At 41.5% G+C, this 288358-nt stretch overlaps 1 protein-coding gene across 6 annotated transcripts; it reads left to right on the forward strand.

Annotated features, from left to right (window-relative positions):
- Nucleotides 1-7423: 7423 nt before the first annotated feature.
- Nucleotides 7424-126924, forward strand: ADAMTS20 (ADAM metallopeptidase with thrombospondin type 1 motif 20). 6 transcript variants are annotated; one of them, XM_084749462.1, is made up of 39 exons: nucleotides 7424-7739; nucleotides 8173-8534; nucleotides 18898-19060; nucleotides 34709-34947; nucleotides 39059-39142; nucleotides 40280-40404; nucleotides 41531-41571; nucleotides 47684-47789; nucleotides 49486-49632; nucleotides 52371-52512; nucleotides 55175-55279; nucleotides 56406-56551; nucleotides 57695-57876; nucleotides 57977-58113; nucleotides 60454-60571; nucleotides 63400-63495; nucleotides 65399-65565; nucleotides 65707-65836; nucleotides 70786-70912; nucleotides 73567-73777; nucleotides 73942-74106; nucleotides 74518-74682; nucleotides 75776-75895; nucleotides 76802-76909; nucleotides 77628-77792; nucleotides 77896-78186; nucleotides 78990-79151; nucleotides 82257-82430; nucleotides 101839-102006; nucleotides 107067-107240; nucleotides 107913-108083; nucleotides 108914-109114; nucleotides 109868-109997; nucleotides 110198-110292; nucleotides 110378-110469; nucleotides 110922-111055; nucleotides 113186-113277; nucleotides 122499-122603; nucleotides 125195-126924. In XM_084749462.1, the coding sequence occupies exons 1-39, from the start codon at nucleotides 7649-7651 to the stop codon at nucleotides 125282-125284; spliced, it is 5721 nt and encodes a 1906-aa protein (XP_084605588.1). In that variant the 5' UTR covers nucleotides 7424-7648; the 3' UTR covers nucleotides 125285-126924. The 6 variants fall into 6 exon arrangements, 2 of the variants coding, with proteins under 2 accessions (XP_084605588.1, XP_084605589.1); XM_084749463.1 differs by lacking the exon at nucleotides 75776-75895; XR_014773077.1 differs by lacking the exons at nucleotides 75776-75895; nucleotides 77628-77792; nucleotides 77896-78186; ... (11 more) ...; nucleotides 122499-122603; nucleotides 125195-126924 and having other exon boundaries at nucleotides 73942-74092.
- Nucleotides 126925-288358: the final 161434 nt, after the last annotated feature.

Genomic DNA, 288358 nt, shown 5'->3' on the forward strand with positions numbered 1-288358 from the left:
TCACATACAATATTCTTGTGGGTCCCACTGGGTCTCTAACTCATGCCCTTTGGTGTGTAATTGGCTCTCACTGATGATTTTCTTGGCATTTCTTTTTTTCTTTCTCATCTACGTGATGCAAAAATTATTTAAGACTGTTTCTGAAAGAACCTTTAATTTTTACGTATGTTATTCTCAGAGAAGGTCATCTGAACTAGTTCTACATTTGGGAATTTGTGCGCATTCTGCAAATTCTCTTGAAGATATGCATTTCCAAGATACAATTACTTTTATTTGTTTTGATATTTGAGGGCTGATATTTTCACTTACATTCTTGTCCCATGTCTGTGTTATAAATGGACAGATATGAATTAAGAATGCCTATGGCCAATTCATTCTGCTGAGATCTAATATTTCCAATGCCTGCCACATGGAAGTGGAAAACACAGTGTGTAGCTTTTTATAACTACAGTATATTTGGCTTGATTTTTTTCATTGACTTGAATATTTGTATTCAGCTCTGCCATTCAAGATTGGCTTTAGTCTTGGCTCTAAGGTTAAAAAAAAATTTCAAAGACTGTCCCTCGCTTTGCTATTTTTTTTTAAAATTTATTTCATGGCTGGCTGCAATTAAGCCTCCAGAGAAATTTTTTTTGAGTTTTAGAATAATCAAAATTGTTTTTTAATGGATTGTGCTTAATGGATAGATTAATGAATAAACTCTGAGTCATATTTCTTTCATCAAATTACCATATTATGAATATCGTCTTGATTTTAATGTCTTCTGGTGTTGTGTGCTGACCGTTTTTTCTTCACAAATAACATTTATCTTACCTAGCTACATAAAGTATACCTTAAAGTTCATGAATGTAACTGAAAATGTCTTTGGCCATTTCTGTCAGTCCCTTTGTTCTCATCCAACATGTTGTTTCTAGTTTTTTTTTTTTTTAATTTCAACAAAAGCACTCTTGGATTTAACTTTAAAATTCATTATCTATGGCTTAGTAGTGGTGGCACATGCCTTTAATCCCTGTACTCAGGAGGCAGAGGCAGGCAGATTTCTGTGAGTTCGAGGCCAGCCTGGTCTACAGAGATAGTTAAGGGACAGACAAGGCCATACAGAGAAACCCTATCTTGAAAACAACAGTTACAACAAAACTTCATTACTCACATTCATTTGCTTGATTGTTTTTCTTTAGAGTCTACACAAAAGGTGTGTGTGTGTGTATCTCCAGTTCATATTTTCTTAATCACTCTTCTTGTTGCTCTGACAAAATGCCTAAGAAAAGCAGTCTCAGGAAGGAGGGTTTATTTTGACTCACGTTTTGATGGTGTGACATGTGAGCCAAATAAACCGTTTCTCTCCAGCTTGCTTTTGGTCATGGTGTTTCATCACACCAACAGTAGCCCTGACTAAGACAGGAGCGTGATGGCCACATTTTTCCCAGAAGGCATGGTCGCATAGGTATGAGGCCGTTGAGCAATTGTGTCTGCTCTCAAGATGTAGAGACAGATGAGTGATGATGTCACAGTGCCTTTGCCTTTCTCTTTTAATTCATCCAAGGCCACAGCCCATTGAGAGGAGCCACCCACGTCTAGGTGAGTCTTCTCTTCTCAGTTAAAACTCCCTCATGGGTACCACAGAAGTGTGCCCCCTAGGGGACTCCACATACAGCCATGCTGGCAATTAAGGTTGCCATCACATATGTGTCTGCCTAATTTTTCTTTCTTGCTTCTTTTATTTCAATGTAGTCACTCCTCATTTTATCCACATTTCTTACTAATGTTTTTTATATTTTTAAATATACTTTTTGTTATGATACTTGCATCCCTCTAATTCTCATGAATTATTTAAGATTATATTTTATTTCTCTTAGTTTTCTTCTATACCTGCTTTGAATTTTCATATTTATGAATTGAAGACTTATTTTAAAAATTATGAGCTGGTGTTTTAAAGTTCTAGGCATAATATTTGTATATATACAGTTGCTCTACAGCAACAATTTTCTACTTGCATCCTTTATCTGTAGGTCCCAGCTCAAATGTTAAAAAAAAAAATCCAATACAACAGAAACAATGATGTCCGAGATTATGTAACATGAAAGGTTAAGTGTCTGGGACAGAGAAAATAAATTAGTATACAATTGAAGGTAGAGAGATACACACTAGGGAAGGTAGAGAGAAATGTAACCAAAAATCCCAAAGCAACCATATAAATCACAAAACAAAGAGTTCAGTTAAAGCAAACTCAGTGGCTAACGTGCTTTCTCCGAAGCTGGGTGACCTGAGTTGATCCCTGGGACCTATACGGTAATAGAGGAGAACCGACTCTGAGACATACACATACTCACAAAAAAATAAACAAACATAACTAAAACATTTTTTTAAAAGTTTGGCTAGTAGGACAGATAAAACAACATCAGAAAATATATTAGTTCAAATGAAGACAACCAAAGAAGGAAAAATAAAGAATAGTGTTATAAGCGAACAGTGAGATTACTGAATTGAATGTAACCTTTCAACAATTATACTAAATGTGAATGGTATAAATATCCCAAATAAAAATAAAAGGTTGTTAGATTGGCTGTTCTATGTTTGGTTATCTCTAGGCTACACACACATACACACAATATGTTATATATGTTATATACATGTTTATATACATATAATATATGAATATGCATATGCACATAAATATACATGTGTATAAGATAATATATCTGTATATAATTATTATAATATAATGTATAAATGTGTATATAAATATTTATGTAAATGCCAATGTTAGTATTTATGCAGTTATTGAACAGTTTATTGCTCCCCGGGGTGTGATTTATCCTTAGTGCTAGGGAAATTGCCTCAAACACTTTTTAATAATCAGTTCTCACATGACTGCCACTGACTGTGTTGAACACAGATAAATAAAAGAACAGAATAGAGTGCAATGTATTACACACTAGGGCAAGAAATTTGGTTTTTCTCTGTATACTTGGAAACAATGATAATGACCTAAAATTATTAACAAAATGAAGGGCTGGACAGTAGTTCAGTGAAACAGTGTTTGTTTAGCACGTGAGACACCCTGGTTTAGATCCCTCAACACTGAAAAGAAAGAAGGAAAAATGATCTGAACTTCAACAATGATACTAAATATGGCCTTGTGGAATATTCCAAAGCATTGCATAAATATGTATTTTGGTACACTATTCAACTTTACAGGAATAATGCTTACAAAATAGTAATGCTTACAAAATAAGTACTATCAAATAAAATCTTTCTAATCCCTGCATAGATGAGCATTTCTCATAGCGAAAGCTCGCCACAAAGCTTGTATTTATCATTGTTGTTGTCAGAGTTACAAATAAAATGTATTTGATATAAATAAGACTTTCATTTTCTGAGTTGTTGCTGATTTCAATTGTGTATTTGATTTAAGCTGGTATAAATTGTTAGACTTTCTTCCAATAAGTGCCTTTTTTTAATCTCTCCAGCCTAAAGACTATTGATTTTATTGTTGATATTTTAAAAATTAATTTATTCAGATTACATTTCAATTGTTATCCCCTCACTTGTATGTTCCTGTTCCTCCCCCTCCCTCCCTCCCTCTCTCTTTTACCCTTTTCCCCTCCCCTATGTCTGTGACCGAGGGGGACCTCCTCCCCCACCATATGGTCACAGCCTATCAAGTCTCATCCTGGTAGCCTGCTTATCCTTTCTCTGAGTGCCAACAGGCCTCCCCACTGAGGAGAAGTGGTCAAATATGGGGCACCAGAGTTCATGTCAGAGTCACTCCCTGCTTCCCACACAACTGTGGAGAATGTGCTGTCCATTGTAAGTGCCATATTTGAAGCCAATGAAATCGAAATCTAACTTGGTGGACAATCTAGAGTAAATCCTTTAATTGTTCTTATATTTCTTATGACATGGGCTATGAATATGTTAAATTAGGTAACTTTTCTAAGGTTTGTTAGGCCTGAGATGTCAGAGAAATTCTGTAAATGTCACCTAGAAAAATCAATGTGAGGGAAAAGCTTGGTTAAACAGCATTTGAGTTTATTTCATTTGTGAGATTTTTACCAGTAGGAAAAGATGAACAAGGGATAACAGAAATGTCACATAAACAGACTAATATAATAAAAAACATTTTGAATTCAGAAAGGCAAACATAGCAACTTATATACTATATGAAAATAAGCATTTATTTTTCCATAAAACAAGAGAAGTAGTACTGTTTATTATCAACAATTTTACCAAGCTTTGAACCCTATGGACTACAATCTTTGGTATGGCAAGCTATGCCCATGGGTTCCATATGTTATGAATTATCAACCCTTGGAACCCATGAACTACAATAACTGGTGTGTCAGCTATGGGTTCATATTTTTTTAAATTTTTATTACTTATTTATGAATTAAACATTTTTATTTCTTACATATACATTTATATTATTACACATATACACAATAAACTGCCTATAGCAAGAAGAACCATGACACAATCAAGAATCATATAAATGTTACCTTCTTAGTGTTTTGGCTATTTGTATTTGACAGCCTGGAAGAAAACATCTTTCTTATCTTGGTGGGTCTGAAATTCTGAATGTAGTTCTATCTCCAGCACATCTTGTCATTATCAACTTAAAACATCTATCTAGTCCTCTAAACAACTAAGCTTTATTATAAAACTAAGCTACCTGGTCTTCAACTCCATCAGAGACTTGAGAAGGGATAAGGTATGATACTTAGACAAGGTTTTCAAAAACCTCAGAGATATGCAGAATATGGCATTTAAGACTGTTTTTTATTATTTTATGGATTCACTGACAACAAGACAGGTTAACTCCTGGCAATACCCAGACTACCTCAAAAAGGATGATGAGCATCAAAGAACCTCCTTCTGGAGATGGCTTCAAATGTGGCAAACAAGCCACTGGGCAAAATTTCCTCATTTCTACCACAGACAGAATTCTGCCTAAAAAAGGGCAAGCTTGGATGCAGGTAGAGTCGACGGCCAAACTCTGCCAAGACAGAGCAAGCAAGTCCTCAATAGTTCCTCCCTCACAAATAGTGTCTGCCAGATGTATTGGACCAGAAGGCTGAAGAAGGTGTTCCAACATTATAGAGAGTTATGGGTTCATATTTTATGAGGGCAACTAACCACTTTCTGACTGGATTTAAGAGGAAATGCAGGCTCACTACTGTAAATCTGGCCCCAAACATATTGTTGGGGGAGCTCACAGGCCTCAGGACTAAGATTCTGGTGCGAGGACAGAGTCAGGTGCCCTCTAAGCTTATTTCTCTACACTGATAAGTTGGTGCAGGACTCAGCTCCTAATAAGAGAAGTTTCTTCCTACAGTGGACAGTGCTTACTGCAGAAGCTCTCAAGCGGTCAGAGTGCAGTGAACAAGTGTCTATGGAGTTCTCAGCTACACATGGGAGACCTGTATTACTTCACCCCCAAGGCTGAGGGCCATTGTGGAAAAGGGGGCGGAAAGATTAAGGGAGCAAGGCACGGACACAACAGGACCGCCCCCATAAACTCTCAGCAGCTGAGGTTGCCTGCCTAACAAGCCAATCAGTATTCCAGCCTGCAGTGGGAGGGGGCTTGCGAGCACCTGCCAGCTGTGGACAGGCAATCACTTCCGGGGGAAAGGAGTCAGTGTTCTATAAGGGCGAGTTTCACCATAGGCTAACCACACTCCTGCATGGTCCTATGCCCAAGAGAACACAGATGCAAGCTGGACTCCTCAGGAGGTTATTAAGATAATAGGACACAAAATTGTGAAAGCATAGGCAAGTTGGGAGTGGATCTGGGAGGAGTTGGGGGGAGCGGTGGGGGTGAGTATATTGTGTGACATTCTCAAAGAATTAATTAAAATCTATTAAAAAGGTTATAGTGACACAGACAGCACACGTACCTTTCCATTAACACTATTGCCAACATGTTAGAGACGTTGAAAATGAAATGTTCCATTACAAGTACTGCTTTGAACGTTGAGTGATGGGTATCAGGTCTCTCTCAGCAGCCAGGTAGCCATTTAAGTGGTATGGTTCTGGTTTTTAGTTCTTTGTATGTGGAGAGGCCTGGCTCCAAATGCCAAGTTGCGTTTACAGCCGCATGCCTTTAAAGTGCCAAGTGCCCAAACTGTACTATGATAAAGGTAAAGGTTGGATATCCACGTGCGGCTAAAGGCCTTTGTTCTCTTTAAGACCACCACATTCTTACCTCTGGGGGAAAACTTACTACACTCTATAATTCTCTGATGGATGAAATGGCACTTGTGAGGATGGGGGAAGAAAAAAAAAAGGGAGTGACTAATGGTGATTTACACTGTCACTCAGCTGGTAATTTCACTGTCACATATAAGTTTAAGCTCTCTCTTTAAAACTGTTCTGCCATATTTGCTGCCAACAATAGACAATGGTGCCCACGATATGAAAGGAAGGGTCATACCGTCAGAGGGCAATTTCCATGGCAAAGAGCTCAGAGGGCGACCGGCCGACTATAAACCAAACCGAACAGCATTCATCTCATTGTATCCGCGAAGATTTACCTACTCTGTCTAATGGCCTTGGTTGGATTTCAAGCCAGGCTGCCCACTCCCTCCCGCTTTGTTTTCATTCTGCTAATAGAAGTCATTGCAGAGCCTGCGAGTCAAACAGGTGAATTCACGACACAAGAAGCAGTGTTGAAAAGAAGCTTATTTTTCTCTCCCTGCCAAAGGACCGGGCCATGCAGATGGATTCTGAGCTACACTTATTGTTGAAAAGGGTAACAGGGACAGAGGGCTTCATTCACACTGCGGAGAGACCGGCCCCAGAAACGGGCAGATGTTTTTGTAGATCGTGACATTTATATACGTTTTGGGGAGAGCCCTTTGTGCAAATTTAAGCACAAAGCCAAACACTGAGATGGGCAACAGGGAATCACAAGGTGGGACCGGAGCTCTGGAGACCCCAATGGCCTCACTGAGTTTCCGCAAGCGATTGGTGCAGCCGTGCACAAGTCTTCCAGCTCAGTAACCCCGGAGTTCCAGAGTCACTCTACACACAGGGACCCTCCAAACTGAGCCCCACCACAAGCTCCGTTGGTAGCATTAGCCTATGGCTGGTTATTTTGCTTTGGAAGCCTCAAAGAACCTCGCAGCATGAGCAGCAGAGGCTCCCCCCGTCTGCCGCTTGTCATTTCATCGTAAGAATTAACTCCTTGCACCCATCACCTGTCAGTGCGCTTGGGATCTGGCTAGACCTTGGGACGTCGAGCTGCAGCAGCCTGGGAGGTCGCGGTGCGCGCGCCCGCGGGGTTGCGCTGGCCTGGCCTCCCGCTGATTGGTCGGGCCCGGCCAGGGGGCGGGCTCTCCGCCGCCCCGCGCGCCCCGCTACTTTGGCTCGGTTCCCGCTGGGTCGGGCGGCGAGCGCTTCCCAGGGTGGCGCGGGAGCGCGGGGCGCGGGCCTGCGAGAACCAGGCGGGCAGCGCGCGATGAGGCAGCGGCGCCGGGAGCGGGGATCGGCGGCGGAGCGAGGCCGGCCGGTCTGCAGTCCCGTGTGCTCTGGAGGCTGCTGAGACGCCGCGGAGAACCGCTAGAGCGCGGAGGAGGGCAGCGGAGCGCGGGGAGCCGGCGGCCCCGGCGGCCTCCCAGTCGGGATCCCCCCCTCCCCGTGTGCAGCCATGCGGGTGGCCAAGTGGCTGACCGGGCTGCTCTGCCCGTTCTCGCTCCTTCTCTCTGGATCTTGGGAAGTTCGTTTCCACCCACGACAGGGTAAGGTCGCAGGGATGGGTGCGAGTGGGTGGTGCGGGCTCGCGGAGACCCCAGGCCGGCCAGTTCTGAGCATCTCCGGAGGCTTCCCTAGATGTCGTGGAATCCTGTGCGTTGGGGACAGGTTTTCCTGACCATGTAGCGGGCACGCGTGGGACGCGGGGCAGCGTGCACCTGGAACACACCGGTTGCTGGAGGCAGGGAAGAGAAGAGGGGCTGACAAGGAGGTGGCTGCGTGGGGCGGTGGGTTGCACGGTCTGTGTGGGGCACATAGGAGCTGTGGGAAACGTGGTCACAGTGCCCACGTGTGTGCGTGTGCATCTGTCGCGCCCCTGGGACTGACCACGATTGGGGACCTTGAGTGGAGATGCTTGGTTCAAGAGTTTATGGGTTGGACAGCGTCGGGGCTTCATAGACTTTTCGCTGTGTTTTGCAGAAGCCCTGGTGAAGACTCTGGCCTCCTACGAAGTGGTGACTCCTGCGAGGGTCAATGAGTTCGGAGATGTGTTCCCTCAGAACCGGCATTTCAGCCGGAAGAAACGTAGCTCCGGGGTGCCGGAGCCTCCTCCGCTCAGGACCCACTACCGCATCCGCGCCTATGGGCAGCTCTTCCAGCTGAACCTGAGCGCAGACGCCGCCTTCCTGGCTGCAGGCTACACCGAAGTGCACTTGGGGACCCCGTTGCACGGGCCAGGCAGGCGCAGTGCAGAGTCCCCAGACCTAAGCCACTGCTTCTACCGTGGTCAGGTCAACGAGCGAGAGGACCACACCGCAGTCTTCAGTCTTTGTGGGGGACTGGTAAGCCTGATTGTGTGTCTCCCTATGGGTTTTCTCTGGATCCAGTCCAGGGCTGCCTGGGGGTGGGGACGGTGGTTCCTAGTAGGTTCCTCTGAGAAATCCAGAGGAGTCCACCAGAGAGGAACCCAGGACATAGGCAGAGAGAGCATTTTTCATCCACTTGTCTAGTGGCGATTATGAGTGGCCTGTGGTTCCTGCTTCTACAATCTCAGGGCAGGCTCTTTCACTCAGGCGCATCACGACTGGGCAAGGATTGACGCCCAGTCCTCTGAATTACTTAAATTTAGTAAATGAATCGGAAATTAGACTAGTGGAAGGAAAAATTTTGAATATACACAAAGTAAAAAGCTGACAAGATTTGAAAAGAAGTTGGTTTTTGTTTCTTTCTGGTACTGGGATGTTCACTAACAATCTGAGGCTTAGAAGAGGGAGAAGGTAGATGCCGATGCCGACTGGTCTAGGAAAGGTATAAAAATATCCGCAAATATAATTACTAGTGCGGGAGAACTAGAAATGGTAATACTGAAAGAAAAGGAGTTTTAGAACTTTACTGGAGAGAGAGAAAATGAAATACTGTATCACACCCCATGTCAGTATAGTCATTTTAAATGTGCAACGTCACACATGTTAAAATGGAAGCCAGCTAACTAAACCATCAAAATACTACCAGGCTAATTTGTGACGCGTTAATGCGTACTTGAATATGAATGCCTGAAATAATGGAATCTAGCAGAGTCTGTACACTGCTTTACACTGTTTGCCAAGTTAAACCATCGCTAGGTGAGTGCTCCTGTGACATGAGAGCATCATTTTATCACGGACAAAGCTACCCTGTTCCTGGTGGTGCAGCCACAGCTGAAGGAAAGAACTTGGCCACAGGTTTCTCATGAGCCCAAGTTTTGTTTAATAGAAATGAACTGACCATACTTTCTGGAAGGTTTTCAGATAATTACACCAAATCCTCACTGTTTTTATTTGAGTTAAGCACTGGTAGGAGCACACATTGTAATGGCACTTACTTTCAACTTGATTTGAGGTGTCCTGGATGTGAGCATGGTTAGTAACGGCGCTGGCTCGCATTTATGGCAAGGTGACTTGACACAGGTGGACATCATTCTGCAAGAAGGAACCTCAATTGAGAAAAATTCTCCCACCAGGTTGCCCTGGGGAAGCCAATGGTGCTTAACTAGTGATTGATATGGGAGGCCCCAGCCAGCAGCTTCCAGCCTCCAGCCCCCAGCCCCCAGCCCCCAGCCCCTAGCCTTTAGCACCCCAGCCTCCAGCCCTCAGTCCCTAGCCCCCAGACCCCAGTCCCCAGCCCCCAGCCCTGTGGCTGGTGGTGCCACCCTGGGCCTGGTGGGCCTGGGAGGTGTAAGAAGGCAGGTCAAGAAATCCATGAGCAAGTAAGTGGGTGGCACTCCTCTGCGGCTTCTGCATCAGTGTCTACTTACAGGGTCCTGCCTTGAGTTCCTGCCCGAACTTCATGGTGATGGGCTACAAGCTGTGAGGTGAAATAAACCCTTTCTTTTCCCAGGTTGCTTTGGTCGTGGCGCTTATCACAGCATTAAACCTCTAAGACAACTTTTGCTCCTTTTCCAGCTATAATCTTTTCTATTTGTTTCTGGTTTGTTTGGGACCGGGTTTCTCTAGGTAGCCTTGGCTGTCCTGGAACTCCCTTTGTAGACCAGGCTGTCCTTGAACTCAAGAGATCCACCTGCCTCTGCTTCCTGAGCATTGGGATTAAAGGCGTGCACCAGAACTGGCTGTTTCTTACCCAAAAAAGTCCAATAAGTTCCTTCCATTCTGCTATAGATAAATGTAAAATATTTATATCACCAATATGGCAGAAGCACCAGTAATACACAGAAATTTAAACTTCAAGGAAAATTACTCCATTTTTTAAAAAAGGCTTAAAAATAAGGCTTAACTTGTCTGGAAAGTCAAATTAATATTGTCAAAATTATTTCTTTACAAACATTTGTTCAAACTTATACCCCAGCAGTCTTACAGATTCCATCTTGTTGCTAGTGTTCAATTAACCCAAGGCATTTAAAGTATTTTTTCAATTTCTGTATTACTAATTTTTAACACTCTTACAGGTCTTTGTGTTTACATGGTTTACCCCCTTTTTACTATATCGCAGGACGTGTGTGAGTGTGTGTGTGTGTGTGTGTTCTTCTTATGTTCCTTTTTTTTTTTTTTTGGTTTTTATTTCCCATAAATATTTATCCAAAGATTCAAAGATTTTAAAACAATGATTTATATGTTTCCAAACTATATAGTAAATAGGAAAGTAGAGCATTATAAAGTATTTATGTGTAGTGTGATAATGGCCTATGAAACCTATTAATTCGTTGATAGACCGCTACAGAATTACAGCCATCAGGACACGAAACCCCATATTTATTTCAAAACTTACTTTACATAGTGATATTATTTATGGTCTCATAATGTTGATAAGTGACCCAGGATATTTAGTAAGTTGGAATATTATTCCTAGCATGTATGTAACGGGATGTAACACATAATATATTCAAAGACAACAATCCCCTGCAGCTCCGATTAATGCTTTTTTAACATTACTTAGTGGACTTTATTCTTCCAAAGACTCTCAGGGATGAACTTGAACACCTAGAAGTCAGCTGCATTATTTTTTATGGTACTAGAAGCAATGAGGTGTTTTTTTTGTTTTTGTTTTTTTTTTTGTTTTTGGTTTGAACAAAACAAAACAGTTTTCTGATTATATAAACCGGATGCTGAGCTTGTCTTTTCATAGAGTAGCTTGTGTAGCCATGTGGGTTATGTTGGGATTGTACCATATTCTCTAGAATAGCTTCTGTGGCTATGTGGATTATGTGGGGATTGTACCGTATTCTCTAGAGTAGCTTTTGTGGCCATGTGAATTACGTTGGGATTTCTCATAGGATTAGAGATCCAGCCTAACGTGTGGCACTCAGTAAAGACTCCTGAGCTGCTTCTGTCAACCACTAACAGGTTTTCCAAACTGTCAGATAGAACAGATAGAAACTGTCAATAATTAGCTGCACTGGTTTGACTCTATCCTAAAAAGTAAATTAGTTTTACCATTTTCTAAACTTTCTTTTTAGAGTACTAATGTGATCCCATATGCCATTCTATGGTTGCTTACTTTATCAATTCATTTATGAGGACAATGCAGGAGTGGATTCTCTCTTTCCATCATGTGGGTTCTGGGGCATCAAATTCACATCTCCAAGCTTGGTAGCAGGCGCCTTTAGCTACTGTGCCATCTAACCAGTCCCTCTGGGTTATTATTGTTTTACACAAATACTCAGTGATATGGGAGAATTTCCTGTGCCTTTACTTTTAAGATTCTAGTGTGTATTTGTCCACGTTCTTCAAGAAGCAAATGTCAAAATGTGATTTTGTGTATTGGAAGTACCTGTATCATCAGAGAAGCCAAGGAAGAAATGGGGAGTTCACTGTAAACTTGGAACAAACAGAGAATACGAGGATCTTGGGTGGGCTTGTTTCGCCTGTTGGGCAGTTCAGGAGGCTTCTGGTGAGGCACACATGGCTGGGATATGAGTCCTGTGCTTGCGCTTGGCTTAGAACCCCAGTGTTGTGGAGGCAGAGACAGGTGGGTCCCTGGTCAGCCAGCTTAGACTCCTTGGTGAGCTCCAGGGAGGGACCCTGTCTCACAAAGCGAAGGAATGGTGCATGAGGTATTATGATATCTGTGTTTATGCTTTGACCTCCATGCACACGAGCATGCATCTGGATGTGACATAAAAAGGTTAGTTATGCCCAGCATTGTCAAGGCCAGCAGCATATAGAAACAGTGCATATATACATGCCTAATGAATATGTGTCACCAGGTGTCCTTAAGCAAGGGATATAAACATATTTGTGAACTTTTAGGGGATGGATGAATAAGGAAGATATAGTATGGAGTTATTCTGATTAAGTCTTTCTATGCTTGGTGGTATTGAGTGTGTTAATTAAGATATATTCACATACTAGATGAATCATTTATTTTGATAGTAAGAACATGGAGCAGGCCAGCCGGTTCTTGGCTATCTCAGCCCAAAACGGTCATAGCCGTTCCCATACATTTATGAGAAGGTGCTTTTTGGCTTTTTCAAGATGGAAAATGACTAGAAATATTTGGCAGAGAGATTTCCAGAAGAAACAGGGAACATAGATATTGGTGATCAGCAGCCTACCACAGACCATCCTTCTGTCCAGCAAATGCCACGTTTCTCTTCTATTTCATTTTATCAGTCACACTCACCTTGTCAACGAATGTTCACAGGGGCACTGTCTCTTGACTCAAAGAACAAAGTCACAGCGTACTGTACTGTCTTTTCCATAAGGTCCAGGTTGAGGTCTGTTGGGCTCGGAAGTATGGTGAGCCTCATGTTCTCATGGCCCACACACATGGTGAGCTGTGTGGTTGCTACCCCAGCCTCACCTTCCCACAGGAAGAGAGGATGCTTTGTACTTGGTAATCTGCAGGGCGTTTGTTCCTTCTATGGAAGAACTATAGAGATGCTATGCTGGCTTCAAGGGAGTTTCCTATTGCTTTCCATGATTACTTTTTCTAGGAAGTCCATAAGCTATGAGGGTACCAGTCTGCCCTTTGGAAGGCATGTGGTTTCTGCTCCATGGCCACATGGAATTGAGGGAGGATGCTGGTTTGTATTAGAGTGTGCACATGGGTGCATGCGTGTGTGTGTGTGTGTGTGTGTGTGTGTGTGTGTGTGTGTGTGTGTGATTGCTTTTGGAATGCTGAGTTAAATTAAGGCCCTTGTAGGTTATTTTTACGATGAAAACAGCCAGAATCACTTTTAGTTCAGACCCATGTTTCCTTTTATTATAAATCCCCCCAAAGTTTGGTTGGCTTCTGACAATTCAGATTTCGATAATTGCTTTACATGTTTTCCTACATCCATTACCAAAGTTTTAAAAGCACGTGTGTTAAACTCGTGACTGCCAAGAGTCTATAACATGTTGGGGTCCTTACAATACTGGTAAAATGAATAAAACCTCAGCTCCATTAAATAATTAAGACAGAATGGCAAGGTGTAATGATAGTGTTGGGAGAGGAAAAATGGGGCAAACAACAGATAAGAAAGAGAGGCAGCTTTGCACAGGTAGCTGAAGGGAATCATATGACAAAACAAAGAAGCATGCTATAGATAATAGGCTAGCCAGCATATCTGTGTGCATTCACTATTATTTATTTGTTTATTAGAATATATTCTGATTTGCTGTTTTATAATATTTCTGTGATATATGATAAATATATCTTGTCATATCCTTGTAAAGCAGCTCTTAATACTTTGCCGTAGCTTTAATTTCTCATTATTGAGGTGATTCTAGGTTTTATATTTTCACCAGAGTTTTAGGGGGGGGTATTGAGAGAGGCCTTTGTGGCTACAAGAATATGGCTATTTCCCCAATGGGTCATTAGATACCTGAGAGAGAGAGAGAGAGAGAGAGAGAGAGAGAGAGAGAGAGAGAGAGAGAGACAGAGAGAGAGAGAGAGAGAGAGAGAGAGAGAGAGACAGAGAGAGAGAGAGAGACAGAGAGAGGGGGGGGAGGAGCTATGGAAATTCTCTTTCTAAGTTGGCTGGGACACATAGTCCAAGTCCTTCGACCATTTACATCCTAGGTTAGATCGGCTCCAAGTTTTGTTTCTGTTTAGTCCTGATGGGCTAGGACTTGGTCAAGGGCCAGTTTGAGGGATTATCAGTCATGCATTTCCTTTTCATCACATCCCTCCACGTTGACACTGGAAACCTGGAGCTGCCCGCATAGCGCAGCAGGTAGAGAGTGGTGTCGGAATGGAGGAGTTACCTTTAGGGAGCTGTATGCCACTGAGTGTCTGCTGTTTGCTTCTGCAGTCAGTTCTTACGCTTTCCTCGTCAGTGGTTCATTCCCATGTCCAATGTGTGTTTGTGTGTTGTACATTTTCCTGAGTGTGGCTGGATGGTATAGGGACTGCCACCGAAACTGTTGTACACTGAACAGGTATCAGGCATCTAATCAGCAGACGAAAATAAATCTCAGAGCTTAGCTGTGATCTCTTAGTTTACAACATTTATACTTTGTTCATGTTGAGAAGAGTGGAGATACATTTATACATCTATATAATCAATGTTTGTAGTAGAATATTTATATACTGCCTTAAATGTATTCTATTTCATGGTAGCCACTGAGCTTTGGTTTATGAATCCTTGGAGCACATACTAATTATGAAGTTGGATAAGCAAAACTATTTATAACTTTATTAAAGATAATGGAACTGAGTGAGAGATATGAAATAGCATGCCTAAGTTTCCATAAGTGCAAACCTAGGATCTCTCTCTCTCTCTCTCTCTCTCTCTCTCTCTCTCTCTCTCTCTCTCTCTCTCTCTCTCTCTGGGCTTTGTGATTAGACATGGAAAAACCTTTCAGTTCAGCAGCTCCTTATTTTCCAGCGTTCAGGTGGAGTGTGGTGACCTGTGCATATTTTGGGGAAAGATTTCAGTAGATTTATCCTTTGTACATGTTTTCTCTCTTTACAAAATTTGAGTACTCACTATTGGTTGTAGTAACAGTATGTGTTTTGGGCATGTATTTTGAAAAAAAAAATAAATGCTGTAATGCTGAAATAGCATTCTGGGAATACAATTGTAAAAAAATAATCTCGAAATACATAAAAATTATGTTCAGCGGAACAAATTGAAGCCGGTTATATTATCACCTATGGTCTCTCAGAACAGCTTGGCAGAGAGTCGACCTCTAGTAATCAGGAAACCCCTGCACAAGTGAAAACTAGTTTTGGAGTGTTTGCTAGTCAGTGAAATAAGGCACGACCCCACTGGCTTCCTTCTGGATCAGTCTGCAGCGTTCATCTGAAGATAGACAGGACGCTAAAAATATGCGTGAGCTAAATGGGAGTCTATGAACCACCTGTTTTGTCAAGTCCTCAAATTCCTTACCAGGTTCCTTTCCAAGTTTTTCTTTTTGAATTAACAGCTTCCTTGGGAGCCTTCGGCATAAGCTTAGTATTTTTTAGTATTTAAACAGGAGGTCCCTTCCGTTGGGATGGACCATAGAAAATCTGATGGAAGTTAACAGTCCTTGCTTGATAAATAAAAATGAAAATCAGATTTGGAAACAAATTATTCACATAGTTTTGGGAGCTTGGTATTTCAAATCACACAGACTCCGAGGAAACCCCGTCCATTGCAGAGTCTGTTCCTGACCAGCAGGTCTGACAAGAGTCTCAGCTTGAGGGGCTGATAGGTTCTGGCACAGCCACTTCTTCTCTTATGGGAGCACAGGTCAGATCTTGTGAGCTTTACTGAGATATTGAAATTGAAGTACCTTTTGATCAAGAGAAAACCAAAAAGATGTATGGTGGATATGGCAATGTTCTTGGGAACAGTGTATCATTCACAGTGATGTCATAGGTGTGTTTTAGCTAAGCCACAGGCCAGCTCATGTCTACTTGCATCTTTCTCCAAGTACCATCATATTTCTCCTCCTCAGCAGGCTTTTTTTTTTCTTTAAAGGCAGAAAAGGATTTCCCATGAACCCGTGTGCTCAGATTAAAAAACAATTTCTTTGTTACCTCTTAGAGGACGGGTGGAACTAGTTTTCTGGGAAGGTTGGAGATGCTGGAGTCTGGGTATATAGTGAAAAGTAAGTTACTTAATGGTTAGGCTTTCAAACTTCACATTTGTAGAATAAATGAAATATGAGGGCTAGGCCATTAGAAAAGTGCTCAATAGATAAAAATCCTCTAGACCTTAGCCTTTTCCTAAAAATATTATAGTCTCAGTCTCTTGGAGTCACCAACCCACGGAGTTTCGATTATTTTACTCTGGCTGTGTTGGGGATTGAACCCACGCCCTTATGTTTGCTAAGCATGCATTCTGTCTTTGAGCCATCTCCCTAGCTCCTGGTGATTAGGTCATTGAAAACAGATGGTCTCTGCAAGCCATCGCCTACTTCCTACCTCCTATTGGTACAGTGTCAGCCTCACTTCTCTATTACTTGAACTTTCTGAGCTCTTCCCAGGCGCCCCAAGCTTTTCAGTCCCTGTCTGCGGCACCCCCCTAATTTACTTCCAGTACCTCATCATTCTTCCAGCTTCACTCTGGCTGTCTCTACCTGGAATCTCTCTTTCCTTCCCACCCACTGTTCCCTGTCTTTGCATAGTATTATCTTCGTCCCCTCCCTGGGGCATTTACTGTACTATTCCAAATTTTACGTACTAATTAAATTTTTATTTTTTGAGAATTTCCTACAGAAATACTGTATTGGCATAAAACTTCACTGTCTCCCCTCTAACTTGCCCCATGACTCCCCAACTCTGTCTCACGTTCATGATCTCTTCTTTTCTAACTATTGTTGTTACATATATGTATATGTAATAATAATTGTTATATAACATGTATGTGTCCCCTACTAAGTACATTTAGTGTTGCTTGTATGTGCATGTGTTTTGGGCATACAAGTAACTTGTACAAGTTATTGTGTTGTTTACTCTTTTCATTGCTGTAACAAAAATTCCTAATAGAAATGCTACTTAAGGAAGGAAAGCTTCATTGTGTCTTTCAGTTCAAGGGGATACAATCTACCATAGTAGGGAAGGCAGTGAGGCATTGTGTTGCAATCTGGAAGAACAGAGTGGGCAGAAGTGAGGCTGAGTACAACACTTCAAAGTCTGTCCCTCATGACCCACATCCTTCAATAAGGCCTTGTCTTCTCAGGTTTCTAGAAGCTTCCAAAAACTATGTTACAAATTTGGAACCAAGTATTAAAACATACACATTCTGGGGACATTTTGCAATCAAACCATAACACTCTGCCCCTTGCCCAAAAGGATCATGGTCATCTTAAGATCCAAAATGTATCCATTTGAAATGTATCCTTCAAAGGTATATACAGTCCTTAACACTCCCAATGTACAGTTCAAAAGTTCAAAATCTCTTCTGAGATTCAAAGGAATCTTTTAGTTGCATCCCTTGAAAAGGAAAACAAAACAAACATACAAAGGTTGTGTACTTTCAGTACACATTATCATAAAAGAAACATTCCCATTCTCAAAGGGCCCAGAGAAGACCCAAACGCAACAGGGCAAACACCAAGTACTGCAGCTTCATGTCTAGCATCTGGGATTTGTGATTGCATCGTCTGGGCTCCAAAGAGCTTAGGTATTCCTATCATCCCAGCCTGCAACCTACAACACACACAGCCACTCTTTTGGGTTGGCTCTACTCATGCCTTTAGCTTTCACTGGCAGATATTTTATGATCCTGTTATCTTCTATGCACATGTGCTCAGATGCAGCTTAGATCTAACCTTCACAATGTCATTTTGTGGCCTCTTAGGGCTTCTGTATGGGGACTCAGACTCTGATGTGTATTGTCTGGTCTCAGTGGCCTTCAGGACCTTGGCACATACCTGTTGGACCCCTTTACTCTTGCTACTTCTGTACCTGTAAAACCAGGACATTATGGGCAGTGCTGTGAGGACTAGCAGATAGGGAGCTGTTTTTTGTGCTTAGGAAGGACAAATAGTATATTCAATCATTGGAGTGGTGGTTAAGCTTGGGATAATTCATTCAATTGTGGTCATACTGTGGGGGTTGAGCTATCAGGCTGTGGCAGTGGGCTTGGTGTAAGGTAGAAGAGAAAATCCTATCTTTGGGTTCTCCCAGGGTTTGCTTGCTTGTTTGTTTTAGCAATCTGGAAGTACGTTAGCCATTCACTGAAGAATGGGCCATAACAGAAACAACAGTTTTCAACAAACACCAAGAGTGAATTCAGGCACGTTAAGGTTGAGATGTGATCCAAGTGCACATATCAACAGCAAGCTTGTTGTGGGAATCTGGAGTTCAGAAAGTAGGTCCTTCTTTGTGAAATGCCCCCTCACCTTTTGTCTTTCCCAAGCAAGTTCTGAGTTCACATCGCCAGGCCCGTCTTATCTGGTCTTCTTTCCCTGCATTGCTTCCCATAGACCAAAGCACGAAAGGTAACAAATCTAGATCTTCTTCATTTTGAGAGCTTGTCCAGTGCTTTTCTCAGATATGTGGAATACCCACTCTCCCAGGTGAATGGGGATAGCATGTAGTCTTGCGACGTCATTCAGCACAGTGTGGATAGGAGCATGACCCACAGAGAGGAAGCTCGTGCTCACGTGACAGCACTTAGTGAATGGGCTCGGCTGTTATTCATGTCACTGTCATGCTGGGGGCGGGACTTAGGGAGACACACATCACTAGACAAGCACTGTCTCTGAGCTGCAGTCCCAGCCCTGCGTGCTGTGGTATCTGGTGGCACACGGTGACTCTTGGTGAAAGCTAACGCTGCTCTCTCCATTCCAGATGGGAACATTCAGAGCGCACGATGGCGAATACTTCTTAGAGCCTGTCATGGAGGCGGATGGAAGTGACGGTGACGATGACCACAACAAGCCACATTTGATATACAGGCAGGAACTAAAGAGCAGCTCCTTTGCACACTCTCACAGGCCTTGTGACGTTTCAGGTAAACTTTGAAGGGAAACCGTTCGGCTAAACCGTAGTGCTACTTAAAATATCATTGGCTATCATCTATATTTTTAGGTGACAAAACTGTTTACATCATCTACTACTACATATGAAGAATATATACATTATGAGATGATTTCTGTGGTAAAAAAAATAACATTTACTCTTAACAATTTTAAGGCTGTGCTCCCTTTTCATTAGCGTTGTCTCTCTGTTACACAGTAGTGCTTCTGAGATTATTCTAGGCACAGATTAAATAAATGTCCTTTGACTAAAATCTCCCCAAATTACCATTCCTGCTTTTCATAGCTACCACCCTACTTTTTACTTGCTTAAGTTCAACTGTTAAATTACAAATTTATAGAAGAGGTGGCATTTCTTAAGTGGTATTTAAGAAAAAATTTTCCCATAAAGGATCCATTAGAAATTAACCATTTAAAGTACTTTTGTGGTGAAATGAAGCCCAAAATATGCATTAAGTGTATAGAATTTATAGTAGACAGTTGAGCTTACACAAGTAAAAAGTAGGGTGGGAGCTATGAAAAGCAGGAGTAGTGATTTGGGGAGATTTTAGTCAAAGAATATTTAATTTGCATCTATGAAGTTATAGAAAGGTGATTAAGTTGTTTTTCTCGGTGGAATCTTACTACCACTCCCACATTGTTCCAGGTCACGTGATTCTAAACTCTCTTGAGGGAAGCACACTGTTTGCAGGTTTCTGTGACCAGCGTGTTACTCAGCCTGCTTCTCAGATGCATCTATTTTGGTGTGGGTCACAACACTTTCTCCATTTTCATGCCGCAAAATATTTAATAATTTGAATATGTCATGGCACCTTTATCTGTTTTTCCCAGTGACACTTGGGGCCGTTTTCAGGGTTTTGATATGAGAAGCAACGCTTCCCCCATCCTCTTTGTCTGAGGTTTCTCCAGGTGTGCCTAGATGCTAGATAATCCCCTTTCTTTCTTTCTTTCTTTCTTTCTTTCTTTCTTTCTTTCTTTTTTTTGCAAAGCTATTTTTAGATCCAGTGATGTGTTCGAGTTGTATTTCTATCCTCTTTTTTTTTTTTTTTAAATAAAACTCAGATTACTTAGTATTTATAATATATTAGGATTTAAGAATCATATTTTTTTGCAGGATAAATCTGAGACTCGTAAAATATTTTACTTGTACTATGTGCAAAAATTAGGTTTGGGTCCACATAGATGCATGGGCCTTCATTATTCACATAAAGGCATAAAAACCATAGAGAAAATGTACCTGCTGTTATCCTTAAAATACAAAGCCAAGATAGCAGAGAGGGATTAGGGATTAGAGATGGCTCAGTAGTTAAGAGCACTGGCTGCTCTTCCAGAGGTCTTGAGTTCAATTCCCAGCAGCCACGTGGTGGCTCATGACCATCTATAATAATGGAATCTGATGCCTTTTTCTTCAGGCAAACATGCAGGCAGAACACTCATATGCATAAATAAGTGTCTTTTAAAACCGAACAAGTAAACTCTAAAACAACAACAACAGCACAAAGAGTGGGATTAGGAAGGACTTACTTGAGGTAGTAGATGTTCATAAACTATGGTTCCAAATGCTGTGATGCCATCCGTGGTGGCCTGTGAGGATACGCCGGCCTTTGAAGGTTACTCTGGGAATTCACTTCTTAATTAACCTTTGCTGTCAGAAGACTGCCATTTGGAGAGGCTCTCACTGCAACTAGGACTGTGCTTTAAATCTCCTGACATAACAGATGCTTTTCTTATGCTTCTAATAAGAGCATAAGGGTTTCATTTTTATGGCTTCAAAGAGAACACAAATGGCTCTGCAGCTTCACAATGGGACGCTATAGAAGGCAGCTCACGCCCAATCTGATTGACTATTCAGGAATAGCTTCTCTAATGAATTGTGTGGCTTTGTAGGAAGAAAACCCCCAAGAGGCATTCTGAATGCATAATGTGTCACACGGTGAAGGCCAGGCCTTCATATTCATGCTTAGCACTCGTTGTTACCAGGAAAATGTTCCCCCAAAAAGCCATGTTCTTTGCTTTAAAAGATTTTTCATACTAAAGACATATGATAAAAATTACAAAAGAAGCTGGGCTTAGTGGTGCATGCCTGCAACCCCAGCACTTGGGGAGGTAGAGGCTGGCCAATCTCTGTGAGTTCCAGGCCAATCTGGTCCACAAAGTGAGTCCAGGACAGCCAAGGCTACACAGGGAAATCCTGTCTCAAAACAAACAAGCAAGCAAGCAAACAAACAAAAAATTACAAATGAAAAGCAACCAGAAAACTGGCATTTGTTTTTATTAATTATATGTAATTATTAACGTACATATAATAACATATCAATGTACATATAATTAAAATATGTACAAATGTTGATACAATATTTATTAAAACAAATGTAGTATCTATTCTTATGAATAGATTCCGTACATTTCAGTTCTAATTAACATGTGCATTTTTAGTCAATTAGTCACCTTAAATATTAGCTACTAATTATCATTTCATTAGTAAACATGAAGATTTGTGAACACAATTAGTGAAATGTTATGCAAGGTGTTTTTCTTTTCCATCATTCTTCATAAAGTTTTGCAGTATCGTTTCCTATTTCAACAGCTGAATCTTCAAGAGAATTTCTTAAAGAGGTAAGAACTACAAGCTTATTACATCATAATTAAACAGAAAAGTGATTTCTTTTTTTTGAATGGTTTTAATCCTTTTTGGCTGTAGCTTTGATGAATTAGATTAAATTGTTTCCAAGGTCAGAGTTCACCCTGTGCACTCATGTCATATATATGAAATTGGTTGGTTATCCTAGCCGTTGTAGGTACCAGGATCTCACGTACAGATATGGCTTAGATACAGTCCGGTGGACGCAGGGATAGTAGTAAAAAGAAACACAAAAATGGGCAGATATCAAACAAAACCCTCACAGATGCCACTGGTAAAACAAAACAAAATAAACCAGGCATGGTGGTGCATGTCTTTAATCCCAGCACTCAGGAGGCAGAGGCAGGCGGATCTCTGTGTGTTCCGAGGTCAGCCTGGTCTACAAAGCGAGTCCAGGGCATCCAGGGCTACACAGAGAAACCCTCTTTCAAATAACCAAAACAAACAAAACGAAACCAAAAACACGAAGCAAAATAAATAAAACACAAAGGGGAAAGAAACCTGGGAGTGTTCGCTGAAATGGAACAAGACTTCAGAGCTCTAATGTTTGTCTGCCCATGTTTGTCTTCAGTGGGCAGACGGGCTCCGGTGAGCCTTGCCCAAGTCTCTGGCCACCTCATTTCCCTGTGTTGTGGAGTAGAGCCACCGAGCATTTGTTGAGAGTGAGTAGGATGAAAGCAGCTAAGAGTGACAGGACATTTAGTTGAGTTTTTCTAACCCTGTCGATTTCTATTGTCTCTGGGTCCTTAATATTACAATATACAGGAGAACTGGTTAGAACCGGCCTGCAGAGAAGAAGAAAAGCATGTTCCTTGGGGACCCTGATGTGACTGAAGTGGAGCCACTCACTGAGCCTGGACTTTGCCAACTCTGGCTGGTTTATGTAGCTGGCTTGGCCCAGCGATCCAGCGCCTGCCCCTCTAGTGGGAGGCTTTGGTTGCTACCTAGTCAACTCCTCTTGTTAGTTTCTGGGAAGTCTGCCGTCTCCTGGCCCATGTGGACTTGCTTTGACTCGCGTGTTGATGAGTTTTCCAAGGAAGAGGAATTGTGTCTCAAAAGCCTTTGAGATCCTTGACACACCGGCTCTTCTGTTCTGTTCAGAACGTTTTTCAGTCTTTGCCTTAGGTCCAAGTGCTCCCTGTTCTGACGTATGTGTCTGGGTACTCACTGAGCTCTTGGTTGGCCTGACTCTGAACCTTTCTAATATCCATTTATCCTTTTGTACTGCAGCTCTCTCCTCTGCCCCTTGCATTTTCTTTGTCTTGTTTTAGGCCTAGTCTGTTGTCCTTAGGAGATTTCAACTTCAAATATTTTATTTCCACAGCAAAATATGTTTCCTCAAATTAAAAAATGTGACAACACCTTGCTCTCAACATGAGTCAGTGAAGTAAAGACCCGGGTGCTCTCGGTGCGGAGAGATAAAATGACAGTGGGTCGTTCATTCTTGGCTCTCACACTGATTGTGACCTACAGAGACAGTTTGTTGCAGATTGGTAGTCAATTCTTTAATAATTTATGTCTAGTTGTTCTCTTGTGGTTAGTGTGCCTGCCGTGATTTCTACAAGCTTAAGACGTGAGATTTAGAATTCAAGACAATTCAGTACCTTACTAGTTAGTGCACATCTGTCTTGAATTGTTTCTAAGTTTGTAGTTTGCCTTGGTCACCTCACCTCTCAGCTTTAAATTTCATATTCTCTAAAATGAAATGATATATCATATTTCATTTTTCATAGTCTTCCCATAACAGTTATGCAAAAAGTTAGTTCTGGGCAAACAGCTGAGGAATTTTGGTATCAAAGCAACTTTTCTGTAGCAGATGCTTTGAAGCTTAATAGGGGATGTACCTAGCCAGGAAGTATAAGTCATAGAAAGTCTGTCTGACGTAAGAATGGATCATTTAAAATACAAATGTTGAATAATTATTCTGGGGAAGAAGGAGAGCAGAAAGCATTTTATATGAAAGCTGAAGTGTGTGCACGTTGTAGCTGAGAAAGTGCTTGGACCATTCATGGGACAGACAAAATACAAGACACTAGGCGGTAGTGTGATCCAGTAGTGTAAGGTAAGTGAGAGCACAGTCATTGTAATGTTTGCGGGAGCCTCATTAAGACATTTCGTCACAGCTGATCAGGAGTCCCTTTTCTAGGTAGTTCAACAGGGAACATGGCTGAGTTTCTAATGACTTAGTCTGGCCTGATTTGGCCATTCACAGTTCCTCTTATTGAGGGTAGTTGTCTTAGTTACATTTTTATTACTGTGAAAAACACTATGACCAAGACAACATATATAAGCAACGGTTTATTAGAAGAACTTAAGGAGAGAGAGAGAGAGAGAGAGAGAGAGAGAGAGAGAGAGAGAGAGAGAGAGAGAGAGAGACTGAGACTATTAGGGAACATGGCAGTCAGGCATGGACCTAGAGCAGAAGCTGAGAGTGCACATCTGGATTTACATGCACGAGACAGAGCTGGGCAGGAACTAACTGGGAATGAAACTTCAAAGCCCAGCCCCAGTCATACACCTTTTCCCATAAGGCCACACCTCCTAGACCTTCCCAAACAGTTCCGTGTGTGTGTGTGTGTGTGTGTGTGTGTGTTGGCTTGTTGGTCCCCTCTACTCTACTGGTCACTTTGGCATCCTTACATCAGCTTTGTCATATTGTCTCATAGCACCATAGCTTTGTCCTAGTTCTTGGTGTGTGGGAGGAGGATGCTCAGGAGCATTCAGATTTTTTTTTACCACCTCAATCATTGAAACAGACATGGAAATTTTACAATCAACTTGCTAAATTAAAAAAAACTGGAAAGAAGATATTTAGATTAGATTTCTTTTAATCAATAAAATGGTCTGGTGAAATGAAGCCTCTTTTAAATGTTTATTTTTAAAAATCTCTCTCTCTCTCTCTCTCTCTCTCTCTCTCTCTCTCTCTCTCTCTCTGTCCCTCCCTCTCTCTCTATCTGTCTCTGTTTCTCTCTCTCTCTCTCTGTGTGTGTGTGTGTGTGTGTGTGTGTGTGTGTGTATGTTTGTGTGTGTGTATATATGAGTGCAGATGCCCATGGAGGCCAGAAAACAAAGTCAGATCCCTTAGAGTTGAAGTTATGGGTGGTTTTAAGCCTCTAGACATATGTGCTAGGAACTGAACTTGGATCCTCTAGAAGAGCAATGTACACTCCTAACCACCCATCCATCTTTCCAGGCCCTGTGAAGTGATATTTTTGTATGCTGTGCCTACTAACTTATCTGTATGTTCTACTATATATTTATTCTTTAATCTTCTAAGTATCTTATAGATTTTTTCCATTACAGTATTGTATATTTTTGTTAGTTTTCCTTCTGGGTTTTAAATGAATATATTATTTACAAAAATGTTTATATTATAGCAAATTAGATAATTTTATAGTTATATTTGAATATTATTACCGTTATTTAATAATGCAGACTTTTTTATATTGACCTTTACATTCAGCAACTTTGTAACAGTTAATGAATTTGTTCATTCTTTTAGGCTTATAAATAACCAAGCAGTTCTATTTGTTAATTTCTAATATTTCAGTCTTTTATTTCCTCTTCTTACTTCATTAGCTGGAATTGCTACAATAGTCCACAGTGATAATTGTAATGAAAATCCCTGTCTCATTACCAGTTGCAAAATAGGAACAGTTTTAACTTTTTCTGATATATACAATATCTATTCTAGGTTTCTCTTGGGTACCCTCTCCTGACTAAAGAATTCATCCTAAATTCATAGTTTTACTTAATTTACTATGCTGGGTACTTAGTTTACTAATAATTTTCATTAAAAGTTGATGTTGAGTTTCATTGAAAAAACTTTTTTGTGTGTGCAGACCAAGATGAACAGATGTTTTCCCTTATCATCTGTTCTTTCAAGTCTATTTTGTTTTATCTCCTCTTGATTTCTTTCTTCCCATTTCCCCACCTCCTTCTATCCCTCTTTCTTTCTTTTTCTCTCTTTATTTTTTTCTCGGTAAAGAAAGGCTTCTATTAGAGATAAGGAAATACGGACAGCAAGGCCCACAGAAAGATCTCCCACAAAGCAGAAGGTGATGGGAAGCCGAATCCCCACTTTGTTTTTCCAACAGACTGTTAATATTTTCTTTAGACCTCTAGTATCTGCATTCATGAATGGATTTGGTTTTTAACAAGCTCCTATTACACAGGAAAAGAGCAGTGAAGGTGAGGGCTTGTCAGTGGGACTCAGTAAACTGATGGCTCATGGTGTGTGCGCTGTGAAAGCACATCATGATGTTGTATACAGTCCTTATTCAGTTAGATTTACTCAGCAGGTAAAAGAGAGAAGTTTGAATGTCTTGAAAGATTCATGAAATATCTGATTTGTGAAAAAATATATTTGTGAACTGAGAATATATATTCACAAAAAATTTAAGTTTTACTCAGGATCGGTGGGACAGGCCTGTAATCCCAACTACTCTATAGTCAGGAAAATTGGACATTCAAGGCCAGACTGGGTTAGCTACAGAGTAGGTTCAGGGCCTACACAGGGCCTGGGAAACTTGCTAAGACTCTGCCTCAAGATGAAGCAGCAGGGATAGGATGTGGCTCAGTACTAGAATTCATGTCTGGTGTGTGCAGGGCACTGAACGTAATTCACCACTACACAAAAAATATACTTTAAAGGAATATATAAATATTAGATCACTAATCAGCTATGAAGCTTATTTTATAGTTTTATATTCTGCTCCCAAAACACATAACTTAGTTGCCAATGCTCGGTGAAGTAAAGCTGAGCCTTTGGCTCCATGCTACTTGAACTTAGGACGTGTTGCTCATGGAAAGAGTAAAGCTGCTATGACCTGGATATGAGAATATTTCAACTTCTTCCTTCCCTGCTTTTGTTCTTTTTATTTTCTTACATTAGTGCTACATCTAAGACATCTAGCACTATATTAACAAGAATGCTTTTATGTTATCTCCATTTAGCATGACGTTTACTAGAGATTGGTAATATGTAGCCTTTATTATGATGAGGTATGTTCTCACCAACCACGTTCTCTCTAGAATTTTCATAGTGAATGCTTGTTGGATCTTTCAAAGATGGTTTTTACATCTAGTGGAGTGATCATATGATTTACGTCTCGAATCCACTTCTATGATATATTAAAATGATTTATTTTTTATATTGAACATCCTTGGATCGCTGGAGTGAAATAATATTTAAAACATTTACTCATTTTATTTGTGTATGAGCATTTACCTAAACCTATGTTGTCAAAGTCCAGCTTCGACGGGTCCAAGTGGGAAAGTGCGGCAGGTGGATACAGTGTCGGCAGTTTGAGGTCAGTCAAACTGGTGACTGACGCCTTTCTCTCGCTTGGGGTCAGTCAGTGACTCGTGTCTTTTTCTCATGTTCTATACCTAAATTCAACAACCACTTTAAATTTGGAGACTGTACGAGGCAGCCAGTAAGGACGAGGAAAAGGGAGGGAGACAGGGTTTTCTCTCTGCAGCTCAGGACAGGCTGTTCTGCCACTGAGGAGGAAAACTTAAACTGGCCACTCACACCCCACACCCCATGCCCCACCTGTGCAGTCAGGACTGGAAAAAGTGGCTTTTAGCCAAGAACTGCAGGGAATTGTTAAAGGAGGCTTTTTGATCTGGATATAGGCCTCTTTGTGTAGATCTCAAGGAGGCTAAAGTAATGCCTGCTGATGGCAGAGCTCTGAGTCTGTTAATTTATTTGTGAATCTACAGGGAATAAGAAATACAAGAGAGACAGAAACAAGACTATTCACGCACATGAACACTCGAGAGAGAAAATGGATGAGGTGAACGGCCTCAACAAATAAACAAACAAACAAAGGTTCTGTTTACACCTCTTATACCCTGAGCAAAAGCCCTCTATGTCTAAGAAAGAATTACCTAGTAGTCAAAAGGATTTATCACAGAGACAGACAAAACTGTTACAGTGGGAGGGGTTTTAGTGATTACATGGTTGGACCCTAAACTAAACATTTCTATATCTAGTCTCACATTCCAAGATACAAAGTAGATTTAAAACCACAGTATTTTATGTCACAAGCTGACAAGGTATAAGGAATTACAATGAAACCCTTTGTATTTTTTTAAAAGATCTATTTTTTCATTATTATGTATACAGTGCTTTGCCTGCATGTACACCTATAGGCCAGAAGAGGGCATCAGATCACATTATAGATGGTTGTGAGCCACCATGTGGTTGCTGGGAATTGAACTTAGGACCTTTGGAAGAGCAGGCGGCGCTCTTAACCACTGAGCCATCTCTGCAGCCCAAAACCCTTTGTATTTTTAACATTTAAGTTTGTACTTAATTTAGACATTTCTTGGTAGTCCCACTATACTCTGTATTCATGGGAAATTCAAACCAACTTGTCTATATTTATGGTGTGGACCAGGATTTGTGGTGTCATCTCTAGAGTGAAAGCTTATCTGAAGCCACACATCTGTCTCAAGTCTGTCTCCTAGTGAGGCATCTGGAGGTCCACAAAAAAGTATTTATTGCAGCTGCAAACTTTCTATAGACTACTTTTAACTTCTAAAATTGGTTTAATCAAATCAGGAATTCCACTCTCAGGAGTTAATTCATCTGAACAGCAGTACATCTTCATAGAGATCCCATAGGATGTTTGTTCAGTCAGAAGGGGGCAAATACCCAGAAAGTAATGGTTCACACGATGCCAGAGTTTTTGAGAGACACAGCAGCACAGGAAAGAAGGGGTATCAGAGGCTGGAAGCAGATCTGGGGCCACATCATGGTACAGATCTTGCAAAATGCTCAACTACCTTCCAGAAAGCTCACACGTCTACTGAACTTCCCCAAGACAGTGGCTCTTGGTCATTATGTGTGTGTACCATGTATGTTTTTGGTGGTGCTAGAGGACTCCAGAAGTGGGCATCAGATCCCTTGAAACAAAAGCAACAGATGGTTATGAGCTGTATGAGGTAAGTGCTGGGGAAAGAGCCCAGGTCCTCCGTAAAAACAACACAGCTCTTAACTGCTGAGTCTTTCCTCTATCCCCAAGTGAGTCGTTCTTGATGAAATTCCACATCTATACATAATGAAAACACTTAGTATCACTTAGTAAGTTAAGTGAACTGTGGATTTAAGAGGGTTTCTTTAATCAGAGAAACAGTACAAGAGGAAACTCTTTAGGGCCCCTGGATAAAACGACAGTAGGTGATTGGTCTCAAATCTTTGTCCTCAGTAGACCTCCCAACCTTGATACCTAGTCTTAGCTCAACTCTATGGTTTGGTAGTGCAAGAAAGACGGGACTCGTATTTTCACGGATATGACTAGCTAGTTCCTTCTTTTAGTTTCCAAGAAGCAACATTTTCCCATGGTGACATTGGTGCTAAATTCTCCTCATTTGGTGTGGTGCCACCTATGGGCTTTAGCAAGGTCATGTGATGTTGTACTCAGTTTGAAAGCCTATCTTGAGTAAATGTGAGTTCATTTCTTTGTTATGCTATTTAGTTGCTGGCTATGAAAATTTCACGCATGCTGTGTCACATGTCTGTGTGTTTTAAAAATTGTTCAGTAAAATAGTAACTGACCCAAGGCTGCAAGGAAGACTGATGGTGTAATGATCTTTTCTCTTACAAAGGCAAGGCCGTATCTTCCCTACACTTAATACCAGCATATTAGGCTCCATGTATTACCCTGTAAAATTACTCAAAAGTAAACATTTAAAGATACACAAACAATAATCCATAGTTCTTAAAGTATGTTCTTGAGATGTTCAGTAGTGAGAAATCTTAAGACCTATATATAGGTTTTTATGTTTCTATGCTATGGAATAACCTCAGTTTAAAAATAATGCCCCAGTTTCCCATTTTATTTTCTATGTTACCATGGACACTACACTCAATCTTTCTCTTCCTAATTTCCCTCATTAATAAAAGTGGTCCTAATGAGAGTTGAGTATTTCGTAGAGAGTTTTGTTAACACTAAGCAGGTAAGTATGTGGGGCTTGAACTAGGACTCGATAAACAGTCAACACAGGAAATATTTGTATTGCTATTATTGACAGTATTAGTTCAGTAGCATGGAAACATAGGGCACATAATAGACCCAGAATACAGCTTAAACCATGAGTCAATACGGCAACATAATATCTGATATGGCCATACTTCATTTCAGAGAGCTCACAGTTCTTTAGAGCTTTAGTGCGCTCAACAGCGATTTCAAATATTGACTCATGAAATTAAACGCAATTTCGTGTGATGCCCTCACTTCATGGTTCTGTGCTTTGGAGAATTCTGAGATAATTTTCTTCCGGCCAAATGTAGATTAGTGCACAGATAGCAGCACTAGGGAATGTCTCAGGTGGTGTGGCTCTGCCTCTGAGCTGACACAGTTGTGTATCTCATTAGCATTTTTAATGCTGCAGCTGACTAAACTCTTATAATTCCTCGGATTGTCAGTTTCTTCCACGCCTCCTTTGTCTTTTGTCCTTCTCCTGTATTATCTTTTCTTCTTAATCTTTCCCCTACTCTCCTGTGAGCATTTCCTGAATTTAGGAGAACACATTGCCCAGCAGTGTTCTCACTTGTTGGCAGATTCACAGCTTAGCAAGGAGGCAATGGTACTTAGTAGGGGGCTGTTGGGGGGATTTAGAATCTGTCCTGTGAGGAATATTCTAATGAGGATTTACTTGGTCTCATCTTGACTGAGGATGGAGAGAGAGAGGAGAGAGTGTTTTTTATACTTGAACTTAAAGATGAATGGAGCTACTGTTGATTGAAATGGCTAGACCATTTAGGAGGCTCTTTAAAAATCTAATCGTGTATTCTTTATTCTAAATATTCTAATGTCAGAAAAGCTAAATGAATGTAGAAGCATGATTTCTATTCCAAAAAGAGTGATTACATATTAATTGCAGAAAATAAATAAAATAGTGTTCAGTTAAAAGCAATAGCAATGTAAGGAACATTTGAAGGGTAAATGATAAGAAAAGGTTGGGGCTGGAGAGATGGCTCAGTGGTTAAGAGTGCTGAGGTCCTGAGTTCAATTCCCAGCAACCACATGGTGGCTCACAACCATCTATAATGTAATCTGATACTCTGTTCTGCAGATAAAGCACTCATGTACAATACATTAAAAAAAAAAAAAAAAAAGAAAAGAAAAGGTAGCTAGAACCTAGGATGAGGGCAGGGCAGACATCCCAGGGATGGCGACCAGTGGTGACTGAGTTGTGCATAGTAGGAAGCTGTTGCCGACATCTTAGACACCAGAAGCTGAAAGAAAATGATGAACATGGGGAGGCAGACAGATGTTTAGGTAGAAATATGGACTTCAATTATATTATTGTATAATGATACTTTTGAGAGATATATATTCTTATAACAATGTAAACAATTTCTGTGAGTTATAGCATTACACTGTGGGCCATTATTTCTGGCATAAATTTTGAAGATTTTATATTCTAGTATGGTACTGATGATCTTGTGGCTAGGGTTAGTCTAAATCGGTTTCATGTTATAATACACTTACTATTAATAAAGGACAAGATTCATTTTTAGTCTTTGACTTGATGGAGCAGAAATAGAAAGGGAAGCATTGCATAGAAGTCATGTAATTGAATTGGCCACCCTTCCTTGGTATCCCGAGATTGAGTCTCGTGTAGCCCAGAGTGCTCTCAAATTTGCTTTGCAACCGAGGAAGGCCTTGAACTCCTGATACTTCTGCCATGTCACATGGTATTACAGACACATGTCACTATGCTGGGTCACAAATATGCTTTGAGTAATTGCTATTTGTGTAAGCTTTATAGAGGTCACTTTTTCATTATTAGTCACAATGCTTGGGAATAAATAAATAAGAAAAGAGAATGGAATATTGTTTTTAGCTTGTGAAATATTAATAGATGTTGTATTGGTAGATACAATATTTTATATCTTAAAATTATAATAATAACATAAACTTGTAACCATTTAAAGGCTGCCAAGATATTAAACTAATTATTCAGTTAATTCTCTACCAGCCTCCTATGCAATAGAGCTAAGGTTGGACTGTGTCCTTCTGTGTAGTCTTAGCCCATTATATGCCTTTTACTATTATGTATTTGTATATTTTGTGAAAAAGAAATTACCAAATAATGGGATGAAAATTTGAATGCCACTGAAGTTCCTACTTTTAAATATTCCAGGGGCGCCTTTCCATAGCTGAGTTCATTCTTTCTGACTGTTTCCCTTCTGTTATTTACTTAGTCCTGTGCTCAGGGTGGATAATTTATAGCTTTAAGCTAAGCTTTTGGGGATTTTCAGTTATAGAAACTGGAAGGTGGAAAACCATTACCTGAATATTCACACTGTGTGCTTAATTTTACTATCTCAGTGCTTTAGCTAGCTTTACCAGAACAATAGAATATGATGCCATGAGAGCTACCATATGGATGCAGTGGCAATCAGGTTGATAAATTTACTGAGGACTTGTTAATTATGCTGTACTCATCAGTGAGTGTATGAGACAGCGCAGCAAGAAGGGCTTGAAGATAACACTTCTCTGCCCACCGCTCTGTCCTCTTCCTTGCAGCATCCGAAGAAGATATTACTCCAGTTCCCAATTTCTAATCTTCTTGACTTTCAAAGGTAGCGTTATTGTACCTATATGTATTTTTAAAAGGATATGCTTAATTTTAATTTTTACCTACCTGAAAGTATGCTATGTTTAACTTTTCTCGTGGTATTGGCAATATTCGTGTGGTAATGAAATATGAATTTGTAGATTTTAATAAATTGTTCAGTTATTTTTCCCCATAGTTGTAAATTACTTATGATGATTTCAAATGGCATATGAGTAAACTGAGATATGTATGGAAAGTAAATATAGTGAATCTTGATAAGTTATGATGTTCTTCCATTTTTCCTTTTCATCTTGTTGGCACATGGAGGCTGCAGTGGTCGAAAACACTCACTCTGGTGTGAGGTCTCCGGACTTGAAACCCATTGCTTCTATGTGTGGCTGTTGGACTCTCTCTCTCTCTCTCTCTCTCTCTCTCTCTCTCTCTCTCTCTCTCTCTCTCGTGAGATAAGGAGTGAGTGTCATCGCTCCCTTTTCAGGGTTGCTGTGTGAAGTCCTAATTCCTCAGCTTTATCATTCTCCCTTTGGCTTGTGGTGTCACAGTCAAGGACTCTCTGCAAATGCGAAGTCATGAAAAATTTTCCTCACATTTCCTTCTAAGATTTTCACAGTTCCTCCATCTCTTTTGGGTCTTTAATTGGGTTTTAGTTCACTTTGTACCGTCCGGAGCACCTTGGGGAGAATCGCTTGGGAGAAGAGGAAAGGGCGCATGTCTGGGTCCTTAGTCTTTTCCTTTCATCTCTGTGCCTGCTGTGAAGACCTGCTGTGAGTCAGTGGATGTTGCTGAGTAACAGAATTGCAGTGGGTGGGGTGGGGTGGCTGCACACCTAGCTTGCAGTGATGACTTTTCAAAGAAGCTACGTCAGTGCTTGGCATTACCAACTTCCAAACATTAGCCGGCCTGGCAGGTGGCTTAAACTAATTTGTCGCTTGCTTGAATTATTATTGAAGCGCACAAAGGACCTAAAATTTTATCTCTAAGTTTGTGCTTCTGTCCCCTTCGCTGACGTGTAAGCTTTACGCGGTGTTGTGTGTGCCTCACTTCCTCATAAAGCTTACACGCCAGCAAAGGGGTGTGTAAATGCTCAGGAAAAGTTTGTTTCCAATAGCCGGGAGACTAATGAACAAAGATATTGAAACACAAGCTTTCGGCCTTTCCTGAGAGCCAGACATCTGTATGTCAGGTTGTCTGGGTTCTTCTCCAGGACAGTAGTTGTTCCCTGATGATCGGAGGATGAGGAATCCTGGGAGAAAGATAATGGAGCGGTTTTCAGACTTAAGCACACAGACAAAAGACAGATGCTGAAGAAAGTGGAGGCCGTGCTTAATGGCTTTGAGTGTCTACTGCTCCCACGTGACTCCATTTATATTTAAACATGGTGAATCATTCCAGAGAAAATGGTGCAACAAAACCTGCATTGTTGGTTCTTTGGTTTATGAGCAACTCAGGCGCTGTAATTTCTTTTTACCTGACTCCTTTGTTCTGCTTTTCAATCTCAGAAAAACTAACAGAATATTAAAGTAGACAGAGAGAATACGAAGGAAAAAAGACATAGCACACACAGCCAAGCTATTCACAAAGTTTTTGCGCAAGCACAACTAATCAAATATTTAAATGTTGTTTCTTTACATAGTACTTAAAAGTAATTCCTATAATTACAGTGTTTAATAATTTTCTACATAAGTAAACAATGAAAACCATCAGGGATGTCATATGGTCACTGTCATAAGTTTCATATCAACAGTTGATTTTCTGGTTTGAGTTGCTACCTGTTGGGATGTGATTTTTTTTTTTAGAGGGAGCGATTAGTGCTGCTTTCACATATTGTATAATGAAAGTTTGTTTTTTCCCCCTATATCCTATGAACTGTTACCAGACAAATGTGCCTGGGGTGTAATGAGACTAAATATTAGAAGCCATTTAAGAACCTAGTTTACCTACTGAGAAAAACAGGAATTCCTTGATACTTATTTTCCACTTATTTTTTAATAATCAGACCTGTTGAAATAAAGCTTAGAGTCTCCAAGGTTGCCAAATACAAATAGCCAAAATACTATGAATGTAATATATATATATGTATGTGTATATATATAATTCCTGATTGTTTCATGGTTCTTCTTGCTGTAGGTAGTTTATTGTATATATGTGTAATAATATAAATGTTTATGTAAAAATACTTAATAAAAAATTGTAAGAAAAAAATAAAGCTTAGGGTCAGTGTTGTCAATAGCTCTGAAAAAATGAGCATTGCAAACAACTTACTGTGAGAAGCAGGGCTCATGTGATGCTACATGCACTCAGTACTTTGGCTGTTCTGTTTTGTGCAATGTATTAATCACGCCCAGTTTAATGACTTTATATCGTATTATGTTATCCTTCCTTCCAGAAAATCAAGCGAAGAAAACTGCCTTGCCCTCTCCTAACTTCAGCAACGTGACTGGAGACGTCAATATAAAGAAGGAGGCGGCGTTCCGATCGGAAGGTGGAAGGAGTCAGATACATTCCAGGAATAAGCGATTTTTATCATACCCAAGATACGTGGAAGTTATGGTCACAGCCGACGCTAAGATGGTCCACCATCACGGGCAGAGCCTGCAGCACTATGTGCTAACCCTGATGTCAATCGTAAGTACCACGGCAGGGTTCACTGTAAAAGTTTTCATTATTTTATGTGTATGTACGTCTGTATGCTGTACGTGTGTGGGTACCCTTAGAGGGCAGAAGACAGAGATCCCCCCTTGCGGAAGTTGTGAGCTGCCTGGTGTGGGGACTGAGCTTATGTCCTCTACAAGAAAGCATTCCTAAGTGCCCAATAGGACTCTTGCATCATCTGAAATGTCCCATTTAATGTGTTCCACATATAATTTAAAAATGTTTTTCCAAACTCTAGGCAAAAACAGGTTGTCAGAGCTTCTTCTGTTGCCCTGGCAACTTTCACATTTGCAAACCTCCCCTACCACTCACAGAGAGTGCTTGACTTGTTTTTCCTGTGAATGAATGGCTTCTGCCCTCTAGTGACAGAGAACAACAGCCTTGTGGAATCCATCCTTGAATCTCCATGGTAACACCTCCTTCTGTTCTCCAGGAAGGCAGAGGGTGTGCCTTTGACTCTCGAAGTTTGGCACCCCATCTCTTAATTTACAGACACATTACGGGTGGGGCTGGCTTAGGAGATGTGGTCTTTGAGAGTCTTCGGTTTGGCGTAAGAGGCTGCTGAACAGTGGTAGTTCTGGTATCCACAAGTCTAGTACCATGAAGAGACGCGTTAAGTCTCTGCATGCGTGTGCACGCGTCAGCTCACCCATATCATCTTATCTCAAACATCCCCGAATTTAGGCTTGATCTTCAGGAGTATTCACAAAATCACCCCGTCACATGCTCCAGGTGTTCAGGTTTAGCCAACAAAATACAGTCAGTCACTTGTGCAGGTTCAGCATTATTAGGGACATACTTTTTAAAAATTAATTTATTTAGATTACAACTCAATTGTTCTCCCATCGCTCCTATCCTTCTGTTCCTCCCACCCTCCCACCCCCACCCTATTACCCTCCCTTAGGTCCATGTCTGAGGAGGATCTCCTCCCCCACTTGATTGGTCTCAGGCTAACAAGTCTCATCTTGGTAGTCTGCCTATTTTTTCTTTGAGTGCCACCAAGGGGAGGTCGTCAAATATGGGGCACCAGATGGAATTGGCCCTGCTCACATGGAACTGAGACCTGTGCTGCTGCAAAGACTTGGCCAAGACAGCTCTTGTGATCTTGCCTGTTTCCTTAGATGGATTTCCCCAATTAAGGTCACTATGATTTGAAGAGCCTAAGATCTTCTCATTTTCCTTACCTGGGACAGTTGTCTAACGCCCTTGCAGTTATATCAGATTATATTTCCTACAAAGTGTGACAGTCATCTAAAGTCCTTGCAATTATATCAAGCTAGATTACCTATAAAGTGGATACACAGTAAAGCTACTGAGATAATGACCAGAAATAATAATTTTTTATGAATGTAGTACATTATGATATAACATCATATAAAACCAATTTATAAAATGCATTACAAACTCATTCATGTGTTTGAACTGTTTTTAACCAATGACACAGATTATGAAGCTAAGTATATACTGATGACATTTTTTTAAACTTCTGAATCCAAAATAATCATTTAGCTGTGTATTTATCTGTATGTGGGTGTGGCCAACAGGTGTTCTAATGAGAGGTATGGGGTGGAGGATGCCAGTTAACATGTACAAGATTGAATCAATTCTAGGGAACACTGGATAAACTTCATGATAAAGAAAATGACATTTATTTAAAAAAAACTGGCTAGTGGGGGATACTGAAGGGAAACATTAGATTTTATAACAGCAGTAGTGTTAGACGTGTGGTTGATGGTAGGCCACTGATGGCAGAGTTACAGAAACGCTGACTAGCGGAAGCAAAGAAAATGCACCAGCAAACATGCAAGAGCCGTTTTTGGCATATTTTCATGTTCTGCTCGCCTGAGCTTGATGTTAAACGTTGGCACCTTTCGATGTCCCATACATATTTTGTTGTTGGTTAAAAAGGTTGTAAACATTACAAATGGAAGGAAACTTAGGAAAAGGACAACAAACTCTCTGGATTTAACCCAAAGCTCTCTTAGCATTGAACATCTCACTTTTTTAAAAATGTGAATCCTCAACACAGAAGGACAGTTGGTCCCTCCACAGAGGTTATCTTGTCCAGGCACTGTGTTCGCTCTCTCTGAATTCCCTGCACAGAATAGCTCTAAACATGCAAGAGAATTGTCGTCTCCACTCAGAATCCACAGATGTCTCCATCTGAAGAGGGACCTAGTGAATCATGTAGTTTCCTCTAATTTCTTTTTATTTTAGCTTTAATTTTTTACATTGAAATAGATTTACATCACTTCCCCCCTCCTTCCAAACCCTCCCAGCTGCTCTCCTTTCAATCTTTCCTGTGCTCCACACTCTCAAGTGTATTGTTTCTTTTTCTTTGAAAAAAATATACACAGTACTTTTATATTTAATATAAATATGCTTATATTTATGCACATGCACCTGCTGAGCCCATTTTTTGTTGTTTGTGTGTATATGGTTTCAAGGCTGATCATTTTGCACTGGACAGCCAATAACGATCTCGTGCCTGGGAGTGGCTAATTCTGTTTCTCCTAGTAATTGATAGTTGTCTGGAGTTCTTAGCCTAGGAGTGGGACACCACAAAACCCACCTACCTTCATGCTAGCATGTTCATTGATATTACTGTTGTTCTGGTTTTGTTTGTACAGCCATTTCTAGAAGGGATGGTTTCACAGTAGACTTTTTAGTATTGTGGTGCTTACAGTCTTTCCGTCCTTCCTTCTGCTGTGTCCTCTGAGGCAGGTGCAGGAGCTGTGACGTAGCTATATCCCCTGGGGCTGGGCTACCCACCATCTGTTGATCTCCAAGGAGGCTTTGTTTCCAGTTTTGGTTTTCTGTGATGGTCGGAATTTTCTGTAAAGAGAGGATTCTTTGATGAAATCTCAAAGTTATCGTAATTTTTATTTCTCCAATTGATAAGGACAGTGAACACTTTTTTGAGGTGTTTTGTAGCCATTTCTCTTTCTTCTATTGAGAAACTGTGCTTAGACCCCACCCCCACCCCCACCCCAGGCCATCATTTAATCGGGTCATTGTTTCCTTGACTCTTTGTTTTTGGGTTCTTTCTATATTTCGGATATTAATTCACTGTCACATTTATAACTGGCAAAGATTCTCTCCCATTCTGTGGGCTTCTTCATCATGATTGTTTCCTTAGCTGTACAGAAGACTTTTAGTTGAGGAGATCCCAGTTGTAGACTGTTGGCCTTAATTCCTTGGTGAGTGGGGTCCTATTCAGAAGACACCTATGTCATGTATGGTACTTCCTATGTTTTCTTCTAGTGGTTTTAGTGTTTCAGGTTTCAATTAAGGTCTTTGATCTGCTTTTTGTGCAGAGTGATAGACGTGAGTCTAATTTTGCTCTTTAGCACTGTAGCCGTAGATTATAGACTGTGCTCAGGCAGAGCCTCACAAAATTGAGTTCTCCGGTCTTGGAGAACCGAGCATCAGCTTGTGATGCATGACCCCTTCTGTGGCTCTTCATGTGGCTGTGCTTGAATCCCCTCCACCCTGGAATGCAGGAGCGAGAAATGAACCATAGCCACGTTTACTATTGGAAGGGGAGGACACTTGGAAAAAAATATTAAGTAAAACCACAACGATAGAATCCGTGACATATAAAATATTTTGGTCATATGAAAAATAGATTCTGATCTTGAAAAAAGGGGAAGTTGTTGCTCAGCCATTCATAACTATTTTTCATACGCACATGCCTTTAAACACTCTGGTTTTGATGGAAGTGCAGCTCCCTTAGACACTGAGTGCTGTTGAGCCATGGACTGGTCTAGGGAGCAAGGTTTAGGGTGCTGGTTCTCAATCTTAACCTTCACATTAGGGTCACTTAATCCCTGGGAATTTTCCTTCTTTCTTTCCTTTTTTCTTTCTTTCTTTCTTTATCCCTGTGAATTTTCAAGGATGCTGGTGCATGTTTCAACCCTGGAGAGTCTGACATAAATGAGTCACATTGATGAGATATAAGAGCTATAAGCCCAGGCTTTGATAAAGGCTCTCTGAGAGACTCTAGAGTGTGTAGCTCACTGGGGCATGGCCGCTCTGGGAAATGTTCATCCTAGGCATCTCACCTTCTGGCGTCGGCTTGCAGGTTGCAGCAATCTACAAGGACTCAAGCATCGGGAACCTGATAAATATCGTGATTGTGAAGCTGGTTGTGATTCACAGTGAGCAGGTAAGAGGTGGCGTACGGTGACGGCTGCGGCTTGTGGTTGGCTTTTGATGGCGCTCCCTGCAGCTCAGAGAGGTCTTACTAGAAGTGAGATCTTTCTAGGACCCTCTCGATCCTAGAAACCTACAAGTAGAACATTATGAAGGGCGGATCTGGGCCCAGGGATCCTGCTCAAACTATGACACCAGCCAAGGACAATACATGCAGTAAACTTTGAGCCCCTACCCAGATCTAGCCAATGGATAGGATGTTCTCCACAGTTCAGTGGAGAGTGGGGTCTGACTTTCACAGGAACTCTGGTGCCTCATATTTGACTACGTTCCGCTGGATGGGAAGGTCTGGTAGCACTCAGAGGAAGGATAGCAGGCTACCAAGAAGAGACTTGATACCCTATGAGCATATCCAGGGGGAGGAGGTCCCCTTCAGTCATAGTCATAGGGAAGGGGTGTAGGGGGAAAATGGGAGGGGGGTGGAATGGGAGGATACAAGGGATGGGCTAACAATTGAGATGTAATATGGGTAAATTAATAAAATAAATAAATCTGCCTGCCTCTGCATTCCAAATGCTGGGATTAAAAGCGGGCACCACCACACACAGTTCAAACTGTATTTTTTTTTTGAAGTATGTTTTAAAAGATCTCACTCCTTTTTTTTTTTTTTAATATGAGTTCAAGGCTAGCCTGGTTTACAGGACTCCTAGGGCTACATGGGTAGACTCTGTGTCAAAAAGACTCCATGTGGTGGAGATAAAATGGAATTATGACACTCTGTGTGTGTGTGTGTGTGTGTGTGTGTGTGCACATGTGTGTGTATGTGAGATAGAGAGAAAGAGAGAAACAGCAACATGAATCAAAAAAAATAAAAGCATCTACTCATTTATAATCATGATGTTGAAGGACTTAAATACATTAATCTTTATAGTTATACTTTTGATCCTGAATAATTGATCATTATGTTAGATCAGTTTTTTTTTATCACAATGCTAAAAATGCAACTAAAACTAGGAGTGAAGCTGATGTTAGTCTTTCTAGACCTGTAAAAAAAAATGCATTTTGCTAACCTGTGAATTCTAATCAACATGGGGGCAAAAATGGGGCTGAGAAGTTTGCCGTTACACTCAGTTGTTCATTACTTATCCAGGAAGGACCAGTCATCAGTTTTAATGCAGCTACCACGTTGCGCAACTTTTGCTTGTGGCAACAGACTCAGAACGTCCTGGATGACGCGCATCCTTCTCACCATGACACTGCTGTTCTCATCACGAGGTAAGGCTTCCGACACCATCTTGTGCAGCCAGATTCTCTTTCTTGCATGAGAACCGAAACATTTTGGCTACCCGGGTTCTTTGCCACCAAACCATGGAAAGTATTCGTGAGAACTCTCTATTGGAATGAAAGCCTTTGACTCTCCTTTGATGGGAATTGTGGGGAATTCCTCAGGAGATCCGCAGTATGAGTAATGCTGTGACCTAAATAAAATATATTCCCTGTCATGTTAGAGACATTAGAAATAATACTTGGAAAATTGACATATATGTAGAACCGAGGGCCAGTTTTATACCTTCTGTCTTATCTGTGTTTCTATCTGTCATATTTTATAGTCTCTCTCTGTGTGTGTCTACAGTTTTGATTCCTAGGGCTTCCCATAATTATGAGGCTTTCATTGCTAGGAACACCTTCCACTATTATAAAACCGTTTCCATCTTCCAAGTGCCATTGCTCAATGCTAATTCACACCGGATTTCCACAGTGCAGTACAGAGGTGTTCATATTACTGTTTGATTCAATGGTTTACTGATGAAAGTCCTCACTTTGAGGCCAATATAAAGAAAAAGCGAGCCTTCCAGAATCTTGAAGTAAAACTATTCTATCACTCTTTCAAATGAAAGCAGGCTTGTCTTAATTTCTACCCGCCACCATGGTCCATGGTTCTGGCCAGCGCTGTTGCTGAGATCAAGTGCAGAAGTTTACAGTGAAGAATTTAAGATAGATAGGAGGGAGAAAGAACAGTGCGAAGAGACATAGAAGACAGATGTGGCAGGGTGGGTGGGGGCCCTGTCTGCCTACAGGACCAGAGACTTAGGAGTGGAGAGGCAAAAAGTAAGCCCTGGCATCCGAGAGCACCCACAGTTTGCACAACTACTGCTGTTATCGGGAGAAGGCCAAGTGTGAGGCTGGGAGAGTGCCTTCATCCTCACAGGATGGACTCGCAGGGCAGCTGTTGCCCATCAAGGCACACTAGTGAGGCGTCAATGACTTTAAAGTCCTTTAGCATGCAAAGGGCACTGCAGTTGGAAGATGCTTGGCAGAATGAGAGGTTTATTTTTTTGTGTTGACTTGCTGCAGCCATATTTTCTGACAATGTTTCAAAACACAATCTTTTATTTTTAAGGGAAGACATTTGTGGAGCTAAAGAGAAATGCGACACACTAGGTGAGTTCCTTCGTCAATTAAATGATAGCTCATTGACGACTTAGTCAATTATTTAAGCCACGAGTTTCCCTTTTTGCTATTTCGATAATTTTGATGTATTGTCTTGGTAAATAAATGTTTCTGGCTTATCGGAGTCTGTCTCTGAATTTTGTTAGAACAGTAGTTTTTACTAAATACCAACCACTGCATACAGGGTGGTATCTAATGTGTTTCTTTGAGTGTGTGAGAGACAATACACAGAAACCCATGTGTAGGCTTAAAGGCTGTCCTGTAGAGCCCTGAAATTGCCACCAGACCTTCCAGCAGCAACTTGGTCACTCTGCTAGCAGACAATACTCATTGTATGTCTCTTCTTTTCCTGAAGAGGTCACCGGCACCAAGGATCTCAGCCTTGTCATTTTTTTTCAGCTTTTGAAAAGTGGTAACTTTACCTACATACACTTTTCTATTGCAGACATGCTTGTTTTATCTTATTGTTAATGAGTGTTGTAGCTGCAGTTTTGCAATTTCACTCTTGCCTAACAGTTCACACACACGCACACACACACACACACACACACACACACACACGTCCTGATAGTAAAGTTGGACTAATTGATTTTCTCCTGTTGAATTCCTGACTCATTACCTGTGCCGATGCATATTGAGCAGGCAAAAAAGTTTCAGATCTTTAAGACTTTCAGCTAGGCATGGTGGTGCACCCCTTTAATACCAGCACTCAGGGGGCAGAGGCAGGTGGATTGCTGTGAGTTCGAGGCCAGCTTGGTCTACAAAGCAAGTCCAGGACAGCCAAGGCTAACACAGAGAGATCCTGTCTCGAAAAGCCAAAAAACAAAACAAAACAAAACAAAAAACAAAAAACAAACAAACAAACAAAACCCCAAAACAAACAAACAAACAAAAAACCAAACAAAAAACCAACCAACAAAACAAACAAGACTTTCAAAGATTGGACTTTTGGTGTATTCTATGCAAGTATTCCCAAATTTGGAAAACCTTGGAACTTGAAGTACTGGAGTGTTGTTGTTGATTTACCAGTAGGGCCTAACAATGTTTATTATCAGGCCTATAATTATTATTACAGCGGTATTTTCTAGCCCGCTAGCAATCAATCAAGACACGGACACCTGTTATATTTTAAAATAACCTTAGTTAACCTGGGGCAGGGCAGACATTACTCCTCTAAATTATTTCTCACAGTGGGCCAAGTATGGGATACCTGCCTCAATCCCATGCCATCTGCTTCTAATAACTTCTAACAAGCTACCTCCCATCCATAATCCCAAATGCTTGCTAATGTTCTTCATCTGGGCCAAGTCTCCATCCACGCTGGCCACGTGCTTCTCTTCCACCTACTGCATGACGGCCTTCCTTTGTCTCTTCTTTTGGTCTCTCCTCCTCCTCCTCCTCCTCCTCCTCCTCCTCCTCCTCCTCCTCCTCCTCCTCCTCTTCTTCTTCTTCTTCTTCTTCTTCTTCTTTTTCTTTTAAGATTTTCTCTGTCTCCCCAAGCCTGGGAACCTTAGCCACGCCTATCCCATTTGCCCTGCCCAGGTGTGAAGGCCTTTTACTAATTAGCATCAAAATACATCAGAACAACCTCCAACAGCGGAGTCCAACTAGTTTAAATAACACAAAGATTATTTGTAAAGCAGTCTCATCGATGACGTTATGTCTTGTACTCTTGGCCATTAAGATATAAGCAGGCATCAGTGAGCAGGCACATTCAGGTGCTTGGCCTCAGAAGATGTAAACACCCATTTTGGTTCTTCCCCTGTTGACACTGAGGCGACTTTTAGATTTCTTAGTCTTTGCTGATCTAAAAGGAATGCGTTTCATTTTGCTGTTTTCTAAGATGTCTGGACACACTTTTCCACTCTTCTACCAGCCAGTGACATTTCCTTTTCCGCAGGAATGAAGTAGCTGGGAGTGACGTTGTACCTTTTATTTCCGGTAACCGTTTTCATACAGTCACTGTTACATGTCTTCCCATCAATCCGTTTGTGGGTTTCAAGTCTTGTAAATGTCTGACAACTCTGAGCTATGTGTGAAAGCATAAGTTTGTTGAATTTATAAACCCCTTATATTTAGCATTTCCAGATCATCTTAAATACTTCTATAATTCAAGGACTAAACACATTATCATGTCTTGAAATAAATGTTTAAATTTTAGTTCTCCTGTGTTTAAATCTTGAATCCATGGGGGTGTGCATGGTTTTTCTTATGTCTTTTCTATTTGCAAACCACATGGTGAGTAATTCCCCTCTTTTCCTTAGTCTCTGCATACCTTTGGCTCTGCGTAATCATGCCTTCATTCCATCACTCTACCTGTCTGACTCACACAGCTCAGTGATGTTTTCACGGTTATTCTGTATAAACTTTAATTATCGGTAGAACACTCACCTCTACCTTACTTTTCATTATTACTTACCTTTAAATTCATAATTTTTTTTTGAGATTAAAGCTATATTGGTCCCCTTCTTTTCCTCCCTTCAACACCTCCAATACAAACCCCCTTGCTCTCTAAAATTCACAGCCTCTGTTTCCTTAATTGTCATTATGCATTCGCATGCACACACACACACACACACACACACACACACACACACACACAAACCCTGCTCATTCTGTACGGTGTTACAGGTGTGCATGTGATCTCAGGGATGACCACTCTGAGTGCTCTGTCCTGGGGAGACCATTTCCCCCACTCTCAGAACTCCCCAGTTGCTCATTGTGTAGGGTTGAGGCCCTGTGAGTTTTCCTCCTTCCACACGAGCGCCCTCATGGGTCCTTATTGAGCTCTTGTTTAGGCAGCCATGCATGGTGATGAGACTTCACGGGCACAGCCTCTGTGACAGTTCTAGGAGGCATATATATTCTCACAGAAATTTTTCTATTTCTTCTGCCTCTTACAATCTTTCCAAACCCTCTTCTTCAAAGATCTGGAGCCTTAGGCACAGGGAGTGTGTTGTGTATGTTTGAGCGGAACTGGACACCACATGATCATTTGCTCTCTGTGTTTTGATCAGATTTGGCTTTCTATGGTTGTGCCTGCATGTTGCAAACAGAAGTTTCTTTGATGAGGGGGTGAGGCTTAAACTATCTGGATAAGAGAGCAAATATTTGGAATCTAGTCAAGAAATATGTTGGATTAGCAAAGTGGTGTCTAGGCTTCCACTACCAGGTGTGCATTGTTTCCGTCTTGTTGAGTAGACTTTCAGTCCAATTATAGAGCTGTTGGTTACTGCCAAGGCATGGGCGCCATGATTGTACCCTTAGGGTATACGCCAGAATGGTTGTGGTTCTTAGGCCTCGTAGCTGGCTGGGACTATTGGTTGCTTCTCTGCCTTGGAAGCCTATATGGTGCCTACTGGTACCCAGAGAGCTACTCCTCAGGCAGGAGGCTTTCAGTTAAGATCCAACTGGGCTCCTGTGTCTAAAGAGCATATCTTTAACCAGAGTTACCTTCCACGTCTGGGAAACAACCAAGGGCAGCAGCGACAACTGACTAGCAACTCAAAAGACGGTCTTGGCCTGTAAGAAGTTTTACTCTAGCTCATCAGTGGCAAGGAATTGTTCTTGATGCTTTTCACGTTTCCATTTTGAAATCTGTCTTTTCGAGTCTCAGTTTTAAGTCGATATTCATTTTCCTCTGTGTTTATGTTATTGCTTTATCCTCTGACTTTTGTTGTTCAAAATTATACTCTGATCAGTTGTGGCTTTTTTTTTTAGATTTATTTTTTATGTTAGGTGTGTGACTATTTTGCCTGCATGTATGTCTGTGCACCACATGCATTGTTGGTGTCTCCAGAGATCATATATATATATATATATATATATATATATATATATATATATATATATAATATGATGATCATGTATGTGTATATATAAATAATATGATGATCATGTATGTGTATATATATAAATGATATGATGATCATGTATGTATATATATATATATAAATTTTATGTGTATCAGTTCTTTGCTTGCATGTATGCTTGTGCACCACATACGTGCCTGGTACCCATAGGTATGCAAAGAACGTGTTAGGTCTCCTGGAACTGCAGTTACAGATGCCTATAAGGCGCTGTATAGGTGCTGGGAATTGAACTGAAGTCTTTGGAGGAGCAGCTAGTGCTCTTCACTGCTGAGCCAATGCTCCAGTTTGTGCCTTTTATTCTAACACAAGGGACCTTAATCGAATTGGTGCTCATGCTACCTTCCATCTTGGATAACTCCGAGAGAGCTCAAAGTCCGCTTGAGTGACTCTAGGTACCAAGTGTCTGTCCACTGCTCGATGCACAGTGTGAACCACTTGCTTCTGATTTTGTTGGTATATACATTTGTGGCCTTGTAGGGCCATTTGTAGCCAATTTTCTGATCATATGGAACATATACTCTCACAAGTCTGTTCTGTAAGTAAAGCTTTCGTTTGACAACGTGAGCCTTTAGAGATGAATGGTAACATTGGTGGTAAAGGTGTCACTACCGTAATCCAAATCTCACCTCAGCTCTGAAGACGAGTCTGCTGAAACTAGGCCATCAGTAGCTTCATACTGCTGACGAAGGCTGGGACAGATGCACATCTGTAAGCAGTGCTTTTACCATAATGCTTTGTAAAGTGGGAGTTCAGTTAGACACTTACACGTGGGAACATGGGCTTTAGAAGCCTTAAGGATTCTCCACTTATCTTGATTCTAAGGAAAGGCCCTCTGGGAAAGCTGTTGTCCAGGCACGTCCTCTTGGCAAGATCTTCACAAAGAGGGGAAGTCTTTCCTTGCCTGGCTAATGAACTCGCTTGTCCTCTATGTCTCCCCAGCCTTAGATTTATGAATTTCTTTAAATGCACAACATAGCTTTATGATGGTTTGGAAATGTACCTCCACATAAGGATGATGTTCAGATTTTTAAACTTTTATCAATGAAAGGATGCGTAAGAGGAAGTGTGAACCCAGTGGCTGACAGAATCCTGTTTATTCAGTACTAATTCTTAAGTATGTAGTGAGAAATTGATGGTGCATACCTAAGCCAGCTCCTGTGAAAACAACCCTCACAGGCGAGGAGATAAGCTTACAAGGAAACGTTAAAGGGTGGAGTTAGCAGAAACCATAGTATCGATTTACATTTAAAACCCCCCCAAATCTAATCCCTCGGAGATGGCGATGGAGTCAGGCTTGCCATAATGAGTGATTCTCATGAACTTCTTACTTTCAGCTTGGAGGGCTCCGTGAGCTAGAGTTGCTGTTACTGTTGATATCCAGCTAGGCCCCACTGCTTTCTTCTTTCCACCACATTGTTTGTTTGCAAGTCGCTCTTTGTATGGGAGAGAGAAGATTCTGCTATACAATACTACTTCCTGTTGCCCAAATACCTGGTGATTGAGGGGTGGTTGCAGTAACCCTTCCGTTCCTGCAGTGAGTTGTCTTAGCTGGCGTATATCGAAGGGCCAAGGCAAGGCAAGCACTTGCGCCTGTGTAACCACGTGGTGTCTGAGCATCTGTAAACCCCGAACTTTACAAGTTAAGGGAGCACCGCAACAGCTGTTTTCTTCTCTTTATCTGTCTCCCGATTGGAACGCTTGGCCTTCCGCATCACCCATACCAGACAGTTCTGTTTTCCATTTCCCTAAGTTAGCAGGAGAGCATTTACTCATCCTACTATTTTACTATTCTTTTCTTTTCTTTCTTTCTTGCTTTCTCTCCTCCTCCTCCTCTTCTTCTTCTTTAGGTTTTCAAGACAGAGTTTCTCTATGAGCCTTGGCTATCCTAGACTCGCTTTGTAAACCAGACTGGCCTTCAACTCACAGCGATCCATTTATCTCTGCATCCTGAGTGCTGGGATTAAAACCATGCGCCACCACGCTGGGCTCACTGTTATTTTCTTGCATGTGAGAGTCCAGACGTTTACAAAAAATTCTTTTAATGAAAACTATTCAGTCTGTTCTTTTATCTTTCAGCTTTAAATATTTGTCCATATTTATAGGCAATCCTGCATTTATTTTCAAGTCATAATCCCACCACCAGTGAGTGCTTTACTTTTAGTTTCACATTCTGGTTTTGGTTGCTCTTCCCGTTTTGATGAATGACGCGTGTGCGTGTGTGATTGTTTTAGGCTTAGCGGAGTTGGGCACCCTGTGCGACCCTTTGCGGAGCTGCTCTATCAGTGAAGAGAACGGGCTGAGTGCAGCCTTTACCATCGCTCATGAGCTCGGGCATGTGTAAGTACCTTCCCTTGCCTGAAGAAAGAACGTACTCTCGCTTGCAGCCATGCAGCTGTGAGCTGAGTGTCTTCACCTGTATTTATTTCTCCATCAAATACTGCAGTGTGGTTTTCATCCTTCGTCCTTGAAAGGTGAGCTTTGGTCTTCTGTGATTTGTTGGGTCAGGCAGGCCAGGCAGACCGGCAGACTAATCAGACAACTACAACTTGGGAAGTCTATTATGTCGCTTACTGTACTAGATTATTTGACGAGGGCCTCTGGCCTTTATTCCTTGTGATCCTATATAAGTCCTCCATCATTGTCTGGGAGGGTCTGCAAGGTCTCCCGATATTGGAGAACTCCTCAACAATACTTGAAAGCCCAGCTCTTATCTTGCAATTTTTTGCTCCTAGCCGTAGCATAGAACATGGTCTGTGGGGTTTCTTATTCATCAAAAGATTCTTTTTTTAGAGCTCTCCCACAACTATTTGGAGTTCTCTTATTCCTGCGTTATGAAAGCCCCGTTGGCCTTCTGTGTTTGCAGAATGGAGGCCATGGTTTCCCATGGTGTGGTCAGAGGCCCCATGAAAAGTTTGAAAGTCGTAGGAACTCATCTTCTATGAAGTAATTTAGGGTAGATTATCATATTCCTTGATTACTGATATTAAGGAGTCAAGGCTAAAGATGGCCACTTAGTTTGACCACATTTTCTTCCTGGTCATGACACTGGAATATCTGTAGACAGTAATTTGAAATGGGAAGTCTTAGTCAGAAGGCAACCACTTCGGGTCCATTTTATTGTGTGGCACATGGTCACCAGCCATTGTATATAAAGGAGGCCAGGGAGTTGAGGCAGAGTGGGGGAGACCTTCAGATTGCTGAAATATTGCAGTGGTACCCCAGAAACACTTTTGATGCTTCCTAAATCTGCTAGCCAGTACACTGTGCAAGGAGCAGTCGAAGCTGTTAGCCAGTACACTGTGCAAGGAGCAGTTGAAGCTGTTAGCCAGTACACTGTGCAAGGAGTGTTGTGTTCGCTAGGCCGTCACCTCCTCCCTGAGGACCTCCAGGGCTTCTCAAATGTGGGTAAATAGTAAGGATGATTTCCCTTCAAATTGGGGTCTGTGAAGCCCAGCATACAGCCATTTGCTGACCTGCTGGATCTCTCTTCACTGCTTGCAATGTCAATATTTGGGAGCCCCGAGAGCATCTTTTTATAATTCTTGTCTGTTGATTGTTACCCATGGCCCAGAAGTCCCAGGCTTCTTGTGCTGATGTGTAGAAATGATGCCGAGCTTGGGATTAAAATCTTTGCACACTGCAGCACTAGTCAATGGTCTGGAGTTTAGTGTGGTGTCACCTCACCTAGCATGTCACAACCACCTCCCAGATGCCCAGGTTGAAACATGCAGCGATTTTACGTGAATACCATGTTCGTATCCCGACTAGATGAGACAAATCCCAAGTAGTTTTATCAGTTAGACTTTGATGACAAATCAGCAAGATGTGGGACGAATCAAAGATACCAGTCTAGAGCTCATAATGAAACTGTGGCTCCGGATAGGACATTTCACCTTACGTAAGGACCCAGAGTATAAAACCCGACGCAAGTAGCTTCATCTCGTTTTGCACTGCACAGCCATTGAAACACAAGGGAATTGTTACCTCTCGCGTGTTCATTTTTTATGGTCTTAAGTGCCTGCTCTCATTTCAGGTTCAATGTTCCGCACGATGACAGTTTTAAATGTAAGGAATCTGGAGTTAAACATCAGTATCATGTAATGGCGCCAACTCTCAATTACCACACGAGCCCCTGGACCTGGTCAGCATGTAGCCAGAAGCACATCACGGAGTTTCTAGAGTAAGTCTCGAGTTCTGCTCCGTCATTTAGTGAGTGATCACTTTCTAAACCATGAGATCTCCCGGCCTCATGTTCTTTTAGAGTGGTTTGGGAGATGGCTAGTTCTTCACCGCTGGATACCAATAAATATTTAAAAGCAAGAAGTTGTGGGACAGCAAGGTGGCTCAGTGTGTAAAGTCACTTGCCTGATGGCCATAGTTCAATTCCTGGAACCCACATTGTGGAAAGAGAGAACAGAATCCTCCAAATTTGTCCTCTGACCCCAACATAGGGGCTGTGACACCTGGGTCCCCAACATAATAAATGAATGCATAGAGAATTTAAAAAGCAAGGATATATGTATAACATATATATTATTGTCCTGCACTTAAAATTTTGTGTTATAGTTCAGGCATATAGGCATTTTCCTTTTTTTTTCTTTTAAAGGATGTTTCCTTGTGTTGAAACTGCTTATGGAGTGAATTGATGGCAACCAGAACACTCTCGTTCATCCTTTAATCTTTTAGATGTTACTAAGTAATATTTTGCGAGGTGCTTGGGTGGCAGGAGTTTAGGGTGCCCCTTCAAGAGCAAGAATAGCTGGGGTCAAGTGAGATGTGCCTCCGAAGCCACAGAGATGGAGTATGAAACCCACATTCTCTCTCGAGGCTGCCGTAGTTTTGAGAATAGGCAGGAATCTGGCTTCCCAGCCTAAGGTCTTTACTTTCCGCTACTTTTGTTTTGCTTCTATAGTTGAGATTGTGTTTGCTCTGTGGTCTCTAAGATTTGTCAAGCTCTTTCCATAAATTACTTGTGAACAAACCATTTCTTCTTAATTTCTTATATAGTTTATATTCTTTTCTTTTTGTACATATATACTTATATTATTACACATATATACAATAGATTATCTATGGCAAGAAGAACCATGACACACAAGGGATGGGATAACCATTGAGATGTAACAAGAATAAATTAATAAAGGAGGAAAAAAAATAAAAAAAATAAAAACAAAGATTCAATGGACAGAACACTCTCCACAGTAGAGTGGAGAGTGGGATATTACTTTCTCACATACTCTGGTGCCTCACCTTTGACCATGTCCCCTGGAGGGGGAGACCTGGTGGCCCTCAGAGGAAGGACAGCAGGTTACCAAGAAGAGACTTGATACCCTATGAGCATATACAGGGGGAGGTAATCCCCCTCAGGAACAGTCATAGAGGAGGGGAATAAGGGGAAAATGGGAGGGAGGGAAGAATGGGAGGATACAAGGGATGGGATAACCATTGAGATGTAACAAGAATAAATTAATAAAGGAGAAAAAAAAGAAAAAAAAAAGGAACCATGACACAATCAGGAATTATATAAATGTTACATTCTTAGTGTTTTGGCTGTTTGTATTTGACAGCCTTAAAGAAGACATCTTTCCTATCTTGGTGCATCTAAATTTCTGAATATAAATTAATCTCCATCACATATTGTCATTATCAACTTAGAACACCTATCTAGAACAAAAAACATCTTATCCCTTAAACAATTAAGCTTCATTGTAAAACTAAGCTACCTGGTCTTCAATTCCCTCAGAGACTTGAGAAGGAGTAAACTTGGTTATCCGAGTATGCCGGGAATGCAGGTTAGTAGCTTTCCAAATGAAAAGATGAGAGAGACAGTTTTCTACCTGAATATTTTTAATGTAACATCACGAGTATTTATGCAGTCGCCTCTCTTAATGAAAATGATGGGACAAAACAGAGCCATGCTTTCTGATAGGCACTCATAAATGGACCACATACTTATGTCTGACCCCGCCGTTGGTCAAGGCACCATTGCAGCATATGACTGTATCCTAGCAGCAAGCCGTGAGACAGCTACCACCCTTCTCTGTGTACAGAAGATGAGTCCTGGCTTAGGCAGCTTAAAGAGTTTGTTCACAGCTGGGTTTCCTGGCACACGAATGGACTTACATGTAAGCAAGCCCCAGGAGCCAGGGAGCTCAACTTGGGCTTCCCTCACTCCCCGAGAAGCCTCTTCAGGCAGAGAAGCATTAAAGTTTCTTGACGTGCATTTTTTTGTTGCTGCTGTTTAGAACAGGACACACAGTGCACCTTTATTATTACATTCTGACAGTTTGGAGAACACCTCTGAGATGAAAGGGCACTGAAAGTATGACGTTCATTATATTATGATAGCTTGTCCTTAAGCAGCTCATGTTTACAGCACTGGGGGTGGAGTCCAGGTTCCTGCGCACGTTGTGTGGATGTTCTGCCCCTGAGCTCCATTCTTAGCCTTCCCCTCATGCCACTGTAGCGGCCAGGCCTGAGTGGGGGCCCAGTGCAAATAGCTGTAGCCAGACATCCCCTGCAAAACTGATGCTATCGTTATGTGTAAGAATGCTGCAGGGGCTGGAGAGATGGCTCAGAGGTTAAGAGCACTGACTGCTCTTCTGGAGATCCTGAGTTCAATTCCCAGCAACCACATGGTGGCTCACAACCATCTATAACGTGATCTGATGCCCTCTTCCGGTCTGCAGGTGTACATGGAGGCAGAGCATTGTATACACAATAAATAAATAAATAAATAAAACTTAAAAAAAAAAAAGAGAATGCTTTTTTTGTTGATGTGGCTACAGATTTTATGTTTGTTTGTTTGTTTTTAATAATGGGAAGGTGTGAAAGTGATACTAAGTACGGAAGCCTGGTGGAGACACTAATGTGTATGCAAGTGTATTCATGTTGTCATATCTTCTGCCTTTGGCTCAGCACTGGCCATGGAGAATGCCTTCTTGACAAACCAAATGGAAGAATATATGACCTGTCTCCACAGCTTCCCGGCTCAGTATATGATGGGAACAAACAATGTGAACTTATGTTTGGTCCTGGATCACAAGTGTGTCCCTATTTGGTAAGAAAAATCTTTACCTTTTTCTTTGAAAACCTGCCTGAAAGTAATAGTAAGAATGTATTACAATATATATATATATATATATATATATATATATATATATATATATATATATACACATTTATTTTTGAATGAAAGTGAAATTTGAGTGGCGCTTCATAGAAAGGGCCTAAAACAACGAGAAGCTAAAGCTAGTAGGGGATTTGTTGTGTTTTTGGCACTATGCCAGGTACTTCTAAATTGTCATTCTCCGCTCTCACAGATCCCTGTGACGTATTCCTGCTTGGAAGGTATAGTCACAGCACAGCTATATAATATGAAATTTAAAGATAATGAAATCATTATTGGGGCGAAGAGGTTAAAATGTTGCTTCCTTAGTATTGAGTTGGTTTAAGGGCCTCACAAATAGAATAGAATAGCGTGCCTTTTGAAAGATTTGTTTTATTTTTAATTATCTATTTGGACACATGTCTGCGGGGGGGGCTATGTGTATGTGAGTACAGTGTCCACGGAGTCCAGAAGAGGATGATGGATGCCCTGGAGTTTGAGTTAGAGGAGGAACTGGTTGGTGCGGGTGCTGTGAACTGAACTCCAGTCCACTGAAAGAGAAGTAATCGCTCTTAACCACTGAGCCATCTCTCCAGCCTTTCGAGTCTGTTACACAGATGTAAATGCAAAGGGATTATACTTGTGGCCCATGTTCAGGTATAATCAAAGTAGTCTTTCCAATCTTTGGCAAATTTTCCTAGGTCACACACTTTCACTTTCCATGGAAAGAATGCACTCTAATCCTGTATCAGACCTGCCATCCTGATTTTTTTTTTTTTTGATGTGGTTGTAAAGTTAGGATTTGATTTAAAAAAAAAATGTCAATGCTGTGGTGAATGCATGCCCTACTTTTCTAAGAATAATGGACATTACACTTCACAAAGTTTCCAAGCTGCTCTTTCCTTAATGGAATATGAGGACCTCTGTGGCCAGGAGTATAGACTTACTTTACTTAAATAAGTATATACATGTTGAGAGTCCCCAGCCTAAATATCCAAAATCTGAAATGCTCCAAATCTAAAACTTTCTGACTGGCAGTATGTTAACACAGATGAAAACGTCTCATGTGACCTCACATGACAGGTGACTATGAAAAATACTGGCAAAATTGCTTCCAGTTCTGCATGTAAACAGTTTATATAAAACACACGTGAGTTTTGTCCTTGAGCTTGTATCTCCATGCCAGGATAACTCACCAGTCTCATGAAAAAAAAATCCCAAAGTATAAACAAATTAAAATCCACAAACATCTGACTTCAGTTATTTCAGATATGAGAAAGCTTACCTACATCCCCCAGTGAGCAGCTTAGGGTCACCACACAGAGCAGCGTGTCTTAGCCTGTGGGTATGACCCTAGAATATTCTACATATCAGATGTTTATATTATGACTAACAACAGTAGCAAAGTGATGAAGCAGCAATGAAAATACTTTTATGGTTGGGGGGTCACCACAGCATGAGGAACTGTATTAAAGGGTCATAACATTAGGAAGGTTGAGAACCACTGACAGAGGCTCCCACATAATAGATGCTTTTTGAATGGACCAGTGGAGGCCACTTAACAGCAAAAGTACAGCACTGTAAAGCTTATCCCACATAGTGACTAATACACATCAGACATTGGATTCACAGTCACAATTTTTGTTTATTTATTTATTTGTTTCTTTATTTTAAAACACGGTTTCTCTGTGTAGTTTTGGCTGTCCTGGACTCGCTTTGTAGACTAGGCTGGCCTCGAACTCACAGAGAACCACCTGCCTCTGTCTCCCTGAGTGCTGGGATTACAGGCATGTGCTACCATGCTTGGCAACACAAATCTTAGTAAGCTTAAATATCCACCATGAAACAATGAGCATTTACTTTAGTATTTCACTAGATGGATGCATTTCTTCTGAGGTGATTTAGACACTAGATACACATCAGAAAAAGAAGGACTATCTTGGGTACAGCTCCAATGACTCTGCAGCTTCCTGTCTTGTGAAAACTTTAGAAACATTTGTTAAGAAATTGTAAATTGCACCATACTCCACAGACTAGGAAACACTGGGAAATTTTATAGTATTCCCATGGACTTCGCTAATACATTATTCTGCCATTGCAGCAGGCAGGGAACCTGTGAATAAAGTTCAATGACAAAAATCCCTTCAGGCCAGGCATGGTGGCGCACACCTTTAATCCCAACACTTGGAGAGGCAGAGGCAGGCAGATCGCTGTGAGTTCAAGGCCAGCCTCGTCTACAAAGAGAGTCCAGGACAGCCAAGGCTACACAGAGAAACACTGTCTCAAGAACAACAACAACAATGACAACAACAACAACAACAACAACAGCACTTCACAAAAATGCCTTGCAAGGAAAGGAAGATCATTTATATAACGTAATATTTCCACTTTGACTAATTCCTCTCATTGCTTAATATACTAGTAAAATCTGATTGTTTTCAAATGCTGCCATCTTTGTAGCTGAAACTCTTGACATGAACGTGCCATTTGCTGATTATGTCTAGCTTCCGCCAGGTGCCAGGGAAGGGAGAGGTCACATGGGTTTGTGACACACAGACCTCGTGCCCGCATGTTGATACCTTCTCTGGCTCATCTTCCTGTTGTTGCTCTGCAGAAACAATGTCGGCGCCTGTGGTGCACCAGCGCAGAAGGCGTCCACAAAGGCTGTCGCACACAGCACATGCCGCTGGCCGACGGGACGAGCTGTGGTCCTGGGATGGTAGGTTTTCTCAAAGGGTGAGTCTTGTACCCAGAGCTTCTGGAATGAACATCTGATCTGCGTTTCAGCGCTTTTCATTATTTGCCGTCAGCTGTTGCTCAGCTAGTTGAGATGATTTTATTGCTTTGTCTGTTGGATATAGAATACTGTCAACTGAATTAAATGTCTAATTTTAACTTTGTTCCTATAACTAGTAGATAGGTTTTAAGTTACATATGGTTATGTAAGTAGTTTCTTGGACACACATATTGTATTTTTATTATTAAAATAAATACAGACCATAGAATGCTAAGATATCAGCAGGGCCTCTCAATTATACAGATGCTCTCATTGTGTATATTTTCTTTCCTTAAACTTCAATTGAATGTAATTGATGTGTTAAATGGTGTTCTCAGATCCTTAGTTGTTCTAAATATATTAAAATATATTTTACCCATAAGTGAAGTACATTGTTGTATAATTCGAAGTGAGGCAGTGTGACACCTGCAGCTTCATTCTTTCTCAGGCTTGCTTCCATGGGTTGTGATCTTTGGTGGGTCCCGATGAATTCTTAAATTGTTCTTCTCTACTTCTGTAAATAATGATAGATATATGAGTTTTGATGGGGATTGCACGAAGTATGTAGACTATTTTTGGTAACACAGCTATTTTTATGATATTAATTCTAACAACCCAGAGTCATGGAGAGTCTTTCCCATTGTCTAGCGCCACCTTTGATTTACTGTTTCAAAATCTTTGCAGTTTTTTTTTATTGTAGATATCTTTCATCTCCTCAAGTTAGGTTTATTCATATGTTTGGGCTGTGTGTGTGTGTGTGTGTGTGTGTGTGTGTGAGAGAGAGAGAGAGAGAGAGAGAGAGAGAGAGAGAGAGAGAGAGAGAGAGACAGAGAGACAGAGAGACAGAGAGACAGAGAAAGAGAGAGACAGAGAGAGAGAGGGAGGGACAGAGAGAGACAGAGAGAGGGACAGAGAGACAGAGAGAGAGAGAGAGAGATAATATGTGACAATTGTTGCTGTTTGCTTTCCATGAGATCTTGTTTATCTTTATGCTGCTGTTATAATTACCTTGATGTTTTAACTAGACATACACAAGCCGTTTCTCTTCGTGTGCTTGTTCTGTTTGTAGCACTGCCACCGTGGCCTATGTGTAACCAGAGACATGGAGACCCGTCCTGTGGATGGCGAGTGGGGACCCTGGGGACCCTACAGCTTGTGTTCAAGAACGTGCGGGGGTGGAATCAAAAGCACATCCAGGCTCTGTGACCGTCCCGAGTATGTTTTTTTTATTCACTGTAAATTAAGATTATCTCAAGGACCTGAAAAAAAAAAAAGTCAGTCTGGCTCACTTCTAAAGCTGGAGGTCAGTCTGCATGTTTCGGAGATTCTGAGTCGCTGAGGAATACTTTAAGCCTTACCGCGTTTTACCTTTGTAGAGTCGGACTTAAACTAGGGTTTTATACTTTGAACTGAGACAGCCGATTTCTTCATAGCCTTTGTTTTCTCCTTCAGTGTGTATTTAAGAAGTAAGTAGGAATGGCGATTCTGTAATGGCATCTTCATCTTAGTTTGTTTCACATGAAACCCCCTAGACCTTCCTCCCGTGCTTGGCTCTCTTGCACAGACTTGTCATTGAGTTACTAGCTTTATTCCGTTCTGACGCGCCTCCTTTCCCTCCTCTGCTTCTGTCGTGGATGCGCCTCTTAGCTGAGTAAGTGCCGAGGCATCTCCCCTCATCCAACTCTAGAGCATGCTGAGACCCTAGAAAGATTTTCAGTATATGTTACGTATAGTAACTCATGAGCCAGGTGACACTCTTTGGGCTGGGTAAACTATACATTGTCTTTACTCTCAAAACTTGTGGAGTTTATTTCCAAGAATAAATTGAAACAGTGACAAGCATACATATATGTGTATGTGTGTGTATGTGTGTATACATATATGTCTACATATGTATATATGTGTATACACACACACACATGCATGACAATGATGTGTATGTTTGCCTTGTAACCCAGGTCTGTCTTTGTTGTCTGTACCTCACTACACACCATGCTTTAGTTTTAAAATAGAGTCCCACCATTAGTTCTTGATAATATTGTCAGAACTGTGACTCATTTCTGGTGTGCAGGTCTCAGGTCTACCTACTGGGGGTGTGTGTGTGTATGTGTGTGTGTGTGTGTGTGTGTGTGTATGTGTGTGTGTGTGTGTGTGTGTGTGTGTGCATGCACTATTTTTATGATTCATGTGCCAGAAAGCTACTTAAAGCCCCTTTTATATATTTCTACTTCAATGCTTAAACGTTCAAAGCATGTCAGTGGCCTTTTCTGGTTCTGGAAGAGGATGGGACAATGGTAGAAACAGATGCCAACAGCAATGTCTTACTGATGCACTTTAAACTGTAATGAATTTGACTAGGCCAAGAAACGGAGGAAGGTACTGTGTGGGCCGCAGGATGAAATTTCGATCATGTAACACTGATTCATGTCCAAAAGGCAAGCGAGACTTCCGCGAAAAGCAATGCTCTGACTTTGATGGTAAACATTTCAACATCAACGGCCTGCCTCCTAATGTGCGGTGGCTTCCAAAGTACAGCGGGAGTAAGTAGAGCCATTGCTCCGATATGACGACATTTTGCCGCAGAGAAATGCAGAACTTCGTTGCTCTGCATCCAAACGGTGACTCTTTTTTTTTTTGCAGTTGCCATAAAAGATCGCTGTAAACTCTATTGCCGGGTGGCTGGGACCACCAGCTTCTACCAGCTCAAGGACAGAGTTGCTGATGGCACACCCTGTGGGACTGAGACCAATGACATCTGTGTTCAGGGCCTCTGTCGGGTGAGTAGCCTTGGGTTTGTATTTAAGAACAATGCGTTTCTACTCCTTTTGTAGCAACGTTGTCTCTGTGTCTTCAGAATTTATCCTTATGAATGCCACCAAAGTAGTTTTTGATATCATGCTATCTCTAGGCCTATTTTGTTATGTCGCAGTTCTTTGTGTTATAAGTGGCATATACCTGTATCCTAGGACTCAGGAGGCTGAGGTAAGCCAGTCAGGCCTAGATAGCTGGATCCTGCCTCAGAAACAAAACAAAAGCTACCCCAACTACATTAAGATGGCTGATTTTTGTTTTACTAATGGTATTTATATTGTTATGAAGATGAGGTTGGCTTCTTTAAAACATTAAAAAAAAAAAAAAAGGACTAGATGGTAGAAAAGTGCTTGTGCCTCCCACGGTGAGATGTAACCAGCTCCCCTCCTTACTCTAGGGCTGCGATTCACGTTTCTCCTTATGTTCATCAGCAGTGATTTAGTATTGATTACTTGTGGCTAGGTAGCAGGTACCTAGATAAGATTTTAGCAATGTGAGAAATTACATGCTCAGGATTGGAATGAAGGACAGGAAGATATTTGAGGTGCACTTTTCATCTGAACTTCTTGGAGATTCAAATATGAATTTGAAGCGGAAGAAGCGATGAGATTTGTTTTGCACTTTATAGTCCTTAGAATGGCCTTGAGTAGGAAGTGGGAGGCAGGTAGACCAGTTAGCTGCAGCTGACTGGTGATCTTGGGAGTGTAAGTGGAGTCTGAATATTAAAAGAATGAATGCTGTCTCCAACAACAGTTCTTAACCTTCCTTATGCTGTGACCCTTTAATACAGTTCCCCATGCTGTGGTGACCCCCCAACCATAAAACTATTTTCGTTGCTACTTCATAACTGTAATTTTGCTCCTGTTATGAGCTATCCTGTAAAAGTTTGTGTTTTCCAATGGTCTTAGGCTACCCCTATGATAGGTTGAGGACCCCACAGGTTGAGAACAATGAGTCTAGACAGTAAATGCACTGATGTGAAGCCATGCCTTTGTTTGAAGGGGGACTTCATATGGCCAATTTCAGCTCCCTGTAGCCATGTATGTGTTACCTAAGTGACAATAGCCTGCATCCAAAGGCTTTAGGAGATGCTCAAAGAGACTTAATTTGCTTTTGGGAAATAGCTTTAAGAATACAAAATATTACTCAGAGGCCCCAACACTGTCTACCTTATATAAACAAGCAACGTCGTCAAGTGAAATAAACAAAATATGATAAAGGTGGTGTCTGATCACCTGGATGCATTTGAGTTTCATAAAGTTCATAGATTAAACCTTCACTATGGAGATATTTGTCTTCTGTATAAAATAATTCCACCCAGCAGGATGGCGGGATGGATGGCTCGAGTTCTGTCCCTGGAGCTCACATGATAGAAGGAGAGGCTCTAGTGCACAGCCTGTCCCACCACCCCACTAAATAAAAAAGGAAATGTAGAAGACTATCCACTTGGCATAGGAACTTTTCTGTTCAGGGCACTCAGTTTAGGAGTCTAGTCCACAAAACTAAAGCCCATGCCATGTGCTGAGAGCACCTGTGGGGAAAGCAGCTGTACTTTTCTCTGAAATGCCTAGAAAAACCCTTTAATAGACACATATGTTGAAGATTAATCTGGGGAAATTTGTCCAAGTGTTTATTTGAAATGGGCTTTACCATTTTCTAAGAGTTTCTAAGGCCACTTTTTAAAACAATATAAACAACATATTTTTTGAGTATTCTAATGTGTTGCTAATTCATCTCTTTGAACTATCTTTCTCTAAAAAATGATGTTCTTTTTTTAAAATGTTGCTTTATGTGTATCAGTGTTTTATCTGCTTGTATTTATGTATACCACATGCATATGTTGCCTGCAGAAGCCAGAAGAGGGTGTCAGATCCCCTGGAACCGCAGTTACAGATGGTCATGGGCCACTATGTGGATGCTGGGAATCGAACCCTGGTCCTCTAAGACAGCAGCTAGTGCTCCTCTCCTACCTGTTGAGTCATCTCTCCAACCCTGAATTATTATCTTCAAATGATTGTTAAATATAGGAATCATTGTCCTAATGCAGAGTTCAAGTTCTTGTCTAAGGACATTATTTCAGAAAATTCTGTAAGCCCTTTGAAACACACTGATTTTTTTAGTCCCTGTGAACACAGGTGTTTGCACATTGCTGCCCACCTGGTTCAGTAGCTACTCAGGGAGGCTCTTGTTGCACTGAAGTTCTGCTAGTTGAAATAATCCTTTGAAGAGAACCTTGTATACTTTAAAGCACCATGCACATACTTAGTTGTGTTGATTATATGAATTGTGGTAATTGTGTTTTGAAGCAAGCTGGCTGTGATCATGTGTTAAACTCCAAGGCCAAGAGAGACAAATGTGGAGTGTGTGGTGGCGATAACTCTTCGTGCCAGACCCTGGCAGGTGTCTTCAACAGTGCACATTATGGTAAGCTGCTGGGTGTGCTTGCCTCCAGTTGTCCCTTTTATGTGAGCTAGTGCTCTGCGGTAGAATGGGGGGAAGGTAAGTCGGGGTACAGCAGTGATGCTGTGTTGTAGCCTGTGTACTCTGTGTCAACCAAAAATGTCCAACCGTAGAAATCAAATCTTGATCCAGCTATGGTGTTTGAATTACTGAATCCACTTGCCCAAGATGGACCTGGTTTTATGTTCTTGTTGTCTTTGTTTCTGAGGAGAGGTTCAATGTGTCCCAGACTGGCCTGCCTCTTATGATCTCCCAACACAGACTTCTCAAGTGCTAGTACTACAGGCATGTGCCTGATGTGCTGGGCCAAGCTCAGGGTTTCTTTTTTTTTTTTTTTAATTATTATTATTAATTTATTCTTGTTACATCTCAATGGTTATCCCATCCCTTGTATCCTCCCATTCTTCCCTCCCTCCCATTTTCCCCTTATTCCCCTCCCCTATGACTGTTCCTGAGGGGGATTTCCTCCCCCTGTATATGCTCATAGGGTATCAAGTCTCTTCTTGGTAACCTGCTGTCCTTCCTCTGAGTGCCACCAGGTCTCCCCATCCAGGGTTTCTTGTATGTTTGGCAAACTTGGTACCAACTGAGACCATCCGCAACGCTGTCCAAGTTTTGATAAACAACAACAACAATAACAACAAACTCCCCAAAACAAAACAGATGCATTAATGAAAACCAAACAGTAAATCCAGTAGAATTTGACCGTGGTGTGTGAGTGTTCTTCAAGTGTTGGAGACCTTTAAACAATGTTTCTGCAAGTTAGAGTGTGTACACTTAGGACTTTTTCTGGGAAACTTGCTCCAAGTAGCATTACAGTTCCAATAAATACTTGGCCATGGTTTCCATTTTTATTTAAAATCGGTTATTTCACAATGTTAAGACTCAGATAGCTTCCATTTTAAATTTTTTGGGAAAAGATTCTTTCTTTGAATAATGATACAAACAGACCCTTAAAACTGTTCCTTGTACAGTAAAAATTTATTCCTTACGCTGTTATGATTATGTTCATACAGCTGAGCTCATGATGCTAAAGGAACTCATCTGATTAAAAGTGTAACACAAGAGTAAATTTTTATATTTTTCTCATTGTGAGACTCATAGAGCATTTCCTATTTTAAAGTGCGCACGTGAGATCGTCATGGGTGCTACTGATATTCCCCTAGTTTATCTCATGTGAGCTATGACCTTGGATCCCCATCCGTAAACGCTGACACGCACTTGTCATAGACTGCAGTTACTAAAAAACACTTTACATCACAAAACCACACATATCAAATTAGAACTGAATACTTAACCTTTGTGAACATTACTTTACAAATGGAAAACCTTGTGCAGAACATTTGCAGGGTGGGGATAACGTTTACCACTTCTGCCCCCTGGTGGCTGCCTTTGTCCTGACACCTATTCAATGCCTTAGGCTTGCTTTGCAGAAGGGTGGTGGAGACTGGTAGACTTTGGTGAGGCCCTTTGATGGTGAGAGTTGTCTCGGTTAAAATTCATCTGGGAGGTTATCACCTGTCAGATACCAGAGTAGTCAAACTGTTCTCTTTATGTTAAGTTGTGACACTTCAAAGAGATAAGTCAGGCTGTTCTAAAGGCCTACAGGTGATCTGGCACCGTCATCTTGAAATGAATGTGATCATGGTACAGTATTTTCAAATGTAATGCATAAGACAAATTACAACTCGATTTTAAAAGGGACAAGAAAAACCCCAGAGTGATATCTCTGGAGCACGCTGGGTTCTGTGCTTTACCTGGGGGGTTTTCTAGCTATGTGGGTGTTCTTAGTGCCAGGAAAAGTTTCTTTTTTCTTGTTCAGTGGGCATTTTATACTGAGTTTTCTCTTTAAGAGGCGCTAATATTGCAGAACTGTGTCCAGCAAACTTTCCTCTCACTCCAGTGAATTTCTTACTTTTCTCGTAGCAGATGCTGATAGACTCTTAAAAGTAATGTACAATTTGGACGTAAACATAGAGATTCTTGTTTGTAGTACAAACTAAAAGCTTAAGAAAAAAATTTAAGTTTCTTATTATTGTTTCTTAATAATAAAATTTGTGTGGCTAATTAGTCTCCATAAACATATGTCAGTGACCCTGATATTCCTAGATTTTTGGATGCACTTAAAGTCCTGGATTCTAAATGTGTTGGATTGAGGTAAATAAATATTCTCTGATACATTCCGAATTTCAGAGGTAGTAAAAAAACAAAAAAACAAAACAAAAAAACAAACCAAAACAAAACCAAAAATGAAATGTTGGACTTTAAGAATCTCCAGGTTGGGGCTGAAGACATGGCACAGAAGCCTAGCTCCTTTTTCTCTTTCTTTCTCTATTATAATTTATTCACATTACATCCTGATTGTTATCCCCTCACTTGTATCTTCCTGGTCCCACCCCCCCTCCCTTTTCTGCTCTACCTGAGTTCAGTTCTCAGCACCCACATCAGGTGGCTAACAGATACCTTAACTCTGCTTCCAGATGTCTGAAATCCTCTTCTGGTCACTGCAGGCACCCCCACTTCCCTGACACAAACATACACAAAAAATAAAAATAAAAACCTAAGAAGAAACAGAGTTTCCAAGTTTGTGTATTTGGTGCAGTTACCTTCATCCCAGTCTTGCATGATGTGTAAAGTGTAGTTTCAGATGGGAAAAAAACCCCACTTAATTGCATTTTAAATACTATAAAGAAATGATAAGTGCCATATCCTGTCTTGCAGCTATTTGGTGGCAATAGTTGATCAAACGTCTGAGTTTTGTGAATTTTTACGTGTGCAAAACTATATTGTAGGTTACAATGTCATTGTAAAGATTCCCGCGGGGGCGACAAACATTGAAATTCTTCAGCACAGCTACTCTGGAAGGCCGGAGGACGACAATTATCTTGGTAAACATATGTAGTCGTTAGTAGTGGATGGTGGCTTGTGTGCAATTTCTTGGAGGTCTGCGTTTGAGGTAGCTCTATCTACACCTTTAAACTACACAACATATTTCATTTTGGAAGAAAAAAAAAGAAATAATAGAAGAAGCCAAAGTTGTATTCAATTAAAGTTGCATGTATATTCAGAATAAAATTCTCTTTTCTCTAATGCTCATTGAAGTGCTCTTTGGCTATCCTTAAATTTTTTATTTTTTATTTATTTTTGCCATGTAGTAAAAGTATAATTCTTCTGTAAATAACCGATTTTATATTCTGAGATATTACTGAATATGGTCATTGTGTAATTCTTATGTATAAACACACTTTTGTTACTTTAAAAAAAATATCTTTCTGATTTGGAGGATTTTGGTTAGGTGGACACAGGCCTTTCTGTTCCATAGGACGGACATCAAACTTCACCTGTTCTTTGGTGTAATCAGTAAATCTGCTTCTGCCATGAGCATCAGTAATTTGTGTAACTTGGGCGAGGTTCCCAGAATTCCAACTACATATTTTCTCCAAGATTCCATTTCAGGTCCTATTGAAATTTTAACACAAGTAAAAATTAAGAGAGAAGCGTTTGTTTAGCATAAGGTCTTGGTATTATAAAATTCAGAGTGTTCCAGGGGGCTGAGAATGAAAGTAAATAGGCAAATCACTTACAATTCACGTACTTATACACACATTCTAGATTTGATTGTGGCTAATTGCCTGTTAGGGCAGAAGGATTTACTAAGCCTAGAGACTGATGTAGAGGCTCGTGTGAGATCACGTGGCAATCAACGGGAGTGCCTTGAACAGTCAGTCCCTTTACCACCGCACTGCTTACGGACTTCATGCAACTCTGTACTTAAACATAGCAAGTTATGAATACACATGTTATCATACACACATGTTCATGTTTGACAGGTGTCTTAGTTAATCTTCCCGTTGCTGTGCTAAAAATACCCTGACAAAAGAAATTTAAGAGAAAAGAGTTTGTTCTGGCCTGCATTTGAAGGGTGTGGTCTGCCGTCCTGGCGACAGGAGCTCAAGGGAGCTGGTGACCTTCCAGCCACAGCCAGAAGGCAGAGAATCATGGCTCGTTATGCTCAGCTAGCATTCTCCTTTCTGTGCAGACTGGACCCAAGCCTCGGAATGAGGCTGCTCAGGGCTAGCGAAACCTAAGCTCGGTAAGCCTAGTCAAGATGGTCCTCCGCTGGCACGGCTGGTGGCTTACGGAGTCCAGATCCCTTCTCTCAGGAAGCTTGCCTTCTAGGTGGTTCTAGATAGCATCAAGTTGATAATATTAATGGTCACCAGGGTTTGTATCAGTTCCTTCCAACAGGAAAGAGAATAAACGGGGCTAGGAAAGGAAGATAGGAATGTTATTTTGAGACGAGCCGCGTGCATCAGGGATGATCAAGAGCCTCTTTGTGAATAACTGTGGGTGTTTCTGTGGGGACGGTGTACTTGGCCCTAAAATGTTAAGGCTTTGGACATTTGCTCCAAATTAAGCATAAATGGAATGCAGACGGGCTGTTCTTTGCTTTCTGTTTGGTGACTCTTTACTTGGGTGCTCTGCGTGCCCGCACCCCGGTTCCTCCTGTTTCTCCTCTTCCTGTGTGTCCTTCCTGTTTTGTGCCTCTGAGGAGGTTCCAGGACACAACGGGGTAGGGTGACTCTGTCTTAGTATATCTGGTTGCTGTGTTGAGGTTTTCTTACTTGCAGATTAGAGACACCAGAGCACAGTCAAGTGGTTTATTTCCTTTGCATCAATTTGTATTTGCTTTCTTGAGAAAAGAGTTTGAATTAAAAAGTGAAGAAAGTTGCTTCCATCCCATTTTCTGGGTCCAGCTGTCTCCTGAGCTGCACTGTTCCTGTTTTACAGCATTATCTGACACTCACGGGAACTTTCTTCTGAATGGTAACTTCGTTGTAAGTATGGCGAAGAAAGAAATCAACATCCAGGGAGCTATCGTTGAATACAGTGGATCAAACAACTCGATTGAAAGAATTAATAGCACTGACCGGCTGGAAGCCGAGCTGATTCTGCAGGTAACGGCCTGTAGTCAGCGGTGAGACTTAGCTCAAGTCTCATCAGTGGACTAGTTAAAAGCTTAACGTTGCCAGTTATAAAAACAATGTCTTCAGAGTTAATTTGTAAGTTAACTGTGTGTTCCTCTGTATTTTATTGAGGTGTTGTGTGTGGGTAATTTATACAACCCTGACGTGCACTATTCCTTCAACGTCCCCATTGAGAAGAGGAGCAATCAGTTCTCCTGGGATCCATATGGGCCGTGGCAAGACTGTACCAAAATGTGCCAAGGTAGCGTGGCCTTAGATAACAGACCAAGTCTATGCACGCTGGTATTGTCTGCTTCCTTTTAAGTCTGGCTGGCTAGTGAGTCCTTCCAAACATGGAGCGATAGGCAAGTGAGTGCCCTGCCTCTGTCCCTTCATCTCGGTCTGTCTTTTTTCCTTAACCATTCCACCAGCTCTGTTGTTTTCAATGTTCTTCACTGTTTCTTTCTCTCCTCTCCCTCTAGTTTTCAAGGGTGGTCATTCCCCTCCACACATTTCCCCCCCTCCCTTAGAATCCTATCTGTCTCTTATTGTTGCAATGTCAAGCATCAAATTTGTTTCCCTTTCTTGGACCTGAGAAAATACATTTGCAGAGAGCAAATCAGGGCCGTGTACAGCAGAGGAGAGACCATGGAGATAATAGAGCCGCGGCGTGGTCAGTAATTGTGGGTGCGTTACGACGTGATGGACGGTGTACAGCAGAGGGGAGACCATCGAGATAGTAGAGCGTTACGACGGGATGCTATGCTCAGAGCGGGCGATGTTTGCCGAGGGACTGTTCTGGTTCGGATTACTAAGAGCCAGATTTTTGTATTCAGATACAAGGAGATGTCCTCATGCAAATGCGGTGCCGTGGCTATTCAAGGTGATTCCCCCAGAAAAGGTAGAGGAGGTTGTAGAGTGTGGCAACTGAGGCACAAAGTTTGTGTAGAATGGAGCGTGAGAGGACCAGATGGAAGGAAGCTCAGAGCAGCCTTCAGGTGAGAAAGGGCGGGAGGTCATCTGATCATCGCACCTGACAGGTGATACAGGAGCAGTGGTGCTCTCCAGGAAAGGGTGCTTGTCTCTGTCCTTTGGTGTTGGGCAGAGATGCTCAGGATGATCACAGGAGAGGTGTTCCTGTCATTGTGTGGGGTGGGTGCTCAGAAGGGACACAGTAGTAGGTGACACCACATCAACTGGGATAAATGCTAGAGTAAAAACAGCACACTGCCAACAGCAGGTGTCTTAGGGGTGTCTATCCTGTGATGAAACATCATGACCAAAAGGAACCTGGACTGGGAGGCACCACCCACCATGGGCTTTGGCCTCCCAATTCACTCATCAGTCAAGAACATGAATGTCCCATGGTCTTGCCTCCTGGCCAACCTTTTCTTAGTTGAGCTTTTCCCCCTCTCAGATGGCTCTAGCTTGTGTCAAATCTAACCACTGCACTGGGGAAGGTCAAGGGGTTGTTTTGACAAAGAGGCCTTGGGTGGGCTCTGCAGAAAGCAAGTGGACTTCAGGGATGTGGGACCAGCCATACTGCACTGCAAGCGTGAACAGATGGGAAGGTGTGCGGCTGTGGGCATAGGAAGACAGGTCAAGCAACAGGTGAACAAAGAAAGAATCTAGAATGCAGCAGGTGCTTTAGGAAGAGCTTCCGGGAAGCTATGGGAAGGAAAATGGCACCAGTGAATTCCTTTTACCATCGAATCCTGTGACTAGATTCTCAGCTCTGTGTAAACCCTGTGGCCTGCTGTTTATTTTTCTGTGTTCTGAAAGTAGCCCGTACTCAAGGCTTTAGTTAAGTTGTGTGTTTTTGTCTTAGAATTTTCTTAGGCTAATTTTTCAGCACTAACTCTTCTTTATCTTTGTAATATCCCTCTTTGCTGCTGTGCTCATGAATTTGTCTTGTCTTGGGCTCATTGGGTAGCTTCCCTCTTGAGGCACCCCTTCAATATTATCCTGAGGATGCTCCCCAGATTTCCTTTAATCTTGCAGGTCCAACTTGTATCTACCTCTCTCCTTAGGGGAAGTGGACCTCACTTCGGTATGTTTTGGAGAAGGGAAGGTAACCCAGGGGGTGCTTACCACCTCTGAAATGCGTGTCCAGTTCTTTAGCGGTGTAGACTCTAGATAGACAACGTGTTTTTAGACACAAGGAGGCCTCGCCCTTTGGCTGCTTCTTCAGCTTGCTCTCTGCTTCCCTGTGCTTTTTTTTTTTTAATTTTTTTTTTAATTCCAGGTAAAACACATTATACAAATCATCAGATTATTATGAAAGGAGCCCACTAATTATAGAAGAAACATTATTTAATAACATGAGAATTAAGGATCTCATTTCAACAGTCTTTGAGCATTGCAGCTACACATAACCAGGGCAACCTCCCTGTGCTTTTATGGGGTTATTTCCCACTCTTGGAGCTTTCTGAATCCTCTCCTGAGTTCCAATGATGTCAGAGAACAGGATGCACTGTTCTGTCCTGTGTGGCTTGCAGGGGGCGGGCAACCAGGGAAACAGGGAAATGAAGAAAGGGCAGCCACAGGCATACGCATTGAAAAGCTGGGGTTGGTCAGAGCCAGGCTCAGTCTGATGGAGCAGCACCAACTATGCAACAGCCCAGGAGCCCAGCATGTGTACTGTGTACAGGGTGAGAAGGTGGTGTCGCTAGTGTCCCAGGGAGGTCTCTGTAGTAGAGTGCTCTTGGGCTGTGGCTATCTATGTGGGAGGAAGCTGTAGCCCATGGTTTACGAGCACCCTGTCCACATCTGCACATGGACCAGAGGAAGGCTTCGTCAGTTTCCAGGGCTCTCAGGTGCTGATCTCTGACAACAATAGGCATCTACTTGGGGCTTCTTCAGTTGCCTATATGGGTCCCTTGATGTGGTCTTCTTTCTTATTTTTTTCCTTATGACAATCGTTTTGGAAATGGAGAAGGATTTGTGTGTGTGTGTGTGTGTGTGTGTGTGTGTGTGTGTATGTGTGTGTGTGTGTAATGATTTTCGCACACCTGTTTTCACCTCTCTGACGTTTGAGTTATTTGAAGGTGAAACATCTTAAATTAATAATAAGATTAATAATGTCTTGTCTTCAGCTTCCTTGTTTAGCAGCTCTAGCCATTCCTGTTTCCTGCTCTTGTGTTTGAGGCTTCCTGAAATCCCTGTTGATACTTTTTAATATTTAAGAACTAAAATTGCCTTCCGGATCACATGACTCCCTTGGGAGAAGACCCTAAAGTCAGTTGGTCATTCTTTCCTGGGGAACAGTCCCCTGAGAGAGAGAAAAGTCTTTCTTTCCTGTCTTCCTGTGGTCATGATGGGGGAAATGGAATTATCCAGGATCAAGTGCACGTGGAGAGTGTGGTAGGCTGGGATGTCATCCCTGTGTGAGAGCGGCTTCCTGACTCAACCTGCTCCTGTCTTGTGTGATCCATCTTTTCTGTGCTGCGTGCTCTCCTCATCTAGAATGTTCTGTCCAGGATGGCAGCCGCAAGCCATATCTGACCAGTCTGTTTTAATGTGCTATATGCGTGAACTACCCATAAGGGTTTGAAGATTAAAACAAAAAGAAGAAAGCAAAATATATTTTAATATTTTTAATATTAATAAGCCAAAATAATCAAAATTGATACACCTGGGGTTAATTATGAAAGCCATTACAATTAATTTTGCTAGTATCATTTTTGTGTTGCTGTGATTACAGAAAGTACAAAGTGACATTTGTGGCTCACAGGCTGCTCTTAGTGACTAGAGAAGTAGTAATTTAACTGTCGTTCAACTATGATTTTTAATCCATTATTTGTTGTGCGTTCCTACTCCGTATGTATTCATCCGCCTTGGCTCTGTTAACAGCATTTACCATTCACTTTTCATCTTCATAATTTCCTCTTCTCGTCTGTTTCGTTTCCTTTCTTTATTTTCTTTTTCTTCTTTACACATGTGCCTTTCAGACATTATTTACATTTATTTTAAAGAGGGCTTAGAACAGATCCGAGATAAACACATATTCGTGTTTAGTTAAGTGGGAGTACAAAGTTGAGCGGTCAGAAAACAGAAATTTGATCATGGCCCTGAGTGCTTCGACTCTCGCTCGAGTAGGATGTGGAGTGAGGGTGCACCGGCCTCCCCTGAGCACTGGTAGTTTGCTTTGTGTCTGGGCTTGTGTAGAAATAGCTTCCCGGTATCTGCGCGATGAGCCACGGCATCTGCGCAGTGAGCCACGGCATCTGCGCAGTGAGCCACGGCAATCGTCAGTCAGACCATGCTTCGGGGTTCGTCGCCACGCCTTTCTCTGAGTAACTAAGATCTCCATCCACGCCCTCAGAACAAAACAGACTCTACTTTTAGAGCAGCTTTAGTTCTAGCAAACAGCGGAAGTACAGAAGAGCCGAACATTCTAGTCTTCCCCGCTCTGCCGGCTCCCTCTTTCTCCCCACCGATCTGCTATGCATGTTTGCATCCGTTGGACGCGTGTATAACTGAGGAGCCAGTTCAGAGGCCTGTAGTTTACACTAGAGTTTCTTCATCATACTGTGAATTCTGTGGGCTTTGACAAACGAATGATGGCGTGTTTTCACATTCCAGTGTCGCGGTGAGGAGTTTCACAGCCCCTCCCCCCACCCCCACCCCCCGACGCCCCCAAGCCTCACCTTCCCATTCTGTCCTCCACGACCTGTGAAACTATTAATCTTTGTGTTACTTCTCCTTACCTTCCATATTCATGATGCCTGTCTGAAAGGGTGGCCCCATACGGACGGTACTGTTCTAAAGGCTGAGGGAAAGGACACAAGCTCGTCGTAGGCCACATCCCCTCCAGTCAGCTCACATAAGTGTTATTCCGTCAGCGATGGAAGCTCTCATAACACAGGACATATTAGAAAGTAGCCCAGTGATCGAGTGTGACATGACATCCTTGCTAGCCCCAGCCCTACCTGCCAACCCCTCTGTTGCGGAGGTGAATAATTTTTACTCCATACCTGGCCCATCTTCCTTTTGGCCTCCTTGCTGAACAAATTCCCCCTCCCCCAACCCCCAACCCCAGCTATTGAGGATTCTGCTTATAAAAAGTAACTCCTGATAAGATTAATGCACCAGGGAGCCTGAGAGAGTGCTACCAGAACTTTCTACCGTCCTCACTGAGTCGTTTAGCCTAGTTATGATGGTTGCTGAATTTTTCTTTAATTTTTCATTTTTCATTTCTCTCTGGCCAAGGTCTTCATAGAAGAAAAATTGCCTGCATACGTAAGAGCGACCATGCGGTTGTGTCTGATCAGAGCTGTGACCACTTACCGCTGCCACTGTTTGTGACTGAAAAGTGCAACACAGACTGTGAACTCAGGTAAAAAATGTAGCCTAGGATGTAACCAGATTGTAATGATGATGAACGGATCGCCAGATAAGACCCTCAGCACAGCACCTCACGCAAAGCCAGCGGACCTTATCGCTTAGAACTCTTGGGCTCACTGATCCGTGCTCATGAACAGTAACTCATCTGACTTTTGAATTCACAGTGATAGCTAAATGCCCGTGTTTAGGCCTCACCTTTTGTGTACGGCGTGGAAGCGCTTTATCCCTTAAAACAAATTTAGATAAAAATCTAACCTGAAAAGCCATGGTTTAAAGATTTGAATTGGTAGGTCCATGTTGCGTGACTCTGTAGTTCCAACTGAAATTAGGACCCAATAAACATGTAATATTTGAGAATGAGAAAATACAGATTGAGCTCCCTGATATAGTAGAGTTTAATTAATATGTGAATATTCCTAAGGGAATTGCAAACAAGTTCGTACTTCTCCCAAGCTCTAAACTTCTTACTTGTTGGTGCGTGAGTGTGAGTGCACAGGTGTGTGATTACCCACTACACTCATATAAGGTAAAAACAAAACCCCCACAACTTCATATTCCAGTGAAAGAAACTACATTTTGGCAGGTGAAACTTACTATTCAGAGATAGGCAAGACTTCTCCCCCATGCATGAAGAGTGAGAATTTGGATATACTGCGGCATTGTGTGAAAGGACGTAAGAAAAGTCTGGCCAGAAGGCATGGCGCACAGTGGAGTCAGTCCTTAAGAAATGAGGACTCAAGCCCGTGCTCCATTACACCAGTGTGCACGTATTGCCTAAGGCATCACCAAGCTATGATTGAGATATTTTGCTAAAGTTACTATCTTTACTTAATGAGCAATTTTTAAAAATTGTTTCTAAATAGAGAATACAGGAATTAATTAGAGGTGGTGGCATACTTCACAAGAAAACTATTTTGCCGACTTTCAAAGGCTGTACCTTACCTGCTGTGGTAAGATTCCCAGAGCTCCCCTGTTCATATGCCAACGTTTGGCCTGGGGTTTGCAGAGGAGAAGACTGCTGGGCTGTCCTTGTAACCCATGGAGTCTTAAGTCTACCACAAGTGCCAGTCGTGAGTAAAGCCAGCTGCTCTCAAGAAAACTCTCTGTTCTAGGACACACCTCCAGTGTTGCCACAAACAGACTGAGACCAATATGCATATAGTATTTTTAAAATTTTATTTTATTTATGTATTTATCAAATGTAGGAGTGCTCTGTCTGCATGTGCACACAAGTGGCAGAAGAGGGCATCAGATCCCAGTATAGATGGTTGTGAGCCACCATGTGGGTGCTGGGAATCGAACTCAGGACCTCTGGAAGAGTAGCCAGTGCTTTTAACCTCTGAGCCATCTCTCCAGCCTGCATAGTGTTACTTTTATATAGTTTTAGAATAACTAATATTTCATTTGGAAGATGGTAAGATCATACAAATACACACACACACACACACACACACACACAGAAAGAGGGAGAGAGAGAGAGAGAGAGAGAGAGAGAGAGAGAGAGAGAACCGTTGGAACCCTCTCTTAGCCTCATTTTCCAATACAAGAACTTTTCTTTCTTATAAAATAAATTTTAATTCATTGGACATGAGATACTTATTTTTCTCACCTCCTGCATTTTTCATAAAGTTGATGATGAACCCTAAACTGGTTTTTATCATCTTTCCATGCACTCCTTATCAACATATAGAGAAAGGCAATTCATAAGCTGATTACATCTGAAAACTCACTCTGAGGCCCACGTCAGCTCATCTTGACCTGTCTCCCAGCCCTGGAATGACAGTGCTGCACAGAACCTCACTGCTGCATCCCACCACTTAGGGCTGAGCTGCCCTCCCAAAGTAGCATGTATCACTAGATCAGAAAACACACCCTTTCCTATTACACAGAGTAAGACTAGACAGCATCTTCACTGATCCGGCGGCTTCCAGGTCATATGGAACTCACTGAACCCCACACTTTGTGACAACAGACTTGGGTCAAAGCAAAACAAACAAACCTAAAAACAAAACAAAACAAAAAAACCCTCAAACAACAGCTTTTATTTATTTATTTATTTACTTATTTATTTTTGAGACACTGTCTTACTATATAGCCCAGGCTGTCCCTGAACTTATAACCACCTTGTTGTGAAAATGATTATATACTGAGAGAACCGTTCCAGGTAGTCAAACATGGTAACTCAGTATGGACAATGAGTTCAATGTGATTTTATCTAAAAATTTGCAAAGCTGAAGGAGGGATCTGAGATCCTTGTTAAAAGAAAGCCATCTCTACAGCTTATATTCAGCCACTCAGCTTTGTGTAGAATAATATCAGAAAAGGAAGCTCTTCTTCCAGAGCCTCACTTGAGCTCGCTGAGCCAGGCTCCTGGCATCCGGTGACAAGGTCCCCTGCCCCCTGGTCTGAGGCTCATGGCCAGCCCTCTGGCAGTGGAAGGCCCGGCTCTCCTTCAGACAATATGCAACAGGTGCAATTCAAAAACTTCGCATCCCCAATTCAATGATTTATCAAATAATTTCTAATGGATTATTCTTCACCTCTTAAAAGCTTTAAAAGTTAAGTCACATGATGAACCTTCTAGATCTATTTTTAAATTGCTACTCATGAGCACCACCATTAAATGTAGTACCATCTCCTTTCTAGGTGGCACATCGCTGGCAAAAGTGAATGCTCGTCCCAGTGCGGCCAAGGGCACAGGAGCCTAGACGTTCGCTGCATGAAGTACTCCATGCATAAAGGACAGACCGTCCCAGTAGAGGATCACTACTGCGGTGATCAGCTCAAACCTCCTACTCGAGAGCCATGCCATGGCAGCTGTGTTGTAGCAAGGTGGCACTATTCCGAGTGGTCCCAGGTAAGACCAAAGTTGTCACTTAAGGAAAAAAAAAAAAGCCTCCCCTTTCACGAATTAAATGTTTTTATTTCCCTAAAACATATTTTTGCTAAAATTTTGTGGGGTTTTTTTTTCCTATTCCTAAAAGCCACTGGTTTTTGTTTTGTTTGTTTGTTTTTCATTAGTGTTCCAGGAGTTGCGGAGGAGGGAAAGAGACCAGAGAGTCCTACTGTGTCGATGGCTTTGGCCACCGCCTCGCTGAACGAGAGTGTCAAGAGCTTCCTCGGGTGACACTTGGGGACTGCAATGAGTTTCCTTGTCCCATCTGGGCAACTAGTGAGTGGAGTGAGGTAACAGTAAACACATGGCAGTGGAAACACCGCTGTAATGTCATGCCGTGGAAACGTACAGCCCAAGGCTGTAAAATGCAAATGTATTTATCATAAAAGCAGTAAAAACAAAAGCAAAACAAAACAACCTGTAAAACTGCCTGGTTCTTGGGCTGTTTATAATTATCAGGCCAGCAGTAACATTTACTGATATTTAGTCTATAACCACCTTCATAAACACGCAGTTATTCTACGGCATCGTGGGGGCACACTCTTCAAGGTCAAAGGTTAGCTTTGGATCTTTGTTTCTGGAAGAAACGGGACCTGGGTGGCAGGTGTTAGGGTGGCTGGTTTTACCCTGTGAGTGTCTCTAGAGGAATAGGAAACGGGATCTTTGTGTCCCTTCGTGATGCAGCTGTGTTACCTCCCCAGTGTCCTGTCACCTGTGGAGAAGGGATAAAACAGCGGCAGGTGTGGTGTCAGCTGAGTGAGGAGCACATGAGTGACGGCTTCTGTAATGCCAGCACCAAGCCTGAGTCACTGAGCCCCTGTGAGCTCCGTGCGTGTGCTTCTTGGCATGTCGGACCGTGGGGCTCTGTGAGTACCTGATGGGGGCTTCTCTGCTTCTGCCCGTCTGTATAGAGAATGCCTGGGAAAGTGTAATGATTCACTCTCTTCTTGGGAGACTCAGTGAAATATGGCTTGGTATCACTAGAAATACTAGAAATAATCACTAGAAATAAAGATAGGGGCTAGCAGGATGGCTCAGTGGGTCAAGGCACTTGCTGTAAAAGCCTGGCGTTCTGAGTTTGATCTGTGGAACTTTCATAAAAGTGGAAGGGGAAAACTGACTCCACAGAGCTATTCGATGTCCACATAAGTGCAATGGGCATATGTATGTATAGACAGACAGACAGACAGACAGACAGACACACACACACACACACACCACCACCACCACCACCACCACCACCACCACCACCATCATCATAGAAAAATGCATGTCTGAAATGACCCTTATCGGCAGAATTTTGACATTGCTGATAGGTTTTCTGTGCTTAATATTTCAGCTTTGTCTTTTAGTTTACTTTAACCAAAATGCTGAGAGCATCTGCCTACATCAATTTCCGCAGAGTATAAACGTGTCCAGGTCCAGTGTCTGTGTATGTAGTATTCTCACTATGTTTAGGAGTCTTGCTGGGAGGCCCTGGGGTGAAGGATGCTCAGGCTAGGTGAAGACGGGAATTTCAGTGTCCCATTGAGGCTGCTGTGGCTGATGGAAGGTGCCTCTCATTTCTTTAACTAAAACTGTACTACTTTTTTGATAAGGAACTTAACACGTTAGGTGACAGATGTTCATCAGGCAGGTTTTTGTTACTGAAATTGTGTTGTCTCCTTAACCAGCATAGCAGGTCTCTATTAAGATCTTTATCCTGGCACCTTTAAGACCACATCAGTAATAGTGCATTTGATTAACTGCAGTGGTTAGGTAATAACTGCATAGTAAGTTTGAACAAATAGGCATGCCAATTCCATTTACTGATCACGCGCCTCAAATCTAAATCAAGGGCCAGTCAAAACAGCTACCGAAAGTCCATGACTAGCTCTATATAACTGTTGTTCGCTAAGAAAGTGGGAGCCTATGTAACCCTTGAAAACTGTGGTTTTGGCACCTGTGGTTTCCTTTCAGTGCACGTCCACCTGTGGACACGGCTATCAGATGCGAGCTGTTAAGTGTGTCAGTGAGCTCTTCGGCACCGTGCTAGATGACAGAGAGTGCCAGGGAGCCAGCCGGCCAAGTGACAGACAGGTAAAGGGGGATGGGTCTTCATGGATCAGAAGGGGGAATACCTATGGGATGGAAGGGTTATCGATGAGCACAAATCACATGCACAGACAGACAGACAGACAGACACACACACACACACACACACACACACACACACACACAATCACGTGTACGTGTGCACACCCATTTTTCTCCATATTTTCTACATCTCAAAACACTTTCAGAAATATAGACTGTGTCATTCTTGGTTTTGCCATCCTGTGTTTATTGTTAAGTCTTCTCTTCTGCCTGCTTTAGAAGTGTTCATTTAACTTGTATATTCCTGTTCTTTAATTGTCTGTGACTGTGAATCCTCTGAACTTGGGGACGGGTTCTTTTTATGGTACAGCCCTGTATTCCTTCAGAATGTCCCATATTAGGACTGTTTTGAAGGATTTTTTCCTTTCAATGATCAGATGGAATGGCGACAGAAACCCTGGGATGCAGCCTTCCTAGTCAGTACTAGTACTTCCTTCCTGTCCAGTACTAGCACTTTTTTCCTGTCCAGTACTAGCACTTCCTTCCTGTTTAGTATTAGCACTTCCTTTCTGTCCAGTACTCTACTTCCTTCCTGTCCAATACTAGCACTTCCTTCCTGTTTAGTATTAGCACTTCCTTCCTGTCCAGTACTGTACTTCCTTCCTGTCCAGTACTAGCACTTCCTTCCTGTTTAGTATTAGCACTTCCTTCCTGTCCAGTACTAGCACTTCCTTCCTGTCCAGTACTGGCCTTGCCAGCAGTTTGTGTTTCTGACAGTGAGAACCTTCATTTACAATTTTGCATGCAGGACTGTTGGGTTCCGTATGTGAAGAGGGAAAGCAAGGACAGTATTTAATACAAGTCAGAGTAGTTAGATGCCATTCAATCACGCTTATTTTTCTTGAACAGGACTGTATAGTTGCACCTTGCCTGGTTATTCCAAGAGTTGGGGCCACCTCCTTCCCAACCATTGCCCTGGGAAAGGCAGCTCAGTGGCGCCATGGATCTTGGACCCCGGTAAGTGACACAGCATTTCCACTGTGGAGGCTTCACACACGTAAAGCAGTTGCTGCGTTTTGGCCACCATTAGCGTGTGTGTTCTCTCTCAGTCATTTGATGGTATGGAGGACTTGCAGGGATTAGAATCATATCACGGAGTGACAAAATCCTGAGCTCCTCCTGGCTTTGTGTAGGGAAGCAAATCTTCAGGATGTGTTTTTTAATCTGTAACATGAAGATTGGACAAATAGCCCAGACAACCATGAGAAGCAGACATGGAGACATGATATTAGGCATTTTTACCAGCTTCTGTCTCAATTGCAGCTATTATCATGTTTTTTTTAAAGTCGAAAGCTATTATATATTATGCATTTTAGTTTGCTTTAATCCCAGATTTAAAGTTATGGGATCAGATGCCTTCTATTATATAGTCTTTCAAGGTTATTTTTAATTTCTAAAGATGCTCTTACACAAAATGCCTTCAGCGTGCCTTTACTTTTGACATGTGACCAAATATTATATTTATTCAAATTATTAGATCTGATTTATAAAATGTATTATGCCAAGTAGAGCATTGTACTGCTTTGCCTGTGTATGACTCAGAAATTACGCCAGGTGATGTCACTTCTCTTTTATGCTTTCTCTGCACATTTTGGCATTTCGAGACATAGCAGCTACAGGGAACAGGAGTAGGGGAGGTACTGGAGCCACCTCACTGTCATTTGGCTTTTTAAAGTGTTCCGCGTCGTGTGGAAGAGGCAGCCAGGCCCGCTATGTGAGCTGTCGCGATGCTGATGACGGAGTAGCGGAGGAGTCGCACTGTGCCCACCTGCCCCGGCCCGCTGAAGTGTCTCCCTGCTTCAGCCCCTGTGGAGAATGGCAAGCAGGGAGCTGGTCCCCGGTGAGTCGGCTTTAATGAAAAAGGCAGGCACGGAAAGCTTAAATATAATGCTTGATATGAATGCAGCTCACTCCGTCGTAACGTTGGTTAACTTTCCAATCAGTGTTCAGCTTCCTGCGGACGCGGGAAAACCACTCGGCAGGTTTTATGCATGAACTACCCGCAACTGGTCGACGAGAGTTACTGTGACCCCGCAGTCCGTCCCGCCATCGAACAAGAATGTAGCCTGGCAGCCTGCCCGCCCTCATACAGCCATTTTCCCAGCTCCTCTGAGCAGCCAAGCCATTTCCCAGGCAGAAATGTTCCGTTAACTCACAGACCAGAAGAGACTCAAAATCGAGGGGTCCACCCATCGATCGGAGGGAACCAGTGGAGAACAGGCCCCTGGGGAGCAGTAAGCTGTCTTTATTGAGTTATATTAATTTTGTAACTGAGTCATATCACAGTCCGTTTCCAGATAGGCATGTAATGACATCAAATGTTCTTTAATGCGCATGTTATCCAAGAGGCAGTAGCTCAGCTCTTCAAAGGCTTAAGCACTTTGATGCAGAGCAGAAGTTTCCAGGGTAGTCTTGAGTATGCAGAGACTATTGAGGAATGCACTTGCAAGCCACCTCATTAGAATACCTAACGTGCAAACAAGAGCAAACCTTGTGGTAGGGGACAAACTGAGGGTTTGTGAGAAAGAAACAAAACTTGCTGGTGAGTCCTGAAAATGCTCCTTTTATGGGGCAGACAGCATGTCAGGTAGCAATACGGTGTCAGTGTTTTTAAAATGCCTTCCCAGTGAGACTTCAGATTTCTTTTTGCTTAACATGTATTTTGAGAGACTGAAGGGTCACTTTCTAGTGCAGGTTTGAAAGACTTCCTTTTCATCAACTTTGTTTATTTATCTATTTATTTATTTAAGACAAGGCCTCACTCTATAGAACAGGCTAGCCCTCCTGAGACCTCACAGAGATCCGCCTACCTCTGCCTCCTGAGTGCTGGGATTAAAGTCATGTGCTACCACACCCAGCTTCCCTCATCAAATTCTAGTGAAGCCCTTGGTAAAAAGTCTAGTGTTTTGGCAGATTTTCTTCATTAAAACTGTGACTCCGTAAGGGAGATGTTACTGTTGACCTGGCTTTGTGCTGAGCCAGCACCGTTGTCGCTGTGTTGAGCGTGAGGTGCGTATTTCTGTTCTGTCCCCGTCAGTGTTCCAGAAGCTGTGCAGGCGGTCTCCAGCACAGGGCTGTGGTCTGCCAGGATGAAGACGGGCGAAGCGCTCCTTACTGTGATGCGGCCTCCAAGCCCCCAGAGTCACGGCACTGTGGCTCCGGACCTTGTCCACACTGGAATTATGGGGACTGGGGAGAAGTAAGTCAGACCGTCCCCCATGTCATCACTGATGTTAAAAGTAACATGCTTCCTGCTGCTGAGCACTATGGGATAATTCAATCTCACTGTTTTGTGTAGAAATGGATTTTTTAAAAAAGTTATTTTGCCAGAGGCCCTCTGCTATGATAATTACTCATTCCGGAGAGTGTATACACCATGTGGATGAAACCGGATGTGCAGGCTGATATGTGTGTACACTACCAAAGTCTATCAAAAAAAAATGGGCATATAGTCATCTATACGTCTTAGAAAATTAGGTTCATGGGTACAGAAAACCAAGTTAGCATTTGTGCAATGCTTTCTACTGTGTGTCACTCACTCGACCCGATTACCATCAAACCAGATTATCAAGCACAGCTTCAAGGATGACTTCTGAAACCAGAACTGGTTGAATAACCACACCCCTTCCCATTGTTTTTCAAGGAAAGAGAAAGAAAGGAATTGTTTAATGCTTTTAGGTGGATGAATTACTCAGTCGGTCATTTTTGTGTTCCTTTCAGAATGTCCTTAGCACATAATTTCTCTTCATAAGTAATTTGGAAATCAGTCTTTAAAGGGATACTTTAGCTGGCAACTGAAATGTGTCAAGTTCCTTTTTAAAAATATACTCTAGCATAGCAAGTTACAACGCCAGCATTGCAATAGCATTTAAACACTGATTACATAAACATCATCTTCTTAGAATCTAGGAATGCATCTCAGTTGCCAGACGGCTGTTGGCTCTGTTTCTTAACAATTAAACTTTATTATACAACCCAACTAGCTTACACAAGAAGGGAAAAAAGGTTAAAGGGAAACAAGAGTGAACCTTCTGGTATCTGATCCAAGGGACAGGCCGCTAGGTGTCTCTGGCCTGCATGCTGGTTCAGCCTGTTCGCTGATCCTTTTCCCGATCCATGTGCACTCAAGCTTGGTCCAAATCTGCTGCTCCTCTTGACCTCTCTGCCTGTCTCTCACACGTGCAAGGGCTGGTCTCCTCCTCCCATTGAGGGTCGATTAGAAACACAATAATCTGGGTGGAGTGCCCCAGTCCGATTCCTGAATTGCAGGCCCAGGATGGCTCCACCCAGTCTATCTCAAGGTTAATCTCAGGGAGTATCCATGGTGTGTCCAAGGGCAAAGCCTGCCAAGACTGCTTTCACCTGTGACAAAGCTTACAATCCTTCCCACACATCCCCCTTTTATTTAAAAAAAAAAATTAAGAACTATATATACAAATATATACAGAATCATCAGGTATCAAATACATAACCAAGTCCTTTTATACTTGTTAACCTGGGAGAAAGTATTCCACTATCCTACCAAAGACAGTCCTTACCCTTCATGAGAAATTGCAATTATCAATCTATAATGTGTTTTGAATTCTTAAACTAAAGCTTCTAGTAACACTGTGGCTATCTAGTCTTCAATCCCATCAGAGATCCACAGAAGGAAATTCTGTCTAATAAAGGAAGTGCTGGTGGGCAACTTCCAGGTGTGCATAGGACAGAGAGAGCTGACCGCTTAGACAGTCACCGGATTCTCTCCTTCGTTGGAGCAATCAGTCTTCAGCCTTATCAGCCCAAAGCATCCAACAAACTGCTTTTTGAAGCAGAAGTTCCGACGGTCTGGTCCATCTAGACTCTTCAAAGCTGGACAGTCAACTTTCCAGCATCACTGTTGATCATAGTAGACAGTCAGCCTGTCATCAGCAGTAGAGATAAGAGCAGTTTCTCTGTCCAGTGACCACTCTGTCACCCTCGTCTCTTGATGCCCCCATCTTCAATGATGCATATGGAGATGTGGCCAGGAGCGGATGTCTCTATCAGGAAAGCCCTCATCATTAAATGTCATATTCTATGGATCTCTGAAGAGTTTGAAGACCAATTCCCTATCTATTCTTACAGTTATCAATCTATTCCTTTGAAGACATAAAAGAAATAAAACAAACCTGCTGTATGACAAAGTAAGTTAGTATCTAGTAAGATTTATAGGTAACTAAATACCAACTTTTATCTCCGATCTTTCTGAATAGATTATTAATAGTTAGTTTTCATAAGACGTTACCTTTTCGAATGAGTGGCACATGAATAATACATTAAATAAACATTGAACAAAATGATCTTAAGTTTTTAACATAACAATATATAAGATTTTGTCAACATATAATGTACAATTCATAAGGCAAAAATGAATAGCAATATACAATTTAAGTTTTTGTCAGTGTGAAGCAAAAGTTGAATAAAATAATCTTAAATTTCAATCAACCAAAAATCTTAAATTTTCATCAACCTACAATACCAATGTAAGATTTTTGAAGCTAGTAGATTCAATAATCTACCTTTTATTCTATAAACCTGTATCCTCCCTCCCTTCAACTTGTATCCTCCCTTCCTTCCCCCTTTTCTTTAATATTAGATAGGATAGAAAGATAAGAGAGAAAGAAAGATAGAAGAAAGAAATCCCCAAATGAAACTTTTATTAGTTGTAACTAACCCCCTTAGGCAAAAATGAGCATTGGTAATCTACCAAAAACACCTACCCCACCTACTGGGAATAGGGGCATCATGTTGTCAAAATTACTTTATGCTGTTTAGGAGAAAAATGTTTTTTTGGTGGACTAAACACTCTGAAACTATAAGCCAGCCCCAATGAAATGTTTTCCTTTATAAGGGTTGGCATGGTCATGGTGTCTCTGTCCAACAATAGAAACCTGAACTAAGACACTCCATGTCTGTGAAAATTGAATGGTTGACCAGAAGTCTTTTTTTTTTTTTTAAAGATTTATTTATTTATTATGTATACAGTGCTCAGCCTGCATATACACTCACAGGCCAGAAGAGGGCATCAGGTCACATTATGGATCCTTCCCATAGAGGGCTTACTTAGCATTCACGAAAGCTGTGGATTTGACCACATAAATGTGTGTTGCACACTTGTCAGTGGGAGCAGGAAGGCCAGAAGTTCAAAGTCACCCTCAGCTACATAGGGAATTCCAGATCAGCCTGGGTTACGTGAGGCCTTTTCTCAAAAGAAGAAAATGGAAGAAAAATAGTATTCTCTTTGAAGTTAGATGGTTGTAAACTTTCCTGTTCTTATTTGCAGTGCACTCAAACATGTGGTGGAGGAGTAAAATCGAGATTCGTGATATGCCAGTTTCCCAATGGCCAGATGGCACAAGAACACAACTGTGAACTGCCCAAGCCACCTAGCATGATGCAATGTCACCTGCATGCCTGCCCTGATGATGTGTCCTGGTATCGGGGACCATGGAAATCGGTACGATAGTAAATGTAGTTTTAGCACCATGTTCCTTTTACTTGAATTTCCTCTTTGTAAGTGGGAAAATTCACATACTATCTCACATTTGCTCCTGAAAGCAGACCAACCCACTGTACTGACATGCTTATCAAAGCCAATAGTCTGAGTAGGAATTCATTCAAGTACTGTAATTACATATGCGCATCTATGTAATGGCTTTATATGTATTTATTTTGAATTAATGGAAATGCTTCCATTCACTGCATTTCTGACCTCCCCTCTGGTTAACTGGATTTGTTAATAACCAACGTTAACGTTTTGCTTGTAACAATGGCAGACCAAGGCCAGCCGTGTCTTGTTTGAGTTTATGACTGTATGTGGCTTTTGTCTGTTCCAATCCAATAACTGATCCAAAACCAAATAACATTCTTTTAAAATTTGCTTCCTTGCTGTTAAATTGACTGTTTTGTTTAGAAATGTGAAAATAGTAGGCAAAGACATGTACTTACATAAAGTAAATTGCTCATAGTTAAATACATCATGGAGAAGTACGGCTTATGCAGTAATTTACTATGAATATCCATTTTTCCACTATGTGGACTTACTATGGTTTAGGGATATTTTAATTTTCCATTTTTTTGAGTCATAGACAAAATTCATAGGTAGTGCTAATAGTTTATTTTTGCCAATATTTTTCAAATATACGGTTGGACGTATAAGTAATGCACAAATATATTAAAATTAGCATTTTTATCACTTTGTGTATTTTAGATCATGAGTATTTACCTTTCGGATAAAATCTGGTTTAAGACAATGATCTATTTATAACTAAACTAAAAAACCGAGCCATTTTTGTTCCAGTTAGGGAGAAATCTGGTCACTAACTGGAGACCTTGCTGTAGCGGCTTTGCTTCTGAGCTCAGTGGTGCTATTTTCCCATGGACCATGGCGTCAGTGCATAAGCCTTGACCTCTGCCTGTGTCTTTGCTTCCTGATTGGTACTGACATACCTAAACATAGGGATTTCTATTAAGGGGCAGTGTGCCGCCTATATCAGTATGTTTTATTGGTGCTCAGTCTTGTCTTTTGTTTCTTACCATCTGTGGCAGATGGTACTCCACAGTGGCAGAGCAGACTGTATGCCCACCATGCCTGAAATATTTACAATTAGAAGATCTAGCTGATGCCCGTTCTGTTTAATGGGCAGAATGGACGTGTCTTAAGCTTAGGACAGATACTCACTTTAGGATAGTATGGATATTTAGGATATTTATGGATATTAGCATTACAGTGTGCTGTTGGAGTCAGTTCTTCTAATGATTTACATGAGCTTCCATTTGATACTGCGAACACCCTGCAGTTCACCAACCTTCTAAAAGTATCCACCGTGGTACTCACATGTATCTATGTACTGTATTGGAATGTGTCTGACCTAGTATTCCAGTGATATGTTTGTGCATAAGTCATGTCATAACTGAGAAACCTCGATATCCATAAGTTCACTGCATGAGCAACTTTTCAACCGTGTAGAAATAATCGGCCAAGAGAACAATGCTTAAGATTGCAGAACAGTGAGAGTGAATTACAGAGATCTTTATTTCTTACTACACAGCTGCTCCAAAAGCAGCTCATTGAGTAATTCAGTCTTTGCACTAGTGAAGAATACCTTTATATATTTTGATAATTTGAAAATGAAGTTTTTAAAAAATCTCAATAAATGTTTATGCCAGAATTTTTACAAACCTATTTATTTGCATGTGTAAAGATATATATCATTAGAGTGCCTGGATTTCTGTTATTATATGAAGAATATTTATTTTTTCAATTAGTCTTTTATATTAAAAGGACTCAGAGGATCTGAAGTTTTGTTATCAAAACCAGGTGTATATATATATATATGTACACATATATATTTTGTCTCTTTCAGTGTTGCTACATATTAGCCAAATTTCATAATAGCTCTTATAACAAATTAGATTAGTTTAGTGTTCTTTCACAAGTAACATTAGCTTCAATAGACCTGGCTCATTCAGTTAGAAGATTAAGGTAATCAATATGTACATACATGAATAAATGACATTAAACCTTTTCATATTAAAGGAAAATAAAGAAGACAGTGTATAAAATCATTACTAAAGTATTTTAGAAAAAAGTTTGAAATTTTCCTAACTTTTCTTCATGTCCCGGGAAATCTTGTGTTGTAATAACAAAAGGAATAAATAAGTCATAACCCATGCTTGTTAATTGAATTACTGCATTTTTGTAATTAGCCATTGTGAATGGATTGTATCTTAACATACAGTGTTTGTTAATGTGCTGTCTTTGTGCTTTGCATAATGTATATGTATGTTGTACTTTTATCCCTTGCATCAGTACCTACGTGTTTTAAGCGACTGTCAAGCCTACATGTCAAGCCTACATGTCAAGCCTTACATTGTAATGAATGGCTCCTTTTCTTGGTGCTGTTTTTCTTAAGTAACTGGCTGTTAATGTCTCTTATTAAAAAGCTAACTGGTGAAAGTGAATGTTTTCATAATTTTACTGAGTATTTGCATAAGTTACTACAATTTTCTAGATATCTCTTTTACAAACTAACATAGCAGTACAAAGGTCTGAGATTTACCATTTACTTGTCAATGTAAAAGTACTAGAAATGTTTATAATTTTCTTTTTATGCATTACAAGCAATGAATAAACTATAGTGGTGGTTATTATTAAAGTTACAATCAGATTGTTAGTTTGTGGCCAGCATAATCCTTAAAAGGATCAGATCATCATAAGTAATTTTTAGATAAAATGCTTTTAAAAATGTTTTCATATATTTCCCCACCGTCTCAAATAATTTTCCTAGAATGCATTTTCCTAGAATGATCATGCTCACCATGTAAAATGAACCCATGTTTGATAAGTAAATATTGTGTGTTCTGCTCTGCTCTCGGGTAGAAACCAAAACAGCGGGAGTAAGGAAAATGGTGTTCCTTAAAAACTCTTCGTTTTATAAAACTTTAGAAAGTTTTTTTTTTTAAGTGAAAATTTGTTCTTTGAAACCTGTTCACTCTGGTGCTTTCCCTCAAAGTGTTTCTGGGGGATATCCTGTAGGATTTTAGGGGGGAAAATCTCTTAAGTAGGATGCATGCTACATAAGCCCTTTCAGAAGTGAGCTGGTGGTCTGAGTCCACACAGCTGATTCCACAAGTTGCTGCTTTAGAGGTATTGTGCAACAAGAAAGCCAAGGAGTGGATGCTGCCTCCATAGCTCTGACTCTGGGCTAGGCTGGGAGCAGCTTAGGGCTGCCTGGCTCTCCTGAAGCCAGCGGCGGCTCGGGAGCAAGGCAGTGTGGAGAGGAATGCTTCGGAAAACTGTCACTTAGTTCAACTCTGTAAAGACCAATAAAGGAATCTACAGTAATTCTTTTCTTAAATTTGGAAAAAGAACATAATAGCTTGGAAATTAATTTTAAAATTGTGTGTGTGTGTGTGTGTGTGTGTGTGTGTACGCCACTGTATGCTTCTGACTGTCAGAAGACAACTTTAGGGAGGTGTAAACTAGTTCTCACTTACACCATGTGGATACCAGAGATTAAATTAAAGTCATCAGGCCTGGCAGAAAGTACATTTACCCACTGAGTCATCTTACGACCCCTGGAGATCAGTCTTTAAAATACAGTTTAAAATGTATTGAATTGTATTTAATTCATCATACATTTTAAATGTATTGAAATTTGCATGTCCAGCTTATTACCACATCTATCGACAGTACATTTGTTCTCAAATGTAGTATATCTGCTGCACAGTCGCGCTCCGATGTCCGTTGTAACTCGACCAAGTGCAGTCCCGTGTGCAAAGACTTGGCAATTTAATGATGAATGTGTGAAACAGACACACTCACGTGCATGGGGAATTACAGCTGCAGCAACAGCCAAGTGATGTAAAGTACTGGAGACTCATAAATATTTGGAGCTTGATATGTTAGAGAAAACCGAGGATTGCTGCTGAGGATCACACTGAGGAGCAGGGTAATTCTGCTGCGAGGAAATCCTTCTAGGAAACTGAAACCAGTAAGATGTATGTCGTCATAACTTGCATTATGTTGAGGAGGGTCTTCAACCCTAAAACAGGAGGTGAGTTGTTACACGGTGTCAGAGCCTCCTCTGTACACGTGGGGTTTATGACTCGCAAGAAACGAACATGTACGCAGATGGGTTTACACATTGCTCTATGTGTGTATACGATGCTCTGAAAAGAGTAAAGGAAACCCAGCGGGATCCTGGACACTTTAGACAAATGACCCAGGAAAAACCCAAGGAGATGTCCTAAAGGAAGAGTGTTTGTAGGTTTTGATGCCACTGGAGTGACGATTTAGAAAATAAAGCAACTACGTCATGCCCCCGCATAAATGGCTATGCCATATTTCTGTTGATGTTCACGTGTTGAAGAATACGAACCCACCCTCACATCTGTGGCATTTCTGCTGCTTTCTCAGTTGAATGCTTTGCATGTATAAGGTTCTCTGGAAGTACTAGATGTTTCCAGAAGAAACTGTTTCTGTGTCCTATAATGCCCCTGTTGAAGTTAGAGAAACATTCCTGATATTACATAGGCCGTGTGTGGCAGCTGTCAGTAGTTGGAGAAAGCCATATTCTAGCATCTATGCAATCACAAGAGTCAGACATTAATAGTTTCACATCTATTGCTTGACAGTTTCTAAGCAATTGATTGGTATTGTTTTGATCATATATATAGATATGGCTATAGATATATAGATATATAGATATCTTAACATGTTTTCATTGCACGTTCTCATATCCTTGTACATGTCTCTAGAAATTAAAATATAATTATTTGCCTTATAAAAGAAACACACATAAAATTTAAAGGTCTGTGTGAGTGAGATTAAATATAATTCATGAAATTAAGAAAATTTGCTATCATTGAATTACTTATTAATAATTTAATAGTTAAAATTGGTAGAATATTTGATGAGTTTTGAAAATTTAGCTCAAAAAAGAAAATAAAGAAAGAAAAAGAAAATTTAGCTCAACCCCATAGTGTAGGTCATGTTTCTAAAATGTGATTTTAATCATTTCTAAAGTTGAAAGATTTACTTGCAGAAACCCCTCAAAATAACAAAGCTAATCTATGGGTGTTCTCGTAATATGCTGGAAATTGGTTTAAATCAAGGGTAGCAATTATTTTTAAATTTTGTTTTAAATGATACCATTAAGTTCTTTACATTTTAGGAGTTAAATCTTTATATTTTAACAAATACCTATATTTTACAAATAACAAGGTCTTCAACTTCGAAAAAAATTGGAAGCCATTTAGACAGATTATAAAATTTCGCTTTGAAGTTTTAAGGATATATAGTTGGCAAAGTAACAGCGTAAATATTTTCAAGCATTTCAAAAAAAAATATTTTGGGGGAGGCTTCCAAAAGCAATCGCTTTCTGTCAGCCACTGCTCACTCTTCCTTATCTCAAACAACAGGTATTAGGTACCTCATTTGTATTCCTTAAAATATTAACACATGTAGAACAAGCCTGTTTCTATAATGAACGTTAGTAGTTCAGAGGATGACCAGGAGTTTACATGTATGTCATCCCAGGGGTCATCAATGAACAGGTATGGGGCTCGGGACTTTAGTGGATAAATGAGACCGGGGTGGGGGGGGGGCAGTGACGGCTTCTTCTGCTGAGAAAGCAGTGCCATGTCAGCCATGTCAGGTACGTACGTAGCCCAAACTGGAAAAAAAATAAACCTGAGTAGGACTTTTTAAAATAGTATTTTGGGGTGGGGTGGAGTGGAGAAGCTGGGAGAACTTGAATTTGGATCCTCAGAACTCATGTAAATACAGCTGGACACAGTAATAAATGCCCAGAATCCTGGCACTCCAATGAGGTGGGTGAAGAAAACAGGAGAGTCCACGGAAGCTTGCAAGCCAGCTCTCCCGGCATAGGCTGTGAGCATGATGAGAGAAGAGGACAGACACGGGAGGCTGTTTTCTGACATCTACCATACACTATGACATGTGCGCCCACATTCATATAAAAACAGATACACGTTGTATGCACAAAAGTATAGTATTTAGTACTCTTCCAAAGGCTTTGGATTCCTGAGTTAGGCTTTTCAAAGGCTGTGACTTAGACACCCAGATACTTGCATGACCAAAATGCTTACTAACATCTCTAAATCCTTACCAGCTTGACTCAGGATAGGCCCTATTATCATCATTTTGGGTATTTTTGAGATGGACTGGCCCCTTCTAAACTCTCTGAGAGGTCAAGGGTAGTCTCGATGTGTTGAGAATTCTGCCTCTATGTCTCAAGTCTTAGGGTTACAGGCAGTTGCCTCCATAGCTGGTCAAAGAAATGGCACGACAGCAATCAGTGCATGTCTGTGGGTCTCAGTACTCGGGAGGAAGCAAGGGAAGTGTGCAGCGCAGGGCCTGTATCTAGCAAGACTAAACTAAATGATTTTTTAAAATCAGACTTTCATCTACAAAACAAAATATCTTTTGAAAAAAATCTACTCGTCTTTATCTACCTCATGCCTCCTTTGAAAATAATTTGGTGTGTACTTGACGCATGTTTTCAGGGTTTGGGTAAGTGGCTTTTCTCAGGAGAAAGAATGCCCTGGGATTCTTACTTCCTGTTTGGATGGCTGAGCCCAACTCCGTGAGCCCAAAAGTGCCGTGTTCCAATGGTGTGGGCCCATAAATCAATGCGGGAGTCTTTATTGTCCTCAGGATTTGGAAAAGAAAGAAAGAAAGAAAGAAAGAAAGAAAGAAAGAAAGAAAGAAAGAAAGAGATGGCATCAGTAGATTTAATGTGCATTTATGCTAGTCAAGCACTGTAGAAGATTCCTCTGTATGCAATGACTAGCCGCTAGTGCCAGTAGTGCTGTTATGCCATCTTATCACAAGACAACAGAGAAGCCATGAAGTTGCTGTACCGCTAGTTCCCTTTGCACACTGCTGCAGCACAGCACCTGGCAAAACTACTTTAAGGAAGTGTGTAGTGTGGCTCTGGGTCCTAGGGGACACAGTCTATCAGGGCGGGAAAGGCAGAGTGGCACAGCAGATTGGGCACATTGCATTGGCAACTGGGGAGCAGACTCCGGACAGGAAGTGAGGCTGGGCTACAGAACCCCAACGCCTGCCCCAGTGACCCTCCTTATCCAGAAAGATTCCACTTCCCAAGGGTTCCATCAGTTTCCCAAACAGTGCCACCAGCAAGGGACCACGCATTCAAACACATGAGCTTCTGGAGAGCATTCTGACATTCAAGCCACAGTAAGCATCTAGCCCTGGGTTGCCCAGTCACAGGTAGCTATTTCTAACTACAATTGTCTGACTCTCTATCCCAGACACTTTTTTTTAAATTATTCAACCCATCATTACCCATTATTAAAACTCACAAAACCCCATTTTACATTTAACAAAATTATTCATTCTGTGTGCTTATGGTAATTTATTTAAAATAGCCTTAAATTCACTGACTTATACATTTAATTCCTAATGCCCTTTCATTGTCTCCTCTGTTGCGTGGCATAAGTAGACATTAACTTGTGCAGTGTGTGTGTTTCCTTTAGTCTCATCTCTGTCTTTGCCCTTCCCAGAGCACTTATACAGCTCTTCATGTCTCCGCTGAGAGCTCTCATTGCCTATTTCCTTTGGGTCCTTTGTAATCCGGTTTGCAATCAAACATCTTGGCCTTCTGTCTTCCCGAAGCATTTGTGGAAATGGGGGGTGGTCGATGCTGCTGTTTTGCTGGCACTTGGTTTTAAGAATGCCAGTCGTATCATAGTTTAAAAGTTGGTAATAAAAGACAAACACACACACACACACACACACACACACACACACACACACACACACTGTGGAGTTAGGTCTGCCCACACTGAATTTTTTCCTTCCAGGAAGGCAGAAGCTCATGATTCTGGCTGTGGGATCCCAGGTAGGGTATAAGTGGAATTTTGTTATAGAGAGTATCATGCATTCTTGCAAAAATTATGTCCTGGTTTGCTGTGTTTTATAAAGGTGTCAGGAGAAACTGAGCTCACAAGAATTCCACTGAAGGAATTATTAAAAATACAGTGGTATTTTCACTATTCTCACAATAACCAGCTTTTTATTTGTTTATTCACTTTACATCCTGATCATAGCCCCATTCCTCCTTTTCTCCCAGTTCCACCCTCCCTCCCTCTCCCCTACCCTTCCCTTCCTATTCCTCAGAAAAGGGGAATCCCTCCCCCCTTCCCATCTACCCCAGCTCATCAAATTGCATCAGGACAGAGCATGTCCTCTTCCCCTGTGGCCTGGCGAGGCAGCCCTGCCAGGGGGAAGTGATCAAAAAGCTGGGAACAAAGACCGTGTCAGAGACAGTCCCTGCTCCCATTACTAGAGGTCCCACATGAAGCCTGGGTTGTCCATTGGCTACATCTGTGTCAGGGGGCCTAGGTCCAGTCTATGCGTGGTTCTTGGTTGGTACTTCAGTTTCAGCAAGTCCCTCTGGGCCCTGGTTAGTTGGCTCTGTTTGTTTTCTTGTGGAGCTCCTATCTTCTCCAGGTCCTTTTCTCCTTCCCCCCACTTTTCCACAAGATTCTCTATGCATCACACAATGTTTGGCTATGAATATCAGCATCTATTTCAAAGGTCTGCTGGGTGGAGCCTTTCAGAGGACAACTCTGTTGGGCTCCTGTCTGCAAGCATAGCAGAGTATTATTAATAGTGCCAGTGGCTGGCTCTCTCCCATGGGTCGGTCTTGGTTTGGACCAGGTATCGGTAGCACATTCCCTCAATCTCTACTCTGTGCTCTATCTTTATCCCTGCACATCTTGGAGGCAGGGTAAATTTTGGGTCAAAGCTTCTGTGGGTAGGTTGGTGTTCCTCTCCTTCTACAACAGTCTTATCTAGTTAAGGGTAGTCCTCTTCAGTCTCTATAAGAGCCATAGTTTTTTGTTGTCTTAAAAATAGGTAAAGATTGTGGTTTCTGGATGAGTTTTAAACTCCAGACAGGAACTCTAGACTAGTCTCACTTGGAAGCAGACATTACAGAGATCATCTGATGCCCTCCAAATCTTATTTTTAAAAAGAAAAATCAGTGTACTGGGGGTGTAGCTCAGTTGGTTGAATTCTTGTCTGGCACACACAAAACCCTGGGATCCATCCGCACTGGCACATACAAAACCCTGGGATCCATCCGCAGTAGTAAAAAACCAGGAATGGTGTCACTCACCTGTAATTCTAGCACTTGGAAGCCAGAGGGGATCAGAAATTCAAGGTCACCCTCTGCTACATAGAAAGTTCAAAGCCAGCCTGTCTGGATATAAAGGACTCTCTTGTGCCAAAGACCACATTTCACAAAGACAGGAGTAAACTAAGATCCGAGGAGGCTGGCTGACCACCCAGTAGACTTTCTCTGTGAGTAACTCTCCAGTCAGGAACTGATTGTTAGTAAATGGCTTCCACTGATAGTGGTAAGCTGAGAGGCCAACACTGAATGTTCTTGGCAGTGGGTTAGAGCTGGTAGTTTCCTGGCGGGAGTTTCCATCTGATTGTGACAACTGATGGCTCTTAGTAGGGGCTTCCAATCATGGTGGCAAGTGTCTAAAAAGGAAAGGAAAGGGTAGAAAAAGACCACACACACACACACACACACAATTACACTTGATGATGAAGTAAGATAGGTTTTATCAAGCCTCTTCTTACAAGCTTCTCTAACTTCACACACACACACACACACACACACACACACACACACACACACACACACACACACACCATTGGGTTGATGGAGCAAACTCCAAAGAGCAAGTTCCAACTCAACCTTATATACATATACATATGCATACACATATACACATACAGTCATCTTGGCCAATGGAAAAGGATTACAACCTCTCCAGCTACCGTACATATAAACATATATACACATATGCACATACACACATATACACATATACATTTGATGGATGGAACAAAGAGCGAGTTCCAAAAACATTTGTTGTTTCCCCCACAGCTTATATATGGCAGTACAAAGATCACAATGTGGTCACATTCTATTTTCTTTAAGCGAAGGATTACAGTGAGTACACATATGAAAAACATGTTCCCCAATACCCTTACATGATCACACGTTTTGCATATTATGGCTGAGAAACAAATATGAAAAACAGATTATTCCCGAGAACCCACGTACATTTGTAAGTAAGCAACTTGTTATATATTAATAAAGCATGAGCAAGCAAGATGGTTTCTTTACTGGCAGGCTGCAATGTGTGGTTACAAAGAATCAATTACCTTTAAAAGTAATCTTATAAAAATCTTAAAAGCATAACAAACCTAAAATTTATATAAAAAACAATCAGCCATTTCTACTTTAAATCCCCATGGTGCACATCTACTCATTAATAATTTTTATTAAATCATATCAGGAAGTTGAGGGCGAAACTGGGTACAAGAAAATCAATCACCGTCTCAGTCACCAGCCCAGCTTGAAAGCGTCACATCAGCCAGTGTAATTCTGGGCCATTGTTCTCGCTCACCAACCTCAGGAAGTCCCTAGCTTTAATATTAAGAGTGTAATTTTCTTAACTTTAAATTGTTCTCTAAGATTTTCTATCTCAGAGCCACTAGCCAAAACCTCTTTACCTAACCTTGCTGAACACTCTATTTTTCCAAATTCTTTCGAAGCGTAGTGGTCATTGCTGACAATCTACGCACATCGCTACGTTCTTCTCAAGGGTGGGGCTTGAATCGTTAATCTTCTCCAGCAGCGATGCTTGAAAGAGATCAAGCATTGTTATTGTGAGTGCCAGTGATGCTGCCCAGTGAGCGGCCAGAAGCCCCCTGAGAGTTCTCATACAATTCATAGATTATGAGGGATGTGGTGACCACAGAGCAACAAGCGGAGTGATAGTCCATAACAGTAGGAAGTCCTCAGGACACTTAGTTGTCTGGGTTCTGCCTCCCTGAGACAACACCCAGCATGGTTGTGCTAACCAGTGGGCCTCATTCCTTGAGTTCTCAAGCTGTTTTGCTGTTTCTCCTGCACGGCCCTTGACACTCCTCTTGAAAACTAGTGAGTAAGTAAATTGGAAAATTCAAGAAAACTTGGTAGGCTGAGTGGAACTGAAGAGTAGTACCTTGTTCAGTTTTGTTCAAGGTTGTTTTTTTGGGGACAGGAGGCTGGGATCCATGCCTGTGAAGCAGTGTTCCAACTGTGTTATTTTCCCAACACCTTATAGTCTATTTTTTTTTTTTACCGTCACTGCTGTATTCCTCATTTTAATCATGAATGAATATACTCGAAGTTACTTAATACATTAGGAAACTAAAATAACCAAATGTCTAAGGAAAACACACAAAGGTTAGGTCAACTTGTGTTTTAATTTCTAGGAGCTGGAAAAGTAAATGACCCAATATTTAGCCATTTACAAAGTGGTTTTGAAAAAGCATCATTTTTTTTTTACATAAAATGTTTGCAATTATATTGCAACACTATTAGGTCTCTTTGTTGGTGTGTTTTTCCTTATCTGCCAGTAAGGAGGAATGCGGAGGAAGCAGGAGTCTAGGTGTTCTACCTGATTTGGGATAAATAAATAGATTTATTGGAGGCCAGTTTTTAAAATGGGTCATTGTCAAACTTACTTACCAGAAGTTATTTTAGAGAATACAGAATTCACCCAGACAGTTTTTAATTAAGAAAAATAATTTACATGAAGAAAAAAATTAATTTAAAATGCTTAATAGCATATGTCAGTGGGCACTAAAAAGATTTCATGTTGATGTCAGAGCTCATGTCTCACCTTACTTCTAATATTTTTTTTTACTTTTAGTAATACATTTTCCCTCATTTCAGGTTTTGTACAAACCAATAGGTTTCGTTGTGATGCTTTCTTAGTGCCGAACCCTGCTCTGACCATTTTCCTTCCCCACCAATCTCACCTACCTTCTTTATTTGGCTCTCCATCCCTTTTTCCTCTGTATCAGCTCATCTTCTAATTTCAGATGATCTTGTCGGGGCTTTGCTCTTGTTTCCAGGTGGAGAAAGCATGAAAGCATGGGATACGTGCTTTTTTTCTTTTTTCTTTTTTTTCTTTTTTTTTTTTTTTTGTCTCTGTCTACTTTAACCCACAAGATCAGCTCCAGTTCCACCTGTATTTATAAAAGTGCCGTGACATGCTCCTCTTAATGGTTGGACATAAAGACACGCTGTACATGTGGCAGGTGTTCTTTACCGCCATTGCCTGATGGCTGCCTAGCTCATCCTATGACTTGCTGATGCAGCTCTCTCTTTTGGTGTGTTGACTTCATTTCCTTCGGGTGTTCAGCCAGAAGTAGAACAGCTGAACCATAAAGTAGCTGTGGTTTTAGTTTTCTGAGAGACTTTGTACTGCTTTTTATATTGATTATATTGAATTATATCCCAACAGTTGAGTATTAGTTTTAATATTTATCCTTAGGGAAGTATAAATACAACTTACATAACAAACATATAACATATCTCAATTAAAAATAACCTCTATATGTGGTTGTATATTCATATATTCTTGTGTATTCATAGAGAACACTATATACTAAAGCAAATGAAATGCACATTTACAATTTTTTAGCTTTAAGCTTGATTTCTCTTCTACTCCACAGACCAGTCCATATTTGCTCCAAATAATCAGATCTTCAAGGATTAAAATGAAATGATTACTAGGATGTTGATGCCTGACTTTTTGGGGGGAATCATGAACTAATGCTATTTACTTCAGATACAGCACTAGCTACAGACCAAAGGGAAGATTCCACCTGCTCCTAGCTTCGTCATCCAGTGAGGGGGTTTGCTTACTTAAAGGAACATGGATGACTCAAAGGCAGCTACATCGCTGAGTGACAGTCCACTAAAAGCTGTGTTCCCCAAAGCTCCCTACACACGATTCAGGTTGCTCTGCCAGCCTCATGTTCCTAGGAGTTACTTGCTGTGTATGTAACCTCGGAGACAGACCACCCTCCCCCTGCCCCCCCCGCCCCCCCCCCCTGAGTCCTGTAACTTTTTTTTTTTTTTTGAGTCCTGTAACTTTTTGATCTTCCTGGTGAGATGCTTTACTTTGGTGAACTTCCTGGTCTCAGTGTCTCATTCTTTGCTCAGGGAGGGAGTTTCAGTTCAGAGGAACTAACCACACAGCATATGTAAGCAACCACTGAATCTGGAATGTTCCATCTCAGGCCTGTTTGGTGTCCCCAGTGGGTTTTGTGCCATGCCGGAGGAGCAGGAGGGAGTACATGAACACCCAACCCTCTGGTCTGTGTTGTACAATTATTCCTCCAGATAGGAGAGAAAATCATGAACAATTTGTGGCACATTAATTGGTAACAAGTGATTCTGAGGTCTTTCTATTTTCCATGTTTCTCTATAGTGCGTCTGTTCTTGGTATGTTTTATTACCCCTAAGAGAAAAAATGGACAGAGGACAGACCATTGCAGATCTGTTGAGTGCAGCAGATGAGAAACAGGATGTGAGGAGGGACGTGTAAGAGCCGACCTCAGCACTCACTCTCTCAGGCAAAGATTCCTGCGGACCAGGCGAAGGCAAACGTCTATTACTACAAAACGAGGCACCCAGAAGAGTGTGGAGCGGTTTTTATAAGTAAAATGATGTTTAAAGCTCAGTATTGAACTATAGACAGGGGTGAAACTGAGGGAGGAAACGGCACATGTGGGTGTCTTGAGGCGGGGTGGGCAAAGTGCTTTCTAGGGGTTGACATTATATGCCGCCTCATTCAATGCCCTCTGTGTTTGCCATTTACCCCACTCTATTTGCAGTGTGGGACACATCTTTAGTCCCGTTCCACATAAACCTGTGCGGTTCTGTAATACTCTCTAGTTTGTTATGGATACATATTTTTTTTTTTTTTTACTATTTTCATAGTGTTACACATGTTCTTAGATTTTTTTTTGTTTAGTCATTTCTTCTTTTTTTATTTTATTTATTTTTATTTTCTTTAGTCATTTCTTCTCATAAAGAAACAAATATATGTTATTTTACTAATGTCACACAAAAATGAAGGTGTGTAGAGGGCAGGTTTTGTACCAGCGAGGTAGAATGCAATAAGTGTGTTACAAGGCTGTTTTGCTAGTGCCAGCTGGCGTGCATACTAATTCTCCCAGCATCAGAATGATTCCCACAGCTGTCGGAAAGAATAAAGTTCTGGATTTAAAAGGTTTGGGAACATCTGGAGAAGCAAAGGCTCCCGTGCGTTAGATCAAAACAATCTCCATTCCCTCATTTGATTTTGCTCAGCACCTTATGCTTCTACAACTAGTCAGAAAGTCCCCACAATTGAGTCACTGAGTTTTCTACCTGTACCTGAAAGAGCAAATCATTTCGTCTACAATTCCACACAACCATCCTGTTTGAAGAAGAGCGTCCCTACTCTAGAGTTAATCTTACCAGTGAAGACTGAATTCTCTTGGAATAGGAAGTGTCAGATCACTGGAAAAAGTCTGGAGACTCTCTATTTTATCGCTTGCAAACTGCACATTTCCTTCAAATGCCCTGCTTTGTTTTCCATAAAAAGTTTTTTTTTAACCTTATCGATAAACACCAGTGATTGAGAATACCTGAATGCTTATCCACTGTTGCTGCTCTTCAGCCATTAGAGAAGAAAGGAATTGAGACAGGAAAGGAGATGACCAAAGAGGAGGGTAGGAGCCGTGACCAAAATACGTTGAAGACATGGATGAGAAGTCACCATAAAAGCCATTGTCCTGAGTTAGTAATAGGAAAGTTTTGAAAGAGTTTAGGAAATCAATATAGAAGACATAGGTGACTTCTATGGACAAGAATGCAAGAAATATGTTCATAGGGTATCAAGTCTCTTCTTGGTAACCTGCTGTCCTTCCTCTGAGTGCCACCAGGTCTCCCTCTCCAGGGGACATGGTCAAAGGTGAGGCACCAGAGTATGTGAGAGAGTAATATCCCACTCTCCACTCTACTGTGGAGAGTGTTCTGTCCATTGTCTAGATCTGGGTAGGGGTTTAAGGTTTACCGCCTGATACCCTATGAACATATACAGGGGGAGGTAATCCCCCTCAGGAAACAGTCATAGGGGAGGGGAATAAGGGGAAAATGGGAGGGAGGGAAGAATGGGAGGATACAAGGGATGGGATAACCATTGAGATGTAACAAGAATAAATTAATAAAGTAAAAAAAAAGAATGCAAGAAATGAGCTACAATGGTATTAATAAAATTCCAAGGGAATCAGAAGATGTCAGTGGTTAAAACTTGAGAGAGAGAGAGAGAGAGAGAGAGAGAGAGAGAGAGAGAGAGAGAGATTGATTGATCAGTGGTTAAAACTGTGAAAGAGAGAGAGAAAAAAGCAGATTTCTATAGCACCAGAAAAAGCAATTGCTGTTTGGGGGTGTCCTATGAAATTGACTACTTTGTGTCGTCTTCACAGTTCAAAATGAGGTGTGTTTGGGGGGCAGGAGGAAGAGAGTAGCGGTTCACTATTGTTTTCCGCATTGCTGCCTCTTCCCAATGGAAACCTAATTCTTCGCATAGCACGCTCTCTCGTATGCTAGAGAAATTCCCATGTGGCATTCATCAGACATGATAAAGTACTGCAGCTACTCTTCCTTAGAACTTGGGGAAAATAGATCTGTACTTGTTCAGAGCTCAAGAGAAAGGGTTTTATTTTAAGTCCATACAAAGCATAAATTACTTTGCAAATTTTTGGTTTTGTAGTTTTTCTAGCTTAGAGGAGTGTGTGTGTGTGTGTGTGTGTGTGTGTGTGTGTGTGTGTGTGTGTGTGTGTAGACAAATTTAAGGCCTTAAGGGTAATAAAAGAACTAGGGATTGGTTAATTTAAGAAAAAAAAAACGAGCATTATTTGACATTAAAGAGTGAGGAATATTATTGTGCCTCGAAATGTTCATGATAATGAGATTGGAGAGATGACTTAGCAGTTAAGCATACTGAGTGCTCTTTCAACTCCCACAGCAGCACACAACCATCTATAACTCCAATGTCCACTTCTGGCCTCTGCATGCACTGCAAACATGTGGTGCCCAGACATACATGCAGGCAAAAACACCCCTACACATAGAATGAAATGAAAAAAAAAATATGACGACAAGTTGCGTAATATAAGGTTTGAAAAGAATCTTGATTAAAACTGCGTGTATCATAAAGCAAGAAGAGAATGCGTTAAAGACAAAAGAGTGGTGTTGCCATTTCCTGAGCAAACAAGAAATAGACTTGAAATCACGTTGGCTAATTTTACTTTTATAAAAAAACAAAAATTTTCTTATGACATGTATTTCTAAAATTAGCTTCCATTTAGAATATGTTTAATACTAGTTTGGATTTAATCAAGCATAGCCCAGATAATGTTAGTGAGTTAAAGTGAGGTGGGGCGAGAAAGGGGCCGGAGGTGACTAGGGAACTGCACTATCTTCTGAAGAGTGACTTTCCAGTTCACCACGTGTGCAGAGGTGCTGCTGAATCCCAAGCTAAAGTCCCAATTTCAGTCTCCTTTCCCCTGTTACAACCATTTTAATGAATGAATTGGTCATTCTTGAAAACACCTGCGATACTCTGTAAGTTTACTTTTCATTTTTTGGGGTCTTGGCACTGTTAAAAGAACTTTAGGTGTTTCCAAGAATAGCTATATGTACGCCAACACATGGACGACGTTTGCTTGAGGCTTAGCAAACAAATATATAAGACTCTCCATGTTGTCTGTGAACAAACACGATCCTCTTAAGATCCCATCACACTTTTAAGGACTTAAGAAATGGTTGCCAAGCCGGGCGTGGTGGCACACGCCTTTAATCCCAGCACTCGGGAGGCAGAGGCAGGTGGATCGCTGTGAGTTCGAGACCAGCCTGGACTACAAAGTGAGTCCAGAATAGCCAAGGCTACACAGAGAAACCCTGTCTCGAAAAAACCAAATAAATAAATAAATAAATAAATAAATAAACAAATAAATAAATAAAAATGAAGAAATGGTTGCCCTTCACAGATTATTCAATTCTTATCATTTTAGTGACATTTAATATCTTGTAGTGGTTTTTTTTTAATGACTTTCTTTATGTTTACTATTCTTAGAACCAACCCTGCCTAGTTCATTTAATGCAGAGTATGCATATTTAAATTATAACTACATTACAGTGAAAGAGATGATGTTTAATGAGCCTGCCCATGAATATTCACAATAAATATTATGTTTGAAAAGGTGCTAATAAAGAGTGATGATGGCTGTCTTTCAAATAATTCAAAATTATAAAAATGATACAAGTCAAAAAGAACATTCTGTACATGAGTGTGTATTGAGGTAATTACCACACTGCACCATTAATATGTGCTTGATGGTGCATAACATTTGATGTTTATTAATGTACAATGTTGGTTTTAGGGAAATAAATAGTGAAGAAACAAAAAGGTAAGGTCATGAGCACACCAGTGGCCAAGTGAGTTTAGCATAGAGGTCGTCTACCTCAGAAGTGTGTGGAGAGTCTCCAGAGACTTCCACAAACCTGAACGGACTATGGTGGAAGGAGGCCACCCAGGACATGAGAACAGGCATAAAGGCACTGAGCTGCCTGCCTGTTCCAGTGGGAAGTAGTAGTGAAAAAATATGAAAGGCTAAATTATTCCCAGATTACATTGCTATATATTCAAATTTTAATTTTTCATATTTAATTATGAATATATATGTGGATTGTATGTGTATACGTGTGAAGGTGTGCCCAAAGAGGAGAGAAGAGGGCATTGAGTCCATGAGAGCTAGAGTTACAGGTGGTTGTGGGCCACTGGGCATGTGTGCTGGGAACTAAACTCAAGTCTTCTACGAGAGCAGTATGAAATTTAAGACTTATTTTTTCCCTGAGTGTGGTGATGTACACCTTTAGTCTCATCACTCAGGAGGCAGAAGTAGCCAGATTGCTGTGAGTTCAAGGCCATCATAGCCTACCTAACAAGTTCCATGTCAGCCAGAGCTACATAGTGAAGTGCCATCTCAGAAACAAACAAGCATGATTTTAATTTCTGTGTACATGTACATGGCTCTGTATCAGTATATATGCATATGTGTGTTGATGTGGATCTGTTCGTACATACATACATACAGAATATGAGTGCACATAGACACACACACACACACACACACACACACACACACACACACACACACGGCAGTGCACACATGAGTGGAGGCTAGAGAGGGTGCTGGATCCTGGAAGCTGAAGTTACAGGCTTTTGAGACACAATCCAATTTCTGGTCCTCATATGTATATACATGTGTATATAATTATATTATACATATAAACATATGTAATATAATATATAATATTCTCACAATCTATTACATATTTCTAAAGGAATCAAATACACACTAATATCTTAAAAAATTTTTTTTAACTGTATAAGTTGGAGGGCTGGTGATCGAGAGACACACCTTCCACATTGGTGTAAATACAAATTGTCTGGGCTCCATGTCTTCCTTGCTTGACTTTCCCCAGGTCCGTTTATCATAGTGAAATTAGCAGTGTCCACTCAGAGAACTCATGGGGACAGTTAGAAGAGGAAGCTAATATTTTGTCAGAATCTGCGTGGGGCTGGGCCATGGTAGCCCACAGTGATAATCCTAGCACTTGGGAGGCAGAGGCAGAAGGGTCTATATGAGTTCAAGGCAAACTGGCTCCACAGAGTGAGTTCCAGGACAGCCAAGGCTCTACAGAGAAACCCTGTGTCAAACAAACAAACAAAAACACGCAAAACAACAACAACAACAACAAAAGAATCTGCACGGGGACTAGGACTATACTGAACATTTTATACTCTTCCTCCTGTGTTGATGATCATAGCTGTTTACTGCGCTGCACTGGCCTCATGCATGGAATGATACTTTCAAGGATTTTGCTATCGACATTGGATGGCTACTGGTGCAGAGATTTGCTTTCCATGGTGGTGTAAAATATAGACACTAACAGGTTTTTTAAAACCTGTTTTCTCAATTAGCTCATGATCATGAGGATCTTTTTTTTTTTTAACTGAGAAAAATAGCTTTGCTGTAAAAATACGATAATGCAAATATACAAACCAGATTACAGGCTTAGGTATGGCATCCAGTTGGTCAAGATTAAAGATAGTCTTTAATCTTAGGAAGTCTACATCTTTATGCATCAGAGTCTATACCAATACATTTTGGACAATCAGTAAGTACTTCCATAGAAGGAATGGCAGTTTTATACTGTCAAGACCAATTAAGATCCCATAGCAGATTGGCAAACTTCAAACACTCACGAACTGCAAATATCAGACTACGTGTAACAATAATGTTGAAACAATGGTCTTTTGCTTACTTTTCTTTTATACTTCTTGAAGTTAAGTTAATAAAAAATACATTAAAAGTATTCCTACATTTTCCGCAGTGCTCAGCGTCTTGTGGCAAAGGTATAAAGCACCGGGAGGTCCTTTGCATTGATCGGCTCCAAAGGAAATTAGGAGAAAACTATTGCAGTCATCTGCAGAAACCGCGAACTCACAAAGCTTGCAGGTCGGGACGATGCCCTTCATGGAAAGCCAATAGATGGATGGAGGTATGTGCATTTTACAACCATCATCTGCCTCATCTATCTATCTATCTATCTATCTATCTATCTATCTATCTATCATCTATTTTTCTATTATCTATCTATCTATCCATCTATCTATCTATCTATCATCTATCTACTTTCTATTTATCAATCGTCTATTTTTCTATCATCTACCTATCATCTGCCATCTATCTATCTACCTCTTTTCCTTCTTTTCCATCCATTCATCCATCATCTCTAGATACCTATATTTAAAATTTCAAAACCTGAGTTCGGAAGTTGTTTGTAGTAACCCTGAAAGTTTTACTCCTTTGAGGTGTCTTTTATTGTAGAGTTTTCTGCACTGTGCTCAACACTGTGTGGAGTTATTGCAGTTGCTTAAGTCTATTGGTAAAATAGTTTACAGGACGCTCTGCTAGGGAGTAAGTGGGCTTAAGGCTGCGGGTATCGTCTTGGTTAGCTATGGACAAACCATATCCAGTGATGTATTTAGCAATGGCCTTGTTTACATCTCAGAACCTTGGATTTGGGTTGAGACCGCATCCTGGAGATACAACTAGTAAATTGCACGCAGAATTGCAACTAGATGTGGAATAAGTGAAGTGTGAGTTCTATCTAGGTAATTTTGGATAGGCTAAAAAGACTCAGCACGAAGGAAACTGATAAACAAATGAGGTCGGGGTGACAACACGATTTTGAAAGAAAGGTACCTCGATGTGTGTATGCCTCAGCACACTCAGGGACAAGAACACCAAACCTACGTAGATTTTTAATGGACAGTGGCTTTTGAATGGCACCATGTAATCTCTTTGATACTGAATGAGAAACCTCTAGTTTCACGGTAGACCAGGGAGCCTCTGCAGAGGGTTATTGTGTTGGGAAGTTGGTGACACTTGACTGGTCCCTGGCATAAGGAAAATAGAATGAGATTCTTCTGTTATCTTTCTGAGAATTCAGGAAGATTTTCTCCTAGGCACAGGAATCCATGTGCTTGGCACTTGGTATCATAATTGGGACCTTACACACTGAGGGCTCTGAGCAATGTGGGGTTAGCAAGCAAAGCTGCAATTCCAAAACACGATGCAAAGAGGCCTCCTTGTTTCCGGGAAGGGTGTGTGGAGGGGCGGTGAGTGCATTTGTCCTTTTTAATGACTAGATTATTTAATTTGTCCCTCAAGCCACACATCTGGAAAAAGGAGACAAATGGTCTTATAAATGAGTGTTTATCATTGTTTAGCAGCGGCCATTAGCATGCACCACCAGATACTTACATTAAGAAACGTTATCAGATACCAAGTGGAATGCACTGCCCTAAAAGTCATTTGAACAATCTGGACCAGCAGTTTTCCAAATGAGTCTTTGTAGTTGAGGCATCATGCAAGGTGGCAATAAAGATGAACCGATTTTATAGTAATTGTTTTAAAGCAATGCTACAGTTTATACAATTGGAACAAAGAAGCAACCAGCGATTATCTTGTGAGTCCCTCTGAAGTCACACATGTGTAGAGTACATTGCCAGATGTAGTGCAGGGACAGCCTGCAATTGCTGGCTTCATGTCAGTACTTTTTATAGAATAAATCAAAGAGCAAGAGCCACACAAGTGGCTATTTGTTTCTGGCAGAGATCTGGGGACTGTGTGGGTGAATGGAACTAACTATGATGACAAGGAGGAACAATTCAAGAAGGCAGACTATGTAGAGAGCATCCATATCTTTCCTGGTCTTAACATTCATCTCTGCCTCTGAAGACCCCAAAACCTATTCCTTTAGTAGAGTGTCATTTCATCTTTGGTAGTAAACCAAGCCAATTTGTTAGAAAGGATGACAGGTTTAGTATTATGGGGCAGATGGTCAGAGGTCAGAAAAGATCCCCCGTGATACAGTCATGGGCAGATGTGGCAGTATCCCAGTAGAGAAGGATGCTTGGGAAGCACAGGGATGTTGGTGACCAAGAAGAGCAAATCTCTCTCCTACGTCACAGCCACATCCCATGGTCATGGCAGAGCTCAGCTTGAGAGTTGTCTGCTGTGTCCTAGGTAGATCTGTAGTGGATCTTGCTGCTCAGTACCTTTTCAGAGTTGTGCTGAGAGTTATCCTGCTGTTGTTCTGAGCTTCTCGGTGAAGAGGTGTGCAATAGTCCTCTGCGCTTAACAAAGGCACATGTGGCAAGTAATCAATGACGAGATGGCTAGTCCTTTTGTAATAAAGTCACCATGTTCAAAACAAAAGGAACTTGGCTTTGTGTGAAGGAAGGCATTTCATAAACAAGACAGCCATTGTCTTTGAGACAGCGCAGGACAGGAGCCTGAGACAGTGCTGTAGAAGTAAACATGGGGTAGGTTTCAGACTCACATATTAAAGACAGCGGTAAGTCAGACAAGAGATCGACACTATCATATCTGAGTTGTTCTGTAAGAATGAAGGTAATGGCCACTGTGTACCTAGAGCTGGGAAAAGATGGTGATAAAAACCCTGAACTCACTTACTCATCTCCCCTTGATCAGGGCCAACACTCTGGGCAATTCAGAAAGATAGTCAAAGGATATCACCCCATTCTATTCAACCAGATAAATAAGGTGGTTGTGATACAAATCTAATAGCTACTTGGTAGACAGAAGAATTGAAGGAGCCTACTGTGTGTCAGACACACTGTGGGAGGCAAGCAAAGGGGACAAGATGGATTCAATAATTCTATTTTGAGCAACTCTGGAAATAATAAAAAAAATCTCCACCAAATATATGTGGTTAAAAGTAGGATCTTCTAAGAGTATAATTTATTTACTTAGCCAAAATTTGATGTAGAAATAAAATACTGGGGAATGCATCCTTTTTAAGGTGTCTTTGCACGTATTAATTTTAGGGATGAGGCCCATGTTAAGGATATAGCATTCTATATTTTAAAGTAGGGATTTAAGGCCTCTGTAGGTTTTTCTAAATGTGTGCTATGATCAAAAGACAAAACCAGACAAACTTTTTGTTTTGTGGACTTAAAGGAAACACTGTCTGTTTGGTAGGACTTCTTCCTCAGAAGAGGTTTTTGTGAACTAATTTTTTTCTAAGAATTCCTTTTGTCTGGAGGGTGTTCAGAACTATAAAACAAGACTATCTTATTGGCTAACCTTTTTTGTAAGAGGTTCAGATGATCTAACCTGCATGTAGGGTATGTTGGTCTGCCTAATATTATTTGTGATGCAAAGCACACATTGTTATCTCTATATTAAGGGCTAGATGACATCCAGGTGAAAGCATTTCTTGAGTCAGCAGACCCCAGTAGCTTAAGCACAGAATGCAGGTTGATGTAAGGTACAAAATGTCCATTGTGTTCAGAAGGGAGAAAACAAAAAGTACTTTTGATGTATGTGGTGGCCACATGGGTCAGACTTGGCAGCCACTTGAGTGACCAGCTGCTGTGGTCTGTCAGAGGGATCTGAGTCACTGAGTAAATTCAGATCTTAGCTTATGTGAGTTTTAAACACTTTTATTATAATAAAATATATTGTGCAGTAGAAAAGAGGGGTTTAGGTCCTTGGGTGTACCTGTATGAACAGAGAGCTTGAAAAACCACTAGATTTCTTCTTCTTATAATATCTGTTGAGAATACCAGTGTGTCTTCAAACATTATTACCCTGTGTGATCTCCAATATTTTCTGGAATTATAGGGACCAAATTCACAACTAGCAAGCACCCTTCAACCTTCTCCAAATCCTGTTAGTGTTGGCCTCACAGCTGTTTGTTGCCAGTGTCTGCTGTATGGATACTGGGTTGGAGAACGCCTGCCATCCCAGAGCTGAAAACTTGCCAAGTCTTCATTCCTGGGACGCAACTCAGTGTGGACTTAACACTCAACACTACATCATGATAAGAGTTTGTATTTCTTCCTCCAAGTGCATAGTGAAACATTTATCCCCCAAGCAATCCCATTGGAGGTAGGGTCTTTGGGAGGTGAGCGTTAAGGTAATGCCCCTGTAATTGATACTCTCTTCCATGTGAACAAGGCTTTTAAGGAGCTCTTGGTCTATTTTGTGTGTGAAGATGCAAAGATGACCATCTGGGAGGCAGGAAGCATTTGCTCACCAGACATGAAATATCCCGACGTTTTCACTTTGAACTTTCCACCTGTGAAATATAAACGTCTGTTACTTATGGCCCATCCGGTTTAAACTGGAAATGAATAGCAGCTCTGACAGGCGAGGAGGGAAGGTTGCAAGTGACAGTGGTGCTGCTGCAGCAAGTACCAAAGCACGGTTTGGGAACTGGGTACCAGGTAGGGCAGGAGGAGCCTGGAGGCATGTGTAGTAAAGGTTTCCATGGCTGTGCATGGGCTAAGGGGAATCCTGATGAGCAGCAGGAAAGAAGAGCGCAGAGCTGAAGGGAGTGCTCCGGTCTTAGAGATTCTCTGGGCGACTGAATAAAATGTTTGTAGAACTATTGACAGTAACATATGTTAATGATGGCAAGAAAATGGGGGGGGGGGTTGAAGAAACATGGGAAAGGTGTCTATATTTATAATATAGGCAACCTTTTCCAGAATCCTGCCCATAAAAATATAAGCAAGACTCAACAGCTCAGCAAATATTTGGATCCTCCCCCAATAGGTTCAAATTATAGCGGGTGTTGCACATAAAAATATGAATATAACAAAAGTCTTAGAGATTGGTATTTAGTGGTAAATAATTGGTGTAGTGTTGAAATTTGTGTGTCATTTAAAATGATGTAGTAGCCCTTCGTGGTGACTTTTATAGATATTAGGTATATATTTAATTCAGGAAAGGGTTATCGCACTAGGGTACCATCCAGCATAGCCTGCTTCAGTTGGCAGTTCTGGAAAGCTTGAAGGACTTGTGAAGTGAACAACAGGTTTTTAAAGTAATCTATATATTTATATAGAATGTAGACACCATAGCGAACACTATCACTTTATGGATTTCCTATCTAATGCACGATATAATATCACGACATGTCTACAACAAATAAGAAAATGTGCAGTGCTCTCTTTGGATGTCAATATGAGACTTGAAACGCGCTGGCTACCGTGTTCAGGTCCTTTTTGTGATCTCTTGTAGTGCTCTGTGACCTGTGGCTCTGGGGTGCAGCAGAGGGAGGTGTACTGCAGACTGAGAGGCACTGGGCGAGTGGCTGAAGGCGCGTGTGATCCACTCACCCGGCCTCAGGGACAGCGGCACTGTTGGCATCAGGACTGCACGAAGTACCAGTGGGCAACAGAAGGCTGGCTAGATGTGAGTGTTCACGAGGGCCGGATCGTGTGTGTGTGTGTGTGTGTGTGTGTGTGTGTGTGTGTGTGTGAGAGAGAGAGAGGGGGGGGGGAGGGACAGAGGGAGGGGGAGGGAGGGAGGGGGAAAGGGAGGGAGAGGGAGGGAAATGGAGGAAAAGGGAGGGAAAGGGAGAGGGAGAGGGAGAGGGAGAGGGAGAGAGAGAGAGAGAGAGAGAGAGAGAGAGAGAGAGAGAGAGAGAGAGAGAGAGGTGTGTGTGAATATGACTGTGTGAAAGCCTCTGTGTGTTTGCTTTGGCCTATGTGTTGGGGTCAGAGGAGCTTATGCGGGTTCTTATAATTGAACTAAACTTGACAGGGTTTTGCTTAAGCCCTACTTTTCCCTGCTCCCCTCCCCTTGCTTCCCTTCCCTCCTTTCCCCCTCCCCTCCCTTCCTACCTTCTCCCTTCCCTTCCCTCCTCTTCTCTTTCCTTCCCGGTCTTGTCTTTTCCTACCTCTTTATTTTGAGGCAGAGGCTCCTGTAGCTCTGGCTGCCCTAGAGCTCCTCATCCTCCCGCCTCCGTGCTGGAGTTCTGACTTTGCAGTTATGTACCATGACACCAGAGCTTGACAAGCAACCTTGCAAGGACACTGCATAGAGGAAAGTGCTGCTGATTTTTTCCCCCCGTTGTGTTTCCAGTGCTCAACATCATGTAAGAAAAAAGAGACCTACCGGCTAGTGAAATGCACGAATGAAAAAAATGTGCAAGTGAAGGAAAGTTTCTGTGATCCTTTGACGAAACCTCTTTCAACCAAAAAGTGCAGGAATCCTCACTGCAAGTATGTGGTGGTAACAGGAGACTCGTCACAGGTGAGGTCGTCTTGACTTCTCTGCCTGTCGCTACCATAGAAACCTGGCAAAGACAAAATTGTCTTTGATGGGTGGAGGGGGGGAGGGTTAAAGCTACACGTACCTGTGGGTATAAAACAGGGGTTTAGAATACAGTTGGGAATTAAATTGGTTTGGATAAGTAGGTTATCCTCTAAGGCATTGGTGCTCTGTGGGTCGTGACCCCTTTAGGGGTCAAACAACCCTTTCACACGGGTTGCCTCAGACCATCTTCACATGAGATATTTACACTGCAATTAATAACATTAGCCGACTTACAGATATAAAGTAGCAATAAAAATAATTTTATGGCTGGGGGGGTCACCACAACACAAGGAAGTGAATGAAGAGGTTGCAGGATCGGGAAGGTTGAAACTACTGCTTTAGGCTTTATGACCTCACCAGCTGTAGGATGTTGATTAGTTTACAGTACCAGGGCATGGATTCTTTCTTAGTATGTTGCCCTTAAGCCCAGTGAAACAACTGTTGATTACTAGCACGATACGTGTCACTATATCACCCTTGAATCTATGTTGCCACACTGGACATGGTTACAGTCCACAGACTTTACTGTGGGATAGGACTTGATTGCTTCTCTACCTTAGCAGCTTGCTCATCACCTTCCAATACCATGAGATCTTGTCCCCAGGGAGGATGCGTCCAGTCTGTTCTAGATCAATTCCTCCTAGCTCTGTGGTGTCTTCAGCAATAGAGTGTTACCTTCAAGTTCTGGGGGTTAGCCAAAGGGGATGGCAGTGCCCTACACTGGTCAAGGAGATGTCTCTTGGGACTTACCAGTGTGCATATTTCAGTGTGCAGGCAATTGTGGGTTCACTCACCCACAGAAGATTACTTACTGCACTAGGATCCAGTCCTCTAAGAAGCGTGTATTCCATCAGCTTCGGCCTGTAGAGTATGGAGAATGCCCCGTGATACCTTCTCCTATTGTGTACAAATGCGATGTTGGAAGCTGTTTGCATGTAGCCACTTGGAAAGTGGGGAAATGGAGCAAGGTCAGTGCAGAATTCTGAATTTAAGGCCCTTTGCACAAGACTTTTCACAGGTGGAATACCCGACAATATACATTTTTTTAGTAGACCTTCCATGTTATCTTCTACACCATCGTCTGAAATCCATTTTATGAATTATTTGTGTAAATAATTTATCCTTCCTCTGCTTATTCTGTCTCATAAAAAGATAAGAATAATCCTTATTCTTTAGTTAAAATGGCTTGCACTTATGCAGGTGCTTCAGGAATGTTTATCAGCTAAGTGAAAAGCCAGCTTTTTCTAATATATATAATAGATATGATTTATACTACTTTCTATTTATCAACATAACAGAAACACCACAACATTACTTCTATAATTTCATCAGAAGGAAAACATCTAAGTAGCTGTAGTAAGGGTAATAAATGAGATTAATATTTATTAAGTATTTGCAGTGTGTTGTGTATATAAGGAGTTTTAATAAGTCTCATTAATTCACGTTTACTGGACAATCGTAGTGTACCACTGACACAGCTGTATAAAATAAATGACACAAAGCCAGTAACTGAGAAACAGCAGGTGCACGTTCAGACTTAAGGGCTTTTCTTTTTCTCCAGTGACTAGGCAGACCCAGAATGTTTTTGTATCTTCCATAGTTGTAAGCGTTATTGGCCCGCACTTTGTTCTAAAAGAGCCTAGTCTTGGAGAAGGCAGTGTGGATTTCCTGGCCTTATTATTTGTGATCTATTTTTATCTCAACCTTTACTGTGTTGACAGTGCTCAGTAACTTGTGGAAATGGGATAACGGAGAGAAGAGTAGAGTGCAGGACTGAAAACGGTTGGCCCAGTGACTTATGTTTAAAGCGTTTAAAGCCAGATGCTCAAAAGAAATGTTATGCCAATGACTGTAAGTAATAGATTCAAAAACCTACCCAGCATCAAGTGTTCCTAAGTTTTAGTTAAAATGTTAACCTAGATCTACGCAGTTGCCACACTCTGCAACACAAAGTGTCAGACCTTCAGAATACTGAGATGATTCTGATGGTCAAGTCCACACTGTTTGGGATTTGTTCAGTGTTGATGCGTTGCATTGATTTATCCTTGAAGGCAAAGTATTTACTACCTGCAAAGAAATCCAAGTTGCAAACAACGCTACCAAGGATGGTGACTACGACCTTAACATCAGGGGAAGAATTATGAAGGTATTTTGAAAAACATTTCTAGTTGATTTTAACTTTGATCTTTGCCTTGGAAAATGTTTTCTAGACATTTATGCGTTTCCCTTAGATCCACTGCTCAGGCATGCGTCTGGAGAGCCCTAGAGAGTATTTGCCACTGGTCAAAGGCGAAGACAACTTTTCAGAAGTATATGGCCTCAGGTATGAGATAGTTTGTCCTATCTGTGCATTTTTTTAGGGCCCATCGATATTGAGCCTTTGGAATGGCATTGGAATCCCTCACATGAGAAGGGGGTGGGCACATTGGGACCTTTTCTGTGTGTTCGCCTGTAATCACAAAGAGGGTGAGAGTGGGACAATACAGAAGGGGTAAGCTTAAGACCTTGTCTATTTTCATAGAAATCCAATTAATTCTAGTAACACAAGCTGGGAGAATTACCCCCCTCTTTTTTACAAACAGTTTTTGCATTCTCCCATGAGACCTCTACATGGTAGGCGATGGCCAATTCAGTTTCTTTCTCAGTCAATGTCATGCCGCTGTGACGTGGAAGAACAGAAGCGTGTCTTCTGTCCTTCCTCTTCCAAGTTTGTCATTTAGCACATGGGGCTCTCACAAATGAACCGCGAACTAAAATATCCCACTGTGGTTACAGGCTTCAGAATCCCCACGAGTGCCCCTTCAATGGAAGCAGGAGGCGAGACTGTGCGTGTAAAGATGACTACCAGCCTGCTGGATACACTGCTTTCAGCAAAGTGAGGGTTGATCTCATGTCCATGCAAATCCAAAGTAAGTGCTGTGTTTCCACGGAAAGCAAAACAAAACAAAAAAGCCTCCACTTGCTGTGGAAAAGCCCAGCAGTGTGCTGGCGTATATGACAGGGTGTGACAAAGAACCCAAAACTGTACAGAATGGCGCTTCCTTTACAATGGCTAGCTACACTCTCTCTGTAATCACATGAAATATGGGGACTTTGGATACAGACGTTGCATAGTGACCACAATAAGATAGTTCTTTTTTAACGAAAGCTATCTATCTTTTTAAAATAATCCCCCAAGATATTAAATTCAAAGAAATTAATATCCTCAACATAATGGTGAGGTCTTTTTGGTATGATTCAAAGTAATAATATTAGTTCCAGATTATAATCTATTGAGTATTATCTTTCCTATCTTTAAACAACCTTATATCAGATAAGACAGACATTACAACAAAGTGTCCCAATTGATGAAATTAAGTTTCTCTTATGAGAGTGTCTTGTCCCAGCTACTAGTCAGTTAAGCGCCACTAAAGAGAAATAAAGACCTGTCCAGAGAACCCAGATTTGGGGTATATGCCATCTTTCTAGAAATACCTGGTAATTCACTCAAGTCACAGGTACCTATGGACCCTGCAATAAGTTGGCCATGGTGTAGGTTACATGATCTGTGCAACATGCACTCAATGCTTCCATTATAATTAGGACCAAATCGTCCCTTCTGGCCACTTTCTTTCCCCACCCCCCCCCCTCTCTCTCTCTCTCTCTCTCTCTCTGTGTGTGTGTGTGTGTGTGTGTGTGTGTCTATCTGTCTCTCTCTCTACCGCCCCCCCCACTGTCTCTCTGTCTCTCTCTCTCTGTGTCTTTGTCTCTGTCTCTCTGTCTCTGTCTTTCCCTCCCTTTCTCTCTTTCTCTCTCTCCTTCCTCTTTCCCTCTTTCCTCTCCCTTCTCCCCCACTTGGAGCATCCAGGGAACTTTGCTCAGCAATAGTCTGGTTGGTGTGTTGGAACTCATCAGAGGCAAGTAGACTATGCACACACTGGTAGTTATCACTATGAAACTGGTGTCATCAACTGCTCATGTGTTTGAAGGAGACAGCAGACTGTGTTTTGAGATGTGTGTGTGTGTGTGTGTGTGTGTGTGTGTGTGTGTGTGTGTGTGTGTGTTCTGCTCCAGCCACAAAGAAGCAGTGGAATGGGAAAGTGTGTGTAACATCTATGATCCCAGAGCAGGCCAGATTTGTACTGTTTGTCATGCTGTGGTGCACATGCTCCCCCATGCTGCATTTAAGCTCACAACCATGACCACATTGACTGAGGCTTGGGAGGTGCACATGGTTCCTCTGGTGGATTATGAAAGGCCTGATCGTTTCTGCAACTCTCCTCAAAGATGAGATATGTACATACATACCACTTTGGGGAGCTGCCTCCAGAGGCTCCGTGTCATCACAGGGTGGGCAGTGATCTGCCGGTGACTTGAATCCACTTGGAGAAGCTGATGGCCATCACCGAGACATCCTTTGAACTACTAACGCAGGTGTAAATGGTGGCAGCAACTGAGTTTGAGGATTCTACCCGACCTGGCTTTGAACCAATGAACCTGGCTTTGATCCAGTGAACCTGGCTTGGGTCTTTTGTGTAGAATCTCCAGCGATAACAACAATTAGGAAATTTTGTAACAATCTCAGCAACTGGAGGAGGAAAAGAATTGCACCCACGAACTGGTGCGTGTAGAATCTCCAGCGATAACAACAATTAGGAAATTTTGTAACAATCTCAGCAACTGGAGGAGGAAAAGAATTGCACCCACGAACTGGTGCAGATATAGGGCACAGGCATATGCATTCACACTGCTTTTGTGAGTAGACACACGATTGGTCTACCTTTCAAGAGGTTTTTTGTTGTTGCTGTTTTTCTGTGATTTTCTTTTTGAGCCCCACTTCAACTGTTTCAAAGATTTGCCATGGTATAAGATGTAAAAACTACTTATGTATCCATTTTGAGACGGTCCTGTATTATATGCCATGGTGGTGATACTTTGTTAAGCTTTAAATAATCATGTAAGTATATTTGAGTTACTATGAAAAACTGCACATTTGAAAATGCTGAGGCCATTACGTTCCATGGTAATGAGCTGTATTTATTTATTTATTTTTTCAACAGCTACGGATCTTCTTTTCTCTCAGACACTATTTGGAAAAGCAGTTCCATTTGCCACAGCTGGAGACTGCTACAGTGCTGCCAGATGCCCACAGGTACCGCATGTGCATTTCATTACTTATTTTCTTCATAATGAAAAAGTCTATATTCCTCTTCATTAATTTCCTTGACCAGAACATTACACAAAACATAAACCTAGATGTCCAAAGCTCTCAGCATGCATTTATTTTAAGCATTGTAAATCAACGGAAGGAAAGACACTTTTGCCAATATTAAGTTCATTTCAAAGACTCAAGAGCGAGACCTATAACTTGTTCAAAGCCTAGTTCTCCTTCTATGACACCTCATCACCTTAATCTTTCCACCTGGTCCTTAGGAACGAACAGACATGCACTGAAAGGTAAACAAATGGATCATAAGCATGTGTTGTTTATTTTCCTGATGGTGGCATCAATTCTTTTGGTGTGTGTTTCTCAAAGGGCCATGTATGAAGGATTGAGTCCAAGGTGGTTGGTGGTACTTGGAGGTGCTGTAGACCCTTAAAAGGTGAGGGGTAGTCCTGGAGGGCGCTGTAGGGTCCTACTGGTCTTACTGGATTGTGATTTGAGGTTTGTTCAACACACATGCCTGTGGTCATCTGCTACCCTTGCCAGAAGTCCAAACAAATAGGACCACTTGACCGTCCATGTGTATGTGTTTAGGGCTAGCCACTTGAGATTGGGTAACTTATCTGGGGACTTGTCCCTGGATACATTTTGACCAATTGTAGATTTCTGTAATGACCTCTGTCTGCTGTAAAAAAAAAAAAAGATGGGTTTTTGGTAATGGAGGACAGCTACACTTTATCTGTGGATAAGGTACTTGCTTTTTCTGGCATCTTAAGGTAGAAAATTATTGATTTGAGATTTTCTTCTTTTTATGCTTTTATGGCCATAAATTTTATTTCAAGTATTCATTTTTGCTGTGTCTAAAGATTTTTGCATGTTGTATATTTGCTTTTATTTATATTAAAATATTTTCTATTATCATTGAACCATTAACTATTTGAGAATAAGTTTGTTTTCCCAATATATGTGAATTTCCTAACATTTCTTTTCTTTTTTATTCTACTTTCATTCCACTGTGGCTATAAAACATACTCCATGTTGTTCAGTCCTTTCAAACTCATTGAGGGTGGTCTTACGGTGTAACGTGTGGATCCTTCTGAAGAATGCTCAGAGCACGCTTGCAAAGGATGCAACACTCTGTTGGAGGATGTGCTCATAGGATGCAGGCGCCTTTTGCAGTGTGGTCACTCTTCTGTGTCCTTGCTGATCTGCGTCATTCTGGCTGCTAAAACTCTGCAACTGTTCGTTTGAGCTGTGTGTTTAGTCCAGCCTTGTTTCATGTGTTTTCTTTATGTTGAGCTTTGGTTGTGCACAATTATACATTTATAATTCCCAAAAATTCCTAACAGGGTTTCTTCTCATAATCATAAGAGATGCTTTTTCTTCTGCAGTTCCTCATGGTTTGCTTTAATTAGTACTCACCGGATGTCTGTGTGGATTTTCCAGGACACGCAGAGCAGCTGCTTACCTGGTTTATATGTTTCCATGGATTTACCACCACTTTATAATTTTGGAGATTAAGAGTTTCTTACAGATTTTTTGGGGGTCTTTGCCTTTTAATTAGACTTTTCATGTTTCAGTATGTTTGGTGTCTGTCTAGTATGTTTTGTGGTCTGTACCCCCTACTGTGTTTCATTCTTTCTGCTTTATTGCTTTCCTTCCTAGTCAGTAAATGTTCTCTATTGCAACAGTTAATTTTCCCACTGTGTGGGCATACTTTTAAAACGTATTTTTATTTTGGGTCCCTTTGCTCTCTTTCTCCCTTTTCGATCCGAATCCCTTCCAACATCCCAACACCAGGTAGAGGAGAAAGGTTAGTGGGGGAAAGAGGTAGCTGTTTCCTGCTGTTTAGGGTTGTCAGGGTCTTTGGGGCGAGTCCAATCCTCATTTCCAGATATCTCCGAATTCTTCTTGTCTGTCACACTGCATCAGCAGCAACCTGGAACAGCGGGGTGGGAGCACCAGCAGCCTTCTTCTTTCTCGGAGCCCCCAGGCTCTCTTTTGGCCTGACCTTTATCCCCACTGACAAAGACCACACCCGGACACAAAGTAGTTCACAGCTGACAAACATCACATCCCCTCTCAGAAGGCAATTATCAACTGTGGACAAACTGGAGCAGCCTCCATATCCCACACCTGGGATTAAAACAAAAACATACTTACATATAAACCAAAACTTCCACAACACCACTGTTTTGTCTTGGTTTTTTTTGTTTTAATGCTGCCTACCAACCCCCCTACCCACCCACCCACCACCCATCTAGTGCCAGATCGGAATCTTCCTGAGTTTCTTCTGCTGCTTTAGGTTTTCCTTTGTGTTCGTCTCCCCGCATCTTCACTAAGGACCATTTGTCATGGTCTCTTCACGTCTGCCCAGCTTCTTGGGTATCTAAATTACTACATCTCACCAAATTTGGAAAGTGTTTATGGACAGCCTTGTCCTGAACAGTCTTCATAGCCTTCTCTTTCCAAGCTCCTCATCTGACTCTTCATCAAGCCTGACTGGCCAGCCTCTGCCAACACTGTTCTCAGGTCGTCCCCTTCTCCACACGCTGGTTGCTAGCTCTGGCCTTTCAGCATCATCGTGAGGACATCAATTACTCCACAATCTCATCCAGATGACCTGTGCTTCTTGGACCAAATAGTTTTGTTTTGTTTTGTTTTTTTAATTTAAGTAACTTATTCAGATTACATCTCAATTGTTATCCCCTCACTTGTATCTTCCTGTTCCCCCCTCCCTCCCTCTTTCACCCTATTCCTCTCCCCTAGGTCTGTGAGAGAAGGGGACCTCCTCCCCCACCATATGATCACAGCCTATCAGGTCTCATCCTGGTAGCCTGCTTGCCCTTCCTCTGAGTGTCACCAGGCCGCCCCACCAAGGGGAAGTGGTCAAATAGGGGACACCAGAGTTGATGCCAGAGTCAGTCCCTGCTTTCAACACAACTGTGGAGAATGTGCTGTCCATTGGCTGGATGAGGATAGGGGTTCTAGGTTTATTGCATGCATTCTCCTTGGTTGGTACAGGAGTTTGAGCAGAGCCCCCCCCCCCCACCGTGCCCAGATCTGCCAGCCTTGATGGTCTTCTTGTAGGTTTCTAGGACTCTCCAGATCCTTCTGTTTCCCCATTCTTCCTTACCTGTCTCACCTGGAATCCCAAATAGGAAGTCCCAGTATCTATCCCAATCTCCTGCTAAGTGAAGACTTTCAGGGAACATCTCTGTTGGGCTAATGTCCAATTATAAGTGAGTACATACCATGTGTATGTGTTATGTGTCTGGACCAGATATTCTTACAGGTCAGGAAAGACTCCCAGAGGGGTGTTTCTCCTCCATCCCTTCCCATGGTCCACTCTGTTGAGTGTCATCCTTACCTTCCATTTGCTCATCGCTCTTATTCTGGTTTTCTACTTGCCTCTTCCCACACCCCACTAAATATCTCACTTCCAATATCACCTTTAAGCTTGAACCTTACCATATGACATCCCAGATAAGCTCCACCTCTATAGACAAATGCATGTAATTTTCTATATTTATAACCCAGTTGTGCTCTGAGAACTTCTTTTGTGTTAATACAGTGCCCATGGAGGCATAGAGTGGCCTATTTCTCAGATTAATATTCTTGTCTGTACATTGTGCTGCATAGCAATAACCCCTGGTCTTCCTAACTGATCCTTCTCGGTATAAAACATCTTGCTTACTGGCGATGTTAGGTGGGAATGGGCCTAGCTTTCTTATCTAGCCATATCTTGGGGTGGTTTTTCTGCTCTGTGAGTAGGGACTGACTAGAAGAAAGAAGCTGAGAAATCTGAGGACCCTCACCTATGCTAGAACTCTAAACTACACTAGGGGGATGTGATGCCTGTGGTTTTAATCCCACTGACTGTTACCAGAGCTCTCTTCTCATTGAGATGGGAGGGGGAACAGAAGATCATGATTCATATATACCATAGATTGCATCATTCCCACCCAGATTTAATAATTTTTTGTAAAAACTTCTCTGTTTGCTGTGTAACTTTAGAATGATATTTTTGGAGACATACTTTATATATATATAAGATATATATAACATACTTTAATATATATATATATATATATACTTAATGTGTATTGGTATTTTGCCTGTGTATATATCTTGGTGAGGGTGTCAGATCCCCATGGGACTGGAGTTACAGACAGTTGTGAATTGCCTTGTGGGTGCCAGGAATAGAACTCACACCTCTTTAAGAACAGCCCATGCTCTTAACTGCTGAGCCATTGCTCCAGCCTGGAGACATACATTTAAATGGTGTTCATACCTCATAATTTGCAGCAATTATTGGTAGAGAGAGTACCCACAGGTTCTTCAGCCTTTTTCTCTTGGTTTTACACACACACACACACACACACACACACACACACACACACGCGCGCGGGTGTATGTGTGTGAGTGAAGTTTATTTGTTTGTGGTGTATTCACACATGTGTATGTATTCACATGTATAGGTCAAGGAAGAATGCCAGGCATTCTGCTCTGTCACTCCTTGACAAGGGTCTCTCATCCCCCTGAGACAAGGGTCTTTTACTAAGCCTGGAGCTAGGCTGGCAGCCAACAAGCCTCAGTGGCCCTCTTGTCTCTTGCTCCTCTCATGCTGAGGTTGCAGGTGTGCCTGGCTATTTACATGGGTTCTGGGATCCGAACTCGGTTCCCCAGGCTTGTATGGCAGACAAACTTACCCACTGAGCAATCCCTCCAGCCTTCTTGTCTAATCGTTGAAAGCAGACAACGTTGTCTCCTTCACTGCGACTGGTTAGGTATACTCGCGTCTATATTTCCTCCTCTCAGTTTTCTCTTCTACTCAGGTGGTGACATGTGCCTACCTCCTAGAATGCCTCCTTTCAAGTCTCTCCTCAGAACCTTCCTTCCCTTTTGACATCCCCTCCCTTTCAAATGCCTTGATTGTCTGCTCAGAAACATCCTATGATGTCAAGAACATGTAACCTAACATGTCCTAGCAATCTAAATGATGTTTGTCATGATGCGTTGCTACCTCTTATTGTTGACCTTCTCACATAAAGTTTAATTCTCCAATGGCCAATTCATGCCAGGAAGGATGAACTTTCTCCAACAACCCTTCTCCTTCTAGCTCAGCCATCTGGTCACATATTTGATACCACAAGACAGGTGACCAGTGTGGTAAGATGAGGCCTTCCAACTACTGCTGTTCAGAAAGATGCCAAATTTTGGAAATCTGGTCTTCATCATTTCATGTTGATATGAGTCTGCTCAGTGAGAGATACCAGAAAAATTCAAAGGAGATTGGTGGCCAAGTAAATCACATAATTACCAAGTACAATCAAAATTCTTTTTTTTTTATCTCATTGGTGAGCTCTCCCAGTAGGAAGTATCTTAACAGAGAGACAATGGTCACAAAAAAGACATGCCTTGATGAGCGTGGGATGTGAGTGGGAGATTTTTATACAGTGGGGCTTCTAAGGGATAAGGTGGATGTTTCTCTTTCCTTTTAACACCTCTCTCCACAATTGTTTTAAGGAAACGATGTAGCTGTAACATAGGCACTCTCTGGTTATAGTTGGACAGACAGATACTCCATGTCAGCAGCCTCTTTCAGAGCTTTCAAACAGTGAGTGCAGGAGCAGCAGTAGGATGCTTTGCCGCCATCAGGGTGTGATACCCCCTCATGTGGTTCACGTTTCTGGAATGCAGAGCCTCGTGCCAAAATTAGATGGAGCTGGGCACAGACAGATGCTGTTGGAAAGAGCTGTGTCATCCATATTAAGTCTGTATTTGTGTACCCCCAGGCTACAGTTACCAAAAATACAAACCGTCCGGTATTTTTGGCAATGTTCTGTCAAATGTATAAGCCAGACTCTGCGTTAAGTTACATGGCATTTGCATGAATACCTTCCAGATGCTTGATGTCACAGGAAGAATGTCTCCTGTTGTTTGGGATTCATCAAAACCACATCCTCTGTGTTTGCATGTGACAGAGTACCCCAGGATATGAATGCTATAAAAGGAGCACAAACACATATGGCGTTATTTAGAGAAAATAAACTTCACCGCAGTGTACGTGAGACGGAGTCGGAGAGTGCTATGTGACTTGGGAATACATATGTCAAGTGGGAGGTAGAGGTTTCCAGAGAGTCCTGGTGAGGACCTTGTTTCCTGTCTCATAATTAATATTTGATTTCCAGAGAGTTGGAAAAATAATCACATTCTGGTAACGGCAGTGGGTCATGCCAGTACCTGTCTTAGGTGTTGGAAATTCTGGTTCACACACACATACAGGTGTTTAAATACACTTTCATCTCTCTGGCAGAAATCCCTGTTGCAGATTCTATGGTGCACATTGTAGAGGGAAGCTGCGCCATTTTGCTTTTCTACCAGCAAGGATGAACACGCTTGCCGCTTTGCACTCTTGCCAGACATTTGGTCCTGCCAAGTTTGTTTCTGTTTATTTGTTTTCTTTCTTATTAGCAGTGTCCACCAGTGGTTTGTCATGTTTTTCTAGTGCATAATGATGCTAAGGGCCTTTCCTGGGCTTACTTGTCATTTGTATATTTTGCTTAATGAGGTAAACAGCCATGTTTGTGCCTGTGTTTGACACTGATTTTGTTTTCCTGATGGTGATTGTCTAGAATTCTTTATATATTCTGGATACACAAAAGGTCTTTCACCAGAAGTGACATTTGCAAGTAGTCCTTTTGTTTCCTCTGAACCATCATTTCTTTAGCTTAAGTAGCTTTCAAAGTAAAAGTATTGTTTCTTATGAGTTTTTGAGCTAAGAAATCAAGTGCCAAATTATAAAGATTTTCTCTATTTAACAATATTTTATTCTTCATGTTGGTCCTGCTCTATAGCTACCCTATGACTCAATTTGGATTAATTTTTGACATAGATCGTGGGGTGGGAAGGTTCTGCACACAGAGATCTCATTGATCTTACACTGTGGTGGGAAGGCGGTGCTTTCTCCACCCTCTAACACTGTGGTTCCCACGTATCCTAATCCCCTAATTCCTCATGTTGTGGTGACCCCCAAATCATACAATTCTTTTCATTGCTGCTTCATAACTGTAATTTTGCTTCTGTTATGAATCATAATGTAAACAATTGTGTTTTCTACTGGTCTTAGGCAATCCCTATGAAAGGATCATTCCATCTCCTAAAGGGTCATGCCCACAAGTTGAAACCTGCTCACTGCTGTAGCATCACTGTGTGGCAGCAACCTGAACCTGATCACTTCATCATGTGCTGAAGTGGTAGCACCATCCAGCCGCACAGCTGGCATGAGGCCAGACAAGGACCAAAGATCTAGAAATGGTTCCACCCCCATAACAATGCATTCAGGTGCCGAATCAGGGTTAAGTATTGATTAAATGCAGTGCCTCATGTTCCAGAGCACGAGGGCTTGACAGAACCTTATCCTTCAGACTAAACATCCTCAGTGCTCACCCACCCGGAACTGGATTAGCCCAGGATCCAGGCTGCTGAGCCTCACCTGCTTCTTATAGGGAAAAGTCCTTGCCGCACTGCTGGCCTTCCTCAGGGGCCATGACACATGTATCCTGACTCCAAGAATCCTTCTTGCCTTCAAAAAGCCTGGGTGAGACATATCTCACCTTCTTAGAGTCTAGAGTCACCAGTTTATGGCGCCTCATTCTTTGGTGCCTGAGCTGTTTCCGCACCTTACTGGTCTTTTTTCCCTGGACTCGAGGCTTTGAAAAATTTGTTCTTCCTCGGAGTCTTGTTAGGGCTAGGGTTACTGACCCAACCCCAGGCCTGTGCTGCTCATAAGTTTGTCAAAGAAATCAATCTCACTTTAGTGGGAGAATTACAACCATCCACGCACTGACATGATAGAGAACAAACGGTGCACCGAAGTGTGCAGACGCGCTCGCCTCTCAGCCCAAATGAGCCTCAGTAAGAGTCTCACTGAAGTTACAACTCCCGCTGGGTAGAGTGAGACCAACACAGACAAGGGGAGTCCCCTCCTATAATATGAAGACGGAAAGAGGCGATTCCCTAGAGCCTTACCCAGGAAGTGCTGGAACACTGAAACTGCCACAGGCCCTAACCCCGGTGACCTGTTGTCATTGCTGACGTTCACCAGAGCTGAAACACCACTAGAGTCCACTCAGGCCTTCTTAAACTTCCACACTGCTGGCCCTTTCTGGCATAACTCTTTAGTGTATAGATGCATAGCATTTAATGATCAAAAATAAAAGAAATGTACTTTTGAAATGATGATCTGACCTGCAAATAATTTCATTACTAAAGATGAAAGGAAATGTGTGTTCTAGTGAGACATCCTTACTCGTCTATTTTCTATTTTACATAAAGAATATGACACAGCATTTTCTTGGCTACCTAATTTCTCAATCAGCATATTGAAGTTTATTATTTAAAAGGGTAACTTGAAATATTTTGACATTAAAAAAAAACTTGCATGACAGGAGCCTCCAGGGACCACAAACATTAAGTGTGTAAGTGGTGTGCCATCACAGTCCACACATCCTTCTGTGGGCCTTAAAACATTGATCTCATTGAGGGACATGCCTCACTCAGCAGCTTTGAGCTGTTAGTAAAGGAGTAATGTTCCTGCTACAGAAGGGAGGAGTCACAACAACAAAGATTCCAGAAAATACATCAAACCAATGTAGTACCACAAAAACTATCATAAATAGTCAATTCAAATCAAAAGAAATGTTGAAGTTGGGCTCATTTTAGTTCCTGAGAATAATCCTCCTCCAAGGACTCACCAACTGTGGCAGGACCTCATTCTTCAGACCTAGCATTGTCACCAGCATCCTCAACAGCATTCTCACTAGCATCCTCACCAGCATCCCAGTGCTCACCCACCTGGCACTGGACTCAAGATCCAGGCTGCTGAGAGACACCTGACACCCACCTTGGCTCTAAGTGTCACGGAGTAAGGCTTGCCAGGCTTGCCTTAGCATTACATGTCATGAGCTCTGATAGCACTTGTTAGTTGAGAAGACGTCTTTGTAGTCAGATTTTAAATTGACTCATTTTCTTTAAGTAAAGTTGGATCAGCTTTCTTCACCTATTTTAAGACCCTTAGAAAATAATTCAAGTATGTTGCCAGGCAAGAACATTCTTAAATAGTTTATGTATTCTTCTCTCTCTCTCTCTCTCTCTCTCTCTCTCTCTCTCTCTCTCTCTCTCTCTCTCTCTCTCTCTCAATGCAGGGGCAGTTTAGCATTAATTTAGCCGGAACTGGGATGAAGATTTCCAACACAGCCAAGTGGCTCGCTCAGGGGAGGTATGCCTCCGCCATCATCCACAGATCTCAGGTAAGTCCCACGGGAGCCAAGAGCCTGGAATCACTTCTGTGCTGTGAGCTAACACTAACCCTCAGATGTAAATAAGAGACCAATGGCTAGAACCTTACAGAGTATCGTGAATATGCCACCTATAATGAGGGGGGCACAAGTCAAGCTTATTGGTGTGCATACACACACACACACACACACACACACATTCAAATAAGGGCTACACACACACACACACACACACACACACACACACACACACACACACACACGTGAATCTCTGATCTGGACCTGACTAAATAGGCATGTATTTTTTTTTTTAAAGGTAGTGATTCAACTGTACTGGGCCTGATAGCATAGACTTAAAAATCCCAGAGACCTAGTAGGGTGAGGCAGAAGACCCTCAAGTTCAAGGCCAGGTTGGGTAATTAAGTGAGACTTTTTCTCAAGTGAAAGGGAAATGAAGGCTGATGCTATACATCAGTGGCAGAGTACCTGTCTGTCGAGGACTGTAGTCCCAAGGTTCAATCCCCAAGCACGGCAAAACGACCAACAAACAAAACTCCAAACGGAGGTTTAGAGTCTAGTATTTCAAAGTAATGGTTCAATTTGGGCTTCATTTAGCTTCTTATTTATCTATCTTTGCCTTAGTGATGCAATTATTGAACTGAATCATTTAACAAATATCCTCAAAGAGCTTTCAAGAATTAGGGATACCACTGCAGTGTTTATATTTTCTTGCTTACTATCTTTATCTAGGAAACACTGCTGTGTTTTATATATATATATGGAAAGGAGAATGGCTCAGTATGTAAAATGCCTTCCAAGCAAGCATGTGGACCTGAGCCTGCATCCCTAACCCTTGTTCTACAGAGGAGGAGTGAAGAAAGGAGCATTCCTGTAATACATTAGCCAGGCCGATGAGCCCCACTTTCAACGAGAGGCCCTGCCTCAATAAATAAAGTTGAGATCTACTGAAGAAGACACCAGATGTTTGCCTCTGGTCTCAACATGTACTCACACACATGAGTGCACAAACCCACATACCCACATGAGCACATAGATATGTCATACACACATGCACAAGAATTATTAATAGTATATGATATGTCTAAAAGATGAAGGGCAAACTTGAAATAGGTGGTAACATATTTTACTCTTCTGTTAAAAATATTGGACCTAAATATCCCAAATAAATATCCAAAAAGAGCCATTCATGTTGAAAACCTACCATTTTACCCATGTCATAGAAATAATAACTATTAAAACTACTTAATTATTAACTCAACCACAATGCACAGATCCTCTATGGGAAGTGAACTTGGGTTGTCACCACTGTCACTTGAAGTCCTCATAAATCAACCCCTCATGGCCTTCACCCTCGCCAGCGTTTTTTAACTTTTCTTTATCTTGGTAAAAAATGACATGTAATAGTCCAATTAAAGCTAATAATTATGCATTGTGTCATGGTGTTAAAACATTTTGTTCCAGAGGAATACAAATTATGTTTAAATTATTATAAATGCAGAGAACTCCATGAACAGACCGGCTTTCATGTATCCAGTTTTTATAACTGCTAAAGTTTAGTAACTTGTTTAATTTGTGGGGAACCTTCTGTGTAAAGTTAAAATGTTCCTGACAACATTGCTTGAGGTCTGATAGCCAGGGTAAAACTGAGGCCTATGAAATACAAGTATAACACAAACATATTCACACTCCACAGAATGCACTGTCATAGCCTAGAAAAAGAGAAAGCCACAAAACCATACCCGGCACCGTTCTCTCTGTTAGCTAGGGTGCTCTGGCGCTTAAGGGCTTCTGATGGCAACACTCTTCTGTCTCACAAAGTCCCAAACACCAAAAAAATTCCTTCTCCACCCTTCCCTTCCTCCGCAGATTAAAGACAACAACTTAAATCTCTCGGGGGGCGGCGGGGGGATGACTAGAGTTGAACGTTTTGGGTCTGTGAAAATGACTTTAGTTTTTCAACATTCGTGTGTAAAACGAAGGCAGTACAGAGTACCTGCCCCTCCCCCACCCCACCCTCCTGCCCTCAGATGATCAGCCGGCGCCTATTTCCTCTTCTGACCATGACTTCTGCCTTCTGCCCGTTTGTTTCTGTTCCCATTACACCGCTTTCAGGCAACAATCCATGCTGTGTTTCAAATGTACTAAGATGACTGAGAACAGGGTAGAAGGTGACTCACATGTCTTCACGGTCAAGTTTGAGTGATATCCTTTTCCGGAGCAGGGGGGAATCTATTATAGAAATTTGGTGTTAATTAGGAGTTTCTAAAAAATAAACCTACCAATACAAATAAATGTTCTGATGAAAAATATGTGTGCTGAGATGAAGTATGTAAATCCTCCGATGGTTTATTTGACATGAGCAACAACTGATATGATGAATCTTAGGGTCCAAATCTCAGGAATCAGAGGGCCCATTCCCTTTGGACCCACACGTGACCTTCTTTAGATAGACATCGGCCCTTACAGGGGTCCGTGGCTAGGACTGCAGTCACATGACTCAAAGCAGGCACTTTGCTTGTGCCGTGCACAGTTACCAGCTTGTATAAAAGTCTCCCGTGTTTTCTACTTCTTTACATTTACAGGATGGAACCAAAGTCTACGGCAGATGCGGAGGGTTCTGTGGGAAATGCATTCCCCACACGGCTCCGTGGCTCCCGGTTCAAGTACTCTGAACATTCAGTCTTGGAAGTACCGATAAAGGGGTGCTCTGTGAAAGCGCAGGGGTCTGGTGCTCCTTGCTCACTCCTGGACCCCCGACACTTCCCATACTCAACCTCCTTTTGTCTAGGTGCTCCTCAGGGTTTCAGACCACTTAATATTTATCGGTTCCCAAGAGGAACTTAACAGACAGATCACGGCGGTCGGGATCATTTTTAAACATCATAATTTATCATAGGGAATACAACCGTGTTTGAATGAATTATACCAAGAAAATGTGGCTGTTGGACTGGACCATGATTATGTTATACTGTTAAACACATATGCAAGTAAGTCTCTGATCAGCTTCAAACAGTGCAATGTTATCGTGATTGTTAAAATGGAGCAAATAGAAATTAAGAGAGTTTGCCCGGGAGGAGAGGAGGGAGGGCCTACGATTGCCATATATAGGGAATTAAAAAAAAAAAAGAATTAGAAGAAAGTTTTTTAAATTATCGCAAGCACTAATAAATCTTTCAGCAAATATCAAATTAATAATTATAACAAATAAGCACATAGACATCATTTTCTCTACTGATATGATTTTGATCCATTGTTTTATTTTTTCTTTAATTTTTGTATGGATTTGGTGCTTCAATAAATGTGGTACTAATATGTAATACCATTTTTTTATTAAGAGCTCCTGTTAAGTATTAAATAGAATTTGTGGCAAAACAGAAAAGCTATTGTATGTTGGGATTTGATTTTTAAGGCCTACCTCTATATGCTTATGAAGAGTATGCTGTTTCTATAATGTTTATGTACCACTTTGCCTTTATAGCTCATATATGTAACTACTCTCAAAAATCAAAAATTTCAAGGATAAATACTTTTTCTGATAATCAAGTATAAAGATTGAGGTTCTTAAAAATCCAATGTTTTGTCTAGACATACAATTCTGATTTCCTGACACCACCCCCACAAAAAAAATAAATAGAGATTATGTGGTCAGGGGTCACTAGAGCATGTCCTCCACCTTTGGGGGATGTCTAATGACCCTTTCACAGGGGTTGCCTAAGATCACCAGAAAACAGATTTTTGCATTATGATTCATAACAGAAGCAAGATTACAGTTATGAATTAGCAATGGCATCGTGTTATGGTTGGGGTCACCACAGCATGAGGAACTATATTAAAGAGTCACAGCATTAGGAAGGCTGAGAACCACTAGTCCAATGGAACAGCATAGATAACGCATTTTAAAGGGGCTTATTGAATTGGTTCACATGCTATGGTCTGCATACTCCCGTAATAATTGTCTTCACACTGGGGAGCTGGATGCCTCAGCTGTCTCAACCTGGTGCTAACAACCTAGACGCTTGCCTGAGCGATGCTGGAGCAGGATGGTGCTGATGCAGGTCTTCATCAGGCCCTGTGAGAAAGCGGAAGGGCTGATGTCAGAGGAAAATGACAGCCCAGTACCAGCAAGTCAGGAAGAGAAGCAGGAAAAAGCAAAAAGCTTTCTCTTCCGGAGTTAGGGTGGATCTTTCCCACAGTAAACCTAATGGGACAGTCCCTCACAGGTATGCTCAGATGGCCTGCCTTATAGGCAGGTTGAGATCCTGTCATCCTGAAGATCAGTAGTATCCCTCACGAGGAAGCTCAATTTTATATATATATATATATATATATATATATATATATATATATATATATATATATATATAAAATCACTATAGACAGATTCTCAGGTATTAAGAGATTGTTTCTCATGTGGATAATTTAATTGTGTGTTATATGATGATAGAATTTTAAAAAGCAAATTAACAAATATTTGCCCATGTCAGCCTACCTTATAAACAAAAACATAGGGTTGACTAACGCATTTTACCAGTAAATATCCGTGTACTAATTTTACCCTCAAGTGTTTTCTCTCCATTTTTTTTTTTTTGACTAGAGATGTATAATGTACCAGAGTCCGTCAGTGCCCATCTGGGCAAACAGTTGCCAAACTCTGAAACAAAAGGCGGGTTCTGCAAGTCAGTCACAGACATTTAGACAACATGCATAATATTTCCCAATGAATGTTTCATTTGTTATTAAAGCCTTGTAATTTATAAACACCTAAATAAAAAAAATACATTTGTGTGGTGCTAATAGCCTTGTTTAGCCTTGTTTTCATGTTCCTCACACATCGAAAAGAACCCGCACTGAAATCTCTTCAGGACTCGGTGACACTGTCCTGCTGACACTCCTGTATAAGCCACATGTGCCTCTCACGACAAAGGCAATGTGGGAAGAAACGCCCCGGCTTGCTGTGCCTCCTCAGGTTGTCCACACAGGATACTGGTGGGACTTGGGCTCAACCGGCCAAGCCAAATCACGTGACAAAGTCCCAGGCTGTGGGCAGGGAACTAAAGAATTCTTTCTTTGGGCAAGAGGCTCACACACAGTGAAGTAGGTGGGGTGTACAATGCTTTCCCAAGGCGGGGAGCAGACACTTAGGATGGAGGCACCCATCCTCAACCTGCCTACAAATTACCAAAGTAGTCTCTGGAGTAGTTAGGTGAATTAGACCTGTCGAGAGCTGGGATGTGGCTCTGTGGGAGATCCCTTTCTTACCATGTGTCGGATCGAGGAAGAAAAACATTACAACTGGCAGGGCATTCAAATGTTACCCTTATCACATGTGCAGTAACGTACAATTTCCCCTCTAAATTCATAGTTATCTCGTTACTAGAGCATATGGGACCTCTTTTGTGTGCCTGTGTGTGTAGATGTTAATATCTCATTTCTTGAATATACATATGTCTGAAGACATGCACATGTGTACATGAGGTTAGCCCATGTGGCGCAGGCTAGCCTGCATGCAATGCATGATTGTTACAACTCTAGTAACATCATCTACTGCAGGTTTTTTGTTTTGTTTTGTTTTGCCTTTTCTCTCTCCCAGTCTCTGACCAAAAAAGGAAAAAAAAAAAAGATTTCTAAATGAAAGTGAACTTCACACCCTCATCCTATTTAATCTTCATAGTGACCTTAAAGGGCATCACCTGCACAGATTAAAAAAAGCTTTTTCCTTTTTATTTATTATTATTATTATTATTATTATTATTATTATTATTATTATTATTATTCATTCTGTTCTACCCATGGCATGAACCTGGTAGAGTGGAGCTAAGAATGAGGAAGACTAAAGTCTCATGCAATAGACAACTTTATTTAGAGCATCAGACAATGTATTATTCAGAATGTTAAGCAAGGTCACGAGAGTTTAGGATGTACACGGTCACAAGGACAGCCCATGCTTGCAAACACCATCTGAGTATTAATGGTAAATGACATGACGAGGAATCATAAGTAAACTCACTCCCATTGACACCTGGGAGGGGCACAGAAGCACATTCTAAGAACGCATGGTTTGGAGGAACAGAGGTCACAAGACTTTTGTTTTGTTTTCTGGTAGTTTTCTCCCAAGCTCTCAGAATTCTCACATGTCTTCCTTCATGGGCTGTGTGTTCTGACAAGGATCATTTTGCCTCAGCTTTGCTAGCGAATGTGTTACTGGCATGTGTCACCACGCCAAGTCTGAAAACACACACATACACACACACACACACACACACACACACACACACACACACATGTATTTTGTTGTGTTTGAAACAGGGTGTACCCTAGGTAGAGCTCACAAACAGCTCCTCTGCATCTCCAGTGCTGCGCTTCCCTGTGTGGATGGAGCATACACTGTGGTTGCATTAGGGGTTTGTAATTAATTAGTTAATTAATTAATTAATTAATTAACATCACATCCCCTTACATCCTGATCGCAGCTTCCTCTCCCTTCTCTCCTCCCGGTTCCTCCCTCTTACCTTGGCTCCCTAAACCACCTTAATTAAAGGGCTGAGTGCCCGATCACAACGAGAAAGGCAAACAGGAGCGAGCAGCTGGAGATGGTCCTGTCAAGTTCCTGGCTGGTTTATTGTTTTGTTTTGGTTTGGTTTTTTTCCCCCTTTCCTGCATATTTCAAAGCATTGCTGCTTTGCCCAAATGTTTTCTTTTCTCTCTGTCCCAGATTCTCAACAGACAGCATTATTTTCTGTTTTACGAAGAAAGACATTTGAAATCAGTCTCTTCAACTTTCTGTGTCTTTCTTCGCCTTTCCTCTCATCCAGTCTCTGACCAAAAAGCAATAAATAAATAAATAAATAAATAAATAAATAAATAAATAATAAAATAAAGGCTTCTAAATGAAAGTGACCTTCACATCCTCAGTCTTATACGGCATCACCTGCCTAGACAAACCGTTTTTTTTTCTTTTCTTTTCTTCCTTCCTTCCTTCCTTCCTTCCTTCCTTCCTTCCTCCCTTTCTTGTCAGTCAACTCTGTACTTGGTTTGAGGACAACTTTATACTCTCCTTTAAGTACCATCAGCGAAGTTACTATTACTATACAATATAGATCCAATTTTCCTTATTTCCCTTATTTCTGTAATAACTTACTTTACTTTCCCTATAGTTTAAATGTGAAAAATACAACTGACAAGAGTGGCATCTGCTGGCCACTCCTGACTGTTCCGCTAGAGGACTTGGCCCGCCGCCAAGCTGACTTCCGCCCTTGCTGGAGAGCTTGCGAAGTTCTTCACACAGAGCTGCTGCTCCACAGAGCTCTGCTTTAGACACCTCTGACCCAGCTTCCAGCCGATCTCTGTGCCCAGACAAAATCCGTATCTACGTCACACATGTGCGTGTGTCTTCTTTTACAGCTTGGATGTGAGAAAGGTCTTTAATAATATCACACATTGCCTGACCGGAAGCAGATAAAGAATATATTTTTGGTGTGATAATTTTTCTGACTCCTTTATTTCGTAAATAAAACCAAATTGGCACATTTTAGAGGCATTGTAGAGCAGAGTGTAATCGTAACGAAGAAGCATACGTTAAACAGCTGACAATGTGGGGTTTTCCTCCACCGTTGAAACGGAGAGTTGAAGTAATAAACTCTAAGGGGCATTTTAGCTGTGATGTGGGTCCTTCCCATCTGGTGTGTGACTTGGCTGACCCGGTAAATGCGGCTAGCGTTATTATGCACGGAGGGGGCAAAGCACTCTGGGAGTGGCACAGCCAATCAGATCACTTCTGTCTGGTTATACGGCGCGGGGGGGGGGGGGCGGGGGGGGGCGGGGAGCTGTTCAATGTACAGATGCTAAAGCAGAAGTGAGCTCCAGTCAGTCTCATACCCACTGTCTCTCAAGCAAGGAAGTCTCATCCTTCATATGGCTTGTCCCCTGTCAGCTGTCTGGTCCCAAGGCAAATATTTTGTCTGAACCTCCATGTTCTGAGCTGCCAAGTGAATAGAAGTAATCCTGCTTGCTATCTTAACATAAAAGGTACAGAATCAAGCGAGCTATGTTTTTGGTTTTTTATAAAATAGAAAACCGTTTGGAAAGCACTTGCATGAGGAGGGCTCCAGGCTCCAGCTCCCTTCCTTCACAGGGGATCTGAGCTTACAGACATCTTGTTGAGATGTTACTAGCACCTATTTCATTTTGTTGCCTGGAACATTAGTATGAAAAATCTCCGTGCTGTGTCAGAACCTAACAAGTTTCCGTAAATATTTCCAACCTATCATCACCATTGACGTCATAAGCCATAGTGCCAAGTAATTTGCTGTGAACTGATCTTAAAGCTTCCAATCACTCAATGTGTGAGGCAGATGGAACTCAGGCCCCGGCGATAGTGAGGGGCTTCCTGCTTGGCTGAACATGAGAGGTCACCTTGAGCTGTCCGGTGCTGTCCTCTCTGCTCCTGCCCTGTTCTGAATTAGGGATCGCCCTCACATTAGGAAGTATCGGTATTAGTCTTATTTGGCGCATGCTATTCCTGCCTCTTCTGGCTTTGTCTTCTAGTTTTCCTTTGTGGCTCAGTTTTTCCTCATTTTCGTAGGTCACACAATAAGTGTCATAGGAGGATCTGTCATGGCCACGTTGGACAGTGTTTTGAGCACTAAGAAGCTTCATCAAATGTACAACCCAGATGGTGGAAAAGATGGTCTCAGTGTGATGTGCCAATTAGGGTGCCAGCCAAACCAGAACGCAGCAGCCAGCTTCCAAAGTTCCAGCAGCACGAAGCCAGCCTCGAAAGCAGCCATTTTTTCTATTTCATATTTAGTGTTACTTCTTAATTCCTTCCATCATTTCATAAAATGGGACCTTTACAGAAACCCCCTATTTTGCTTTAACCAAATCAAATTAACATAACTCTTTTTTCCATACCTATGCCAAAGATAGCAGATAGGAGAGGTGACAAAATGTTTCTACTTGACAGCAAGAGTGGGCACCAATCACCCTAGATATTCCCTATTTATCTGCAGGCATGCTTCCTCAGAACTCTTAATAAGGGTCCCCTGATAATCACTTCTAATCTGTCAACTTGGGCAGACGGCACAACATTTGCACACTTCCTCCAAACAAATTCTAGATAGCCAGAGAGAATTAAACTTCTAGGTACCTAGACGTGTAGCCTAACTGGATATAAAAGAGGAATTCCCAATTACTTAGCCTCTAGTTATTTAAAACCAACTGTAGCCTAAGAACGATGGAATAAATTGACATTATTCTGCCGTACAGACTATACTGCTCACTGTGTAAATTTTCAAAACCGTCTGCACAGTAGGATTTTAAGGAGAAACATAACAAAAAGTTGCAGCAGAAAGAGATTTGTGTGAAAGCTACAGCAAGGCCAGTTTAATGCCTTGAGGGAGACATTTCTGAAGGGATGTCTCGTTCATCTAGGCGCTCAACTCAGGACTCTGGTTGTGTTTCCCCAAACTCCTCATCCTATCTGATGAACCATGTTTCCCAGAGAGAGGCTGGAGCTATCTGGTTCTTTCTGTGTGTCCCTTGTACGTGGACATGGGCAATCACCTCAGCTTCATCAGGTGGAAGCTGTGTCCTGATTGTAGTCAGAAGTTAGCAGGTGACTACACTGAGGCGGTGTGGTCCACAGCAGCGACAGATGGTGTAGAGGTGAGGGCTCCATCCTGGGCCCTGAGGAAGCAGCCTGAGCTTTAGTGACAGCAGAACACATCCGTTGAGCAAGCGAGATTCAGAACCACTGCTGACGCGCAGCAAATCCACTGTATCACGTATTAGCGTGACTGGAGTCCCTCTTCCTTGATTCTGACCAGGTCAGCTTGCTTTTTTTTTTTTCTTTCTATTTTGGAAGAACATTGCAAATGTATTTAATTTCACGTTTTAAGTAAGTAAATTTAGGGTTATACACCTGATGGGTGGCATCAGATATACCAAATGACACTTTTTATATTTTTTGAGCACTTCATACAAGCAGATAATACTTTCTGGCGTAAATCACCATATTTGCTTTCCTTCCAGTTTGTCTTCCATCACCACTATTTCCCTCCCAGCCTCATGTACTCTCTCTTAAAACGAAAAACAAAACAAACAACAAACCATAGACTCTGCTCTGTGATGACTGGGTGTGCATGGGTGTAGGACCAGCTACTGGACCCTGGCTAGTGTTTCAGGGACATTCCTCCTCCGGTAGCCGCCAGCTGCTTCTCAGAACTGGGACTTCATGAACCTCTCCATCCCCTCCCCTCACCCCCTGCCCTCTTCTGCCCATGGCCTGATTTTGGCTGCCTTGAATTTATGCAGGTCTTGTGCATGTAGTCACAGCCACTGGGTTCATGTGTGTTCAACGACCCTGTGGTGTTCAGGAAACTACGTTTCAGAGCACACATTCATTACTCCTGGCTTTCACAAATTTTCTGCCCTGTCTTCCAAGATGACCCCCTGAGCCTTGGGTGTGGGGTGTGATATAGACCTCCATTTCCACTCCATAGTCTTCTAGCTCCTCTGTATTTCACCTGAATGCTGCTATCTGTATTAATCAATATCTACTGCTTAAAAAAAAAGCTTCTATGATGAGGGATATGAAACGTACCAATCTTTGGATACAAGGATAATGATTTAGGGGGCAGCATAGTGGTAGGTGAGGCAATTAATCAGAATAACAGCAGTAAGTCCCCCCTTGGGTCTGTGACCTAGCCATCCATGGGTTGTTGGTGCATTTAACAGTGCCCAGTAGGAGTTCCATCTTATAAGTTGGCTTTAAGTCCAACCAGATAGTGATTGGCGGCTTCCATATCATTTGTGCCACCATTTTCAGCCCAGCTGTAATTGTAGCAGTCCAGGGCTATGCGAGATTGTTGAATACTTTCCCTCCCCTAGTAGTATGAATAGAATCTTCCGGCACTTTGAAAGCTTCCAGGTCAGTTACCAGCTTGCTTTTGTTTCCAGGTACTGTGACTCAATTATGTGTTGTCTTCGGCAACACAGTCTTGTCGTTAGGTTCTGACGGTACCCAAGACCGAAAGTGGAGGCCATATTTGACTCAACTGAGGCCCGCAAGCACATAGGAAGTGCTACATCTCATGGCTTTGCTGGATATAATAATATGTGTTGGAAGTCTTTATCTTTTAGAGAAATACCTTGACTCATGCCCTGGATTTTAGTATTCTTTTTATTGAGAGATTTGCTGTTATTCTAAGAGTTGTTTTTCCATATCTAACTTGGTATGTCTCTCTTACATCCTTCAATATCCTGTACTTATTCTGCATCTTTCATGCTTTAACTATGGTAGAGGTTGTTTTCTAGGCTGTATGTGGCGTGTTCTAATACATCCCATACCTGGATGGCCATCTACGTCCTCTGATTTGGGAAATCTTTTTATATAGATTTATTGAATATGTTCTCTAGGCTTTCGGTTTATAGCTTTTCTTACTATTCCCATGATTTATTTTCTTCTAATGTTGTCCAAGAGACCTCATGTTCTATGCTTTCATTTTATTATATGTTTATTTTTTTCTTCAAAGTTGTGGCTCAATTACTTTGTCTTGATCCATTCTACTGGTAAGGCCTTCCACCGATTATTTTTAAACTTGATTTAATGAGATTTCATTCCCAAAATTTCTCTTTTACTTATATTTCTGTATCTTTATGGATATAATCTTTTATATCCTATACTTTCTTACTTATTTTATTCAGCCATTAAGTTGTTACTTTCTTTGAATTAATTTGGGAGTTTATTAGTGCCTTCTTAGATTCTATTATAGTTATTATTTTAAATTATTTATCTGTTATTCCACATTCTTTACCTTCACTGGAATCCATTACTGTGTAACCATCAATGTAACAGCATCATGTTGCCTTGATTTTCTTTATTTTTCTTGTGTTTCTCCATTAAGAGCTGTATGTTGGGACTGGGATTTTGATTGGATTTTAATCCTTTATCTTGTTTCACTTGAAGTATTTGTAAAGCTCAGTAGCACTAGGTTATAGTAGGGTTAGGATGTAGTTTTTCTCACTGGACTATGGTTGCATCTCAAGTAATAAATATTTAACCCATATGCTCAGGGCACTGGATATAACTCCCTGCAATATGCTGAATGTCCAATACTAAGTACAGATACAACCACAATGAATGGATAAGCCTTCCATGAAAATACAGCAATAACCAATTTAAATCTATTGCCCCTTCAACTTCAATGAGTTTGAAGGAATAAATAAACATTGATTATACAGCATATGCTAATAAATTAGTTGCTGAGAGTAGGAATAGAAAGGAAATAGCCTTAACCACCAATTAGTTTTAGAGCAATAGAGAAAAAACAGTAAAAGGAAATTTAAGCAGAAATGTGAAACAGTAATGTAGGAAGGAGATGAGGCAGCCTCAGATAAAGGTGTAGTAGAAAGAAAATTACAAGAAGAATGAAACCAGACAACTGAAAACAATCTCAGAACTCAGGAGGCTGAGAAATCCCCAACTATAGGAGCTCAAGAAGAAGAAGAAGAAGAAGAAGAAGAAGAAGAAGAAGAAGAAGAAGAAGAAGAAGAAGAAGAAGAAGAAGAAGAAGAAGAGAGAGAGAGAGAGAGAGAGAGAGATGACAGATGTATAGATGATAGGTAGGTAGACAGGACTAAACTAATTCACAAAATCAGGTATTGTCACTGTTGTTTTTCCTGTTGCTGTGATAAAACTCTGACATAAATGAGTTAAGGGTTTCTCTGAGTCTATAGTATGAGTGCATTGTTTATGATGCTGAGTAAGTCATACCAACAGGAGCTTACTGTCGGCGCCGCACCGTCCAGCGGAAATAAGACACCAACAACCAGACTTCTTCTCGAGATCTTTACTCAGGATTAAGCTCAGTGGGAATGGCCCCGAAGAAGGGAAGGGCCAAGCTTAAGTACATCAGCTCATGCCAGGCGCCACCTCCTCATAAGTCCGCGTCAGAGCAGAACTGCGCGTCATCAGATCACCAGTTACCCTTGCACAGCCTTTTGCCATACAAGGACTTGTTTATCTTAGAGAGCACTCTCCGTTGGGATGGCGGAAGGCAGAAGCCTACGCCATATTAAGGCGCGGCACCTCGCAGCTCTCCACAGCTTACAGTGGTTGGTCAAGTTCCATCCACACCAAGGAGGCAGAGAGTGAGGAATGCTCAGCTTAGCTTGCTTCCTCCATTCTGCACAGGCTAGGACACAAGCCCAGGAAACAGAGCTGCTCACTTTAGGATCAGTCTTCCGTATTCTAGTAACTGCATCAGGCAATCACTCACAGAGTTTTGTCACCTGGTTGATTCCAGATCTTGTTAACTTGATGGTCAACAGTAACCATCACAGACATTAACTATGAGAAATATAAAAAGGGGAAAATAACACAAATTTATATGTAAGTATTTCAACTTCCCAGTTTAATTTATCAACTTGATGTATTTATTTTATAATACATCTGTAACTTTAGAAAAGAGAAAACAAGATGGAAGAAAATTAGGGGAAATGAAATATCTATTAAAGTATGAAATACATGCCACGAGTGGTGGCACATGCCTTTAATCCCAGCACTGGGGAGGCAGAGGCAAGTGGATCTCTGTGAGTTCAAGGCCAACCTGGTCTCCAAAGTGATTCCAGGACAGCCAAGGCTACACAGAGAAACCCTGTCTTGAGAAACAAAAAACAAACAAAAAATGAAATACAAATGAATGAGAACCATTATAAATCTTCAACATCCTCAGCCACCAGGAAAATGCAAATTAAAGTTACTTTATGAGTTCATTTTAACCTAGTACGAATGTCTAAGATAAAAAAAAAGTGATAACAAATGCTAATGTGGATGAGGGAAAGGTGACCACTTGTTCACTGGTGGTGGGGCACACTGGTCCAGCCACTGTGGATGTGGCGGTTCCTCAAAAGCTAGAAATAGAGCTACCACATGATCCAGGCAAACCACTCTTGGACTCCACGTACTACAATAGAGATATCTACTGATCATGACACATATGTTTCATTTGGAATACCCATAGACGGCAAGTAATTAATAAAGGGTTGTGAGAGCAAAGCTGTCAGAGAATGGGAGGTAGAATAGAGTAACATAAAGGACCAAAGAGCAATAACGGAACAGGAAAGGTTAAACTGAGATGGGTGATGGGAAAACACAGTGAAGGAGGAAATATAGAGAGTGTTAACTAGCAATAAAGACCTTTCAAAGCAGTTATATAGCTTCCTAAAACATATGCATAGACACATATATAGAAAGGGTTTGAATGTAGTTAGTTCAGTCTTAGTCACCGTTCCACCATTGTGAAAAGACACCAAGGCAACCCTTACAAAAGAAAGCATTTGACAGCAGTTTGGAAAGGGTAGTCCATATTACCATGGCAGTGAACATGGTCGCAAGCATATTACTGGGGCAATAGTTGAGCTACAGGTAGCAGGTAGACTTTTGAAGCATCAAAGCCTACTCCCAAGTGACACACAAGGCCACATCCACTCCAACAAGGCCACGTCTCCTAACCTTTTTCAACAGTTCACCAACTGGGAACCAAGCATGCAAATATATGAGCCTATGGGGGCCAATCTCTTTCAAAGCCCCACATGTGCTATAACAAGGTCACAGTGATCCTATTGGACATCACAGGCTTTCAAATGAAAAGCCCAGTGAAGGAGAGATAAGCCTGTTTTCACGATCCCAAGTGTGGGATCGGAACAGTTTTGTGAGAGAACAGGTGAGGTTAATCCACTAAAAGACCAACCACCTCATGCGGGAGCTTGATTGTTGCCAGCTGAAAAGATCCCGTGAACAGACTCTGGGAGGAGATACATAAATGAGCCCAGAACTGGAGCCGGGGCCTTTTGGAGACTTGGGATAGTTTTGGCTGTTCATCGCTGCACTTCAAGACGCTCTCGAGGGAAGGCTTTGGGGCTCCGGCTCCTGCTGAGGGGTCCAGGTTCTGGTTACTCCAGATTCCAGCTGAAGAAATCCTACTGATTACACCAGGAGAATTGCTCCTCAGAACTGATATCCTTATGGTTTTGCTATTGTGTTCCTTAATCCTCATTTCCTATTGTTTTGATTAATTGGATTATAAGTGATGTATGCTTGGTTAATAAGTTGTATTAAACTATACTAGTTAAGAAAATTGAGCCTACAGCCCAGAGTCATGACCTCTTTTGGAGTTGGAGTTTTTGGCCACTGAAATCCCATGAACCCCGTATCCCAAACTGGGCAGCAGTCGCACGTGCCTTTAATCCCAGCACCTGGAAGGCAGAGGCAGGCAGATCTCTGAGTTCAAGGCCAGCCTGGTCTACAGAATAAGTTTCAGAACAGCCATAGTTAACCAGAGAAACCCTGTCTTGGGAAAGCAAAACAAAACAAACAAACCCCCAAACACTATAGGCTATCTGCTAATGCTCTTGGTTACTCTACAGAACTTGACATGGCCATTTTGGGCCTACTGTAGATTGTTGAATCGCCCAGTTTCAAAGACCTAGCAACTACTGGGGGTTACTATTGTTGTTATGATTAGGTTCCAAGAAAATTCTTTTCCCAAAATCTGGCATTTAGACAAAAGCCAGCATTCCCTTGGGGACTTAAGACAGTTCCTACTTGCTGAAAGGAGTTACTCTTCTCTTCTCTGGCTTGTAGCATATCAACATCCATGCTAACCTTGAGGCTCCCTCAGTTCCTTCTCACAAGTATGAGTTACAGGAGTCAGTCATCTTGGCGGGCATACCTCTCCCCTCCCCCAGCCCTCTCCAGCCCCTGACCTTCCCTCCTCTTCCCTCAGTGTCTCTGATTCCTCTGTGGCTCAGCCATTTGGCTCTGCCCTCTCTTGGTTCTCTTGCTTCTGCTTTTGGCTCAGTTCCTGGATCTCTCTTTCTGGATCTCTCTCTCCTCTGCTCTCTCTCTTCTCTTCCCCTCTTACTTTCTCTCTCTCTCTCTCCTCTCATAGCCTGGTCTGTTCTGCTGGTCATGTCTAGTTTAGCCTCTTCCAGATGCCTCTGACTAGATCCTTTCCCAAGTCTACAATAAAAACCTTCTCCTCAACCATGCATAGGAGTGACTATGTTTTCATTTTCATTTAGGTTCTGCTTCAATAAAAGCCAGTTTAGTATTAATATGTATATTCCTTCTGTTCCAATAGAATAGAAAGAAGAGAAGAGAAGGGAACAGAATAGAAGAATAGAACACAATGCCTAATACATGAGGTCAAGCAGTTAGAGCTTATCAAGGTTGTGGACTTGAGCCTGTTTTTAAACCCAGGGTCCCTTGAGGGAGTGGCAGCATCCGGCCTTGGTGAATTTAGAAGGTAAGGACTCCTCAGTCCTACCCTTATCAACCTACAGCCCATTTATTTAATGTACACTGGGGCTGGAAAGATGGCTTTATGGTTCAGAGTCTTTGACAATCTCCCAGAGGATTGTTGTTAGCCCTAGTGCTCATGTTGGGCAGTTCACAATTGCCTGTAACCCCAGCTCCAGGGGATCATATGCTTTCCCCTGGTCTCCTTGAGGCATGCACATATAGGTGACCATTCTCTCTCTCTCTCTCTCTCTCTCTCTCTCTCTCTCTCTCTCTCTCTCTCTCACACACACACACACACACACAATGAAAATAAAATAAGCCTTAAAATAAAAAAAGAAGTCCCTAAATAATGCAATGACTGATAGACACAGAATCCAGCCAATCATAATGTCCAGACCCTTGACCTGTTACCATTGCTGTCAGGGTGAGACAGAGATAATAAATGAAGTTTAGCTATGCTCTGACTTACACTGGATCTGCTATGTCCATAGATTCCACAGGTCCACTTGGAGATGCTTCCTCGAGTCTGCAATGAGGTTGACGTACTCACCAGCTGGTATAACCGGGCAATAACTATCACTGTAGGAAAGGTGGTAACTTTCTACACCTCTACCTTTCTCGGATATGTCATCACCTTAAGGTGATCATGTTGTCCAAAGGCAGCAATGAGTGTTACCTCGAAGCTCTCATCGACCCAGGGTGGTCCCTGTCATATTATCTCTACTTAGTTTACTAAAGTGTCCCCTGAAGAAGCCGGATGGGCATTAGCAGATAACCGAAGACTGTCAAACAGCTCCCAACATAGCACTGTGTCCGAGGTACTGTCTTTGCAGGAGCTGATTACTATGGCCTCAGCCACATGGTCGCCAACCACTAATTTGTCACATTTGTTCCTTTTAAAATCACAACAAGGAAGAAAAAGATTATAAGAAGTTCACAATCACAATGTGGATTGCACAAAAAATATATATATCCTTGTAGTTTTGGCCAGGCGTTGTGTTTAGTTTCTAACCTTCTGTGATGTAATCTGAAGAAACACTGTAACATAGTCATCACCTCACACAGCACAGCAATCTACAGAGATGTAAATGATGGATGTAGAGAGAGGCAGATGAGCAGGAAGCAGCTTGGGGAGTCTTGTTAAGCTGAACCACTCAACTGAGGTTCTGCTGTAAACCCTGTGCAGTTCCAGGAGGATTGCTTAAATACGTGCATGAATGACACATCCTGATAAAAGTCAGACTACTAGCTCTTCTGCTTCCTAGCTGGCTGCCTTCTGGTTGCAACACATCCCACAACTCAGCAACATTCTGCCATTATGTGAGGGCAGGGGACAGTCTGAGGGCTCTGTGCCCTTAGGTCATGAGCAAGGGGTTCTAGCAGCCCCTGTACTTGGACCATGAGCTCTGACAACAGACCCAGTGGTTTTGGGGATACCAGTGTTGAGAAAATGTGTGACATGAAATAGAGTTTTGAAATAAATATTAAGCTGAAAACCAATTTTTTTCTGTCCTATTTAAAATTACTTTTAAACTGCAACATTTCATCTGAATACCAAGAGCAGGACAAAATAGATAGGGAAATAAACTGAAGATGTGCTCTTGAGCTGGACGGACCCACATAGAAGTGAGTTGGGGGCTCCTTGGCATTATCAGTAATGGTCAGTAGAGGATGCTGTTGCATCTTGTATCCTGTTCTTCCTCTGAAAGCTTGCCAGGGCTGTGACCTCCACCAAGGGCAAGAAAGGAAAGTGAAAGTGAGCAGCAAGGGAGTGGACTTCCTGCTGAGCAAGCCCAGAATTGGGAGGGAAAAAAAAAACCTCAAGAAAACAGATGGGATTACAAACAGATGCAAGCTTTGCTGCCAAGCTGTCCTCAGAACAAAGGTGGTGTGAAAGGACAGGAAACTCATACACACAGTTATGTCCTCTAGAATCCACCATAGCTGGGTTTCTGGAAGATTGTCATTATCATTAAGCAGAAATGCTTTAAAACAGGGTGTGAGTTAGGAAAGCTTTGCTTTCTGATGTGCTAGCAAGATCAAGCCTATGTGGAAAGGTCTGTGGTATAAGTCACAGATTTCTTCCATTTGCACGGAGTTGATTTTGTTCAAAAAGAAAGAAAAAAAATCACCAAAAACAAAGCAGAGATCATCAACACAGACATTCAAATAAGCCTGGAGGGCACTTAGGAGCGTGCTGCGCTATGGTCATAGTAAGAGCTGGCAATGGTAGCTGTGGCTAATGACCAGCCCTATCCTCCAGTTAGCTGAGAGAAGCCAAACAGATGTCAACATGTGGACCCCAGTCCCTTTTTAAACCAGCAGGGGGAGGACCCACAGATGGCAGGACTCAACTCATGTTGGCTAGTACTCGCAAACCATTCCCGTTGTCTCATTTAATTTCCGCAGCGACATTATGATGTGGATGGGACAGTATCTTTGTCCCCTCTTTAGAGCTAAAGAAGATGTAGAGAGTTTAATTACATCCGCATTTTAAAGCCTGACTCATAAACAACACCAGGATTCTTCCAGCTTTGCCTGAACTCAACAGCTGTGAGCCTCCGCAGTCTGCACTGGACTTCTAGAAGATTCTCTATGGGCATGGAAACTGTTGCACATTCTGGTGATGCACAGCTGCCAAATTGGCGAACTGCCTGGGGCCAGGGGGTTGCCTTTCAGACCTGTGTGCAGGTGGCTCTCTGGCCAGCACTGTCTCCTGAGAGCTAATTAGAAATAAGCCCCACGATGGATCTACCAAAGCAGAATTTACATGTAAACAGGACCCCTGGAGGTCTGATCTGTTTGTTACAGCTCAGAGTGCTTGCAGAATATAAGGGCTGCAACAATTCCCTGTAAGTGGCTGGACAGCAAATACTTCAGGCCGTGAGCTGCGCAGTGATTCCTATGTCCTCTCCCACCTTAGAAGAACAGCTTTCACCTGTGTTTTGTCTTTCGCTGTGGAGAAGCAGTATCTGTGACAAGCTAAAGTCTCACTCGAGGTTTGTCTTTTCCTCAGACAAACTCCTCCGTACACTTCAAGGTTTCAAGGTTCTCAATTTCTGCTTAACGCTAAAACACTTCTGTAGAATGGCCCTGTGGGGGCTGAAATTGACCCAAATTAGGAAACAAAAATCACTATTTTTTTTAAGGACTGTAAGTCCTGAAGAGTACCACAAATACCTCCCCACAGCTGTCTTACTTTGAGTATTCATAAGAACAGTGTGGGTCTCCAGAGAGAGTAGCCGGTTCCCCCCTCCCAAGAGGCTCCCAGCAGATTTTCCAGCCTGTCTTGAAAAGAGCACTTTGTTTTGGTTTTGTTTTCTTTTTCTAACCAGTGCAAGAGAAAACAAACTTCGCATTGGGGTAGACAATAAAAGAGGCGGAAAGAAGTCTCAAGAAGAGCTTTCAAAAGGTGCTTTTTAAAAGAAATTGCAACCAAATCAGTTCCCTCAGTGCGCAAACTGGCTGGACCTCTCCACTAGAGGTCATGGTTGACCTTGTATCAGTACCAAACTGCCATCAGTGGGCTAGTTCTGACACACTGGGTCTCAAGACCTCTTTAAATTCTTAAAAATTTGTAAAGACTAAGTAGGGCTTTCGTTTAACAGAATTATATCTATTGATATATAGCTATTAGAAATGAAACCCAAGCGCTTCAAACGATGTTTGTCAGTTTTAATAAACCATTATGAGGGATTATAAATATTTATTATGAAACAATAAGTGTTTCCCATAACAAAGGCATCGATACAGAAATGGATGACAAATGTTTATTTCTTTACTAATCTTTTTAACATCTGGCTTAGGACAAGACACTTGGAGCCTCACATCTGCTCTGCGTTCACTTGGTCAGGATGAAGCATATCAGAAAGACCCATGTGCAAAGTCTCGAGATGATCAATACGCAGCTGCTTTGGCCTTCGTGTCATTGTGAGAAGACTGGAGCTTCATGGGCCCCTTGAAGGATTGCAGGGTGGCTCACGGTGCTCCTGGGGCCGTACCTTGGAATTCACCACTTAAGGTAAAGATAAAGCTAGATTTCATAGTTTGGAGACTACAATTCAGAACTCGGACTTTCATACTCTTGTTTCCAGCCACCTTTTCTGACATTTCACTGCCCGTTTCTCTACAATCTGAGGTGTGTGAGGATGTCAGCTCTCTGCTGTGCCTCACCTCAACACCAGGATATGGAAATGAAGGAAGGGAAGAGGGAAAGAGAGAGAGAGAGAGAGAGAGAGAGAGAGAGAGAGAGAGAGAGAGAGAGAGAGAGAGAGAAGGGACTGTGAGGAGTAGGGAAGGCAGGTTAGGGGAGACCAAAGCTCCAGAGTACTTTGGAAGTGCACCTTCAATTGCTCAAGTTTCTCAGCTGGCCAGGCCCCTGCCTCTTGTTTCCCACCTCTCAGTAGCACCAAGCTGGGATGGACACTTTGGAGAGTTTTGACTATGCGGACTACAGCAACAGCTTTGTCACTTATTTCTGATCTGCCTGTTTCCCTGTTCTTGGGTCTCTGCATTTTTGGTCTTTTTAAATTCTAGGTCTTCTTACCAGATTACCATCTGTCAAATGTTCTATATCCATACTGAATCAAATATAAGATTTTTAATTAGAAACCTTCAAATTTGAACATTCTGCTACCAGAGTATGCCATCTTCCCAGAAATCTGTTTCATACTTTGGTCCAGTTTCTCTTGTATAGTGACGTCTACAAACACTGATATCTATGGTGTCATTTCTCTTTTCTAAGTAGAAACCTGTACCTCAATCTCACTACACGCAGATTTGTTCCTTTCCGAATGCAACCACTAGTACTACTTTAATAAAGGAATAAAGGAGATGTATTGATTTTTAATTCTGATGCTGTTTTCATCTTATCTATTTATTTATTGGCTTTGAGGCAGGGCTGGGCTGGCCTCAACCTCACTGCATAGGGGACTGCCTTGAGCTCCTGTTCTTCTCCTTACAGGGATTATTAGGTCTGAGCTGCCTCTCCTACTTACAAAACATATTGTAAAGAGGGCTTCCAAGATGATAGTAATTTCTTGTAGCGTCAGAATTTCATAAAACCAAAGAGCACAATATTTCATGTACATAAGCTCACAGTGCTGGTGTGAGATCAAAGGTGATGGAATTGTAAGTGTTTCTTAATTCTCAAGGCCCTCATTCAGATTCGTGAGGTTCAAAATGGACACTATCTCACCACGGAGTTGCACTTGATTTAGATCCTGGTCTGTCGAACACCAAGGATTTCTATACTTTAATAGGAAGTTGGTGTGGTGTCTTTACAAGGCTTGGCTGAGCTGAATGAACTCTTTGACACAGACCCCTGTGGTTAGCATGGGAACAGCTGCAATGCTTCAAATGTTCTCAGTAAATACACTGCGAACATAGAAAGCTTGCAATCGAGAATTTCATGCTTAGAGTCAGTTCATTATGGAAGATGAGAGGTTCCTTTCTCTCAGCCTTTGGTGAGTTGCTATCTACTTTCACACATGTGATACTTACCTCCTGGATTATTTTATTTAATCCATACAATATGCACATGTGATATGTATGAGGACTTTTCCCTTTAGAAGAGAATGCTGATTTTGAAGAAGTTTTGTTGTTATTGACATATTTATATAACGTAGAATGCATAGTTAAGTGTCCCCCCATTAGAGGGGTATGGAAAATGAGTACACTTAGGTACCCATAGCCCAAAGTGAAGATTTTAATTACAGGTGGCATCACACTGACAATTATTCATCTTAATACTGGTGAAAGTCACGTGCATCCAGAGGAAAACCCTCCTTTTGAACTTAGGATTTTGATCCTTTCCCATGTTTGAGGTACCAGTGTGATACCCTAGACTGCATACCAAGCTACAGCTCCCAGGCGCCCCTTGACATAATCATAGGTATAACAATAGGGCTTTGTTTGAGATAATTTTGCACAACTCTAGGCTAGAGCTATTCTCTGTACGTGTCTGAGGTGGACTAGGCTAAAGCTATGATGTGTGGCAGGCTGGCGTGTTAAGTGAGTTTTTTGCTTTCTCTGTCCTTGGCTTCTGATGGGACGCCACCTTGACCTTGTAAGTTAAAAAAGCATCTCTTACTAGGTCAAGGGGCAACTGGGTCATCTGGTCTCAAGGTCAACATCCTTGGCCTTGATCTTCTGTAGCTTCCTAACCTCCTGCCATTTAGAGAGAGGGAATTCTTGCCTTAAGATTCTGCAAGTCTCTCTGTGTACCTTGTCTCTTTTGCATGATTTCCCTTTAGGAGCTTGGTGGCACTGAAACCATGCAAGTGACTGGGTTAAAGTTTTAGTTTCTTAAGTGGTTACAGCAAACCGTTTAGATTAGATTATCTATGGAGAGCCAGGAGTCCTCCATTAAAGTCTCCCTTAGTGGGAATGGAGAGATGGCTCTGTAGTTGGGAGCATTGGCTGCCCTTCCAGAAGGCTTGGGTTCAAGTTCCTAGCAGCCACATAGTGGCTCACAAACATCTGTAACTCCAGTTCCAGAGTGTGGCGCCTGTGCCACCGCGGTACTGAGTTGAGGGCAAGGGACTGCGGATTTAACTCACGCACGTGTATACACACACACACACACACACACACACACACACACACACACACACACAACCGGTCCTTCATGCTAAGAGACCAGCAGCCGCAGCAGCTGCCACAGCAGCGGTTTATTATTCTCCTCCTCTCAGAGTTCCAAAGAGCCTTCTTATAGGCAGCAAAACAGGAATCCTCCTCCCAGGTGAAATCCCTCAAGAGGTGATTGCACACAGGAGGAAAAGCCTCGAGGAAGGGAGGGGCGCATTCTCAGAGCAGTAAACACGACTAGCTAACCAAGATAAACACAGACATGGAAGCTGCTAGAAACAGGACATGAAACAGCAAGACAGGCAGGCAGCCCAGTCGGGCCTAGTTCCTACACCAGAAGATCTGATACCTCTTCTGGCCTCTGCACATGTTCTGCACCCGGATGCATAGACAGACAACACAGACAGAACACCTTACACATAAAAATGATAATGATGATGATGATGATACAATTTTAAAAGTATTTTCCAAATATGTATTCATTTCAAGCTTGAGTCGTTGGGCTTGTTTTCACCACCTTGTATGTTTATATAGGCTGATGCCAGGAGCACCCATGAAGTCACATGACTCGGAGTGTCCTGGGACATGATGGTTAACAGTTTGCAGGCAAGACAGAAAGGAATTTAGCTGATATAAATAAGATGTTTTTAGGTTACTCTTATAAAGCTTTTCATTGATGGTATTTTGTATCAAATGCAGTTTAGCAGAGCATTTTATCCAGCCTTGCCATTTACTTACTTTGACTTGAACGTGGAGGCTCTTCACTTTGAACCATTTCATTTGGCATGGGACTCTTTTTGGGAAAAGCTTGTAGAAATGCAAAGTACCCAACTGCACAAGAGAGAAGCTGAAGAGAACAGCATGGCGCCTCTGTCTGTTTTCGGTATGCTACGTATGCCTCCTAGGTGCTAAAAAGCACTTTGTGGACACAGCACCGACCAATCTTACATTAATAAATTAAGATAAATATGTTATGTTGCACTTCTCCCAACTCATGTCTCTTAACAAAACGGCTTGAAAGGAGATAAAGCGCAAAGGCAGAGCCATTAGGGGTTTTGCTTTCATCTGAACATTCATTAGCGGGCCTATGAGTGCCTCCTGGGCATGCGTAGTACTGACTTCCGGATTCGTATCGCACTGAGAAAGTGGGAAGGAGAATGAGGTAACGGAATCTCTCATAGCAGCTAGATGTGTGCTTATTGTCCAATCAGTTACGCTCTTCATTCCTTTGCCCACCTCCAAACGCTCATTGCTATTTGCAAAAAGCTTAATTAATGAGTTTAGTCTTATTTTTGTTATTTTCTACTTCTGTATCACTTTTCCTCCTCTTTTCTCTCTCTACCCCTCCACCCTTCTTTCTTAAAGGTTATAATGTAGCCCGCTTTATATTTTCATAAATTCATTATATCCCCCAGGCTTGCTCTGAATTAGTTATTCCCTGCATCTGGCTCCCTGGTGCTGCTATGACGAGGATGTTCCACAGTACCCAGATATAAATGTGTGTTTCCTTTAATACAAATAGATTCCTGACTTCATAGTCTTACATTTTAGAAGTTAGGGTATACAAATTCATACAAAGTAGGAAAGAACTTATTAAGTGCCACATGATAAATAAAAATTGTATGCTAGATAAGTAAATTTTTAAAATTGTATACTAGGAAGACATAGAAATTAGGCAAAGCCCTGAGGCCCCTGAGAGAGTATAATCAAGGCTTTAATAGAAAAGGCAGCATGAGACAGTGATGTAAGTTACAAGGAGGATTTGTGTAAGCAGACACATAGAGGGGGGACAAAAAATAAGATTGTGCCAATGCAGGGCCGATAGGCTCACTGTGGGTTGTGCCAAGGCAATACAAAGTCATGTGGCCTGGAAAGTATCAGCAACACAAATCCTAAACCAGGTGCTAACTCAAGCAAATATTTGGACCTTAAACTGGTCTGTAAAGTCACGGCCATAGTTTAGGTAAAGACACCATCTTTAGAGCCATGTGCAAAGTAAGCACAAATCTAGCTTTCAAGATTTCAACTTCAATTCTCTTTCAGGCAACCACTTTTTTTTTGAGAGTGTTAAATTCACCATTAACTTCTTCTCAAGGGGTCTCTGCTGTGTAGTCTTCTGCTCTGGAAAAAAAATTGGCAGTAGTAGATGTAATTGTTTAACAACGCTGTTTTGAAAGAATGTGTCAGTCTAGTCTAAGGAAAAGGGGACACCAAGAAATGCCAGCCATGTTTACAACTTTCCCCGAAGAGTTCAAAGCAGGGCGGCCGTTTCAGGTCAGGGGGGTTCTGCCTTGTGGCGTTCCACCAGAGGCAGCTCATAAAGGACACCAGCGGGTTCCGATTCTGTACAGCTGTGGAGAATCCCACCCACAGAGAGGCTCTGAGCCTGTGACCAGGTGGGGGAAATTCCTCCAGTCCCAAGGGCTTTACACACCCTACTTGCTTACCACCCTTCCTGGCCTCTCTATCCTGCAGATTTTGGCCATTTGCCTGCCAGGAAGGTCAGTTTCCCACAATACCCCTCTTTCTCCTGATGCTTGTAATCAAACACGTGTTTCTCCACAGTTCTACAAAAACAAGACACTGACCGATTGCTCCGCACACTGGACCGCTTGGCTTCCAGCTGTGTCTCTCCTCTTTTAGATAAGCCCTCCAAAAGATTTTTTAGTCTGTGCTCTCTTGTTGGCAAAGAGGAGAGCTTTAGGAATATTTTGCTCTCATAATCTTACCCAACCTCATAAATGACTAAGCTTTGATAAACCAGCTAATGTCTCCGTTTCCAGCCTATTGATTCGGTTTTCTCTTAGAGAATCATTTCAAGGATCTGGACTTAACAGTATATTCAACCTAACGTGTGGTTTGGTCCCTCTTACCCCTTTACCATTTTATTTAACTTTGTAGACTGGGGATTTTTTTTTTGACAGTTAAACTTTTTCAGTATCTCTATTCTACATCACTTATTGCTGAATTTGAGCTGTGTCTTCTTTGAGTGCTTGCCTTTGTTAGGGCGTGAATAATTTATTGTAAAGGCAAAGGGGTTGTGTGGTGGCTCAAAGAACCGTCACTAGAATGAAATCCCAGGCTTTAAGACCTCGCTAAACTAAAATCTGTGTGTTTGTCACTTTACACAAATTTCCTACCCTTACAAGAATAGGGAGACTAACAGAACATAGTTGGGCCAATATTCTTCAATGGTCCCTGAAACAGAGTCAGTGAATAGAACTATTTTAGAACCAGTTAGATGAACAAATTATCTTTCTTTCAACTTATGTACATAAAACACATGAAAACACCCTTACTCGGCTGAAGGAATGACTCGGTGGGCAAAGCTCTTGCCACTCAAATGCCAGGACCTAAATTCACATCCCTAGAACCCGTGGGAAGCTGGGCGTAGGAGCTGTGGTTAGCTGCAATCCCACTGCTCTGATGGATTGATGGAAGGCCTAAACAGAGGAGTCTCAGGAAGTGTGTGAACCAGCCAGCTTGCTATATGGGATAACTGACAAAGAGACCTATCTCTGAGGACAAACAGCCAAAGATGTCCTCTGATCTCCAAATGTACAGCGCCACTCACACACATGAACACAGCACACATGTGTACATGTGCACGTATTGTACACATATGACCATTCTCTCTCTCTCTCTCTCTCTCTCTCTCTCTCTCTCTCTCTCTCTCTCTCTCTCTCACACACACACACACACACACACACACACACACTGATAAAAGCAACCAACACTTGACAGTTTGCTTTCCTCTTGTCTGAAGCCCATGTTTAGGGGTCTAGACATTGTAAGGATTTAGAGGCTGTTTTATGGTGGCATGTTGATTCCCCCTTGAAGTTGTAGAAGATCTCAAGCATGCTTAAGAAGTAAATTCCACTTGTGACTAGTACTCAAGGAAAAAAAAAGATAAAAGACTTTTTTGCTGAGATGTATCCAAGAATTCAAGATATCATTAACTTAAAGGAAATGGAAAATTTAAATAAGAGCCCTAAGAAATTCAATGTTGCTTAAAAATGGAAATGAGACAGTTATAAAATTTAATTAACTAAAGATCTTGTTTAGTCATTAAGCTGTAGAATGTAGAAAATTCTCTGTGATATTTTCCTGCTGTTTTATTGCCCCTGATGTTTTACTAAGTGGGTATTGGGACAACATCCTAAACAAATATTTACACTAATTTAAGCAGCAGAACTCTAAGTCAGCTGTTACAAGAAAACTGATAATGTCCAAGAAGGACAGAAAGTTGGGCTTTTCTAACTTTTGTTTGCCACGAATCTGTGGAAATTTGGTGATGATGCAAATGGAATTTAACGACATCTTAAGTCTTTAGGAAGTTGTGTTAAGAATATTGGCTAACCTAGAAACGTCATAGGTGGTCCATTAAAAGAAAACAACAGGAAACAGAAGCACCAGTGGGGGAAAATATTCAATTGTGAAGAAGTGAAGTTTAGAAAAATAAATACGCAACAATTAAATTGGTGGATCCCCCCCAATAAAATGTTTCAAGAGGACACTTGGAAGAGCTATGATTTATCAGTTCTCTTAGGCAGGGGCAGCGTCTAGGTACCATGGGAGACAGATGCTGAAGAACATCCTATGTCACGACTCAGTAAAAACTCCCTGTTTTCTTTCCTGTTTATCTTTAAAAGTCTTTTGAAACCAGTGACACAGAGCCTGCCATTTTTAACTTCACCATCTGATGTTATTCAGTAACACTCATGCTGGTGAGGACGAGATCATGACACCATAGCCGAAAGAGATTCCCAGAAACGAGGCTCTTGGGAATCATGCTGCCACATAGTTTTGAAGGTCTCAGCCTCTTGCACTCGCCAGTAACATGGGAATTGTCTATCAGTGCAGAAGAGAAAAACTAGGGCATTCCATTGACTAAGTGGCAAGTTACGGTTTAGAAGATGGAGTGTCAGGTAGGAGTTGCATTTCTAGGTATGACAGGCTGAGTCCCTCCCAGGAAATGTTGCTCTGTAGAAAGTTACTATGGAATTTGGAGGTGACAGAGCGAGTAATTGTATCGCAAGCAGCTCTGGAGGGCAATCCAGGCTCATTTAGGCCACAACACTTGAGGAGGATTCCTTTAGTATACACAGTTCCACTCCTATGTATCCTGAATGAAATGCAATTCAGGGGCACACACAAAAATAAGTCAATGTTCAAAAAGAAAGTACACACACATACACACAGACACAGACACACACACACACACACACACACACACACACACACACACACACACACACACGCATGCAGGCATGCACCCACGCACCCACTAGTCTTTCTGCAAAAGGAAATTAGAAACATGTCCCCCAAGCCCCTAGCCACTGAGAAAGGTGTTCAGCACTAGAAAGCTAAGAGACAGAAAATGGTTTACAAATTCTGCCTGTCCGTATTTTTGGCGCAGCAAAACGCAAAAAATAGAAGCCTTGTCAAAAACTGGAGACAAGTTAAAACCTCAAGACTAGTTTAGGAAGAAAGAAGAAAGAAAAAGAAAGAACAAAAGGAAAGGAGGAAGGAAGGAAGGAAGGATGAAAGACACAGTATTCAGTGCAGAAAAATGTAGACCTCAGAATTTCTGTAAGTTAATTTTTAAAAATATTTATTACCTCAAATATGAAAAAAAGAAACATATCCTTAAGCAAAAAAGAAATTCCAAGGACAAGTTTCAAATAAATGACATATTAGAAAATATTTTTCTCCTCAATAAACTCAAAGTGAACCAATGCCCATAAAGAAATGGGATCTCAGTAGAGAAGTTATACACTGTTTCTCACAGTAGAGAAAACACACGAGGGTGTTCAAGACGTGGCTCATTGGTTAAGAGTGCGCACTGCTTTCTTCCAGGACCTGAGATGTATTCCTAGCACGCATGTTGGGCCCCTCACAACTGCCTGTAACTCTGGTTTTAGAGGAACTGATCCTCTGTGTGTACACTCCTGACTTACACACATATCTTAGGAAAAAAGAGAGAGAGAAGAGTGAATTCTAGAACTGAAAAACAAACTCTAAAATAAAGATGACCTAAAGAAATGATGAGGGGTTCCGAGTTAGATGAATGCCATCCTGGACTTGAATACCATTTTTCTTGACTTGGTAATTCTTCTTAAATTGGATTTGATACTTTCTGTTCTGATTACTGATAGGGTTTTTGGTTTTTCAAAGAAAATTGTAGTCCAGCTTAAAAACTGAGGCAGAGAAGCTAAGGACTCAGACGTTTTCTTTTAGGCAATGGAACTAAGCAAACTGTACATGTGTGGTGGAGTGTGCAGTTTACAGTACAACAGGACAAGCAGCCCATTTGCCCAGGAGCTCAGCTGTCTAGCCAGGAAGAGAATACCTCTGCAGGCTAAGGGGATGGAAGCAGTGTTCCTGCTGTGATTTGTAATGGCAAGATCAGGAACCACCTCCCAACAAAGTTCATAGGATGGAAATGCCCCCCCCCCTTCCACATGTACGAGTGTATATTTGATTGAACACCAGGCCCGTCTCTAAGAGGCTCTTTAGAAAGGAGGTCTCAGAGTGTGTCTAGACTGGGAAGAAATTCATCCTAATAATCTCTCAGGAGATTGGCTATACCTGTTTCCATGAGGCAAGGCTCTGAGATTTACTACAGTTCCGAGTCTGCTTAACACTGTCTTTCAGCGATACGGAACATTAAGATGGTTTATCTAATAGTCTCAGTCAGCTGTTGTCTAGTTATGGGCTCCTTTCTATGAGGCAGAAACAACAACAAAACTAACCAAACAGCCCTTTAAGGCAGTGGGACTGTGGCTAGGGGTAGATACTTTTCATTAGCTGTCTTCTTACCAAAGTAAGATTTAAAAAATAGTGTATGCCTTTAAAGAAAGGGAGGCACTGTGACAGTTATGACTAGATTCTAAAGTGGTTCAGATAATGTTCAAAGGACCTGAGAGCTGAAATCACAAAGTGACCTACTTACAGGACTCTCGGATTTCTTAGGATGTGAGAACTTCCAAAGCATTTAGTAGAAAAAATATTGCTACCCTGGCTTACTTGACTTCTCATTCTAATTTCTCACACTATAGGACAGCCACATCGAGTTTGGAAAAATCAGAATGATTTAACGCCCGTACCTTGAGTCCAACCTAAATAGTGACACACTAGCTGTGCATTAGAAATATTTGGCACCTCAAGACAAGAAAATCGGTGCTAAGATTGGATGTCATTGCTTTCACTCCAGTGGCAATTGCCCAGAAGCACAGTGGCCAACGACCATTGTGTATAATGACTTTGACTGTTTAAACCACTTTAAAAAAAAAAATACTGCTGAACTCTTGGTCACCGCAATGTAAAGTTTGTCTGAATCCTCACAGCGTCTTTTTCCAGACTACATATGTCATCAGTTTAGCCAAACTTCATTGTTGGGACTTAGGCGGCAGAGCTATGCGACAGATTCACAAAGTCACACCATGTGGCAGGTCCCAAGTTGGAGGTTTTATTAAGGGAAGGGTTACAGAGACTATCTATGGGTAAGGTGGGAGGAAAAGGGGGAGAGGAGAAGAGGGAGGAGGAGAGGGAGGGAGAGAGAGAGGACACACGCATGCACACAGGGTAAGGGAATGAGTCCTTTTATAAAATAACTCTGCTCAGGCGCAGGGAGAGCAGTTGCGGCTAGTGGCTACAGCCAGAAATTCTTGGCGGCCAGTGATGACGTGTCCTGCAGTTCCTGGGGCTGCCTGTGGAGGTGCCTGACCGCTAACATTCGTAATCTCTAAAACGAGCAACACTGAGTAACTTCAGTGGCATTTCATTTTTTTCTTGAAAAGCTGGCTACTTCATTCTTCCTCAGGTCCTAAGGCCCAGACCGCCAATATAACAAACATCTGGGCTTGTGACCGATGCATGGTTCTAAGTCTCACCAAACCTGCCTTTTCAATAAAGACCTCCAATAACACCTGCAATTACTCATGCTTGGAAAAAAAACTCTGAGCTATTGCGCAGCGCCAAGGGCAATGCCACAATTTTCCCACTCTCTTCGCTGAGTACGGCAAAGCAGAGCCATGCTGGTTTCAGTCCAGGTAGACCTTCCTGGCTCTGAGAATCAAAGTTAACTGAGATTGGGATTCCAGATAGCTTTTGAGTAGGCTTAGCAAGGAAAACCTGCCCACATGGTTATATATACACACAACCTTCAGGCAAACAAAAAAAGGTATTTGTTTAGCATGTGTGTGTGTGTCCCTGGAATTTCATGGGACATTATTTGGTATTTAAACTGGAATTAAAAATAGCTGGTGTGGTGGTTTGAATGATAAAGGTCCCCCATCAACTCCAGGATTTGAATAATTGGTCTTCAGTCATCTGGCACTGTTTGCATGGGCTTAGGGGGTGTGGCCCTGCTGAGGAATATCACTTTAAAAGACTCAACACCATTCCTCCTCTGCTCTCTCTGATTTGTGCTTGTGGTTCAAGATGTGAGCCCTCGGCTCTGCTTAAGCCACCATGCCTGCTGCTTGCTGCCATGTTTGCCTGCCACCGTGGACTCGTCTCCCTCTGGAATCATAAACCAAACGGCTAACTTCCATCTAGGAGTCGCCTTGACTATGGCGATTTATTATAGCAAGGACAGTAACGGATGCAGCTGAGTATGCTACTTCCTTCCCTGTGATACTGGTGACATACAGAAGGGGACCAGTCTTGGCTTCTGTCAGCCACTCATCAGTTGGATGACTTTTGATAATTTTCTTCCCCGTCTCCAAAGTTTCATTTTTTTTCCCTCCATACCACAGTGCAGCAGCAAGACCAGCAACAACAGCAAAACATGACCACATACCAACAGATCCTCACACACCCACCTTTTTGTAGAAATTGGGAAAGTTACACCTTTCGGCGTAATCTTTCTACACACGGAGTCAGACGTGGCTTTTGTCGTCACTAACAGTCTAACAGCTGGGTGCACTGGAGGTGCATCCAGGGCGTGGACTTTGTCCTGGGCCCCTCCGTGTCTAGCTTTCTGCTTCCTGGCTGCCACACAGTGAATGGCTCCACTCTAGCATACAGCGCCTGCCCTGCTTGTCAAGGCTACAGGGAGGGTCTGAGGACTGAAAAGACGACACAACAATGGGTCATTCGTGTTAAGAGAATGCCGTTTATTGGGGATGACAGAACTGCTTATATAAGGGAGGAATCAGCAACCCAACAGCACTGTAGAAAGTCCCCAAGAGGAAGCAAACCAAGGGCCAAATATTGAGACTCAAAGCAAGGAAAATGAAGGCAACCAGTGGAGCACGATGCTTCACCTACAGAGAAAAACAAGTAATGTTTCAACTGCAGACAAAAACAAGTAAAGTTTCAACTGCAGACAAAAACAAGTAATGGTCAGTACCAGCACAGCTGCAGTTCCCCCACACCAGCACACTCCCCTCCATGCTGCTTTGGCCTCAGCACTGTGACACAGCCATGGGGTCAATGACCACAGCCCCAAACCTCCAAAGCCGTGAAAATGCCGCTTTCCTCTTCCGGTGGTTTTGTTTACATACTGCGTCACAGAGATGCAAATGAAGAATGCACATCTGTCTGTCTATCCTCTTTTAGTGTTTGACTCTTTTTTTAGCATCATGTCAACTAATTTAGGAACAAAGTGTGTCGGCCTGTGAATGGGGGTTTTAGTTAGTGCTTTCTTTTGTATCTGCAAAATTTACACTTTTCCTTACAACTTAAAAATAAAAATAGTAATAGACAATAACTTTTCACTAAGCATGTTATAAGCTCATCACACCCTTTGAATGAGGGGGTACCATTTCAACTATTAAAATTAATGTTATAGGCAATAATAATTCCAAATATTAGCACTGTACCATGTACATTATTAAACTTCTCCTTTTTTAGAATAATATACTTTTATATATTTTGTAGTTCTATGAAATATTTGGGGAAAATGTTTGGTCATTCACATTGTATGCATACTTCCTAAAGAGCATACCCTAGTGTAAAAAAAAAAAGAAAAAAGAAAAAAGAAAAAAAGAAAAGAAAAAGAAAAAAGAAAGAAAGAGAAAAAAGCATGTTAAGCATGTTACCCTCCCAATTAGTTATTTCTGAGTACAGACAGCAGTAACTGAAAATCAACATCTCTAAATCTTACCCATATGATGTTGAGATAAAGTTCCAGGTTTAAATAGCATGCATAGCTTTGTCTATTCACACAGAGAAAGATGCAAAGACACACCAGAGCTGGGCTGGATGTGTTGTTCTTGTTTTCCACGTCCCAGTGCCTGTGAGCAGTAAGCATGGCCCACACGGGTGGTATAGAAGAGTCTCATGGCTTTACAGGTTCCAGACCTTTCCTTGTGGGACTCATGTTGTTTTCTGACAGCATGGCGCAAAACAGCAGACAGAAAAGAAAATATCCCCAAACGGACATCAACGTATACGGTCCACGTTTCCCTGAGAGTTACTGTAGCATTCCGATTTATGAATTTGCTAGCTTTCTCTGCCTTCATTCCTGACACATTTTAGAATGAAATACATAGGCAGAACAGGGTATATATACGGCTCTAAGAAAGCGTGCAGAATGCCTCCTAGAAAACCTCATCTTATTTCTCCCTGTAGACCACAAAGCTACCACATATCAGGGACAGCAACAGCAAGCACCACGTTATTTCACAACGCGAACTTCCTTGTAGTTTCATGTGCTTGAATTCAAATTTACCTAGTGATGTTGATTTTATTTTATTTTTTGTTATCCATTTCTTTGGCGTGCCTATAGCAAAACTATTCTTAAATTATTACTAACAAAATGTTGCCCGCATGTATTAAAGAGCTTCCATAGTTGTTGAAAGCCTGTAAAATCTTAGCTGGACTATCCTGCTTCTACAATAGGGTGCGCTTCTGGATTTGTAGGCCGTTCTGCTCTGCCAACTGTGGTTTCCTTCATATGATTTTAATAATGACCACATGACCAGAGACAAGCCTGAAAGAGAAGGCTTCTACTTTGGGTCTTCAACATCATTAGTCACCCATGATTCTCAATATGATTTATTGGGTTGACAACAGAACAAAACAAAACACTTCTTCAAAGCCCATGCTTATGTAAATAAAGTGTAGCATTTCACTCTCGTGGATACCTCCATGTCTTGGACTCTTTTTAAACAAACCCTTTAAGAGGTGTGGTCTAGGGTTCTCATCAAAACAAGTGTACCCTCTACACAGAGTCTGCAGTTACTTTGAAAGTCTGCTCTGAACTTTCAAAGGAATGTTCTCAAGGAAAGCCCAGCGGGGTGGGGGGAGAGGAAAGGCAGGGCAGAGCTGACAACACTCTTAGCAGATAAAGTATGAAAATGGGGGCTTACCCTATCTTCTACAAAATTCCTTTGAATAAATTCTGGTTCACAAATAAATTATTTTACCCAGGAATTGTGGAATACATTTTTTAATCAGCTTAAATTTAATAGATTAAAAATAAAGAATATGATAACATCCCTGGTCAGGCCTTTTCCTAAATGCTTGCCAGAGTTCCTGGTCTTCTTATCTATAAAACAAATTCTAAGGCCTCCTCTAGGCATCTTGGCGATCTCAGGTCTCAGGTTTGTAATGTTGTACTCTGTGATTTTATGTCTTGTAAGGAAAAACATCTTACAGGAAATAATTTTCCATTGGAATATGCTAGAAAATTATCAAAGAAATATACTAGGGAATTAGCAGTCATTCAGATACAGCCTTTTTTCTTTTTTTCTTTTTAATGATTTGGTTATTTATTGTGTTTACAGTGTTCTGCCTACATGCCAGAAGAGGGAACTAGATCTCCTTACAGATGGTTGTGAGTCACCATGTAGTTGCTGGGAATTGAACTCAGGACCTTTGGAAGGGCAGCCAATGCTCTTAACCTCTGATCCATCTTCCCAGCTATTTTCATTGAAGTATCCAGAAGGTCCCTTATCCGAATTAGCCGAGAAGGAGGCCGAAGTGGTAAGACTACAATGGCATCTCTGCAGAACATTCTTTTCCAACACTTCACCTTCAATGTAACAGCAATCCTGACAGACAAAACAAGAAAAACCCGCCTCTGCTCACTAACTTAACGGAAGATACTATTGTCCAACTTGGGGGAATATTATACAGTGTCTTAAAGAATAAATAAGGTGGTTTCCTTTTAAGCTGAGAAGTTTATTTTACAAGGCTGAGGTTGATAGGCCCATATTGGTTTTGTTTATCCTGGCTCAGGGGAAGGGACTGCGCTCTGATAAATTTCTCCTTGTTTTCGGTTATGACAGTTATTCCTTTGAATCCCGTCCATGAAAATACTGCAGCACCAAACCCAGCCTACCTACCCTTGGTTCCATCTGTACTCAGTCCTTAAACACAAGCAGCTGCACACACACATCTGCCTCACGTCTGACCATGTACGGCTGTCCAGAGCTCTGTATTACTGTTCCTGCTTTTATGGGAAGTCATGACTGACGCGGCAGGAGTTGGGAAACTCACATGCATTTTTCAAATCCTACACGCACAAACAAAAGGAGAAAAAGTACAGATGGTCCAGGCTTGGAATGACTGACTCTAATAGTCAGCACAGAGTGACTGGTAACTTAATTTTCAACTGAGAGGAACATGTAGATTATGTGTAAAAAAAAAAAATCGCAACAGAACAAATTTTTTTTAGAGCCAAGGTCACACCCTGAAAGAGAAAAATTACCATTAATGTATTTCAGGAAGTTTTCTCTCTGGTTTTGGGAGAGCAACATAAAGAATTATCATTGGTGAGATCAGATGAGCAAAATATTTGATATTTGATAAATTCTTTCATACACCAATTAGCACTGCTCCCCCTCTCTTTTCTCTCCTTCTCTCCTTCCTTCCTTCTCTCTCTCTCTCTCTCTCTCTCTCTCTCTCTCTCATACACAAGCATGCACATTAACATATGCTACAGTGTTTTTGTGAAGGTCAGAGGACAGCCTTAGGAGCTAAGTCCTGAATTTTCACCATGCTTAAGGCAGAGGCTCAATCAATTTCTGCTGTCTTGCATATGACAGGCAGGCTGGCCTACTGATGTCTGGGGCCTGACCTGTGTCTGTCTTCTATGTTGAGGTAGGAGGTGCCTAACCAGGATTATTGCCTTTACTGGGTTCTGCAGATTTGCATTTAGCTCCTCACATTGGCATGTCAAGTAACCTACCTACCCACTGAGGAGCCCCCTGGCCCCCTAATTAATGCTTTAAAAGGCCATAATTTATGCAGAAATTCAAGTTCCTTATTGTAGGGATAGGATGAGGAAATCATTTTAATTTTCTTTGATTTAATGTGATTAGATATGTTCCCCGATCTTTTTTAAAATAATGACTACAGACTAAGACTACAGAAAAAGACATGCAATAGAAGAATCAAGGAATGGGCATGAAAAAATTAATTGAGGAAAAGATGGAAATGATAGAAAACAAAGGCTTGCCTCTGGTGTCTTCAAACTGAAATTAACCCAAAGCCCTTATGGTCGGTGTGACCAGTGTGCATAGAAAAGATGTTGCCCTTCCTTAATGTCAGGGCTCCACCACACCCAAGAGCCACTAGGAACAGAGTCAAGGCTGAACAGTGCTCATGTACTGTGTTAGGGCTAGGTGCACACTTTGCTGTGCTGTGGGGCAGTGCAAAATGGACTCCAGAGAAAACACATGTCTGGGATTAACTAGAGTCCACACTGAATGATTGGGAAAGATTTTAAGAAGCTTTGTGCTGGGCTGACTATTGCCCGGAAGTGGAGTAGTTGTATATCTATTTTTAAAAAAATGTTTTTTAACCTTTATGTTTATTTCATGTGTGAGTGTTTTGCCTGCGTGTGTGTCTGTATACCATGTGTTGGACATCCTGGCACTGCAGTTACAGGCAGTTGTGAGCTGCCATGTGGGTGCTGGCAAATGAACCCGAGTCCTCTTGGGAAGAGCAGCCAGTGCTTTTAACCCTCAAACCAGCTCTCCAGCCCCACAAGTGAGTTTTTTTTATTCAGTATTGCCTAGAAGGAGGGTTTGGGACCTTCTGAAGCTGTGATGGGAGGTGAAGCAGCCGTAACAAGACAGGGTAGAGACGGCTTAGTCATTTGACGAGGGTTCCTGGTTTTCCTCTGTATTAAACACAGTACTGCTTTTTGTCTTAGACTGTCATAGCCACAGATGGTTTTCTGTGATGTTGATGTTGTGTGAAAATGTTTATGCTCCATTCAAGAACACCAAAGCCTAATAAGACAAAGTCGGGGGGAAAAAAACCTCAAATGCCCACCAGCAAGCAAGAAGGTGGATATAAAATAACACAGAACTTAAAATACTAGCCAAAGTTCACACACACACACACACACACACACACACACACACACACACACACGCACGCACCTATGTGCATATACACACACCTGGGAAAGAGAGCAGAGGAGGGGCATGGAGAGACAGTGGAGGAAGAGGGAGAGAGAGAGAAAAAGAAGTGTTTAAAATACAGAAAAATAATATACAGTTTGCAAACAGGAGCTGGAGGGATTGCTCAGTGGTTAGGAGCACTTGCTGACTCTGCAGAGGATCCAGGTTCAGTTCCCAGCATGCAAGTGTCATCTCACAATAGCCTACAGTTCCAGTTCTATGGGGCTTGACACCCTCTTCTGGCCTCCCCAGATACCAGGTACACAGGTGGCACACATATGTGTATACTGGCTAACACTTAAACATATACAATAAACAAACAAACAAATATCATATAAAATACAACATACTTTATGGATGATGAAAATTTTCATGTATGTATTAAATCATCACATTTTCCTTTTTTAAATTTTATTTTATTAATTTATTCTTATTACATCTCAATGGTTATCCCATCCCTTGTATCCTCTCATTCCTCCCTCCCTCCCATTTTCCCCTTACTTCTCTCCCCTATGACTGTGACACATTGCTAATTGAGATGAAAGCATACAGACATTTGTGGATTTAATAAGTACAATTTTGGGCTCAGCAGGTAAAGACACTCACCACCAAGTTTTTATCAGTGAGTTTGCTCTCTGGAATCCCATGGTAGAGGGAGAGAATTGACTGCTCAGGTTACTGTCTGATTCCCACACACACACTGCGATGCTCTCATGTCTTCCCTCACTCTACACACTACACAGAATGAATGAATGAAGAGTGTTTTTTAAAAGGCGAAAACACAAGTCAGTTGTTGTGACTTGGCGGTGATGAAGTACAAGCTTCAGCAAAGTGAGACCCTTCATTTAAAAACGCTTTTAAAACTATGGCGGCGATGTCACCAATGACAGCATAGAATCTGAGCTTTTGTTTTCATGTTCATTAGATGTGATGCTTGAGTTTTTGTGGAGGCTTAAATCATAGTTTCGCATTTTGGGGATTTTCTGACCCATCCTCCGCTTCCCTGGGATGGGGATCTGTATCATCCTGTATCCAGGAAACAGTAGCCCTCTTAGAGAATCTATGACTCTTATGATATAGAGCTTGGACAGAGCTGTCTTTGCAGGTCTTGGGAGAGGAAGAAGAGGAGAGTCCCAGGTCTAAAAGGAATCTGACAAGCCGGCTTAGACCTAGCTAAGTTAGGCAAGGTTTAGAGAATTACAGTGAACTGTACCCATCTCACCATCACACTTGAGGAGCGCCCCCATCTGGAAAGACCTTTAGATGCAGTTTAGGACTCTTGGGTGACCTGCGTTGTCACCAAGCAGCGTCCCACTGGTTGGATCAGTTCTGCTTTAGTTCATCTCATTATAACCTACAAATGGATATATTTCAGAAGTTATTAAAGAAACATAAAAAGCCATTCTAGTGGTAGAAAATGACACTTTGCCATAATTATAATCCATTGTACTTTCTGGAGTGAAATATAGCTTTTTAAAACATCTTTAATATATCGTTAAAAAATATAACCTTGAAGAACAAAATCTGATTTTCTTCAGCAGCATACTCTCTTTTGAGAAATGGAGCAAGCCTTCAGGTTGAGGTAGTCCTGATGCTCACTCAGCTCTTGGTTTTGTTTTGTTTTGTTTTGTTTTGTTTTGTTTTGTTTTGTTTCCCTTAGGCTGCTTGATTCCTCCATTTCACGTTGGGCTCACGTAACAGATCACCACTGTCCACACTGTGCCTGGCCTTCACAGCACATAAAACCAAGTTTCATTTCCCTGTGAAAGGAAACCAAAAGTCATTATGCGTTTACCTGCCCACTTTGCTCCAAGATCTCTCCAGCTTCAAAAAACATTCACAACACTTTCTTAGCAGCTTTACAGGTTAGCACCAGTGTTTTCAAAACACTGATCATCTGTGCTCTCACAAAGACCAGGAACTATCACGAGACAAAGTTTACCTCTTTGCAGGAACACGTGACACATCTCTTCTGATTGATCAGCTTCCAGCAGCTGATTTGGAAAGACACCGCCTAGTGAAACAGAAGAACACAGAAGTGTTAAGGAAAAATCTAGTGAAACTTGTTAAAGATGGTGAGAGAGAGAGAGAGAGAGAGTTCATTTCAAAGGACCATCATCATGGAAGTTTTGTGTGAGTGTGGAGGACTCAGGCTACATCTTGAACAATACAGGCACAAGTGGAAGTGTGTGATCAAGGGATTCAGCTGGGGTCAGGAGTTGCAAACTTACCAAGAGTTAGGGTCCGTGTTGGAGAAATTATTGCTAACCTGACTTGACAGGATTCCTGTTAGACATTGAAGGGACAAGAATGGCACTTCTTCCTCTGCAGGTCTGAGGAGGGGACCAGTTTTCTTTCCACTTAGTGGTTGTAATCACCAGACGTCTTTTTTGAAAGCTCCAGGGACCTATCATGGACACAGACAAGATGTTTCTGTCAGTTCTGGACCTTCCTAAGAGCTCTATGAGAATGCCTCAGTAAGCAGAGCTGCGGTGACGTGGTCCAATCTGGGGTCCTGACCAGTGGCGGCACCCAGGGGCATCTGCCAACAATGGCTCGCTGAAGCGCACAGGCCATTTGTTTGCACCACACAGAGGGAATGGTTGAAAGCAGGATTCCAGGCTCAAGCTGAAGTCAGGATTAGTCTTCAGCCCTTCCAGATGACCTGTGCGCATCTCTGTATGAGTGACTTTACCATGCCTCCATTTCCTTACTTATATAGTGAGAATGAAAACAGGGTAGTCAAGGCTACACAGAGAAAATCTATCTCAGAAAACCAAAAAAAAAAAAAAAAAAAAAAAAAAGGAAAAGAAAAGAAAGAAAGAAAAAGAGAATGGGGTCTAATCTCAATGTTGTAACAATAAAATGAACTAAGTTTTAATAGCAAAGAAAAGGCTATTATTATTATTTATTTATTAATCCTTACATCTCAACACCCTACACACAATTTATACTTAACAAGTACTGATTCATTCCATTCATCCCCAAAGCAAATTCTTGACTTGTACTTTAATTTTTTTTTGGCTTTGTTAGGAGAGAGACCTTTCCCATTTAGCAACGTATGGTGCTGCTGTGCAGGAGATGTGGAGTGACTGGAAGGCTTGTCAGCCACGGCCACAGTAATGTAGAACAGTTTAGGTGGCAGTACCACCTATGTAGCCACACTCTGAAGTTGAGAAAACTGAAGGCAAGCACTTGGTGTTTTGGAGTGGGGTTGTTAACATTTGCAGAAGAGGCTACGTCATTCGGAGATGCCCTAAGGTCCTGGGATGTTTCTAAGTATAAGCAATGTTGGTCATAGACCCTGAAGGAAAAAAATGTTATTTTAGACATTATACGCTGGAGTACATGGTGAACTCGTTAATGAACTGATTAATATTCAAATGGATTACAGACTTGAGATAGTTTTATTCCAGATGTGGAGCAGATGAAATAAAGAACAAAGTCAGTCTTGAGTTTTTAATTGGAAAAGCAAGCCCTAAACCACTCTTGAAACCTAAGCTATGTTGAAAGAATTCAACAGTGTCACTCTTCTGATGTAAGAGAAGGATCCCAGAGTCAAGTAGGATAATTGATATTTATGATCAGTAATAACGGTAAAAGTCAAAGTCAGGAACCACCTACTGGATCAATAGAGGACAAGGATTGGGATGGTAATACCGAGACCAGCATACTTCCCGTCAGGAGAAACTTGTATTGGTTCTGAGCTTTGAAAGGATAGGAGATAAATATCTGAAGTGTTGGTGCAGTATCCTCAATAACTCTCTTATTGCTAAGAATGGCTATAGGGGGCTGGAAAGATGGCTCAGAGGTCCTGAGTTCAATTCCTAGCAACCACATGGTGGCTCACAGCCATCTATAATGTGATCTGGTGACTTCTTCTGGCCTGCAGATATACATGTAGGCAGAACACTGTATACATAATAAATAAATCTTAAAAAATAAAAATAAAAAGAATGACTGTAGGGGATAGAGAGATGACTTATCAAGAACACTTGCTGCTCTTCCAGGGGACCCACGATTGGTTGCCAGCACCTAGAGACAGCTAACATCTGTCTGTAACTCCAGTTTCAGGGGATCCAGTGCTGCTGTCTAGATTCCATGGGCACTGTACATACATGCATGCAGGTAAAACACCCAAGCACGTGAAAGAAAAATAAATAAGCCTTTGAACATTAAAAAACAACAGCAACAAAGAATGGCTGTGATTGGTGAGACGGCTAACGCTATGCACGGCCTGAGGACCAGGCAGTGCGGGTTTCAGTCCTAACTCTGAAGACGGCTAGCAGTCTCCTAAAGGCAGTCCACTCAACTCTATGCCTCCATTTCTCTTCACTGAATAAACAGGAGTAATGGTGGTGTCTAAACAGAGCTGTTGTAAGGATTAGATAAATTATATACAAGAGCACAGAGTGCCTGTTAGATGTGTAGAGCTATCAGTGCTAGCTGTTGGTTTGAATGAGAAGAAATGTCCCAGTAGTCTCAGGCATTTGGACACTTTGTCCCCAGTTAGTGGCACTGTTTGCTTCGTTGGTGGCGGTGCAGCCCCATGACAAGTATGTCAGTGGAAGAAGGCTTTGAGAGTAAAGCACCTACTGCCAGTGTGCTCGCCTCTTTTGCTCAGCGAAAGATGTGAGCTCTCAGCTTTCCTTCCGTTGCCGTGCCTGCTACTTGTTTCCACATGTCCCCATCATGACAAACTCTTATCCCTCTGGAACTGTAAGCCCAAACAAACCATTCCGTCTGTAAGTTGTCTTGGTGATGGTGTTTCATCACAGCAAAAGAAGAATACACAATACAGTGACTGCACAACTTAGGAAGGGTCACCATACTTGATCTATGATAGCACCGAGAGTTTTAAAGTCAGTGTTAACCCAGGTCATCTAAAACAAGAAGTTAGAGGCTGACATGTGCTCCACGTGATTCCAGGTGCATCTTGTCTTTGTCCGAACTGATAAGATGATTACATATTTAGATTTTTTTTTCCCACCAAAGTTAAGGCAAGTATCCAAGGAATTAGATAAAGTCAAACCTCCCAGATACTGTCTTTGTAAACTAAACGAATTATACCAGATTTGCTGAATCTGTTTTGGAAATGAGAAATTTCATAATTGTTAGGGTTTTAATAGTACTCTAAGCCGTCCATTGCGTTTGGAAGAGTGTCCAGGACAGGAAATCCTTAATAGAATTTCTAGTCTTTCCTGTGGCTTTAGTGAGAGCTCTGTTGATAAAATGATGTCAAAAATGATGACATTTACAAGGAATAAATGTTTTAACAGCAGGTTTCAGCTCTTGCCTTATTTCCTCTTTCTCCTTCCAGCTCTTTATTATATAATCTACTAATGGTTTCTTTAGCAGGCTTTGGTCCATTTAGTTGTTGAGCCAAGTCTGACTGAGGCAGGAAGTCAGGCTAGCCAAAACTTCTGAGGGGGCTTCACAGTGAGTCATGCTGGCAGGCCCACCTGGTGTGCCAGAGCCTGTGCAGCTGGTGTGCAGCTGCATCACCCCCGGGCCAGTCCCTCCTCCCTCCCACTCAGCTTTGGGTTAGCTCAGGCATCTGCCTCTCACTCATGCCATAGAGGACTCTGTGAAAACAAGAGACTTAGACGTCTTCCAGTTCTTTCTAGTATATTCTTGTTTGTAAGTCTACTGCCATGATATGCTGTGCTCAATGATAAATGGTTTACAAATAACTTCTCATGTGTAGAACAATATAATAGCTAAATAATTATCATAACAAAATTGAATTTCACGTGAACCTATTTCTCTTTCTGAGATAACTGGCAATTCAGGGCAACAGAAGGCTTCCTTACTCTTTCTTAGCGTGCACTTTTAATGGATACTCAAGAGAGTAACTACTCACTCTTGCTTACTCATTACTGAACATGTGCTGGGCCTTTGGGGAAATGACACGATGATGTTGAGAGCACCCATGCTAGACCCAATGCTGGCAGAGAGAAAGAAGTAGGATGTCATTCATTGTTTTAATCAATGCTTATCAATATCTCTACATGCTCCATACTTACGATCATGAGAAATAGACTCATGAAGGAAAACATTCTTGAACTTCAGATATCCTAGCAGTTGTGTTTTAATAAAGAAAAAGATATAATAATAATTATTAACTAGCCTCAGCTTTTTGCATGATGACAAATGCAAGACAGACAAACAGAGAAAGGGGGCAGAATCTGAAGCTCCTCAAGGAGGCTATAACTAAGGTAGGTCTGGCCAGGAAAGGGTTCACTAAGACCAATCTGAGTAACTACTAGAAGAGAGAAGAGTAAGCTTGTGTCTTTCTGAGGGGAGAGGGCTCCGGGAAGAAGAAGCACAAGAAAAGGTCTCACTGTTTAGTGACTGTCTTGACTATTCACTAAAAGAATATGCTAAGAAAAAGCAAGAATAAGGAGCCTGGTGACACTGGAGCAGTAACTGAGATAAAGAAGTATCAGGACATTAGGACAGAGAGCCATGAGCAAGCAAGTTGTGATGGGCCCTTTGGTCGTTATAAAAGATAGGATTTTTATGGCCAAACTCTGCCAAGACAGAGTAAGCAAGTCCTCAATAGTTCCTACCTCACAAATATGTCTGTCAGATATTTGGGCCAGAAGGCTGAAGATGATGCTCCAACGTTTATAGAGAGTTTTGGGTGACTATTCAGGTTAGCAAACTGTCTCTGTCATCTTCTCATTTGAGAAGCTGCTAGCCTGCACCCCCTATATACTCAGGTAATTAATTTTATTCCTTCTCAAGTCTCTGATGGGGTTGAAAACCAGATAGTTTAGTTTTACAATTAAGCTTAGTTGTTTAGGGGTTAAGATGTTTTTAGGTCTAGATAGATGTTTTAAGTTGATAATGATGAGATATAATAGATATTGATTGACATTCAGAATTTTAGACTCACCAAGCTAGGAAAGATGTTTTCTTCAAGGCTGCCAAATGCAAATAGCCAAAACACTAAGAATGTAACATTTATAATTCCTGATTGTGTCATGGTTCTTCTTGTTGTAGGTAGTTTATTGTATATATGTGTAATGATATAAAAATATAATTAAAAAATAAAAAAATTAATAAAAAAACTTTTAAAAAAAGATACAGTTTTTACTTGGTATGAGCTAGGGAGGCACTAGGATTGATCTATATCCTTACAAAGTCCCCTTGTACACAAGTCTTGAAAAGAAACCAAAGGAGAGAAGGCCTGACAATGTGCTGCTTGTGTTCCTAGCACACCCCAGCGGCTAGGACGGTAACAGCCTGCAAAGGGATGACCAGCTGGTCATGCAGAGAAAGGGAACTGACTGTAGAGTGTGCCATTCAATGGCAGACAGACTGTGAGTCATCCTCAGGTCCTTACTCTTCATCTCAAATCCTCTCTGCTTCAGGATGAAGGATCTAACTCTTCCGCACTTGCCAACCAGGTGCAGCCTGTTTCTCAAACCAGACGATAGTGTCCCAGCTTGACTAGATCTTTTCTCTTTTGCCTTGGAAACTCTCTTGCAATGGATTGGGAACTATGGCTTCACAGGGCCTCGAAGAGGAAACAGAACAGCTTTCTGTTTGCAAATAAGCCTTTCTTTTTTATAAATCAACTTAAAAATATTTCCTTTAGTTTTCAACAAAAGAGCAAGCTTTGAAAATCCCTTTCTTATGCTCAGATGGTGCTCGTTGCCAGATGGTATTGTGTGGAACAGAAGTGAAAACAACAAAAGACATGAACTACTTCAAGAAATCTCCCATGACAGGGATGGAGATGGGCAATGTCTGTAATACTGACCAATGTTCAAAGGGACAAGAACAAGCAAAAGAATCCAAAAGGGTCAAATGGAACATTGGGAATTCAAGAAAATGAAAACTGAAAACTGAAAACTGCTGTTCGGATCATGAAGGGTTCTGACAGGCATAGATTCTCCCAAAGAAGACTCTATGCCCCTCCTAAGTTTTGAAAGTACCAGTAAATCAGTAAATCATTTAGATTGTGGACTTAAACAACAACAACTGTCAGGAGAAGAGTCTTGTTTGAGTACATCTTATAGTTTAAGCTATAATAATGTTACCTAACTCTTCATTCAGGTGCATCCCAGCATCTCGGCAGCATAAGTTAGCTTGTCCCTACTAGACCTTAGCTTTATCAACAGCTGTTTTAGAATTGCAAAATAAATGTAAATACAAGACACTATACTCATTTCCATGTATTGTTGATGAAAACAATTGCAACAAATTATCAGAATTTATTTTATCTAAGAATAATTTGTATAAGAGGAAGGTCTTCCTGGTGAGCATTTATACTCAAAAAGAGAGGGTCAGATGCAATTTTCGTATTTGCATAATTCGGGAATGGGTTGACCAGTTGGCAACTTGTGGTTCTCTAAAGCTAAGTTGCTGTGATTGGCTGTTAAAGCATGAACTCCTAAATTTGGATCCTGTTTAGTCTGCTGTTCCTTTTACAGGGGCTCAAAGCTCTGAGACAGTTTTAGGATGTTTAGTTTAACACATGTTGCAGGATTCAGGGGTACTATTAATCACAAGCCATTTATTAAGAATCTTCTAAATGTCAGATGCTTCACACATGTTTCCTAATTCTCACAACAGTCCTTTAAAATTCGCATGACCTGCTTTTACTCAAGAATTAGCATTAAGACCAGAGAGGAAAGTAAGAGACTGAATGTCAAGAACATGGATGAGATTTGAAGATGCTTTCCCGAGAAAGCATGTTAAACCCTACACATTACTTAATTGACTCTTTATAGAAGCCCTTCAATGATAGGAATAGTTGATTTTTTTTTCAAATGGCTCCTGACTTTCCAGTTGGGAACATTTCTAACACTGCAGTATTTGCATTTTGAGTTCTCATTCATTAATGTTTATTATAAGGATAATTAATTAATATAGGAAAGGGACCAATAAGTATGTGATGTGTACTGAGTTCTAGGCATTGGCTAACAAGACCATCGTCATAATAATGAGGCTCAATCTAATGTATTCCCTGTCCCTATGAGCCCAACTTTTCAGGGCAGAATTGAGATTCAAGTGACTGTTGTGTTTCAAGTACAATAGTAACCATTGTGTCTGTTATATTACTTAATTCTCATAGCTAAATCAAGGAAAACTTTGCTCTCTGTAATTTGAAGATGAGGAAACAGAGGTTGTATTGCTCAATTAGTTTCACCAAAGTTTCAAGTAGTTAGTGATGAAACTGGGATCTAAGTCAAAATTCTGCTCATTTCAGTCCACACGTCTTCAAACCATCCATCTACTTTCCTGAGTCCACCCTGGACTCATGAGCAGACAGTATTCACCAGGGAAAAGAGGGTTTGTTGCGGAAGTTTTGGCTTGTGATATATAAACACGTTTTTGTTTTAATCCCTGGTGCCGGATATGGGGGCTGCTCCAGTTTGTCCACAGCTGATAACTGCCTCATGAGCAGGCAAGTGATCTTTGTCAGCTGAGAGCTACCTCATGCAGGGGGTGTGGCCTTGGCCAGTAGGAATAAATGCCAGACCCAGAGAGAGAGAGAGAGAGAGACCAGGGGCTCTGAGAAAGAAGGCAGCTGGTACACCCCCTTGATGCTCCTGGTTGCTGCTGACTCAGTGTGACCAGAAGAAGTCGGAGATATCAAAAAATGAGGATTGGACTTGCCCTGAGGAACCTGCCAACCCTAAACAGCAGGAAGTAGCTAAGGAAAACTAGGCCCGTTCTTTCCACTAACCTTCTTTTTCTCCTACCTGGTGTTGGGATATTAAAAGGGATTGGTGTGGAGAAGGGAATAAGAGATATAAGAAACCGAACTAAAAATAGATTTAAAAATACATGTTAACAAAGGATCTTCAAGGAGACTCTCTGCATGCCAGGCTTCCATGCAGGAAAATGGTACTGAAGCAGTAGCAACCAAGATGGGGGAGGAAGGACAGCCCTCTGTCTATTGTGAGGAGAAATGGAGGCTGAGAAGACTCTTAGCTAGGCAGCTCATGAGAGCACTTTCCTTAACAGGCTCTGGGAAGCTTTCAGTCACAAAACCATGAAAAGTTCTAGAACACTGTCAAGTGACAGGAAACCCTAGCCTTCTCTGGGTACATGGACCCTAGAGTTTTTATTTGTAAGCCTTAGCATCTCACCCACCTTGATTAGGAACTTAACCCGTTAGCCTCAGGGAAGAAAGGGCTTTTTACTATGAGAGGCAGAAGAGCTATTCTGTCTTGTCACTTGTTGATAAAAATGCATTTTTTTTTGTTCCATTTGCAGGACCAAACTTCCTCAAGTTCCCCTCAGTAGGCTTCTCTTGGGGATGGACTGGAGTTGGCATCCTTGGCCTCCTCAAAGGAAGGTATTTCTTGCATGGGACCAAAGGAAACAGGAATATTTAGAAGCCTCTTGAAAGATGCAGGCAGCCTTCATTTCCTCTCACAACGGGAGCCTTGGTGCCTCCACAGATGGGGCTGCAAACACAACAACACAAAAGCCCCTCTGTGTGGATTTTAAAAACAAACCGATTTGTACATACAAATAGCATCCAGAGAAAGAGAGCGCAGTGCAGCGCAGCCAAGTAGAAAAAGAAAACAAACAATACTTGAATTCCTTCCCTGCTTTCCAGGCTGTTTGCTTTCTCAGAGCTGTTGTCTGGAGGACTCATTCACTTCTAGTCAGCGCACGGAGGAGACGAACTCACCCCGACTCAGGTTTTCTTTAGGGTCTTAATGGTGTTACATAAACGAACAGCTTGACTGTGGATGGCTGCGAAGTGGGATGCTTGCAAGCATGGCTGAACACCTTCAGGGTTGCTAAGGCTCGGTGTAGAGCATTCGCACTGGCCGTCTTGCCAATTGATCGACAACAGAACTGATACATCCGAGGCTGAAAAAAACGTGAGGTCAGCCATGCTGCCTGCCCGGTCAGAGAGCTGTCAACTGATTAGGGCCAGGGAAACGTATCATTTGTTTGAGGGGCCGTTTGTGTAGTTTATCTCACCAGCGGGAGGTTTTCCTTGCTGTTCGCATACTTGACTGATTTCACACTGATCATAGAGAGAAGAAGGAGATCATCAGATGCTGTAAACCATGCCTACCCTAACCCGTGTTAGCAGGAACATCAGACTTAATCTAAATGTCATTAACATCCGGGAAAGTACTAAAGTTCAGGTTGTCAGCAGACATTTTTGCAAGTTAATCAGACTTCGTATTGTTAAGTATTCAGATTTTATAACTATCTTTAAATAAAAATCAGTAGCCCTCGAAAGTTTTGGAGAATAAATCAAGGAATGCCTTAAGATGAATTTATGTTCCAATTAAAGAATATGAAAAGTTGTAATCACGATGCTGAAATGATATATCTGTATGGAATAATACTTCACACACACGCACACGCACACAATCAAATTAAGGAGCCACGACCTCAGTCTACTGTGCAGTTGTAACTTTTCTCTAAGCTGTGATACCAGACCAGACGGAAGCAGGCTGAGAGAGGAAGAGTTTGCCTGGCTCCTGCTTTCATGGCTGTAGCCCCATGGCAAGGAAGGTTTGCTGGCCTGCATGTAGCTCAAGATGCTAGGCTCCGAGTGTCTGGCAGGTCAAGAGAGAAGAGGGTAGGAAGCCAAACTGGTTGTAAGCCAAAGAGCAAGCCCCAAGAACGTTGCTTCTGTCATATAGGACTTGTCTCTTAAAGGCTCCACAGCCTCTCTGTGCAGTGCTGTCAGCTGGACTCGGGCTGCAGGACACGGTCACAATCAAAGCATGCCATGCTGCATCCTGTCTGGAGTGTCTCCAAAGTATTTTGCTTTGGTTTTGCTGCTCCTAATGTGTCTAACATAGGATTGCTAACGGAGAAGTAGTTTTCCAGGCATCTGGATGCCACCTCTGTCTCTCTTAAATCAGTTTAAAATGTTGATTCTCCAGTGGCCATGCACAGGTATCCGGCAGGGGACGTCTGGACATCAGAAGGCTGAAAATGCCCTCAGACCTATCTCTCTCTTATCACCATCCCCTGAACACGCTCCTGCGGTGACCTCATGATGCTTGTGCCTGCAGCATGGGCTTCACCGCCTTCTTTCCCCACAGCTCAGACTGCCCTGTTACCTTCACACAATGACTAACCCTCCACCCTACCCTTCCAGGAACGGGTTTAGGCTCTGACCTCCACCTATCATTATTGATGTTTTGTGTGTAAACTCTTTTTGTAAAGGTTATTTCAGAGATTGGCGTTCTGTGAGGTAGAAAAAGCAAACATAGAAAAGTGTCAGAACTACAGAGCTGGTGAGAGAGAGAGAGAGCGCAGGGGAACATAAAAGAGACAGGCTTTTAAAGCCCACCAATGATTGTTTATTTTTGCTATAGGATACATTTAGAACTGTGAATGTCACATTTTCTACTAGGTTGCATTTCTAAACAATTTGTGTATTTGTAGCTTTGTTGGCCAGAATGCCCTTCCCATAGGGGAGCTTTGGCTTCCAAGTCTAGGTGAAGAGCTTTGGGTCCCTCCGCACCTCGTGCACTTTTATAGCTATTGTGGCCTGTAATAATAAATTGTCTTCCCAGAACCAACTTTATAAAGTCATTGCATCGTGTGTGTGTGTGTGTGTGTGTCATTGTCATTATAATTCTTGTACGTGCCTGTGTGTGCATGACATGCGTACATGCATGTGCCATGGTGTGCCTGAGGATGTAGGAAGATGACTTTGTGGGCTTCCTTCTCTCCTTCCACATTTCTGTAGGTTCGAGGGGTGAACTTGAGGTCACAGAGCTGGCACAGTGAGCACCTTTACCACCGGTGTTAGGTTGTATTTAACTTTTTTTTTTTTAATTTGTTTTTTGATGTCCTTATACAAGTATTTATTATATGCTGAGTATATTCAGCCCCGTACCCTCAATATCCCATTTTCTTGCTCCCTCTCTTATTAACCCTTCTTCTCTAGACAGTTTGACTTTAATTTCATGTCATATGTATTTATATAAAATCACAAAAACGAGAAAATGTGATATTTGTCTTTCTAAGACCGCCTGAATTAGCTTAAGACCCATTGCTTGTAATTGTGTGTGCGCATGCATGTGTGTGTGTCCAAGGAATATTATAGGAGGATTTAAAACAAGAGAATTTTGTTTTAAGTCACTGAAACATTTTAAATAGATCCAACAGAAACTTAAACTTTACTACATATGATCCCTCTCCCTTCTCCCACATCATGTCTAAGGTAGTCTGGTGACATTGGCCTGTAACTGTGACTCTTAGATGAGGACTGAGGAGTGAAAAGTCAAGGGTTTCCTGGGAAACTTAGCAAGACCCACCCCTAAATTAGAAAATGAAAAGAATTCAAAACTGTAAGTTAGTAGTTCAAGCTTCTAGAGAGCCTGGAAAAGTAAAAAATGACCATTTCTTTTAAGATTGGAAAAATAAAATTCATTTAAAACAAATATGGATTTCTTGCATTAAAAAATCAAACAGGAAATATTTTATACATTCATTAAATGTGTAAAAATCTCATATAAAATTATGAGAGTTAAAACACTGTATATTTGAGACTACCTGGTAAATAACCCAGAAATGCCTTTTTCATATTCACCCTGCAGGGTTTGTGTCCCCACAAGGCCTCCAGTTTCTGCACACTGTTGATGTCCTATGCGGGTGTGAGATGCTGGTTTGATATTTCCCCTTCCTTGCTGCCCACTTAGTGAGAAGCTCCCAGTGACTGCTCTGCTCACAGATCATAGTGGTCCCTTGAGTGTGTGACATTTAGCTAAAGGTTAAGAGCTAAAGCTTCTACAGAGTGCCACCTGATGTTGTGTAGCATTTTTTATCAGAGATTGGAACATTCTGTCCTTTAGGGACGCTCCTTAAAACAGAATGTAAACAACTCAATAGCTTCAGGAAGTCCCTGAAACTGACCAGATTCACTAGGGCCCTCTCCTGAGAGTAAACAATAAAGACTGCTGAGAGTCAGTGTCAGACAAGCCCAGCTGCAAAGAAGATGGAGGCAAGCAACCTGGAGAGAACACTCTTCAGCTGGTGAGCTGCCTGCAAGCTGTGCAGTGTGCTCTAGGATCACAACTTACGTGAGCTGTCAGCCATCTGGCCTGAGCATCGGTGACGCAACTGTTTTGGAGTCATTTCTGCTTCACCTATATTCCTGTAATGCTGTTAAAATTCACTGGTTCACCTAGTTGAACTTTGGTGGTATCATTACTTTAGTCTGTCATGGACTCTGTGGTGATTTGAATAGAAATGTTCCCTATAGGCACTATTATGGGGTGTGGCCTTGTTAGAATAGACGTGGTCTTGTTGGAGGAAGTGTGTCACTGCAGAGGTGGGCTTTGAGATCTCCTATGTTCAAATTACTCTCAGTGTGTCACACAGTCTCCTTTTGCTGCTTGTGGGTCAAGAACTCTCAGCTCCATTTCCAGCAATAAAACCCTAACTAAGAGGAAGTTGGCATCAGCAGTAGGGTGTTACTGTGACAGACCTGACCATGCTTTTATTTGGAGGAATGTGGATTTAGGGACTTTGGGTTAGGAAAGCAGTAGAATGCTTTAAGTACTGCTCAGTGGGCCATAGTAGTAGTAGCAGCATGGTAGGCACTGGTGCTGAGAGTGAAGTGTAGGGGCCTGGCTCAAGGGATTGCAGAGGAAAATAATTTTGGTACGTGGCCAAGAGATGGTTCTTGTGACATTTTAGTGAAGAATGTGGCTGCTTTTTGTCCTTGTCTGAAGAGCCTACCTGAGGCTAAGGCAAGGTAAAGAGATACAAACTAATTGCATTGGCAAACAAAATCTCAAAACAGCCTAGCATAGACTCTCTCTGGCAGTTCACTTTTATGAGGAGAATTTTGATGAAATGAAACAAGCTGAGAAAGGAAAATTACAAAATGTATGGCTCAAGGATTAAAGGGGAGCCAGGAAGAATGGAGTTAAATACTGTGCTCAAGGAAATTAAGAAGATTAAAGAAAAGCCAGAGGTTATATGGAAGAAAGGCAGTGGTGACCTCAGGGAAAGATCCTCCCCAGCCAAGCCTCTGACTTTTGAAAAGGAACTAAAGAACAGTTTAGTTCCAGATGTAGTGGTACACAATCTAAGAACTTTAATCCCAGAACTGAGGAGAAAGAGGTGAAGGAGAGAAAAACCTGTTTTTTAGGATCCCAAGTATGGGATCAGAATGGTCTTGTGAGAGAACAGGTGAGGTTAATCCACTGGAAGACCAGCCACCTCATGCAGGAGCTTGATTGTTGCCAGCTGAAAAGATCCTGTGAACGGACTCTGGGAGGAGATATATAAAGGAGACCAGAACTGGAGGCGGGGCTTTTTGGATACTTTGGATAGTTTTGGCTGTTCATCTCTCCACTTCGAGACACCCCCAGAGAGAACCGCTCAAGGGAAGGCTTCTGGCCTCCAGCTTCTGCTGAGATTCCCAGTTCTGGTTAACCAGGTTCCAGCAGAAGAAATCCTGCTGATTATGACAGGAGAATCGATCCTCGGGACTGATTTCCTTACGGTTTTTGCTATTGTGTTTCTTTATCCTTTCCTATTGTTTTGGTTAGTTGGGTTGTAAGTGACGTACCCTTGGTTAATAAGTTGCAATAAAATATATTGGTTAAAAAATTAAGCCTACAAAGAGGTCTCTCAGGAGATCTCTGAATTCAAGGCCACTCTGGTCTACAGAGCAAGTGCCAGAGCAGCTGAGCTTAGTCAGTGAAGGAAACAATGAAAAGCAGAAAGCTGGTGAAGATGTAATGGAATGAGGGCGCGTGTTCCAGCCCCAGCAAGCTGCAGAACTTGGCAGCTTCAGCCACTTGGTTCTGGCTTTAGAGTCAAGAACAGAAGAAAGGGGTTAGGGAATCCTCCCTCCACAACGAAGGAAAGTTGCTGAGGCCAGGTGTGTGTCAGGGGTGCTCCTGTGTGGAGGCCTAGAAAGACCATTGTGCGAAGCTGTGAACGTGAAGCCGGGATTGCCTTGGAGACCCCAAGATGTTGGGGGTGCCAGAGCTGTAGGACACCTGCTGAGGAGAGCTGCTAACAGAGAGTGGAGCCAGCCCAAGAGAAAGAAGTGTGTTGCAGTCAACAACGCTGAAAGGAGTTGGACATCTGAAGAGCATTTTGACATCATACATGAAGATGCAGAGTTTGGGGTTTGTTCAGCTGGTTTTGGTCTTGCTTTTGGTCCAGAATTTCCTTACTGTGCTCCCTTCCCTATGTTTTGGAACAGTAATATACATCCTGTGCCATTATATGTTGGAAGTATGTGCTCTGGCTTTTGATTTTGATTTCATAGGGGATTATAGTTAAGAGACTGCATGAATCTCAGAGGAGAATTTGAACTTTAGACTTTTAAACACTGTTGAGACTGTGATACACTATGGGGAGTTTTTAAGCTGTACTAAATGCATCTTGTATTGTGTAATGGCTGTAAGCCTATGGGGGCCTGGTAGTCAAATGTGGTGGTTTGAGTGGTAGGTATGGCCCCCATAATGTCATGTGTTTGAATGCCTGGCTCATAAGGAGTGGCACTATTACGAGGTATGGTCTTGTTGGGGGAAGAGCGTCACTGTGAGGGTGAGCATTGCGTTCTCACAGTCTCTCCTTGCTGCTTGCAGATCGAGAACTCCACTTCCAGCAATAAAACTCTAATGAAGACAATCCATTTCTGTTTCTATAAGTAACCTCAATAAAACTCATTGGTTGATCAATTTGGAGTTTGTTGGTATTCATACTTTGGACTCTCTGTTTGTGGTAGATAGGTATATGTGTGTTGCGTCTCCCCAGGAAAAGTCTCATCACACAGCACCTGACTACTGTGTCTAAATCAATCCTCCTGTCTCTTCACAGTCTTTTCAGAGCACGGTGTCATGTACAAAGCCCTGCCTTTAGCACGGTCCTCATTGCCAGTGGATGTAAAAGGAACTTTTATTTGCCTGATTCATTTGTTGTCTGGGAGGCTTACTGCCTCCTTCTGCCAACCTAGGCCTAGTGCTGGAAGCTTCCAGCCTCCGTACAATCTAACCCAGGCCTAGAACGTTTTCAACCTCTGAGACTTACTGCTTAATGAGCTCACCCTTACTTGCTCTTTCTGAGCTCTGGGCTGGCTGCTTCAACTCATGTTTTCTCTTTCAAACTCCTCTCCCAGCTGACTTATTCAATCTGGCTTCTCTCTCGGCCTCTGAATTGCTTTGCTTGGCCTCAAACGGACTCCAGAAGAACTTCTAGCTTCTTCTCACTCTCTGACCCATTCTGTCTGTACCTGTGTCTGGCTTGTTTTCTCATTCAACTTCTCTCTCTATTACTGTCCCGGTAAAACTGCCCTGCACCCCATATCCCCCACTCTTCACCCCCACATATAGCCCCTTAAGTAACTTCCTTTTCCTCTCTCTTCTCCTGAGAGTTGGGCATATCCTGTTCTGTCAAATCTCTCTCTGATTTGTCACTTTTTCTGCCACTCAGTTAAGCATCACTTTCAAATATGGGTGCTTCCATCTACAAACTAACTTTACCTTCGTAGTTTCCACCACACCCAGACCGAAGTTTTTCGTTACCTCACACTTGCTCTATACCAGGCTGGCCTTGAACTCAGATCTGTTTGCCTCTGTCTCCTGGATTAAAGGTGTGTTTGTTTGTATTTCAGCCAGATCACACAGACCTAGAACGTCTTTGGATGTGATCTCTTGCCAGAGCAGCCATGTTCTGAATTAACATTCTACACGTGGAAATTATTTTCTTCATTGCTTTATTTCACTGTCTTCCCTCTCTGAGTATTACCCATGGAGGGAATTATCATTGAAATTTTTGTTTTTGATGTTTAAGGGCTTAATACAATGTTCCCACATGATGTTTGCATAAAACATATCTGAAATGATTATTTTGAGAAGAGATTAAAATGCCCCTTCATTCAGCAAAGTCTCAATTGTGCCTAGGATTGTGCCTCTTAAAGTACAGATAGAGTTGGAAAGAGACATTTTATGACTTTCTCCTAAGTCAATGACATTAGAAGCTTTTGTGTTCTTGGGTTCCTCCTTTCTTCATTTCTACTTCTCCCCTTTCAGGGACCTTCCTTACTCAGAGGAAGAACATCTAGTCAACAGGAAATAGCTACAAGCGTTCAACAGGTTCATAACTGACAGTGGGAACTTCCCACGGTTGTTCAGCCCCACAGGTGTTGCTTCTTCTCCTGAACGCAGGAAATGTTTTCAAAGACTTTTACTGCTTGTTGTGAAAACTGAATGCAGCAATGACTCTCCGGTGAACATGTTCACCAGTTTATTGGCTTCCAATAACGGAAGCTTTTATTACTATTATCTCATGAAGTGATCTGGTGTTGGTCATAGCCCAGGCCAGTTTTCTTTTGAATAGTGTTTTTATAGGACCTATTTTTAAGAGAGAGCCTCATTGGCACCTTGTGATCTTCCTAAAATATGACATGTGTTGTGTTATTAAAGGTCTACTTCCTTTCCTTAAGGGTAAAGCAGAATAAGTATGATGCCATTTCCCGTTGCTTTCTGATGGAGCACTTAGATTTGTCCATGGGCCTGTAGGCGGCAGTCTGCCAACAATGCCTAAGTAATGAGTGCAGCGATGTCAGCAGTTCTGTGCATCAGCTCACGGCCGTGGGTGTGAGGTCAAGTAGCTGGCCAGGAAGGCAGGTGCCAGCAAACCTGAATGAGAGAAGTAAATGCCTTTCCCCCAATGCTAGCCTTAGCATTCTCAGGAGGGGTCTCTTCTACCAAGTCTGGGCTGAGAATTGTAACTCCCTCCCCAACTCTTACACTTTCGTCGTTATTACTCCCCACATTAATGTAACTATAGTATTGTTTTCCCTAGAACTGACTGTATAAAACCATTACATTTGAATTTTCTTTTGTGTTCTTCAAGGAGAGTATTTGAACTACACCCATTTTCCTTGAAAAATAGACTTCTAGACTGGGGAAGGGTATTTTTGAGGCCAGCAGACTCACCAAACAGAGGACCTCAAGGCGGTGACAATTTAGTAAATTTTTTTTATCATCGAATAATTTAGTATCTGGCAAGACAAATTAAATTTATTGCTTGACAGCATTTCCTTATTTCAAACAAGCTCAGATAATGAATTTCATACTGTGATAAGGGACCCAAAGCAGCATCCAATTGTCGGTTTCATTCCTGTAAGTTTCAACCGACTAAATCCCTTTGTTAGGACAAAGCAACTATCAGGCATATGTGGCCACTGAGTCAGGGGCACACAACACTTAAGCACACAGATGTGCATGTGAGTGTGTGTGTGTGTGTGATGTTTCTGCAATTACTACCCTTCACCCTTTAACCAGGTAACTATATTATCATCCCTCAGCCCTTTCGTTTCTTTTGGGGTCAGAGCCACTGTCTTTGAGGCATTGTGTGGGAGTTTGTGATTCTGCTTTGTCTGAGATGGCCCAGTACTGATTCTCTCCAGATTCATCAACACTGGTACCAAGACAGGAATTTGCTTTAAACACGCACCCAGGTATTTACGGTTGACTCTAAGTGGAGTCTAGCTTGGACCCTGGAGCCACCTCTAAAACGAAGGCTCCTGCCCACCAGAGGAGCTGCGTTCCGTGACTCTAGCAGAAACGCACTCTGCCAGGCTTCCTAGATGGCGAGTTCAGTGTCTGTGAAGGTGAAAATGGAGGACGAGAACCCCATGGTACCTCATTGTCTGTGGGAATTTAAAATACTGTTGGTTATCGTGGCTACTAACCACTTATAGCTGCTAAGTTAAATTCCGAGTTAATTAAAATTAAAATAAATTAAAATTAGTGTCTGCCAACCACATGGGGAGATCTCTCATGTGCTGCTAACCCCGTGTCCGTGATACTACAGAAACAGAGCTCTCCGCGAGCACGGGGGCTTCGGTTAGATAGTTCTAATATGCAAGATACCAGTTTCTCACTGATTTCTATCTCAGTTCTACCAATGCGAGCACACTTATGTGTGGCAACGCTAACAGCAATCATGCTTCCCGTGAGCAAATAATATGCTAGGCAAGCGTGCGTTCAGGAGATAAAGATGCTGAATGGTTGCGCAAATGACCAGTCTCTCTGTACTCCTCACCTACTTAGCATCCCCCGCTCCCTCTCCTATGATGTTCACAGGCTTATTAATCAACAAGGCCTCTGATTAAGTTGTGAGACCCAGGAAAGCAATTGTCGTATCTCCCTCCCTTTATCATTTGCAGCCTCAGCACCTGCCACCATGTCTGGCTATTGTGTAATGAATGTTAAATGAATCCATATGTTTTAACTTTGTGTGCACCATTCCTAGATAAGAAAAAAAAAAAAGCCCACTCCCTGCAGCCCACATCAGGGGTTTTAATAATGCAAATGAGGAACCTGCAAGGTGCCTGACATCTGAGAGATGCTCAACCACTACTTCCTGCCCCATCTTCCTCTGCTCACTAGAAGCCTGGGGTGCTTGGACCCACAGGTCACAGAGACTTATGTCAATTTCCCAGGGTCTTAGCAGTTGCACTTCCTTTCCTCTGATCAAGGCTTGGCGCGAGTTGTTAACTCCAAGGGAAGAACAGTTAAGAGTTCAGCCCTGTGATTTGGCGCTCAGGCAGCCATTCTCCAGGGAAACAAAGCACTAACTTGGAGCGTTAGTTTCATACTTCATGCTAGAAAGGCCTTCAAGACTAAAAGCCTGGCCTTTTACCAAACCATCTGGTTCATTCGGCCGTCGTCCCTTCTCCTATCAGAATTCTGCATGCGAAACCCTGCCAACAATTAAGTGTTGAAACCATTTCTAGAGGTTCTGAGGCACGAGTTAGGGCCGTGGGGCCCGGTTCCAGGGAGGCATTTGAAGTGAACGAAACTTTCGGATGAACATTTGCCATCTGCCTTTGCAGGTTTTAGAGATGAGGAGGATGGGAAATTTTTGTTTAGCTTAGAATTCATTGCTTAAAAGCCAATTCTAATATTTACAAGACAGAAATAGAAAAGGAAAAGATATTGAGTGCTTTTTTTTTTTTTTAAAGCATGATTCCAAACTCTACAGACCACGTTGGGGAAACATCCTTAGGCATCTGGGCATGGCTATTAGCAAAGTGGCAAATGTGTCAGAACCGGAAGTGTCAGATCATTCTTGGCTGAAGGTTGATTAAAAAAAGAAGGAAGTGACTCCGTTTTCCAGAAGAGTGCCTGCAATTCTGTCTTTGCATTTTGCCTTCTTCCAGGTCATTACAACACACCAAACTCCTGGGGGTGATGGTTTTGTCCAAAAGAGCTCAGGCAAGGGCTTTATGTCTCCGGCTGTTGGGTTGTTAATCACTGTACCACTGCCAAGGTGGCAATGCAAAGATGAGCATGGGAAGCCTACAGTGGTCACTAGACCTGGCTGCCCTGTGCTTCCTTCTCAGCGTGACCACAGTGACCACATCATTACTGCTGTACACACTTCAAGTGTTTCATTGTTGCTGGTGGATGATGCCACTTTCAGCCATTCTGATATTGGTAAAACAGAGACACTGTAGTATGCGCTTAGAAGTACCCTACAACCTTCAAAAATTCCTGGTGTGTGTGTGTTGTGTGTGTGTTGTGTGTGTGTGTGTGTAGGTGTGTGTGTGTGTAGGTGTGTGTATGTGTGTGTGTGATATTTTCAAAAATATATTTATAGTTTACTATGCTTTCTAGTTTTATTGGTTCAGTATACACTATTTGTATTATGAACTAAGTTCCTCATTTAATGCAGTCAGTTTTCTGTGCTATGGCTATCAATACTCTGAAACCCCAGAGATAAATCTAGAGGGGTATGGAATAAACTCATTAGTAGTAAAATGAAAAAGTCATAGGCTATTTTTCCTTTTACCATGTTATTACCAGAAAGCAAGTCCTCGTTTAGGCACTGTTTTATAGTGCAGTACAATAATGCAAACTTACAAATATGAAATACACACACACACACACACACACACACACAATGGGCATTTCAGATTGAAACTCTATATTGAGTATGATTACTGTCATGCTCTCATTTCCAAATAAGGGATAAACTGCCTGGGGTTTAGGACGCCCTTTGAACTTTTCTCTTCACAAGTCCATGTGTTTTGAAAGGGAGATAAGCACTTGGGAGACAAGTCTGGAATAGGTAACTGACACCCACGCTAAGTGTGGGTGGGGCTGTAGGAGAAAATGGCACTTCTTTTCTTTTCTTTTTTTCCTGAAGTGAATGGAGCTGAGTCTTTGATTTGACATGCTTCAGGCAAAATCATCTGAGGCTCACCTGTTTACAAACTCAGTAAACACTCTGCCTGGTTTATGTGTGTTTCCACATGAGCATATGTGGTTTTTAAACAAAATAAATGGTTCTTTTTGGCAGAAGTATTCAAACAGCATATCCTTGAAAAAAAAAAAAGAAAGAAAAGAAAGAGCATTGGTGTAAATACAGTATATGTTTATTCATTAACTGTCAGGCACTTCTGGGCTCAGTACCCACACACACAGGCTGTTTAGTGTGGAGTTTAATAACATTTACTTAGAACCGTGCTGGGGACTCTCTTGGTAGAGAAATATCTGTCCTGACAAAACATACTGTTTTGCTTGTCTTTATTCAGGAGAAGAAAATAGCATTGCCCCTGCCTTATCTAAATACTGCCACATGGTTGATAAAAAAAAAAATGTAGTTTACTGTCACGCTAGAAGGTGAAGAATGAAGCCAGCCAGCCAATTTGAAAGAAAAATGATCATATTGTAGTTTTCCCCAAAGCTCAATAGAATTGGTTAGAACTATTTTATTTTTATTCCTCCCACAATAATTTAACATTGCCTCTTGACAACCATCTAGAGTACTTTGATCTATTTAGTTCCAAGAGACAAACTTAAATAAGTTGCTGAGCTGAAAACTAATTAGGAAAGAAAGGGATGGCTGGGTTGCAGGAAAAGCAATGAGATGAACAAAGAAAAGCAAGCAAATGTTCTGTTCTCTAATCAGCTGAGCAGGAATGAGTTAACCAAGCCCCTTCCCAGGACACTTGGCCTCCCTGACCAATGTATTATTAAGCATCCACAAGGAGGTCATCAAATATAACATATGTGGCTACCAGCGTCCAATGGAGGGTATGTGTATGCATATGTATAAGGAAACATAGGCTTGTTGGTTGTATTTTGCTATCTTAACATGCAGCTAAATAGTACTTCCTCTCTGCAATCTATTCACAGCCAATCATAAGCCTGCTGACCTACCCACAAGAGGATGAGGCAATTACTGGGTTGGCTGAAGAAGGCTAGATGGGGTAAAACCACAGAGAAGTGTGTGCTTGTAAAATGATCTACGTCCACTTTGTTATCTGCCTAGTTCACTCTGATTCAGTTGGATACCCCAGTGCCCATGATTGGGACATATTGCTTGTAATAAACCCTAATTTAGACTAAAAATAGGTTTTAAGAATCTCCGCCTCTTTTGTCATTTTGCTTGTCAAGACTGTTGAGTTAAAGTGCTGGCACACATGGGAGAATTCCTAAAAATAGGCAACATTATTAAGAGCCTTGGGGAATAGTATGCTATAATTTGCTTTCTAGATACAATTTTAAAATAGGTTTACAAGAATCATTGCTCAATTATCATAAAATTCCTATGGAATGACATACTCTGTGTTAATTAGTATGAGCTCACTTTGGCTCACATGTTATTATACTGGGTCTCACAGTCTGTGGGCAAGGCCAGAGAAGGTGGAGAAACAAAGATGCAGGCAACCAGGAAGCCCAGAGTGAATCAATGAGTGATGACTGTGTATCTCACGTGAGAGAAGGGAGCTGCTTTGTGTGGTGAAATGTCCTCATACTTTACCTGAAGCTTCACGTCCCAAAACTGTGGCAACGCTACCATGTCCTTTGCCAAAAGAAGAGAATCCAGGTTTGGTCACTAAGGAGTAAATGGAGATTTCAGAAAGGTCATTTTCTTCCAGGAACAATATTTTTAAAAACTGGCTGCTTGTTTGGTCAAGGAAGGTTGAATTACAATTCTTTATTGTATGATATATGTCTTTCCTGTGAAATAAGTCTTTAGGGAAGTGAACCAACATTCTTTCCCACTCTTACTTTCTCTCAGATCATTTCATTATTTCATTTTATGTTTTTACAGTTTGAATTTCCTTGGAATTATTCATAGAGATGGGCTAACTCATAGAGGCAAAGCCTGCATCTCAGTAAACACAGTGTCAAGGCATTTAGCCCACTCCAACTGTCAATCTCCAGACCTCATCCCTCAGTAGGCAGGTCAACTCAGGTGACTTTAATCCCATCCAATTAAAAGTACCATGTGGACAACACCTGGATGAGAATTCTTAGGGTGGGAGAAAGAGGAAAACATCTTAACCCACAATGCAGTGATGTTAAGTCAGGCCTGTCCAGTGAATAACAGCTTGTGGACCATGTCTGGCAGATGTCTGGTCTACTGCAGGATGAAGCAGAAGCCTACTTCATTTTTAGCTGTTAATAAATCTACACCTGCCAAAGACTTTAAATTTGTAACTATTTCCAATAGATTACTCAAATTAAAAAAGAAAATCAGAGAATTCTACATTTCCCCCTTTGTTTGCTTCCCTCTTCTATGATGCGTCTGTTTGTACCTTGGTGATTTACAGAAGCCTCTTAACAGACTGTAATTATGCTCCTAATTATTCCATCAATAATGACGAGAAATAGATTGGCAAGGTACCTTTCTGCTAAAAGCTGATAATTATTAACAAGGTTGAGCATTAATTAAAATTATGCCTAGAACTCTTATCATACTCAATCCATTACTTCTAAAGCTTTGCATATAGCTGCCCTTGTCTACCACTGTGAACTTGACACCCAGTGCCAGTGGTTTTTTAAAGTCCTAGCAGAATGAATGAATACATAAGTCAACCCACTCAAAATGCTGATCTATGCCTCATCACTATCAATATAGTGTCCTTCCCTTCAAAAACCACATGGGCACTAGCTGATGGCCTGCTTATTTGGAAAGAAATGATACAAATAGACAAATAATAAAACAACCACTAGAAATTTAACATTACAGAAAAGCTAAGGATGGTGTTGTGTGGAACACACACACACACACACACACACACACACACACACACACCCGGGGGGCGGGGAGGGAGCGGGGCAGGGCGGGGGTGGGGGGGGGATAATTTCTGAAACAATATTGTTAAGCATCAGAGCAGGTAGGAGTTTGTGTGCTGAGAAGGCTTAGGACAGGATAAGCCTAGCGTTCAATTAATTGCTCGATCTATTTTCAATCCCTACTTCCCATATGCATATGCAATACAGGTGATGCTAGCCACTCTGGGAGAAGGGAGATGGTAACAGCTTGTATCACGCAGGAGAGCTGTGAGAATCACTCTCCTTGTTCACGAAGGTGGGAGGGAGGCCCTCCTTCTCAGAGCTTCCGTGTAATCAGTTACTCGTACGGTGGCAACCGCAGCAGCATATCTCAGCTGGTCTGTGTGCACGTGACCAGAGACTCTGCGAACAGCTACAGCCACCTATGGAGAAGCTCACTATGTCCTGTGTGGGCGACTCTGGCCCTCAGAAGTCACTTCTGTCCTGGGCTGGACTGCTAATCATGGGTGGTGGTTGGAGTGCTAAGATTTGTCCCTGAACAGCCCTTGACTAGTAGGCAAAGCATGGGTGGACTGTGTGTGGGAGCTGAGCGAAGAGTTTTCTTAGATTTAGAAACCTTGCCCCAAATCCCTCTAATAAATACAACGTCCCTTCATGCCTTAAGGAAACATCTTTCACAGAACGTGACGGATTTATGGTACAATTGCCTCAGCTGAGATTCCAGGAAACAGCAACACAGAGTGCAATTGCCTTTTCACTATAAGCTTCTGAGAAAGGCGATCAAAGGCACGGCACAGTATTCCACAGTTATTCCTCATGCGTCCCTTGGGACGTGGCAGGGACACTGGTCTCTGTGGGTGCATTCCTTCTCCCTGATCCAGAAATCTCTACACCAAGTTGGTCTTTCGTACCAAGAAGACCTAGGCACATTTTGTTTGTTTCAAATGGCTTCCCAAGAGAGATAATTAGGGCTACAGAAATGGGAAATAAATTCTCTCCAGACTCTGTGGCACCATTTGTTTATTGACAAGAAGAGAAATCAACAGCTATCAACACCAGGCACATTTGTGTTGTGTTTATTTCAGTGGCTTTAAAAGTGAAAAACCAGCATGTTGCTATTTATAGACACAAACAAGAAAATCTGGTATCTCCATACAGTGCAAATGTTTCAGTTATTTTGTAAATGAAAATAAAATTCATTCTAACCTCCAGGTCTATTCAAATTCAGTGTATTTACCCCCTGAGGCTCCATCCGCATAATAAAAGAAGCTATCTTCACATTGGGATTTTCTTTCAATTAGTACACCCTTTTTTAATAAAATATACAATATATTTTCAAAAGGTAGGGCAATTATTTTCCCTTATATCATTAGAGGTGACCCTACTGGTTTCTAGTCACTGCAGAGAACATTTCACTACTGAGCTGTTTTACTCTAAGGTGGACGACAGAGGGCGCTCGTGCACTTCATGTGAAGTTGAGAGCTTTTTTTCCTTTCCAGCTGTTAAAGGATTGACTAGAGAGAAATGCTTTTTTTTAAAATGGGTTAAAAACCCGTTAAATTAATATAAAACATTGATAAAAACATATCACTTTTGAAAATGAGCCAAATATAAAAGAGTGAAAAAGTTTTTGGACAATCACCGTGTAAGTCGCTTTAAAGGGATTTTGACGAATGAATGCAAATAAGAACAGACAATAAAATCCTTTTTTTTTTTAACTAAGGTTGACTTAATTCAACGTGAAATAAGTAACCAATCAGAATAACACAGTTTAAGAAGGACGCGAGGAAGGCTTTCTTAAATTTAAATTTTTAACAGAAGCTAGGAGTTCGACTTGAAAAGAATGTCCTCCTCTGATCTACATCATGGGATCAAAATTATTCGATTTAAAGTAGAAAACAATGAGAAGGCCTTTCCTCAGCCCCAAGAAAGAGGGCTTTTATCATTCTAAAACACAGCCCAGTGGCTTCTGATTTATCCCCCTAGGTCCCTTTGCAGGGAACTAACACTGGAGCCCATAAAACAGAGATATCTGAGCCTACCAGGCTCTTCCTTCTGTCCTGCCCTTTGCTTCCAGGGCCCCCGGGGTCCACTATCCTGCAAAGGCTTCTATGGCGTTGCAGTTGGGTGGAGAACCCATTCTTAAATTTTTTCCAACAGCCAGTTACTAATAGTAAAATCCCAGTGAAGGCTCCAGAAAGATCTTCTTAGTGGACCTCAGAGGGAGCCGAGCCTGGAGATAGCACCCTTATCAAAGACCAAAATGTCAACCACACAGCCAGGAAAAACCAGAGACTAGGGGATTTGCTCCTTATAATCTTCCACAAGTCCTTAGTTCGGAGACGGGAATGCAGCACACCTTTGTACATTTTCCATGGGCAGTTCTCATCCTGCCAAGCACGCACTGCAAAGGGGATCATGTGCCCAGAAGCCAGGCCAGCCAACTTGTTTTATCCAGTACTTGGCTCACAGGTAGAAGATGGATTTGTGAGTTGGAGCCTGTTATTGATTCTCACATGGTTCCCTTGAGTTGTAATTACAGCTGTTACTCTAGACACTTTATCACTGAGAAAGGAGGATTCAGTGTAAAATACAACTGGTCTTATTGATGATGAGCGACCTAGAGGGACAGGCAGTGTGTCATTCAGGCTTATTACAGTGGACAGTGGGAGCGAGTGAGGAATCGGAAGTGGCGAGATGACTCCGCCTTAACTGAGAGCTCTACCAATCACGTGGGCAGGGAAGAGGAAGCCTGAGACCAGAGGCAGGGGCAGGTCCCACTCTGCAGGACCTCCCCTCACCACACCCCACTCTACCCCTGTCGGACCCAGCAGGGCCCTGTCCGACTCTGCAGCGGTCATTCTGAAGTCTGATTGTGTCTTAGGGCCCTTTCCACTGTTGAAACTTAAAATCTCCAAAGAACATACATGGGTTGTATCTACCTACGTAAAGTGTTTATTATCACATGTGAAAATGGCAATAAACATTTTCCTTTAAAAATATTTAATCCTCCCAATTTGTTACAAGAATGGAATTGTTTGAAACTTTTGAAAAATCGTTTTTAAGGTCTAGTGTATCTGGGGTTTTTTGTTTTTTGGGGTTTTTTTTTTTTTGACTCAGTCTTTTGTGATTTACTGTCTTGAAACATATGAACCAAGTATATAGATTCTCTCTCTTTCATGTTTGTTTATGCACACAAAATACAACTAGAGAGGGGAGATATTTTAATAATTATGTTAGTTAAACGTGAATATTGCCTTGTAGCATGAAAAAAAAATAAGTGATAGCCCTTTCTACTTCCACTTTCATCACGATGCCCAGGAAAAAGCTTGTAGTAAAGAAGGAGGAGGAGGAGGAGGAGAAACAAAAAACAAAAAACCCCAGAAGAAGCAGGTTTTGAAACTTGTCCTTGACTCTGTTCCCACTCTGTAGAAAATGAAGTCATGGATGCTGCCCGTTTCCAGCAGCTCTTTCAGGAAAGAAGCAAAGTGAATGGACGATCTGGGACCTTGGTGGGGTCGGGGAAGGTTGTAAACATTAAAAAGAGAAAGGGCAAGATCAGTCTAACTTTAAGGGGTACTCTTTCCTAAGATGCATTTGCAATACCTCCGAATGATATGCAAAGAACACTCTACATGATTGTTTAGTGTAGTCACTGCCAGCCGAAAGTCTGGCTCACAGGGCTTCCGGGTTAACCAGGGTGATGGAGAGGAGAAAGGTAAGGCTTTCAATGTTTTGATCTGGAATGGTTTGTATGATTTCATGAAATTCAGGAATTTTAAAAAGGAAGTAATAGTTTCTGGACGATTACTTGTAGTACAAAATTTTAAATTATATTTGTGACTATTTTGTAGTCAGCTCCACTGACTGTCACTGTGGTTTGGATGTGCGTAGTCCCGCCCCACCCCTACCCCTCTCCCCTCCCCCCAGACTCACGTGTTTCAGTGCTTGGTCCTTAGTCGGGAATGTGTTAATGGAGGACGCGGGACATTTAGAGGTCAAGGCCTCTGAATGAGAAGCAGGAAGTGGGTTGCTGGAGGCGGGTCTTGTGGGTTATAGCCTAGTTCTAAGTTTGACCCAAGCATCTATTTCCTTGTCTACTGAGATGCGCGGAATCCCATCCACATGCCATGCGTCTGATGTCTTGAACTCTGCCATCCCTCCAGGATGGACTGGTACGTGGTCGCAGTGGAAAGAAAGTGACTAACACACTCATCTTGCAGGCGGAACGGAGTTTTTCTTCACAGATGGCTTGAAGCACCAAGGTTTGTTATTCGGAACACCTTGGTTCACTCTTTTATAGAGAGCTGCCAAATGAGTGGGAACCCCACTGACGACACATTTGGGGGACAACGAAATTTAATGGGCAAATAATGTAGAATTATGGCAAAAGCTCTTAACTGACCGCACAGACTCCCTGGAGGTGTCGGGGCCACCCGTAGGGCCCATGGCTGTTACAAGCAGGTGCACGAGGCACCACAGCCTTCTTTTTTGTGGTGCTAAGTCCACAAACTGTTCCTTTTAACTCCACAAGTTCCTGCTGTTATTTCCTGGACATGTCCTTATATGTCAGGCCTTTTCTCAGTTCAGAATCTTTCGTACCTTCTATTCAACCCTTAGAAAACAATTAGTTTAGACGCTACTTTTACCTAAGAATTTTCACTTGGGATTTCCCTAATTTATGTTAGGCGCATGTCTGACCCCTCTCGTTCAAAATAAGAACGTATTTATCTAAAAATTCTAAATACTATTAGGAACCCCCTTAAGAGTAAGAGCCATAACAAAGTAAATCTCTAGTGATATCTATCTTAATAAGTCTATCTTATGTTTTTAAAGAATTCGAGTTTTTAAGTAATAATAAAATGGAGCAAGAGGTACAAATTACTTTATGCTGTGTTTAATTCTACTTCTGATGGTCTACCATGGACTATTACAGTGACTAAAATATTGTCATGTGGAGATTTCTCTCTCTTGATTAGAAATTGTCGATAAATCTCGTTCTTCAAGACTCAAATTCTTAACAAAAAAGTGTTCTCTAGGGCTGGAGAAATTGCTACTCAAGCCTTATGGAACCCAGGTGATTCCATTATGAGCCCCAAATGTCAGACATGAAGCCATGAGAGTTTGTGCTTTCTTTGCTGGGTTCCAGTCTTCCTTTGATCTGACCCTTCCTTGCCTTGCCACCATTCTTTCCTCTTGGAGTAGGCGTGTTTACTCTGTGTCATTGTGTGTTGGAACTGTGTGACTTGTCTTTTATTTCATAGACGCTCACAGTCAAGAGATTGCCGTCAGTCCCGGGTGAGACTCGGATTTTAAAGTTTTTGAGTTGTTTGAAAACCAGCAACAGCAACAACTATGGGGACTTGTGCATTTGGACTAAACGTATTTTACTAAGAGTTGGTCGTGTATAAATCCAGACAAGGAATGGAAGGTGACAAGGGGTTTGGGGAGGCTGAAAGTTAACCTTAGTTGTCAGTTTGACAAGTTTTATATGCACAATGGAAATAAATATCTAGGAATATTTGTCAGGGATTATCTAGATGAGGATAATTGAGAATTGAAGACCTAGTCTAACTATGAACATTACCATGTCATGGGCTGGGCCATGGGACAGGATTAATAGATAAAAGAAGAATGTGGGCTGAGCGTAAGTATTTATTCCATCCTACTTATTGGCTGCAGATGCCACATGGTCACCTGTGGGCCATACTTTCATCGGAATGAAGGACTGTATCCCCTAGAACTGTAAGCCAATATCAACAGTGAAAGTTCCCAATGTAATTGTCTTCCGGCCCTGGATATCCCATATTTTCCTCGTGGGCACTGAGCTGTTGAGAGTAGCAATGCATCCTTCCTACCTTTGTCACCTCCCTGTACATTAGTAGCTAATTTTGGCTAATTTTGCCTGGTTAGCGTCTTTGTCACTGGGACTTCATTTTTCATTAAAGAGTTGTTAAGTGACGTTCTATGTTGATTTTCAACTTGTTGTAAACCTTCTTTTAAATTTAAATCTGGAGACTAGGCTCACATAAAAACGAAATGGGTGAATTTCTGGAAGTATCACAGGCTTTGACATCGAGAAATATGTAGGACATAGAGACATAAAGGTGGGACAAAGCTAAAAGCTTCTGCCCTGCTGGCGAGCATGTGCTGGAATGTGCTATGGCGGCTTCTGAAGGAAGAACTGTCACCAACAGGCTTACTCAGCTGTCTCCCTGAACACCACACCACTGCACACACTACAGCCAACTACTTTCTGATTGGGTCTGAAGTCTATTCCGTGGGATAGAACTGATGTGTTGAACTGTAATCCTAGTTAGAATGCTGTGGCTGAGCAGGTCATACACTCCAATGAGGAAGCTTCTGCTATTGTTTTTATGAATGGACATGATATGTCTGTCAAGTCACCTTCTGCTGTGCTTCTGCAGTGCTGCTGGTTTTGGTCACAGAAGCTTCTTTTTTCCAGTTACAGAAGTGACTCACAGATGGTGTAAGTGCAGAGAGTAGGTGACTGTTGAACTCATGTTCCTGAATGGAACATGACCATCTCCAAGGCTTAGGGAACAGTGCAGAAAAGGGAATAGAAAAGATGCAGGGGTCAGAGGAAGAGGTAAGGCATTGTAGAATTGTCTTCTGGGCTTGACTCCTGCACTTTTAAATTCTGAGCTAGGCTATCAGCATCCCTTCATGGGAATGGGGAGGGACTCATGAGGCCCCTCCCCACTCCATGAAGATCTATGGGCAGTTAATCAATGTTCAGGAAGTAAGAAGCAATTTCTTTAGAGGTATAGCCACTGAAGAGGTTACCTACCTATCTTCTTATTGATGACTGCTTACACATGCATGTTCTTGTATATATATATCCTACCTAAACTCAATGATTTAAAAGAAAAAATAGGAAAGTAGAAGGATGAGTTGGGAAGAGGGAAGTGATCAATGTGATGGAGAGGGGCAAGGGACCAATGAGTGATTGTGGTCAAATCACCATATACCATGTATGAAAATGGCATAATTAAAGCCATTATTTTGTGTAATTAACCTATGTAAAAAATTAAGGAAAGCAAAATTCATATACTAGCTCATATTCTTGGGCCAACTCTGGGAAGACTGAATAGGCTGGTTCCCTAAATGGTGTGTACTCTGTGGAAACATCTGAATACATAAGGGACAGTTGAAAGAGAAAGAAACTCAATTCAAAACAGCTTAAGTAAAAGCAAAATTTATTGGCTCGTGCAGTTGCAGAACCTGTGGATGGAAATGTTTGCATTTAAGCTTGACTAAATCCAGACGTTTAAGCAATGATATCAGCTTGTTCATCTCCTGGTTTCATATTTATATTCCTCTTCCTGTTGGCCTCACTCTCTCATGCTACAGTCCACAAGGGAAGGGATGCTATGTGCTTCTAGCATGAACATTTGAAAACTCCACGGAGCCACCACTGTGATTGATACAGCTTAGATCAGGCATTTGTCTTTCAAACTAACCATTGTAAAGAAAATATGTGAATCTCAATCACTAGAAAACCCCATCCTGGTTAGTTTTAATCAATTTGATATTAGAGTTATCTAGGAACAGGGAACCTCAATTGACAACATGTCTCTATCAAACCGGTCCATGGGTAAGTTTCTAGCTCATTAATGGTTACATTAATGATTGATGTGGGAAGGCTCAGAACAATGAAGGAGGTGCCACTTCTGGTCTAGTGGTCCTGGGTGGCATAAGAAAACAAACTGCATAAGTCACAGGGAACAAGCCAGTCTGCAGTGTTCTTCCATGGCCTCTGTTTCTGGCCCTTTAGTCTCTGCATCCAAGATGTCTGCTCTGGCTTCTCTATAAGCTGAAATAAGCCCCTTTCCTCTCCAACTTTCTTATGGCCATGGTGTTTATCACAGCAATGAGAGGTAACCTTGAGGCAAACTTCAAGCCCTACACCCATTCTTATTGTTAATAGACTAGCTATAAGTGTGCGGAGTGGGAACTGGGCAAACTCCCAGCAGAAACTCTGGTGTTGGATGGGGGAAGAAGAGGACAAATGTCAACCATGTCTGGCATCACAGATTCCTCCGCAAAAATATTCAACTAGTATTTAGTCAACAAAAGCTAAATTTGCATGCAAAAGAAAAACTGTTTGATTTATCAGAGAAAATGTTGTTTATTTGGAGGAAACGCTGGGTTTTTACATTTCTTTTAAAAGTATGTAGATTATAGTTTGGAAGAAATGGATTTACCAACGTATTAGCTGTGGATTATAAGCATGACATTTGCCTTTTCTAAGGTTCAATTTCTTTTTAGTAAAACACGAATGATACTGTATTAATTTTGGAGTTCCAGGGAGGAAATCTGTCTACTTCAAGTGTGTGAAATGGGGCTGACACATAATGGGTGCAATAAATCTTAGGGCCATCATTCCCCGCTGTCTTCTACCCACTATCTCCTTTCTTCCTTCCGCCTTCCTGAAAATGAGCAGCTATTAATACAAATGGGCCAGTGTTTCAAAAACGCCTTCTCAGACTCATCCCATTTACCCCCACACCATGTCACTGGAGAGGAACCTGGGATACAGTTCACAGTCACCCAAGTGGGCCCAAAATACTTGATACCAGTCTTCAACCTTACACAAAGTAAGTGAGAACCCGAGACTCTTGGAGTCCCCAGGCGATGTCAATGTGTACCCAAGGTTGAGAGGCATCTTTTTACATTCTTCGATTCTTTTGTCACCTGGTTAATTGCGGATTATGGAATTAATAGTTGCTTCTATATTAGCCATTTCTTTTATTATTCTAGATTTTGATGTTAGGACATTTGCTAACTGAGGAGGGACCACCCCTGCCAGGGCCTAAAAATAGTAAAGACCTTGGTCTGAATGCATCTTTTAACCCTACTGACAAATTCACATCCTGTAGCTAGACACGGCTTTTATCTGAATGTTACAGTTGAGTTTTGACCATGAAGGATAGCACCATGCCATAATAACAACTCCACTTAAAGTATCCAGTCCTGCTATGAACATAGTTGAGCATATGATTTCTGGTATATGCCCAAGAGTGATTTAGCTAGGTCTTGTAGTAGCACTAGTCCTAATTTTCTAAGAATGCACCAGATTGATTTCCAATGTGGTTATAAAAGCTGTACTCCCACCAGCAATGGAGGAGTGCTCCCCTTTCTCCACATTCTTGTCAACATGTGCTGTCACTTGAATTGTTGATCTTAGCCATTCTGGTAGGTGTAAGATAGAATCTCAGAGTTGTTTTGATTTACATTTCCCTGATGACTAGGAGTGTTGAGCATCTCTTTAAGTGTTTCTTGGCCATTTGATGTTCCTCTGTTGAGGATTCTCTGTTTAGTTCTGTATCCCATTTTCAGTTGGATAATTTTGTTTGGTGGTGTTTAATTTCTTCAGTTCTTTATATGTTTTGGATATTAGCCCTTTGCCTGTAGGCTGTCATTTTGTTCTGTTGACAGTGCCTTTTGCCTTTCAGAAGCCTTTCAGTTTCATGAAGGTCCCATTAATTAATTGTTGATCTTAGAGCCTGAGCTGTTGGTGTTCTGATCAGGAAGTTGTCTCCTGTGACAATGAGCTCAAGGCTCTTCCCCACTTTTTATTTTAACAGATTTAGTATCTGGATTTATGTTGAGGTCTTTAATACATCTGGATTTGAGTTTTGTCCAGGGTGATTAATATGGATCTATTTGCATTTTCTACATGTAGACATCCAGTTAGATCAGCACCATTTGCTGAAGATGCTATCTTTCTTCCATTGTTTGGATTTGGTTTCTTTGTCAAAAATCAAGTGTGCATAGGTGTTTGGGTTATTTTTTCTTCTTCTGATTCTTCGGTTCATAGCAGCTTTATTAGTAACAGCAAGAATCTGGAAACAACCTAGATGTCCCTCATGCAAAAAAATGGATAAAGAAACTGTGGCACATTTACACAATGGAATACTACTCAGCTATTAAAAACAAGGACACTTTGAAATTTGCAGGCAAATAGATGGAACTAGAGATGATCTGATTGGAACTAGAAACACATGATTGAGTGAGGTAACCCAAACCCAGAGAGACATGCATGGTGTATACTCACTTATAAGTGCTTAATATCCAAATATAGATGTCATCTGAGAGACTCTACCTGTTGGAGGAATGGGACATGATCTAGGACTCAAAAATAGCCTCTGGGTGGAGTACTGAGAGTGGTATGGAATAGTGGGGGGATGGAAGGACCCAGAGGGCTCAGGGGACCCACAAGGAGACCATCAAGGTTGACAAATCTGGACTCAAGGGGACCTGCACAAACTGTTACACCAACCAAGGTCAATGCATGCAGTGAACCTAGAACCCCTGTTCAGATATAGCCAATGGACAGCTCATTCTCCAAGGTTGTTGGGGGAGCAGGGACTGCCTCTGACAGGAACTCTGGTGCCCCCTATTTAATCACTTCCCCTTGGTGAGGAGGTACTGCAGGCACGTGGAAGAAAGAGATGCAGGCTAGCTATGCGGATGAGACCTGATGGGCTGTGGTCAGATGGTGGGGGAGGAGGTCCCCATCTGTCTGAAGTCTGGGTGGGGGGAACAGGGCAGAAGAGGGAGGGAGGGAAGATACAACCAAGGAGATAACGATCAGGATATATATGTATCCAGTCCTAAGTCGGCTTGCTTACCTTGCATGCAGAAAGGCTTTGCTTCTCCATGGGCCTCCAGTTGTTCAGGGTGTCACCCCAGGTGGCCCCCAATGTTGTGCCCATGTCTCCCCAATGGTCTCTCCGTGCTCTACCTATGTCTCCCTAGGTGGTCCCAACAGGTTGTGCCTCATGCCTCCTCAGGTGGTTCCTATGTGCTACACCTTTTATGTTCTCTTGAATCAACTCTTTCTGGGACCATAATTTTTTGATCTGATGTTTCACTATACCTTGAATTGTCTATGAAGGCATTCTTTTAAAATCATTTCTTCCAGGCCAACCATGGTTTGGGGGGGGGGGATTACAGCTTATATCTTCTTATTCTCCCAAAGCATTTAACTTAAGTGCCCGTGGTATTAGCTGGTTATGAGATTGAATTTATGACCTAGTGATTTAGACACTGTTGCATTAAATTGTTAATAATTCACACACACAAAAAAAGACAAAACCCCAACTTAAACAGTGTGAATTATAGCTCATAGTAGTTCCTCAGGAAAATGAACGTAGGGTGGTGTGAGGGGCTATTGTAAGGTTTCCCAGCCCACCCTGTCCAGTCTTCCTGATGTATCTTTCATCCACTGTCCTTAACAAAAGAACCTCAAGCAGGCTTATGATTCCATATTTTAATGGTCTTCTTAAAAACAGGTTCTCACCTGCTTGTAAAATCAACATAGACAGTATTAAAGGCCAAGAGCAGGTTAAAACCTAGTCACCCCATCATTACCTTTAGTGTGTGTGGGGGGGGTGTGTGTGCAAAATGAGGCTGGAACCCAGTGACCTCATTAGCTCCCTGTTTACTTGACTCCAGTTGAGTAGTCAGTAAACCCTTAATGAGGTGACTGAGTTCTCATCCACTCCAGCTCTGGCAAGGGACAGCGTCTCAGGCAGATTAGGGCTTGTGGAGAAGTCTCCTGTAGACATTGGAAACCACACAAGCCAAGTACAGAAACAGTCCAGACTCAAGCACCGGGGCCTGCTACCGCAGTCCAGACTTAGGCAAATGCCTGCCTGTGGCAATGCCTCTCATTTCGCCCACAAAGCATACCTCTGTGAAGATGCCTTAATTGCCATCACTGGATAGATGAAGAAACTGAGCCCTGGAATGGGCAGGTAACTTACTGAAGGTCTTATGGCCAATGATGGGCAGAAAGTGTCTTTCTCCCTTTAGAGGCAGCCATTGCTGACTCTTCCCTTCTCTGCGTCCTGGCATCGTGTTTCGTGAATACTCCCAGGTGACTTTGGAGCACATAGGGGAAGAGAAATCCCAAACAATGGTAGTGGTTTACAAACTGTGGGTCACGATCTGTTTTGGTGTCATCAAGTGAGCTGTAGTGTCACGTGACGACTAAACAATGCACAAAGTTGGAACTCTTGGAGTGTGATGCACATAAAAAGGGGTATTTCTCAGAAGCGTTTACCTCAGCCATAATGATGCATAAATACATGGCCGTTTATACACGCTTATACATGTGTGCGTGTGCAGTCTGGGTAAACATGGATTCCTTGCTGTGATTATGGGCTCAAGAGCATTAAAAGGGAGTTTGCTCTGCGGTGAAGAGCCTGCACTGCTCGTTCAAAGGACTCCAGCTCTCTTCCCAGCTGCCAGGTCAGGTGACTCACAACTGCCTGTAATTCCTGCTCCAGGGAGATCCAATGCCTCTGGCCTTTGCGGGCACCGACACTCACAACCCCCCTAGGACCCCCCCTCTCATTACACATAATTAAAAACAATCAAATAAATCTTTTTTAAAAAGCACTTATCTAGGGGTTATGGCTTGGTAGTAGGGTCCTGTGAGGAGAAGACCACATCTTTGGAGAGAAACCCTGTGTTGTTGGAAACAACACTTAGACAGTTTCTCCTCAGAGTCTTTTTGCCCAGGACTGAGGCAGGAGGCAGTCCACAAAGGGCACAGCTACTGGAGATAGAAACTGTTTATCAGGAAAGAACGTCTCACTCATCTCTGCTTGACCCATAGAAATCCCCACCACACCCTATACCCCCCTGCCCCCGCCCCATCATCAGCTCTTTGCTGATGACGGTGGAGGTTTCTGGGGCAGGGGGAGAAAACCAGTTTGCATGCAGACATGCTGATTCTGACTTGATAACCTGAGGTAGTTTGGGTGAAGCCGACTGGCTGTCAGTATGCTTTTAATCCTCTCATGCAGACAGACTAGGTGCTTCCTTGTTTTTGCAGCTGCTGCAGATTCTGGTTTTAACCAAACTGCTCTCAGCTGCAAACCTGACACAGCTATAATTTTTAATACTAATAAAACACATGTGATGCAAGAAGATGGGAAAAATAAATTTTGCCAAATGTCGCAGCTCATTTTTTTTTTCATGAGCTGTATTTCTTAGTACTTATTAGGAAGCAGCTCCATTTGAGTTTTGCTGTAGAGAGTTGGTTTTTTGTTTTTGTTTTTTGTTTTTTGTTTTTGTTTTTGTTTTTGTTTTTTGCCATCCCTATTTAAGAGGGGCAAAGTAGAGCTAGAATTACTGGACATAGAAGCCCACACGGTCAGACCAGAGGTTAACAAAACATGGAGCAAATGGCTTTTGTTTACTGCTGTTTGGAAGAAAGGAGAAAACTTAAAAGAATTAAAAAGTCATGTTGGCCAAGTCTCAGCACTTGGTGTCTTCCTGGAGGCTCTCCCCGCTCACACCATCCATGGCTTGTGTACGTAGACATGCATATATGCATCCCCAACTGTCTACACATGTCCATTTTGACTCAGTTGTTGGATTAATACTGATGACACTAGTACACTTCTCATTCTCCAAAAACCTTTCCACTTGTGAAGTGGGTGTCCATCTCCTTCAGGTTTTTCAGTGGTGCCCCCACAGGGAATGGATAGCAATCTGTATACCCTGAAATGGTTATGGATAGCAATCTGTATACCTTGACATGGTTACTGAACTCAACATTGTTAAGGATTACAGAGATCCAAGCCCACTGACCTCTGCCCAGACCCTTCCTGACCTCCAGCACGGAAGATATTGTCACAGACTCACTTAAGTCTAAGTATTTATACCACTCAAGGTCTGCTATGTTGATGTGCAGGTCTTTCTGTGGGCTGGCTGGAGGCTCATGAGTGACTGCCTATGGCTTGACAGGGGACAACACCTTCCACAGTAGTTCTGAGTATCTCAACATCTGGTGAAATGTAGACCCGTAAGAAAATCTACTATCTAAGAACAGTAATATCTACTTATAAAAAATAAATTAAAGCCTTTACATGGTAACACTCTCTAGTGTCTTTTCTGCTGGTTCTTCTTTGTTCTCTCCTAGACATGTGTAATAAAAATCCAAAATAAAATCAATTATGTCTCTGTTACTAAAATGTTTGTCAAAACATACCAAAGATTTCATTTTTATAAAAATTTAATGTGTCAAGCAACCTAATAACAATTTGTGGGGAATTTCTGATATCAATGCATGAGCAGGGCTGACACTGTCTTTGGCTTTTAGCTGGCACTATATCAAACTAAATATGTTATATGAATGAAAAAAGAAAAAAATGCTCTTATTTTTTCCTCAATGTTTATTTCACAAAGCCACATGACACTTTATTTTCATAGGTCGAGGTCAGTCGTGCCTTGATGAGTGAGCCTATAAAATATAACAAATTGATTATGGCCTAAGTTTTAGTTGGATGAAATTCAGTTGCATCAAAACCTTTATAAACTATCAACATTACAATTGCCCATACATCTAAACTATATTAAAATATTCTCATTGGGAAAGTATCTATATGTTTTCCTCTATACCTGGAAATTAAGACACAGCATTAAATTAAACTGAATGTAATTCGGTATTAGAAATAAAACTTAATCCAAATCAAAGGGCTCCAAACAAGCCCACAAATCTCAGGAATCCAGCCCAGAAGAAGGTAAGTGGGTGGTGTGTTTATGGTTAAAACTGCACACAGCTATGTACTTCTGTTGACATGATCCGTGTAAAACTCAGCCTTGAGTCATATCCCTAATAATAGTGGAATTATTAATATTTAACATTGATTTATACAATTATTAAGATGTCAGTAACCCCTGAGCCCGCTATTTTAGAAATAAATGGACACAGAAAGCTATTAGATTTTTAATAAGCCTTAATACACCTGGGGCAGGGAAGATATTACTCCTCTTAGCCACCTTGTCTTTTTCCCATCCAAAAAAACTCATAAAATACTTGTACATGTTCCACTTGGGCTGTTTCTGCTCCATCAGGCCAGTCCATAGAGTAAGCAGCTTTTGGCCATGTGGTCCTGGCTCATGATAACCCGTGATGACCTGGTCCTCTGTTCCCCTTTCTCCTCTTTCTCCCTCTCTCCTGTGATCCTTCATGACCCTCCAAGCCCCTGAGCTTTAGCTCTGCCTACCTCTGGCCTGCCTAGCCCAGGTGTAGGCAATTTTATTGGCCAATCAGGAATAATTTGGAGGCAAGGTTACACCACATCACTTGGTGTCCTGAGCATTTGCTCGAGACAAGCAATTACCACTTGAATATATAGTAGCTGCGCATCAACCGCAGCATATACATATCTCTGTGTATGTATAAATATGATGCCTTGACATTTCCAAGTAGAATTATTTTAATATAATTAGTAACGGGGTTTCCTATGGGGCATTATTCTACCAGAAATTCCTCTGTGTATCTGCTTTACTTTCTTAATGAGAAAAATAGCCAGTAGTCTGAAGGTGTAGATGAGGACAAGAAACTGCCTTGAGACTGCTGAGGGGAGTGTCTCTTTGAGGGGAAACTCCGCTGGTTCTGAGCATAGAGGGCAGCCAGTCTGGAATGCAAGTGGCTGCCCGGAAGGAAAGCACATTGTGGCTTCTAGGTTTATGAGGTCACTGCTAGACATCTGGGCTGAAAGTGATGAGTGCATAAAGATGGACCTTGGAGCCCACAAGTGGGTGTGTTCTACCAGTTAGTGAGCAGGCAGATGAGGCATTCTTCCCAGCAGCAGACCTGCGCTGTTTGTCGGGACTTTCAGATGAAACAGCACACGATAGAGAGGATGATGGGATGGGGCCTCTCTGATCGTTGTGTTCCTGCCGTAGCACGGAGCGAGAGTGCTTCACGAGAGTTCCCAGAGATCTTAGCCAACTAAGGTGTAAGTAGGACACTGGACTTCTAGCTCATAAGAACATGTGAAGATCAAGGGAGTGCATTGCAGTGAAAGAACGGAGGGTGTGTGTGTTTGTAACTAGTGACAGGAAGCTATTTTTCTGGGAGGCCGGCATGTATGTGCGTGCTTGGCTTCTGAAAGGAAGAACACACGGTAGTCATGTGACTTGCTGTAATTGCACGTGGAAAAGGAAAGAACTATTCTCAAGAGTAGCTTTGTGAGGAAAGTCTTTTAAAAAAATTATATCTAGGGCCTGTGAAATGGCACAGCAGGTAAAGGCACTTGCCACATAAGCCTGCCCACCTGAGTTTGACGCCCCCCAGATGCTACAAAGTCATTCCCCGATCACACACAGGTTCAATGGCTTGTGTGACAGCACACATACCATGCAAACAGAATAATAATAAATTAATTAAAAGTTTATGTCTAACTTACAGGCTTTAAAAAAAATCCAATTACTTAAAATTTTTCTTTTTTATCCCATCCCCTCTTTCTTCCCAAAACAAAGAGCACTTTGGGGGGAGAAGTCTGCTGTCTGTTGGGAATCTCAAGTTCACGGACAGAGGGGAGGTAAAGACCTTGCATTCTGCAGTGTGTTTCATTTTCGGAGAAATTTTATAATTAAAGAGGAAGCAATGAATCTATGAAAAAAAATTATATAAAGAGCAAAACACTCAAACTTTCCTCAGAGAAAGAAAATGTTAGATTTGACATTAAATGTTGTGTGGATGAAATTCCACAGGGCGGGGGGGGGGGGGGGGAGAGGAAGGAGGAGGTGGAGGAGTGGCCTGGGGAGGAATCCCACAGCTGGGATGAGTCCACACACACTTCTTCAGATCAGAGTTCTGACCTCTAAAGGCCAAGCAAGCAGTTTTCTGTCTTCACTGGCATGGCTAGCTGGGAGAGCCTGGGCAAACTAAGGTGATCCTGTCTAGAGAGTTTGGGCACTCTGTCTTTCACTCTCTTTCACTTCCTACTGGGTTTACCCTACCAAATGAGATAGGAGGGGCCTATTTTGAGTAGTGAAAGTTCCCGCTATTGTCACACAGAATTTCCACCTCAGGGATTAAATCCCCGCGTTTGTTTGCTCGAAAGTATTTCATGCATAGAAATGGATGCTGTGATTAACTAATGACTGTGTCTCAACCAGCTGGCAAAGTGCTGTTCACGCCTTGTGATTATTAGAGGACCCCTTGGTCCATTTCTTCAAAAGTAGTAAGTGATTTTGTTTACTTCCTGGTGGTCCTGCCTCCATCGCTATGACTCTATGTAAAGTTGTTCAAGGCCTAACTGGAGTAATCCTGAGGTTCATGAGGTTGCTTTTTATCTGAAGACATCTGTATTTTGCCAACTTAAAAACAAACAGCTAAAGCTTACCTGCAATAAAATCCATGACTTTAAAATATTTTAGTAAATGTCGACAAATATGTAGTCATTCTGTCAGTCCTGAGCTAGAACATTCCTGTCACTGTACAACATTCTTTTTGGACTCTGTGGGTCCATCTGTTCCTCCCAGCAATGGCTTCCGGGAATCACTCACCTGCTGGTTCCTGCCCCTACCTAGCATGGCGTTCAAGTGAAAACCCACAGTAAGCTCTGCAGTTGTCATCTCGCTTTGAAGACTTGTCCTTGTTCTTGCTCCTGATGGTAATTTAGTCCCACCCTTGCTGAGTATTGCATTATATGGAATATTTTAATGGGCCCCATAGTCACTTGGGTTGTCATAGGCAAAGTCGCCATGCACACTGCTATGTCCTTTGTGTATGTCAAGCTTTTCACTTCTCTTTGAAAAAAAAAAAAAAAGGTTAGCGGTTGGATTGGAAGAAGTGATTGGTCTGATTTCCAAAGTGGTCATTTCTACTTTGTGCCTTCACACTTCGAACTCACCCGTATTTTAGCCACTCAGGTGGTAAGACGTGTATCTCACGCTAGGAAAATTTCATTCTGTTAGCAGTTAAGGATATGAATAATCTCTCATCTGCTCATTTGTGATTCGTGTGTTTTGAGAAAAAAATGTTTAGAATGTTTACCCACTGAGTTGCTTCTCGTCATGTTATTAATGTTCAAGATTCGGTGGGCATTCTACATCTCTTCTCTTATCAGATATATATTTTGAAGATGTTCTCTTCCAGCCAGAGACTGTGATTCATCTCAGTGCTATGATAAACACCGACATGGGTAGGGAAGCTGAAACTCTCCTACATTGCTGGTGGGAATGCAGGCACTTTGGGAAACAGATTGGCAATGGCTTACAGCATGGAATGTGCAGGCGATGCAGTAATCAGGCGACTAATTATTTAGCAGAGGGAATGAGAACACACATGGTAAAGAAGTTGTGTGACGTCTGTAGCCTCGTCCTAGCCTTGAGAAGTGGTGAAAGACTTTAGAGGTCGTACAGTTCACTTCATCTGTTGTTCTTTTGTGTGCTCTGTGGGCTGTTTTTATGCAGTTAGAAACATTTTCCCAACCTAAGATCAAAAGATTTTCTTCTATGTTCTTCGAGAATTTTAATAGTCATAGCTTTTTACAGGTCAACCTATGACTTGTTTTTAGTTAATTTTAAAGTATGTTGTGATGTAAAGACCAAAGTTTCTCTTCTGCTCCCCTCCTCTGGCCCTGTTGGGTCCATTCAGGAAGTGCTCCATCTACTGTTACAGTGTAATTGTGTAATTTGTTGAACCAACTATCCTTGTCATTGAATTACCTTGGAACATTTGTTTGAGCTCAATTTGTCTTCCTCTTGTTGATCTACTGCCAATATCTCTATTTTGTACTACCCATAAGACATTTCTTCTTTCACTAAGTTACTATATTGCCTAAATTACCATTTTATTGAAAGTGTAGAATCAAAAAGCTCCATAGGGGCTTACGAACAGAAATCAAGTCTTCTGCAGGAGCAGTGAGCATTGTTAGCTGAGGAGCATCACTCCAGCCCCGGAACTGGTCTTTAAAGAACTCCATCACCACACTCCCAAGAATATTTCCAATAATTTCTAATTCTAGCTGGGCAGTGGTGGCACATGCCTTTAATCCCAGCACTTGGGAGGCAGAGGCAGGCGGATGGCTCTGAGTTTGAGGCCAGCCTGGTCTAGAAAGTGAGTCCAGGACAGCCAAGGCTACACAGAGAGACCCTGTCTCAAAAAACCAAAACCAAAACAAAAACAAAAAAACACCTAATTTCTAATTCTAGTTTATTATGATTTTTTTTATCAAGAAAGAAATCTGAATTCTCCAGAAGATTTTTCTATATCTGTTGAGAATACCATATGCAGTTTTCTTCATGAATATGTTATTATGCTTACTTATTATCAAATGAGACAATACCTGGGGCCTTTGGGATGAATCCCAATAAATAATGATATACCATCTTTAAGTACTTATTTTTGGGTTTTCTCTGATAAGCCTTTATTAATAATTTTGTGCTTAATGCAAACAGTGTTTAATAGCCACTGGTGGGTTGGTAAAAGTGCAGATGCGTGACAGTCTCTGCCAAGTGTGTGAGGTTTCATATTGTAGGTTGGTACATTCATTGTCGTGCTGGGAGTTGCGGCTTCCTTTAAGTTTGGCGTGGCTGGACCAAGAGAGAAGGAGTTTGTAGATTTCTATGGAAATTATGATTCCCTGAAAGATTTTAAAGAGACGAGGAATGCTGGAACCATTCAGAGTACAAAGTGAGTTCAAAAACGTGAAGAATTTCTTTGGATTGATCCCCACAGGAGAATGTCACTGACCTGTGTTCCTGAACTATGAAACATGAACACATGGGCTAAGGAGTAGTTTCTCTGAATAAATAAACAATTAACAAATTTTAAAAAGGACTTTTAAAAATTTTGTTTAAGTTCACAGTGCCTATTAGTCTGCGTCTTTCTTTCTCCTTTGGTTTTGGTTTTTGCCATTTGGCCTCACAGTGAGGGGTGGAGGGAAGGCTTTCCTCCTCTCACAGTTTTTCAAAAGATGACTTGAAAAAGTAAACTCCTGCAAAGACCTTAGATTTAGGGATAAACACTATAAAAAGAAATCGGAATCTTGTGTTTTATAATACACTACAAAACACATAATAGTTTTTTACGAAAGATAAATAAAACGTCACAGTGTAAAATTGCAGGTAAGCATTTAAAACGGTACATTGCTATCGAGATGGTTTTGTTATGTATTTTTGCGAAGTTAATTCTGAGTCAAAACATTCTGAAACAGTATCTTTTGGCATAAACAACGTAAGCACAGTGTTTCAAAATCAAACCCAATATTGCATCAATGATTCAATTTCTCGTCATGTATGGGTGTGGTTAAGGTAATCTTTTTCATGTCTGGCTCTCACGTGCATAGAAACAAAATTAAAGAATCTTTTACAGGGATAGGGAGGTGCCTCAGTCAGTAAAGTACTTGAATGCCCAGTGCCCATGTAAAAAGTCAGTACATTGAGTCTGCACTGCAGAGACCTGTAGACTCGGGCTCTCCTGGCGTCACCAGCCTAGCTAACCCATGAGCTCCAGGGTCCACGAGAGGCCGCTCATCAGAAAATAAGGTGGAAGGCACCGCATTTGTGGCACACACCCAGAACCTGCTCAAGGTAGACAAAAACCCCAGCTGAGGAGCTGGTAGTCTTAACTCACAGCTTCTGAGAGAGGGAGAGTCAATTTTCTTTAAGGGTGCGGCCTCTAGTAAGTCAACCATACTGTGGTGGGAGTCCACATAGCCAACAGTATATGAGCAATACAAGCTACACTTGATGGGTTAAAAAAGAAAAACAGACACAAAATTGTGTAGGGAAAGGGGGATGGTCCTGAGAAGGGTGTGGGGAGGAATGATTATGATCAAAATGCATTTCATGAAATTCTCAAAGAAATAATAGAAATGAGAAAAAAGTAACCTTTAAGTTAGACAAGGAAAAAGAAATAGGCAGTGAGTGATTGAGTAAAGACTCTGTTGACTTCTGGCTTCCATATGCACAAGCACCCATATGTAATCGTGCATGCACATGAGCACACACTCACTCACACATGTACACAGAGCATGCACATTAAATTAACAAAATAAAAGTAATTCAATACTTCATATTTATAGCTGAAATCAGTCTATGTAACTACCAAATTCCAAGAATTAAGAGGAAATATAAGTGTTCTATGTATGTGTGTCTTTCTGAATTGATCCACACATGCCTATTAATAGGATTAAAATGTAAAATTAAGTAAAAACTGTGATTTTTGAATATGGATGTTATGGGGAAAAAAGTCAATTTACTCTTCAAGTAAATGCAAATAAAAATCACATTAAAAAAAACCCCACACTATTTGTATCTTAAGGCCAACACAGAATATGAGTGTTAAACAGGCCCAACAACTGAGAGATGCTTCAGAGTTACGAAGAAGTTGTAGTGGGCCTGGAAGGCATGCCTGCAGCATCTGTCCAAACAAATGAGGGGAAAACAGTGATGGGATAAAATTAAACATGTTTTCAAAATACAGCCAAGCCAGGAGAATAAAATATTTTAGGAAATAAACACACTACACATCTGTCGAAATGACAAAAATAAGTAAGAATAATAAAGCATTAGGTGGCATACTTATGAATATGTACATATAACCACAATTCATAGCCTATAACTGACTTGGGATACTTTTATTGGAAGACAGTGGCATTGAATACGTGGTAGGTACCTACGGATTTGGAAATGCGGCTCCATGATTAAGAGCACTCGATGCTCTTCCAGAGCTCCTGGGTTTGGTTCCCAGCACCCACGTGGCAGCTCACAACCATCTATAACTCCAACTCCAGGGTCTCGGTAGCCATCTTCTGGCCTCTGCAGAAAAATAATTAAATTTCAATAAACGTTACTTAAAAAAAAAAAGTCATGTTTACTCATTCAATCATCATTAGCTGAAAGCTTTTATCTACTTATCCTGCTCTGTATAACTTCAAACAAACCAAAGGAATGTTATGTGTTCAATTATTAACATTCACTTTCTATCTGACAAACAGCTTTTGATAACGTTCTCACACTTAAAATATAGTAACTATTAACTAAATATGAATTACGATCAAATTTCTACCATAGGTTCGACACTTAATATTTTCAATGTTCAAGTCAAAATGACTGAAAATGAAAGTGTACCAACTAAAACTGGAACACCAGCAACCCCCTCAACCAACCTCAATGGGAAAATTCTAGAAGGAAATGCATTAAGCTAAAAAAAGTAATCTCTATGTGGTATGATTTCAAGCTTTTAAGATTATCTTTGCGATGAGTGTGCCACCTAACCAGTTTTTAAATTTTATAATGATATGAAAGAGGCCACGACAGTCACTTGTTATCATCATCAAACTCACAAGGCCTTTCTTTTTTTTTTACTGCCTTTTTTTATTTATTAATTTATTCTTGTTACATCTCAATGGTTATCCCATCCCTTGTATCCTCTCATTCTTCCCTCCCTCCTCTTTTCCCCTTATTCCCCTCCCCTATGACTGTGCCTGAGGGGGACTTCCTCCCCCTTTATATGCTCATAGGGTAAACTTCAAACCCCTACCCAGATCTAGCCAATGGACAGGACATTCTCCACAGTTGAGTGGAGAGTGGGGTCTGACTTTCACACGTACTCTGGTGCCTCATATTTGACCACGTCCCCTGGATGGGGAGACCTGGTGGCATTCAGAGGATCGAGGCCTTTCTTCAACCAGACTAAACCTTGTCTACTCACAAGGGAGACTGGGTTTTTATCTAACGAGGTGGCTTGCTTTTCCCACCGCATTACTTTGTAGAGGGGTTTGTCCTTGGCTGAAATACACAGAAGGCTTCACCAATAAAAATCATCATGTCTTAGAGAACCAAGTCCTTGCTTATCATCAATTCCAATACAAGGTGTCATTAACCAAATACCCTCAAGGATGCAAGAGTAAAGTCTGAACCAAGCACACTGCTCTGCCAGTCACTGGCAAGCAGAGTCCAGAAACACATGAAAGCTTTGGTAAAAAAGGTGCAGCTATTTGCATTGTGCTGGAATTTCTATCTGTGACGCTTGTTTCGGGGAGCAGTCTGCATATTCCTTGATCCTTCTGAGCCCTGGGTCTGTTTCTTGTCTTGTCCCTGCTGAGCTGGGTGTTTCTCTCTGGAACCGACTGCACTTTAAATTCTTTATTTATTTTCTCTGCCCCAGGGCCCTGTCTAAGGCGTCTTAAGATACAGTTACAAAGATCTTCTCTGTGTGGACTATCTGGCAGAATCTCTTATTTTTCTGGCACTAAGCAGCAAAGTGCTTTTGTGGACCGCAGAACTTCAGATATGCGGTTTTATGGGACAGACACTGCTGCGTCTCATCCTCATCCTTGCGTTGCCCACAGTGCACACTGCTGTCTTTGTTCTCCAGGGTCCCTGATCACTCTGGGGACCAGAGTTTTGGACAGAAGAAATACTTCAGATCAGGAAATAGTGATCTACCCTGGGCCATGCTGTTTTGCTCTTGTCTGTGCGCCCTGTCCTCATATTCAAAGTCGCTCTTGGGGTCCTGTTCCACTCAGTACAGTAATGGAAAGTGTCTCTTTCCCAATTACTTACAAATGTAAAATCTGGATTTGAATTTAAGAATTTAAGAGTCTGTCATAAACAAGTTGAGAAAGAAGGTAGGGTGGGGACAGTATTATTTGAAGCACCAGAAAGTTCTGTGGTTTATCGCTTCCATTATACTATGCTATGGCAATAGCAATTACTTTTTCTGTACCTGGGAAGAAAAATGCTGTACATCTTCCGGTCCTCTAGAATATTCCTTATTCCTTCTATAAGTTCACTCGATCAAGTTTGCACTCCTAACATAGGACAGGGGTTTGGAAAAGGTCTGGGTGGCTTTCCATAGCCCACTAGATAGCTGCTTATGAATGATAACTCAGGGCCCCATGAAGCCTGAAGCTCCCATGCTGATCTGCCTGATCCTGTTGTCCTTGGAGAAACTTCCACGGGGTGCAGTCCCCGCAGAAGAACAGCACCTTCCACTTAACCAGTCAACACATTTACATTAGTAAGTTGAAACTTTAGCTGACTATAATCTAAAGTAAATGGGCACAAACAAAAAACATTTAGAGAAAGAGCGAGATTGGTGGACTGAGTAAAACTGATTCTATGGGAAACTCCTCATGAGCATGAGTGTGTTTGGTGGTTTTCATTAAATACTGGTGTCTAATGAATGAAGTTGACTTTTTTTTTTTAAACCAGGTTTAATTTATTCAGTGTTGTATTTTTAAAGTTTGGCTAACTGATTCTCTGGTTTCTTCTTCTCCTGTCACCTGTCTTTGTCTTCTTGGGTCTCCTTCCCTAGGGCAGTTTATCTTTATGTCCTGGTGATTTTAAACTTCAGAAAATAGTTTGAGCATGGAACGAAGTAAAGGTCTTTGAAGGCACAGATTGTAAACATTTCTATGTAAAGAATGAGAGGATTTCACGATTTGAGTTCAGGTTAGATGTAAGCCGCACAATAAAATATAATAACCGGGATGTATAACATTCGTGTTTATATAACCCAGCTCTGAAGTTTAATGTACACACACGCTCACAGCCGGGTCTTAGATGAGCAAAGCCTTCATGTTGCTTTGTTTCTGGAATATGACTCCCTCCAGTCTGCGTACCCTGAGGGTCTGAAAAATAAAATAAAAAAAGAAAGGAAGGGAGATAGTATGAAATTACTCCCCAGGAACTGTCACCTATTTTCTCAGGCTCATGGAAGACTCTACTTTCAGGCCTTGAAACCGCAGATAGAGTTTCTCCTCTAAGCTAAGAAGTCAACTCGGGTGCCAGTCTTCCATCTTTGACATCCAGTTAAGATGTGCGCAAAGCTCAAAGTGGCACCAGTCCAATAAAATAAAGAGATGCCAGGTAAAGGTTCTGGGAGTGCTGATGCCAGCCTGTAAGCCCAAGTCACAGGACACTGAGGCAAGAGGGTGGCGAATTCAAGGTCAACCTGTGCGATGTAGAAATACCCTGTGCTAAAAATCCAAGTAAAAATAAGTAAATAAATAAATAAATGTAAATGAAACATATAGCTACTGTGTGGAGTTTGAGGCCCATTAGTGTGTCCAATCTTCGCTGCCTCAAAGAGAGATGTCAGTGCCAAAAGCTCTGGTAAGCCACCACCTGATCCAGACTCTGAAGAGAGCCTGAGCTCAGGTCACGCAGGCTTTGGTTTGGGTCATTTTATAGGTCTCAATCTGTATCTGAGGTGTGGTAAGAGGCAATGGAAATATCCAAGAAAAGAAAATGGCAAGATTAACAATCATCATGGGGCAGGAGCAGTCTACAGGACAGCAGCTGTGTGTTGAAGGCCAATGGGAGGGTGACAGGAGCATGGCCAAACAGGCAGGCCGGAGAAGCCAAGGAGATCTGCCTACTGTGAGTGGAGGCAGAGGGGCGAAGCAAGATCTAACATCTGAAACCCGTAAGAAAATGCCTTCATCCATTCCCAACCTCTCTTCCTGTTTAGGCAATAAGCAAGAACCCCCATTAATTTGGGGCAACAGAAGCTGCAGAAAGTATCAAGGTTTAAGCAATACCCAAGTTCATACTGTGCAGCAGCATTTCCGCTTGAAAGTGCCCATGTTTTATGGTGTGTCATCCAGTCACTGTAAAACTATCTAGCTGCCTTCAGGCAGGAGACGATGACAAATTTCTGAGGGCATTTCCTTTTCCAGCTCAGAAAGATTAAGTTCCTTGTCAAAAGTTAAATGTTCTTCAGTGTACGCTCAAGCCTTTCCATCAGACACTCTTCCGTTTAGTGGAGTCAGATTTAGAGCCCTAATTTCCCCCTTATTAATTATATCAACCCATTCAGATAATTAACCTACATCAGTTTCATTGTCTAAAAATAGGGTGGGGTGAAACTGACATGGCAGGGTGCTTGGGTGTTTGAAGGTAATGCGCCTAACATTCTAACTCATACATGCAACTTGTATATGTTTACACATTATCGATGGTGGCTATTATGTCACCGCCCTCCTCTCCACCAACATGTGCTGCAAGTGGCAGGATGGTTGTTAAATTGTATTAAAATCATGTCCCTATGTTGGAACTCTACCCATCCCGCCAATCTGTCCCGTCAACATTTTCCCAGTGACAGTGGCATTTTCCGATATCCTGAAGTAAGTGCTATGTGGATTCTTGATCATTTTGTGATACCTCATAAGTGTTTAGGGCTCCTATTTCTCTACCAGCAACTTAATTAACTGCAGCAGTCACCCAGTGAGTGCTCGAGGTCAACTGTCTCATTACGATCCTGCTGTCATGTCATGTCATATCATCCCTGCTGACATCTGTCCTTCCACCAGTGGGCGTTGCCAGGGTGGCTTCTCAAACCCTCCAGGGGGTGGTGGCTAATAAACCATCGAGCTCACCATCCAAATCCATCCTCTTCTGGATTGCCATCAGCCCATGGAACCTTCATAGCTAATTCCCAGCCCCTCCCCTCCAGGCCTTCAGTGCTCAGTGACCGCCAGTTGCTTCATCAATACCTTCCATTTTCTTCTCCTGGTGCACCGAGTTTCACGAAAGACAACAACTGAATCCCTATTTCTTACAGTTATCTGAAATGCAGGCTCTGATTTCTTTTTCTTTATTCTTGGAACCAAGTGGATTGAATGAAAGAAGTCTTCACAGACTTGTAGCACTTTGGGGGCTCGGAGCTTTCCCAGCGTCTCAGTGTCTTCAGACAGATGTGAGCTTTCTTCAGAGTGTAGGGAGGGCATCACTCACACAAGTAGCTAGACTTCAGAGACAGGCCAAAGAATTCTTTTATTCACGGCTTTGAGGCAGAAAGATGAGAGGAAAGGTAAGAGAACCCTTTCTGTGCCGGTAGTTTCTTGATGGGAAGTGATGTGATTTTTAGATTCTGAATTCCAATCACCTTATGTTCAATCTTCCAGCACTCAGGAGGCAGAGGCAGGCGGATTGCTGTGAGTTCGAGGCCAGCCTGGTCTACAAAGTGAGTCCAGGATGGCCAAGGCTACACAGAGAAACCCTGTCTTGAAAAAAAAAACCAAAAAAAAAAAAAAATTCCTTTCATCATTTACATTCCTTTTTTTTTTTTTTTTTTTTTTTTTTTTTTTTTTTTTTTTTGGTAAGGATTGCTGGCCAACACCTTTGCTTTGTTTCATCACATTTGCTGTGAAGCTATTGTGTACCAGTGATATGTCAGTGCTCTGTCTGGGTATAGCTCCCGGTGAAGGGTCCAGATGTCTTATTCCTAGTGTATTTTAATTTTAAAGGAGTGAAAAAAAAAAATCATTGCCAAAGAAGTTTCAAATCTTCAAGGTGTAATAAACCATCGGTGAATATTTGAATATTAGGGTTTGTACCAACTCACTGAACCCTTTAAGGAAAATGACGTCTCTTCAGCGGCCGTCTGATAATGAAGAACCATGGGACGCTGCTACCGTCCAATAGGAGGAAGAGACTGTGGCTTGCTGTTGCAGAGTTGGGTAGAGATAACAGAGTCTTGCTGCCTTGATTTGGAAAAGGGGAGTTGAGTGTTTCATTATAAACAAAGGAGAAATGTCTCTGGAGACAGGTATTTATTTATTATTTTTTGCCTCAATTTTAAACCTTGCACAATGCATATACATATCAAAACATCATCCCGTGCTTTATTTAAATGTATGAGTTTGTGTGCTTTTATTTATGTTAGAAAAGTAAGTTTGATTTAAATCTTAAGCCAATGGTGAATTTTTTAAAAAGATCTATTCAGTTCTGCTGGGTTTAACGTGTCACTCCCCTTAACGAGCTGTTCACAACCTTGCTGGCTCTTCCTCTCGTTGTTGAGTTTTATGATCTTACTTTGATACTTCAGTTCTTCACACGCTCTGTTGATAACGCAATTGAGTATATTGTATAAAGGAACAATATTCTAAACATCAGCGTGCCGCGACATACTAATATGTTTCTGCTGGTTGGTGGCTTGCAGCATTCGTAGCAGGGCCCAGGGTGAAATGGCTCGGATTAATGACTTACCTCCCACTTTGACAGACCCCCACTTTCAAAGCACCAGTATTAACCCATTTAGAAAATGGATTGATTTCAGTGCTCAGAGCAGCACTTCCTTCAGAGTCCCAGCTGCTGCTAAAAATTCAAAATATTTCCTGCAACAGCTGTCTCTTTGACAACAAAATTAACACCAGCCAAAATAGCGCTGCTATTCAAAGGGCATAACGCTCACGCGCCGCGGCAGCCTAAGGAAACTGGTCGAGTTCTAGAGTGCATTAGGAACAGATGTCAGCAGCCAACACAAGACTAAATCAAGCAAAACAAAAATCATGGTCTGCCCAGCTCTCACGAGGTGTCCTCAGATGTCCCGTCTGGCACTGGGAGCCAGAAGCAGAGCCGTAAGTCCGTTCACCAGCAAGCATCTGCTCCTCTTAGATTGTGAAGTACACTGTCCCTTGGAGCCGCTATTATCCGTTCACACATTTGCCCAAGGAAGCTTTCCCGAAGAGCACCATATTTTTATTTTTAAACTCTGTCTTTCTTCGATTGAAGAATAAATCTTTTAGGCTGACTTAAGGAGAAGTTAAATCCTGAAAATTCTTCCGTTTCAAACAATGTGATTTTTTTGGTGGGATACAGAAGACTTCCTGACAAAGATGAGGATCTTGAGTCTGGCTTGAGGCAGCACTTGAGATGTCTAACATGAACCCCTGGGTCTGACTCAGCTCAGACAGTAGACACCCACACAAGCATTAGACACCTCAGGAAAGCCAGAGGACCAGAGGCACAGATGAGAGTGCATCAGATGACACAAAGAAGTCACTTAGAGAGTTCACCAATCTCAGCAAGCTGTATATACTTCTTTCCCCGACTGACATGAATGAAACAACACAATGGGAGGGTGGGAATAACTTAAGAATATAAAGAATTCTAAGTTTTAATAAGCTAATATCTCAGGTGGACAGTACATATTCGTCAAGAAAAAGTTTTTTTTAAATAATGAGCAATTTTTAATTATTTTAATAATTTGATCTTCCCCTTACATCTTTGAAATGTGTTTTTCTCACTCATAGGCAAAGCATGTTATTATGTTGGCATGGATGACTTTTAAAGTCATTCTTATCTGACTGACTTTAGAGTTGTAGTTTGCTGAAGAATTAGCATAAAATTAAGGAAATGTCTTTGTTCTCATTTTTTTTTAAGACATCTTAAGTAGATATAGTAGCACATGCCTTTAATCCCAACACTTGAGAAGCAAAAGTAGTCAGATCTCTGTGGGTTTTCGGCCAGCATTGTCTACCTAGGAAGTTATTGTAGGCCAGCCAAAATGACACAGTGAAGCCTTGTTTAAAAAAAAAAAAAAAGAATTAGAGAAATCAGGTTCGCTTAAACTCTATCTCTCCCCTTCCTCGTCTCTTACTCTGTGTGTGTATGTGTGTGTGTGTGTGTGTGTGTATGTGTGTGTGTGTGTGTGTGTGTGTGTGTCTGTCTGTCTGTCTATCTGTCTGTCATAGCAAAGAACAGTATATTGCCATCATTTTTGCATGAAGTTTTATCTGCAGCAAAATTTAGACTTCAGGATGCTTCTCTAGTTTGTCACTCTTTGGGGTGTCATCAACGGTCGCTCATGAAGACAGACATGGAGAGCAGGATTCTAAATGTTAATTGTAGGGAAAATAGTCACCACTCTAGATTCCAGGAAGATTTTTAGAATCTGGCAGTCAATAGGCAAAATAATGATTATTATGTAGGCTCCCTACAGCTTACATTGAGTCCATCAGGCAAGGGTCATGAGCTTAACAAACAGGCAGTGTCTAGTCTTGACCTGCAGGCTGGTGTCAACCACTGGCCGATAAGACTTCCCTACCAGGGTTCTAGTTCAAGGTTAAGAAGCTGCTCCTAGGATTCACATTACAGTGACTCTCATTTCAGCGTCAAGGTATATTTAATAAGTACTAGATACAACATTTGACCTTTGGTCTCAAAGGCTGCCCTATTTGTGATTCCATTGGACTAGGTTGCAATGAATGGACGCAATACAGCAAACTTAAGAACTGCGCCTCTCAAGCAGGTTAAATGACTATGGAACACATACAGCCTGAAGCAGCCAAAAAAAAAAAATGATGATAGAGGAGAGTGACTTCAGAAAACATCCTTGAGTTCTCTGGTAATCAGTTGCTTTTGAAAACTTTTCATGTGTTGACATAGAAAATTTAGTGGCCATTCAAACTCAGGTGCCCAGGAATGAACTAAGTGCCCTCCGCTCTAAAGGTAAAAGTAAAATTAATCGTGCTAAGTGTGTCTTCACAAGCAAGAGGCAAAGGACATGGTGTGGCTTGTGCTGCTGAAATGAATCGCTTGTGTGAACTACATGCATCTGTGCCTTGCTTCCTGTGTCTGTTGCTTTGCAAATCCTGTTCAAAGCCAGCTGTTGTCTCATAGGATGCAATTCAATGACTGGTTAGTAAATAAAAATTAATTTTACTTTTATTAGAAATAAATTTTATGGTGTTCTGGCACCATCATCTGGGAGCTAGCTTCCCCAGTAAAAGGCAGTTGTAGGAGAGAGTAAAGAAAGTATAAAACTGTCATGTCATCTCATTTCCCTATTAAAGTGGAAGCAGAGATGGTCTTTCAAACCAAAGACTCATGGAAACTTTACATCTGTGGATAATGAAGCTTTGGAAAAAGGGAGATAGAATATTTTGAATGATCATAGAATGTGTCACATGAATGTGACTGAAAAAAGCCCGCACACGTGGACAAGCATTCTAGACCCTCAGCTTCACTTCTCACTCATTGCCAGTGTGTCTCATGGGCTTAGAGTGGTTTGGAAACCAAGTGGCATTGCTCTCTGGATTGAGTGGAGCTCCCTCTCTTATTCTTAACTCAGTTAAAAGTAAAATATTCTAAGGTCCACTCTCTCTGTAGCTCTTCAATATAGTACTTGAAATCCTAGCCAGAGCAATAAGACAACTACAGGAGATGAAAGGGATACAAACTAGAAAGGAAGAAGTCAAAGTATCACTATTCATAGATGATATGATAGTACACATAAGTGACACCTAAAATTCTACCAAGGACCACCTACAGCTGATCAACACCTTCAGGAAAGCAGCTGGATACAAAAATCAACCAAAAAAAAAAATCAGTAGCCATTCTGTAGACAAATGACAAACAAACAGGCTGAGAAAGAAATTAGGGAAACTACACCCTTCACAATAGCCACAAATAATATAAAGTATCTTGGTGTAATCTAACCAAGCAAGTAAGAAACTTATATGGAAAAACCTTCAAGTGTCTGAAGAAAGAAACTGGAGACAATATCAGAAGATGGAAAGGTCTCCCATGCTCATGTATCAGTACGATTAACATGGTAAAAATGGCCACCTTACCAAAAGCAATCTACAGATTCAATGCAATTCTCATAAAAATGCCAAGAGAATTCTTTTCTTTTTTTTGAACTTGAGACTGTAATTTATTGTAAGTGTGTGATTTTCTTGAAACCTCCTGATGACAATGTTACAGAAATGTTTGAGTCTCTGTAGTTTGCAGTTTCTACTTGTAACAAAAAGAAATACTGTGTTTTAGTTAGAGATTAACAGCAACAAAAAAGCATCTCTCCATGTTTTCTCCAGAAGTTTAGATTCTCTGAGTGCTCAGCTGGACTTTAACACTGTTAATTGACTTTTTAAAAATTATTATTATAATGGATTTTAGGCGAGAGTAGCATGGAAGAATGGGGAAATAGTAGGACCCACAGGGCCCTGGAAACCTACAAGAAGAGCTTTATGACAGGCAGATCTGGGTCCTGGGGTCCTCCTCAAACTAAGGCACCAGCCAAGGAGAAATAGGCAGTAAACTTCGAACCCTTACCAAGACCTAGCCGATGAACATGATATTCTCCACCACTGAGTGGAGAGTGAGATCTGACTCTCACAGGAAATCTGGTGCCCCTTTTCTGACCATGTCCCCTGGATGGGGAGGCCTGACGGCACTCAAAGGAGGGATAGCAAGTTACCAAGAAGAGACTCGATATCCTAAGAGCATATATAGGGGGAGGAGGTCTCCCTCAATCACAGACATAGGGGAGGGGAGAAGGGGGGAAGTGGGAGGGAGGGAAGAATGGAAGGAAACAGGGGAAGGGCTAACAATGGAGATGTAATATGAATAAATTAATAAAATAAAATCCAAGAGAATTCTTTACAGACCTTAAAAGATCAATTCTCAACTTTATATGGAAAAACAAAAAATCCAGAACAACTAAAACAATCCTTTACAATAAAAGATCATCTGGAGGAATATCCATCCCTGATGTCAAGTTGTACTATAGAACAACAGTAATAAAAACTGTATGGTAAAAAAACAAAAACAAAAACAAAAACCAACGGTACGGTACTTTTATTGCAATAGGGTGGTTGATAAGTGGAATCAAATTGAAGATCCAAAAATAAGTCTACACATCTATGGACACTTGATTTTTTACAAAGAAGCAAAAAAAAAAAAATCATACAATGGAAAAAAGATAGCATCTTCAACAAATGGTGCTAGTCTAACCAGATGTCTACATGTAGAAAAATGCAAACATATCCTTATTTATCACCTTGCATAAAACTCAAGTACAGGTGTATTAAAGACTTCAACATAAAACTATACACTAAATCTGTTAGAAGAAAAAATTGGGAAGAGCCTTGAGCTCATTGGCACAAGAAACAACTTCCTGAACAGAACACCAATAGCTCAGACGCAAAGATCAACAATTAATAAATGGGACCTTATGAAACTGAAAAGCTTCTGTAAGGCAAAAGACACTGTCGACAGAACAAAATGACAACCTACAGACTGGGAAAAGATCTTCACCGACTCTACATTTGACAAAGGGCTAATATCCAAAATATGTAAAGAACTCAGGAAATTAAATACCACCAAACCAGATAATCCAATTAAAAATGAGGTAAGAACTAAACAGAGAATTCTCAATAAGGAAATATTGAATGGCCAAGAAACACTTAAAGAAATGCTCAATGTCCATCATCATCAGGGAAATGCAAACCAAAATGATGCTGAGATTCCATCTTCTACCTATCAGAATGGCTAAGATAAAAAACTCAAGTGACAGCACATGCTAGCAAGGATGTGGAGAAAGGGGGAACACTCCTCCATTGCTGGTGTGAGCGCACAAACTTGTACAACCACTTTGGAAATCAATCTGGTGCTTTCTCAGAAAATTGGGAATAGTTCTACCTCAGGACCCAGCTATACCACTCCTGGGCATATATCTGAAAAATGTTCCATCACACAACAAGGACATTTGCTCAACTGTGTTCATAGCAGTTTTATTTGTAATAGCCAGAATCTGGAAGCACTCTAGGTATCCCTCAAGTGAAGAATGGATAAAGAAACTGTAGAACATTTATAGAATGGAATACTACTCAGCTATTAAAAACAAGGAAATCTTAAAACTTGAAGGCAAATGGATGGAACTAGAAAATATCATACCGAGTGAGGTAACCTAGATCCAGAAAGACATGCATTGAATTTACTCACTTATTAACAGATATTAGCCACATAATACAGGATAACCATACTACAATACACAGAGCTAAAGAAGCTAAATAACAAGGAGGACCCTAGGAAGGATGCTTAATTCTCATTCAGAAGGGCAAATAGAATAGACACTGGAAGCAGTTGAAGAGAAGGAACAGGAAGGGAGTCTACCATAGAGGTCGTCTGAAAGACTGCACCCAACAGGAGATTGAAGCAGATGTTGAGACTCACAGCCAAACTTCGGGATGGAGTGCAGGGAGTCTTATGGAAGAGTCTGAGGATAGAAGGACTTGGAGGTGACAGGGGGGTAGGTGCTGCAGAGACTGACACACCAACCAAGGACCGTACATAGTGAGGACCTAGATCCTCTGCTCAGATGTAGTAGAGAGGGAACACAGTCTCCTTGTGGGTCCCATAATATGGGGAATAGAGGCTACTTCCAATATGGACTCTGGTCCCCACTTGCTGATCACTTCCCTCTGGCACAGCAGCCTTGTCAGGCCACAGAGGAAAAGGATACAAGGAGTCCAGATGAGACTTGATAGGTTGAGGTCAGATGATAGGGAAGTGGGGGCACCTCCTTTCTGAGAACTAGAGGGGGAGAGAAGATGAGGGAGGGAAGGTGGGACTGGAGGGTGATGGGGGAGTGGGCTATAATTGGGATATAAAGTGAATAAATTAAAAATAAATACAATTAATTAATTAAAAAATCCAGTCATGGTGATACACTCTTGCAATTACAGTTCTGAGGAAGCAGAAACAGGCAGATCCCTTGCAGCTCACTGACCACCCAGCCCAACCTAATCAATCCATAAGTCTCAGGTCCCCGTAAAGGGCCTTGTCTCAGGTAAAATGAAACAACAAACAACAAACAAGGTCAAATGCTCCTCCAGAATAACTCCCAATGGTACTCTGGCCTCTATGTGCATATTCATATATGTGCACACATACCTGCATATTCTCTCTCTCTCTCTCTCTCTCTCTCTCTCTCTCTCTCTCTCTCTCTCTCTCTCTCTCTCTCTCTCTCACCCCCCCAAGGACACAGGGTATTAGAAATGATGTGAAACAATAGAAGAAACATCTCATCCTGCATGGAAGCCCCTTAAGCTGCAGAAGGTTTCAGGAAGTCCCTGAATCTGATCAGATTCAATAGGACTCTCCCTCCCCAACATATAATAGCAGTAAGGATTGATAAGAGACACTCTCAGACAAGTTGAGATACCTCGAAGAGGCTTAGACTGGCTGAGCAGTTTGGAAGAAGCAGAGACCAACAAAATGACCTAGAACTGTGGTTCTTAACTTTCCTAATGCTGTAACACTTTAATACAATTCTTCATGTTGTGGTGAACTCATACAATAAAATTATTTCACTGCTACTTCATAACTGTGATTTTTCTACTGTTATAAACTGCAAAGTAAAGATCTGATATTTAGAATATCTGACATGTGACCCACAAAGGGGTTGTGACCCATCAATTGAGAGCCACTGGCCTAGACGAAGCAGAGGACAGATGAGTTGCCCAGAAGAGGCTCAGAACAATAGAAATACCTAGAGAGGAGACTCTAACTTCTTGAGTAGCCTTGAGCTCCCTGAGGGCTGTTCCCTGTGCTCCAGGCTTTCAGCTTTCATGGGATGTTACCCATGATGAGGTAGGGTTTGCTTATGGCAGCTGTATTTGGGTCATAACCTTGCATAAGTAACCCCTACCCAATAATCCCAATAAAACTCACTGGTTCACACAGCCAGACTTTTGGTGTATCTTTACTTCAGCCAGTCATTGGGTCCCTATCTGGCATGAGTAGATGTGTGTCACATAGTGTGACACAACTATGTATAAACAGTATAATAGAACATTAGTGAACTTTCTGTTTAGACTTGGGTTTCATCTTCAAAGTGTTTCATTATTTATATGGAAATAGTCCTAAAGGAAGAAAAAAGTGGATCAAAACACTAAGGCTCAAGCATTTTGTCAAAGGTTTCCCTGTTAGAAGACACTTATTCTAAGCATGACCTTACCTTTCTTGCCCCCACTACTTCTTGCCAAACATTATCAGTGGGCTCAATGACACTTTTGGGGTCACTGTCCTATCTTACAGCACATCTCAGCTACAGAGATACAAGCTCCAGGGTCGGTGCTCATAAATATCCTGTGCTTCTCAAGAAACCATTTCCCTCAAGCAGCTGGCCTCACAGAATGCTTGAGTTCTCTGGAAAAGATTCATTTACTGCACCATCTGGGAACAATGCCTTGGGAAGTTAGGATTCTGTCCTTTAGGAAATAGTAAATGCTCTGAACCATGAACAATGTGGCACTCTGTCTTCTGAAGACAGTCATTAGAAGCCAGAATCAAAGATAAGCATGAAGAATTTCTCACTAGTGCACTCAACAACTGATTATAACACGTTTAGTTTTATGTTTTCAATATTCTTGTCTCTATGTTTTACCAAAATGACAATCGCATGAATTCTAAGAAGAAGTCCCAATGTATCATTTGGAGGTTTTCATTCCATTGGCAGATTTATGTTTGTTGAGGCTGTTGTTTCTTACCACAGTAGACATGGGATTACTCCTATACAGTGAGTTAAGAGGACTGTGGGCATGGTATGGCTATGCTATGTGGGTATCCCTTTTACTGTATCTGGTACTAAAGTTCAAGGATGCTCTAAGAGGGTTAGATTCTCCAAACAACTGAAATTCATGTCGTTTAATGTGTGTGTAAAGTAAAAAAAGATCATGTGGGTCAGATCTGTAATTAATGATAGGAATGATGCATGACACATAAGTGTATGTATATGCAAACATACACTTATATGTTCATGTGCACATGTGCAGGTACACAAGTTTATATATGATATATTTATGCATAGCATGTATTTACTTGTTTTGAAGTTGTTTCCTTGAATGTTACATACAGTATATATTGGGATGGTCATTTCCATGATCATTTTGCTAATAGTAGGTGTCACATGTATCATGACTGAAATAGAAGATGACTAGGCATCATTCTCAAATTCTGAACATGGGGTTAAGCAACATATTAGTGGGACATTAACGTTTGTGGGAAGGTGAGATTGTTTGGTTGATAAATGCATGGGTTTTGTTATGGAGTTGTATTTGAAATCTGAGGCAAAAGAAAAGAGTGATCTTACTATTGTACAAAGATGGACATAAAGGAACACCTGTTAGAATTTACGGGGGGGGGGGGGGGAGGTGGTCATCGTAGTCTTTACATATTCCAAGAGCTGGTACATTCTTCCTTGTTTCCTCTGCAGAGGTGATGGAGCCTTTTCACAGCAATGATAGTGAAACTAGAATTCATTTTCTAGGGATGAGGAGTCGGTAGTGTCCAGAGCTGCAAGGGGACCTCCAAGGACCTCTTCCACGGCACTTGTGATGCGAGCTGGGCATCCAGCACTCAGTAGCCACGCCCCTTTCTGTTCTCCGCCCAGCCCTGTGGTGTGTTCTTCTTGGGCTTCTACCAGTGCAGGCTTCCCTGGGCTTTAGAGCATAGTTCTGAGTGAGTCAAGTTGTCACTCCAAATCTTATTTTATTTTCTGCCTTAAAAATACCGGAATCAGTATTTGATGGTTGTCTTCAGACTTTGTTAACCATAAAATGATTCTTTATGTGTTTGTTTTCTAAACATGAAAGAGTAAAATGACGCACGCAAGTTTAAGATGAATGAAGGCATGACACCTGCGTAAAACAAAACAAAAAATTACAAATAAACAAAAATGGGTGGGGGGTAAGAACACTGGGTGCTCTTCCAGAGGACCCGGGTTCAATTCCTAGCACACACACATCAGATGCCCTCTTCTAGCCTCCAAGGGCACCAGGCACAGAAGTGGTACACAGTCATACATGCAGGCACAACACCCATACACATAAAACAATAATAAAAATAATACAATATAAATATAAATATAAATAATAAAAATAATTTAAGGATATAACTGCAAATAATCATAATAAGCAAAGTATAACAGTTTCTGGAATATGATATGGTTTTTCTCAGATGTGTCTCTTAGATTTTGTATAAATGCATAAAATTCTGTAGGTATATTCTGTATGATTTGAAAGTAGATATTAAATATCTAGAGTAACGTAGATTAACAGTAGAGGAGGAATAAGAATGAGGGAATGGGATTTGGAAGAAATGGGCTCAGTGTACAATGTATGCTAGTTTAGGAATGGCATTATGCATCACAGTATCATGTACACTGAATTTTCCTAGTTAAAAAAATAGTTTTTAAAAGGTTGTATTTGCATCATTTTCTAACATACATTTTTATTTTCTGTTCCATTACACAAGTATACTTGGTGTAATTTATTTTTATTAAAATCAAGCTCTGTTTAAATTTAGAATACACGTTTAAAAGATGACGGGAATTATGTAGTGTATAGTAGCTTGCTTGCGTGATAAACAAGGAATGAAAATTTGAAGTCAATTATATATGGTAAAAACACGCAAATCCACTTGCAATGACAGCAGTTATTATATGTGGACGTATTTTATCTTTCATCAGTTTTCCTGCTTTCTAGAAGCCTTAGATTTTTCATTAAAAACAAACACTGAAGACTAGAAAGCATTCTTTAATTTAGCAAATATAAGAACTGCATTGTTTTGGTAGGTGGTCTGAGACACGGAGAAACAAGCCACTCATTTCTTAAAGCTTCTTTTAGTGTTTCCTTAATTACTGTTTAAAAATAAATGATAATTCTTCCTGCCATCTGCCTTAAAGTCCTTGTTTCCTGGTCGCTTTGCTCTTGTTAGCTGAGGTCCTTCCTAATTTGTTGTCGTTGCAGGACAGAGGAAGTTGTCAACACCAACCTTGGTACTGATGACTGTCAACTTGGTAAAGGTCTGTCTCTAGGCTGATATTGGGAAGGCTGGGATTCAGCCCATGGTTGCTACCAGACCTAACTGCACGGTCTAAGTCATTCCCCACAAGGTACACAAGGACTCCCACGTTCACAGTTTATGGGTTTATTCCAACGACAGGAAAACAGATCAAGCTTTGTTCAGCTGGAGGGTAAGATGCCCGTGAGAATAACACTTGCGCACCTGCTCCCCATCCTTCCAGACAACCAGCACTCTTTACAAGCTCTTTGGACATTCAAGGCAGAGTCCCAAAGTCAAAGTTGGGGATGAACACATTATTGTCGCCCCCGCACTGAATGATAGGAGATTAGCAGGAAGATGAAGCCAACACATGCACACATGCATGCTATTCCTAAAACAGCTCAACAGTGAATGAGTGCACCCTCTATATTAAATAGTTTTAGTTTTACACATAACAAAAACAAAACCCAAAGTTATGTTGGTCCCACGAGAACGTGACCCTAAGTGAGCAGATGAGATCCATATGTGGCCTGGCTATAAGGTTTTTTGCTTCATTTTAACAAGAAGAGCAATTTTATACTATCACATTGCGTCTTCAGGTTTTTACTTTGCTTTTTTCCGTATTTAATGAGTTTATCAGTTTTCTTGAGTTCTTGTCATGATATAAGATTTTACACAAAAAATTTAAGCCAATATGTTAGGAAACAGAGCCCCCAAATATGAGGACCTCTACCTATATGCTCATTAGCTCTCCTAGATTTAATAACACTTAAATTAAAAGGAGGAAATCACAATAATAGTAAATATTAAAATGAGAAAAAATTATTGACAGGTAAGGGTAGGCATGCATATTTGACAGACTGCTGCTTGATTTAATTGTCAGAAAGTGTGGTATATTTGATGGTTATACTGCCTAGTTTTATGTCAACTTGACCCAAGTTAGGCTCGTCTAAGAGAAGGGAACCTCAACTGATGAAATGTCTCCATAAGATTCGGCTATCAGCAAGTCTGTAAGGCATTTTCTGAATAGTAATTGATGTGTGAGGGGCCAGCCTACTAGGAGTGGTGCTAACCATTTTGCTGGTGGTTCTAGGTGCTATAAGAAATCAGGTTGAACAAGCCATGATGAGCAAGCCAGTAGACAGCACCCTTCCACAGCCTCTGTTTCAGTTCCTGCCTCAAGGTTCCTGCCCTGCTTGAGTTCCTGCTGTGGCTTCCCTCAATGGACTGTAACATGTGTGCCAAATAAACCCTTCTCTCCAAGTTGTTCTTGATCATGGTGCTTCTTCCCAGCAGTAGAAACTCTAAGACAGTCATTATTTATTATTACATTATTCTACAGATGAGATATCCGACCCTGAGATTGAGAATTTGTTCCTTTCATATGATTATATTGCTAACAAGGAGTACCATAGCTTGTACCTTGCAGTTATAAAATATAAAAAGGAAGCTCTTTATGCTAAACCTTTTCATTAATTTTCAAAACTAAGATGGAAATCATATTTTCATAAGAAATTATTTTTGTTTTATTTTTCCTTCCGTTGGAAATAGATTCTTTTCTCACATAATATATCCTGATTATGGTTTCCCTGCCACCCTCCACTCCTAGTTCCTCCCCACCACCCTTCCCATCCAGACCACTCTATTTTGGTATCATTAGAAAAGAACGGGCTTCTAAGGAATAATAATAAAAATATAACAAAATAAGATATAATAAGATAAAGCAACATCTATCACATCAGACAGAGTTAGGAAAGACAAACAAACAGAAAGAAAAGAGCCTAAGAGAAGTCACAAGAAGCAGAGACCTACTTGTTTGCATACTGAGAAATTCCACAAATACACAGGATCTGGTGCAGACCTGTGCAAGCCCTGTGCATGCTGCCTCAGTCTCCATGAGTTTATATGAGCTTTGGTCATGCAGATTAGAGAGTTCTGTTTTCCTGGTGTGCTCCATCCTCTCTGGGTCTTACCCTCCTCCTCCTCCTCCTCCTCCTCCTCCTCCTCCTCCTCCTCCTCTTCAGGGTTTGTTGAGCCTGAGAGGAGGGATTTGATGGAGACATCTCATTTAGGGCTGAATATTCCAAGGTCTCTCATTTTCTTTATGACATCTGTTTGTGGGTCTCTGTATCTGAGGTACAGAGATTTTTAAAGAAAGGATCAAATGAAGCTCACAAAGGCTATGGTGGATTCTCACAAGGCTAGACTTGCTTTGTTTCAGTGCTCTAAACAGAATTAGAGAGAAGCTCAGTGATACTATGTCAATGTTGATAAGTAAGGATACCTACTAGATCTGGGTTTGGTAGCATACATACACCTTTTAGTCCTTGTACTTGGCATGCAGAGGAAGGTGGAACACCATGTGTTCAAGGCCAGCCTGGTCTACATAGCAAGAACCCATCTCAAAACAAAACCCAAACTAAAATCCAGCACAAGTATAATTTGAAGCAATGATATAAAAATCTCTAATCAGGACCAGCGAGATAGGTCAGTGGTTAAGAGTTCTTGCTGCTCTTGTATAATACCAGAGTTCGGTTCATAGAACCCATAAAGCAGCTCACAACTATCTGTAATTTCAGTTTCAGGAGATCCATTTCCTTCTTCTGGCCTCTTTGAACACTGCATCATGAAGTATACATTCAGGCAAACAAACATTTAAATATATAAAAGTATAAAAAGTTAAATTTAAGGATATAGAAGTATAAAATCAGCATAAAGATAAATTATTAAGGACTCCCTACTTTCTCTTGTCATGATATTAGTTATTATAAACATCTGAAATAACTAGAATAAATATTTACAGATATAAGGAAAAGAAAAAAACACTAATGTTGAATATTAGACCTGTGACCTAGGTCAATAGGACATACATTTCTTTAAATCTACATTTTTAAAGAAAGGAATATAGAATTGGCTCAAGCTTCAGATTGACAATCCACTTATTGCATAAAACATGACTAAATAATCACTTATATAATGATTTTACTCTAGAAAATGCCTATAAATGTTAATCATCCAAAGCCCAATACTAGATTATTGGTTTCAAAATGAACTAACCCAAAAGACATAAATTTACTGACATTGAAACTAATATCCTTAAAGGATAGGGATGTCTGATAGAGAATATCCTAATTAGTCACTCAAGTTGGTGAAGTTCCAAGCAACAGAGCAGAACCACAGAGGTTAGATAAAGAATAAGAGACTAGTGGAGAGAGACAGATCTCCCCAGGAAGGGGAAATTGAAAAGACAGTTATGGATGAATGAGGTGGGTAATTGGCATGGGAGGATCAACTAAGGAGGGAGAGGGAAGAGGAGGGTAAGGGAGGGATTACAAGGAAGGTCAGCTGCAATTAAAGGCCACTTGAGAAATAGTATAGAAACATGATGGAATAGAAACTTCCTAAAATATTTACATATATGAAGAGGATCTAAATAGAATTTCAAAATTAACTGGAGAGACAGAGCCCCAACTGAACATTCCTTGTCATCAAGCAAAACTTCAGTACCAGGAATGGGTTATATCTAACCTGAGTTGTTGGCCAAAGAAGTCCCATAAGAACCCCCCAGATAACCCAAGCTATTGTCAAAGGTATTGGTTGTTCTCCACAAACTGATAGTAAGGCCCTGGTGCTGAAAACAACACATACGCAACTCACTGAACACAGAGAAGCCCAGCTGGTGCATAGCTAAAGCCTTCATCCATGCTGGCTCATCTTCCTGATGCCAGAAGGTTCTCTGTACACTACCAAAGGAGGAAAGTAGACATCAAACCAGCTACAAACCCTTCAATCTACAATAGTGACCTGCCTGCACGATGCGCTAGCGTAGTAGTGGCACAAAGCTTGTGGGAGTAACCAACCAATATCTGATTTGCAAAGACCTAGGTTGGACTCTGAACAGAAGAGAGGAAGAAAAATGGCATACTGAGGGCTCATTAAAATGAGTTAGAACAGGAACTCAGGCCACCAGCCACGAGGACAGTAATTATTTCCTATGGATACTTTAGAAACTTTGGAAAAGTACTAGATCTCCTACCTTTTGCAAAGATAGACCATCATTTATGACTAAAGCTTAGGATGAGAGAGAGAGAGTGGATGGCCAATGATACAGGCATATACACACATATATGTCTACACTTAAGAACTCACAAAAATATCAAATTTCTATTCAGCTAGAGCTTTCAAAGTCATATATTGCACCCATATTCAGTTACATATTGATATGCGTATTTGAATAAAACAAAACCTTGTTAAAAATAATGTCTAAAGCTAGATCTCAAGTAAAACTAATTCTATAAACCCAGCAGCATGTGAATAAGTACACAAGCAGATGCTCAGGAAAGTGTGGTGATTTAAATACAGATCCCTTTTCGTTTTAAAATCCTATAAAGTCTACCTATTATAAGGTTGATGTAGTATTTTTTTCTTTTGTAAAGGGGAAGCAAGCCTTGGGCTCACTCCTGTGAAGGTGAGGACTTGATTCAAGGGCTATGAGGGCCACGGCTCAGCTCATCTTAGATTCTGTTGAGTGTGGTCTGCTTTAATTCTCTTCCCTAAAGCTTCTGAATTTTTTTTTACAAATGTAAAACAAAAGAAAGCAGTCACCATAAAGATAAGCTTTCAGGAATTTCTGAGGAAATTAAGACCAAGCAAAACCCAAAATTAATTATACAAATGAAATAAAGGCAGTTTCATGTCTGGAGATTAAAATGTTGGCAGTTATTAGTATGAGGAAAATGTTGATGGATAGTTTTAAACATCTTGCTTGTTTTTAAAATTTCCAATGTATTTATTGCATTTTGATAACATTCAGTGTGTCCACGTATTTTTTTCTGTCATGTTGAATATTGTAATATAAACATATTTGAAAGCAAGATGCCTTTGATGCACTTAGTTATATTAAGTATAAATATAGTTTACTCATATGTATTATAGCATGTAATATTCATTGTGTCAACACCAATAAAGAGTGGCTGTAGGGTTAGAGAGAAAGGACTATAAAGATCTATCTGTGAGTGTACCATAGGAATAATTTTAAACAGTATATGAAATTATGCATCTCCATATATACCTACAAAGACAGTGGCAGCACCCATAAGGCTTGTAGAGATTCAAACCAGATGTGGTCCCAGCATTGAGAGCAAACAGTAGACACAGAGTCCTATTCCTAAAGAAGCTACCTACAGTTGATACTTGCTTGCAAAGGAAAAATCAAGTTTTTTTTCAATTGTGTGTCAATGGGTAACTTAATCACACTCTGGACAGTCCTCATGACTGGGAGTAGTTGCCAAAACAACAACAACAAAAAAAACCTCAGTGATATCTTTGTGAACAATTTGTTCAATTTTGCTTTGTCTTGACATTTTTTTTTGTTTTATTGGTCTTGTTTGTTTTGATTTTCATTTTTCTGGGTATTTTTGTTGTTGCTGTTGTTCTTTCTTGTTTTCTTTGTTTCTATTTATGCGTTTTGGTTTGTTTGTTTTCCGAAAGAGAGAGAAAGACAACATTTTGATTGGATAGAATCCAGTAGGAACGGAAGCGGGGGAGGAAAAACACAATAAAAATATATTGTATGAAAAATTCTTTAATAAAAATTATATGTTTAAATTTGATAGGTACTTCTTAGCAGAGTTTAGGACTCTTAACTAAAAAAATAAAAAATCCAAATTTCTAAAACATCCCTATTATAGGACCAATTGATTAATTTTTTTTAGTCAAATACATTCAAGTTCTTTATAATTTACATAGTTTACTAATACTGCACTTTCGATTGCTAGAAATTGGATATCTATAATTGTGTGCACAATACAGATTAGATACAATTTAAAGTTAACTTATCTATCAACAAAGAAGTAAAAAAAATATTAGCTATTTGAAATTAGTGAAGTTTTTAGTCGATTCTGTGGTTTTGTTCATACAAATTCATTGATTCTTTTTTTTATTATATTTTTGAAATTATTTATTTATCATATATACACAGTGTTTTGCCTGTATGTACACCAGAAGAGGGCACCAGATCTTATTACAGATGGTTATGAGCCACTATGTGGTTCCTGGGAATTGAACTCAGGACCTTTAGAAGAACAGGCAGTGCTCTTAACCTCTGAGCCATCTCTCCAGCCCCAAATTCATTGATTCTTGATAGTAAGTTTGTTTAATCAGTGATTATTGACTTGGGCAGTGGTGGGAACTAGGCACTGATAATATCCTAGATGGAGTGGGAAGTTGCAACACGAAAGGCTTGATGCAAAGGTATGGAAATTGTGACGGATATCTACAAAGTGGCTCAGCCATGCTCCTTAGTTACTCGGAGTTAGCAGTAATTACTTAGTAATCAATTACTAAGAAGCAATGCTAGCAAGGATATCCATCCCAATAACTGAAAAAATTAACCTTGCCACAGCTTGCTGACTTCGGTATTTGAACAGTGCTGCTAGTTTTGTCTGGATGTGTGTGTGTGTGTGTGTAGTGTGTGTGTGTGTGTGTGTGTGTGTGTGTGTGTGTGTAGTGTGTGTGTGTGTGTGTGTAGTGTGTGTGTGTGTGTGTGTGTGTGTGTGTGTGTGTGTGTGTGTGTGTGTGAAGATGGGGAGTGCCCTTTCCTCCTGAGTCTGTGCTTGAGATAAATGGATACCCTTCTGGAGATGGACTTGAATGGGCAGCATCTGGGCTTCTCTGCTCACCTCTGCTATATTGTAGCAGCTTGAGATGTTGCTGCTGTGTTGGCCACACACTGATGGAGGCCACAACCTCATAGTTTCTACAGATGCTCTATACTTAGCAACATAAAAATGGTTTCAGAAATAGGCAAATTTATTTTCTCCGACATGTTTTCCTTTTTCTTTAAAAAAAAAGGAATACTGGAAATGATATTATATGCACACTTTAAAGAAGGCCCTAGGAAAACATTCTTCATCCCTATTCCATTAATCTATCAAATAAAAAAATAAATAAAATTAAAGCAGCAGATAAAGGATCAAAGTAGTATTTTCATTACCAATAAAATGTTCCATGATGAAACCTAGTGTTGAATAGTCTAGCCAACTTTCCATCCCGCCTGAAGCCGCTTTTGACTACACAGAATACCCATGATTCAGGTCTCCAACATGCACTGCTTTGGATGTCTTCTGGAAACGTCTTAGGACCCATCAGCTTCATCCAGTTAAACAATATTCACCCCCGGTCATCACCAACCATCCAAGTCTGAGGTTTGAAGAATAAAGATATGGTCAGAGGTCATGAAATCTCACTGATACCCTTTGTTGAGCAGGAGTTTTAAATTTAGATTAAGCCTACCTTTTATTTTAAAACTTTTAGGGTTTTCATATACTCTAAGACAGTGGTTCCCAACCTTCCTAATGCTGCAGCCCTGTAACACAGCTCCTTGTGCTGTGGTCCCCAGCCATAAAATTATTTTTGTTGTTATTTCATAACTAATTTTGCTACTGTTATGAATCATAACATAAATATTTGTGTTTTCCAATGGTTTTAAGCTATCATAGTGAAAGCGTTGTTCAACCCCCATGGAGGGATTGAAGTCAAGGATTGAGACCCACTGTCCTAAGATATCCTAAGAAAGAACTGGAATAGTGCCTTCAACTTTTAGCTAAGGCAAAACGCATTCTCAGAGTAAGCTTCTCTGTGGTACAGTGTGCTGGATTCGGCATCTTTGAAATGTTTTATGTTGCATGCATTTTGGCTATGATCACCTATTTTGCTATAAACCATCAGCATGAATCTCCTCCAGCTGTGCCCTGCTTTCCATGATCTACCTCCTTAGTGGCCTTTCTATCCTGGATGCTTCCTGTCCTATAGTGGCCTCTGCTCCACTCTCTGTATCTGTGGTCAACTATGTCACCCTCCACAAATGAATGACAGCAAATGATATTTGTCATCTATGAATGGATAATCTCACATACAAGAAGAGAGTCAACTTTTCTCAATAAATAAAAGTGATGATCTGTATGGGTGGGGGGTATACTAGTTACACTGATAATTATTAAACATTATTTTCATTTCATGAATACCAGACACAATAAGCAAGTACAAGTATTATATGCCAACTAAAAAGCAAAAATCAAGAGACAAAAAAAAAAAAAAAAAAAAAAAAAACCAAACAAACCCAGAGCTTCCTAAAAGCATTATTGAATTAGAAACTGTAGAAGTCCCAGAAGTAAATAATAAGTCAAAATAGATATTATATAAGGGAGTTAAGCACAAAAGATTGTTCTTGCCCCCAAGGATCTCAGCAGAGCTAAGAAATTCTGAATTTCTATCATGGTGGCTGAAAGGGAAAGATCACACTTAAGAAAGACTTTGGCCCTCTAGGATCAGGGCTATAGCTAGAGACCTATACGCAGAACCAGGCCCCAAGGTGCAATGCGGTTCACATCAGAAATAAAACAACTGTCCAGAAGACGGAGTGAGGAAAATCACACTATTAGACATTAAAGCTGCCAAGAGAATAATAAAAGCTCTCTTAGAATTCACAGCCAGAAGGCAGCCTTCAAATGGGTTTATGACCTGCATTAATTAATACCACCTGTGTGGTCTGTGCGCTCTGGTTTGAAATTCACTTCAGAGTCATTTTGGTTTGGGTTACAGCCAATTTCCAGAAGCAAAAGTAACTGCTATACAGGGGAGTAGACTCTGGAAGGCTTAAGCCTCTCTAAGAAGTGACTCGTTTACACCCCAACTCACAAAACACACAAGGAAATGTCCACGAGAGCAGAGCAGTGGAACCGGGAATAGAAGGGGAAGGGGATGTCTCGGGGTGTAAGGTGCCGAGTTCAGATCCTTCGCACCTACTTAAGAAGCTGGGTATGGAGGATGGCATCTATAACCCCAGCCCTGGGATAGTAGGTGAGAGAGAGACACACATAGGAAGGTCCCAGGAGCTGTCTGACCAGCCAGCCTAGCTTAAAAGGCAAGCCCCAGGCTCAGTGAGAGATCCTGTCTCAGAAATTTAGAGGGAGAACCAAAGAGGGAGACATTGCAAGCCAGCCTCAGGCCTCCACATGCATGGGTAAAGCGCACCCCAACACATGTACGCATATGTGCATGCACCACACTCACCAAAAGGGGGGAAATGATGAGAGAGTATCTGGCAGAAAGCTCAAATAACGACTACTGAAGATTTGAGGCAAATTTCCTTAAGATGCTGAAAGAAATAGTTGTGGCTTGAAGGAGAAGTTCCCCATAAGTCTCAGGCACTTGAATCCTTGGTCCAGAGTTGGTGACGGGTTGGGGGAGGATTAAGAAGTGTGGGCTTGCTGGAGGAGGCACGTCACTGGGGCATGCCTTGAGGTTTCAGAAGACTCTTGTCATTTGGGATGAGCTCTTCCGTTGCTTGCTGTTTGCTGTTTGAGATAGTAGCCGCTTACCTCCACTCAGCCATCCTGGACTCCAGCCCTCTGAAACCGTAGCTCACAATAAACTTTTCCCTCCTTGGTCCTGGGGTCTTTTCCATGGGAATAGAAAAGTAATTAATACAGGATCTAAAGGGAACTTTGCACAGGAGAGCAAAAGACAGACAGAAATAAAGCGGAGAAACTTTGAAGAGGGGCAAAAGTGTTTTAGAAATTTAAGAAACTATAGCAGTAATATAATTTAATTGATAAAGAGTTACTACGCCTGTTAAATCCAGAAGTAGAGATAGAAGTTTCGCCTGAAGAAATCACTCATAAAGCAATGTAGAAAAAGGTAAAGTTGCTGGCGGTTAAGATAATGAAGAAAAGAAGCTACCCAGCCCTAGCATATGTTGAGTGAAATGGGAGCCAGAAGCAGTTACTTAACTGTGTCTTTTCTGTGCTCTCTTTTATTTGTTTTATTCCTATGTTGTCTCTTTTATAATGATGATTGATTTTCCAGAACTGTTGAAAGTCATCAACCTCCAAGACATGGAAAGTTCATGGAAAGAAATAATGAAAACTGAAAATAAAGTGAATCAAGAAAAACAAATGTAGTAAAACTAAGACAAAGAAAAAGGAAGCTTTGAAAACACAACCGTTTTACTGTGGTCTTCTTCATAGCAAAAGACAAAAGACCTCCTTAGAGAGAGGCACCGCAAGCACAGCAAAGATTCCAGAGAGAATATCGGAATTCAAAGAGGAAGGAGGCTGTAGTCTGAACACTTCAGCATTGTAATTGCCGAGTTAGTCAGGATTCTCCAGAGGACCAGAACAGATTATCTCTGTCTGTCTGTGTGTCTGTCTGTGTGTCTGTCTGTGTGTCTATCTGTCTGTCTGTGTGTCTGTCTGTCTGTCTGTCTGTCTGTCTGTCTGTCTGTCTGTGTGTCTGTCTGTGTGTCTGTGTGTCTCTCTGCCCTATCTATCTATCTATCTATCTATCTATCTATCTATCTATCTATCTATCAATGATGAGGATGTATGAGAGAGGCTTACAGGCTGCAGTCTAGCTGGTCCAACAGTACCTGTCTACCAACAAGGTCCAAGAGTCCAGCTGTTGTTTGTTCGATGAGGCTAAATTATCTCAGCTGGTCTTCAGTATATTCCTCCATCCTGAAGAAGCAGGCTTTAATGCCAGTGAAGGGATGGACTTGCCAGCGAGGGCGAGAGCAAGCAGGCAAAGACCAAAGCTTCTTTCTTCCACGTCCTCAATACAGGATCCCAGAAGAAGCTGTGGCCCAGATTACAGGTGGATCTTCCCACCTCAGAAGAGCTAGAGTTCAGGTGAATCTTCCCACGTCAAATGCTTTAATTAAGAGAAACCCCTCACACGTGTACCCAGGTGCATGGGTCCTAGTTCATTCTCGAGGGAGACAAGTTGACCACCAAGAATAGCCACCACAGTAATAATGATTATTTTAAGGGCAACAAATGGTGTGTGTGTGGGGGGGGGGGAGGGTGAGGGGGGGTGGGTAGGGTGAGGGGGGAGCAGGGTGAGGGGGGGCAGGGAGAGGGGGGCAGGGTGAGGGGGGCAGGGCGAGGGGGGCAGGGCGAGGGGGGCCAGGGCGAGGGGGGGTAGGGCGAGGGGGGGCAGGGCGATGGGGGGCAGGGCGAGGGGGGTAGGGCGATGGGGCGAGGGGCAGGGCGAGGAAGAGACATATGTGAGATGGTGACAGAGCAAAGATTGCAGTTCTCATGTTACTGCATGGCAGAAGGACCTTTGTGAGTGTTAACTGAATGGTAAACCATCGAGTCACCTTACCAAATTACAGCTAATTACTTGTAACCATTCCACATAGAAACAGCTTTCATGAAGACATCTTCGTTCAAGAGTTATCATCCCTTGTGTTCTCACTGCCTCCCCATCCCCTTTGCTCTCGACACCTTGTCGACAGTCACATTCCTATTTGGTCATACGTATGTATGTATGTATGTATGTATGTATGTATGTATGTATGTATATATATATTAGATACGAATTCATAGCATATATGTATTCATATACTTATATATTCCATACAATGAATACATTTAACTTAGGCCCCACTAATAGAACTTGATACTGTTGATACTTGGTTTGGTTTGGTTTTTTGTTTTTTGTTTTCCTTTTGATTGCCTGAGTTATCTAATTTAGTTTGGTAATTTCCAGTTCATTTCATCTACTTTCTTGTAAAAGATGCCAAATCATTTTTCTTTATGGCTAGATAAAAATCCCATTGTGTGTGTGTGTATGTGTGTGTGTGTGTGTGTGTGTGTGTGTGTGTGTGTGTGTGTATAATCTTCCTTATTAGTTAAGGTTATGACAGCCATGTAGACAGAGGTTCCTATTTCCCAGTAGTCTTGCCAGTTTTGTTTTTTTCGTGAAAATTATTCTGACTGGTTGAGATGGAATCTCAATGTAGTTTTAATTGACATTTCTCTGATGCCTAAATATATCAAACATTTTTCCATATGTATTTTGGCAAGGTGTATTGCATATTTCTAGTGTTTTCAATTTCTTCTGTATTTTAGGTTTTTTTGTTGCTGATATCTTTCACTTCCCTCGTTGGATTTAACCCAAGGCTGACTGACTGACTTCCTTCCTGCCTTCCTTTCTTCCTTGATTTCTTCTTTCTTTCATTGATTTCTTTGAACATACTTAGCATCATTGTTTTGAGTTCTTTTCTGGGATTCTGTGGAGAGTAGGGGAAGCCCTGAGTGGTGAAGGCCGGAATGAAAGTGTGCTGTTGGCGTAACCATGTCAAGGACCCTATCACCGCAAATTCATGGGAATGGCAAAGCCTTTCCCCTAGAGTGAGGCTTAGAGGGATAGCAAAGCCTTCCTTGGGGGTCTCAGTGCCAATGTTTATAGTATATGCAAAAAATATGTGCCATAGCTTTCACCTCCCACATCTCCGATATTTATGATCTGACTCCTCCCTTACTGAGATTCAGTGAATCTGTTCCCATGAGCCAGGGGCATACCATAACCTTGCCGGCTTGTTTATCTGTTTGTAATGACCCCACCTCCTTGTTCAGCTGTGCACAATAGACCCACTTCCGTATTCAGTTGTGCTTAATGAAGACACTGAACTTCCAGGGTGCTGCAGTGTCTCCATCAGAGAACCCAGTCTACCCAGTCTGAGTTTTCTGTTTGTGTTAGCTTTTCTTCATTCCCTTGATGCTCCTAAGTCAAGTCCATCCTGGAGCATCACTGAATGTATAGGAGAGACCATTAATGTGGGAGGAGACATGTCTTATTTATTTGGTGTGTGTGTGTGTGTGTGTGTGTGTGTGAGAGAGAGAGAGAGAGAGAGAGAGAGAGAGAGAGAGAGAGAGAGAGAGAGAGAGAGAGAGACGGGGAGAGAGAGAGAGAGAGAGACGGGGAGAGAGAGAGAGAGAGAGAGACAGACATGGACGGACGGACAGACAGACAGACAGACAGACAGACAGACAGAGACAGAGACACAGAGACAGAGACAGAGAGGGACAGAGAGAGGTGGTGGGGCGTGTGTATATATGCGTGTGTTGGGACTCATACATCTGAGGTTAGGCCTTTCATTGAATTAAAAAAAGAAATTGCCCTTATTCTTTCGTTGTAGTGGTTTCATATCCAAGAGGGAGTAGGTATAGTTGTGTAAAGTGTTTTCACAGCTAGAGCACACCAATTTCAGTCCCACACTCTAACTGCTGGTAGCAGAGTTGACTCTGGTCCAAGATGCTGGCCACGTATATGGGCGGCCCTTCACCAGTCTGTCTGTGAGTGCTCTTGCTATCCCTGGGTTGCTCTTCCAAATGCCGGAGGTGTTGCATAGAGTGTGTGTCTATGTTGCCCTGTAGAGTCTGACTGGGTCTCTACCTCACTCAGTACTGTGAGTTTGCATTCAAAGTTTCTTCCCCCAGAGTCTACGGCTGCTCTACTATCCCGAGGCTTCAGGATACAGCACCAGGAATCTGCTCTGAGTTTTCCAAGAGTTTGGTTCATACAGTGTCAAGGGCCTCCAAGCTGCTAACTCATCAGGGGCATTTTAAAAATGCCATCTTGTCACTTCTCTGCTAGTGTTCCAAGAGAGGATTTTTCACAGCGTTTCTTATCACACGCTACTTTTGTCCTGCTTCCCCTCCCCCCTTTCTTTCTCTCAAATATCTGCTACTGAGAGTATACAGGCTGGTTTGTGGAGGCTATCTCAAATATGGCTCTATCTATTCCCTCTTACTGGGAGTGGGGGCGCCCTCCTCAACTCGGTCCGTGTCTCCAGGATAGACTATCTTTCCTGTTGTCTTTAGAGTTTGTATTTTTCTTTGATAGAGAATTCAACCACTACCCACCTTTTCTGATAGCTTCCGCTTCTCCAAGTTTATTCCTTGGAGTTTGCAGTGGATGCAGGTGTGTTGTCTGCCATTTTGTGTCAGCCTCTGGAAAATATACTTACACGTTTCACATGTCCATCTGACCCCTACCTGTGGCCCTTAAGCAAATATGGAAACTACTACAAAACCAGACTTTTCTTTAAAAACTCAATCTTTGCAGCCAGGCATGGTGGCGCATGCCTTTAATTTCAGCCCTTGAGAGGCAGAGTGAGTTTGAGGCCAGCCTGGTCTACAAAGTGAGTTCCAGGAAAGCCAAGGCTGTTCAACTCAGAAACCCTGTCTTGGAAACAAACAAACAAACAAACAAACAAGAAAACAAAACATAACAAATCAACCTGTATTTGCAATAAAAAAATGCACACATACACACACACACACACACACACAAAACAGACTAATTTTCTGTAGTCAAGGAAAGGATAGAAATATACTACTACTTTTTGTTGAGACTGAGAATTTTACCCTCAGGAACCTGAAATCTAAATAAATTCTTGTCAACCCAGTCTTGGTCTGGAATTCAATCTCTGCTCTCATTTATTCCATCCTGTTTTATTCTCCTGAAAACAATTCTCCCAATTACCACCCAACAAGACATAACTTATAATAAATGTCCTTTTAAAAAAATCTGTTCTTATTTTTAATGATATGTTCGAATGGGCTTTAAAATCTAAAGCTGCTATCACCATAATGATCTACCCATGTTAATCATTTAGATTTTTAGATGGAGTTTAGATTTCACCTGGCTAAAATCCAATGAGTGTTCTTGTTGGGAACATAATCATGCTAACATAAATATTCACTTCTTTACACGGGTTCATAAAAACTCTCCAGTTTCTCTAGGAAAGAATTTACTGAGAGAGGACATGTATGGAGCGAATCATTCCTCAGACGTAACCCCACAGCTGCGAGATCTCCAGGCCCGACTTGGAAAAACATATGGAAAAATCCTGAGGAAAAAAAAAGGTAAGAGGAAGCCTAAGAAATGCACCTAAAGAGTCTAGCTCCAGGGGAGATACTTCAAAGGGCAAATCTATCTGAGAGAAGTGTCTGAAATTACTCTATATTGGATTGCGTTTTGTTTTGTTTTTGTATTTGAGGAGTGTTAAAACAGAGCTCAATAATGTGTTAGTGCCTTTGGAGGAAGAGTATGTAAACTATTCTAGGTTTTAAGAATGTTAGAAAACAGTTGAGAATGTATTGCTATGTTGCAATATAAAAAAGTTTTATGAAAACAAACAAACAAAAAAAGGAAACAAATCCAGTTTAATTGTTGAATTAATTTGAAGGTGGAAGAAGTAGGCAACACAGGTTTGAATGAGTTCCTTAATTGATTTTCTGTTACTCTTAGGTCTGGAGATTGGCCCAGGGGCCTCATACCTGCCAATCAAGTGCTCTGTCTTTAATCGATGTCCTCAACCATCTCTTCATTTTCTTCCTTTGAGACAGTGTTGCACTGAGCTGCCCAGGCTGGCCTTGAACCCACTCTGTGGCCCAAGCAGGTCTTGATATTTCTATCCTGCCTCAGCCTTCTGGGTATCCAGGATTAAAGGCAGCGTTCTGGTATTTTAAAAGAGTTATTCCCCTCTGCTTTTCCTTAATGAACTAACTTGTGAAAAACACTAGGAAGCATAAAACCAGAGAAAGCCCAGTCAAGCACCGAGAAGTCCCAGCATCAAGTGTATTCACTGTCAGCCTCCAGGGGTTAACATCTGCTGCCCACAGTAGACCCAGGATTCTCCCTTCTTTTAGTGATAAAGATTTCTACTGTCTGTTCTTGCATTTTAGTCTGAGCCAAACAGGAAGTGATGCTGGCTGACTTCTTTGATGCAGTGAAGTTGAGATAAATGGCCCTTGATTGTTCCATCGTACTGCCACACACAATCCATCATAATTTCTCCTCTGACTAGGACTTATATAGCTCTCTTTTATTGGAAGAGCCTTCCGGAACTCCATCTAGAAGGTTCTATTCCATGTTTCCTTATCCCCCGTTCCACTTTGGACTTCAGCTCCCTAGACCCTGCCAACAGGGATCCAAACAGATCACAGATCACATTGAGCTGATGGGTTCAATTCCTTCTAACACCAGGCTCTTCTTTAAAGGTATTTAAGTGGCTGGGATAATAATTATTAATCATCTCTTTTTTTACTGGAGGTTTCTCAGAGACAGATGTGTGCATATTTTCACTCTAGTTTGCAAAATCCCAGCCTGATACAAAAAACAAAAACAAAAACAAAACAAAAAAACAAACAAACATCTTAAGGCCCTCTACTTAATGCTTCATTCGGCCATGCCCCTTCCCTTTGCTTACCTACCGTGCTTATGTCTTTTCTTAGACTGAGCAAACGCCTAGTAAACTTTCAGTTAGTACAAATGGTCCCTCTTTGAGCAGCTTTAATGTCTCAGGGCCAGGAGTAGGTCCTTTGTGCTCTTTGTATCTTTTTTCAATTATACATTTTTGTTACAATTAGTTACTCACGTTTTCTTCTCTGAAGGTTTAAAACAAAAACCCAGTGTTTTCTTCACCTTGGGCCAAGAAAGCATCCAACACTTATTTGTTGAGAAAATTACTGGGCCACAACAACTGATTATTTATCACATACAGGCAAGGTCTCATCATGTCCAATAGAGCATAGCTGTCACCTATTTGTCCCCTTAACCCTGTAAATGAAACAGTACTTTCTTCCTTTTCTGGATGACACTGGTAGTTTTGAAGTACTTAAAGAAAGCTGCTGATAATTACAAGTTAAGCAAATAGCAAGGCAGCCTTTGATTCCAGACTCTACACATTCTGAAACCAAAATTCCATGCTTAGCTTAGCTGAATACAGGCTCCATTTGAACGCTGGTCCCAGCTAGTCTTCTCTAGTGGTCTCTCTGCTGTGCCGTATGTCACTCTTATCCCCCACACGTTTTATTTCGTGGTTGATAGATCCATTTTAAGGAAAATTTGCACATGTAAGCTGATAAAATAAACTGGAGAGATATGTCATTCTTCAGGTTTACCCTAAAGCATTGCTCAAAATATGATTCTTTAAAAAGTTGCACTCTTTTTTTTTAAGGTGTGAAACAGCATTCTTTAAAATCTCCAGGAACTTATCTTTAAAGTGATTTAACTAGCTATATTTTTAAAGATTAACTTTGTTATCAGTTTAGTGTGTGTGTGTGTGTGTGTGTGTGTGTGTGTTGGTATGAGTGCGTGCCACACATGTGTAGGTGGCCATGGATACACGAAGACTACCCTAGGTTCCCCCAGAGCTGGACTTACAGGTAAGCTGCCTAATGTGGGTGCTGGGAACAGAACTCAGGTCTTCTGCAAGGGCAGGAAGTGTTCTTAATTACTGAGCCACATCTCTAGCCCCACCAAACTATGTTGCGATCCTTGGTTTTATATGCTGCATTTAAATATATATTTTATTCTTTGATAACTTCATATGTGTATACAATGTATCTTGAAGATATCCCCCCCCCAACTCTCCTGTCCTCCTCCCCTGGACACCCCAGCTCCTGCCCCTTCCGCCTTCCTGTCTTCTTCCATTTTGTAAATAATCTATCCAATTGTCTTAGCTGCTGGTGTGATCTTGAACAACCAACCACCTGCCATACCTCTGAAGAAAAAGGACTCCTCTCTCCTAAGGGCCATCAACGTCAATGGCGCCTCACCTGAGGGTGGGGCTCATGAGAGCACCGTCCACATTTGTGCTGGGATTTCAGCTCCCTTGGTCGTGCAGGACTGGTGTGTGCCATCATAGTTGCTGTGAGTTCATGAATGCACACTCTCTGTCATGTAGTGCTCCTCCTTGTCCTCTGGCTCGTAAGTTCTCTCTACCTTGTCTTCTTTGATGTTTCCCAAGCACTGCGGGGACTGACACAGATGCTTCATTTAGGGCTGAGCACTCAACGCTCAGTTATTCTCAGCACGTTGACTCTTACCTGCTATAAAAACAAGCTCATTTGACTAATGTTGAGAGAAGCGTTATTCTATCAACACAAATACTTAGAAGGCAGTCTTGACTGCATGCTTGTTAATAAAAAGAATAGTAATGTTACCCCCACTAGGGCCTATTGCCTCCCTGGCCATAGGCTTTTGAACAGGTTTAAAATTCCAGGTCAATTTTTTTTTCCGTATGGGTCCTCAAATCCAGTCAGAAAAATGGTCGGTTCTTCCCACAACTCATGCCGTTATCTCCCATAGACACATCTGGCCTTGAAGGTCTGGACCACAGCATGCAGAGTCCACAGCTGGGTAGCTCAGATGATGGCCTGCCTCACTCAGCAGCCTACGCTGCCCCTTTTGTGTTATGAAAGTTAGTCAGAGTCCTCTCTGGGTGGGGTATTCCAGGTTAGTGCCAGATTGATTTCTCTTTGCATTGTAACTGAAGTACATTGTGTCTTCGGCGACAAGGTATTACCTTATAGTTATAGTGGAAAACACAAAGTTGCACTATTAGTCTGCATTCTTTTGGGGTCTCTGGGGCCTCTCTCCACAATGACTCATAGGCATGATCCTGCACTGAGCACTGAAATTTTCATTTAACAAACCAAGTCTTCTGAAGGAACCATGGTCTGCCCATGTGGGCCACCTTCATTAAACACTTTTCCTTTTTCTTTTTTTTTAAAAGTATGTTTTCAAATTAGCTCACAAAATAGTGAATTTCCACAAGGCTTTCTTCTGTATCCTTAGCTTCCGTTAACCTATCTTCTATTCTCCCCTCTTCCTCATGTCCTTGTTCCTGTTCATACTTAAACTTTTTATACTTGGTATCCTAACCTTAGTACTTTAGTGTCACATATGATGTATGACCCCATATATCCTCTTTTTTAATGCAGAAGCTAATAGTCAATAAATCATCCCCAGATTTATTTGCCCAGCTTCCACAGATAAATAGGTCTCTAGATTGTTCCCTGATAAATTAAGGCCTAAAGGTAATTTAACATCATAGAACATCAAAGCTCATGAATTTGATGAAATAAAACCAGCAATGTTTGAACTGTTCTCTTGATATTATTTGAAAATATAAAATACCTGTGAAATGTAACCTGGAGTTTATAAACTGATTTATGCCAACACATTAACTGAATGCTATCATTTACTGCTAGGAGCTATTTATTAAACACACCATGAGATTAAAATGGCAGGCAGAAACTTTATTCTTTCATATGGAGAGAAAACATCAGGCTGTTTTGTGTGTTTGAGGGCTAACAGCAGGCACTTGGCAGGGTGCGCCAGCCTAGCAGGTAACTCGGTATTCCTCCTGCAAACAGATCCCAATATGATCAGCAAAGATGCAAAAAAGAAACATCAAATGCAAACACATCAAAAATGTGTATTTCTTTGGAGTAGAGGCAGGAAGGTCTAGTGGTAAAGACTTTGTTGAACATGTAGGAAGATCTGGATTTAGGGCCCATTACTCCTAGGTGGCAAGTTTAGAAATCACAGCCTTGAAGGTCACAGACGATAGACGGAGGACAGGTGGACCTCTTCTTCATACGTAGCTTCCAGCACGCCTCCTGTGTCCTTCGTAAGGCACTAGTTTTAAAGAAGGAAAAACCAGCACAGCTGCCTCTCCTTGGAACTTGCAGTAACAAATGAAAGGGAGGAGGTAGAGGGGCCAGGCCATTGTTGAAGTTCCTGATAACACATGACTTGTGAAGGTTTTGATCCCTGCCTTTCTTTCTTTGCTTTGCTTTCATTTTAATTTGCTCTGTTATATGATTTTTGGTCAAAACAATGGGCTCTGAAAGCCGTTCTAATGAGTCAGTATGTAAAGGCTTTTGCTGTCAGGCGTGGCAACATGAGGTAGAACCCGGGATTCACATGACACAAAGAGGTGCAGCTCCTGCAAGTTGTCCTCTGACCTCCATATACATTCTATGATGCACTCGTGGAACACTCAAACACACACACACACACACACACACACACACACACACACGAATACATAAATAGAAAAATAGAAAGATAATGTACAGAGATAGATGATAGCTAAAGATACATAGATGATAGCTACACACACACACACACACACACACACACACACACACACACACATCTATGTAGAAAGAGTGGATTCTGGGCTGTATCTTTATCCTTGGGTGGAGACATTTTTTATTTATTTATTTATTTATTTTTTTAGAGAACAAACACATTCTAATGTCTGCTCCCTTAGGAATTAATCTAAATGGGCCTATAAATCACCTGAACAAAAAAAAACTGCCCATCAGGAAAGCTGTCTGTTCTAGAAAAGTAAAGAATACTATAAAATCTACTTTGGCATACATATAGCTTGTCACTGTGGTCTCTCTGCCACTGTCCACTGTCATCTCCAGGGCCACTGTCCACTCTCATGCATTAGGGGCGCCTTGCTTTATAATGAACTCTGTCTATCTTGTACATTGCACTCTGTATGTCTCCTCAGAATTCTTTGGATAAAAAAACAATAACTTGGAAGCTTAAGGGAGAGTGGAACAAGATTCTGCTAACAGTACTGTAAAAAAAACTGTGGTTTTGTGGGCTTTTTTGTGTTGAATGTAGTGTTTTTATTCTTCCCCTAAGATCCTGGGATACTAAAACATACTCCATCTCCTCATCTTAATTACTCACTTTCTTTGCATAAAGCAATGTTCTTATATCTAGCTTCCATTATGTAATTTTCAAACATCTGGTAGAGGCTATAAAGAGACAGTTTACATAAGCCTTAAAGGAAAAAGAAAATATACTGGGAATGTTCTAGTACTGCATTCACCAGCCAATGTCAGACAAAGTCACGGTGGCCACAGACACCCCTTTCCTCTTCTTTTATTTCCTTTTCCATCTGTTGTGAACTGAATGTCGGAGACAAATCTTCCACATATTTGTGATATATACTACTCAGTGCAGCCTTCGTGCTGTCCAAAAGGTAAGACGAATGACATCCTGTGTGTCAGTGGCTCTCCACCTTCCTACTGCTGTGACTGCTTAATGCAGCCCTTCATGTGGTGGCCCCCAACCATAAAATTATTTCCATTGCTACTTCATAACTGTACTTCTGCTCCTGTTGCAAACCATAATGCAATGGCCTTAGGCAACCCCTATGAAAGGGTCATGACCCACAGGTTGAGAACTGCTGCTGTATGCTTTACTTTCTACTTTCACAATAGTTCCTGTAAGCCAGATATGATAATGACTGGGCGGTCCTGCCCTGCATTCAGAATTAACTTTTTTTTTCTGGGTGGGAAGTAAAGGAGGACAAGCAAACAAACAAACAAACAAACAAAACCAAAAAAACCCAAAAACCACTAAGCTGAAGGTCTCAGTTGAAAACCGAATACTACAGAAAAATAGAATGTTGAGTGGGTGAGATGCCTCAGTGGGGAAAAAGGCTTGTTGTTCAAGGCTAGACACCTGATTTGCATCTTACAGGCATGAAAAGATGGAAGGAGAGAACTGATTTCACAGAGTTGTCCTCTGACCTCAGCACATGCCCCTTACACTCACTCACTCACACACACACACACACACACACACACACACACGTAAAAATTAAAAAAAATTATGACTTGTAGTCATATTTTTTCAAGCTACTTTATTGTGTTTTATTATCTGCCATCCTTCCAAACCTTATTCCACTCTAATCCCTTCCAACCCCAAACACTAAGTAAGACAGAAAGAAGGTTTGAAGGGAAAGGAGGCATAGAACTCTGTAGACTGCTGCTGATTAGGGGCATCAAGTTCCCTAGGACAAGCCTAATCTTTGTCCTCAGATTATCTCCAACCAGCAACCCAAAAATCCAACAACCAGCAATCCAGCAACCCAACAATCCAGCAATCCAGCAACCAATAATCCAGCAATCCAGCAGTCCAGCAACCCAAAAATTCAGCAATACAGCAACCAGCAATCCAGGAAACTAGCAATCCAGGAACCCAGCAATCCAGCAACCAGCAACCCAACAATCCAGCAATCCAGCAACCAGCAATCCAGCAATTCAGAAACCCAACAATCCAGCAATCAAGGAACCCAGCAACCCAGTGACCCAGCGATAGTAACATCAGCAACAGGAACCAGCAGCAGTAGGGGGAGCAGGAGCCACCACAGGCCCTCTTTGAGATCTTGAATTTATACCCTCTCAACAGTCCCCAGAATGATCATAAACTATATGTAGCTGAAAAAATTCATGCCTCTTCTAGAGCATGGAACAATCATAGAACAACATCTGTAAGGCAGTGTTGTGTTTTCTGAGCAAGAAAACCTTGAGTTTGCTAAGCATGGGTCAGTGTCTAGGATACTTTTACCCAAAACTTTTCATTCTACAGTTTAACAGTTATAGACTACATCTCAACCATGAGGGATTGGATAAATCCCAAGAACTGATTTTCTTCTAGGCAATTTATTTAGATAGAAAGAAAGAGAGAAAGAAAAAAATAAAAGAGGTCCCATGGAAAACAATGGGATCTGAGAGATGCTGGGAGCAGCACGGAATCTTTGGAAATGAGCATGTTGCCCTCAGCACCGAATGCTGACAGAGCTAAAATAGAAGGACGCAGTATGAGCCAAGGACCATGGCATCAGGGTTCTAACTGTGCTCCTGGCTTCTGTCACAGGTATTTCTGGTTTTGCTGTTGTTGTTACTTTTTTGTTTGTGTCTTGGACACAGATGATGCATGTGTAGACATCTATCTACGGGTTCTGGCTTATCTTATCTGACCTGTAATTAACATACATGACAAGATCATGGCTGTGGGCTTGTCTTTTGTGGTGTTAAGGTCAGTGGTGATGCTCTTTCTTGTGACTTGCTTTCCCTAACTTACTCTGAGAGTAAGAACAAAGCACTAACTATTCAAATAATGCAGTTTGGTGTTGACAATGTTTAAGGAGCATTGAGTCATTGGTATTTTCCAAGAATTCAGACATACTACATAAATTGAAGAAGAGAATTTCACCTTCTTAGTTCTTTTATTATACAAAATTCACCATTTCTATCAAATTGTCATCTCTCATAACATTAATATTTCCTATAATAAACAAGTTATTAAAAGTTACATTAAAATTATGTAAGAATTACATGAAAAAATTACAGTGCGGGTGACATCACAAAGTGGATGGTGGAGCTCTCATAAGGCCCATGTCTAGATGAAGAGCTACAGGTTTCTAAGAGAGAGAGAATTATTCTTCTCTAGGCATGAGCTTCACCTCCCAATAGGCTGTTCAATCTCATGTTGTCATTCCAAAACACACACACACACACATATATATAAGGCACTCTAAAAGGACTCAGAAGATTGCCTATGTGTGGGCATTACAATAATAAGAGAGAGTGGGAGGACACAGGGGGTGTTGCAGGACAAAATTCTTAAAAATGCTTAGAAAATAAAAAGAACTGCCTATAAGATGCTTTTAATAATCATAATACATGGCACACAGCATGGGAGCAGCAAGCCGTTGCTCACTGGATTAACTATATCTTATTTACTTAGGGATTCTATAAGAAATGTCATCACTCCTTGAATTATTCCTCCCAGACTCAGCTACGGGGTCTAAAACAGTATATATTTGGTGGATTTCTAAATAATTACTTTCAACTTACATGGTAGAAAATAAATACTGACTGTGTATTCAAGGTTTCTTTACTTGTTGCCTGCCACACGCCCTTAGGGATTGGGGTTAGTTAATTAGAAATAGGTCTTTAAGTAGTTGAGCAGACGGACAAGAAAAGCAGCAATAGCAGTGCAGTGTGAGATGTACTCTGGGGAGCAGTATACCAAGGGTACAGTGGGGTCTCCACAGAAGAGCACCGCAATCCTTGTGCTGATCACAGCAGAGTCCTGCAAGCCACACTTCATAGTAATGCAAAGACCTTTTTAAATTTTTTGTGCAAAATGCCTGGAGATTCAGCTTAGAAGTTGGGAGCAACGGCTGCTCTTCTAGAGGATCCAGGTTCAATTCCCAGTACCCATGTTAGAATATACCCATCTCTAAGCCTAGTTCCAGGGGATCCAAGGCCATCTTCTAGTCTTCAAGCCCACTGCATGCAAACGGTGCACAGACACACATACATGCAGGCTAAATGCACAGACACACACACACAGGAATAATTTCTGAAGTTTCTATGGAAACTGTCAAGAGGAAGAATAAAGAGCAAAAGAAAAATAATGCAGTCTAGAATAGTGTCTTTCGTATTACATTATTACTGTTTGTTTTAGTCTTCCATTATTCTGAGAACTGGCATAGAGACTTTATAAAGGAATTGTATAAGACATACATGAAACAAAAATGTTGAGTCTTTGTCTATGCTTGCTGTAAGCTAACTAAATAACTATTAAAATTCACCTAGCAAGTACCCATAGACCAGGACATAGCCCTGTCATCATCAGCGAGGCTTCATCCAGTAACTGATGAGAACAGATCCAGAGACACACCATCAAACATTGGGGAACCCTATGGAGGAAGGGAAGGAAAAACTGTAGGAGCCAGAGGGGTCAAGGCCACCACAAGAGTGTGGCCACAGAGTCAACTAAGCAGGGCCCACAAGGGTTCAATCAGGTACAATCAGCAACAATCAGGGAGCCTGTATGGGTCTAAGCTATGTCTTCTTTATCTATACTGTGGCGGTGTAGCTTGGTGTTCTTGTGGACCTCCCAACAGTGGGAGTGGGCAGTGTCTCTGACTCCTTTGTCTGCTCTTGGGACCCCTTCCTCTCAGTGGCTCACCTCATCCAGCCCTGACATGAGAGTTTGTTCCTAGTCTATTGTATCTCGCTATCCCATGTTTGGTTGGTATCCCTGGAAGGAGCCTGCTCTTTTCAGAAGGGAAATGGAGAATCAGTGGATCTGGCGGGAGGGGAGGTGTGTGTGGTGGGTGGGCCAGGAGGAGTGGAGGAAGAGGAAAAGGAAACCAGAGCTAAGATGAAATATCTGAGAGAAGAAGAATAAAATAATCAAACAGAAATGCAGCCAGCAAGACAGCAAAAAAGGTTTGAGACTCAAAATACAAGTGATGTTGGCCTCGGGTATTTACTATTTTATGATGAGGGAGATTGGGGTAAAAGCCGCTTTGAGTTTAACTCTACGATATATAACAGGTGATTCTATGCTAAAACAGCCGGTATCTAAAGGAAAGAAATCTACCCCATAAGAAAACAAGAAAAAAAATTGTGTAGTTTGCAGGAAAATGGATAGAAATGGACAATATTAGGCTGAGGGAAATAAACAGACTCTTAAGACAGAGAAGAACAGAGCTCTTCCTACCCAGCCTCCTCCATCACGTGATAGAGACCTCAGCGCTATGTCTCCATTGCTGCCCAAACTGGAGCACCACCTTCGGCTTGTGGATTCTTAGATGTGCTACTTCCCGATTGAGCTTTATACTTTATATCAGAGGTGCTGGTGTATAAAAAGAATAGGTAAGCTCAGTCTGTGTCTCAGTTTTAAATATTTTTAAAAACATCTTTCTTGCAATGTCTCTTTGCAAGCAACGAAAATACAACCTCAAACTCACCGAGATCACTCAATGACCAGTCGATAGGCACAGGTAAATGGCCTCGGTTAGGTGAACAATGCACAGATGGCTTCCGGTTTCTCTGTGGATTTACATTCTTCATAGGTTTTTTTTTTTTGAGGGCTATTTATTATAATTAGTCTGGGGAGTGATTCTGAAATATAAAGTATCGCAAACAAAAGAAAATGGAATTTTAGGTGGAGAGATGGGAGATTAAAAACATCTTACTTAATTTGAAAAGCAAACCTGTATGACTTGTGCCTAGTATGCATGTCGCAATATTCACCTAATGTGCAAAAGCATTCATAGTTTGGGATAGCATAGACATCTCTTGACAGTCATTTTCTGTGCAGACATTTATAAAACAAGTTGGGTGGACATTCCAAGCTAATCAGTCTAGGAACCCCAAAATGATATAAGAATCTGAATCCATGACACCTGCCAGAAAAATCCATCCCTGATGTTCGGTTTACCAGCACAAAGTAGGAAAATATCTCCTCAAATGGCTAAAATATGAATGGTTATTCAAGAGCACTTCCAAGCTACCTATGCAAAATGTGGGTGGCTGGCCAGCAGCACGCCCCGACAGAAATCTTGAACCAAATGTAAAATCTACCTAAAACAAGTACTTTTATCTTATGGAAATAGTGAGATCTCAATAGGTTCAATGAGGCATTAATGGACATTCAGTCATGACTTGTTTTTTGGGGGGGGTTGGTTTAGTTTGCACGGTTGGGGAGTCCAACCCAGGGCCTCATGAATGTTAGGCAAATGCTGTACCATGAGCTGCAGTTGTGGGCACATTGGCACATTAAGACGTTGTGATGGATCAGGTCTAACATCGCATCCGGCTGGATGTGCTATGGAAAATAGAAAGGCAGTCCCTTCGGGTGGGCCACTTGAAGAATTATCAGAGTGCAACGTCGTTGGTGGAATGCTGGTCTAGCATGCAAGAGACCAGGGTTGGATCCCTAGCCCTACATTAAAGCTGGCATGACTGGTGGCTCCTCTTCTAATCTCACCAAGGGAGCTGAAGCCGGAAGGGTCAAGGTCATCCTTATCTACATGGGACCCTGTTTAAAATACAAAATAGATAAATGCCATTGGAAGAGGACTCCGGGAAAAAGAGAAACTGGCTGTGGGATCACCTAGCTACTGGATAAAACGATATAATTTTGAGTCAAAAGCAGAATCTGAACTAGATTCTGACTTTTTAATGAGACTCACAGGTTACTTATAGTCATACTAAAACCTATAAAACTGATGCTGCAGATGGAAGTTAGTAAAAGCTACAATTGGGCAGTGACAGAGGGAGACTAATACTTAAAGAAGAGATGCCAACAAGAGATAGGATCCTGGCTGAGAACGATCACCCTCCCATAGCTCCATTTGACCCAGCTGTCCTCACTGGTGACTTTCTGTGACACCTATGGGACTCATCCCACCCCCCCTCCTGGGGGTAGAATTCAGTGTGTTGTTCAACAGGAATGAATGTTCATCTTGCATGTCACCCCTACTGTCCCTGCACCGAGCCGATAAGCAGGTCTTTTCTTTGAATCTGGGGTGGGGGCGTGGGAGAGAATCAGAGCAACTGTGAGATAGATCCAAGAACATTCCAGTAGCCTGCTGGCTGCAGTTCCCACACTGCTGTGGTATAGACATGGAGATGAAGCTGAAGGGGTGACCACCAAATTCAAACTGAGAAAGCAAGTACGGAGGTTTGAGGGTTAATGTAAATTTGAGGGGAAAATGGCATGAGTCTCTTGACTTTTCTTTAGCTGCCTTCTGAACGCAATGCTTCCAGGGTGTGGCAAAGGTAGGCATCCTTCCTTTGATGATAAAAGACACGGCTGCCCACGGAGTTGAGCCTAGAAGTTAGAAACCGCACAGCTGCCTCTTTAATTATGCTCCCAAGGTGATGGAAGGCAAGAGCACTGGAATGTTTGTGCAGCTCCAGTTGTTGTAGACCTTCAGGTGTGCTCCTGTTAACCCAGAGTGGGGCTGGATAAAATACTGAGTAACCATCCAGCTAGACCGTTTTCTGTTAGCTGAAAGGCAGAGCTTGCAAATTTGAAGCTGGAAGCTCTTGGTTTCCTCTCAGTGGCAATGTCCAAAACATAATTAATCAGTTGCCTTTCACAGTAAGCCACACTAATTAGCTGCACAATAATTGCCACGTGTGGAGTAACGTTACTTCATTCTAAGGACTCTGTGGTGCTGTGAGGTCTTTAATACGGCACCACAGATCTCCATGTAATTAAAACCCTTTTCAGGGGACCAAAAGGAAAATATTGGAAGCTATTTCACCAGGAATCAATAAGAAATTTACATTTGCTGGTATCAAGTACACCATCTTTTATGTGACTAGAAATATGTGTCCCAAGTGCCAGTACTATTACCTGAAATATGCCCCTTGCTGTAGCCATGAGGACATAGCTTTTCTCTCCCAAAGGAAATTAATTCCAATTTGTCCTAAGTTTCACTAATTTCCAGGAATCAGATAAGTAGAATCAACTTGATCTGATAAATGGGTGGGAAGGAAGTGTTAATTTCTAAAAAGGACATGGTTTTTTTCAAATATAAACTTTTAGCTAATTATTTTACTTTTGCTATAGTTCTTTATGTTTCTGTATTTGAATATGAGTATCTTTCTACAATTTTATTCCAATCGTAAGTGATCTTCAAAAATATTCTTAAAGTTTATTTTTTTTAATCTTATATGCATGAGTGTTTTGTCTGCATCGTATGTCCGTGTCACATGGGTGCGAGAGTTCAGAAGAGGGCGTCAGATCCCCTGCAACTGGAGTTGACCGATGATTGTTGGTCACCGTACCCATGTTGGGAACTGAACCCAGGTCCTTGGCAGGAGTGTTCTTAACCACTGAGCCATCCCTTCAACTCCTTGAAAACTATTCTTTTAAAAATGGTTTTAGAGCATAGCTGGAGGGGGGAAGCATTCTTTGGTTCTCCTTCAGCTGAGGAGAACATGAGGCAAAGAGCATGAAAAGACGTAAGAACAGTGGAGAGCCAGCTGCCCCGACAGCGGCACATGGAAGGGAAGTAATGGTAGTGAGCAGTAGAGCTGTGGGGCAGCATAAACGATGCTTTCTTCTCGAGCCGCCTTCCTCATACAGGTATTAACCTTTCTGATACTGTCCAGATTCTACTTTCCCTTTCTTTTGGCTCACTGTCTTCCTCATTGCACAGTGTGACTTGGCACATTCCTTTGTTTCCTCAGAGATGTCCTATGAATTTCTGTCTTTCTCACTGTACTTGCTGTTTTTGATTCTGATGTGTCACAGGGTTTTAAGAAAACTGTCTCTTCCTGGATTTTCTAGGTCAAGTTATAGGGTTTGAGAACTTTTCCTCAATTCTGAGGTCTGTACCATGAAAAAATATTTCCTTGCCAAAAAAGCAAAAACAACCCCCCAAACAAAACAAAACAAAAAACAAACACAACAAATAAACAAACAAAAAACACCACATACACACACACAACATTAGAATAAGATGCATTATTGAGGACTAGAAATATGCAAGCATATTTCCTTATAAGGATTTCCTAAGATTTTTAAGTTTGTTTGTTGGACATACTGACTTTACTGTTTTCATCAGAACTGTGAATCACAGAGAAAGAAGAAAAGATATTTTCTTAAACATTTTTTAGAAAAAGAAAAGTATTGAAAATCTTGTGGGGAGGGGGAACAGGACATGTGGTTGTTCATATTGTAATTACAGAGGCATATTTGTGCACAAAGCCTGTTGTCTTTACATTTGTCTCACATTTACTATGTAGTTCTACTGACTGAACAGAGAAGAAAATAATAGCAATAGTTGCTTCGAAGCCTTGTGTGTGGTGGCTCATGCCTATAACCTCAGCACGTGGGAGCCTGAAGCAGGGGAATTGCCACAATTCTAGGCCAGCCTAGTCTACACAGTGCTCTCCAGGGAAGCTTGGGCTACAACGCAAGACCCTGTCTCAAAGACCCCATAACCAAGCAAGCAAAAACAAACTGAGACAAACAATACTTACTTTGTGGGCCAATGCTAAGGAAGCGAGCTTTGATAATAACTACAGAACTCTGACTCTGAGTACATGTGAAAGAGAAGAGTTTTATTGCATATTTGATGTCTCTGTGTTTGAAACATGTTATTGTAGCCAGGGTTATTAATTGATGTGATAAAGCCCCGGGGCCAAAAGCAACTTGGAGAGGAAAGGGTCTATTTCATGCCCAGCACCATATAACATTTCAGAAGCAGTGAGGGCAGAAACTCACTCAAGCAGGGCAGGAACCTGGAGGAGGATGTAGAGGCCATGGAGGGAGCTTCTTACTGACTTGCTCCCCATGGCTTGCTCAACCTGATTTCTTATAGACCCCAGAACCATCAGCCCAGGTGTGGCATTTGAAGCCATCTCCATAAGGAGGTTCTTTGATGCTCATCATTTTCTTTGAGGTAGGTTGGGTGTTGCCAGGAGCTAACCTGACTTTCTGTCAAAGAATCTTTAAAATAATTTAAAAAAATCTTTAAAAGCCATATTCTGTAGATCTCTGAGGCTTTTGAAGACCTTACCTAACTATTTTGCCATATATATCTATAGACTCATGTATGTGTTAAACCTAGGATGTATATTCTTGTGATAAAAATAGATTAGTAATTGACCTGACCAAGATTTGATCAGCTACCAATTAGCTTGTATTATTTAATTATCCTAAAGATCCTGCAATACCACTTTCAAGGCATTGGAAATAAACCTTGTATTATAATTGAGTTGCATAGGTACAGTGCTTCATATTAGAGTAGAAATATATAATGTCTATGAAGAAAAATCTTAAGTTTGAATTCTATACCAATGTATCAAAATTAAACTTATTTTGAATCTATATCCAAGATTCTATACCAATGAATTAAAAATAACCTTATTTGGGAGTAACAATTAGGCCTCAAGTTGAGGAATAGATTCAATAATCTACTTTTTGTTCGATCATACCTTTATATTTCTAAATCTCCTCGTCTTTATTTTCAACCCCTATCTCCATACCCATGAAGGAAAGATAAAGGAAAAAGAGGGATATTGCTGAGTCCAACCTCATTTTCTCTCTGAATAAGACCAAAATATAACGTATGACCAACTCCCAATGAAAATTAGCATCTGTAGCCCAAGAGAGACATTTTCTTAATTGAGGTTCTCTCCTCTCAGATGACTTTAGCCTGTGTCAGGTTGGCATAAAACTATCCAGCGCATATGTGTATTAGCTATTTTTAAAAAAAATGTAAACAATGAACTGATAGACACTAGAAAACACCACAGAGGAGAAAGCCTGATCAGGAAAGAACATTGCAGCTTGGTCATACAAAATGAGACTCAGCAGATCTTCGGATGAGTTCAAGTATTTATGGAGGAGTTTGCCTGTCTGCTTGTCACTGTTGCACTCTGCAACATGGCTCCTGTTCAAGTTTCATCTCTGTTACTGTGATGAAACACATAGCAGCAAGCAAGGGCAGTAAGGAGTTGTATATGACCTACACTTTGAAGTCTTAGTCTGTCAGTGAAAGAAGCCAGATATGATGGAGGACACTGATTTCTAGCTTGCTCACAGCCTTAGGTTTAGCTAGCTTTCTTATATAGCCCAGGATGCTCTGCCCAGGGAATGGCACTGCCCATAGTGTGCTTAGGCCCTCCTATGTCAATTATCAATCAAGAGAACCCTATAAATATGCCCACAGGCCATCTGAAATGGGTAACTCCTCAATGGAGGCTCCCATCAAAGATGTCTCTAGGCTGTGTCAAGCTCACAATTAAAATTAACCAGGAGGTGATGGACCTCAGAATGCATCAACGGGCTGCTTAGGCACAGAAGCAAGTGCCACGGGGCTGGGGTGGGGGGCAAGGAGGAGAGATTAAGGCTCTGTCCTTCAAGAAACAGTTGGGAGAAAGCCCTGTGATGTCCTTGTTTTGCTAGAGGAAGATGTGTCAAACCTCAGAGCATTTCTAAACAGCTTGCTGTGGCGTAGTGTCAGATGAAACCTACTCACTAGAAGTGATAGAGACCCTGTTTGTTTGCCATCCCATGTGAAAGGCCATGATGAACTCCAGTTACCAGGTACCAACATGACTCACCATTGTGTGAGGCAGAGAGTAAACTGGCCTGATTTTGATGGAACCATGAATCAGAAAAAGCCTACGGTGATTCCAAAGATGCTCAGTGACACTTTGCACTTCTTTTCTTAGAAAAACATCTCGAATAAAGTTTCCTTTTCACTGTCTTTCCCTTTGAGGAGACAAAGTATGTGTGAGGGTGAGGGGTAGGGCACTTTTCTTTGTTTCCTTTCTATGAAATGTGCATCCAAACCTGGTTGTCTACTTTCCACTGAAAGCCTTACATTAGCAATTTATTTTTTTTTTAAATCTAGATTTGGGCAGTTTTTATTGTGGATATATGCTTACTCACCAAGTTGTGCAGCCTCATTTTCCCAGAAGGACAGCAGTCTAATCATCACCGAGCCCAAAACGAGGAGGCGCAGTAGCATATACGCCCTCTCATGTCTTCAGCGCGTGTTACTGGCTCTTGATAAAAGGCAAACAGTGATGATAAGCCTTGAAATACGCTAGTGGGACACAGCGGAGGTCAAATCCTGGGGCCATTTTGGAAACAGATCCAAAAGATAAAGTCTTGACCTTTCATTTCCTGTCTGTGGGTTTCTTTGAAGTGGGAGTTAACCCGGACTTGAAACAGCTCCAGTCACAGAGCCAGCCTCAGTTGTTTTTGGCCTGATGGTCTGACCCCCACGGTGATGGCTCCCACACAGGGCTGGGCGTCTTTGATGACTCTCTTCTTCCCTCACAGAGACAGGCCTCCTGACAGTTATGCGTTTCCTGCCTGGCCTTGCAAACTTCTAGAACACGAGCTGGATTTCACACATAAAATCAAATGAATCGTCCACTCCTTCTGGAGAGCCTTTGAAAACAGAACCTTTCCTCCCTTCTGTTCTTTTTTCTTCCCCCCCCACCCCCCTTCTTGCCACTGAGCTGTGCTAATTAACAGCCTGCCATTAAAGGAAAATAAGGAACATCTCCTGGGTGGTTGGAGACAGAGGAGCTGGCTAAGAACACCCCAGGAAAAGCAACAAAGCTGGTTTCCATTTTTATTGAGGACAAGAGAAGAAAAAAAAAAAGTACTGTTTGTAAAAACCCGTGGAATTTGGTAAAACAGCTTTAACATGAGGATGAAAACCTATTTCTGTACCTCTCTGATGAGGGCTGAGGTCAGGGTGGGGCGAAGTGCTGATTTGAAAGGGATCCCAAAGCTGTCCCCACCCCCTCACCCCCACCGCTCTTGCCACAAACACTAGTCTCTAAAACTTCTAATTACCTCCCGCTTGGAAGAGACTAATGCTCCAAATGTAAACATGATCCTTACAGAGAACCCATGTTCTTTAAATTATTATAAATCAGGGCCAAAGTGATGACCTCCCAGAGAACTAAATTACTCCCTTTTGAAATCAGTTTTTATTGTTCCTCCGCTGTTATTAAAGAGTGAATTTTTAATACCAAAAAAAAAAAAAAAAAAAAAAACCAGAGGAAATAAACAAGAAGCTCAGATATTGAAGTTATATTTCCAGTGTGCACACCAGGGGATCCGTCTTCTTTTATCAGTCTGGAGTGTGTAATCAAGATGCATTTTTAAAATATGCTTATATTTTCTTTTTCTTTCTTTATGGTCATGCTTACACTCTAGAGCTTGTCTTTTTTATGTGCATTTTTTATTCTGCTTATTATCAGGCATGAAAAAATATTTTTATAAATGAGGACACTGCCAGGATACAGGTCCAATGTGTTCAGATAAAGTCAGTGTTTGCTCCTCTAGGAGCTTTGCAAATACTATGTTTCCTTCTCTTTGACTGTTGAGACTAAATATTTAAAAGACTCTTCTCTCTAATGGAGTATTAGTTTGACGGTGGCCAGTGGTTACACAATTATTAACAAATGAGTATATATGTACTTATTGGTAGGCTTCGGGTACGCACTGGCTTTCTAATCATATGAGCTATTGATACTTATTTACCTATTGAGCTACGGTCCAGAGGTCAAAGGTCATGTCTTGTGTATTCTTCTCTTATAAAGGTCAATATAATGCCAAATAGCAAAATGTGAGTGGGTAAAGAATAAAAAGAACCATACTCAACCTGTGACTCCACCCCTTACTCCTATTTAGTTTATATAAGGAGTCTAAATTAAGTTGTGTATTGCATGGCTTGACCAGACAACACACATGAAAGGCTTCAGGAACTTACAGTTGTATGAATGTGTTCCTTTACCCCTGAGATGGTGAGGGCCAATACCCTGGGTAAGGATTTGGAGACGAGAGGCCTGTGGACAGCAGGTAAAGGACAGTTGCTCTCCCAGGCGTTTGTGTTTCTGGGTCAAGCCTCTCAGATCTTGAGCTTTTCCTACTTGAGCTGCTGTTTCTGTCTGTACTGTCGTCAGTAGAGGAAGCAGTTTCCACAAACATGATGTGGTCAGGCTCTCTCTGCTGCTCTAGCACGCAACTCCAGTGGTCTGTGGAGTCCCCACGAGCACGTGGCTGGGGAGTGGGAAGGGCTTATTTCTTTCACCTGTTCTGAAATCAGAATGGAAACATACTGGCTTCAAGGAGCAAGACATAGGATGGTTCAGAAGCTGCTAGAAAAATACATAAAGATGCTGATTTTTAGAGAGAAGGAAAAAATAGATAGGGATATGCTTTTTGGCTCTATTAACCTCTATACTGAATTAATAATCATTTATTAAGTAACCAACATGTATTAGACCAGTGGTTCTCAACCTGTGGGGTCATGGCCCCTTTGGGTCAGTTGATCCTTTCACAGGGATCACTAAGACCATTGGAGAACACAGATATTTGCATTATGATTCATTCATAGCAGCAGTAAAATTACAGGTATGAGGTAGCAACAAAAATAATTTTATGCTCGGGATGACCACAAGAGGAATTGTATTAAAGGGTTGCAGCATTAGGGAGGGTGAGAACCACAGGACTGGGTAGTGTAGTGTGAGTCCCCTCCCTTAAGGTTATTCCCTTTATTGAGACTATGTTCGGCATACTCTGGTGTTCATGTTAATTGAGCCAATAAACTCAGATAAGATATAACTTGGAGAAGTCGTTTGTGGCCCAGGGAAGACCAAGCATCCCTCAGAACCCATTGTGGGCTGGTTCTGATCAGATGCTGAATGCTGAAGGCATTAGCTGCTTCTGACCTTTGGCTTCCTGGCTTCAACACGGAGGGATCCCTTCTCGCACAGTATCAGGGCCTAGACAGCGCCATTGTCAAAGCAAGAGGCAAACACAGCATAGCAATTGTACAGCACAAATTCAGGGACAACGGAAAGCTAGGGAGTGACATAAGCGCAGAACCATTCTGGTATTAATTCATATAAGTTAACCTATGTTTATTAACCTTTATATATCATGTCCTATAAGCCCCAATATCAACATATACATTTTATGTTATAGTACACAAATGTCACCGTTTATCTACCTGGAAAATGCAGCGTGGCTTTCAGTTTGGCAGGGCAGACAATTTAATTGTTAGCCCCCATGAAATAGCAACTAAATAGGAATGAAACTGCAACCCCAAGGTGTGTGTGTTGCAGCGGGGGGTGGGAGGGGGAGGTCCCAAGGTGGGGAGTGGGGGAGGTCCCAAGGTGGGGGGTGCGGGAGGTCCCAAGGTGGGGGGTGCAGGAGGTCCCAAGGTGGGGGGTGGTGAGGTCAGGACAGGACGGTGCCTTTTCCTTTTTCAGCCTCAAGATCCAAGTGGTGTTTAAATTATGAACACGTGGTTAAATTAAAAGCAAAGAAAACCTCATAGAAGAATGTGACCAGCTACACGACAGTCTCTGTTCCTGTGTTTCTTCTATTCTTTCAGCTGACAATAAGATGTGGATTCCTTTCAGAAGCTGATAGGAAATGGTAGATTGGATGGAAAGACCAAAAGAAGGCTGTTTCCCTCACATTCTCATGAGTAAGATATAATTGCTAATATTTAATATCAATTGGATGTAGTAATTCATATTAGAATATAGCCATTAAAGACTAAATTATTAAAATTAATTCACTCGTATCAGTACATAAGCACGCATGCATACGCATGCAGTCATACATATTTAATGTGACTGTGTTGTACTGTGACGTGTGTGTGGGTGCTATACTCTAATATTTGGCATAGCCCTTGAATTGCTTCTCTGCATGGTCTGTGTTGTTCTACAGAAGGAGCATCACTCAGAAACTGTGCCCTAGAGGTGAAACCGTTTCAGAAATATCAGGAACGCGAGGTTTAATTATTCATCCACTCATTTATTATTTAAGGATGTTATACATAATATACACAGCGCACAACCTTAAACTTACATCTTGGTCGGTTTTAGTAGTTATACAGTCCCACAAAAAACTACCATTAAATAAAAACACACCGTGTTTCCCAGCACCCGAAAAGCTTCCGTTGGCGTTCCTTTCCTGTCTGTTTAGCCTGTCGTTACTGCCACATTCTGATTTTCATCCGCATAGGTTAATTTGGCTTGCTCTCGGGTGTAGTGTAATTGGAACAATCATTTGTATTTTTTTTTCTACCTGGATTTCGAATATCTCTGCAATCCATCCCTGTGTGTCAAATAGTCTCGGCTGTCTTAATCTTCCTTTTAGTCATTGAACCGTACACACCACATGGTTTGCTTATCCTGTCCCCTGGTGCTTCTGGCGGCCTCCAGCTATTCGGAATGTAGATACTGTCTGTGCGCTCTTGATTGACCTGGGTAGATTTCTCAGCGTGGAATATTGAGTCAGGATAAGTAAATGTTTAACTCTAGGGGAAAATGTTAAACAGATTATCCAGACCTCCGGAAGGAAGAACCAACACCACTCTTTACCGTCAGCGGGGCCCATTCAGCTTGTTCTGCGCAGCTGCTCAAAAATGCAACAGCCCAGTGACTTGAATGCAGATACTTAACTTTGCACACTTTTGGAGCTACAAGTGCAAGATCAGGTTCCTCTTACTGTGCAGTACTTGGGGGGCGGGGCTCTCTTCCTAGAGTGCCCGTGGCTGTCCTCTTATGTCGCCGAGAGGGAGCAAGCTCTAGTCTCTTCCTTTCTAAGGACACTAATTCCACCACTGGAAACTCACCCTCATGACTCAGTCCAAGTCTAATTACATCTCTCTAAGGACAGACATCCAAATGCTGTCACATGCGATCTTAGCGTCTCCTATAGGGATACCCAGGGAGCCGCTCAGCAGCCCTTAGTGCAGATTTCAGGAGCTCTTTGGGGGGGATGTGACATTAAGGCAGAGCTTTTAATTTGGGTTTTCCTAGTGACCGTGTTATTAGTTGCCTCTTTTCTATTTTGAAGTTTTGCACCTAAAATTATTATTTTGGGAGGGTTAAATTTATTATTTATTTATTTATTTATTTATTTATTACTTAATCATTTTACACCCCTCCCTTCTCTCCTCCCTGTCCCACTCTTCCTCCCACTTCCTCCAGTCTCCTTTCCCTTACGCCTCAGAAAAGGGCATGCTCCCCCTTCCAGCCCACTCCAGCACATCAAGTTGTATCAGGACTGAGTTCTTCCCTTGTGGCCTGGTGAGGCAAGAACACAACAGGGAAGTGATTAAAAAGCATGCAACAGAGTCAGTCCATGTCAGAGACACCTTCTGCTGCCCTTCCTAGAGGACCCACATGAAGACTGAGCTGCCCATCAGCTACATCTGTGTAGGGAGCCTAGGTCCAACCTATGCACTGTTCTTGGTTGGTGCTTCAGTCTCTACAAGTACACCTGGGCCCAGGTTGGTTGGCTCTGTTGGTCTTCTTGTGGAGCTCCTGCCCCCTCTGGGTCCTCTACTCTTTATCTAACTCTTCCACAAGGCTCCCTGTGCTCCAGCAAATATTTGGCTGTGAGTCTCAGCATCTGTTTTGTTTGTTTGTTTTGTTTTTTTTCTGCTGCTGGATGGAGCTTCTCAGAGGACAGCTATGCTAAGCTCCCATTTGCAAGCATAGCAAGAGTATCACTAATAGTGACGGGTTGGCGATCTCCAATGGAATGAGTCTCAGCCAGGCATTGGTTGGACATTCCCTCCGTCTCTGCTCTATCTTTATCCCTGCACACCTTGTAGGCAGGGTAAATTTTGGGTCAAAGTTTAATGCAAATGATTCCATATTTATCACCCTGCACTACAGACTGGGAAAAGATCTTCACCAATCCTACATCTGACAAAGGGCTAATATCCAAAATATATAAAGAACCCAAGAAATTAAACACCAACAAACCAAATAATCCATTTTTTTTGTTTTCATTTTTTTTTCAAGACAAGGTTTCTCTGTGTAGACTTGGCTGTCCTGGACTCACTTTGTAGACCAGGCTGGATAATCCAATTTTTAAAAATGAGGTATAGATTCCTCTTAATACACTTAGTAGGCTCTAACTTTTTTCTTTTTAAGGATTTTTTATCACTTAAAAAGTTTAAATATCTATCTTCATCATCATTATGTATCTATCATCACTATCATCATCATCTATCTATCATCTCTCTCTCTCTTTGTGTGTGTGTGTGTGTGTGTGTGTGTGTGTGTGTGTGTGTGTCATACTGTAGGGCCAGGTGGAGGATAAAGGACAACTTGTAGAAGTTGGAGTCTCTCCTTCTACCATATGGGTTCTGGGGGACTGAACTCAGATCATAAGGCTTGGCAGCAAGTGCCTTTTGCCCGCTGAGCCATCTTGCTAGCTCCTCATCTCTTCTTAAAAGACATATTAATTTGTATGTGAATAAGTTCTTGTCTGCATGTATGCATACATACCACATTTGCGCAGAGCCCATAGAGGCCAGAAGAAGGCATAGCATCTCCTGGCAGTACAGTTACAGCCAGTTGTGAAGTGCTGGGGTCCTCTGCTAGAACAGTAAGTATTCTTGGCCTCCAAGCCATCTCTCCAGCCCCTCTGTGGTGGTTTGAATAAAAATGGCCCCTATAGGCCCATTGAAAGTAGCACTGTTAGATGGTGTGGCCTTGTTGGAGCAGGTGTGTCACTGAAGGTGGACTTTGAGGTTTCTGAAGCTTAAAGCAGACCTAGTAGTTCACTGTCTCTTCCTGCTGCTCTTAATAGTAAGAGATAGAACTAGGGGGCTGGAGAGATGGCTCAGTAGTTAAGAGCACTGGCTGTTCTTTCAAAGGTCCTGAGTTCAATTCCCAGCAACCATATGGTGGCTCACAACCATCTACAATGAGATCTGATGCCCTATTCGGGAGTGCAGGTGTACCCACAGGCAAGAGTACTGTACACATAATAAATAAACAAATCTTTAAAAAGAAAGAGATAGAACTATATATTAAGATATAAAACTCTCGGCTTCCTCTCTAGGACCTTGTCTGTCTGCATGTCACCGTGTTCCCTGCCATAATGACAACTAACTAAACCTCTGAACTAGAAGCCAGCCCTAACTAAATGTTTTCCTTGACAAGAGTTGCCATGGCCATGGTGTTTGCTCTTTCTTCCTGCGCCCCAAAGACAGCAAACTTACACCATTTACAGGAGAGAAAAAAATAATTAGCTCTCTACTGAAGTACTGTGGTGTTGTGTGGCTCTATTCCTAGGTGGCTTATGTACTCTACAGTTATTTTTCTGTCCTTATGATGAACTATACTGCCTTGGTGAGATGGCTGTTCTTCTCTCAACATGACAACAGCTGGAATTAACTAAAATGCAAGCAGCTGGGCACACTTGGGAGGTTTTTTTTTTTGTTTTGTTTTGTTTTGTTTTTTTTTCTGAATTGGACCGTTCATTTGAGGTGAGAAGACCTACCCTAAATCCCTAAATCAGGACCTTTTGTGATGGGAGGACACTCCTTAAATCTGGGCCACACCTTCTGGTGTCAGCCTACATGAAAAACCGGAAAGAGAGAAGCTGTGCTCTCTTTGCCTGCTTGCCCTCACTCTCACTGGCAAGTTCCTTCCTTCACTGGCATTGAGCCCACATCTTCAGGGTTCTGGCATACACCGAAGGACAGCTGATACATCTAGCTTTGTGGACTGACAACTATTGGACTCTTGGACTTTCCATCAGGAGACAGTCATTGTTGGAATAGCTGGACCTAACCTCTAAGCCACTTTAAGAAATCTCATTTATAATATATCATGTACACATACAGACATATATATGTTTTATATAAACACTTATATATGTTTTACATATACTTGAGGTTTATTTGTACATGTTTTATATGCAATATATCTTTTTTCATTTTTAATATATTTTATTAATTTATTCATATTACATCTCAATTGTTATCCCATTCCTTGTATCCTCCCATTCCTCCCTCCCTCTCATTTTTCCCTTAGTCCCCTCCCCTATGACAGTGACTGAGGGGGACCTCCTCCCCCTGTATATGCTCATAGAGTATCAAGTCAATATATCTTATATAAAAGTATATATGCATATGTACCCACATATATGTTTTAATATGATCTAGCAGTCCTGTTTATGGGGCCAGCACTACTGTACTTGCTTATCCTGATGTGGGCTTGTAGATTTTCCTTGATCAGACTTTACATGAGTTTTAGATTTAACTTTGTACTCGTTTCATTTCTCTAGAGAACTCTGACTAAAACACCTGGCCAAAGTGGCTTTCGGAAACGCTCTGCGCGTGCCTTTCAATACAATCCTTCTGAAGATGACCTTGGCTTACTTTGATCCTTTACTTCCATATCAATTTTAGAATAGGATTTCAGAGGTTTTACAGAGAATCTACTGACTTGTTGGGATTCCACTAAGTCTCTAGATGAGTATTTGACACAGTGTCATCTGGGTCACCTCTAAGTCTCATATTAGTTGTCCATTTTTTAACAGCTACTCCTAGCAGTACAGGGACATTTTGTATTCTTAGTTTGAGCTATGCATGTGTATTAAATTTTAATGCTTTCTTTTTCTTGTGATATCTACTATAATGACCACATCTTATTTCTTTAATCTGTTGTTAATGTACTGCATCACACAGATTTATTTCCCAACATTTAACCAGTGGACGTTCTCCAAAACCTGTCAGATCACTATTTGGTTTTCTAAAGTGTTGAGGTTTTTACATTTTTTTTCTCTTTTGCTTCTGTGCTTTTGAGGCATGTTTAAAAGCAATTTTCATCTCCTATAGTATCCTTATCTGTCTTTTGTAAGTATCCTAGCCTCATAAAGTGAATCCAAAGTGTTTTTCCTCTCCTACTTGCTGAAAGAAAGTGTGCAAGACTGATACTCTATCTTCTTAAACTGCAATACAGTTCATCAGTGAAGCTTTTGAAGCTACAAGTTTCTTGTTGAAAACTTTTGTAGTGAATTCAGACTTTTAAAAATAGGTCAATTTGGATTTTAAATTAATTTTTGTATCTGTTTTTGCTAAATTATAACTTTCAGCAACCTTTTTGGCCTGGGTGGTTGAGTTCATTGCCGTGCAGTTTTTAATATGGTCTAGCAGTCCCGTTTGTGGGGCCTGTACTGCTGCGCTTGCTGCTGTCCTGATGTGGCCTCGTGGGTTTTCCTTAATCAGATTTTACATGGCTTTTAGGTTTTATTAACATTTCTACAAAAGCAAAGTTGAGCTTTGTTGGTTTTGTCTGTTTTCCATTTCATTGTTGTCATTATTTTGTTTCCTTTCTTGTCTGTACTTTGAGTTAATTTACTCTTCTCTTTTAGTTTTTGTTGTCTTTTTTTTTTAAGCATATGCATTGTTCACAAACTTCCTTAAAATGGAAACTTAGAGGGAAATTTTCCTCCATGCACTGATGAGATCATTTTGCAAAATCTAAAAAACTCTCACCTATCCTTCATCTGAAAATATGTCCTGATCGCCTCCCAATATTTTTGTGTCCCTAGATTCTTGAATGGAGCATTGCTGAATACTTTTTTTTTTGTAGATATTTTATTGCTTTAGCTTCTTATTAAATCCTACTGAAAATTCGCCCCATATGATTCCATTTTTTTGCAATGTATCATGCCTTGCTTAATGGCTGAGCATATGCACTTCTTGGAAAAAATGGTCCCCGTGTACTTGGAGTAAGTCTACCTTGCGGTTATTGGATGTAACAATCTGTGTCAGGCAGGTCACTTTCGTGTTGTGAAAATACGTCAGTTCCTTATTTCTTGTCGGCTTGGTCTCATCAATCACTGAGACAAATGCTAGAATCTAAGATTTATCTACCTCTCCCTTAACTTTGGTTATTTTTCATCCAATATTTGACCCGTTCTTTAGGTGCACATGTGTTTACATTCTTAGAGAACAGGCAAAGTAAGAGTCCTGAATATCAACTTCCCGTAATCATGAGGCATCCCTGTGGAAGCCTTGCTCTTTGATAACACTTGACTTTTATCTCACTGGAAAAAGCAAAGCCATCTTTGCTTGCTTTGCATGTCTTTCCTTGCCATTTTAATGTCATTCCACCATGTAGGTCTAAGTAGTTGAGATGTGTTTCTTCCAATTGGATCAGATTTACTTTTTTCTGTAGCTTAACATTCTCTTCTTTAAAAAGGTAGTGGAGGTAGTGAGTCCATACATTTGTTATTTATGTGCAGTTTGTTGCATTGGCTACTTATGTTTCTCTTTTTTTTTTCTGACCAATTAAATAGTTTTTTAAAATCATACTTTATTTCTCTATTCACTTTTTATTTTTATTTTTTATTTTATATTTTATTAATTTATTCATATTACATCTCAATTGTTATCTCATACCTAGTATCCTTCAATTCCTCCCTCCCACTTTCCCCTTACTCCCCTCCCCTATGACGGTGACTGAGGGGGACCTCCTCCCCCTGTATATGCTCATAAGGTATCAAGTCTCTTCTTGGTAGCCTGCTATCCTTCCTCTGAGTGCCACCAGGCCTCCCCATCCAGGGGATGTGGTCAAATATGGGCACTAGAATTCGTGTGAAAGTCAGTCCCCGTTCTCCACTCAACTGTGGAGAATGTCCTGTCCATTGGGTGGATCTGAGTAGGGGTTCAAAGTTTACTGGAGGTATTGTCCTTTTTAGACATATTTATTTGTACGTTGGTAGTGTTTTAGCAAGCACAGGCCCTGAAGGGATGAACTTATGATCGTAAATCCCCGGCAAGCACATATAATGCAGAGAAGAGTTGTACTTGCCTATCACCTCAGCCTGGTGGGGGCAGAGACATAGTATCATAGTACATTTTCTGACAGCCCCTCACTTTTGAACGATGAAGGAAACTCATAGTGGTGTTAACCCAGACATCGCCTGTTCTGACCTTTTGTTCCTTTTGTTCTGTATCTCATACCTGCAGATATTATAAATATCAAAGCTTATTTTTCTCTTTAAAGTTTTAATAAAGCCTTTTTATTTTTATTTAATAAGATTTTTATTAATGTTTAACTGTTAGTTACATATTTATTTATGTGCATGCATGTGTGCATGGCATGTGTGTGTTCACACAGAGGCTAGAGGGGGTCATTGTATGTCCGGCTCTCTACCCTATTCCTTTGAGACAGCGTCTCTCGTGGGACCTAGAGCTAGCCTGACAGCCAGCAGCCCCCAGTGGTCCTCAGCTCTCTGTCCCCTCAGATTGCTGGGGTTTCGGGCCGGCACAGCTGTGCCTGGCTTTTTGCATACGTACTGGGGATTCAAACTCAGGCCCTCATGTTTGCATAGTCTGTGTTTTTCAGCTGAGCCTGAGCCATCTCCCAGTCCAAAATGTTCAGTGATGTTTAAAGCAATGGAGTATGTGTGCACATATGTAATAAAGATGCCGCAAACACTCTCCCAGGGTTGCTCACACTCACAGTTCCCAGTGCTCTCCCCGAGGCTCTCTCTTCTGCCCACTCTCATTTGTCTTCTGCTAGAAGTCCCTCCAATGTGAACTGCTAGAGGAACACTCAGCATTCGAGTGATGAAAATGTCTTTTGTGTTGAAGGAATTTTCACATGCTATGGAATTCTATGGGAACAGTTCCGTTCATCACTTTAAGGGTTTTGTTTTATTTTTCTCTGAAATCACAACTTAATGAAATAGTGACCATAAAAAAAATCATTATTCTTTTAAGGTAAGGCAACCTTTATGCTGTTGTCTTTATCAGCAGTTCAGAGACAGGCTAGGAGATTTTTTTTTCTCTGTATTTGGACTTCTCAGGATTCAAGGAAGACGGATGGCTCACAAGGTTAATGTGTTTTATCCAGTTTGGAAAACCCAAAGCTTTTGCTTTTCAAATATTTTTATTTTCATTCTGGTTTCCAGTTATACATTGTTAAGACTGGCTGGCAGCACCCCAGAGGACTAGAAGATATATTCCACCCCGTCCTCTTTCTTTTTTAATCTTTTCATTTCAAATTGGATACTTCACATTAGCAGCAGCAGCTGCTGTTGCTGGCATCGCCTCCTCCACTTTCTCCTCCTCCTTCGTCTTCTGGTTTTTCGAGACAGGGTCTCTCTGTGTAGTTTGGCTGTCCTTGACTCGATTTGTAAATCAGGCTGGCCTCGAACTCATAGAGATCTACCTGCCTCTGCCTCCCGAGTACTGGGATTACAGGCATGTGCCGCTACACCCAGCTACACCAGCTTCTTAAATGTGTCCCATGGAGTCTTCAGTCAGGTGCTGCATGCCTTTCAGTGCTAGCATGTCTAGTGTGGCTTGAGTAAAAATGGCACCCATAGATTCATATATTTAAATGCAGAGTTACCAAAGAATGTAACTATTTGGAAAGATTAGAAGGATGAGGAGCTGTGGCTTTGTTGAAGAAGTATGTCACTGGGTGTGTGGGGCGGGGGAGGGGCTTGCAGGTTTCAAAAGTCTATGCCAGGCCCAGTCTCTCTCCTCTCTTTCTGCCTGCTACCTGAGTACCAGAATGTGGCACTCAGCCCCTTCGCCAGCATCCTGCCTGCCTGTCTGCTGCCATGCTCCCCAGCATCTCGATAAGGGACTCATCTCCGAAACTGTAATCAAGCCCTAATTAAATGCTTTCTTTTTTACAAAACTTGCCTTATTCATGGTGTCTATTTGCAGCAATAGGACAGTGACTAAGACACCATGTCTTTGATTTTCAGAGATCCCCATTATCTGATGAAACCCCCAGTCTTTTCCGCTTGTGTTCATGTTTTCCAAAACCTCTTTCTATATGTTCTGTTCAGTCACACTAAATATGCCACTTGTTGATTCTGACATCTGGGCCACCAGTGGGCCAACATCTAGATCATCCCTGGTTTGTTTCGCTTTGATATATTTTTCCCCACTGAATCACAGTTTCTTGCCTCATGTCTCACAAATTTTCTTTGTTTCCAATTTTTGCATGCTACAAACTACTGGAGACTGAGTTGCATCATATTTATCTCTGTGAGATACTATTCTGTTGTCTGCCAGGTGATTATAGCATAGGGAGAAGACTACTGAAGACATCCAGTCATTAGTTCCACACCACACCACTGTTTTTAAAAGGACTTAGTTACATGTGGCTTATTTGTGAATTTCTGATTCTAAAGATGATGTCTGTGAGTCATAAGACCAGCGCTCTAATGGAACTCTGGAACCTGTCCAAGCCTTTATGGACAGCTGTGACCATTTTGAACCACAGGACAACACTTTCTGCTCTACAGTCCAGCAGACCCAATCTTAGTAACTCTGAGGAACTCTCTTTTTATCTTGTTTTAGTCAAAGTTTTATTGCTGGGAAGAGACACCATGGCTGTGACAACTCTTATACAAGAAAAGATTTAATTAGGGCTGGCTTACACTTCAAAGGTTTAGTTCATTATTATCATGTTGGGAGTCATGGAATACAGGCAGACATGGTTCTAGAGAGGTAGCTGAGAGTTCTACACCTAGTTTGGCAGAGAGCAGGAAGAGAAAGTGACAGTAGGCCTGGCTTGAGCATTTGAAGCCTCAAAGCCCACTGCCAGTGACACACCTAGTCCCACAAGGCCACACCTCTTATTAGTGCCATTATGCCTATGGAGGTCACTTTATGCAAATCACCACCCAGCTACACTCTACTTTCTACCACTTAAGTTTTGTACCTTGAGAGCTGCCTTTACATACAGGTCAGCTTGCCATTTCTCACTTGAACACCTCGTCTGCCTCAGTGACAGGAAGTGTGCTGGGTGACTTCCTAGGGAGATGTGAATGAAGTGATCCAGATGGGGCACTGACAGCAGGTGAGTTTGTTGGTAATATTGACAGGTGACAGGTAAGACGTTGTCTATAGATGCAGGAGTGGCTCAAAAAGCAGACCCATTTCCAAAAGCCCACCCAAACCTCGGGGGGGACAACTCATGAAGGATGCATCTCTGGAACACACGGCATGAAATGTAGGGAGCCAGACAGGTTGGGGGAGTTTCCTCTTCCCAGCAGTCCTTACTGCTTTCATAACCTTGGGCAGGGCTTTTGGTTTCAGGACTTTTCTAAGACTTGGCAGTTGATTACTTCCTGAGTCTTAGTGAGTTCCCTTCCATGGAAGAATGCTTATATCAGAAAACAAAACCAAAAAACTTTTATGAAAAAGGTGCCATCTACAGCCAAGGAAAAAATAGGCAGTAAACCTTGAACCCCTACCCAGACTAGCCGATGGACAGGACATTCTCCACTGTTGAGTGGAGAAGGAGATCTGACTTTCACACAAACTCTGGTGCCCCATATTTGAACATGTCCCTTGGATGGAGATGCCTGGTGGCACTCAGAGGAAAGATAATAGGTCACCAAGGAGAGACTTGATACCCTATGAGCATATACAGGGGGAGGAGGTCCCCCTCAGACACAGACATAGGGGAGGGGAGGGGAGTAGGGGGGAAGTGGGAGGAAGGGAGGAATGGGAGGATACATGGGATGGGCTAACAACTGAGATGTAATATGAATGAATTAATTTAAAAAATAAAAATTAAAAAATAAAATAAAATAAAATAAAATAAAAATAAATGTGTAAAGAAAACTATATATATAAAAAAAAGGTGCCATCTGTTACGGCTATGCCCTCTCCTACCTGTGGTGGCTCCTGCCATGTCCTCAGAGGTCTTATGGACCTTTGAGGGTATGTGTCTTAGCTTTTCTGCCAAGCAAGTAATAAAAGCTTTGTGAATTTAGGGGCATTTCTCTGTGTTCTGCTTCCCTGAATTGGGGAGAGAAATGGGAGGTTGAACATATCAGAATTTATTGTATGAAATTCTCGCAGACTTAATAAGAGCGTTTTTAAAAAATTAGCTACAAAGTGGAAACATGATCAGAATTCAGGCACCAGGCGTGACAAGATGCTGCATAGAAACCTGTTGCTGTTTACAGCTTGACTGACTAAATATATAAGACAGACAAAAATATGTCATGCTGTAAGCTGGAGACAGTCATATAGTGTTAAATCAAACACAACCACACTCTCAAGGACCTTAACTCTCTAGTAGGAGGCACAGACTACTCACCTGGTTTTAGGAAGCTGGTTACACTGAGAGGCATAGGTATGGTTATGATTTGAAGGTTGCTTTTTAAAAAAAATATAATTTGGTGAATGACTGATTTACACAGAGGGAAGGCTTGCATGTGGTTGCTGTATGAGCCTGGCCACGGCACAGGCACCTGTCCATGAGACACAGTGTAGGGTATCAACTTCTAAAAAGCGCAGGAGCACTAAGTTTCGCTTGGTTCTCCTCCTAACTCTAATAAACACTGGTAAGAGATAGTTTAGGATTTTGAATCCATCTCTCTGCCCCCACCCCACTCCCGTGCCTTTTTCCTTTGGTTTCTCTGGGGCATTTTAATCAGCACTGTCAAGCTCAGACAAAGAAAGGCAGCATTAGGAGGCGGGGTCTGAACGCTGTATTGGTGCAACTAGCCACAACTGTTTAGTGCTGTATACAGCACAGGCCGCCTTATGCATGTTTCTTGTCCACTCTCAGTGTTGTTTATTTTTGTTAGAGATCTCAGACCCTCTTTGATCCCATTTTGCACTTGTTACAGGCTCCAAACTTTTATTACTCTTTCCAAATAACCAATTGTGTCGTTGCTGCTCTGCATAGTGTTTTGTTTCTGTTTGACTAATTTTTCAGTCTCCCACTAATGCTTCCTTTGCTTTTACTCCATTTTTCTTTTCTTTTCTTTCTTTTTTTTTTAACTTTTAAATGTTAAATAGTTAAGTCTTTTCTGAAAGGTCAAACATGTTACTTGTCATTAAAAGTAGAAATGACCAAATGGGGCCCATACTACACATCAGACTAAAGCCTTGCCTGTCAGAGAAGATGGTCAAGGGAAAGAAAAGGTGCATATAGAACAGAGAAGGTTTAAGAAGTTTATATCTGGCAAGGAGTTAATATCATAAATATGTAAGGAACTCTTACAACTCAGTGGCAGAATAATTAAATAGCTTACTCCTAAAATGAATAAAGGACTTGGGTAGACGTTTGCCTTCCAAATGATGTGTAAATGGTCAATAAGAATAGACATCCAATATCATCAAATAAACATAAAACCCAGTGACGCATCACCTCATACTCACTGAGAGAGCTGCTGTCAGGAGAAGTGCTGGCAAAGACATGGGAAAACTCAAGTCCTTGTACACACCTCATAGATTTGTAAAACGGTGCAGTTGTCAACATTCCAGTATGGATGCCTCAAAAATTTAAAAATACAATTACCAGGTGATCTGACAGATCATATCCTTGTGTATAGAAGCAGGCTATCACTGAGATACCCATAGATCTATGTTAAAAGAAGCTGAGAACTTCGACTCAATGAAAATATACATCAGTGGATAATGGGTCTACAAATGGTGGCACGGGCATATCCGGTGTTGGGAAAATGGACACTTCTCATCACAGGCTACAGCTCAGATGAACTCTGGGATAAGCCAGTGACCAAATTATGAGTCATTTAAAAACAGACATAGAAAACAGAATAGTGGCTACAAAGGTGATAAGAGTGAGGAAAGGAGGAATTGTGAACGGGAAGTAGATTTTAAGCTTTGCACTAAGGCACATTTTGGGGTGTCCATTTCACAATAGCATTAACATATTCAACACTACTAAACTGTAAACATGGAAAAGTTCAGATAGTAAATTTGTATGTCATGTTTATGCCTCCCAGACTGTGAACTTAATGACATGAAGTTCCTTATAAGTACGTTAGTTGGATTTTTAAAAAAAGATATTTTATTATTATTCATATTCCCAACTCTGAAATATAAAGGAAGAATAATGCTTTCTATTAAACACATAAATCACAAGGCATGAGTTGGGCAGTACAGATGCAGCATCCATAATGTGACAATCTAAAATCCCAAATGTTCAGCTTCCCAATTTTTAAATAGCATCATGGTGCCTCAAGTGAGCTATTTCACACCTGCCCATACAAAACATTCTTTCATAAACAACAAAACTGCTTGAAAACATTATGTAAAATTGTGGCCAGGCCATGTGTATGAAACATAAATAAGTTTGTATTTAGAGATGAGTCCAGTCCCTAAAGTATCTCATTATGCACATGCAAATGTTACACATCTTAAGTCTGCAATGCTTCCAGCCCTAAGCACTTCAATAAGAAGAGCTCTACCTGTGGTCATTAACTTATGAGGATGTCACTTAAGTGCGACTTTGTTCGCTCCTTTCTTTCTCCCTCCCCTTTCTTCCTTTTCTGCTGCTTTCAATCCTCTGTGTCCTCCCTCTCTCTTCCCCCACCCCCAATCAGCTGCCACTCGTTGAAAGAACTCCTGCCTTCCTTTTCTCTTCCCTTAACTTTCACTATGGAAACACAGACATGCAACCTTGAAAATGACTAACTTCATTGTATTTGCCCTCAATCTAAATGTCAGGCCTTTAAATACTTGAGTGAGCAAATCTATCTTGCATTGTAAATAAACATTGTCCTATACTTTTGCTCAATTTTAATACCATGATTAAATGGCTTTGTTTCTTTCTATTTTGATTGTTGCTATTGACTAGATTTTTTTTTCTCCCACATTTGGCATTTTCTTTATGTACGAGACTTTTTCTGATACAAAGCAAATTGTTTCTATGTACAATTGTCTCACAGGAATCTCATTTTCCATATATTTAAAATGTCATGTTTGAATCATCATTGGCCTATGGCATTGCCTGAATCTGACCTCTGAGTTTTTATTCTAGTCTACGGCACTGTCTTTGTCTTACTTCTTCACTCAAGAGTTCAGCAACTAATCTAATAGATGACTGCTTTTAGGAAATGTTTTTCTGTCTTCTTCTGAATTACATCATTTGGTTTTAATAAGTCACAGTTGTACTATGGTGTTTGAACACATGAACATTTATGTTTGCATCCCGATTGGAATACTTAGTGCCCTCTCAAATCTAGGGATCTAAGATTTTCATCATTTCTGAATATTTTCCTTCAAATATTTTTCTATATCTATTTCCTTTTTTAAATATCCCTCTCTTTGCCATTTTGATAATCCTGTCTTTACTACTCCCCTTCTCTGAATAATTCTTTGTTCAGTTATTGTTAAGTCTTTAGTGATGTCTTTATTTAATTAGATTTTTATTCATAAAATATTAAGTTCCTTATGATTTTTCTGCTTATTTTTATAGTATCTCCTTGATTATATATGGGTATATATTACATATAATATACAGTACATATATTTTCCATTTTGTATTCCATGTAATGCATTAAGCACAGTTATTTTATGAGTTATAAGTGATCATTGAATGATCTTTAATACTGGAAGAATATCTGTTTCTGAAATTGCTTCTTTGTAGGAATTTCCTGAGGCATGACTTGGAAGCACTCCTTCCTGGAACGGGATGCATTTGTCTTTACTCTGTACTGAAGAAGGGTGCCATAAAACTGGCTGAGCTTTAAGTGATGCTCTTTAGACGTTAATGCCAAGCATGCCGGTGACAGTCCATGTCAGTCATCAATCACTGTCCTGGCTGGTTTTGTACTAATTTGATATAAGATAGCGTCATATGAAAGGAGGGAACCTCAATTGAGTAAATGTCTCCATTAATAGGGCATTTTCTTAATTGGTGGCTGAGGGGGGGGGGAGAGCCCAACCCAATGTGGGTGGTACAATCCCTGGGAATGAGTTTCTAGGCTCTATAAAAAAACAAGATGAGTGAGCCATGATGAGTAATCCAGTAAGCAACAGTGCTGCATGGCTGCTGCATCCACTCCTGCCTTTAGGTTCCTGTTCTCACTGCTTTTAATGATGAACTGTTATATGGACTGTGACTGAAATAAGCCCTTTCCTCTTTGGGTTGCTTTTGGTCGTGGTGTTTCATCACTAAAACAAACTGGTACCAGGAGTGAGGTATTGCTGTGGCAGACCTAACCATGTTGCTTTTGGGAAGATTTTGGAAGGACTTTTGGAACGTTTGGACTAGAAAAGCCAGTGAGGATTCAAAGCTTGGCGAGCTTTTCTGTAGGAGCTTGGAATGTTGAGGGCAATGTAGACAAAGGAGCCTGGCTTGTGAGTGAGACTCTATTAAGGCGTTTTTGCTATTTGAACTAAGAATTGGTTGTTCTTGTTAGCTGGAACTGAAGAATCAGCTGTGGCTAAGAAGAGACCAGCATCACTGAGGTTAAGTCTCGTGTGAAGTGTTTCCTCCAGATCAGAACATAAAAATCTGTGCTCTAAGGGCACCTTGTACTTGAGGACAACCTTGGTGGTGTTTAAGTCACTCTGGTGGCACTGGTTTTGAAAGCATGAAGGAGTCATGGAGAACAGCCGAGGTTTGGTGCTATGTGGCAGGGTTAGGGCAACCAGGAGAGGCTATTGGCAAAATTGCAGTGCAGCTGCAGCAAGGGAACTCAGCGTTTTTTAAAGACAATAGTACCATGGGATGAGTAGCAGTATGGAGTGGAGCCAGTTGGAGCCAAAATCAAGCTGTGTGTGCTACAGAGGGTAGAGCCAGAGAAGTGACCCTCTGGAGAAGCCCAGAATATTGCGAGTGGATCCCAGACACTGGACATTGACTTATTTACTTTTGGATATGGATTTGCTTTGTTCAGATCCTGGCTCTTCCCTCGTGAAATAAGAACATATTTTTTAACTTACCTCTGATTTTATAGGAGCTCACAGTTGAGAGACATTGAACTTTTAAAGATATTTTGGAATTTTAGAGAGACTGCGCGTTTTAAAAGATACTGAAAACGTGTTTGGATTTGTAAAAACTGTGGGATCTTTTTAAAAATTGGGATGTTTGTATTGTAATGTTGTTTCCTCCCACCCTTTAGCTCCTGGAATACTGACTCATGAGCCTCAGTTATTATTTTACAAATACCTAGGCCATATATTTAGGCTTTGCTCAGACTCATAACTTAATCTATTTGATCTAATCTACATTCTGCCGTGTGGCCAGTTACCTGAGCTCAGGCACCATGTGCACATCCTCTTCAGGTCTTGGTGGCTGAATCTTGCATGCACCTGGCTCTGTCCCATAATCCCTCTGCCTACCAGATGTTCCACCTCCTATTTCCTGCCTAAGCTATGGGCCATAGATTTTTTAAATAGACAGTTATTGCAGCCACACAATACACAAACAATTACTTCTACATAATGTCGATATTTGCGTGTGATCTTGGGGATAAACAAGAAAGGGAAAGTTATGATGTAACCGTGTTGTTTGTACATGAAGATGACAAGGAGCCAACTGTCCTGATTAGTTGTATATCGACTTGGCATGAGCTAGAGTTATCTGAAAGGAGGGAAACTCAGTTGAGAAAAATGCCTCCACGAGATTCTTCACCGTCCCAGAGAGAGTCCTCTTTTGTAACAATCATACTCAGCACATTTTTAATCCAGCTGCTGGTATCACCTATGCAAGCTTAGAGAGCAGACCAAGTCCTCAGTGAGTGTGTATTGCTGGCCCAAGTGCAGCCCCATCAAGGGCCCCGTTGCCTCAGAGCCAAGGGAATGGCAAGACTTTTCCTCCGGTCAGAGTTTAGATGCTGACGGTGTGTGCGGAAAGCATTCAGCGCAGCTTCCTCCAAGATAAAGGCGGCCTGAGACTATTCCCCTATGGTGACCCTCCACTGACCCTAGCTAGTCCGCCCTCTCCTTCAGCTGTGTATGATAAGCCCACTTCCTTCCTCACCTGTATAAAAATAATGTGCTGAGTTTCCCAGCTGCTGGTGCATCTCCGTCAGGCTGCACGGCCCACCCGATCCCAGTTTTTCTTTTCAGTGTTTAGTTTCTTCATTCCCCCATTGCCCTAGAGAGATAAATTCCAAAGCTACGCAGGTGACTTTGCTGCAGGAGGGAGTGTATGTGAAGAGCTGTGTTGTCTCTCTCGTCGGTTACTGTTTAGGTCCTGGCACTACGATACTGTTTTCTACATCACCTACTCATAATTGTCACTTGAAAGAACACATTTTATCAAACTCTCTTGTATGTTTACTACAAGAAGCACCCATAGGTCTCTAGCTTGCAATGTTTCCAGTAATTGAAGTTTATATTTGAACAGTAATTCCCAAGGTCTAGAAAAACGATGTATTGACTAGCTCTGACTATTTAGCTTAAAGTTTGTGTGTTCTGTTTTGGTGTGTTTATACAAGTTTTAGTGTAGGACATTTTCACTGTAGTAGCAAAACTCATACACTTTAAGAATAACGTATGCTTCACAGTATTGTTTTGAAAAGGAATCTCCTACTAAAATTTGTGAAGATACAGTATTGTGAAGAAGACAGTATTTAAATTTTTCTTTCGTCATTAAGGCCTTTGTTCCAGCTGACAGGAGTGAGTGAAATGAGGTTACCATGCTATTTTCCATAGGGACAATTAGTGGTGAAGCTCCTCTTACCTGGCAACCCACTGCCTCCTTGTTCTTTTATACTTTCCCAGAATCTCTATAGATCTGTTTTATGACTAAATGTATTTAATGACAATATCTCCAAGCTTGTATTTCCTTTTGTATTAACATTATATCTTACAATTTTATTGAAAAACATGTGTCTTCAAAGTTGAATGAGCACAGCTTTTATGAAATTTTATGATTTAAAGCTTCTTTGGGGAGTTACTAGAGTTTACAATATTTCTAAACATTGATGTTTCTGTCCTGTTTCTCTTATTATGCTTAGTCCAACGCTGTTATGAGCAGAGCAAAGCAAGAGGCGTTGAGCTTAATATTGATGGGGTGGCTGGAGCCTTCTAAATTCTTGAGAAATCATTTGCTTCTTCAGCTGTGCAAGAGAAATGACTCCAACATGCTTCACTCGGCATTCATGCGATTATTCATGAAGGTACATATTATCTTTCATGTCCCTTTTAGTGATTTGTAATTACTTTTTATAAATTGTTTATTCAAGTTCTTTCTTCTCTCCCTTGTATTTCTATAGGCAAATTGTCTCTGTATTACTTACATAATACATTTCTGTGTTAAATATGTTAACAGTCAATTATATTTGAGGTGATAATTTTCTCTAGATATTTGCTTTGTGTTATGTTGACATTTGCACTTTGCTATTTTAAATTTGTATTTATTCTTTCCTTACATCACATTCTCCATCTCCAGGCTTCTATAATTTTTATATTTAAATATATTGCATATAGACAAGGTGTATAATGTATGTGCTAGTTCCTGCGCATGCATGTGTGTGTACATGGCCGGCAGTCTCTTCTGTATATCTCTGCTCTCATGATGATCGGCCTCTGCATGAGTCCAGAATCAACAGGGCCCAGACTCATGAACAGGAATGCCTGACGGCAGGAACCCAAGTAAAGCTCAAGTTATTCATGTCAGGTCTTATTAACTAGAATGTTAATAAAGTTAATGAGAGTCTCCCATAAGTAACAGGCTCTTTTAAAGGATTTTAGTTAGCATTGTGAGGATCACCCTGCCTCACCCCCCCCCCCTAGCCCCGGCTACCACACACACACAAGAGCTGGTATTACAGGTGTGTATCTCTCCGCTCAGCTAATGATGCCCATTTATAATTGCTCAGAGAAAGCAGATCTTAAAAAAGAAGCGAAGAGAAGCATCAACAAGGAATGTAAGTAGGAAGGTTGCAGAGATAGCTCAGTGGTTAAGAACACTTAGTGCTCTCATAGAAGGCTCGGTTCAATTCCCAGTTTTACATGGCGGCTCACAACTGTCTGTACTCTAGTTTCAAGGAATTCAATGCCCTATTCTGCCCTCCAGAGGCTCCTGCATGCATGTGGTACACACAGATACACTAAGGCACACATTGTGAGAGTGTATGTGTGTGTGCATGCACACACACACACACACACACACACACTAAATAAATAAATAAATATTTTTAAAAAGAATTCGTGAAAAGGTGGCTAAAGATGGAATTCAATGATAAAGTACTTCTCTAGCATTTGCCGGCCCAGCTGTCTCCAGCATTGAAAAAAAAAGTTTATGTAAAGACATATATTCTATGACATATAATTAATATCAATTCAATATGCCAATTTATTTTGCCTAAATTGCTACAGTAATAATTGAGAGTATTTTAACATATAAATGAAAGTTCATGAACAAAGGTACCCACTTCCTCATTATTTTCCTTTGAATAGAAATTACAAGTGTAAGATAAACTGACTTTAATTGCAAAGAAAAATGTCAGGAGTGACATTTCAACACTTCAGCATACTAATGAGATCAGCTAAAAGAAATGTAAAATCAACCAGGAGACTGTCATCCGTTTCCTCAGGACCTCGCTGCTGGTGGAATAAACAATTAACATGTTAAAATGATTCACTGCTAACATATCATTATGAGCCATAAATATCAGCCTGACCATGCTGATTGGACCCTGACAGGGATGGGCACAAATGCCATTTAGTTATGGGTATGACAAGCTAATGAAAACATTCCAGAATGTTCTGAGAGTGGAAGCAGAGGTGAGAAGAGAGCGCAGTTGGCAGTTGAGAGTTGAATCAGCAAATCAGCCATTCGACCTTCAGACCAGTCCCCATGTTTCTGACATGTCTCACCAAAACCCTCAGCTTGGCAAGCATCCGCTAGACATGGCTGTGTCAGAGAATGTTGCTTAGGCTACATGAGACTTGGTACCTCAGAGAATTACAGGAGGATGCCCTTCTCATCCGTGGGAGTTAATGGAACCACAGCAGCACTTGGTCTTGAACCCTTGCCCTGTGCATGTTACCGTCTACAGTCAATCACACCAATAGAGTTACTTCTACACTTTCTAAACTGTGCTAGTGAAGGAAAACTCAGATTTTTTTTCATATTAAAATTCTAAGAAAAAAAATATACGAATGTTATTTTAAGCTGTTATTGACTTTCACTTCACACTCTCAGTATTAGGTTAGAAATTTTTATGCAAGTTAAAACGGTTGTTAGCAATTGAGAGAGACAGCAGTGTGTATGCTTCTAGAAGGCTACTTGACACAGACAGGGGTAAGTCTAATAAGCCTGTCTCAAGCCCAACCTTTGCCTTCATTAAACAACAATGACAAAACCTTACTAACTCCTGGTCTTCATTGAAAGTTGTCCTCAGCATCATAGACTTTAAATAACTCATCCATTCTCTTATCTCAGTGCATGCTGAGAGCTTTGTGCCTCCTGGAATGCTGAAGATAGTCTGGAATGAAAAGCATCACCCACTGCCACTCTCATGAAACTTATAGGCAATTTACAAATCAAATAATAGAAATCAGGAGTATGGCGATTACAATGCAGACCAATGCCTTGAAGCAAAGATCAAGTTCCTAAGAACACAGCACATGAGTCAGGGAGGCTGGGACTGGGGACCCAGGAAGAGTCTTCCGGTGAAATAACCCGTGAGCAGGAGCTAAGTGACAGAGATGAGTGAGGGACGAATATTCCGGTGAGGCAGACAGTGAGTCAAAAGCCCTTTGACCAGAGGGAGGCTGATGACATTAGACCCCACTCCCATTCATAAGATTTATGGCTTTTCCCAGGGACACAGTCTGACTAGAGTGTTGTTGTTGCTGCTGCTGCTGCTGCTGCTGCTGCTCCAGGGTTTAAGGCTGAGACCAGGGCAAAGGGAAATGTCTGGCTGGACTGAGATAACAAGCAGAGGATCCTGTGTGTAGATAAAGCATTCCCAGAAACCCTGCTTTTAAAGGGACCAGAGATGTGTGCTGTGGGCCTTGTCTAATAAGAACAGTTCTTATTAAAGCAACAGTAAAGGACTTAGCGACCTGCGACCCTGAAGAGGACCGTAAGACACAAGGCAAACGTACCGGTAAGGCCTAACAACTACCACAGGAAGCTTGAGTTGCCGGTGTTTTTTGATAATCTTTCCAGATGTTTCAGGCTTTAGGAGGTGAGGTTCAGACTTTCCTCTCCACTCTTTACAGCACCCCTATATGCCTGTTTTAAGAGAACAGCGTCAAAGGGCAAAATTGGCAACAATTAAGATTCTCTATAGCCTTATTTTCATGGCTACTAGCACGTGACTACATTTCATAAACTAAACGGAGAAAAAGTGAAGACAAACCCCTAGAATCAGGAGCTGGAGAGACAGCTCGGCAGTTATGAGCACGGGCTGCTCTCACAGAGGACCCTGTTCAGTTCTCAGCACCCAGTGGCAGCTTATAACCATTAGAAGTTTCAGGAGATCCAGTGACTTCTTCTGGTCTCAGTGGGAACCAGGCGGAACCATGGTGCAACATGTAAAATGAAAGTAAGACACTCATGTACACAAATAAACCTTTTAAAAGCAATCCACAGAATACTATTGGTCATTTTTATAGTGAATTCCTCTGTAAAGTGGGAAGAGGGTGACAGAAGGCACATGACCATCCTCACTGGGCAACATTGAGCCATGGACGGTTACCTAATTGTGCAAGGTTAAAGAAGAGGGAAGTGGCCAGGTTGGGAAGTCTAAGGACTGGATCTCCAATTGGAACTTTAGCACTAGTCACTCTGTTTTGATTTTTATGGGGGATCTGTTGAAGTCTGGAGCAAGATATTCATATAAAGCAAAGCAATGGTTTCGATAATTTTTGTCTAAGAATTGAGGCTTAATCTCATGGTGCCCTTCATCTTATTTATGTTGGCATGATACTGGCCTATGACTTCCTAGCTCAGTCTTTTTTCCCTTGCCTTATTTTTTTAAAGATTTATTTATTTATTATTATGTATACAGTTTTCTGCCTGCATGTACACCTGCAGGCCAGGAGGGAGCACCAGATTTCTTTGTAGATGGTTGTGAGTCACCTTGTGGTTGCTGGGAATTGAACTCAGAACCTTTGGAAGAGCAGGCAGTGCTCTTAACCTCTGAGCCATCTCTCCAGTCCCTTCCCTTGCCTTATATCCCCTCTTATACACCTCTTTATTTTTTTTATCTTTATCTTTACTTAGTTCTTTTTTGAGAGGGAGAGAGAAGGGGGGAGGGAGGGAAGGCAAAGGACGACTTTGGGTATCATCTTCAGGAATCCAACTACTTCCCTTGGGAGAGAGTCACTCATTGGCCTGGAGTTGACTACTTACCCTATGGGACTGGCCAGAGAACCCTGGAGAATGCTGGGATATGAGCCCGTGTCTTGCCTTGGGGTGTCAGATTTCCATGCTTGCAAGGCAAGCACTTCACTGAGTGAGCTAGTTCCCAATTTTCCCTTTTCTAAGTTCAAACGTGTTTTCATGGCCTCCATATGCATTGATAGGTCACAAGCACATCCCTCACACCCTGGCCTTTAGCATCCTTTCACCTCTGAGCTTTCAACTAAACCCAGCAGGGCCCCGCTAGGATACTGCGTCTCACAGTCTCCTAAGGTGACACCAATTTTCTCTCATGCTTCTCTGACTCTGGAGCCTAGGTTTTGTCATTGTCTGTCAGGCACTGTTGTCTGCCCAGCATTTCACTTCACCTCAGTTCAGTCCTGTCCTTGTCACCAAACTTCTCTAGCTTTGCCTTTTAGCGCCACCTTTCAACTTTTCTTGCATGGCTCAGCTGCCCATACGGTCCTGCCTTGAAGACCCAGGTCCTTGTTTTCTCCAACACTCCTGACCTTAATAAGTCTAGATGACTCCAGTGTCTTGTGGAGAGTGTTCGTGACATCTGGCGTGATGTTCACGACAAATGAATCTGCTCCATAACCTTGATCATAAACACACCATCTGCAGGCTTCGCTCCTTCCAGCTCAGGCTGATCCCAAATGTCCACTATTCCTCAACCTGTGCAGAACTATGGTCATCTTTTCTTCCGTCTCATTGACTACACTACACATGCTTTATGCATGGGTTTCACTGCTTGTGTGGTATTTATAATAAAGAATGAAGGGACAGTGAGGTGACTCTGTGGGCATAGGAGCTTGCTACCAAGGTTGATGACCTGAATCAACTCCCAGGACAGAAAGAGGAAGAACAGAGTCTAGCAAGTAGTCATGTGACACCCCTCCCACTTACACAAGTAAGTGTGAACAATTGAATATAAAGAATATAAAACCATTTAACTATTTAACCTGAATTCAAGAAAGACAATACAACAATAACTATAAAATACGTAAAATAAAATGGCAATGTATTACATTTAAATTAAAGTTTCATCTATATTAAAATCCACTTAAATATATGTATTCGTAAATAAAATTTTAGAAAGGAAAGAGTGAACATCATTTAATGCAGAAGCTGAAAGGTGTCACTCAATAGGAATTTCAAGGAACAAAGAAGGAAAAGAAAATATGAGCAAAAAGATAAATGAAGAAAGCAAAATAAATAGAATGAAAAGCAAACTAAAAAGATGAGATTGATAAAACAAAATGCTAATTCAATGAGACGTTTAATGAGCTAGAGTTCTGACAAAACTAATAAGAAGGTATGATAAATGGTGCAAAATACTCAGTAGTACTCTTTACTTCAGTAATGAATATGAAATATAATGACATTTCACCTATATGAAAAATACAGGAAGAAGCACAAAATGACTCTCTCTCTCTCTCTCTTTCTCTCTCTCTCTTTTTCCCCCTCTCTCTTTCTGTCTCTATCTCTCACCTTCCTCTCTCTCTGTCTTTGTCTCCCCCCTCTCCCTCTGTCCCACCCCACCCCTGGGCCTCCTTCCCACTCAAGGAAGATACTGAGAAGGGCTCTCATCAGACCCTAGCCAAACTAGCATCCTAATCACAGACCCTCCCATCTGTGGGATTTTGAAAAGTTAACATGTATTGCTTAAATCACCAAATCGTGCCATTTTGGGGCAGCAAACAAAGAAAGCAAAGGTTGAAACTACCAGTGTTAGACCTTTCAAAGGCAGGGATTGGAAGCATCGTACAACACACGCACAGGAAATATCAGCCAGAGTCAGAAACCAAGTGTTCTGATGTCTGATGTGAAGTAAGACTTGTCCCCCACTTTCCTGTGCGGTGGGAACAGGAGCTAGTAGAGTTTTGTGAGGATTACGGTGTGCAGGTGTCATAATGGGCACTGTGCCAGACATAGAAAGCACTTAATAAATGCCGGTTGTAATCTTATTATTAAATGACAGTTGAAATCTTATTAATAACAGTGCAGCATAATTTTCTCCTTGTTAGGAATGTGGCGGCTTGAGTCAGAGAGATTTAGTAGTTGGTGCTGATGCCTCAAGGACGAAGAAGACTCGTGGGGTGAGAAATAAAAAGAAGAATTGTATCAGTTTCCAAAATGTATGTTTTTCCATATTATTAAAAATGTGTCAGCTGGGTGTGGTAACACATGCCTTTAATCCCAGCACTCAGAGAGGCAGAGGCAGGTGAATAGCTGTGAATTTGAGGCCAGCCTGGTCTACATAGCGAGTCCAGGACAGCCAAGGTTACACAGAGAAACCTTGTCTCGGAAAAAATGTGTCTATAAGAATGTTTAAAAATGTTAAAAAGCCACATAACTACATTCTGAAATGGGTGTCTACTATCTAGCAAAGAGGGGGTGTGGCTATATCCATTGCCCTGGAGACAGCGGGTCACTGGAGACAGTGACTGCCTTTATAAGATTGTGTCTCAAACTTCCTTTTAGTGACCTGGAAGGTTTTTACTTGCAGCCAGTTTCTCAATCCAATCAACTTCCAAACTGCCTAAAATCTGGTTCTCCCAGAAGCCAGATGCCTCACTAACCAGAGCTGCCTCTGAGTACCAGGCCTTCCCTCATCAATCAAGGAAATGGCGGCTGATATCTTAATTGCTTCTGTCTGGCAGGAGAGGCACACACCTGTTGACAGATGGGCTTAATGCAATTCTAAAAAGAAATACCAAAGATAAAGCACTGCTCTTCTTAATGGTGTGCTTTTTGAGAGAAGCAACTGAAAGAAAGGCATAGACCCCAATTTTATATGGTTTGCTTTGTTTTGTTGATGGGTATGGGGCTTGAGCCCAAGGCATCAGGGGTGATAAGCAAATGTTCTATGGCTGAGTTATAACCCCAGACCTGACAGGACACTTTTTGAGTGAAGACAGGTACACATTGTCATTCTTCCTGACTGGCATGTGGTCATTACGAACTCACAGGGTTGTGGAGCAGCAAATCCCACAGGGATGTGTCAGAAGCCATCAGGATGACAGTTCCAGCTTTTGAGTAATACCCAGATTGTGTGTATTTAAGTATGACCGCGCTGGATTTCATCAGTCCTGGCACACAAGACATGTTTATAAATCCATTCTTAAGTGGACACACATTGTAAACAGGCAGGTCAGCTTAACAGGGATATCCTGTAAAATATCCCAGTATACAATTCGAGCATAGAGACTGATGGCTGTTCTAGGTGAGGTTGAGTTCTGACTGCCTTCACACCCTTGGGCGTGTAGGGAGCAAAGGCTTAGAGGGCTCTCTGACCTCAGCCCAAGCATTTGTCTCTTTCTGGTTTTTTCCCATTTGGTTTTTCCCATGAGCCGACTTGGCCAGCCCTGCCTACATGTGCTCAGCTTTATAGTGACTTATCTCAGGTGTGTCTTCTGTGTGTCTCAGTTTGGTAGTTGTTCTCCCCACCACCACATGTCAACAGGTTCCTTTGAATTCCACTGCTTTTTACTAGCCCCGTGATAGCCAGATTTCCATACTGGGAAAAGTGACCTCAGAGTGAGAGCTAGTCAATACCAGCTATGCTCTTTCCTTGTAGACTCCTGACTCTTGCATAAACGGCTTCTGTGAAACCCCTCTCCTCCCAGAGAGCCTCATGCCATTGCTTTTTGCTTCTCAGACAAATCTGTTCTTTCTTCTCTTGCTAAAACCCACCATTCTTCTGAAGAGTGAGCATGCCACACACTTCCCAAACACCGTCATCCCAAAGCTGTAGCACACATCACTCCAGAACCTTCACCGACAGACGATGGAGATGGGTGCCTGGAAGCCACCTTCGTGCATTTAGGGTACCAGAGCTGGTCTCACTAGTTCGTCTTCCTGATTTAAGCACCACTGTCCTACACTGCTTGAGAAAATGAAGGAGTGTTTTAAAATGTCTTTTCCTTGTAGCATTGATATACTTTTGTGGTTTTTTTCCCCCTAAAGACACATTATGTAAATGTGAATATGTAGTTTTTACTAAAGTTCCATTCAAAATTAGTGAGTGATCTTCAAAAGGGTAAACACCAGTCAAAGCTGTGAGGCAAGACTCTAAGTCATGGCTCAGCCAGTCTCTGCTTCATGCCAATACCCAGGGCCGTGTTAACACATGATAAGAGCAGCTGTTTGGAAATTGAGAAACATAAATATTGTGATACTTTAGTGACACTGAGTGGTCACATTCCAGATAGATGTGTCTCATTTTTAGCTAGCCCTTTTGTTAACTCCTTTGACATCTTTATAGGTAGGTTAATGCCACACTCCTTCTCATGAAGCACTTTGGTTCCTCAAACACGCCAGCCAACAAATGTCTTATAATGTTACTTGCATGTGACAAAGGCAACCAAGGGCCATAGACATGGATGAGTTTTTTCCTCATGTCCAAGACCAAAGACTAGTTCATCTCTAGTCAGGTTTGTAGCTTTCATCCTAACTGCGGGGTAGTGAAATGATACAAGTGTCCAGTGCAGTTGCCGTTGACTTTTCAAGAACTGAGCTCTTCAACCTGGCTCTCACCTCTCTGTGACAAGGGAATGTTTGCCACTGTTTTATTTCAGCCTCAGCTGGAGAACAGTGGGAAGATACTGCATGTGGTCCTCCTCCCTCTGTGTTACATTCTTGGTGAAGTGTCTTCGCTTTTGAACGCAAGCATGTTAAGCAGGACTGTGGGAAATCCAATCTCGCCCTCACAGGCTTGCTAAATGCGCTCCTTCCTACTGGGCAGCTCTCAGGTCAGGTGCTCTTGAAGAATGCATTGGGGGATTTTTCACTTTTCAACTTTGTTAAAATCACATACCAAGTCAAATGTAATTAGTTACATCCATGCAGCAGACAGAATAGCATTTGATAATAAAGTATACATTCCTTTCCTTAATTGAGTAATGCATTTCACATGACCTTTTTTTTTTTTTCCTTTTTGCAAATTTCAAAACTGATTTTCCTCAAACAGGACTGTACCTTATTTGGATGCAGGCCCAAACAGGTTTAAATTGATTTAATACTTTCCTCTCAAAGAACATTATGTAAATGAAAGCAAGTCAGCACTGAACGGCTTACGTTAGTGCCTGCTTCTCCACAAATTAGATCTGCATCTGGGACAATGAGATGGCAATGAACTGTTTGAACAACGTCTGAGCCTCCAAATGCAACTTGTTATGGTCATATTTAAATAAAGCATTTCATACTGGGTGAACTTAATATCCATTATTTGTTTGTTTGTGGAAAGCAAGGCTTGATAGCATTAACTAGATTCCTTGTAGACACATCCACATGTCTTTTGGGAGAACCTGCTAGCCTGAATATTAGGTGAGGAAGAGTGAATACGTTCAGACTGGGTAAGAGTCTCTGCAGCACCAAAGCATAACTTCTGAAAGACAGAAGATGAAATGGACTGTCATACCTGCGCTAGGCATATTAAATTGTTGTCACAAAGTATCTGAGGTGACTATTTGGAAAGCGAAAAGGTTTATTTTTGGCTCATCACTTGAGAGCTTTCGATCTTTGGGTGACTGGCTCTATTATTTTGGCCTAAGATGACACAGACCGTGATGATGGTTGGGGCATGTGGAAGAAGAAGAGTGGTTACCAGTTACCTTATGTTAGACAGGAAGCACAGGGAAGAAAAGAAATATCCTTTAAATTTCATCCCCAGTGACATACTTGCTCCAAACAGGCGCATCCTCTGATAGCCCATTTGGCAATGAGCTTCTTACAGGATTAATCCTTGATGTGGTTAGTGTCCCTTTGTTCCAACCTCTCCTCAACAGCACCACCGATCTGGGATCAAGCTTTCAACCTGTGAACCAAACCGTGATGGCATCCTTGGTTGACCTTGAGTTACTACTGCTTTTCCTAACCACAGCTCAAGAGGGATGTTGTCTCTGCTTCTGGCATTTTACCCACTTTTCCATGGTGGAATTTAGAAGACACTGAGTTTCCCCAATCTGTATCAGTAATGCCATTACAGGCTTCAAAGGACACACTAAGTGCCAGAAGTGGAAGAAATTCCGTCCGTCTGTGGGTAGTGCCTATAATATGCAAGTGTTGGAACTGCCGCACCCCAGTGTTGTATACACACTAGCAATTGGTCCTGGTTTGCATGGCTTCTCAACAGCGTCTAGTCACAGAGTGAGACCATTTGTAATTTTTCTTTAGCATTGTTCTTTTATTATGCTAATGAGAAAGTAAAGTCCTTAAGGTTTCCTGAAGATCATTTAACTCCCAGAGGCAGTGAAGGGCCATAGAAAGACCCATGCTATACCAGCCAGTCAGATGTTTTCTTCGCCGCTCATGTCACCAATTGTGTGAAAGAAAAAAAAAGTCTAGGATATAAAATGGGCTGCAGAGAAAAAAAATGCCCCCTACTCCTTTAAATTTGGTGACTGGAGGCTGTGAATTAAGCAGGCAATATATCAACATGGTAAAGGGCATAATTTCTACAGACAATGGCTTTTTTATGTTCACCAAAGAAGTCAACTCAAAAGAGCAGTTAGATTAGTGATTCTCAACCTGTGGGCCACCACTCCTTCTGAGGTCAAGTGGCTCTATCACAATGGTCACCTAGGACAATCAGAAAACAGTTCACAGCAGTAGCAAAGCTACAGTTATGAAGAGGCAACAAAAGTCATTTTATAGTTGGGGTTCACCACCATATGAGGGACTGTGTTAAAGAGCTGCAGCGTTGGGAAGATGATTGAGAAAAAATGAGTTAGATTCTGGGCCATACAGACTGTTTGTTTATTTTAGGGGGATTTTTCTGTGTAGCCTTGGCTGTCCTGGACTTGCCTCATAGACCGGGCTAGCCTCGACCTCACAGAGATCTGCCTGCCTCAGTCTCTGTGAGTGCTGGGATTACAGGTGTGTAAGACATCATGCTGGGCTTAAACACAAACGGTTTTTTTTTTAACGAGAGCAGTAAACTGTGAAGGGACTGGCCCAATGGAAGGCTTTTGGCTTCTAGGTATGGTGAATTTGCAGAATGTGACCAGGAAGTGCACAGAGGGACTCATGGGAGATATGGCTCTTGAAAGGCTAGTGTAGATGATTCTTGATGTTACTTCCATTCTGGTTCTAGATGGTTTTCCTTCTTGCTGCTGTGAAGGGCCCCTTTGTCCATGGGACACATGTTCTGCTTTTAGGGACATACAGGAATAGCAAAGGCATCTGTTGTTTCTCAACTGGCTTTGACTCAAAAAAATGATTTTATGTTAAAGCAGTGCATTTGGGGTGGCGAATATGAGTTGTCTTCAACCTCCTGGGGAAGAAGGTGTGTCCGACTGTGGCTTCTCACTGGTAACACAATGAATAGAGGCATCACCTCCAGACATGCGCAGCGGCCCCCACACCCACCTTAATCTCCCAGGGTTCTTTCTACAGTACAGTCTTTAAAGTCATAGTCTTTAAATGGTCTAATATTCACTGGCTGTTTAGTTTCTAGACAGCAGCCACCCTGTTTGTCAAAGCCTGGGGCACATCCCTTGTGGACCTGTGGGATCCACTTCCGCTTTCAGATGGATGCCTCATTTCTATATGGCTGCATTAGTGCATACCAACTACACAAGGTTCTACAAATCTCACTGAAGTAGAGAAACTATACTCTGAGAGGGATGGGGATTTTGAATCTTGTCCTTGCTCTGCAAGTCACTGGAAGCAAGAC

This window comes from Acomys minous (assembly GCF_964271855.1).
Source record: "Acomys minous genome assembly, chromosome: 12".
In the NCBI taxonomy this organism is placed as follows: Eukaryota; Metazoa; Chordata; class Mammalia; order Rodentia; family Muridae; genus Acomys; species Acomys minous.

Excerpts from the sequence above, each read along its gene's own strand:
- ADAMTS20 (XM_084749462.1), top strand. The coding sequence starts at position 7,649 with ATGCGGGTGGCCAAGTGGCTGACCGGGCTGCTCTGCCCGTTCTCGCTC. Across the intron at positions 109,115-109,867 it reads AAGTGGGGAAATGGAGCAAG|TGCTCAGTAACTTGTGGAAA; the intron begins GTCAGTGCAGAA and ends CTGTGTTGACAG. Across the intron at positions 109,998-110,197 it reads GAAATGTTATGCCAATGACT|GCAAAGTATTTACTACCTGC; the intron begins GTAAGTAATAGA and ends TTATCCTTGAAG.